This window comes from Canis lupus, chromosome 11 (genome assembly GCF_011100685.1).
Source record: "Canis lupus familiaris isolate Mischka breed German Shepherd chromosome 11, alternate assembly UU_Cfam_GSD_1.0, whole genome shotgun sequence".
Lineage (NCBI taxonomy): Eukaryota > Metazoa > Chordata > Mammalia > Carnivora > Canidae > Canis > Canis lupus.
This window is the reverse complement of record NC_049232.1, coordinates 13,220,274-13,508,631: the sequence shown is the minus strand read 5'-3', so window position 1 is coordinate 13,508,631 and position 288,358 is coordinate 13,220,274. Positions and strand designations below refer to the sequence as shown.

Here is a 288,358-nt window from a genome sequence, read left to right as displayed (position 1 = left end):
GGTTTAAAGGAGTGATGGTATCTAGGCTGAGAAAGAGAGGAGAGAGAATGAAATCATAAAGGGTGTCCAAACTCAGAGACTAGGAGAAGGTCAGGTTTTGATAGAGCTAGATAGAAGCTGAGAACAAACTTACTGGACAATTACAAAGAGATTTCCACTTAGCTCTGTTCATTCTATGTATCGGAGTTGTCTAACTCTCCTTTGGTATTATTTCCTCACTTTACAATAGCAAAGCTGAGAAGTGTATTTTGCAGTGATAAGAATGAACAAGGGGAAGAAGGAATAAGAATGAGTTAGAGCTAATGCTTCTAAGACAGAGGAGTTTCTGGAGAGTCCTAGTTACTCAGTCCTGACAAAAACCGCCTGGAGGATGAAGTAAGATTTAAACTTGAAAGATAAAATACAGGATGCCCACATAAATGTGAATTTCAAATTTAAAAATAAGTCACTTTTTAGAACAAGTTAGTGCCATGACATAGTTAATATTTAACTGTATTAAGTCATTTCTTGTCTAGGTTAAGTTCACATTTAATTGGACATCCCATATTTTATTAGCTAAATCTGGAACCTGAGTAAGATAAATCCTGAATTTGCCAACTAGCATAAACCATTAATTGATATTTCTTTTGTAATCACTAGAAATCTCAGTGGGAAGCTATTTTACTGAGTCATTTACATCCTGCTAGGTGATCAGTCAAGTCTATGAGTGACTCATCAAACTCCTCTTTCTTAAACAAAACCCAAATGTTAAGAGTCATTTCCACTATGAGCTAGGTTGGACTGTACCCTTAATCAAAAGCTCCTTTCAATTTAACTAACAGGATGACAGCCAACAAGGCGTTAACATGATCTGTGACTCTTTGGCAGTCAACATGCTGCCAGCAAGTTTCTGAAAACTTCCATCATTTCTGTCATGTTGCTGGATCATGCTGTCTGGTTTTCTCATTGCCATGACTTGTAATTTTAAAAATTTGTTCCTAATCTGCATATATAATGAAGCTCATTAGAAAGATAAATATGATTTCTGTACTAACTGGCAATAAATGGAGCACAGCATCATTTCAAAGTGATGTTTACCAAAGTTGTGGAATTTGGGTTCATTGAGACATATGTAAAATGTAAAGCCCTCATTCAGACATTAGTTGATGGGGGCTTCATGGCAAAACAATCAGTAATATCTCAACTCATAAAATATAAGTTACACCTGGCTCAATGACTACACCAGTCATTCTCAACCCTTGGTACACTTTAGAATTACCTGGGGAGTTTTAAAAAGAATACCAATGCCTGGACCACAGATGCATTAAATCCCGATTCCCTCAGGTGCTTCTAGAGTTCGGCAAGAGCCGAGAACCACAGCCATATGCATTATATAAGTACATAATTATTTGTTTCGCATGAGCTTGATTTGAGTGTGGTTAATCATCCAAAAACAGCCAGAACTGCCCATAACATGTGTATTTCTTAATTTTTATGTATTAAAAACATACTGATCATAAGAAAAATTAAACCAGAAAATATTGTTTTAAAGTTTTATTTTTTTCTTTACAAAGGAACCTCTATTGTTCTTCACTTTTAAGAAGATTTGAAGATTGAAAGCTTCTGAATTTTGAAGCTTTGTACATATTCCATCAAACAAGCACACTCAAGGCTTTGGGCACCAGGGTGGCTCAGTTTGTTAAGCACCACACTCTTGATTTTGGCTCAGGTCACATAATCAAGCCCCACATCCGGCTCTGCCCTGGGTATGGAGCCTGCTTGAGATTCTTTCGCTCCCTTTCCTTCTGTCCCTCCCCCTTCATCTCTCTCCTTCTCTTAAAAAAAAAATAAGAAAATAAAAGAATACTCAAGGCTTAACATTTTTTAACACCTCACTTTACTAAGTTAAGACATAATGATATCATGTAAATTTTAGGCATTACCAATTATTTCCTATCAGTCTAGAAGAACTATCAGGGGACTGTTACTTTTTAATCCAGTTTCCTCTTTTTATAGATGAGGAAAACTTACTTTGTCTAAGGTGGCAGTTCTTACAGTGTGCTCCCTAAACCAGCAGCAGCAGCATCACCTGGGAACAAGGCGCTGTCAGCCTTGCTCCAGAAGGACCATAATGGAAACTCTGGATATTTGGTTTCATAAGCTGTCCAGGTATTTCTGAAGTTTGGGAATGTATGCTCTTGTGTTTGTACTACCCAATTCTTTCTTTTCCATTGGCAGTTTTTCATTGTGTCATCCGAACTTCTAGAATGCCCAACTCAGTGCAGAGGGCCTTGAGCATGGAAGGAAAGCATCTGCCCCCAAAACTGTATCATCCCTGAGTTGAGCTTCATGGGGAAGCAGCTTCTAGGAGTACGAAGTGAGGTCTGTGCACAGACTCTGTGACCAGATACTGGAAGGAGCAGCTGGAGAGGACAGAGCTTAGTTAGTCCATGGAAGGGGACCTGAGCCCCATCTATATGAAACAAGTACAAGCCAGGTGCAGGGAACCCTGAAGAATCCCTTGAGACCCTTAAAATGTCACTTCCTAGGGACACCTGGGTAGCTCAGCGGTTAAAGCGTCTGCCTTCGGTTTAGGACGTGATCCCGGAGTCCCAGGATCGAGTCCCACATCAGGCTACCTTCATGGAGCTTGCTTCTCCCTCTGCCTATGTCTCTACCTCTCTCTGTGTGTGTGTGACTATCATAAATAAATTTTTTTAAAAAATTAAAAAAAATAAAAAATAAAAAAATAAAATCTTTTAAAAAAATAAAGACTAAAACAAAACCACCACTACTCTGTTCTTTGCACATGTTCTTTTCTCTTTTCTTTGGGGGGACTCCCATTAGACTCCTTCAACTATTCCTCCATTGTTAAGACTTCTCTGATGACTCACTCCTTCCCCTCATCCACACTCAACCTCAGTACGATGAGGCATTCCTGCTCATACTCCCCTAACATCTCTGTCATCCTTTTTAAAGGTAAAAATTTCTACCTCTACACCGCTAGATTTCCAATTTCTCAAAAGCAAGGATAGTTTCATAATCTGACACTCAGGAAATGTTGGCTTAATAAATTACAAATCAGTAGTTAAGAAACTTTTGGGTGATGACTATAGATATCGACATTATCAATAGTCAGATGCTCCAGTGTTATCGCCTACAGTTTTCTTTTCCTTTGCAAAGAATATATCAGACACCAAAAAGAACTATGTATATTTATAATTCCCAATTCTTTGCAATTTTCCTGAGTGTGGTACTATGTCACCTTAGTAATTTTTATATTCAAAATTAGGGTTTTAAGAAATAAAATACATAATTGTTCAAATGAAAGATGTCCTTTTTTTTAGAGAAGCAGTTTTCCAAATGTTAGTGTTTACTGCAAGAATGTTAAACTTGATTTTTAAAGAAAGTGTCTCTCAACCATATGTTCAATCACATCATGCAAAATTTTTAATTTTCTTCCATAACAGAATGAACTTTCACCAATCTAATATGCTTGGTACTCAACTGTGCCAATCTTGAAATATATCGTGGAATAGTTACATTCTTTACCATAGAGAAGGGTAGGAATGACCACTTTGAAAAAAGAAAAATAGATTAAAAAGGAATAAAGGGGATTTCGACTAAAGATGAGAAGATTGATTCAGATCTCAAAATCTGAGATTATAGATTGTCCTTTGAGACATTTTTAGTTTAGATTTTTCCATTTGATCTTTTTAAATACATTCCTCTCTATTTTTTTTTAAATTTTTATTTATTTATGATAGTCACACAGAGAGAGAGAGAGAGGCAGAGACATAGGCCGAGGGAGAAGCAGGCTCCATGCACCGGGAGCCTGATGTGGGATTCGATCCCGGGTCTCCAGGATCGCGCCCTGGGCCAAAGGCAGGCGCCAAACCGCTGCGCCACCCAGGGATCCCTACATTCCTCTCTAGTAAAATTCTCCATATTGTCATATTTTTCTGATTAATCACAATTATGATAATGTCTGTGCTTAAGAATTCCATTACTAGGGATATCTATGAATTTACTTTTATAATTTATTTTCTGGGTTTTTGGTACACGTGGCAATCTTTTATTAACAGATTAACATTATATATGAAAGACACATGAAATACAAATGAAAAACAATACCTCTAGAAAATATCTTGCTCCCAGCTGAGCTCACCCTAACCTCTCCTGAGCAGGTGAAAAGTGGCCTTTTATTTTAATATAACCAGGAAGTAGGCTAACCTAAGCTGCATCACATCTTCTGACCTCTGGCTTGCTTTCATTTCCAGCATTTGGCTCTTCAGGGATCTCAACAATGATTTGGAGTGTTTATTATGGTTCCTCCTCCTTGTCAGGTCTTGATCTCCAGTTTGTTTGTTTATTTTTTTTCCCTTGGCACAGTCGGAATGCCAAAAATTTAATTCATCTTAGCCTCCCACTTCCTGTACCTTAAGAACTTAGCAAATGCCTCAACAAGAAAATTATTGAATGTAGGTCTTCCTTTTCTGCACCTCATTCTCTCTAGGCTTTTGGCCCTGCATGTCTTGGCTGCCTGGGAGCTCTCTGATGCTTTCAACTGGATTTGCTGTATCCATTCATCCAAGAGATAAATCAAAACAAAGAAATTGGACATCATAAAAGGACTGATAATGGCACCGACATAACATTTTATATAGGTGAGCATCAATATAGATTCCAATGAGCATTCAACAATAAACTAAGACTTAGCAATTGCAACAATTGTAATTATAAAAGGGTGACCTTGGCAGTATAATTATAAAGCAAAAGTTAGAAGTAGAGAAAGAGAAGGTACAAGAAAATAGAAAATGTTTCCTAATGGAATGTTCCAATTTTTGTAATAAAAAAAATGAACTCCTACTAAATTTGAAACATACAAAGGGTGAAAAAAATGACTTGAATTTCAGAACTTACATAGTCTTGCATCTTATCCTTTGTGAGATCTTTCGGAATGCTACAATTATTTGCAATGGAAAAAAGAATTCTTCAAGTTTCATTAATTCCTTTGATGTTATTTTAGTGTGACATTTTTCATTCATACTCAACCAGGTTCAGTAAATTTTTTAACATTTAAAGGATACCATCTTCACAGTAGTTGGGCTTATTTATCTTTCTGCCTGTATCTACCTATCCTACTTTCTATTTTGTGTATTCACAGATTTATGGAGTGATGATTACTTCATCGTAAAAACAGTTATTTCAGAGTAGTAAAGTTTTAGAATTTTTTCCTTTTTTTCTTTATACTTTTCTGTACTTCCCTATCTTCTTAAGAACATGTATTATTTCAATATTTGATGAAATGGAATACTGTCTTTTCCTGCCCTCAAGTATTAGTAAATTATGAACCATAAGCTCCCCCAATGGACTCTTGTTTCCCCTTAAGCCCAGGGATTTTTGTCTCATTTATTATTCTTGCATCAACTGCTAGTACAGGTGTAGCCCGAACATAGAAGGTACTCAATAAATAGTTGCAGCATATAAATTTAGTTCATACTATTTTAATCTAAGTTAAAGTTTAAATCTGAAAACAAAGGACAGAGTATCATCAGTTACTGAAGAAGAATCAGGTCTCAAAGGAACCAAGAGACTGTAAAAGATCACTCAGCTAGTTCATATCTGAATAAAAATGCCAACCCATTTTCCACCACTGAAGCTCTCTCTACTCCAAAGCCTCTGCCACATCCATTTCAGTACAGTTCACCCTCTACTTATTTCTCCTCATTCACATACTCTGAAAAACATCTCTCCCAATCCTTTTTCTTTCTAGCTTTGGTTTGTACAGAAGTACAGTACTACTGAGGATCGTGCAGTTGCTTCTCCCTCTGCAGTATACATCATCTCACTGATTTTCAGTATATTAAAGAAAATGTATCAAACTCAAGTAGAAATCCAGCTCAAGTCATTAAAACAACAAATGGTAGTATGTGAAGGCACTTGACCCTGTATGTGGAGATATAAAGACACTTTAAATCAAAGAGCTAAAAATAGGCAAGTGACTCAAAATCCCTAATCTGGCTTAATCTCCCAGATCACTTAAACATATTTCCTTGGAAAACTTGAACAAAAGCAACTCTCTGTCACTGCTTGCAAGAGCATCTACATGTACAAAACCCAAAACACACTATGATAAAGCCAAAGACGCTGACTTTTCCATCTGAATCAACTCCCAACATGAATTAAGTCTTTCTCCATCAGAATTTATACACCATTCAACAATGCCTCCCCTCTTTGTAATACAGTAGTAGTTCTACCCTTTGAATTCATTTGCCTTGTATTTTCTATCCTGTACAAAAGAGCCTTTTTTCTGAGTAAGATCTTATCTCTAAGCTCACTCCCTATGTATAAAACTCTCCACTGTCCATCTACTTCTGTCCATGTGAATTGTTTTCAGTTTTCCTGGGCCCCTACTGCTGGGTGCTACCTCTGCACTCTGCCACACACATCTCCAGCTCTCAGAACATCAGAACAAAGCAAACTGATGATCTCTGTTCAACTCATCACCGCTTTCCTAGAAGCGGCACAAAAACACAGGTAAATAGTACAGATTTTAAAAAATAAAACCTGGAAGGAAATATTCCTACAATATCAACAGAAGTCATTTCTGGGTCATGAAATTAAGAATTAGTATCCATATGATTCTGTATACTCTGTATCTCCCCATTCTTTACCTACAATAAAGGCCATTTACTTCTTTCTTTTTTAAAAAAAAATAAACATAGCACCATAAAGTATTATATTGCATAAGCATTGGCTAACGTATTCAAATCCTGGGTGAAATGTAACATTTTTAGGAAACTATGAATTTTAAAACTTAATAATGTTTATAAAGCTGAAACAATAAACAAGGGAAAAATCTCCAGTTATCAGTCATCTTCTCCATTTCCTACCACCATCAACAACAACAAACAGACTCAATGATCAATAAGTTGATTTCTGTCAATATACCAGAAGAAGAAAAACTGCCCATGTCATTTTAACTATTTCAGAAAAATCAGTCTAACACTAATCTAAAATCTGAAAAAGTTATATTCTTATTGGCTAACAAATTAAACTTACTTGTGTATTAGTGACCAAAAATTTACTTAGGAATAAATAATTAGCAAATAAAGCAAGAAAAAAAAAATTTTTTAAGCCAGCATCATCTAATGAGTTTTACTAAAAATGCAAGAGACATGAAATATTAGAAAGTCTAATTATATTCATCACCAAACTAATAATTCAATGAAGAAAAACTCGAGGACAGTATTTATGGAGATCAATATAACATTTGTCAAAATTCAACTTAAAATATTAGTAGAAAGGGTATATATAACATTTTTTAAGGTATCATGATACTTATTTTTGACATACCATTAAATTTAGTGACAGTAAGAATGCTTTTAGATAACAATATTCTGGAAGTACTATCCACTATAATTTGACAATATAAATAGAAAAGAAGTATAAACATAACAGAAAGGTGGAGTTAGAAATATTATTTATACCTAGATGGTTAAGGGAGAAAACCCAAGATGATCGACTAGAAAACTAGAAAAAATAAGAAATCAAAATATTCCTTAGAGTTAAAATATACAATCTACTTATTTCATACAGACAATAGAGATTTACAAAGCAGAAAAATGTTTAACCACAGTACCAACAAAAACAATACATTTTATAATGATTTTACAGGTATAGAACCTATATTTACATAATTATTAAAAGTAATTGACAGGCATAAAGGAAACCTTATTTAATAAACTTTATTTATATATATTTTTAAAAAGAGTTTATATTGGAAAAAATGTGAGTAATCCCCAAATTAAGCAAAAATGTAATGCTTTTCCAAACAAATCCCAATAGAATGTGTCCTAACTTGGCCAGGTTACCCAGAGTAATACATGTAAAGGAATACCTACCCAAAAAAAAAAAAAAAAAGTGATGATAATGTTTGGGAGAAGACATAAAAGTGTCTTTATAACAGATACTAAAACATGTAAAGGGGATCCCTGGGTGGCTCAGCAGTTTGGCACCTGCCTTTGGCCTGGGCACAATCCTGGTGTCCCAGGATCGAGTCTCACATTGGGCTCTCTGCATGAAGCCTGCTTTTCCCTCTGTCTCTCTGTCTCTCTGTCTCTGTGTGTGTGTGTCTCTCATGAATAAATAAATAAAATCTGTAAAAATGATAATAATAAAACATGGCAAAGTTAATAGATAAGTCTTCTGCCTCCTCCTAAGACAGAATAGAAAGTATCAACCATGCTCTCCCACTGAATAAGCCTAAAACTAGGCAAGGTCTATGAGGTCACTGCTCTTAAGTATCCAGCAACAGGTAGCATGAAATTGTGATCTCTGACTGAAGAAAAGTACATGAGGTGGACCTATTGTTACTGCTTTGGATCCTTTTTGAACAATGGAACAAGAAGTATAGCCCAAGCAAAGCAGTCTGAGATTCTGAAATGCTAGAATATTCTCAAGTTCTGGCCATACCAGAATAGAAAGACCTCCCTGACCCCATTACATACTCATTTGAGACCACAAGAGGTCATATGTGAGTAATGACCACAGTCTACAGTAGCACCATGACTTAAGATTAAGAGCAAAACCAAAAAGGATACACACAAACATATCACCAAACAAAGCCTAAAAAGATCAACAAAACCTAGGAATTTGATTGCCTACATGAATAAAACTCAATCTCTCTCCCTTAAATGTAGGATTCTAATTTCCAGCATATAATAAAAAAACATTAGACATGAAGAGAAAATGAAAGAAGACCAAAAATTAAGAAATAAAGTAGCTCATAGAGGACTTTCTGTTTTCAGTCTAGCATGTAGAGAATTTAGAAGTCTTTACACCATCCTAAAAAGTAAAAAGCTGTTGAACAAACTGAAAAATCAACAACTCTTCTCAGATCCATCATACAAGTGAGGTCATAGGACAAAATGCCATCTGTCCTCAGTACTGGACATAGAAACATGGATACACAGAATCACAACTTACTATACCAGAAACCCACAAGCAGAAATCTCCATGGAAACCAGTGCTGAAATAGAAAAAAATGAACTATAATTGGTCAGTCTCCAGAGGCTCAGTGTTGACGAGCCTGAGGAATTTTTAAAACTCTAGGGGGAGTTCCCATGATGAGTTTTATGTCCTGGAACCCTACCTGGTTTTCACAGTAGGTACTGAAGAAAAATCGGGTTGTACTTCTGGCAGGACGGGGCGAAGCGGGGGGGGGGGGGTGGTAGCCATTTTGAAATAGGCCAGAGCTTTCTAAAACTCTTAACAAAATCTTCCCTTAAGATAAACTATCTTACCAGAGTAGAGCCTGCTGGGGTTTTGTCAGAGGCTAACTAACCTGAGAGAAATAAACACTCAACTCTAGCTAGCTCTACCCTTCTAAGACACAACTGAAATCCCTCTAACCTACCACATGGAGGAAGGGAATCACCAAATTCCAGCAGCACCTAGTCATTTGGTTCCATTTTAGATTGGAAAAAAAAAAAACAAAAACAAAAACTGAAAGTTACATGAGGAGTCCACAGCCCAGAGCCACTGCTTCACTAAAAACCCTAGACAATGTCATAGGACAAGAGAATTATGAAAACCTATTTACAAATGGTCTTATAGTCAGCACATTATGCAATAATATCCATAATCACTTCAAATGTCAATGGTATAAACATACCAATTAAGAGGAGACAGATTATCAGGTGGATCAAATAATAAGACCTAACTTCACGCTATCACAAGAAAGCCATTTTAAATATAAAGATACATATACATGAGAAGTAGAGATGGAACAAAACATACTATGCTAACAATAATTAGAAGAAAGCAGGAGTAAGCTACATTAATTTCAGGCAGATTTCAAAGTAAGGCAAGTTATCTGGAATAAAGTTGGAATTACATAGTGATAAAGGGCTCAATTCTCCAAGAGGACCTATCAATCCTTAATGTGTATGTACCTAACAATAGAGTGTCAAAATACATGAGGCAAAAACTGATAGAACTACAAGGAAAAATAAATGAGTTCACTACAATAGTTGGAGACTTCAATACCACTCTATCAGAAATGGACAGATCCAGTGGGCAGAAAATCAGTAAGGACATACTTGAACTTAACAGCATGATCAATCAACTGGATGTAGCTGCCATCTATATACTATTCCACCCAAAAAGCAGTAGAATATGCCTTCTCAAGCTCAGATGGAACATTCACCACGATAAACCACATTGTGAGCCTTATAGCTCACTTGAACAACTTTAAAATAATAGAAACTGGGATGCCCGGGTGGCTCAGTGGTTGAGCATCTGCCTTTGGCTCAGGTCATGATACTGGGGTCCTAGGATCAAGTTCCACATCAGGCTCCTTGCAGTGAGGAGGAGGAGCAGTGAGGGTGCTTCTCCCTGTGCCTTTGTCTCTGCCTCTCTCTCTCTCTGTGTCTCTCATGAATAAATAAAATCTTAAATCTTAAAGAATAGAAACTATATGATGCTTGCTTTCAGAGCACAATAGAATTAAGCTAGAAATTACTAACACAAAGATAGCTGAAAAAAACCCAAATGCTTGGAAACTAAACAATACCCTTCTAAATGAAACATGGGTCAAAGAAGAAATTTCAAGAGAAAATTTGAAACCTAAAATATGGTGATAATAATACAACTTATCAAAATTTGTGGAATTCAGTGAAACCAATGCATAGTGGGAAAGCTATGTCATTGAATATATATATTAGGAAAGAAGAAAGATCTAAAATCAATCCTCTCAGCTTCAATCTTAGGAAATTATCAAAAGAAAAACAAAGTAAATCCAAAGTAAAAGACTAATGAAAATTAGAGAAGTATAGGACTTTGAAAACAAACAAAAAAAATCAATAAGGGGGGGGAATGAAACCTAAAACTAGTTCTTTGCAAAATAAGTAAAATTGAAAACCCTACAGCCAGGTTAAGTAAGAAAAAAAGAGAGGACATCTATTACTAATATCAAAAATCAAAGAGGGGACAACACCACAGATCCCACTGACATGAAAAAGATAGTGAAAGAATACTATGAGCAACTCTATATCCACAAATTTGGTAACCTAGATAAAATGGATTTTTTGAAAGCTAGAATCTGTCAAACTGACACAAGAAGAAACAGACAACATAAAAAGGCCTATATCTATTAATGAAATTGAATCAATAATAGCCTTCCAAAAGAGAAAGCACTGGGCTCAGATGGGTTCACTGGTGAAATCCACAAAATATTTAAGAAATTTTACCAATTCTCTACAATCTGTTTTAGAAACTAAAGCAGAGAGAATACTTCCTAAGTCATTCTGTAAGCCTAGCATTATCCTAATACCAAACCAGACAAAGAAACTAAAAGAAAATTACAGACCAAAACACCTAAGGAACATAAACATAAAAGTCCTTAAAAATTATTAGCAAATCAAATCCAACAATGTATTTAAAAATTTTACACCTTAACCAAGTGAGAATTTTCCCATGTATGCAAGCCTGGCTCAAAATGAAAAAAATCAATTAATATAATTCTTCACATCAACAGGCTAAAGAATAAAACATGTATGATATGATCAGTAGATGCAGAAATAGCATTTGAATAAATTTAATACCCATTATAAAAATGCTCATCAAATAAGTATAAAAGAGAACTTCCTCAACTTTATCAAGAACATTTATAAAAACCTAAAGCTAAGATCATACTTCATGGAAAGAAAAATAGATTTTTTTTCCTACTCAAATGAGGACCAAGGCAAGAATATACCTCTCATTCCTCCATTTCAACATTGGACTTCAAACTTAGATGATGTAATCAGACAAGAACAGGAAATAAAAGGCATACAAATAAGGAAGGAAGAAATACATCTGTCTTTATTTGCAGACAACAATGATTATACATGTAGAAAGTACCAAAGAATTGAGGGGAGGGTGGGGATCTGTGGGAATTAAGTAATTACAGCAAGATTTCAGGATAAAAAAAAAAATCATATGCAAATGTCATTCACTTTCCTATATACTAACAATGTAGAAGTGGAATTTAAAATAAAAAACTAATACTCCCAAAAAATGACAGACTAAAGTATAAATCTAACAAAATACATACAAGTTCTATATAAGGAAAACTTCAAAACTGATGAGAAATATCAAGTAAGAACTAAATAAATGGAGACATATTCTATTTTGTGGAATATCATAGATTTTATAGATAGGAAGACTCAAAATTGTCAAGTTATCTGTTCTTCCCAAATTGATCTATAGTTTCAATGCTATATAAATCAAAATTCCATCAAGTCATTTTATGGGTATCAACACATCATTTTTGAAGTTTACACAGAAGGACAAAATATCAACAACATCCAACATTTACTATAAAGTTACAGTAATTAATGCAATGTGGCTCTAGTGAAAGAATCGACAAATAGATCAATGGAGCAGAGTAAAAAGCCCAGAAACAGACCCATGTAATTACAGTCAACTGTTCTCTGTCAAAAGAGCAAAGACAGGGGATCCCTGGGTGGCTCAGTGGTTTAGCACCTGCCTTTGGCCCAGGGCATGGTCCTGGAGTCCCAGGATTGAGTCCCACATCTGGCTCCCTGCATGGAGCCTGCTTCTTCCACTGCCTGTGTCTCTGCCTCTCTCTCTCTCTGTGTCTCTCATGAATAAATAAATAAAATTTTTTAAAAAGGAGCAAAGACAAAATCTTCAACATATAATGCTTAACCAACTGGAGATCCACATGCAAAAAATTTTTTTAATTATTAATGTAGACAAACACCTTAGACATCTTGGAAAAATGAGCTCAAAATGGATGATAGACCTCAATTTAAATGCAAAACTATATAACCTCTAGAAGAGAACATAGAAGAAAATCTAGATAACTCTGAGTTTAGCAATGTCTTTTTATATGTAACACCAAAAGCATGCTCCTTCAAAAAATTATTAAGCTTGATTTCATTAAAATTTAACCTTCTTTTCAAAAGACAATCTTGGGAGAATGAGAAGTCATATACTAGAGAAAAATATTTGTAAAGAAACCATCTGATAAAGGTTAATATAAACCATAATATACCAAGAATTTTTTAAATAATAAGAAAATAACTATAATTTAAAAATCAACCAAAACCTTAATAGATAATCCATCAAAGAAGATATACAGATAGTAAATAAGCATAGGGAAATAAGTTCCACACTCCTTAGAATGATAAGTGATAAGGAAAATGGACATTAAAGTGGGATACTGCTACACATGTATCAGAATGGCCAAAATCCACATCTCTGACACCACCAAATGCTAGCAAGGATGTAGAGAAATGCATACTCTCATTTATTGCTGGTAAAATTACAAAATGGCACAAATACTTTGGAATACATTTTGATGGGTTACTTACAAAACTAAATGTACTCATATCATATGATCTAGTAATTGGGCTCCTTGGTATTCCAATCAAATAAGATGAAAACTTATGTCCACATGAAAACCTTCCCATAAATGTTTATATCGGTTACATGTATAATTCTCAAAACTTGGACACAACCAAAATGCTCTTCAGTAGGTGATTGGTTAAACTATGGTTCCTCAAGACAATAGACTATTCATCTCTAAAAAGAAATGAATTATCATGCCATGAAAACACATGAAGAAAACTTAAATATATATTCCTAAGTGAAAGATGCCAGTCCTCAAAGGTTATATAGGATCTAATTGCAACTATGTGACATTCTATAAATACATACATACATACATACATACCAGGCTATGGAGATAGTAAAAATGTTTAGTGATTCCTAGGAGCTGGGGGTTGGGGAAGGGATGAATAGATGAAACATAGAGGATTTTTAGGGCAGTGCAACTATCCCGTATAACACCACAATAATGGATACATGTCACTATATGTTTGTTTAAACACCAAAAATCTAGAATACCAGAAATGAAGCCTAATGAACTTTAGGTGAAAAGTGACCAGTCAAGTCGGTGCATCAACTGAAACAAATGCTATTCTTTGATGCAAAATATTCATAATGCATATTCTTTGATGCAAAATATTCATACTGGGACACAGACCTATGGAAACCCCTATACTTTCCTCTCCATTTTCTGTAATCTTAAAACAGCTCTAAAAAATAGAGTTTACATTAGGGGGGGTAGGAGGAGTCTATAGAAACAGACTTCAAGATGACAGTCATCTCGAGAGGACTTCATCTTAAGAAAGATTTCTTAGTAGAAAGGGTTTTAATAGCTTTTCTTGTCCAAGAGTTAAAGACAGAATGATCTAATAGATGGAAACTATCAATAGAGAAATGGAAACAACAAACAATTAAATGGATGTAAAAATTAACTAGGGTATTACATGATAAAAGACTATACATTAAAGAATCAATTAATTTCAAGACCTATTATTGAAAATAATGCAATATGAAGAACAGAGGCCAAAGGATTGAAGACCATAAACAAAGACTCTGTGGCCTGTGGGACAATAATAAGTATTCTGGCATATGTTTGAGTCCCAGAAAGACAAAAGTGAAATAGAAAAGATCTTGTGAGAAAATTATAACTGAAACTATACCAAGTTCAATAAAAAACAAACCTTCGTATTGAAAATACTCATCAACCCTCCAATAATAAAAGCAAAAAAAACCTAAGATAAAAGGTACATATTTTAAGATAAAATATCAAAATCTGAGAAGATAAACAACACTACTTGGAATAAAATAAGTACACAAATGAATTCTATTCATCATCAAAATGATAATGATGGGGAAAAATAGTGTAATAATAACTTTGAAATGCTAGGGAAAAAATGTGAACTCAGAAATGTGTATGTGGCAAAAAATAACCTTCAAAAATAAAGGTAAAACAAAACCATTTTAAAACAAAAACAGAAAATTTGTTATCAGTAGACCTAAGCATCAAGAAAAGCAAAGAAAAAAAAGGAAAAAAAAAGAAAAGCAAAGAAACCTCTTCAGGCTGAAGGGAAATGATACCAGGCTGAAATTCAGATCCACAATAGGTAAACAAGAGCACTGGAAATCTAGTAATACAGAAATATGAAAGATTGTCTCTTTTTTTATTTTTTATTGGATTAAAGGCCAAAGTTTGAAAAAAATTACATTGTATTGTGAGAGATCATTATAGATATAGAATTAAAATAAATGTCATTAACTTCACAGTGGATAGATGTAAACACAATTATAGTATTGTATGGTTCTCATTTTCTTAAGTAAAATAGTATAATATTAATTCTAAACAAACCATAATAATTATACATATGTTAATCCTGAAAGCAAGCAATAGAAAATTACAAAGAAGTATACCTAAAAAGTTAGAGGAAATAAAATGTAGTCCATTAACCAATGTGGAATAAAAAATAACAAAACACAGATGAAACAAGAATCAAACAGATTTAAAATCATTCAAATCAATGATTGCCTTAAATGTAACTAGACTAGATGTTCCAATTACAGGCAGAAAATGTCAAAGTGAATAAAAAGCAAACATGACCCAGCTATTATCCTTTCTGTGGTAGACATTTGTTAAAGATACAGAGAATTGTTAAATAAAATAGTGGAAAATATATTCTATGTAAATAATGAGAACAAAACTCGTGTGACTATATTAATATTGATAAAGTAGACATAAGACAAAGACTATTACTAAAGATAAAGAGATGTGCAATAGTGGTAATATTTCACTGACATAGAATCATCAACGTATCCAGAAAACATAATAGATCTAAATGCATATGCACCTACCAAAGGACAATCCAACTACACGAAGCAAATAATGGCACAACTATAAAGAGACATAGAAAAAGCCATGATTATAGCTGGAGATTTAAAACCACCCTATTAAGAAATTGTTGAGGAAAAAAACTCAGAAAAGATCCACAAGATATAAAATATTTAAACTATCAACCGGCACACCTTACTTGACATTTATGTCACACTACATACAACATTCTTCTCTAGCACGCATGGTATACTCATTAAGTTCAGCTATGAACTGGGCCTAGAAAGTCCAATCATCATCACTGAAATCTGGCAGAAAATGATATCCAACAACAATGAAAGTAAATTAGAAAATAGTAGCCATGGGATTCTAGAATAGTCCCAAGTATGTGGAAATTATTTCTAAATAACCCACGGGTCAATGAAGAAGTCACAAGGGAAATTAGAATATATTTTAAAATGAGTAATAATGAAAACATTATGTAGCCATTTATGGGATGCAACTCCAACAGTACTTTGAGTGAAACTTACAGTTTTAAAAACAAGAATTTTAAGTCATAACCCACCCAGAGAAGACAGAAAAAAAGAGCAAATTAAATCTAATGTGAGTGGAAGAGCAAAACTAAAGAGCAGAAATCGATGAAAAACAACAGCCAGTTAAAAAAATGAAAGTCAAGTTTGGTTCCTTGAAATGAATAATAAAATTATAGGCCTCTAGAAAGAATGATGAAGGAAAAAAAAGTGAAAAAAATCAAAATAATATGAAAGAGACATATACTACAGATCCAGTATATATTAAAAGAAATTAAGTTAATGCTTATTTATGATTTAGACTAATTCCTTTGAAAAACACCTTATTGAAACTGACACAGAAGAAATTGAAAATGAGTGCCTCTTTATTAAACGAAAACCTTCCCACAAAGAAAACTAAGATGGTTTCATTTGTGATTCCTACCAAATATTTGGGAGTTAATGCCAATCTTATAGTCTTTCAGAAAATAAAGCCAAGAATATGTTTACCAATATTTATAATGCCAGCATTAGCTAGATACCAAAATCAGACACATTTCTTAGAGGCAACTACAAACCACCTCATAACCAAATATGCAAAAATTCTTAATATGAGCAAATATGCCTCAAAAACAAAAATAAAAAAATCTCAAAACAACCTAATCTTACACCTAAAGGAGCTAAAAAAAGGAACAGCAAAGGGACACTTGGGCGGCTCAGTGGTTGAGCGCCTACCTTTGGCTCAGGTCGTGATCCCATGGTCCTAGGATCAAGTCCTGGGAAGAGCTCCTCCCTCTGTCTATGTCTCTGCCTCTCTCTCTGTATCTCTCATGAACAAAAATCTTAAAAAAAAAAAAAAAAGGAACAGCAAATAAAGCCTAAAGCCAGCATAAGAAGGGAAATAATAAAGATTAGAGCACAAATAAATGATATACAAACAGAACAGAACAGAACTATGAGCTGGATCTTACAAAGAATAAAAGAGACAAATCCTGAGGCAGACGTACCAAAAAGGAAAGACAAAGGACCCAAATAAATAAAACCACGACTGCAAGGAAAGAAACACAACCAACACTACAGAATTACAAATATTCATAAGAGAATGTTATGAAAAATTATATGGCAACAAACTGGGCAATCTGGAAGACATGAACAAATTCCTAGAAACAAACAACCAAAATTAAAACAGGAAAAAGTAGAAAATTTGAACAGACCCATAACCAGCAAAGAAATTGATCAATAACAAAAAAATCTCCCAACAAACAAGAGTCTAGGGCCAGATGGTTTCCCAGGGTAATTCTACCAGACATTTAAAGAAAACTTAATACCTATTCTTCACAAGTTATTCCAAAAATGAAAAAAGAGAAATGCAAGGAAAACTTCCAAACTCCTTCTATGAGACCAGCATTACCATGGTCCCAAAACCATACAGAGACCCCACTACAAAAGGAGAATTATAGGCCAATACACCTGATGAACATCAATGCAGAAATTCTCAACAAGATACTAGCTAATGGAATCTAAGAGTACATTAAAAGAATTAATCACCACAATCAGGTAGGATGTATTCCTGGGCTGCAGGGATAGCTCAATATTTGCAAATCAATCAATGTGATATACCACATTAATTTTTTTAAAAAGGACAAGAACTATATGATCCTCTCAATAGGTGCAGAAAAAGCATTTAAAAAAGTACAGCATCCATTCTTGAAAGCAAATCCCCTCAATAAAGTAGAGAAAGATGAAACATACCTCAACATCATGAACACCATATACAAATGACACACAGATAATATCATCCTCAATGGGGAAAAACTGAGAGCATTTCCTCTATGGTCAGTAAAAAGACAGAGATAAGCACTTTCACCATTACTATTTAATCTAGTACTGAAAGTTTTGGCTGTAGCAATCAAACAACAAAAAGAAATAAAAGGCATCCAAATCAACTAGGAAGAGGTCAAAGTTTCACTATTTACAGGAGACATGATACTCTATTTAGAAAACCTGCAAGATTCCACAAAAAAAAATTGCTAGAACTGATGTAAGAATTAAACAAAGTCATAGGATACAAAAATCAACGTGCAAAAATCTGTTGCATTTCTATATACTAATAATGAAGCAACACACACACAAAATCAAAGAATAGATCCCATTTATAATTGCACCAAAAACTAAGATCTAGGAATAAACGTAACCAAAGAGGTAAAAGATCTGTACTCTGAAAACTATAGAACTTTTATGAAAGACACTGAAGAGGACACAAAGAAATGGAAAAACATTCCTGGGTTGGAAAAACACCACTGTTAAAATGTCTATCCTCCCCAAGGAAATCCATACATTTAATGCAATCTTTATCAAAATACCAACAGCATCTTTCACAGAACTAAAACAATCTCAAAATTTGTGTGGAACCACAAAAGACCCCAAATAGCCAAAGCAATCTTTAAAAAGAAGAACAAAATGGGCAGCCCCAGTGGCTTAGTGGTTTAGCACCACCTTCAGCCCAGGGCCTGATCCTGGAGACCTGGAATCAAGTCCCACGTCAGGCTCCCTGCATGGAGGCTGCTTCTCCCTCTGCCTGTGTCTCTGCCTCTCTCTCCTTCTGTGTCTCTCATGAATAAATAAATAAATAATCTTTAAAAAAAAAAAAGGATACATCATAATTCTGGATTTCAATTTATAGTACAAAGCTGTAGTCTTCAAGACAATAGGTACTGTTGCCAAAACAGAACAATGGAAAAGAATAGAAAACCCAGAAATGGGCCTATATGCTCAACTTATCTTTGACAAAGAAGTAAAGAATATCCAATGGAAAAGACAGTCTCTTCAACAAATGCTATTTAAAAAACATGCAGAAGAATGAAACTGGACCACCTTCTTACACCACACACAAAAATAAATCCAAAATGGATGAAAGATATAAATTTGAGACAGGAAACCATCAAAATTCTCAAAGAGAACCTAGACAGCAACTTCTTTGACCTCGTTCATAGCAACTTCTTACTGGACACATTGCCAGAGTCACGAGAAACCAAAGCAAAAATGAACTACTGGGACTTCATCAAGATAAAAAGCTTCTGCATAACAAAGGAAATAATCAACAAAACTAAAAGGCAGCCTAAGGAATGGGAGAACATATGTGCAAAGGACTTACCTGATAAAGGGTTAGCATCCAAATCCATAAAGAACTTATCAAACTCAGTACCCAAAAGCCAAATACTCCAGTTAAGAAATGGGCAGAAGACATGAATAGATACTTTTCCAAAGAAGACATCCAGATGGCTAACAGACAAATGAAAAGATGTTCAGCATCACTCATCATGAAGGAAAAACAAATCAAAACCACAATGAGCTACCACCTCACACAGGTCAGAGTGGTTAAAATTAACAACACAAGAAACAACAGGTGTTGGCAAGGATGAAGAAAAATGGGAACGCTCTAGCACTGTTGGTGGGAATGCAAACTGGTGCAGCCACTCAGAAGACAGGATGAAGATTCTTAAAAAGCTTAAAAAAAAAAAAAAAAAAGAACTACCCTACAACCCAGCAATCACACCATGAGGCATTTACCCAAGGAATACAAAAATACGGATTCATAGCAGTACATGCATCCCAGTGTTTATCGCAGCATTATCAACAATAGCCAGACTATGGAAAGAGCCCCAATGTCCATCAACTGATGAATGGATAAGAAGAGGTGGTGTATGTAAATACAATGGACTAATAACTCAGCCATCAAACGAGAATGAAATCTTGCCATTTGCAGTGACGTAGATGGAATTAGAGTGTACTACGCTAAGGGAAGTCAGTTAGTCAAAGACAAATACAAAAGATTTCACTCGTATGTGGAATTTAAGAGACAAAACTGATGAACATAGGTGAAGGGAAGGAAAAATAAAGTAGGATTAAAAAAGGGAGACAAACCATTAGAGACTCCTAAAGAGGTAGAGAACAAACAGAGTTGCTGGAGGGAGGTAGGGGGATGAGCTAGCTGGGTGGTGGAGGTTAAGGAGAACACTTGTTATGTTGAGCACCAGGTGTTGTGTGAAGTGATGAACCACTGAATTCTACTCCTTCAGTCAACAGGAACTGAAGGGAGATTCCTCAACCCAGAAAAGTGCATCTGCCAGAAACCTACACTAAAACCACATTTCTAGGCTCATTACTGAAGGCTTTCCTCCATAATGCATCCATGAAGAAACGAAATGTTACTCAACTATTTTTTAAACTTCAAGGATCTTCATTATAACAATTACAGGTTTCGTATTCTCTTAAAAGTAAAACCACTGAAAAGACTAAAATAAAGTGTAGGTGAATAAATTAGGTGGAAAAAAAGCCCTTATGAAGTGTTAAATTGAAAGCAGAAACTCCACAAGCTAATCCATTCAAATTACATAAAAAGGTCAAAGTCTTGAATGGCATGAAAAGACACACAGACACACACGTGCAGATAAAAGTATGGCTGGGAAAAGCTAAAGGACACATGAAAATGAGAAAAATATTTATGCACTGCTTACTTCTGTAAATCCATAAGGAACTCTCTAAACAAAACCAGGAACAAAATATTGTATCTCATAAAATCACCAAGAATATGTTTTTTAAATGACCAACCAAGGGGCACCTGGGTGGCACAATGGCTGACCTTCTGCCTTTGGCTTAGGTTGTAATCCTGAATCCCGCATCGGGCTCCCCGCAGGGATCCTGCTTCTCCTTCTGCCTATGTCTCTGCCTCTCTGAATCTCTCGTAAATCAACCAATCAATCAATCTTTTAAAAAAAACACAAAAACATTCCTTCTTATAAAAACAAGTTACTAAGCAAATTTCTCATGATCTTATTAATATGAAATTCCAGACCTATAGTGTCAATGTGTATATACATATATGTAGATATGGTGAGATGTTTGAAAACATATCCACCAAAATTTTATTAACGTGAATGTAGATGATTAACTTTGCTTGAAATTCTTGATTTGAAAACTTTTACAACATACTTTTAATCAAAGCTTGTCACAGCATGGATTCTGGAATAAGATTTCAATCATATCACAGCCTGTATGGCAAGTTTTAAATCTCTCATCTTCAGATTCCTTATAAAATAGAGACAGTAACACCTAACACCAAGACCTGTTGAGAAAAAAAAATTAAATACTATTTACAAAATGCTAAGACAGCTCAATAAATGGCAAATCCATTTGACTGGAAAAGCTTTTCACACATCCTTGTCAGGCTTCCAAATCAAACGTGAACAGCTAACTCTGTAAAATCTCCCAACATCATAGACTCTGCACACAAAGGTCAAACAGAGGAGACACTGCCCCAGCTATTTCTTCCTCCATGGGTTTAAGATCTCCACCTGAGACTCAAGCTACACAAAAATAGGCACAGCACTCCTGCCCCAATAGCACTCCCTGTGGGGGGAGCCAGGGAGGAGCCCTCTCCCACAACTGCTTGGCTCCCGTTTCCATATGTTGTCTACGACAACCAAGCAATCTGTGTTCCTCTATGCTGTAAGTCATCCAACATACCCACATCACAAGTGTGCCAAATAACGAAATTTCCAGGGTATGCAAATTTGGCAGTTTTAACAAGCACTGGCAGATCCGATTCCTTAGTAACCCAGTGCAGCGTTAGAAGACAACATCACCATCAAAGAAAAATTCAGACAGTGCCTAAATGGATTAGGGGCAGTTGCAGAGCTACCCTGGTCTCTCTCCTTAGTCAAAAACGCTCATTAAAATAAATGAGCCTCCTCATTTAAGGAGAATTAAAAAAAAAATAAAAAATAAAAAAGGTTTGGGGCATCGAGTTGGAAGAGCGGTTCATTTCCGCTCATCAAAAGGAGCAGAAATCTTTATCCTCTAACACCCACAGCTGCACATCATACTCAGCCCATCTCGCCTTATTAATGTTCTTATTAAATGTATTCTGTCCATCTGTGTTCAGGCTCATCTTTTTTTTTTTTTTTTTCCATCCTGCAACGCCATTTCACTTTTCATGTAGGAAATAATTAAATTTGTTTATCTCTGGCTAATGCCAAGTTGAGTTCAAAGCAGAGGATCAGGATTGGGGGTTGCTGCTTTGCAGTCAACTAGCAAGTTTCAAAGTCTAGCCGAGCCCGGAGCACGGCGGCCTCTGCTCCTTACAATTCCACGACTCCCCGCACCACTCGCATTACTTGGTGCGCTGCCGAGGCCACGTAAGATCTGCCTGCAATGTAGGAACATGTGGAGAAATTATGTGTTTTTGTCACACCCTATTAAACGGTATTCAAAACACAATGCCCCAGAAACTAAATTGATTGTAGGTTTTATAACCCTTTTCAGGGTAATGGAAACAATTCAGGACCATGAAAGAAAGCATAGCTAGTGCAGCTGTGGGAATCTTAGACGGCTCAGCCCAGCAGCCGTGGCCTGGCTTTGGCGGTTACAGTTCAGCTGGATTCCATTCTTCTAGATCTTTGACAAATCATTCCAGATTAATGGCCACAGAGTTTTCCACATTTCGTGCGAGGGAGGTGTTCCTCCTGACTGATTCTGAATTGTGCTGGAGGCTGGGAAGTGCCAACAGGTACGAAGGCGTTTCAAGCCGCTAGGATATGATCGCGTGTATTTTTGTTGTTCTTTTTACATCTCCAGCCAGGGATTTATCCCGGCTCAAAACCCCAGGAAGCACAGAGTGAAGGGACCACTGCTTTCACAGCACCCGAGCTGTCATGCCCGTGTGACTCCCCTAGGGTGGGAAGAAGGAACGGCGTAGGCTGCAAGCCCCTGACTCCCTCGCACTTTGGAGTCACCAGGCTGTTTTCATGCTTTAAAAAGAAAAAGGAACATGTCCCTCTCTTGGGCTGACCAGTAACCCCCAACTGCGGAGCCGCCTGGGCAGGCAATGCCTTGATCCTGTCACCCACCATAAGCGATCACTCACTCAGTCATTACCTGCACTGCACACTGCTCCATCAGAAAAACATCTGTGAACATTATTTGACAAATTGATCGCTAAATGAGCCATTAGCCGAAGGGGCTTTCACATGGCCTCTAGGAAGCCAGAGTGGCCTGCAGAAGAAAAATGCTTACAGATGCAAAGCAGTGATTAGAAAGGGAGAAAGAACTCTTGGATCAGCCAGCTCACGGGAGGGCGAGGGGGGCCCCCCCGGGGTGGGAAAGGGGGTGGAGAGGTGGCAATAAACCACATCCTGAAAAAAAAAAAAAAAGCCACATTCTCTAAAGGAAACTGTTTATTAGAAGCAGTAGTAAAACTGCTTAATTCCCTAGCCCCTAGCACCTCAAGGAAGGAACTGAAGCCTTTGTGAACTAAAAGAGAGAGAGAGAGAAGCATAGCCCCGTGGTGTGCCCGTCAAGAAGGGCGAGCTAGGCAAACGACGTTAGGCATGGGGCATCCCGGCTTGCCAAGAGCCGACAGGTGTGCCGTTTACTATTGTTCTGACAGCCAGCCAGATACCGCCGTTTGGAATTGATCTTCTCCTCCAGCGTGTGGGAGCAAACAGCTGTCTCCCTGGCTTAGGATACAAGGGGAGAAGCAAGAGAGGGGGGCACCGAGGGAGCCCGGGACACAGATCCTGCTGCATTAGCATCCGATGCAAGCCTTTGTTTGATTCACTGACTGAAAACACATGGTCTTCCTGAGACATGCATTACATGTGAGTAGGTTCCTCACAGGGACTCCAGAAATAGCCCACAAACAATATATGGCAACTTCAAGGTAAATAAATGCGGGGAGATGTAGAGGCCCAATTGTGCCAGATGAATACGGAGGAGTCGTGCACAACAGTCCTTAAGGAAAGGCCTTCTTTGAATCCTGCAGGTTTCATACTGCTGACAGATGTTTGTGATTTAAAAAAAAAAAAAATCTTGAATGGAGAAAGATTATTCTGATCCAAAATGATGTGTTTTCCTGTCTTGCTTAGCATGGAAACTATGTGCGTGCCCAATTCCCTGGAGACAAGAAGGAAAAGCCCACAGGACAGCAAGAGCGCCAGATGCAGTAGCTGTTAGACTTTGAGACTAGAGTAACCACGATGCCTTCTGGGCTGAGGTATTAAAGGCTCATCCAGTGTCACAAGGTATCTCCCCTAACAAAGGACGAGAACCAGACATCTGTGCTCAATCTATGGCTCTCTCGCCCGAAAACTTGGTGAATACCAATAAAATCTACGCTGCTTCTATTTACAAGGGAGCAAATGTATCCCTTCCCACCATACGTGGAATTTGAGAAGCGCTGGCTTTCTCCCAAAAGCCCAGGTATTTTTCTAATAAAATAAGCAGTCAACTTCAAACAACTCTAAACTCATGACATAACGGTACAATCACACCCAGAACCCCTTCGGCTCACACTGGAACACACTAACCCAATCCTATAATGATAACATAAGCTACAGGAATCAAATTACCCACCAAAACAAGCCAATTTCCAGTTAAGAACAGCCTCTTTGCAAGGGCAACAAAGTTTAATCCCCTTACTTCCTTTACCAAACCGAAACATTCCAATTCACACGCCAGATAAATACATTCTTAAGATTTCACATGCTTTCCCTCCAGGTTCTGTGACAGATGGAGGATCCTTCACCCAGAGCTCCACTGGCTCTTTATAATCTTGCTTTCCTTGACATTAAGCACCAAGGAAGAGGAGAAAAAGGAGACATCACGAAGAATGAGGAACGGCAATGAGCATATCCTTTCTATGTTGTTGAAATAACTTTCTAGTTCCAAGACACACAGAGCCACTCCTGAGTGGGATGCCATGCTGGTGAACCAAAACAGACTTTCCAGTTCCTGTAAATGCTCTGCTTGACCAGAAACACATCATGTAGTCAGCCCATCTCCAAACATCAAGCCAGTCAGGGTCTCATCACCAAAGCAAGGCTTACTACTGGCTCCAGCCAATCAGGTATTTTCTATTTATCTCTTCCTTGTTTCTCATTCTTTATCCTCTAAGAGCTTCCTGACTTCCACTGCATTTTGTGGTCCTCCCAAGGAGGCTGTCCAGTTCATAAAATGTTACATGAAGTTTGCATGTATCATCTAAACTGTCATTGCTAGTCATTTTTTTTTTCCACACTGTGAAATGTTCCCTTATTTTATGTCTCCCTCGAATCCCTTATTTTATAACTCCCTTGAATCCTGGAGTCTTTGGAAAATCTTTCCATACAATGTCTTCGCAGATGGAACTATGAGGAGGTTGGTAAAGAGAGGGTAAATTATGAAAAAGAATATATTACAATAAATGGTAAATAAGTCATTGAACTGTATGTAATAACCTTTCAAATGGAAGTATTTACATGCTTTAAAATATTGTCAGGCACTCCTGGTTTTGGCCACGGTACGGTAACAGGGAGCAGATTTACCTTCTGTTAAAATTAAATACAAAATGGAGACCAGACTTGGTCTAAAAACCATTTTAGCCAGAAAAAAACCATTTGAGCCAAGTAAGCAAAACTAAATCCATCTTATTTCATGAGCATAAGCAAAACTTAAGTTATTTTTTGTAAATGCCTCTGACAGTCGTAAAAGAAACTTAAATCAACCTCCAAAAAATGGTATGAATTAATCCCTTTTCACCAATCCCCTGCCATCTAGAAACACCCACTGTAATGACCAAGTGTTGTAAAGGGTAAACAGCTTCTTCATTTTCACTTTATAGGCCAACACCTGACTTCAGGCCACTGAGCTTTATATCATTCTTTGAATTTGAAGGCTCCCAGTTTGCAAGCTGTTCTTATATGCACAACGAACCCTTCCAAGTACTATTTATTGATTTGGGGGGTTAATTTTGCTATTTCTGGCAGAAATGGCTAATTTTTAGCAGTTTCTTGCATCAAAAGTAGGACCTAAAGAAGATGCCTTAACAGTTCTGAGGCCAATGAGCAAGCAGGTGCTGGTTCAGAGCCCATTGAGTTCACTGCTTTCTGAGCCACGCTAGGGTTTGAGGATTACTTTTGGATCTGACCTCAGCTTCCTTTGTTTTAAATTCTCCACTTTTATTGTGCATTCTTGTACTTTGGGCTTTTCTGGGAAGTCACCCTATTTTGTTCGGAAGAGGGGAAAACACATGAATCCCTTGATCTGTAATAGCTATTAAGCACAGGGCCCCTCCTAGTTAAGATGTATTAGGGAATGTAAAAGCAAAGATGGGTTCCTCTGGTCTACAATTCTTTCTCCATTTTCCTCAAAAACTGCTTCCTATATGTGTGTCCACAGTGGACCAGAATGTTCTGCCTTTGTGGAAAATGGGTGAACTTTTGGGTAATTTAAAATTGCAGTGGCCACCTTGGGAGACCTTAAACTTTAGGCAATATAATCCACTTTCCGGGGAGTCCTTGAAAAGAGAGAGCCTCCAATCTCCATGAGATGATGGAATACATACTCTGATTGGGTTGCAGAAGCTTTCCTAAAAGAATCCTTAAGCAATGAAAGTGACCTTAACTTAGTCCATCTGCCAGAAACAAAATTTGGATCCAGCTATTCTTTTGAGATTTTTATTATTGTACCTGAAACATGGCTAATTTTTTTCACTGAAAGATCTGTTTTGTGTCTGTGTGCTTATGTATATCTATGTATGTAAATATATTTATGTATATGTGGTATTTTTTTAAAGAGTTCTATTGTTGTAAAGAAAACTAAGTGCTTATATCAGTGGAGTATTCCGAAAGCTCTCAGAAATATGAAAGGTAACCCAAGTGCTTTTGCAAGTTCACATGGCCTGAGATAATTTTTGATAAATAAAAGCTACTTTAAGTTGGTTAATTCCAGAAAAGCAGGTGAGTTTTCAGACTTGTCAACACTAAGTGTAATGCAAACACACAACTCTTTCTACCTGGATTTATTAGTCAAAAAAGCTTATGCCATCTCTTTGTTATAAAATTGGTCAACAAGAAAAATAATTTTATGGTTAGCTGCTTGATGTCTAATCCAAGTATAATTTTTTAAAAAGTAATTCAAATATATGTAAGTAAGATAAGCTTATGCCAAGTTAAATAATGGATATTCACTGAATATCTAGATCATTTCCAGAAAGACAATATACAGAGATGATTGCTAAACATAGGTTTATTTGCTTTTGACTTTTTAATTTTTTTATAGAGAGACAAAAGATATTTGGTCTATCAATAAATGTGTGTTTTGTCAAATCTAAAAAACTGTACTATGAAAAACATATCTCTAAGAATTATACATTTTATAATTATATATTTATAAATTTGTTAACCTACTACAGGATGGAAATACATAATAGTTCACAATTGCCTGCCCCTGGTTTTCACTGTAAATGTTATTAGCAGTTAAAATTAATAATCAAAATGTAAAACTACTAGAACCTGCTCTTATTAGAGCAAAAGGAAACCACTGTGTATACAAACTATGGGAAGAAAATCGGATGTGTTTTTATATGAAAAGTATGCAAGGAGAAAGATGTGTTTTTGTAAAGGAAAAAGAGAATAATATTCTCTAAAATAAAATCTCTAGTTCCAGATTAAAATAGGAAAAGAAGACAAGATCTAAATGGATATAAAAATTTGCAGAAAGTGTGTAGAAATTTTGTGTTATGAGGTCAAAGCTGGTTAAATTTGATTTATTTAAAAGGTTGGGTTTTTTTTAATGAGGCCAGTAATGTGCCAATAAAAGCTATAGTGTCATTTTTTTCTGTTAAAGCCACAAAATTTCTTAGATTATTGGTCTACTCTTAATAAAAGATGATAAAAGGTTTTTCTTTATATTTAATGTAATCTACCTAGGAAACAAAGATTCTTTGTCTTATGGAAATATTTCCTGTGCTCCACATTGCCTTTATCAGGTCTTAGATTTCTTAGAAAAACTGAGCCTTTTCTACTTTAAAAGAGCTAAGGTTTTTTACAACTATGTAACTTTCTATATTTGCCTGTGAAATTGTTTAATTGCCACTTTGGTTGAGTGGATAACCAAATATTGTTTCACAATGACCTGTGATCGTATTTGGTCCAGTATTTTAAATCTCTTGACATTTTTAACAAACTTTCACAAATCAAACTCTTGAACTAACTAGTATTTTCCAGACGGTTCCTGGAAGATCTCAAAAAAATTGTTCTTTCACTTTATAAAAGAGAAATGTTAATTGATTTAGGCTTATTTGATATGTTAAATTGCATGAGAAACAATGAAAAGTGTTTCATTTGACATTGTTAATGTTTAACCTTCTTAAATTATACTTACCTGGGTGTATATTGTTAATGTAAATATTCCAAAAATTATATGAATAATCCAGTATGTCTTAATATAATGTTAACAATCATAATGACAGTTATTATTTTACAATATTATATATCACAAAAATATTATTTGCTTCTCAATTTTATCATTTTCTTGGTGAACCCTCACTACCTCTTAAACCCAGACACTGATTAAGACTTTTTTTGTCACTCAGTTACTGGCTTACTCTTGATTTTTGCCTAAAAGCATTTGTAATCAAGTACAGACATGCTTCATCTTCAAAGAGATTCATGGAAAAGACCCTGAAAAGAACTCTAGAATGTAGGGTTCTGATACTCTTAAGATAGTAACACTGTACTGGGTGAGAATTTCTAAAACTCTGATAGCCAACTGGTTTGGTTCATAAGACCACTCAGCCATGATCAAACAAAACAAAAATTAATCACATGACATTGAGTAAACTGATGAAGATTATTATAATTGTTGTGATTTCATTTAAATCACTGCTGGTTCTTTAATGTTTTGTTTTCCAGATTGAATGGATGCCCTTTTCTCCTCTCTTTTAACCTATCTGTAACATAAGACAATTTGATAAAGTATGCTTTTGTAAACAAAAGTTGAAAGATTTACTTTTTTCAAACTGAATCTCTCCTGAATTCAGACACTCTTAACAAATATTCTTATTTTTCATGACAATATATGTATTTACATAAGTTCAGTAAGAATCTGTTCTGGTAGCTGAACAAAATTAGACAAGTATTTGGATGGCTTCACAGCCTGAAGAGACTTTAAAGGTTTAACTTGAGATTTCTTATTACCACACAATTTTTAAAAACTCGGATTGACTTTATGGAGCCAATAAAGCCCCTTGGTTATTACCACAGCTTTGCCTGAAATGTCATACTTGAAGATATGCATAGAATCATGATTCTTACTATATTTATATAAATAATCAGGCCAAGTTTAATCAAACCTAGATTTCTTTTACAAATTAGTTTCATTATAAATTATTAAGAATGGGATGACTGAAAACAAAATTGTGTATCAATGGAAAATTATGATATATCCATTATCAAATTTTAGCTTTGTTAAGTATCTTTTAAAGTTTTGTTATCTTCTTAAAACCTTTGGAGAAATCACCACAACAGCTTATATATGGACAAGCTTTATGCCTACTGCTGGATGGGCTGATCAAAAAAGTTCAGCAGAGCACCAGATGACCTCATCAAAGACAAACTACAAACCAGGAAAATCCCAACACATGAAAACTGCCATCCTTCTTTCCATCATTTAATGATGCTTTGAACTCAAATTTAGAAATTTTCTCAACTGGCTGCTCTCTGAACTGAAACGCTGAGGTTAGAATTTACTCCAACCATTAACTTTTGCTTTTATTTCATTTTTATAAATTTCTCATTAAATTATCTGATTGTTCACATCATACAGTGGTGGTATTTAGGGGAAAGCTTACCTGCAACACTGTTTCATCAAATAAAGCATCCTCATGTTCATCCTGTCCTAAGTAATCATGAAGATAAGTGAATGCTAATACATCATGTTGTCCCTATATAAATTGAAAAACAAAACAAAAATAAAAACAACAAACCAGATTAACTTAAAGGGGCAAAAGCTCATTTTGATTCTTTTATTGTATTTATTTATTTGAGAAAGAGAGAGGGACAGAGACAGACATAGCATGAGCAGTGGGAAGAAGACAGAGGGAAAGGGAGAGGCAAACACCCCGCTGAGCAGGGAACCCAACTGGGGCTCAATCCCAGGGTCCTGAGATCATGACCTGAGTCAAATAATCAACTGAAGCACCCAGATGCCCCCTAATTTTTATTTTAACCCATTTGAGTTATTTAGATGGTCAAATCTTAGCTCCTAGAAATCTCTATTCTGAAGAATTTTTTTCAATCTTAACCATTATTCTCCTTATAATCATCATATTAACCTCCCTAGTGTGTTGTATCCTTTTAAGGATTTTAAATGCCTTTTGGCAGCCATTCACACATCAAATGGTACCCATCAGGATTAGACAACCTGGAAAAACTCAGTGTTCTGACCACCCATGTCCATGATGGTGGTACGTCTGTTGGTAACAGCAACAATATCAGGACTCAACTAGAAGAAACAAGGAACATGAGACTCTTTAGCATCAACAGTGGAAACAGAAAGTAACACTGTACTAATAGGTCATACTCTTCACCAATTGAGAGAATGACCCAAAGGGAAGAGATATTAAAATTAAATACAAAATGGAGGCTAGGCTTAAGAATTCCCTGAGCAGAAAAAATATCATGTAAGCCACATAAACAAAACTAAGTCTGTCTTACTTTGTGAACATAAAACTTCACTTAGGTTATTTATTGTAAATGTCTCTGACAATCATAAAAAAAAAAAAACCCTGTCATCATAAAAATGGTATGAGATGATCACTTTTATCTAATTCTCTGTTATCTGGAAACCCCCATCGTAATAAATAATCATTGTAAAGAGTAAACAACTTCCTCTTTTGTACTTTTAAGCTATCCTGTAAGTTCATGAATCGGAGCTTCCTATCTATCAGTCTGAATCTGAAGGTTCCCATTGTGAGAACTATTCTTATATGCTTAATAAACTCCTACTAAATACTACTTATTGGCTTATTTATTTATTAAACACTATTAAACTATTTACCTATTCAACATTATTGCTTGAATGTTACTATTTCTAGATTTTTGATACCACCTACCTGCAATAAGTAAAACACTAAACAAAATATGAAACATTAGACTCTCATAGTCAAATAATAAGTTCCAAAAGTGTCACGGAGAGCAAGTAAAGATGAAAATAATTATGTTAAAAGTAACTCAAGACTCACCGTTAGGAGAGAAATAACTGATCCATTGCCTGACACAGTGTCCAGCACATAGAGCTTAACAAGCAGGTGTCATTGAATCAATTAAATTTGAAAGTTAACAAAAAATGATGAAATTAAGCTTTCATAGTAACCATCTAAGTAGTGCAATTAGATATAGATTAGAGTCATCATGATACTGAAAAAAATGATGGTGTTAATCACAAGATAAACAGGTGGTTCAAAGGTGAGAGCCTACGTGAGTAATTTCCAGAGAAGTGGAAGGAAAGTCCTGGGTGATAATGCTGACCATAAAGGTCATAAAGAAGGCAGTGAGAGATCTGGAGAATACATGAGTCAAAGTTTTAAAGCCAACGGATTAAAATCAGCCAAGAAAGACTGGGCAAGCATAGCTTTGAGTACTTAAGTAGAATTTCCTTTTAAGAAAAGAGGGGGTAAATGGCAGGAATGAGTTTAAATATGTCAGAAATTAAAATAATGAATTAACAATTCCTTTGAAAAGCTAATAAGTCTCAGATGAGGTTAAAAAACAAAGGAATCTGAGGAATGGAAAATGATACTCCTCCCTGCACACCCTCCGCCTCAAGAAGGAAAGTTCCAACACCAAGAAACATGCTCACATCCATGGAGATGAACAATGTTTTGTTTTTCATTTGTCAGGCAATTGTTTTAAAGTATTGACACTATCAAGCACTGGTGAGAAAGTGGAGAGGAGAGCCCTTTCATGTATTGCTGGGGGGTGGGGTATAACTAGCATAGAAACACTAGAGAGCCATGGGAAGAATCCAGTGAGAAGGCAAATATCCATATTCCACAATTCAGGGATTCCATTTATTAATACACCCAAGAGAAACTCTTCCATATGTTCCCAAGAATATGGGGGAAAAAAAGAATATGGAATGATGCAGTCTGGAGACACCTAGCAAAACATAATCATATACGTGGCTTGTAGAAAGATGTACTTTGTGGTGTAGTTTGTAACAGCAGAAAATAGGAAACTACATAAACACCCATCAATAACTAAATATAAAAATAAGATGTGGTATATAAGGGCCCTTAGATGGCTCAGGCAGTTGGGCATCTGACTCTTGATTTTGGCTGAAGTCATGGTCTCAGGGTCCTGGATCAAGCCCTGTGTTGGTCTCTGCACTCAGCAAGAGTCTGCTTAAGGATTCTCCCTATCCCTCTTACTCTCTCTCTTTCTCTCTCCCTCTCTCTCAAATAAATAATTTTTTAAAATGTTGTGTTAATTATATGATAGAATTCAGTATAGCAGTTAAAAGAAAATGAGATCTACATGCACAAAAATATTGGAGCTTTTAAAAACACAGCATGATTTTAAAATGTGTTGAATGCTACATAAAGTATGACATCATTATATAAATTTAAAATCACAAAAATCCTACTTTTTATAGTTTAAGAATGATAGGCATGTATGTAAAAGCATAAGCAAGAGATGAGAAAAGCACCAAACTCATGACAGTGGGTGCCTTAGGAAAGTCTGGGAAAGACAATGAGTGTTGGTTAGCTCTATCTGTGATATTTCATTTCTTTAAAGGAGAGAGAGAGAACAAAAATGTCAACAGTTACTAATTCTTGGTTATATGAATATGTGTTTATTAGATCTGTGTTCCCCTCAATTTAAAAAAATTTTCAAAAGTGAAAGCCATATAAGGCAAATCATAATGAAAAGAAAAAGAAAAAAAAAAACAGAATCGTTTTGGGATAAGAATTAATGAAGCTGTTCAATTGGTTTTGAGAACAGTTTAGATCTAGAGCCAGAGTATAATCCTAACCTCGACAGAAACTATGGAATTTTTTATAAGTATGAATAAGCCAGAAAAAAAAGTACACAATATCTGGCTTAAACGAGGTATATTCAGAAGCATATACCTATATTTCCTATGAATACAGAGGAAAACATAAATCCCAGTTTGCCCCCTGGTGCTCAGGGTTCCCTCCCCTTTCATGTTCTCAGGGTTGTTTCTCCTTCTCCTCTTCCCCACCCCTCCAGAGTTAATCTCTCTCACCCTACATGGGATCATATCTGTCAACCCACAAACATGCCCTTGTGTGTCCTCCTTTCATAAAATCTTCCCTTGACTCCAACTGGCCCTCTGGCAACTGCTCCCATTTCTCTCTTTCCTCTCATAGCTGTTGCAAGCTTCTCTGAGCTTGTAGTCTCTACCTCCTCACCTCCTTCCTATTAATTCATCCACGATTCCAATGACTCATCCCTAACCTGGCACTAGAATGCTCTCCCTGGTAACCTCAATGCATACCTCCATATCTCCATCATACCCAACCTTCCCTAGCTCCATTCTCCCTGAAAAGGTCTCATTTAGTCTGGTATCTTTTTTTTTTTTTTTTTTTTTTTAGATTTTATTTATTTATTTGACACAGAAAGAGAGAGAAAGGGAGAGAGAGAGAGAGCATGAGCAGGGGGGGAGATATGGAGAGAAGCAGGCTCCCCACTGAGTAGAGACCCCCATGTGGGGCTTGATCCCAGGACCCTGAGATCATGATCTGAGCTGAAGGCAGATGCTTGACCTACTGAGCCACCCAGATGCCCCTCAGTCTAGTATCTTAAAACCCTCCTCAATATGCTAATAATGCCCAAAGTTTCTTTTCAGTCCAAGCTTTTCTCCTCCATATTTGTTTCTGTGGAACTGCAAACTTTACATGTCTACTTGATATCTAGAAGATGTCTTAATTTTAACACATCAAGGAAAGAAATTCTTGATTCTCTGGCCCCAAATTCTATTCACCGCCCCCCATCATTTTCTCCATTTTCTCAATCCCCAAAGTCCTTAAGCATGTTTGATCCCTCCCTTTTGATACACCCCATGCTTATCACCTCTGTAACTTCAGTCCTATGTTTCCAGAATCTATCTAGAGCCCCTTCGCTTCTTTCCATGCTCTACCCCCATTGTGGTCCAAGCCACCCTTATTCCTGCTCAGACCACTACAAAGACTCTGTGACTTGTGTTCTGACTTTGACTCTTATCCCCTACAATCTATCTACTATCCATATCACAGACAGAAAGATCTTTTCAAAATACAAATCATGTTACTCCAAACCCTAAATCTTTCAATGCTTCCCATTAACCTTAGAATAAATTCTGAAATCCTTAAAATGACCTACAGGACCCTGCATGATCTCATGACTAATTTGCTTCCCAACTTGAGTGTGTACCACCTCTTAACCTCACTTGCCGTGCTTGAACCACAATGTCTTTCTTATTCATTGATGGCAACAATCTCTCTCACCTCCTTTGCATCAGCCATGGGTTCTGCATGGTTGGCCCTCTCATAGGTCTTCCCATAGCTGGTTTCACTTTCTCTTTCCTATCTTAGATCAGATATCACCAACATGGAGACCATGTGTACCTAATGTGCGCACTATTCATTCACTAAGATTTCTAAAAGTTGTGACTTGTTTTTTGCAACTAAACCAGATGGTACTGCATTCGAGTGAACAGGATAAAGAGAGAGCAGATCACAAATTGTTGAGAGCAGTAGTTCTCAACCCTGACTGCACATTGTATGCAAGATTCACCCAGACCAACTGAACAAGGATCTCTGAGAGAAGAGCAAGGGAATCGGTCTTTTTATGACCCGTTCCCCTTCCTTAGGCAAGTTAAACATATAATCAGGGCTGAGGGTTCCTGGCTTGTGAAGATCACTAGTTCCCTAATTCTCTCCCCTTTGATCAACTCTATGGTCTTCAGCCTCTGCATATTCAGAGTCACCTCAGAAACAATTTTAAATACCAGTTCCCAAGTCATAGCCTAAACAGGTGAGCCAGAAGCCCTGAAGATGCTTCCCAGGCATTGGTATTTCAAACCCATACCCAGGTGATTCTAACAGTCAGTCATGGTTGAGAACCACAGGCCTAAAAGGTACCATCATTAGTGAAAATACCTTTTGTTTAGTGGTTGCTTGGAGATGTTCCATCATAAGTCTATCCTCTTTGAGCTTGTGGAACGCAGAGGTGAGACTTACTCCACTCAACATCTGTGCTCATCCTGTAATGGATTCCTTTCTCTCCCCCAACATCCAAATTTAACATCAGAGACCTTTCATTATTGGCTTTGGAAAAAAACAGAACTATAATCCTACTGATACCCTCTCATACTATCTCCATCTGAAAGTTTCGGCCAAAGTTTCCTTGTACATATACGGTTGCTTTGGCTGCCTCGGCTAAATTGTATATCAAAGGAGACTGTGCAGTAAATGGTTAGGTCCGCAGGCCCACAAAGCTGAACCCCTGAACATACCAGAGAGAAGCCTGTCCTCATGATTGGCCTTTGACTGGCTCCTGGGAGATGACTTCTAAGCCTTGGAATATCCTGCTTGATGAGAGTATTTGTATGTCTGAGGCCTTGGGCACTATATCAGTTTGGCCAGATATTTCTTGCTAAAATGTGACTTATGGCAAATGCTTGTTTTTGTGTCTGAGACTCCCAGCCATACTAGATCAGTTTGGCCTGTAGGGGGCACGAGATAAACTAAGTGGCTGAGATCACACAGGTGCCATTGCTATATGACTGACCCCTAATAAAACATGTGGACACCAAGGCTCGGATAGGTTGCTTACATGGTAACACTTGACACATGATGTCACACATCATTGGTGGGAGAGGTAAGCTGCTCCCTGTACCACTAAGTGGGGAGAGTACCCCTGGAAACTAGTGCCTGGTTCTCCTGAACTTTGCCCATGTGCTTTTTTTCCTTTGCTGATTTTGAGCTGCATCCTTTCCCTGTAATAAATGTGAGTACAAGAGCCTTTCTGAATTTTCTGAGTCCTTCTATTGAATCATGAAGCCTGAGATTGGTCCTGAAACCTCTGACAGAGGGACATAAAGATACCCCCTCCTCTCAATCAGGCAGCCCTCTGCAAGTTTGTTCTTTAATTGGTTATTCATTACTTAAAAATAGGGATTCCTGGGTGGCTCAGTGATTGAGCATCTGCCTTTGGTCCAGGTCGTGACCCCGGGATCCTGGGATTGAGTCCCACATCAGGCTCCCCAGGGGGAGTCAGCTTCTCCATCTGCCTGCGTCTCTGCCTCTGTGTGTGTGTGTGTGTGTGTCTCATGAATAAATAAATAAAATCCCTAAAAATATATCAATGAGCAAGAAACAGAACTGCTTTGCCACATCTTTCTTCTTCAAGCCTCCAAAACATACTCCTTTCTCCCCAGTTCTGGCTGGGATTAGAAGAGTTATTTTTATAGGCAGTGAGATTATGTGCAGGTTAGATATGTGAAACTCACATTTCTTTTGAACTGCATCCAAACTCAATTTCAAAATAGTTAATTCATACAAATGCCATCTGAGGGCTTTTCTTGCAATTAATTCACAGTACTAAAGAAAACTGAAGTTCAAGTCCAGCTCCTGAGGCATATATGAAGCTCTTGAAGACCATCAAATACCAACTCTTCAAGTTCCCCTTTCATTCCCCTTGAGCACACAGGACTCCTACAAGTTCATAGACTAGCCAAAGATATTTCTCCCACTCATGACTCCAATGGAAGCAGAGAATGGAGTGATGCGCTTCGAAGATGGAGGTGGGGACCTTTAAGCCAAGGAAAACAGGCAGCCCCTGGAAGCTGAAAAAGACAGGGAGACCTAATATCAGAAGGAACCAGCCTTGCTGACACCTTTAACGTCAGCCAGTGAGACTGACTTCAGACTTCCGACTTGCACAACCTCATGAAAATAAAATTATGGTGCTGTAAGTCACTAAGTTCATAGTAACATGACAGCAACAACAGAAAACTAATATGCCATATTTCTGGATCCAAAGCTTCTTCTTTATGGAAAGAAACATTAAATTTCGTTCACTTTGGGGTTGGGGGCAGTTCTGCAAAGACATAGATTCAGTTCATTCAAAATTTCTTTTACACATAGCCTGGCTTTCAGAGGGCTCCTCTTAACTTAGAGGTAAAATATCATAGGAAAGAAAAAAAAAGCATTTTGTAAATTTTTAAAATGATAACTTAGCCTAATGATATTTGCTATGGCTAGAGACAGTCTTTGTGGGGCAATTGGCCTTTCAATAGGGAAAATAATGATCCAAGTTTCAAGTTCCTGCATTAGAGTTTATTACATGTAATGTCTGGGTTATATTAAACTCCTGGAAATCAGGGTTTATAATGGAATGGCTGACAGATCCTTAACTTTAATAGCCGTTCCAAGTACTGCAATAGTGAGCATTACTTTTTAATGTCATAAAATGATGGTTAAAACACTACAGAATTTTCTCAAGACAGATAAGCAGGTGTTCAAGAGAGCAGAACTATTTAAACTTCACTGATTTATGATCTATCTTATATTGAAGGCCAAAAGTTTTATTGAATTCCCACAATAGATACCATGAACTTAATTTTCCAAAACAGTAGGACTATTTCAGCGTTCCCCATATGTATTAATTTCTTCATCTGAACGCTCTTACTTCTGTGTTTTTAAAGTCACTAGGCAGAATGAAACAGAAGCCACAGCCAAAAGTCGAGTTATTCTACGCTTTCTTTTTATTGGTTGTCTTTTCCAAGTACATAGTGTATAATAAAACCCAATGCATAGCTACTAAATCATATCATCTAGGAACACAAGCCCCCAACCTATCATTTAATCTGCTGAGTTTTTATGTCACTCTTTCAAATTGTGAATATGACCTAGCTTCTTATTTAGCATGAACAAGTGTCAAGGCATTTGTCACCACCCCTTCCCTCTCCAGCTGCCCCTTCCACCCATCCCTGATCCAATATCTCCAATCTTTATGCTGCCTGACGGAAAGTAAAGTGGCTATCAGAAAAACCCCCATAAACTATCAAACATTTTATATGATGTGTTAGCATTTTCTGCTGGTTTACATACAAATCAATACTCTTATAACTGTAGGACCCAACCCTAGTGATTTAGTGAAAGTGATATTTACTGTGGAATAAAACAGAAATACCATTAGCTCTCAAAACCAAATTACATTAGAGAAAGCTGGAAGCAAAATAATTACTATTATTTAGACACGCGGATACCAAAGCATCCGATATCCCAACTAATCTTTAGTACTGACTGTAATAGCAATAAATTCCTTTTCTGGAAAAATGGTTGGAAGGCGAGGCAGGCAGGGTTTGAAGAAGTACACAGGCTCACAGTGTCTTCCCTCGTCTGCTTTCCTCTTACATTTCCAGGCTCAGATAACAATGTGAGTAAAACCGAGAAAATAAAGGTGTTAGAACCATACCAAAAATAAAGTGGCAACACAGTCAATGGTATTGTAATCATGTAATCATATTGTAATCATGATACCGTAATCAGATGGCAGCTACACTTGACCATAGCATAATGTAGAAACCTGTCAAATCATTAAGTTGTACACTTGAAACCAATGTAACATTGTGTGTTAACTCTATTAAAAAAAAAACTCAAAAAACAAATGAACAACAACAACAACAAAAATGAATAAAATGGCAATATGTGATCAAAAAATTGAAAACTTAGCCAGGAGCAGTTCAGGAAACCTTAGAACACCCTTAGTTTAATCGACATAATGTATGTAACACCTACCCGTGTGAACAGATTTGTAACAATTTTTAAAAATTACCAAATATGTGTCCCTTTAAAAGTAAGTATCAATATAAAGTTGCTTGAAAATGATGCACTCAATGTCAGAGTGTACTTTGATACTCTTTTGACAAAATCATTTATAATATTTACTCAAAATCAATCTGTTTATTGAAGTTTCTCATAGTTCATTCAATTCCAAGTACCACGCAGCTGGATTGAAAGGGGAGTCTCAATTTTTTAATAAATAGGAATAATTACACAAACTGTATAAGTTTCTTCTTGGTCAGATCATAAAACATAAAGATGGTTAATTCATACACAGTGTTATTTATTATTATTTATAAGATTCTGTTTCTGATTTGTCTAAAAATATCTTTAACCAGAAGCAAGATCTAACTGAACTGTCCTTGGGGTACCTGGGTGGCTCAGTGGTTGAGCATCTGCCTTTGGCTCAGGTTCTGATCCCGGGGTCCTGGGATCAAGTCCCACATCGGGCTCCCCTCAGGGAGCCTGCTTCTCCCTCTGCCTGGGTCTCTGTTTGCCTCTCTCATGAATAAATAAAATATTTTTTTTAAAATCTTGAAAAAAAACTGAACTGCTGTCCCATAGAGATAGCCAGTTGTTTGACCAAATTCACCTAAGCTTATTTTCTCCACTGCCTTGTCCAGTGAAAGATATGTTTCCACCACAGTGAAAAGACCTCAGGCACCTGGAGCTAGAATTCTACCCCTCGGCTTCCTCATCTTCTGTTATCAGAATACTCTGCAAGAGGCCAATATTATTTTGCCACATAACAATATTCACTGTGACCCAGATTTTCCACTGTAACACCCCTCTCTTCTGCAGGCAATTTCTATAGTCAACTGTCCTGAAATAATCACACACTTTCAACATTGTGCTTGGATACTTACCAACAATAGTTTTCCAACTTAGTAACCCTTCAGTATGCTTTTACCTCTGAAGTGAAATTTCAAACTTTGACCATCTAAGTCGCATTCTTTTAACTTCCATGTGGAATTACTAGGGCTGGGCAAAGGGGTAGTTTGCCTTCACACTTTGAAAATACATAGGAGAAAATAGTGACTAACCATATTTGCAATTTATCTCATTAAAAGAGGTCAGGTAATTATGTAATAATTCTAAAATCAAATGCTGACTCTATATGCATATGCTTTTGAAGTTTATAAGTATAATGTTGTCCCAGATAATCACATTAATAAAAGTAAATTTTAATAACAAGTATGCAACAGGGAAGACTTTCTTCTTTGGTATCCTTATCTAGTATTTCTTTTTTTTTTTTAAGATTTTATTTATTTATTCATGAGAGACCCATAGAGAGAGGCAGAGACATAGGCAGAGGGAGAAGCAGGCTCCACACAAGAAGCCCGATGTGGGACTTGATCCCTGGACCTCAGGATCACGACCTGAGCCAAAGGCAGACACTCAACCACTAAGCTACCCAGGGGGCCTCTAGTGTTTTCAAGGTAAATTGGAAGGAAGGAAGAAAAGAAAGGAAGGAGAGAAGGAAGAGGAAGGAGGGAAGAAGGGAAGGAAGGAAGGAAGGAAGGAAGGAAGGAAGGAAGGAAGGAAGGAAGGAAGGAAGGAAGGAGAAGGAGGGAAGAAAAGAAGGAAGAAAAGAAGGGAGGGAGGAAGGAAGAAAGAAAGGAAGGAAAGAAGGAAGCAAGGAGGGAAGGAAGAGGAAGAAGGGAAGAAAAGAGGGAAGGAAAGAAGGAAGAAAGGAAGGAGGGAAGGAAGGAAAGAAGGAAGGAAGGAAGAAGAAGGAAGAAGGGAGGAAGATATAGATATATAATTGTTATTATAAACTGTGTCTGTCATTTCACCCACTTAGCTGAGGATGTCTATAGTACCCTTCTAAGAAAAACTGTTGTTTTCTTCAGCAACTGCCTTAACAACTTAGTAACACCTGAAGTATGCGCCCACTATATACGGACAAAGTTTAGGGGAAAAAGAACTTAAATTACTCTGTGTAATGAAGTAAGAGGGAATGTGGAGTTATCCACCCATGCATTGAGAAAGAAGCTGCTAACCTGAGAAAGGAAACTGGAAGTGTCAAGAAGGAACCCTGCAAAATGGCAGTGAGCTTGGGTATCCAGAGGGATATCACTGTGCAAGAATTATATGTAAATTTCAAGAATAATATTACAACTGAGAAACATTTTCTATGTGATATGGTTTCTTTACTATCCTCTAAGCCTTTAGCAAAAGCCCATTCTAAGCAGAGACACTTGCAAAAGAGCTGAGCCCCAGGGAGGAGCTTTCAGGGATAGATCTAGGAGAGAGCGGTGAAGACAAGGAGTACAGTGAGCACAATGACTGAAGAAGAGTTGGGAGACAAGCCCAGACCTCCCACATGGACAACAGGAAATTGCTTCCTGCAGGGAGCACCAGGAGGGGAGAGAGAGGCTGCATCCTGCCATCCAGAGCTATGGTCTGTTTAGTCAGCAAAGAACTTATGTGTGGGCAGAAGAGGATCCCAACAAGAACCTAAATTGTATCTTCCCCTGCAGTTGAGAAGTGCCTGGGAGTGTCAGGAAAACCGGAAATGTGGGCAGGAGAGAAACCCATCTTTTTGAGGAACAAGTTGCCTTTGACTTCTTGTCAGCATATAAACATGCTCACATCTCCACCACCTTTTTTTAAAAAAGATTTGTTTGTTTGTTTATTTATTTATTTATTTATTTATTTATTTATTTATTTATTTATGAGACAGTGAGCGAGACAGAGAGCATGAGCAGGTTGAGGAGCAGAGGAGGAAGCAGGGAGCACAATGCAGGGCTCAATCCCAGGACCTTGAGATTATGACCTGAGCCAAAGGCAGAAGCTTAACAGACTGAGCCACCCAGGCACCCCCAGAGTCCTATATTTTAGAAGAATTGTCCACAAAAACTATCTCTGCTTCCCCACCTCGCATCCTCTCTTTAATCCATAGCGACCAGTTTCCATTATCCTTGCTTCCCTAAAACTAATTTCAGTAAGTTCACAAAATGACCACCTTTGAAATTCCATACATTAAGTACCATTTAGTCATCATCTGTTTTCACATAAAGACAGAGACTCAATTAATTTTAGAAATAAAAAAGTTACTGATCAGTGGTTTCAATTTAACAAGGAAAGACCATTTCTTATTTACACAGTGGGTTTCTTTTTGACAAAACTTACAGGCAGTTTCTCATTCTTCTCTCCTTTTTCCTCTCTGCTGCAGTCAACACACAGGATCCTCCATCCTATTTTGAAACTCTCTCTTCAACTTGCTCTATTCATCACGGCTTCATCTTTTCAACTCTATGAACTTTTCCTGCTCAGTGCGTGGATGCTATAGTAGTGGAGGCAGGGCTTCATGAAAGACCAGCTGGATGGGTTAGCAGAGGTCAGCCCCTGAAGGCTGTTATAAACCAGACTGAGACACTCAGGCTTTACCTTCAGATTGGCGGGCAGCCATTGCAATAGGCGATGGTAAGTATGCAGTACTTATAAAATTTATAAAATAAGGAATAAGATTTCTTATTTTTGAAGGTCACTCTAGAGAAAGTACTGAGTGTATGAAGATCAGAGTAGGAAGGCCAGGGAAAGAAATGTTGCCATAATGCAACAATGGTCAGGATGCACATATATCCTAGGAGAAATGAAGATTAAAAAGTGGACAGATTCAAGAGATATTCTGGAAGCAGAATTTACAGAACTGGGTGGCTGACTGAATAAGGAGAAAAGCGTAGACAACACACTCATGATTCGGTCTCTAGCTGAGGGTAGCCAAGTGAATGTTCAGGTCACCCACTGAGATAACACATACAGGAAGAAGAGGGGTAGGCTTATGATTAATTAAGTCTGGGCTTTAAGGTTCCTTCACCTAAGTGGAAATGTCTGATAGGCAATGGGATATATGCCTATCAGGAGAGACATTTGGACCAAAATATAATTTTGGAAATCATGAGAACATAGAAAATAAGTGGAGAAATGAATGTGATGATTGAGTCTCTCGTCTCCTGTATTTACCTACTTCATGTGAAACTGTAAGAATATAACCGTGGTTGAGGAGGACTCAAGACTCTCTAAGTCTTGATGAGGATGAATAAAAGGGACTCAACTGGAGCTTCAGAAGCCAAATCTAGGCTACATCATCTACATGCACTTATAAATGTTAAGAGAGAGGGGCCAGAATGAACCAACAGAACAAGTGACCTCAGAAGAGCCAAAGGTAATTCATAGTGCAAAAAAGAAATGTTTTAAAAATTCTCATTGATAACATCAGGTCTTTGAGAGTATATTATATCCCTTACAAACAAAATAAATTAAAAGCAGAAGCTGCTATGACAGGAACGATCAGAGAACAAGAAAACATTACTCAACATGAAAAGTATTAGTATCAAAATTAAAAATTCAATAGAAATTATTGAAGAAAAACTTCAGTAAATTTCCCAGCATGTAGAATAAAAAGAAGAAATGGGATATCCAAGAAAAAGCAGTTAGGAGACATACGTGATCAATTAAAGGTCCAACATCCAGTTAATTCATCAAAATGCTTTCAGATGCTCAAATTGGCTTTTTTAGTTCTTTAGAGATAAATGATATGACCATCCTCATACATCCCCACCTAATCAGTTACAAAAAGCTTTGTTTTAGTCCAAATCGGTAAATTCAATCCAATGCAGTAATTTTAAAGTTCCTTGGGTAAAATTCCATCCTTTTCATTTCCTCTTCCTGCCTCTGCTCCCACAGGATGGCAGCTGGAGAATGAAAAGTGTGACACACCTGTGGCTTCAGGGCAGCGTGAGACAGGACAAGATAGAGTCCTTATATCCATGAGCGTCCCTTAGACTCTTGTTCATCTCTACTGCAAAGTAACAGGATTGGGGGATCCTGTGACTGCTCGTTGTAATAGTTGACCTTATTATGTCTCTGGGTATTGTGGAATCTACTGTCATCCATTCCTGGTCTCTTTTGGCTAAGTGAGGGCCAGGCCTGCTGAGGCTCTCTGGCTGGTGTGTGACCTCACTCCAGTTCTCAAAGGCACATGGAACTCCCTTAGTCTCATCTTTGAGCCCCACTTGGATCATGGTCCTCATAGATTCTTGCCCCCATGCCTTCTGCTGCCAGGGCTCCTCACTGCTTGCCACAACATGCCAGACCTGCAACTCAACCAGCCTCCATATATCCTGTGGGAACTCAGGATTTCTCAGAAAATAAACCCTGGCTATTTCCTCCCAACCATGTTGGGCCACTGAGCTTACATTCTAGTTTTGTGAGCCCCTACATGGGCTGTGAAGTTTGTGGAACACCTTGTTCCACTGCCCCAATCAAGGAACAAGCATGCACCTCAACTATGTAACATGCTCTTCCTCAGTGACATGAATTGCCCAGAGAGGACAGATCAAGTCAGTTCTCCTACTGCCTCCTACAGGAACAAGAGGAACAGGTTTGGGGCCTTCCCTCTTTTTGGTTGGGCCCTTCTTTGCCCTGTTTTAGGCATAGAACTCTCTCCATGGTCTTATCCACCAAGCCTGCCTTTTGATGTATAAGAGAAAAAAAAAAAAGGAATTTAGAACGTTTTTATGTCTCTCAGAAATCTGTAGATTTCAAGCCTGTCACTTTGCTTTGACTTCAAGTATCCCTTGTTAAATTTTAGAAGCTGAATATAGATTCATTTTTGTCTCTTTACATTTCTACTGTAAAGATTCTAATCCTACTCCCCTAGGTAAGTTGATGCCTCAAGGTAACCAGAGAAAGGGCCATATACACAGAATACTAATATATTTCAAAATATAAACCTCTTTCATATTCATATACTGTCTTGAGAGCCTAAAATATTTTCTTAAGCCTAAGGCTACCTCTGGAAGTATGGCTGGGGGAGAAGGAAAGAATAGGGGAATATGCAGTTGGAATTTTTCTTGTGCTTTGTCATATGCATTACTTTAATACATTATTTTTTTAAGATTTATTTATTTATTTTATACAAAGAGAGAGTGATAGCACATGCACATGAGTGGGGAAAGGGGCAAAAGGAGAGGGAGAGAGAGAATCTCAAGCAGACTCCCCACTGAGCACAGAGCTTAACTCAGGACTCAGTCTCACAACTCTGAGAATCATGACCTGAGCCAAATCAAGAGTCAGACACTTAACCAAGGGAGCCACCCAGGAACCTCTTTTAATACTTTAATTAAGACTTTTGTACCATGGAGAATTGAGAAAATACATGTGCCTATACTTTGAGCAGGGAAGATCTCTTCCATACCAGAAAAATGGTGGTGGTGATGGACACTGGCAAACAAACCAGTGCTCATTTGGAATAGTGATTTCTCAAAGGATACCAATCACAGGGGAGGTCATGTGAGTATGACAAATAACCCCAAGTAAAGACCCAAGATGCCTCTTCTTGAGCACATACAGCATTATATGCTGGCCTTGTAAATAGCTAGGGGACAAGTCTCAGGTAAGTGTTCCTGACATTTGGACTGGTGAGGGCTAGTGCTGCTGTGGTTTGAGTTACATTCCTTCTAGATCGATCTCAAAGTCTTCTGCTTAATATCCCGTCTACATTTATTATCATTCAAGCCTTTATCATTTCTCACCTTAATCAATGGGCTGTTTGCCATTTCATACCTTGTCTGCAGCTCTGTATCTACCACCGTCCAAAGGTACTGAATGAAGAAATGAACGAATGGCTACTGACTTTCATTCACTAAAATCTATTTGGGATTCTCCTGCCTCGTGATCCTCCTAGTTATCAATCAAGAAAAAAATTTTTCATTATAAAGCATTCCTTGGAGGATACCTGGGTGGCTCTGCGGTTTAGTGCCACCCTCGACCCAGGGTGTGATCCTGGAGTCCCGGGATCGAGTCACACGTTGGGCTCCCTGCATGGAGCCTGCTGCTCCCTCTGCCTGTGTCTCTGCCTCTCTCTCTGTGTGTGTGTCTCTCTTTCTCTGTGTGTGTGTGTGTCCCTAATGAATAAATAAAATCTTTTAAAAAAATAAAAATAAAGCATTTCTTCAGTACTTGAGACGTTTTTCTATTATAAAGGGAAATTTCTACTTATTGGTTAATATACATATTTTAAATGATGTTAGCATATTTTCAAGCCTTACATATGCCATTAAATTATTTACTTAAGTACATAGATATTACTGTACTCTTTCCTTGATCACTAACTCCCCCAAATAATTCATCTGACCAATTAATATATAATTTGAGTAAAGGGAAAAAATATATCCAACAAATTTTTTAAGTGTTCAGATAAATCAAACAGCAGCTCCTAAAGATTTATAGTATACTCCCTCACAGGCTGTTATCTAGTTTTGAAATAAAATGATTTCTAAATCTTGGCTAAATAGTAATGTTTCCTAGCAAAAGAATGGAATTACTTTATGAGAAAAATAGAAATAGCAGACTTCTGAATAAAAATAGACTTAGAACGTGGCTTAGAAATTATTATTCCACTTAATTCTGCCCATGCCTGCAAACACACATCACATGAACAATCTCTCTCTCCTTCTCTCTCTCCCTCTCTCACTCACTCTTCCTCCCTCTCTTTTTCCCTCTCTCTATCTCTTTCTCTCTCTTTCTCTAACTTTTTAAGGTTCATAATTTGACATTTGGAATTCTCCTGTGACCTTAAGAAAGAATTCTCCAAAAGACTGGATTTGAGGAATTGAGATTATCAGTATTACTCATGGAATGAAACACATAGAGGTGCTTTCACAGCTTCATCGCACTACAAAATTAGTCACTAGACTTGCTGGCAAACTCTCAAATTACAAGTCCTGATTCCAGGATGGAAATATAACCTTAGTGAATCATCATTCATAGGAAAAGGAGTCAAAGGCTTTAAACTTTCCATCCTCTATTTAGTTTTGAAACAATACTTGGCCAGGTGATTTTTTTTTATGTTAGTATAATATTTCTTATTTTTACAGGCCACTCCAACCATCTTTTTTGCCAGCAAGGGGATTAACAATTGCATGTGATATGTAATAGCTATCCCCAAAAATCAGCATAGCTGGCAATGACTCGAGAGTAATTTAGATGCCTTCAAATCTCTGACATACAAAGCCATTAGTTCAGCCAATTCTGACATCATTAAGTTACACTATTCTTTTGACCGGTGAAATCTCTTGGTTCCTTCCAACCCCTGCCCTCCCACATTTGCCATAAAGTATTCTTCAAAACGCGTTGAGATTTTATGAAAGATAATTCTAAGAGTAACAAGCAATCTCTCATGTTCTGTCCATTATTGGATTCAGTATGGTGGTCTTTACACCTTCCCTGAATGGTCTATATGAGGCTGCGTCTCCTCCAAGAGGAAAATCCAGTTCAGAACAATGACTTTTACTGATCAGTATGTAGGTTAAAAACAAAAACCAAAACCCTGAGCTTTAAAATATAAGAACTAAATAACCTGCATCCTAAAATGGAATCATCTAAATGTAGAAATGGGAATTCTTGTTAAAACCTACTCGTTTTGAAATTTGAGCTGAATCAGGTACATAGCTGTAACTTCCTGAGCATTTGTCTTGAAAACTAATTAGAAAATCTGGAGATAGTACTTGGTATTCCTAACATGTCCCGGAAGCCTTTGTGTTAGTTCTTTCGATTCCAACCTCCCGTTTGGAAGCTATCCAGAATCTAACAATCAGACGAGCTTGACTCACCAAGATTCACTTTCTCAATGTATATCACTCAGTGAGGACATGAGAACAATAACTTGGTGAATGGCGCGAGAGACAGAAAGTAAGAAAAGGTATTCTATTATAATGACTATAGAACAGTTCCCCATCAAGAGTACATTCGGCTCTTTATAAAACAAATGTGTTGTTTCTTTGCTCTTATACACAGATATGTCTTTAAACATGCAAGGGAAACCACATGGAGTAACTGGAAATTAATCATGTCAACATTATGCTCTGCTTATTTCTAAACCACAGGCTGGAATTCAGCTAACCTAAACTTGATGGAATGTTCATGTAACAGCTGGCAACATGAATTAAAAAAAAAAGAAAAAAAGGACTCTGAGAGTAATGAAAACAAAAAATACAGCCCGTAACACTGATCTAAGTTTTGACAGACGTTTTTGGTCAGCATAACATATGAGCTCAGAAATGAATTTCTAGCCATGTACCTTTCAGAAAAAGACTCCCTGTATAAATAAAGTTGTTATAGAAAATGACTAGAAGCATCATACCCTAAGCATCTTGGCCAATAAGAAATTGAACATTAATGGAAACTGACTATTCCTTACATGTCCCCATGAGCTAATAGACGAAACATCCAAGGCATCTGGAATTACTTGTTCTGCTATGGGCTGTCATACAGTTTATCATCCCAGGACCAATTTGACGTGGCTAGCACTCTTAAAAGCCCCAGTAACTATGCAGCTAAGCAAAAATTCCATTTGGAGCAACAGCAGCATTTGTCCACCATCGGAACAGGTGGAAAGAGAAGGAGTCTGAACACAACTACTTATCACACAACACTAATATACATAAAAGAGAAGAACAGGCCTGGCACCTGATTCTTAAATTGTCTCTGGCCAGCACGTCAGTATTGATTGAAGAATCCAGCAGCAGAGAAAAGCATCACGTCTACATTCAGAGATGAAGGGGTGGTTATCCACTCTATTTCTTGTCACCTGGCTGGATCAGTCTCTCATTTTTAGGACAAATGATAATAAAAATCATGAGCATTGTATGGTACCTCTAAAGAAAATATCTCTTCCACTCCCCCAACAAACGGTAAAAAACAAAAAACAAAAAAAAAAAAAAACAAAAAAAAAAAAAAACAACAACAGCAACCTAATAGTCTCCCTTCCCTTCATAGATAAAGGCAATCTGATGTGAAAATTGTGAAAATGTTTTCTCCTAAGTGATGGAATGTGCGGTCATGCACCAGCAACCTGGTGCTGAATATCAACTTGCCTGTTCTGGAAGAAACCGCTCTGGGGTTGGACAGGGCGCACGGTTAGAAAGAGAGGCCCTTCAGTACTTGAGGGGAGGCTGTGCACTCTATTTCAGAAGATGGAGGTTTATCTTCCAGCGTAGGGCTTTGATGTTATTCATATGCTAACAATATCAGCATTTCCTCACAGCACTCAATACACAGAGAATAAAAGACATCATTTGCTGACATGGGTCTCAACACTTTCCGTCCAGCATACTGATCAACAATCTGCATTCAGCTTCCACAGCTAAGCCACCACATAACCTTTAAATTGTTCTTTTAGCACTTTCAAATTCCGGTCAAAATAATTTACCATTTTATAGAATAAAATGATGAAACAAAGAATTCTAACTGTGTTTTTCTCTTCAGTCCTAAAATGTGGCTTCAGGGCCCCGAGGGCTCCTTTCATCTCGTCTGAGTGCTGGCATATGATGTGATTGTTAACATAGCTGGCCACCAGATGAAGTGAATTATCTAAACTGCCAAAGTTCCCACTTTCTTTCCAATTTAAACATCAATTTAACACAGAAACTGAAGGGTATTATGAAAGCTTTAATATGAACCATTTCAGACATGAGAAAAAAATACTGGAAGGGTTTTGCAAGCAGCCAAACAAATACGGAATTTTTTTTAAACATAAAGATGAGTCAGGGAAATGAATGGAGCAGCAGAGTATACACGGTACATGCTCTACCCAGCAGTGATGGAGAAGGACCTCTTTGTCTTAAATAAACATGCTTTTCAGAACAGGGGAGGATTTCACCAAAGGAAATAATCTAGGTGAATTGTTAGGTCATTAACTAAATACAGCAGTCAACAGTAAAGTGAAGACTTCTGATTTAAGACATTTCAAAATGCATATTATCCACATGGACAATCTGGAATGTTTTTTAATAGTCTCCTCTGGATTATTGGAATCCTTTTCAAGAGATGACTCACTTTTCTCACGGAAATGGTTTTCTCCATTTGGATCACTAGCTGTTAACAGAATGTGCAAGCATATGTCCTGCATATCTCTTTGGAAATGAAACCACTTCATAGTTAATTCATAACAATAGACATTGATGCTTTCTCACACGAAATAAAGTACTTCCTATATTCCCCATAAATTAAAGCAAATTTAAACCAAAAGGATATGAATTATCAATTTTTAAGCCTTCACAATATAAATGCCATTAACATGCAAAATGCCTGAAGAGATATATTCACAACTATACAAATTTGCCCTTATCAAAATATGACATTGGAAGACTTGAAATAAGATCTGAAAAGTCATAATTAACTAAGATTTGATAATGAGCTAGTTGAATACATATGATTTTGCTAGCCAAAAACATTCCTGAGAGTTAACGTTATTATAGATTTTCCTCTAGAAAATAATATTCCTTAGAATCAATTTGTTATTTAAATAGGTAGATGATAGATAGATAGATAGATAGATAGATAGATAGATAGATAGATAGATGATGGATAGATAGGTAAGTTAGCCCTTTTACTATACAGAACTGCTCTAATCACTATTTCCATCTTAAAAGTATAATTTGGGAAAGTGTAAGACTATTAAAAATACGTGCAGTGACTGTGGGAAACATTAATTACACTCTAGATGAAAGCAAACAGGATATCACCATATAAGGATTGCATGGCTGTTCCCATATGGATTACACAGGGAATATTATTGACAAATTCAGAACAACCATATGCAATGCTCAATGGCACTTCCAAATATAAAACACGAATACAGTATTTAATACATTTACAGCATGTTGCATACCAAATGATCAAGCAATTTACTGAAGATTAGCATTTAAGAAACAAATAACACTACAAATACCATATGTACCTGTTAATGATTTATTGTTTACGTTGGTGATATTCATGAGATTGATCTTGTGTTAAAAACAAGTTTTCAGAGAATTTTCTGGCTCGGCACACTTCGTGGTAAATTAAAGAAAAATTATAGAACCATCTTGCCAAAGGGGACCTTTGAGATCATGTGGTCTTATTTTAAAATGGAAAAATTAAAGCCCTGAAATGTCAAGCTGCTCGCCCAAGATTGCAATGTCCAGGAATGGCGGAATCCCTGGTTTCTGGGCCAGCCCCCAAATAAAAGCTACCCTAATTTGCTCATATTTACTCAAAACACACATATATTTTTAAGTCTTCATAGGCTTATCTGTTGTCCAGCACATCACCTGCAGAAACACCCAGCTCTGGGTCTGACAGTGTAACAGCACCGCTCCTTTCCCAGGGTGATTTCACTGACAATGACTCACACTTCCCTTGGATTCACTGGGGAACAGAAGGAGAGGGTGACCTCAATAGAAAAACAGACGTGGCTCCATAAAAGTCATAACAGAGCCGAAAAGTGTTTAATCCTGAAATGGGCTCCGTTGGAAAATGTCTTTAAAATGATGTTTTGTTCTTCCCATAGAGCACTTTGAGAAACATAACCACACATATGCCAACCCTGCCCCCAACATACCAGCCATGACTAGAAGGCGAAGAGAAAAAGCCTGAAAATTAAGGCAGAATGTATGACTCTCAGGTGCACAGTTTAGCATTATATAACTCTCCATCCTTCCTCCCTTATGGCCCCTCTGCCCCCAGCATAAACAAGAAAAGCTTCCCTCTGGACTCACCACCCCTGAAAAGTGTTAAACCAAATCACTCAAGTGAAATTCCAGACATATACCCAGATATAAAACAACAACTTTAAGGAAACCTGGCCAGTCACTCAAAATGTACTTTTTCCCCCCAACAGAACCTTAGGAACTTTCTTAACACTGAAATGTCAGATCTCCAGACAGATTCTTAGTAAATTATATCAGGACAATAACTGTTTCCTCTTGAACATCATTTTCATTTCAAGGCAAATACAGCTCCAGCCTAGAACATTCCCTCAAAACCAGGATTATAATAGGAATTCAGCACGTTCAAACTGAACACACTAGAATAATTATGCCAGAAAGCCTTCAATTTGGGATTTGGGGAAGGGAGAAAGTTAATCTTTAAAATATTATTACCAAAACAGACCATTTTTATGTTTATTACAGAAGTACTGGGTCTTCCATGGATTATGGAAATTGGGGATCCCTTATGAGGCTTATGAGGACTTGTTATTAAGTTATAAAATCATTTCCCAACCACCTAATAATTCATATCCAATACTGTTCATAAGGTTCTGAGAGTTGTCATTAGCCCAATATATAAAAGGACACTGCTCCCAGATTAATCACTCTAATTCCTTCTCTGCCTCAGTAAACCCCACTCTTCCATCAAGCCAATTATACTGGAAATTATCCTGTTATTTTAACTTTCAATGAGACATTTGTAATAGGTTAAATGTAGTACATAGAAACATCTATAGGAACCAAGCTACATACTATCCATGTTGTTACACATTGTCACTTTTCAAAAAAAAAAAAAATCAATAAGCCTGAGAGTGTAGCAATTATATGACCAAAGTGTCTGACCTTATCCGCTAACACAGTGCAACAGTTGCATAAACTAAATTTAATATTAATCATCAGTAATGGGACACTGACCAACTTATACAATAATGGCACTGCCATCCAGCCCTTGAGATTTCCCTGATCAGTGATAGTTGTTCTATCCCTTTTTGACATGGTATACAGTTACTACACTCTGGATCCCTTAAAGTCAAAGTCCACAGGGCGACAGTGAGGTCATAGATGTGAATTTAGCTATTCGAAGACAATAGGTCAAGTAGGGATAGATGACCCTGTCAGAGTTACTATGTTTATTCAGATATCTGGGAATGGAAAGTAACCATGCTCTTACAGATATGGTCTCAGTGCATTCTCCAGATCAGTTTTGATACACCTTCGGGTTAATTATACTGAAGATTTCCTCAAAGAAATATTGAACAGTAAGCATTGCCTAGGCAAGGACAATGGTGATCTAGAAGACTTCTCTGACATAGGGTCCAGGAAGAGAGCTATTATAGATAAACAGTGATTACCACCACCATCTTGTCTCTCTTATATCTGTCCTTGGGTTTGACAGATATAACATTGCATCAAGATGATTTGTTCTGAATATTGTAATATTTTGCTATCATGGGATACAGAGGAGACTTTTTAAAATTCACCAAATTTCTTAGCAAAAGAGAAATAAACTAGTTAACCTGAGCAGTCTGAATATACTCATCTACCTCCTTGCTACTTGAAGTGGGTGTCCAGGGATCAGCTCTATGGCCATCACCTGAGTACATGTTAGAAATGCAGAATCTGAGATACCACTAGACCTCTTAAAATAGAATCCATTTTTTAACAAGATCTCTAGGTGATTTATGTGGACATTGAATTGTGAAAAGCACTGATATGTTGTGCTTATGATGTGTTTATGATGTTAGAACCAAAGAGAAGAATTGAACCCAAAGTATTATCCTTATTTCTTTCTTGTAGCTCATGGAAGATGTCAACTTGCATTTGGTATATATTGTATAAAGTCCCAGAGCTTAGCAAGTAAAAGCCAAAGGATCTCCCTGACACCACTTGAGAAACCTGTTTCCTCAAATAATCAATTATTTTGAAACAGAAAATGTAAGGCTGAGAATCAACAGTTCCAAACATTAGGCCTCTCTTGCCAGTATTTGTGTGTCTTTGGGTAAATCAGTTTCCTTTTCTGTGTTCAGTCTGTGCTTGATACCATGCAGAGTTCTTGGGATTCAACACTGGACAAGACAGACATGGTCTCTTTGCTTCAGTTTTTCATGCATAAGCGTAAGAAGATTTGAGGCAAAAATGAGCACAGACATAAAATTTTGTGGTAAGTTCAAAGAACAGTAAGCAATTGTTTAGCGTGGTACAGGATATATGGTAGATAGTCTGGGGAATAACCTGGAAGAAGAAGAGTTGTGTGACTTGTTCTGAAGTTTGGTCTCAGGCAAAAGGGGAGCCATCGCTAGAGTGGGATGGGAATGACATGAGAACAACCTGAATTTTAGAGCTATTTCTCTGCACTGACTAGAAGGATCCATTTAAAAGAGAAGAGGCTGAACACAAGATATGCACTTAGGAGGATACAGAAGAAAACCAGTAAAGAAAAGACAAGAACCTTGGCGGGGGGGGGGGGGGGGGGGGGGCAGCCTGGGTGGCTCAGCGGTTTACCGCCGCCTTCAGCCCAGGGTGTGATCCTGGAGACCCGGGATTGAGTTCCACATTGGGCTCCATGTGTGGAGCCTGCTTCTCCCTCTGCCTGTCTCTCTGTCTCTCTCTGTGTCTCTCATGAATAAATAAATAAATAATCTTAAAAAAAAAAAAAAAAGAACCTGAAGGGGGAGAATTGGCCCATATAGAACTATATGGTATACCGAAGTTTCCAGGAGAAATTTCTAGCAGCAATTGAAAAGAATGATGAGGTTGTTAACCAGGAGAGAGACCACAGTAGGAGGAGTGGGTTCTGGAGCAAGAAAGCAAAGGAGAGCAACCATCAATCATTGAGTCTGCAGGCTTGGAGAGGCCTGAGGAGGTTTCAGGGGTGACATCAATAGACAGGACAGAATGAGGATTTGCTCCTCAGACAAAATGACAGATGAAGGGCAAACTATAAACCAAACCCCCAGAATCAAAGTGGAACAAAGATATCAAAGGAAAGACGTCTGATGATAGTGTGTGTGTATGGACATTTTAAGAAAAACAGCAAGAAGTGCAAATAGCATGAATTCTTTTAACTCTAAGGAAATTACACACCTGGAAGACAAGAATGGGAGGAAACAACATCAGAGTGACACAGTGACAGAGTAGCAGCAGCAAGTAAACACTCCACCAGCTGCAACAGGACAAAATGTGTTCTACAGATAGGAAGAGGGATTGATAGAAAGCTTTTCTTCTACCTATATTCTGTTTGATAATGACTTGTGTTTTTGTAATTTCCAGACTTGAGAGTTAATCATCGCAGTGTGGCTCACTTTGACATCTGTGTGGGGTCACAGAGTCTTAGATGTTTTCCTCTCTCTACAAATGATCACACACTCAGAATGCCCCAAAACCCCATTTCCCAATAAGGGGCCCTGTCCATTAGCTCTCACTATATTGATGGATATGGGTCCCCATGAATACTAAGTGCACACAGCCTCACTGACTACCAATGAGTAAAGGAAGCAAGAACTGCAAAGGGTTATAATCTGTTCCAACCCCCAGCCCAGAAATGGATTTCTATAGCTAGACTAGGGAGGACATTATTAGAATCCTTGCCTGGTTGGTGTGGAGATTCAAAGGTAAACCCCCTTTGGTTAACCTGATGTTCTTTCTAGCTGCAATCTGCTCCTTGATTCAAAATCGTAGGGTGAACAATTAAAGAATGGCAGAAAATCAGACCTGATGGAGCACTGAATGCAGAATTTTACTTAAAATTAGCATTATAGTCAGGAACTGAGTGTGTCTTCCTGTGTAAATCAACTCCATAAATACACTCGCCTCTGGTTGAAGCAGCACCAAACCCTCTGTCCTCAGAGAGAGTTTCAGGCACTCTCCCTGGGACACCAAATGCTGATTCAGAGACATGGGGTGGCAATAAATGACTCAAGTGGACTTAGAGAAATATGCCATGGTTTTACCTCCTGCTTATCAGCTTTAGGAGCCTGCTTGGACTCCTAGGTAAGAAATGGCTATTTTGTCAGCCACCAAAAAAACCATCACAAGTACTGTGTATATTTCTGGTGTGTGATACAAAGAAAGGACAGTGCAGGGGCAACTGGGTGGCTCAGTTGGTTAAGCATCTGCCTTCCACTCTGGTCATGATCCTGGGGACCTGGGATTGAGCCCCAAGTCAGGCTCCTTGCTCAACGAGGAGTCTGCTTCTCCCTCTCCCTCTTCCCTCTGTGCTCTCTCTCTCTCTCTCAAATAAATAAATAAAATCAAGAAAGAAAGAAAGAAAGAAAGAAAGAAAGAAAGAAAGAAAGAAAGAAAGAAAGAAAGAAAGAAAGATAGATCAAGCAAGTGGGGCCCCTGGGTGCCTCAGGGTTTGAGCATCTGCCTTCAGCTCAGGTCATGATCTCGGAGTCCTGAGATCTAGTTCTACATCAGGCTCCCACGAGGAACCTGCTTCTCCCTCTGACTGTGTCTCTGTCTCTCTCTCTCTGTGTCTCTCATGAATAAATAAAATCTTAAAAAAACAAAAAAACAAAAAAGAACGGACAGTACAGTATCTCTCTCCTCTCCCACCCTCTTACCATCTCTCTCTCTCTCTCTCTCACACACACACACACGTGCGCACACACGAGTAAAGAGGAAGGGCAACCATGAAAAATTCTAATGGTGCAATGTGAGCCAGAGTTACTTGCTTTTTGCCCTTTATTCATGGGAAGGAACAGACAAGGAGGAGGAAGGAGCAAAGAAGAAAAGCAGGTGGAAAAGGTGACAGGCCCATGAAGGCCAGTAGGAGACAAAGAAGCAGGACGCAGCAACAGCATCACACAAACTCATCATTAGTTCAGAAGCAAGCGGTCATTGTGGATTAGTGTGGAAAAAGCAAGTGGTTTGAACTTGAGATCAACACGGACTCAATACAAAACAAAGTGCCAAAGGCAGCAACAAAACTGGTGAAAATCAACTCTATAGAGACTGTTTTTCAGGCTGACATTAAGCAAAGCAGAGGCAGCCAAGGGGCCTTCCTCCTTACCCCTTTGTCTTGTAGCCATCGTGGCCAGCCGGAAAGAGAGGATAGGGTGGAAATCCAGGTGGGAAGTACAGTTTGCATGAAGAGCTAGATCAGGAGTCTTGCCTAATTGTGGGACCTTGGGTAGCTCGCTTTGCCCCCAGCCTCATCTTTCTCATTTCATGGATGAGAACTCTGAAGCACAGAGAGTTTAAGTAAGAGTTCCAAGAATTTGCACCTCCAACAATTTAGCACTAGAGTGCATGCTCTAAAAAATATGCCATATTATCATAACAGTCCTTGGAGCAAATCTGGTCAATTTTTTGCATTTTGCAGGAGAGGAAACTGAGGCTTTCATTGGTGATGTAATTTATTTTCTATCACACGGACAGTCAGGACCATCAGCCCATTGCAGGAACAGAAGATCCCGTTTCAATTGGAAACACTCCCTAGCTCCAAATGAATAATCCAGGGCCCGCCCTGAAGGGTGACATGTTTGTCACATTTTATTCAATCACTTTCCTCTGCAGATAATGGAATGAGTCATGTTATTTATTCCTATCAGATTCTAGTGGGGAAGGCATCTTAGTAACAAAACATGATGAATGTGCAACTAGTGATATTTTTTTCATGCTTAATGTAAAAGAACAAGAGGAGAGGAAGGGAACCAACTTTTAGTAAATCATCACTGAGCTCGGCATTCTGTGCTCTGATCCTCACAGATATGGAAAGACCCTGTGGCCAGAAGGGTCTAGGAAGAGTTAATAACAAAAAGATTCTTACCTGAGAGGCTATAAATAAAGCGTGAGCAATTGTATTGTTTAGTTATATTTAATTGGCTGGGGGAGCTAAGACAAACATTTCTACTGAAGCAGAAATCTGGTTATCACAGCCTTCAGAATTCACTCAAAATTTGTTGCTTGCTATTCGCTGATTTGGTAGGTGATGGATGACAGCAAGCTTTCTGGGTACAAGGGCAAGTTTCCTCAGACTGAACACGGTGATTCAAGCTACAGGAGCTTCACCTCAAACTGGCACCCACCACCACCACACCAAAGGTTCTCACCTTCCGGAGGAGAATTTACCTCAGGTCATAATGTAGGCAAAAAAGACAAACCGAGGAAACAGTTCCATCTAAAGAGCTGTCTTTCCTAAAACTCCCTTGAGATAAATGACTCCAAATAAAGAATTATATTCTGTTGCAAACCTTTCCTTTCTCTGTCTCCATATAAATCAGGTCCGAAACAGTAGCATTGAATTTTCTAGGCTAAGAATAGGGATTCTCTAAGACATAGACACCAAAATTCAGCTTCAGAACCTCACGTGATACTTCCTAAAATGAAGACTCCAGGCTTTCTGCACAAACCTCATGCCGTGGCACCTTCACTCACTACCCCAACCACCCAGTTGACCCCGGCCTGAAACAAGTTAGGACTATGCATGTAGTCTGTTTCCTGCTGTTGCTCTGTCCTGTCCACTCACCTCAAGTGGGCTTCCCCTCCCCTGAGCCATCTCCCTAAAGCTTCTGGATTGCAGCTCATGAGTAAGAAAGAGTAGGGGTAAAGCAAGATAGAGGAATATGATCCACAAGAGCCCTATGTCTCCACCAGTCCAGGAGCAACTGGGAGGGGCCTCAGCAGGGACACCCTGCCTCATGGTGCCCCTTCTTCTACACCCCTGCACCCTGTGTCTTCCACCAAGACTGTAGTGTTTCCAAGTGCTGACTCTGCTGAAGCTGAAGACCTCACCGGGACGAGTGTTATGGAGAGTGATTGATTGAAATTCAGAGCACTTTGCAGAATGATTTGTTTGACATTCCCAGTAGGAAACTCTTGTTTGTTGAACTTATTATTCATTCATGTATTCATGAAAAAAATACAATAAATGCATAATCTCCGCATAGTGCCTCAATGATCACATTGAAATGAACCCGGAGCTTTGCAGGGCTAAGCAAGGTCTTTAGTTTGCAACAGAACGGTTTTACATCGCAATATCATTAACTGTGTCTAGAGTTTACATTATGCTTATAAATCAGCAAGGGAAATTTAACCTGCATTGTAATTTAAGGTTATACAGAGAATCAGACATTAAAAATGCATATGCATAATAATAACTCCTTGTGTGACTTTTTTTTTTTTTTTTTTTTTTTTTGGTTTTCCTCTTACTGAGTGATTTAACAATTACCTTGTTGAGATGTAACTGAGTCTGTTCAGCTAGTGTTTGTGTTTTGACTTTTTGACAACCAGAATACAAGCCAGGGGAAATGCAGAAATTATTTCCAACATCCATGGGTAGCTTGGGAAAATGACTCTTTAAATAAGTTATTAGAGGAGGGGAAAACATGCAACGGTATTGAAGAAACACGGGCTGTCAACCGCTGCGTTTTAAAACAACAGCCATTACTAGGGCCTAAAGCAGGAAGGTCAAAGTGTTATGGTGGCACATTCTTGGGCTGGCCCTTAATGTTTGCATTTGCAGCTGCTACAGTGACAGTCGCTGGTCCTCCTAGGGAGAGCGAGTGCAGGGAATAAAAGGAAGGACCATCACAGCATGGTGACCTCCTTTCAAAAGCAAATGTTCCTGTTGGTCATCAGAAGACAAAAAAAAAAAAAAAAAAAAAAAGAACTGAAGAGCTACTTCATGCATGCTCTTGCCTCTGAGCTTTCTTTCATATAGATTGCCTTTTTTTTTTTTAGATTGCCTTTATTCTCAAATACCCCCAGTGAAAGCTGCTAGAGAGTGTATTCTTTTATAAAATTTAATTTACCTGACCTTTCTCCTGTTCACATGGTAAGAGTCACCCACAAACGTCATAGCTTGCTCTCATTTCATGGGAGAAAGAGCCAAGAGGAGAAAACCATGACCCGAAAGTGCTTTCTGAGGCCTGAGTAGCCAGACCCTTAGGTCACTGGTGACCATGACCATGGTCAAGCATGTGATTCATGTCACAGGAATATCTGTAGACTTTGTGCAATTATTGAATATCTCACATCAACTATGTCTCTGGAGCTGATCCCAGCTAGTCCTGCATAGGTTCCATCAGGAGCCTCTACCCAAATTCTTCATCCACATACATGAAGCCACTTCGCACTCCTCAAACTCTTGCCACTTTGCAGTGTGCTCCTTTTAAAAAATTCCCTTTTGCCCACCCCTACCACACATACAACTGAGAGGCAGTACATACTACATACCCCTCACTAAGATATTTTGGGTCTATCTCTCCATTTTCCAAATGACTCATGGAAACCAGCCTGTGTTCTCCCCTGACCTTCTGCAACAACACTCCAAGAAGACATCTCCACCCTCAAAAGCTGCACATGTTGATATATCCAAAGTCTGTAGACAAATTCAAAGTCTTGTTCCACTATATACCTCTGAAGCTTATAAGCATTGCATTGTTTCTCATTCTCTGTTTCTTTTTTTTTTTAAGATTTTATTTATTTATTCATGACAGACAGAGAGAGAGAGAGAGAGGCAGAGACACAGGCAGAGGGAGAAGCAGGCTCCATGCAGGGAGCCCGACGCAGTACTCGATCCAGGGTCTCCAGCCAGGATCAGGCCCTGGGCTAAAGGCAGCGCCAAACCCCCGAGCCACCTGGGCTGCCCTCATTCTCTGTTTCCATTCAGAAATTCCTTCCCTAACTTTTTTAAAGATTTATTTATTTATTTGAGAGAGAGAGAGAGAATAAGTGGGAGGAGGAGGAGAGGGAGAGAGAATCCTCAAGCAGACTCCTTGCTGAGTGCAGACCCTAATATGGAGCTCAATCTCATGACCCTGAGATCATGACCTGAGCTGAAATCAAGAGTCAGTCTCTTAACCAACTGAGCCACCCAGGTGCCCCTCTTCACTGATTTTTAAGACACTTCTCAGGATTCTTCACCATCCCCCTCTTTTACATCATTAGTCACTCCAGCTCTCTTCCCTCTCCCACGTGCCTGTGTGGTTGTTGACGCTCTTGATATAATGTAGTCTTCTCTCCTAAGCCCTGCCATTTTCCTGAACTTTACTAAAAACACTCACCCACTTTGAAAATATCAAAATGTAGGACTTGAGAAGACAAATGCAATAGACAAAACTGTGGCAAAGGCAGAGAAGACAAAAAGTTAAACAGATTTTAAAATGCTGGAAATGAGAAAGGATTCTATGTAAGAAGTAGTGAATTTTTTCTAAATAATAATGGAATTGCAGATTTAAATACACAGGAATAAATTTTAAAACATAGATGCAATGCAAAAGAAATTAGCAATAAAGGTCAAAAGAAGGGATGGAAATTCCAAATATATTAGTGATAATAGAAGATATTTCAAAGGCAGGTGAAAACATCCAACCCCTCCACCTCCTAAAACAACTAATGTAGATATTTTCATGGGAAACCTGATACACAATATATAAATTCTATGTTTTTAAAACTATTCCAGAGCATGTTAAAAACTTTTAAATGTTTTAAACAAATTTACAAATTCCCAGAAGTGATACTAAAGTCAAAGAAAAATAGGATTTAAAAACACTATAACTCAATCTCATTTATGAATGCAAACACAAAAAATCCTAATTAAAGTACTAGGACAAATATCCCAAAAAATGTATTAAATGAGTAATATATTATAAAAAGTAGGATTTCAAATATCAATGTAATTATTAGCAATAGAATTCAGTACATTAATAAAATTAAAAACCAGGAAATAAATTTGACTTCGGGCAATGAAGGAATACTTGGTAATAGACCTGCTCTCTCACAATAAATAGAAAACTGGAAAAATTCAAGAAGCAACTGTTTTCAGACATTGGGTAACAGGTAGCATGTGAACATGATCCCTGAGTAGAGGGAAAAATTGAGGTCAGTCTGTCTTTCTGCCTGCAGGCACTTTTTGGAGCATAGAACATAGAGTCAGAATCTAAGCAAATCACACTTAATGAGTAAGGTAAACCTCCACCAAGCCAGGCAGCAAAGAAATGTAAGGAAACTCAAACCTAAACAATCTCTAAGCCCATGCAGAGTTCTGATAAGTCATAGTGAAGAGACCTCACTGAGAATCTCCCAATATATTGAGGAAAGATCCCCAAAGGGTTATGGCTGAATAGCAGGACTGAACTAGCTAAGTAAAGGCTACTGTAGGTCACTGTGACAGAGCTTAAAATAAATCTGGAAAAGATCAAGGTGAAAGCAAAATTCCATACTTCTAAAAGGGAAACAAGAAAACCAACATCTTCAACAAAATGTTTAACATCTAATAAAAAATTATGATATGGGTGAAAAAGCCGAAAAACCATCCATTTGAAAAACTTGCTTCTATCTCACATCATTCATTAAAATAAATTCCATAACTATGATAAATATATACATATGAAGATAATATAATGAATTCATATATCTAAGAGGGAATATATTGAATTACATATTATATCAACATATAATATTCATAAAATACTGATATTATAAGAAGTTATAGGGAATATATTACATATTTTTTATATTATATATTTTAAATAATACAATGAATTCATATAAAATGACACATATAACATATATAATGACATGAATATACATATGAAAATATAAAATGTTTTTAATTGTCTTGTGGTAGAAAAAGTTTTTTTAAGCAAGACATAAAATCTAGAAATGTAAAGGAAAGATGAACAGGTTTGAGTACTTATTTAAAAAAAACAAGCTTATATTAAGAAAGATAGATAAGTGAATTTAAAAGACAAAAAAGACATTGAGAAAAATGTTTATAACATATGTAACAGGCAAAGGTCTTCTGTAAACCATTGAGAAATAAGATAAACCAATAAAAGTGTACAACAGTATAAACAGGCAATTGACAGGAAATTTAAAAAACTCAAATGGCCATAAACATGAGAAAAGCTTAAGTGAATTGCTTATTAAGGGAAGTGAAATTAAAATAAGTTATGTTTTATTTTCACCCATTCGTTTTGACAGCAATTGAAAGAATTACTAATATCCACAGCTGACAAGACTGAGCAAATGGGCAATCCCATAGAACCTGAGTGAGTATATAAATTGCTTGAAGATCAATTTGGTAATTTCTATCCACATTGAGAAATGCATATGCACTTTGACCCAACAATTGTGCTTCTAAGAATCTATAATACAGAAATGCTCTAACCTGCACACAATGATAAGACAATATTAATTTGAGGAATCTATAGTATGAAATTTTATATTCAAAGCCTATTTCCAGCTCTAGTCAGCTGTGGGACCCTGGAAAAGATAACAATATCTCTGAACCTCACTTTTCTTATCTGTAAAAGGGGAATAGTAATAGGACCTAGTTTACAAGTTCAGTGCAAAGAAAGAATCAAATGATTTATGTGAAGGGCTTAACATAGAGCATGGCACATCATAAGCTTTCAATAAAAAATTTTTTCTTCATTCTCTGCTATATTTCCTATAACTTAGAACAGTGCCCATCATATAGCAGGAGCTTCATAAATATTTGTTGTGTGAATTTCATATTATTTTTTCTCCTGCAGGCCTCATTTCCTGTGGGAAATCATCTCTTTGGTGTATGCTGTCATCTCTGCGATGTATCACTCAGCACCACCACCCCCCAACTTCAAGAATGAAAGACTTATTACCCCAGCTGTTGGAGTGCAACCAGAAGCCTGCACCTCACTATAGATTTGTCCTAGCTGGAACTGCCTTAACTGAAGAAAGCCACCTGGCTCAAAGGCACCTCCCCACCCCAGGGCAATCCACATCAAGTGAGTATTGACAGGAGGACTTAAAAGCCTAGACCTCCCATCCTAATTCAGTAAAGCTGTCATCCCATCTTCGAAACTCCCCAGAGGGTCACCTGAGGTTTCCAGTGAGACAATATTGCAGCTCAATCTCTCACTCTACCAAATCCTGCTTCCCAGGTGTTGCCCCCACCCATGTGCTCTAATAAATCCTCAAAATGCTCATCTTAGATCACGCTTCTCCAACTGACCCAACCTGTGATACTGACATCTAAATCTAAATTACCAAAAGATATATATATATATATTTTAAGATTTTATTTATTCATGAGAGACAAAGAGAGAAAGGCAGAGACATAGGCAGAGGGAGAAGCAGGCTCCCCACAGGGAGCCCGAGGCAGGACTCAATCCCTGCACCAGGGGATCACGACTTGAGCCAAAGGCAGACGCTCAACCACTGAGCCACCCAGGTGCTCCAAAAGATCCTCTTGTAATACCCTATTTTTCCCTTCATAATTTGTAGATAATAGTAATAATAAGGATGTGATAATTTAATATCTCCTTGACTAGACTCTAAGCTAAGTAGAGATTCTGCTTTTGTTTAAAATGTTCATATTTTATGAACATTACCTCGCTTCATCTCATCCTGGTCCCGATTCTGACAGGAACCATATATTTTTATTATTCTTTATTTTTTTGTGTGTGTTTTGTGTTCATTTTTACTACACCCAAGGCCATGTCTGACATATAGTAATCACTCAATAAAATAACAAGTGAATAACTGAATAAACTGACTGTGAGGGTTGTCATTGCAATGCTGTTTGTGACAGAAAAAAAATCAATTAAGAAATTAAAGTTTCAATGATGAATAGACCTCTGCTATGTAAATTGTTCTTAGAAAACTGACAAGAGGGCAGCCCTGGTGGCTCAACAGTTTAGCACCTGCCTTCAGCCAAGGGTGTGATCCTGGAGACCCCGGATCGAATCCCACGTCAGGCTCCCTGCATGGAGCCTGCTTCTCCCTCTGCCTCTCTCTCTCTCTGTGTCTCTCATGAATAAATAAATAAAATTAAAAAAAAAAAAAAGAAAACTGACAAGATTTGCCCACACTCAGATATGCCAACATGAAAAGAGGTCTGATACATACTGACAAGTGAAAAAGCCAATTGCAGAGTAATACATAGTCTGCCATAATAGGTAGACACATACATACATAGAAATACAGACAGATATCTAAATGGATATATGGTGTGCTATACTATAAATGCTAACAGAAGTTACCTTTAGTTGGGTGGAATTGTGTCTGAAGAAGGATGTGAATGGAAAATGATACCTAATAGTATATGACATAATTCTGAATTGTATAAACTTTCAAAGAGCACATACGGCAATTTTTAAAGCCTTAAAAAAATTTTTTTCAGAAAAACTTATCACCTTCAGGGAGTCTTCCTTAATGGAAGATTACTGAATATCACCGTGGGTCTCCTAACATGGGGTAAGAGGCCTCTGTTTGTTTCCACGATGCGTTGTAAGGCTCAAGTGATTCACATTTCTGTATGCTCTGTCTCGGCCATCAGACTGAAAATTTTACTGAGTCTGAGGCTGACCATTCTTTTCAATAATGCCTTTCCAATAATCCAGGTCAATACTATTCTACTCAGCATTGTACTGACTACCTGATAAATGCAAGGCCTTGTGGGCCTTACCTGTTGTATTTGTATATGGCATACTAATGCATTACCATGGGATTGCTCTTTCTGTACACACAAGAAATTACAGGGAGTACTTAGCTGGGCCAAAGTTATAAAAAATAAAAGCCATACTTAGATATTCTGCAGGTTACCTTCCCACCGAAGTTCCTATGCACCAGTACCACTTATGCTAAAATTGATACAATATCATAGGATACCCAACTTAGTGCCACGCTTTAAGAGATGTGCCAATGACACAGCATTCAATCAAATATGGCATCAAATAATCTCTTTTATCTGTAAAATTTTCCAAAAACTATTGAGTTGGATTAAAGTGGCATCGATAACCAATGACAGATTTTTAGTTAGCTATCTTGACCTCTCGTCTTCTAATTTTTGACTCTTGAGGTAGTTCGACATGTTTCTTGAGATCCTGGAACTCCCAGGGGGTGTGAATGGATTGATGCCCATAGGCAGGTCTGTGAATTTTTCAAGAAGGGACAATTACCACCTGGCCTCCAAAGAACCAAGGCCATGGAGTTTTACTTTTATGTTTCTCTTTGTAAATTTCCCCCAGCTTTTACCTATATTGAATTACATTGTGACTTATTTCTTCCAAGTTGACATATGTATACAGCCTGAAGTGAAGGGAGCAGGTCCTGACATGAGTTTAAATTTCTAAATGCACAGAGATTGAAGGTAAGTCAGTCTTACTATAACATTACCTGTTGACACTGCAATACATTTGGAGATCAATTTACCTTTAAAATGTCACTGTTCCTATGCTTGCATTCAGACTTAAATAATCTTCTCATCTACAGATTGATTACAAAACTATTTGGATTCTAAAATTTGTATTGGAGGATCAGGAGGAGGAAGAGTATATTAGAAAAAGGAAGTGGGGGTGGATTTTAAAAATCTGGCTTCTGAAAATTATAAATCTTAAAAGCTCATTTTAAATTCCAGCTGAAATGAATCATCTTTAGTTAATGCTCCTATTAAAAATGAATGTGATATAACTGCAAACATGTTAGGGTTAACAGATACTTAGGAGGGCAAAAAACAGTCACAATTTTCTGGTGTACAATGAAATAAAGACGCTTCAAAAAAAATTTTAAGGAAAAAGTGTCACTTGGCACCAACCATTTATTCAATATCCATCTGTCATCACTGTACTTACTATTTTTCAAGTAACCAAAATTCCTTTGTACATTTTGTATTTCTCTTCCTAAAGGTCATTGACAATGTAGATGATAAGTCAATACAATCATAAAAGCATAAAGAGAACAAATAGCATCTAACGTGCCATTTACCAGCCAAGGCCCAACGCTGTTTGGAACCCCTTATATCTAATGTTGCTCAGAGAAACTCTGGTTCATTTGTATAAGATTCAGTGCATAATGAGGCTGGAAAGACAGGAATTAGACAAAAAAAAAAAAGTGCCAGATTAGTTCACAAAAGGGGGAGACCCATACTCATGTCAAACAAAGGCTGAAAGGCCAAATTTGGATAAATTGTGTTTTAAAGGAGAATATTCAAATAAAGCTAGGGTTCTACTTTAAGCCTAAGGGTTGTTTCAAGGGTCTCTTTCCCTAGAAGATTCAAAATAACAATTGAGGTACTGAAACTCTCCATCCACCAATAAGCCAATAAACTCAATAAATGGGTTTATAAATGATATAGCCCAGAGAACATTTCAAAAACCTTCTTCCCTCCCTCCCTACAAAACCCTTAATTTAAATCCTGAGGAGTAAGGAGCAGCATTTATCATGTCGCCAGAAACAAATTCTAGATGTAAAATAATATGCTTGTTGAACAGCAATTCTATGTCTCCATATATGGAATTGTTCTGGAAACATGGTGTAGCAAAGAACAAGTAAGGACTTTGGCAATGAGAAAAATACCGGGTTTTTTGCTTTTCATCTTCTATTCTTCAACCAATTGTTTACTTTCATGAAGACTCAGTTTCATCATCCGGAAAATGGAATAAAAATATCTCCCTTACAACATTTGAGGTTCAAATGAGATGTCCACACAGTAAAGCACATTGACACCACATGAGGTAGCTGAGCAGGGCTACTCCTTCCTATTGTTTTCCTTTTCTGTGATTCTGTCTTTCCACGACATGGTGTATTTCTTCTTACAAAGGCACCAGCAGTATGCGCCAAGCTGGGAGAGTTTCACAAATACTAGGCAGCACCTCAGAGTACTAAATTGTTGAACAATGAATTACCAAAGAGACGAACAAAATAATCCGCTTAATGAAGACTCAAGTCTTTGAGAACAAATGTTCTAAATAGGTAACTACATGAAAAAATTGTTGGGGGGTGTTGAAAAAAAAGACATTGCTCTTAAATATGTTTTTGATCAAATGAGCTAAGCTTCTGTGATTTCTGCTTTATGATTTATGCAAAAATATACATGTAAGTGAATGAGTGCTAGGCCTCTTAATGTTCCATTTAGGGAATTCTTTTTCAAATGGCCCTTCTTTAAAAAATCCCAACTTTAGCTTGCTGCTTACAGCAAAATATCAAAATGACAGTTAAAATATTGGAACTCTCCATATATTAGGAAGATAACAAATACCACCAATAAATTCATAAATAATACAAACCAGAAAACATTTCTGTAAATCTCTTCCTCTCCCTGTTCCCACTGAACCATCACTGCCTTCCCTGAGGCATTTGAAAGAGTGACCAGGTATTAAAAATAAAAGTGTGGCAAGGTAAGCAAAAAAGAGACAGCTGATTGCCCTGAAAAGAATAGGTGTCAGCACTGAATCAAAATATGTATCCCAATGAGCATACACAAAAGGAAACTTTTGCAAGGTTCTTGGCTTTATAAATACTGAAAGAAAGGAGAGAGGGCTTGCATTTACCAATCACATCCCCTCGTTAAAAGCTGTTTGACGCAGGAAAGATGAGTCACTGCCAAAATAGCAAATAAGATCTTTTCAGGCCCCGCACCCAAAGTCTAATTGACAAGGGGCCACAGCATGTCACTTGAAATGATGTGCTTCCTGCCTAGGAAATGATATGGATGGCCATACCCGACTGAGTGTAACAGTGGTATAATGGCAGGCTCTGAAGGCTGCTTTATTTGGTAATTGTTTGGGAATAGGTCTCTATACTAGCTACATAATTTCTCACAGGGATGCTATATCATCTGAGGGCTTCAAGTTCTATTCACCTGGAAAATGTAATCTACAATGAGGAGGAAAAAACTGTACAACAGCATGACCATGATGTCTCTACAAGGCGAAAATGCCGGCAGTAAAGAACCACACACTGATTTAAGCGCTCCTGTCAACATTTGCTTCCTGGGGGCCCTGAGGACCAATACACTCTTGCAGGGAAGCAAATTTGGGTCTTATAGACAGACAAAGCTCCTAGAACTGATTATTCAGTCAAGTCCCCAGGAACTCTTAACACATTTCATATTTTTCAATTTGAAAGAATGGTACTACTTATCTAGAAACCTCCTTTCTCCCAGAAATATAATCCATCAACAAAAATATCACATCAGCAAAAAAGAAAAAAAAAGGAGAATTAAATGTCTGCCTATTTACTGTTTTCTTTTCAGTGTCCTACAATTGATATATGACTAATATCCAGCCGTCCATCTAAAACAAAGTCATTACTTGGTGAGACCATTCTTGCCAGTTGTAGTGAATGACTCAGTAAAATGTTGGTGAATTGGGATCTTAGGTTTTACCAATTCTGATAACCAGTTTCACAACAGAGTTCATCTCTGGACAGTTTGTATTTAGAAAATGGATCCAAGACAAATGCACTAAAAGAGCTGGATATAAAAATTCAAGCTGTTCAGATGGCCTTTAGCTATAGTATATAAGTTCTGACATATTGGTTAACTTAAAATATTTACCATATCTTTTGATATTATCACCTGCAGTTTAACAGTTGTTTTAATGTTATAAATTGTCCTGATACTCTTAGCCAATGACTCAGGCCATGATGCAAGAAGGAGGAGACTTAAATACACTGTCACTCTTTAAATCTGACATATATGCCTACTCTACCAATTTCTATAAACATTTAAAAATTGGAAGCAGATTTAAAAAATCAAAAACCACACATATAAATTGAAGTGAAAGGAAGCTGATTAATCATAGAACACTGGTCTGGGTCACCAGAAAGTTGGTAAAGCCCAAATGAAAGTTTCAGTAGACCAAAACAAATTTCTACTTCATTTCACTTCACATATTCTCTGTCCTAACCCTGTGGATACATATTTGAATAACTCTTTACTCTCAAAGACTTCTCAATTTACTAAAAAAGGACATAAAACACAAACCTTTGCAAAACTCATAATAAAAGCATTAAGAGAGGACCATCTGAGTAGTCAAGGATGGAGACAGGAGAGAAAACTGACTCTTATTCCAGAGGATACTGAAAGGGTATGAAGATTAAATCAAGGTTCAAGCACAGAGGAACTCACACTTCTTGTGTTATAAGGTAACTGAATATTCTGCCTCAGCATAGTGATAAGGGGGTTAAATGATTCATTTGCAGCAATGAATGAACTAATATCTCATTGATGACTTAAAACCTGTGACCACTGGGGCAGCCTGGGTGGCTCAGCGGCTTAGTGCCCCCTTCAGCCTAGGGCCTAATCCTGTAGTCCTGGGATGGAGTCCCATGTCAGGCTCCCATGCAGGGAGCTTCTTCCTCTGCCTGTGTCTCTGTCTCTGTCTCTCTCTCTCTCTCTGTCTCTCATGAATAAATAAATAAAATATTTAAAAAAAAACTGTGACCACAAGTAACATGACCAGATTGCCTAGGAAGAGGATAGGAACTCGGGGCTCTGCACCCCCAATCCACCCTTTCCTACCAGGCCCCTTGAAACCAGTACATCATCAGGTTTGGCCAAAGCACAGTGAGGTGTCTTCTTTTATGGGACAACGTATATGAAAGGATGTTCATCTATGAGCGCCCAGGGGAATCAGAGACGCCATTGGCCAACCCAAGATGTCATTTAGACTATGATGCTACAGAGATCAGACTCTAGCTCCTTGTGGTGCTAATTTCTCGGACATCATGGAAGTGATCCCACTGGGTAGAAATGTTTGATTAAAGCAACTTTTTCCAACTGAAGTCTTCTTTTAAGTTACTAATGACGAAACTTACTGATTTTCCTCAATGAACTGCATTGTATGAATCCATCACTGTTTTTTTGTTCTCCCTACAACTTTGTACCAACCAAGGAAGGCTTCATCAAGTCATGAACAATACAGTATAAATTCAAAAAACACCCTCAATTTTAGATCTGAATGAAGTCCTGAAGGAAAATATCTATGGCAATTTCCTTTAAGATTATGATCATTGTCTTGGAGCTCACTCATCACCCTGTACTTCCCTCCCTGTCTGCAAATCATCCCCTTTCAGGACAACCAGTATAATAATATACTCAATTATGGTCACTAGAAAAAAAAAAAAAACAGGAGGTGGGGTTAAAAGTCCTTGACATAACCAACCAATCATTTACCCTCTCTCATTCAGATCTGAGTATTATTATTAAGATCTATTTGTAAAGGCCTATGGTTATGGGACCTGTGACATCCATTACTGAAGTGAAACAACTTTTCCCTTTCATAAGAAAAGATGGGGTCGATGTGGTTTTTGTTCTCCTATGAAGTGTAAGGCATCTGTGAACTTTCAGAGACATGAGCTGCCTTTTAGAAAGAAAAGAACAAAAGAAAGAAAAAGAAAGAAAGAAAGAAAGAAAGAAAGAAAGAAAGAAAGAAAGAAAGAAAGAAAGAAGAAAGAAAAGAGCAATAAACACCCTTAAGCCCCCTAATTAAAAGTCCTCTTACTTAGAAATCATGCTTACTCATGTTCTATACCAGAAACACCACTCATACTTTGATTCGTTCATTAACAAAATTAAATAGCTATGTACCAGGCACTGTCCCAGATGCTCAGGATAGACTAGTGAACAAAACAGATCAAGATCTCTGCCAATGAAGATCTCACATTCTAGTAAAATAACTCTGGGTTTAGGACAGAAGTGGCATTGTGGAAAAAAAGAAATCATAGGGGCACCTGGCTCAGTGGTTGAGTGTCTGTCTGCCTTTGTCTCAGATTGTGATCCCAGAGTCCTGGGATGGAGTCCCATATCAGGCTCCCCACAGGAAGCCTGCCTCTCCCTCTGCCTGTGTCTTTGCCTCTTTCTGTGTCTCTCATGAATAAATAAATAAAATCTAAAAAAAAAAATCGTAAGTCCATCAATAAATAGTGTTGGGACCATTGTTCATCCATTTGAAACAAAATAAAAATAAAATTAGATCCCTACCTCATACTGGACATAAAAATAATAATAAATTTTCAGACTAAAATATAAAATATACTCTTTGTAGTAACTTAAAGTAGGAAAAAATTTCTTAAACAGGAAACAAAGCAAAATCCACATCGTTCTATTTGATTATATAGTAATTCAAAACTTCTGCAAAAAAACAGCAACAGAAAACAAGCCACAGATTGAAAGAATGCACATACATAATCAGGAAAGAATTTGTATACAGAATGTATAGAACATTCCTACACATCAATGGGAAATAAAGATTAAAAGCCTAATTTTTAAAATGGGGGAAAAAACATGTGCAGTATATTCATAAAAGAGAAAATCTTAGGAGCCAATAAACTTATAAAATATAAAAGTGATGCGGCGCCTGGGTGGCTCAGCAGTTGAGCGTATGCCTTTGGTTCAGGATGTGATCCTAGTCCAGGGATTGAGTCCTCCGTCAGGCTCCCCATAAGGAGCCTGATTCTCCCTCTGCCTATGTCTCTGCCTCTCTCTCTGTGTCTCTCATGTATAAATAAATAAAATTTTTTTTAAGTGATAGGCCCTAAGGTTACAGGGAAAATGCAAATTTGGCAGCAAGGAGATGTAATTTTACACCCATTAAGTTGGCAAACATTTTAAAGTCAGAGGATACCAAGTATGGATGAAGATGGGGAGCAAGAAGACTTCTCAGTCACTGATAAGGAGAGATTGGTACAGATACATTGTAGAGCAATTTGGTAACATCTAGGAAACAGCTTGCTCGGATGCTCAAAGATACCTGCTTGAATATGTTCTTCTATTCGCACCACTGTGTTCTGAGCAAAAGTTGGGAAAGAAATTAAATGCCCCATGAGCAGAAAACCACAGAGATTATACCATATTCAGCAATGCAACCCTGCAGCTGTTAAAATGAATAAACTAGGGCCACATTTAATTAACACAGAGAGTCCTCAGAAACACAAGAGTCAAAGAAAATTGTTTGCAGGAAACACAGAGTATGATAACAAATCTTTTCAAAATCTATTTTAAAAAAGACCTAAATATTTATAGAGATTTAGATTTGTATAAAAGTATTTCTAAAGGGGGTGCCTGGGTGGCTCAGTTGGTTAAGACTCTTACTCCTGATTTCGAGGCTCAGGTCACGATTTCAGGGTCATGAGATCAAGCCTTCTTGTGTGGGTTCCATGTTGGGCATGGAGTCTGCATGGGATATTCTCTCTCCCTCTCTCTGCCTGCCCTTACCCCACCCCCCAAAAGAAGTATTTCTGAAAACCATTAACACGAAAGACATTAAATTCACAGTGGTGGTTACTTCCAGAATGGAGGCTGGGGAATAAAGTTAGGGAGCAGCATACTGTGATCCTCAACTCTAACTGTAGTGTTCTGTTTCTTTAAAAATATCTCAAGTGGGGATCACAAAAATCTTAAGATTTAATAAATCTGATTGGTAGATATATACATGCTCCCAAAGGTAGCCTGTATTTGTCTATACTTGTCTATAAATGTAAAATATTTCCTAATAACATTACTGGTTTTTAAAGAAGAGGGAGCATAAAATAAAATTAGATGAAATTTGTTCCTTTTGTACCTGAAATAGGCAAAACAAATTTGAGACCATAGGCTCACACTGTCCATTCAGAAATAAAACAAATTAAAAGAATTGTGTGTCTGCTTCCCCCTGCCCTCCCTCTCAAAGTATCACATTCACCTGGCTGTCCCTGCAGTGATTAGCTGCTGGCTGCCAAGTGCACACAAAGTGCTTTTGCTAGTGACCTGTCAGCCCAACCTACAAAGAAGCCTACCTTCAGGAAGAGCCTAGAAGAAGACAGGAAATCATCTTCTAATACTCAACCTTGCAAATAACACGGAATACAAATTTCATTAAGGATCTGTCTTTCAGTATCTTTTTAATTCCTACCTTGTTGCAATTAGAAAAGAAAAAAAAGATGGGTGCCTGGGTGGCATCTGACTTTGGCTCAGGTCATAATCTCAAGGTCTTAGGATCAAGCCCCACTTCAGATGCCCACTCCTCAGAGAGCCAGCTTCTCCTTCCTCATGCCCACCCATGTTCTGTCTCTCAAATAAATAAATAAAATCTTTTTTAAAAAGAATCATAGCATGATCTTGGCTTGAGAAAATAAACATGGTGATCATTTTTGGCAGGCCATGGAATAGAAACAAATAGGATTGAATCATTGCTTCCCCATCTTCTTCCTTCCAGACATGTTTTCACTCCTACCTTCAAGTATTTTTTTTTCTACAATGGTTTTATCTATTCACTTTAATCCCTATAGCTAATAAGTTCATGTGTCATCTTAAGCACTTCACATTGCTTCCTTCGAAAATGATCCCACTCTTACAAAGTTGAGGAATTTAGCACAATCTTATTTTCTACATTATGCTGATCTGGGCCAAAATAACTTAGGAGTTTAAACACAAATTAGTGTTTTATTACATTTTATGTTATATATGGTATCTTTCTAGAATAATTTTTAATGCTCAAGAATTATCTAGACAGTTCCATAGGTTTAACTTGTATCAATGAATAATATAGTCTTTTTTTACCCAGACTTCTGCAATTTTTACTTCTTATTTTTGACTTTTAATCATTAGGAGCTGTGCTTTCCAAACTTTAATGTACGTATGAATCACCTAGGGATCTTGTTAAAATGCAGATTCTAATTTTGGTAGGTCTTGGGAGGGGCGTGATATTCTGCATTACTAACAAGCTCCCAGGTGATGCTGATGCATCACTTTTGATGAAGGAGCTCAAGTAAATTTTTCAACAATACATAAGTAGTGTGTTTTCTGCATCTTTGCATATTTGAAAATGTCTTTCTATTGTTTATACATGTGAATAACATACTCAGTAACAACAGTATACTTGAAACACAAATTTTTCTCACACATCTCTTTGGTAGATGCTCTATTATCTTTCAGTGTTATTATGCATTGCAGGGAAGGAATATTGAGGCTCACTTTACCTGAGTCCTTTGAAATAACAGCACTTTTTCCTATGTGGAAGCTTGCAAGAGGTTTTCTTATATTACAAGAATTCAAAATTCTGCATAATAAATCTAAATGTATTTCTACTTTCATTTCATTTGGTGGAGACAACCGTGAGCATTTTTAATCTGAAATTTTTTCAAGCTTATGAAAAAAATTTTCCTCATCCCTGATTAAGACATGAGCCCAAAATGTTTTTAATTTATCAATTTATCAATTCTTACTTTCCTTAAACTGGATCACCTCCTTTATTCCCCATTTCATCAATTATAGTTGGAGATTTTAATACCTAACCTTCAATAACTGATAGAACTAGACAGAAAGAAAGACATTAAGGATACAATAACTTGAACAGTATCAACCAGTTTGATCTAACTGAATTTAATATAATGCAACTCTATACCTTCTTACAATAAAATATGTTACAACGTTGAAAATGAAAGATGTGTGGATATACTTGCCAACACCAACGAATCTTAGAAACAAGGTTGAGGAGAGGGAAGGCATTTCATAAAAAAAGGAGCTTCACTGCAAAACTATTTTCATAAAAATAAGCAAAACTATTTACTAAATATAACTACTATTTACTCTAGTAAATAGTAAGAAAAACAAACAAAAAAGGAATACAACACAATTCACTATACTATCTACTTCTGAGAGAAATGAATACACAGTATATTTAAAGTTTTTTTTTCAGGTTTTTTTTTTACTTTTTTTTAATTCAATTTGCCAACATATAACACCAGTGCTCATCCCATCAAGTTATTTAAAATTCTTAAATGTTTTACCTCTTAAAATAGATAACAGATTTTTTATTTTTATTTCATTGTTATAGTAATCACATTCAAATGTTAAAAATTCCAATCACAGAATCAGCTTCTACTAAGATAAGTGAAAGTAAAACTCAGAAAAGAGTGGAGGGAATGATAGCATGAGAACCTCTATAAATCTGCTTCAGGGGATCCCTGGGTGGCTCAGCAGTTTGGCTCCTGCCTTCAGTCCAGGGCGTGATCCTGGAGTCTGGGATCGAGTCCCACATCAGGCTCCCTGCATGGAACCTGCTTCTCCCTCTGCCTGTGTCTCTGCCTCTCTCTTCTCTCCCTCTCTCTCTCTCTCTCTCAGTCTCTCATGAATGAGTAAAATCTTAAAATAAAAAGAATCTGCTTCAGCATAAAAGCAGTGAAAACTCTAGCAAATGTTGCAAAATTAAATTTTCAGAACACTAAGATTTAATTAAAGTCTTGCAACAATCTCAGGAATGCTCAAGAAATATTGCAAAATTGCAGTAAGAATTTCAGGAATTTTGACTTACTCTCATCCTCTTACCCTACACAAAGAAACAGAGAAGTATGGACAATATACATAGAAAATAATAGTTATCAGAAACTGACCTGAAGGGACCCTAAAATTAGACTTACTCAATAAAACGTTTCAATTAGCTAATATAAATATATTCAAGGAAATTAAGGAAACCATACATAAAGAATTAAGGGACCAAGAGAATGAGAAGACAAATCATATTCCAGGAGAAAATGTTTGCAAAAAACAAAACTGATAAAAGACTGTTATCCAAAAAAGACTGTTATCCAAAATATATACAAGGAATATTTAAAACTCAACAATAAGAAAAGGGACAACCCAACTGAAAAATTAGCAAAAGATCTAAATAGCTATCTTAGCAAAAAAAAAAAAAAAAAAAAAAAAGATATACAGATGGCAAATAAACAAATGAAAAAATACTCAACATCATATGTCATTAGGGAATTGCAAATCAAAACAACAGTGTGATACCACTAACACACTTAATAGTATGCTTGAAATCCAAAATGCTAATAACACCAAACACTGGCAAGAATGTGGAGCAACAGGAACTCTTAGTCATCAAGAGTCAAATTAGTCCCACTAAGAGTCAAATCTTAGTGGGAAAGTGAAATGGTACAACCACTCTGGAAAAAACCTTGGGAGTTTTTTACAGAATTAAGCATATTCTGAAAATATCCCACAGTCACACTCCTTGTTTTAACCCAAATGATTTGAAAACTTAGGCCCATACAAAAACTTGCTTTTTTAAAATACATGTTTATAGCAATCTTAGTCAAAATTCCTAAAACTTGGGAGCAACTAAGATGACCTTCAGTAGGTGAATGAATGAATAAACTGTGGTATGTCCAGAAAATGGAGTATTATTCAGCACTAAAAAGAAATGAGCTTCCAAGTCACCAAAAAACATGGATGAACCATAAATGCAATTTACTAAGTGAAAGAAGACAATCTGAGAAGACTGTATATTCTGTGATTCTAACAACATGACATTCTGGAAAAGGTGGAACTGTGGAAGTAATAAAATGATCACTGGTTGCCAGCGGTATGGAGGGGAGAGGAAAAAGAGGTGGGACACAGGGGATTTATTTGCAGGACAGGGAAACTATGTATGATCCCACCATGGTGGACACATGTTAAAATATAAATTTGTCAAAACCATTACAAAATACAATGCCAAGAGTGAAACCTAATGTAAAGTATGGCTTTTAGGTGATAATAATGTGTCAATGTTGGTTCATCAAGTCTATACTCTTGTGTAGGATGTTAATGGTGGAGAAGGTTGTTTATTGGGAGAGGGAGAAAATGTATGTATGACTCTGTACTTTCTCCTCAACTTTGCTGTGAAATGAAAACTGTTCCAAAAATTAAGTCCACGTATAACACAAACAAAAAAGAACTAAAGGAAAGAATGACAACAATGTCTCATACAGAAAAGCAAATAACAATAAAGAATTAGGCATTACAAAAAAAGAATCAAATAGAAATTCTGCAGTTGAAAAGTATGATAATCAAAATGAAAATTCACTAGGGGGGGTGAAGAACAGATTTTAGGAGTCAGAAGACAGAATCAGCAAACTTTATTCAGTCTGAAACACAGGAAATAAAAAGAATAAAGAAAAATGAATGGAGCCGTAAAGAAAGGAAGTCTTCAAGTATACCAATGTATGCCTAATGGGAGTCTCAGATGGAGAAGAAAGAGGCAGAAAGAATATATGAAGAAACAATGGTTGAAACATCTCAAATTTAATTTCAAAGATTCATCTACAACTCAAGAAGCTCAATGAATTCCAAGAAGAAAAAAATTCAAGGATATCCAGACATATCATAATTAAATTGTTGAAAAGCAAAAACAAGGAGAAAATCTTGAAAGCAACAAAAGATATACAAGGGATCTTCAATAATATTAACAGCAAGTTTCTCATCAAAAACCACAGAGGTTTCAAAACAGTTCACTGACATAATCAGCCTGCTGAAAGAAACAGATGGTCTACCAAGAATTCTATCTCCAGAAACACAACCCTCAAGAAGTGAAGGAGAAATTAAGACATTCGCAAACAAATAAAAACTGAAAGAGTTCAAGAACCTGTAGGTCAGGTTCTTGTAGGACCTGACCTACAAGAAACACTGAAGGGATTCCTTCAAGTTGAAGGAAGGAACACAGGAGAGTAACTTGAATCCACTTGAAGAAATAAAGAGCACTGGTGAAGATAATTACATCGGTGAACATAAGAAGTATAAATATAACATAAATGAAACATCTTTCCTCTATTTGATTTATAATACAACTTCATAAAAGACAACTTATAAGACAACTATATGCCCAACTTATAAGACAACTTATAAAAATGGTGACTGGCTTAGAATTTGTGAAAGTGTAATTTGCTCGGCAAGAATGGTGCAAAGGAGTGGGGCCAGAATGAAATTGTGTGAAAGTAACGTTTTGTGTTCTACTGCAGTTAAACTGGTACTCATGCAAACTAAATTGTTTTTAGTTAGGATGTTAATTTTAATTCCAGGGCAATCACTAAGAAAATAGTGTGTGTGTATATATATATATAAAATAACATATATATTACATATATTATACATATATATATTATATATATACATATATATTAAAAGAAATAACAAGGACAGAGATTGGTAGGATATATTTTTTAAAAATACGGCCAAGCATATAAACTCAGAGACATTAAGGAAGTCACGTGATGTGATAAGCACTGAGTATTACACACAAATGATAAATCACTGAATGCTACATCTGAAACTTTATGTTAGCTAACTGAATTTAAATTAAAAAAATAAAAAAATAAACTCAGAGACAAAAAAGTTGAAAGTAAAAGAGTAGAAAACAATGCCATGGAAGCAGGAATCAAAAGAGAATGAAAATGGCTATAACAACATTACATGCAGTATACCTTAAGACAAAACCGTTCATAAATTATCTTCATTTCACCAGTAAGGGAATCAAAGCATAGAGAAGTTAACTGTTTGGTCCAAGATCACAGAACACACAACTGAGAGATAGGAAATGAGATTTAGGAAGTCTAGCATCCAGAGACAGGATGGACATTGAGGAAAAGCTGCAATTCTTGAATCTCAAAATGAATGTTTAAAATTAATATTGTATTTCAGGGTTTGGCAAATCTTGGTCCCTGGCCTGTTTTTGTAAGACCCATGAGCTAAGAATAGTTCTTAAATTTTTAAACAGTGAAAAAAATATGAAGAACATTTCACGACATATGAACATCATATTAAACTATTGTCATTCTTGTGCATTTTGTCAGAATCAAAGCTGAATATTCTCATGTGTCATACCATAAAGCAGTTCCATGGTTTAGTAGAGATGAAGTTTCATTTCCAATATTTTTGTTTTATTTAAATTCAAGTTAGTTAACATATAGCATATTATTAATTTGGGGATAGACTTTAGTGTTTCATCAGTGCATACAGCATCCAGTGTTCATTCCATCAAGTGCCCTCCTTAATGCCCATCACCCAGTTAACCCATCCCCCCCCCAGCAACCCTCAGTTTGTTTCCTATAGTTAAGATTCTCTTTTGGTTTGACTCTGTCTGTTTTTATCCTATTTTATTTTTCCTTCTCTTCCCCTATGTTCATCTGTTTTGTTTCTTATATTACATGTATGAGTGAAACCATATGGTATTTGTCTTCCTCTGATTGACTGGTTTCACTCAGCATAATACCCTCTAGTCCCATCCACATTATTGCTAATGGCAAGATTTCATTCTTTTGGATGGCTGAGTAGTATTCCACTGTGTATATATACTGCACTTTCTTTACCCATTCATCTATCAATAGACATCTGGGCCCTTTTCATAGTTTGGCTATTGTGGACATCGCTGCTATAAACATTGGGGTGCATGTGCCCCTTCAGATAGCTGTTTGTATCATTTGGATAAATACCTAGTACTGCAATTGCTGGGTCATAGGGTACTTTCCATTTTTAACCTTTTGAGGAACCTCCCTACTGTCTTTCAGAGTGGCTGCACCAGTTTTCATTACCATCAACAGTACAAGAGGGTTCCCCTTCCTCCACATCCTCACCAGCATCTGTTGTTTCCTGAGTTATTAATTTTAGCCATTCTGGCCCCTGTGAGGTGGTATCTCATTGTGATTTTGATTTGTATTTCTCTAATGATGAGTAATGTTGAGCATTTTGTCATGTGTCTGTTAGCCATTTGCATGTCTTTGGAGAAATCTCATTTCTATCTTTTGAGCTCAAGGCCAAGACTGAAATTTTTCTGAACATCAAGAACTACCTTCAACCATGATTATCCAACACTGAATGCCTTTTGGAATCAGTTTTGCTGAAGACTATAATATTTTTAGATGTAAAAGCTTTCCCTCAGATGTTTAGTTCTGGCTGTGACAACATAGATGGTACTGGACTAACTATGAAATGTAGTTGTGGAAGCAGGACAACATAATTTAAATTTGTTTAAAGGCATTATCGACAGTCAATGAAGGCTCTATTTAAGGAGCTTTGCTTTCCTTGAGAAAAGGAAAAATATGAAATGAACTTTCTGCTCACTTTGGCTTTTCTTTCCCTAGAGCCATTCAGTGGAGGAAGGAATGATGTTCAGGCAGAAATAGTGGTCTTGCTGGGCTGACCACTGCCCCAAGTCAAGGCAGGCACAGGAGCTATAATATTAGTGCAAAGACTCAGGCAGCCCAGGTGGCTCAGCTGTTTAGGTCGCCTTCAACCCAGGGCCTGATCCTGGAGACCTGGGATTGAGTCCCACGTCAGGTTCCCTGCATGGAGCCTGTTTCTCCCTCTGCCTGTGTCTCTGCCTGTGTGTGTGTGTGTGTGTGTGTGTGTGTGTGTGTGTGTGTCATGAATAAATAAATAAAATCTTTAAAAAAAATAAAATATTAGGACAAAGACTCACATATCAGGGGACTTTAGAGAAGAGAACCTCAAAATTTGCCAACCAATTCCCCTTTCACCGTGTTTATAGAATTATAGCACACACACACACACATGTGCACACACAGAAAAAAAAAAAAACAGCGGCTGCAAATCTAAAAAGTTAAGCACAGACGTGAGCACCCTCCTGGTGCTGGGAGACGGGTGTTAGAGTTCAAGGTCCAAGCCAAATGAGAAGGGCTAGAATTTCTGCACAATTAGAGAACTGCATCCAAGGTCTAAGGACAACACCCTAGAAGTAAGGGGGGAAAACCTGAGCCCCAACAAACAGCCATTTATAGGAATAAAATGATTTGCTGTACTCATCCCCCTGTCAAAAAATTTAAGCCACTCTGATTCACTTTTTAGCCCATGGTCTATTTTGGTTTGGTCTATTTTCAGTCATGTGCAGGTAAAAGTTTCACAACCAGCTTTCCAAGGGCAAAAAATCCAGTTTTGTAGCATTTGTCCATTTCCATTGTGCACATATTCCCACCAGGGCCAATTTCAAGTTACCAGTATGACATCACTGAACACAGATTTGGGGAGAGATGTGCACAAGTGACTCTCACCAGCTGATATGAGAGGGCCCCAGCACACTCCTGAAACCATGCCTCCTAAACCCTAGAGTTCACATCTTCAAACTCGATTTTAAAAAGGAAGATTTCATAAACCTGAATATATCTTATAATTCAGTGTTTGTTTTAATATTTATAAATGTTGAATTAATGTGACTATCTCATTTCACAGATTTTCTTTTCTGTAAGGTAAGACAATGTAACATCATTCTTGAACACAATCTCTTCTTTGGCCTTCAGGATGAGTCTCTTTTATTCAAAGATAAACAAAAGAAGTATGCTGTACACCACTGAAAACTTTTTTCCATGGATTTACCTTAAACTCATGTTGATGAAACATAGTTGGATTCAACAAATACCATGGAGTATATACTCTATTTAAGGCACTGTGCAATGCAATGAAGGGTTTCATGTCTTTAATTGTTTTTATCAAAACAAAAATTCAACAGTCTAAAAGAAAACTTTTAGGAAAACTATAAGGAAATTTATATTTTTCGCGATTGCAGGAAAGTGGGAGTTGGGAATTGTGGCAGGGGGTGGGGGGGACCCAAAGCAAAGAGCAGGGATATAACAGGGTACATAAGGTTGAAAGATTAGAAAATGAAAATACTGGGTTCCAAGGCTCCATCTCTTGTCCTTTTAGTAGCATGTGAACTCAGTTTGAAGCCACCCCCACAATGACCCATGACCAACAGGGGACATATTTCCCTTCTGGCTTCATGAATTTGGTATTGTATTACCTTATTTGTGGCTCTCCTCCTCTGTCAGGGAAGAGTCAGCCAAGTTCTTCTGGGCTATTCACATATGTCTAAATCACCCATTTTCTAGCACTTGAGAAAAGTATTCTTTTTCCTTCTAAAACCCTGGCTTATAATGAATTTACTCCATAACACAGTGTTTCTGTGAGGAGGAAAAAATCTTATTTGATTCTCTAGAGATGATGGCTTCACTTCCCTTTGTGTCTTGATGTATAAAAACATATATTCTAATATTACATTTTTATCCTGCTGAAATGCAGCATTATGTTTGCCTTGGCTTACATGATTCCACTTGGACTAATGTCTGTTTAGCTTTGTTAGACTAAGTCTATCAGATGTATTAATATGGGAGAGTGTACTAAGTTTCCACTGCAGCTGTAACAAATTACCATAAATTTAGTAGCTTAAAACAACACAAATTTTTTATTTCACAGTTCTGGATATCAGAAGTCTGATTTGGTCTCATTGGGCTAAGACTGTGGTGTCAGCATGGCTGAATTCCTTCTGGAGGCTCTACGGGAGAATCATTCTTTACCTTTTTCAGCTTCTACAGACTGCCTGTCTTATTCAGCTCTTCTGTCTTCAAGGCCATCAATGACCACCAAGTCTCTCACACCTCATACCACTCTGATAGTGACTCTCCTGCCTCCCTCTTTCACTTGTAAGGACTTTGTAATTACACTGGGTCAATCAGGATAAACCAGAGTAATCTCCCCATCTTAAATTCAGCTGGATAGAACCTTAATCCCCCTTTGCCAACTAACATAACACTTTCATAAATTCCAGATGAGGATATGGACACTATAGTAATGCCATTATTCTGCCTACTACAGAATGGGAGGGAATAACAGCTAGAGAAAGACCAAGAAGATGTAGAACATTTTTGCAACTCTATCCGTTCTCAAAAAAGTCATGACATGCTGTCATTACAAAACTAAAATACATAATTTATAATGATCAGTCCCTCTCTCTTATGTTTGTGTGGCCAACGCCCGCTCTCTTTGCAAATGGAATATCCTTAGGAGTGATTGCATTTCTACAATAGGGAGATACTTTGTATATTGACTAGACTTCTAATGTTGCTCCGGATGACTCCAAAGCTAAAAGATAAAAGCCACTCATTTCACAGATAAAGAAAGAGAGGTCCAAAGAGGTAAGAGAATTCACCCACCTTTTCACATGAAGCAAGCCAAAGACAAGACTTAGAAACCAGGTCTCCTGATTCTCCATTCAGGGCTCTTTTCCAATCCAAGGCCACAGCCAGTGACTGAGGGTCTTTAGTAACTTTCCTACTGTCAGCATTAGGGAGGAGTGTAGAACCCATCACTCTTGAAAATGAAAACGATGTCATTCCCTCCAGTGTGATAAAAAGTCATCCCACTCTCATCTCAACGCTAGTGTAAGTGCTGGGACAAATTATGGGTGCAAGAAGATTGAGTCGATCATAAATTCATTCCCAACATTCCTCTGGAAAACAATGTTGATTAGCTGACACCAGAGTTTTTACAAATCCTCCCACCAAAAGGGGTTAGGAAATACAAATGCTTTTTTTTTTTTTTTAAAACACCATTCAGTGAGAAATAAGAATTCTGCCAAAGGGGTCAATGGTGCTCTAGGAAAGCTTCTGCCTTCATGATAAATGGACAGTAAGATCTAGGTTGTGTCTTTCTTTGTATTCCTACTTGGAGGACAAGAGCTTTTTTGTTTGTTTGCTGCTCTTTTATAAGCATTAGAAAGTACCAAAAATATACATAGATATTTTTCTGAATAAATAAATATTGTTGAACCAGGCCAGCAGTTACACCAGCTATTTGAAATACAGAGAAGAATATCAGGTGAATCCCAAGAATATTTTCCTTGACATCATTGTGCCACTGAATTCATATCAACAGCCACCTCCCTCCCCGTTGTTATGCGACAAAATTTAATTTCACTTGATATCTACCATATGTCCAATTCTCTGTTACTTGCAGCCAAAAGTACTACTCACCTATAGAGTCACTTTACACACCACAAGTCTACAAATCAGATAAATGAAAACAGCTGCCTCTAGCATAGGGAAAATTTATAAGATCACAATAATGTTCAATATCTTGACGGGGTGATAATGTTCAATATCTTGATAGAGGTTCAAGTATGCAATTTCCAAAACACAGTATATATACATTTAGGATTCTTGCATAATTATATGTAATTTTAACTAGTTACATATTAATTACAGAATAAGAGCTGTAAATAAATGTTGTACTCTGGTTTATGATATGCACACTGAAGTTTTACACAACAGGCAATATATGGATATCTGCAATTTACCTTGCAGTGCATCAAATGATAAAATACAGAGCAAGAGAAGTATTGATATATGGTAAAGCAAGTGCAATAGAATGTTAGAGACAAGGAGTGCCCATATGGGAGTTCACCCTCAAATTTTTTCAACTTTTCTGTAAATTTGAAAATGTTTGTAATAGCCCTATCTTATTAATATATATGTGCCAGACCCAGAGGGAATGATGGTTTTGAAATTTCTGTTTATATGAGACAGAGTAGCTCTCTGATTTAGGATAGGAGGAAATAGCTGGAGGACATCTCCTCCTAGTGTGTTACAATCATAGTATTAATCCTCACAGTAATAAAACTCTTGGTGGCAATTTCTTTTTGAACTTGACAAAATCAATACTAAATTTTCCTGAAAAAATAAACAGATAATAATAGTTGGTAATTTAGAATAAAATAAAGGAATAAGGAGGAACTTATTCACTTGCATATTAAAACAAATTAGAAATCTAGTAAGGAAGCATTTACCCTGATTGAAATTTAATATACTCAATTTCTAGAAGTATGGTATATATGCTGTATTTTTTAAAAGCACCTGGAAATACTGGATTAAATATAGCTAACATCATCTTAGAGGCATAACTGAGATATGAAAAAGTAAGAGCAGTCTCCAGGAGTCAAACCACCAGAGCCCAACTAAGAACTACCTGCAGAGCCCTCACCATCTGACAGAGTAGAATACATTTGAACAATGATCAAGTGTAAGAAAAGAGACACCAAAAGGAGTAACCATAAAGACAAATGATTTCATTAAGTAGGTATTATAACAAATATTTGAGGGAGAGAGGCAAGAGGGTAGAAGAGCAAGGGTCTTCAATTCATCTGGTCCCACAAACTTACCTAGATAACTTTCAAAACATCCTGGACACCTATGAATTCAATCTGAGATGTAAAGAGAGGACAGCTGAAATGCTACAGAGAGAAAAGTTTTCCTAACAAAGTAGGAAGGTGGAAAGAGGAAGGAAGGAAGGAAGGAAGGAAGGAAGGAAGGAAGGAAGGAAGGAGGAAAGTAAGGAGAAGAAAGAATGACCAAACGCCACAGAAGACAGAAAGAAAGAAGAAGAAATACATAAATCCCATTCCTCCTTCATTCATTGGAGGATTCTTCCTTCCTTCCGTACCTCCCTCCCCCTCCCTTCCCCCTACACCCCCGCCCTCCCTCCCTCCCTCCCCCACATCCCCTCACCCCCTCCTCCCTCCCCTCCCTCCCCCCTCCCTCTCCCTCTCCCTCCTCCCCCCCCCTCCCCTCACCCCCCCCCCTCCCCCCTCCCTCTCCACTCCCCCCTCAAAGCCCTTGGGGGAGGGGAACCATGACAAGTCAGGCAAAAGCAGAGCTGCAAAAGCCACTGAGGCACCAAAGCCCAGCTCTGGACAAGCAGGTACTTTAAAAATCCGCACCTGAGTTTTCTCTGACTGAAATGTGCTTAGCAGAGAAACAACACAGTATCACAGGAGTGGCAGTGAAGCCTCAAGATTGCTGGACACACTACACGAGGAGGGGCGCCTGGGAGAAAGCTCACAATCTTGGTAAAGGGCTGGAGCACCAAAACCCTCCAGGGCATTTGGGAGAAGCCAGCCGATTAGGTGAGCCAGCTCGGAGCTCAGCATGAACGAGGCTGCTGTCCTCCATGCCCATCGGGAGAGGCGGCCCCTGGGAGCGCAGGTCCAGCCAGTACAGGGCCCTCGATCCCAGGGTGGGTGCTAAAGTAGACAAACCCGACTCTCCTCTGTTCCCCATGGGACACGTGGAAGAGGGGTGGCGCACAGGAGAGCGAGAACTCTTCTGCTGCTGGGCACCCTGCAAGCTGTGAGAATCAGTTGTACCTGTACCTGTCCCCAGAAGCATTAAGGCCAGTGTGGACTAGGAGACTGCAGTTCCGTACTCGCAGGGAACTCTTGGCTTCCGAGCTGGAGATCTGGCTGCCACCATTTTTAATTTTTTTCTCTTCTTTTCACCTTTCAACTGAGAGAGGTGGGGCCTCTAGGGAACAAAGGCCTCACAGAATAAGCAGCTCATTTTGAGCCCGGGACCCGGTACACGGTGGACATCTCCATCCAGGCACAGACACCTGAGAATCAGCGCAACAGACCCCTCCCCGATAAGAACTACTGGAAGAACAAGCTTAATGAACAAGCAGCTCCAGAAAACTTCAGGACTGAGGGAAAATAGTATATAGAACTAGAGGGTTGGATTTTTTGAGGGTTTTGTTTTGTTTTGTTTTGTTTTGTTTTGTTTTGTTTCACTACAAATCATTTTTATATCTGGTTAAAATTTTCCAGTATTTTTTTTTCTCTTTTCCTACCTTAACTACAATATTTTACCATATTTTACCAACCCTTTGTTTTTAAGCTTCTTCCCTTTTGACTTCCATATTTCTATAATTACATATCTTAGATATATTTTTCACTTTTAGATTTCCTTCAATGTATTCAATTGAATTTTGGTAGATAAATGAGATATGGGGGTTTGGTTTTTTTTTTTGGTTTTTGTTTTTTTAAGTCTCATTTTGTTGTACAATGGTGGAAGTTAGTACTATCTAACACACAGACCAAAATACACCCAAAACCAAGTGGAATACCATATTGGTTCATTCTGTGAGACTATTATCTCTTCCTTCCCATTCTTCCCCTCTTTTATCTTGTTTATGTTTTTGTGGTTGGTGTTGGGTTTTGATATAAGTTTTACTGGTTCATACAAGTTTGAAATTGATCATCTTCTAATATACATTAAAAACACACTCAGAACCAAGAGGATCACCCTTTAGGTTCCCCTCGGGGGAACTATATTCTCTCTCCACCACCACTGCCTCACCACCACCACCACCACCTCTTTTTTTCTTCTTCTTCTTCTTTTTTTTTTTTTTTGTTTTGTTTTTAGTTTTTTATTTTTACTGTTTTTTTTTTAAATTTTTCACTTTAGCAATCCTTTTCTTTTATTTTGATCTGTTCTTCTTTTTCTTTTATTTCCTGGTCTCTGACCTCTTTGGAATTGTCTAGGGTGTGTTTTACTTAGGTCGTGGTTGATATTTTTGACTCAGCTCACTCATACAGCCACTCTGCACTTGACAAAATGATTAGAAGGAAGAATTAACCACAAATGAAAGAACCAGAAGCAATACTCTCTGCCAAAGAGCTTAAATATGAGGTCAGAAATTCAATTCAGAAGTACCATTAAAAAGGTACCAGTGACTCTGGAGAAAAGCATAAAGGATCCTAGGGACTCTGTTAATGCAGAATTGAGATCTAATCAGGCCAAAATTAAAAATACTTTAACTGTGATGCAGTCCAAACTGGATGCTCTAAGGCTAGGGTTAATCAGATGGATGAGAGAGTGAGTGACATAGAAGACCAGTTGATGAAAAAAAAAAAAAAGAAGAAGACCAGTTGATGGAAAGGAAGGAGCTAAGGAAAAAAGAGAAAACAATTAAGAACCCATGAATAAAGGTTTGGAAAATAAATGCAAGCTAGAAAAAGAAGAATATATGTCTAGTTGGAATTCCAGAAGAGACTGAGAGACAGAGAGGACCACAAAGTATATTTGAACAAATCATAGGTGAGAACTTCCCTAATCTGGGGAAGAAAACAGGCATTCAGATCCAAGAGATAGAGAGGTCCCCCCCAAAATCAATAAAACCATTCAACATTTAATAGTGAAACTTGCAAATTTCAAAAATAAAGAGAAAATTCTAACAGCAGCTCAACACAAGAGATTCTTAACTTATATGGGGAGAAATATCAGATTAACAGCTGACCTCTCCACAGAGACCTGGCAGGACAGAAAGGACTGGCATGATATATTCAGGGTACTAAATGAGAAAAACATGCAGCCAAGAATATTTCATCCAGCAAGGCTCTCATTCAAAATAGAAGGAGAGATAAAGAGCTTCCAGGATAGGCAGAAACTGAAAGATTATGTGACTACCAGACCAGCTCTGCAAGAAATATGAAGGGGACCCTGTAAAAGAAAGAGGGAGCCCAAAGAAACAATCCACAAAAACAGGGGCTGAATAGGTAATATGATGACACTAAATTCGTATCTTTTAATAGTTACTCTGAATGTGAATGGGCTAAATGATCCCATCAAAGGACGCAGGGTATTGGACTGGATTAAAAAGCAAGACCCATCTATATGCTGTCTATGAGAGACTCATTTAGACCTAAGAATACCTCCAGCCTGAAAATGAAGGGGTGGAGAACCATTTACCATTCAAATGGTCCCCAAAAGAAAGCTGGGGTAGCAATCTTCATATCAGATAAATTAGAGTCTATACCAAAGGCCATTATAAGAGATGAAGACGGATACTATATCATACTTAAAGGGTCTTCCCACAAGAAAACCTGACAATAATGAATATTTTTGCCCCTAATGTCAGAGCCTCCAAGTATATCAATCAATTAATAACCTAAGTAAAGAGATACTTAGATAACAATACACAAATAGTAGGAGACTTCAACACGGCACTCAACAAAAGACGTATCTTCTAAATAAAACATCAACAAAGAAACAAAGGCCTTGAATGAAACACTGGATCAGATGGACTTCACAGATATATACCAAACATTACATCCTAATGTAACTGAATGCACATTCTTGTCAAGTGCACATGGAGCTTTCTCCAGAATAGACCACATACTGGGTCACAAATCAGGTCTCAATCAATACCAAAAAATTGGGATTGTCCCCCTGCATATTTCCAGACCACAATGCTTTGAAACTAGAATTCAATCACAAGAAGGAACTTGGAAGAAACTCAAACACATGGAGGTTAAAGAGCATCCTGCTAAAAGATGAATGGGTCAACCAGAAAATTAGAGAAGAATTAAAAAGATTTGTGGAAACTAATGAAAATGAAAACACAACCGTTCAAAATCTTTGGGCTACAGCAAAAGCAGTCCTAAGAGGGAAATACATCATAACACAAGCCTCCCTCAAAAAACTGGAAAAAAACTCAAATACACAAGCTAAAATTACACCCAAAGGAATTGAAGAACAGCAAATAAAGCCTAAACAAGTAGAAGAAGAGAGATAATAAAGATTTGAGCAGAACTCAATGAAATAGGGACCAGATGAACTATAGAACAGATAAACAAAATCAGGAGCTGATTCTTTGAAAGAATTAATAAGATAAATAAATCCCTAGCCAGCCTTATAAAAAGAAAAAAAAAACTCGAAGTAATAAAATCACAAATGAAAGAGGAGAGATCACAACCAATACCGAGGAAATACTAACAATTTTTAAAAACATATCATGAGCAACTATATGCCGACAGATTAGGCAATCTAGAAGAAATGGATGCATTTCTGGAAACCTGCAAATTACCAAAACGGGAACAGGAAGAAATAGAAGACCTAAACAGGCCAATAGCCAGGGAGGAAATTGAAGCAGTCATCAAAAACCTCCCAAGACACAAAAGTCCAGGGCCAGGTGGCTTCCCAGGGGAATTCTATCAAACGTTTAAAGAAGAAATCATACCTATTCTACTAAAGCTGTTCCAAAAGATAGAAAGGAATGTTTCTGAACTCATTTTATGAGGCCAGCATTACCTTGATCTCAAAATGAGACAAAGACCCCACCAAAAAGGAGAATTATAGACCAACATCCCTGATGAATATGGATGTAAAAATTTTCACCAAGTTACTAGCCAATAGGATCCAACAGTACATTAAGATTATTCACCATGACCAAGTGGGATTTATCCCCAGGATGAAAGGCTGGTTCAACACTGGTAAAACAATCAATGTGATAGATCACATCAAAAGGAAAAAAAACAAGAACCATATAATCCTCTCAAATGATGCAGAGAAAGCATTTGACAAACTACAGCATCCATTCTTGATCAAAACTCTTCAGTGTGTAGGGATAGAGGGAACATGCCTCAATATCATAAAAGCCATTTATGAAAAACCCACAGCAAATATCATTCTCAATGGGGGAAAACTGAGAGCCTTTCCCCTAAGATCAGGAACATGACAAGGATGTTCACTCTCACCACTGTTATTCAACATTAGTACTAGAAGTCCTAGCCTCAGCAGTCAGACACCAACAGCAACACAAAAAAGGCATTCAAGCTGGCAAAGAAGAAACCAAATTCTCCCTCTTTACAAATGACATGATACTGTGTATAGAAAACCCAAAAGACTCTACCCCCAAGATAGCTAGAACTTATACAGCAATTCGGCAATGTGGCAGGATACAAAATCAATGCATGGAAATCAGTGGCATTTCTGTACACTAACCATGAGACTGAAGAAAGGGAAATTAACGAATCAATCTCATTTTCAATTGCACCCGAAACCATAAGATACCTAGGAATAAACCTAACCAAAGAGGTAAAGGATCTATACTCCAAAAATTACAGAACACTTATGAAAGAAATTGAGGAAGACATAAAGAGATGGAAAAACATTCCATGCTCATGGATTAGAAGAATTAATATTGTGAAAATGTCTATGCTACCCAGGGCAATTTGCACGTTCAATGCAATCCCTATCAAAATACCATGGACTTTCTTCACAGAGTTGGAAGAAACAGTCTTAAGATCTGTATGGAATCAGGAAAGACCCTAAATAGCCAGAGGAATATTGAAAAGAAAACCAAAGTTGGGGAGCATCACAATGCCAGATTTCAAGCTGTATTACAAAGCTATGATCAAGATAGTGTGGTACTGGCACAAAAACAGACATATAGATCAATGGAACAGAATAGAGAATCCAGAAATGTGCCCTCAACTCTATGGTCAACTAAAATTTGACAAAGCAGAAAAACTATCCACTGGAAAAAGGACAGTCTCTTCAATAGATGGTGCTGGGAAAATTGGACAGCCATGTGCAGAAGAATGAAACTAGACCATTCTCTTACACCAGACACAAAGATAAACTCAAAATGGTTGAAAGATCTAAATGTGAGATAAGAATCCATCAAAAGCCTGTAGGATAACACAGGCAACAACCTTTTTAACTTGGCCACAAGTGCAAGACACATCTATGAAGGCAAGGGAAACAAAAACAGAATGAACTATTGGGACCTAATCAGGATAAACAGCTTCTGCACAGCAAAAGAAACAGTCAACAAAACTAAAAGACAACCTACAGAATGGGAGAAGATATTTGCAAATGACATATTAGATAAAGGGCTAGCATCCAAGATCTATAAAGAACTTATCAAACTTAACACCCAAGAAACAAACAGTTCAGTCATGAAATAGGCAGAAGACATAAACGGAAATTTCTCCAGAGAAGACATACACATGGCCAACAAGCACATGAGAAAATGCTCCGCATCACTTGCTATCAGGGAAATACAAATCAAAACCACCATGAGATACCACCTCACACCAGTGAGAATGGGGAAAATTAACAAGACAGGAAACAACAAATGTTGGAGAGGATGTGGAGGAAGGAGAACCCTCTTCCATTGTTGGTGGGAATGTGAACTGGTACAGCCACTCTGGAAAACTGTGTGGAGATTCCTCAAAGAGTTAAGAATAGGGCTACCCTACCAGCCAGCAACTGCACTACTGGGGATTTATCCCAAAGATACAGATGTGGTGAAACGACAGGACACTTGCACCCCAATGTTCAGAGCAGCAATATTCACAGTAGCCAAACTATGGAAGGAGCCATGATGTCCTTCAACAGATAAGTGGATAAAGAAGATGTGGTCTATGTATACAATGGAATATTACTCAGCCATCAAAAAGATGCATACCCACCATTTGCTTCGACATGGATGAAACTGGAGGGTATTATGCTGAGTGAAATAAGTCAATTGGAGAAAATCAATCATCATATAGTTTCACTCAACCATGGAATATAAGAAATAGTGAAAGAGATTATAAGGGAAAAGAGGGGAAATGGGTGAGGAAAATTAGAGAGGGAGACAAACAATGAGAGACTCCTAACTCTGGGAAACACACAAAGGATTGCAGAAAGGGAGGAAGATGGGGGGATGGGGTTACTGGGTGACAGACAATAAGGAGGCCACTTGATGGGATGAGCACTGGGTGTTGTACTATATGCTGGCAAATTAAATTTAAAAACCCCAAGACTTGAGAACCAAGTCTTGTGGGGAGGCCACAGTTTAAGTCCCTGTCTATGTCAGAAGGACCAACAACCATAAGTGCAGAGAGAAACTGGATGTGCCCATTCAAGCATAGAGTCAATTCACCCTTCCTTCACCACTTTATTATACTAAGGCTCCAGAGTATTGATGCTGCCCACCCATTTTAGGGAAAGCTATCTTCTTGACTCATTCTACCAATTCAAATGTTATCTCTTCTGGAAACACGTTCACAGACACACCCAAAAGTAATATTTTATCAGTTATGTCGGAATCCTACAGCCTAGTCAAGCTGACAAATACAAGTAACTATAACAACTCCTAAATCTTTTTTTATATATTATATACATGTACTAAGGGCTAACAAAATATCTATATTATAAAATGATACCCAGAAACATAAAATTAAAATATGAGTTTGGATGTATGTCTACACATGAATGTGTACATATTCTTTTTTTAAAAAAATACTTTATTTGGGGCACCTGGGTGCCTGGGAGCCTGCAGCTCCCCCTGCTTGTGCTCTCCCTCTCTCTCTGTCAAATAAATAAAATATTTTTAAAAAATATTTATTTGAGAGAGCGTGAGCAGAGGGGAGGAGCAGAGGGAGAGGGAGAAGAAGCAGACTCCCTGATGAGCAGGGAGCCCAATGTGGGGCTCAATCCCAGGTCCCTGGGATCATGACACAAGCCAGAAGCCACAAGCTTAACCATCTGAGCCACCCAGGTGTCCCATGTGTATGTGTTCTAACATGGATTATCTTGAGCACCTTCTGGGATAGTCATGCTCCCCTCCCTCACTTTGAAAACAATTGGTCTATATGAGTCTATTTCATATAAAGTAAGGATGAGGCAGTAAGAAAGCCCCATATCCTTCCTTCATTTTCTAGGTGATGCCCAAATTTCTGTTCATTTCTTCAGTTTTAACTCTTAGCATAAATGGCTTCCAGTTACCTTTCAGGGAACATTTTTAATTACAGAAAGGGGAGAGAGCACATGAGGACAGCAGCTAATTCAGTGGGGAGCAGATCAATATGAAACGCAAAGGGGAGGGCTAGAAGTCACAGAGCTTCAGAGAGTAAATATCCCTCTCTTAGAGACATGAAGCCATTTACTCAGAAAGAATTTATAGCACACACTTAATAAAACTGGAATATTCTTCAGTTCTTACAAATTTTGTTTTTAAATAAAATGTTTAACAATCTGCCACTTTCTTATTTCAAAGAGAAAAAGAATAGGCCCGAATGTCTTCCACTGCAATGACCTTCAAGATGAGTTCTGTGAGGCTGGCTGGACCAGCTCCCTCTCCCCTATTTGCCATGAGCATTCTCCCTACACTGCTCACCTGGTCAAAGATATACTTAGTCGCAGGCAAAGAATGAAGTTTTTTGGTCAAGAACTTCTAAGTATCATGTTTCTTTCACATCAGCAAAATAGAGGACACGGATTGTTTTTTTGTTTTTTTTTTTTAATTCTAGAATTTTCCATGCTTCAAATCCTCTATAATCATAAAAAGCAATCTTTGGTTATTTCAAATCTACATGCTTTCAGTCCTTTTTTGCTTTTTTTCCACCCATTTTATACTTTAGAAGATGTAGCTATTTTAGTTTTGAATAAAACCAAAAGTAAAAGCTAATAATTTCTGTTAGCTTTTACAGAAAATGAAGTCACGGTAATCAAATGAGAAGAAGAAAAGGGCACAGGGGGCAAAATTTGATTTTCTTTTAGTAGTAGCAGTAGTAGTAGTAGTAGTAAATATATAGAAATCAGTTCTTATTTTCAAGTGTGATCCTAAAGCAACTGACACAAGTCTGGGCTGGAGCTGGGTTGAGTGACATATTCAAAGCTTCCATTCCCCTGAATCCACACATCTGTAGATCAAATATAGCCAGTTTAAGCTTATTTCCAGTCTCCTCCTTTAGCTGCTCAGGAAGTCAAGTTTTATAGATAATGGAGAGTATAACGCTTTGTGTATCAAACGTTTTAATTTTAATTTATTTAAGTTATTGGTTTGGCAAACTTCCCAAAATGGATTTCATCTTCTTAAACAATATCAAATGTAATTGGACATTTTCTTGATACATTTTTTTTCTGTATCTTTTTTTAAATTTTTTATTGGTGTTCAATTTACCAACATATAGCATAACACCCAGTGCTCATCCCATCAAGTGCCCCCCTAGTGCCCGTCACCCAGTCACCACCACCCCCCACCCACCTCCCTTTCTACCACCCGTTGTTCATTTCCCAGAGTTAGGAGTCTCTTATGTTCTGTCTCCCTTTCTGATATTTCCCACTCATTTTTTCTCCTTCCCCCTTTATTCCCTTTCACTAATTTTTATATTCCCCAAATGAATGAGAAATTCAACACAGTCATGATGACTATCAATTTCCATATTCAAAAAAAATTCCATATTCACCCATATATCTGTGAGTTCACATTTACCTTCTATGTGTTCTTGTCCCTTGTCTCCCCAGAACTCCAACACTGTAGGCTCCTCTTGTTGTGAAAGTCCTTGTGGACAATGTTTCTGATTGGAGGAGTTCTTCTACCAGCCAGAAATCTGCACCTCCCTGAGTGACCATAGCTTAGAAAACAGAAGCCATCTTACTATAAATTATAGTATATTGGCTTCCCAGGAGAAGGTGAAAGATGATCCTATATGAAAAGTGCAAGGGGCTCTTACTTAATTTGGTTATTTATCAAATTTTTGGTTCTCTCTGGTTTTCAAGGAAAATGCCAATATGTGAATGCTTGGTAAATAAACTATCATTTAAGGACTAGTCCTCAGAATATTCATAGAGTATATCAAAATTTGAGTGGAAAAATCTGAGTAATAGCACAGAGTATACCAGTATTTGAGTGGAAAAATCAAGGCTCCAAGCAAAATATTCCTTATCCAGGTGACATTAAGTCCATTAAGATACTGAAAACTGAACTCATGCATATGCTCAGTGAATCTGTTTCTACTTGGAGATTAATAGACACTCTAGATTCTGATTACAAATTACTCAGTCTGTAATTCTGACCCACAATCTTTAACACCTCATTTCACTCTGTGCCTTGGAATTTCATTAAGAGTTCTTAGACATGACTGTAATGCCAGAAAGCCAGAATGAGTAGAGGTCAACCCCTACAATGGAGTTGAAGCAAAAGAAACAAAAAGCAGTGCACACAACTAGCCAGAAATAATCACGTAGCCCTGAAACCAGCTCTTTATTTTAAAAGATTAAAGCAATCTTTTTCTGTTGACTAAATTACCAAGATCATAATCCAACTCTTTACTTATTTTTACTTTGCCAGTCTGGCTTCAAATCTGCTATGGTATTGATAAAAACATATTAAAGGGATGTAACTTGAAATTCAAGCACTGGGAAAGCATCATAAGTAACAAACAAAAGGGAGGGGGGAAAAGTCCCTCCCAAAAAAATAACAAAAAAAACCTTCGCTATCCATTTCCCAAATTTCCAGAACACATAATCGGTTAGCAATGATAAAGCCCGAGAATCCTCTCTATATTGCAAAATTTTGTCCTCCAGGGAATTTCCACACACCAAAATAATCCACCTGACAAATTAAAAAGATAGGACTGGGTTGCAAAATTCTGTAATGAGCAAGAAATCACCAGGTGTCATCTGTGTCATGAAGATGTAGATTCTCAGGATCAATAAATTGGAACTTTAACAGATGTATTTTGTTATTTTCCTCTCTCTAGTAGAGTTCTGTTCTCACAATAAAATGCCAAATATGATTTATATTGATCAATTTTAGAACTTTTGTAATATACAAAGCACCTCTCTGTTGTGGGAAAGCAGACTCTCTGAAGGGTGTCCATTTACAGAGTGGGCTTCAGCCATGACATGTAAAGATTGCCCACCGAAAAATAGGCATCATATCTGTAAAACGCTATGCTTATAATTTTTAAGAACAAATGGACTTAAGAATTGTTCTGCATCATCTTCAGTTCTTCTATCCCTAAATAGCATTGTTAACCAGGATCCCCTTCCCACACTGTAATGGCAAATAAACTAAGTGTAACACAACCACACAAGAGCTGATACAAGTGGGATCAAGTTAGGTCCAAGGAAGCACAATGCTACATTTCAGGAGGCAGGATAATTCAACACCAGAAAATGGGCCTCTGCATTCCAAGATGCAAAGGGCAGCCAAGCCATTTTGTTCCGTGAAATAGGGTCTCTCCTCAAAGGGAGACTACACTGTGGGGCAAATGCATTACAGGATCAGAGTTTCAAGGAAAAAGAAGGATGCTTTTCCTAAGTGCTGGAAAACAAGGTGATTTAGATATATGTGAAAAGCTCGAAAGAAGCTGGCTGACTCTTTCCTGACAGAGGAGAGCCACAAATAAAGTAATAAAATTCCAATTTCATGAAGTTAGTGCTAGAGAATGGAGCAATTTCCTGTTTTCACTGTAGGTCACTGGATGGAGGGGTAGGGGTGGGGGTTCAAGAGCCATCACCATGGAGTTCACACAACATGAAAAGAACAATGAACACTTGGGATGGCAGTATTGTAAATCCTTCATGGTAGCTCTTTATGTGTGGTATTTGCTTAGGGGATCCTTTTTCCTCTTCCAGGCAATTCTGATAAATAAATAGTCCCTTTCTCTTAAGTTTCTTATATGGCAACCAAACCTAACACCTTGATGAAAATAAATAAATAAATGTAAATCTTCTTAGTAACTGAAGTGCCTCATATATAGTACATGTTCCATAAATACGCATGGAATAGAGCTTTACTTAATCAACATCTGTTTGAGGCAAATAAATGCAAAAGTTGCTCATCAGGATCCAGGCCATATCCACTGTTTGGCTTTGAGGGAGATTTTCTCCTGCTATAGTCCAGAGAAAGTTGTACTCATGAATATTTATAGAAGTACCACTGATTAGTGGGGTGGGGGAAGTCTGCAAGGAGAACAGATGGCAGGTGCTCTCAAAAACCTTACCCTTCCCTCCACTCACAATCTCAAACAAAGATTCTATCTCACAGTTCTAACCTGCTGACCTTTTAACTTCCCTCCCTGTGGCACTGAATGTGGATTCTTTCCAACTCAGGTGTTTTGACGTGTACTGTACTGTCCACTAGAGAAGAGAGACTTAAGGACACCCCAGGTCCTGTGCAGCTTGGGTTCCATCCCCTGACAATCTCTACCAAGTAGATGCATTGCTTGTGATGTGGAAGGAAGATGAGAGGCAGAGTCTGAGCTGGTGCTGCTTCTTTATGTGGACATGCACAGCCATGGAAGGTTTTGATTTTTCCACAGCAAGAGCAATAAAGAACCCAATGTCTGCTCCTTAGCACTGTGAATGTGAAGAAGTAGGACCAGAGCATCCATTTTCATGGTTTGGATCATGTCTGAGATGGTACAGTCCAGAAACCAACATCTGTGTGACAGACTCCCCATACTGGTGCAGATGAGCTACAAAAATGGGCAGTTCCTGGTACTTCTCTGATTTATTCCTGGAAGCTCAGCCCAGAGTTTGTTCCTGGTCCTCTGACTCTTTTGTAAGCACCTAATTAAGCATTTTCTGCCTAACTAGCTATTAGAACACTTCTCTTCATAGTTTTTTCCTTCTACTTTTTCTTTGATTTGCAACAGTCAGGTAAGCTAAGAGGGGAAAAAAGATTTTTCTAAGAAATTTTAAGCATTATATATTATATAATATATATATAATTATATATATTATAATTATATATAATTATATATTATAATATATAGTATAATTATATTATATATTGAGATCTGTAGCACAGAGATTTTATAATGACCATATAATAGGCAAGATAGGGATAAGAAGTAAAGAAATTCCTGCTCCACAGGACCCAATAAGACTCTCCAGGGACAATGAGGGGAGCAGAGAGCAGAGGGCAAGAGAGAGTATCCAGATTCAAGGTTCCTCACTCACAATTCAGAAGGGAAAATCACAACAACAAAAAATCTATGTAAAGAAGAGCTACCCAGATAGTCCAGGCCTGAACTGATAAATATGAGGGCTGATGCCTGTCCTCTCTTAAAATAGGAAGACAGGGAACCCTGGGTGGCGCAGCGGTTTAGCGCCTGCCTTTGGCCCAGGGCGTGATCCTGGAGACCCGGGATCGAGTCCCACGTCAGGCTCCCGGTGCATGGAGCCTGCTTCTCCCTCTGCCTATGTCTCTGCCTCTCTCTCTCTCTCTCTCTCTGTGTGACTATCATAAATAAATAAAAATTAAAAAAAAAATAGGAAGACAGCTTCTTAGAAAAGTCCCACATTCAACATGAAAGAATTAGAGCAGCAAGAGCTGGGAACAGGTGGGCATAAGGACAACTATGTCGATTCTATTCTAGGATGATGCAGAAAAGATAATCAAGAGTTCTTGATCCTTCCCTCCACCCCCACCCGGAGGGAAAAAGAGTAATATGGGGGTTGGGAGATGGCAGGTAAGCAAGAAGATGTCTGAGGTCAAGAGAGGGATAGCTGCCAACATGAGAGCTTTTGCAGTTGGAGACAAAGGCAATTACCATCATGTCACCCCAAGACCAGCTGGGCCAACCACACCTCAGTGGATGCCAAGGCAGGAAGTTTGGGGAACAGGCTCACTAAGGAACATCACTGCAGGTTCCACATTGGCAGAAACTGATGTCCCAAGTTCAAGTGGGACAAAAAAACTGAAGCAGAGGTCAAGAAGACCATATATTGCTTTCCTGATGCCAGAATAATACATTTCTTTTGTGAAAAGAGATGACCTGTGAGGGGTAAATAAGGACAAAAAGGGGGCATAAAGACAACATAGCAGTCTGAGAATATATATAAGGTTAGGTAAAATAAATCCTGGACACTGATCATGATAACATTTAAATTTAGCTTAGAAGTCAAAGGTTAGACTGAAAATACCCAAATAGGAAAGAAGAAGTTATCATGTCAAGGCAGACTGGGAGACTCAAGGACAAAGTGAGCTTGATTACAGAAAATAGACTTTTTTGTGGAAAAACACAGCGTCATTATGTGTAAATTTTGATACCATTCTAAAAGCTATAATTCATTTATTGAGTGGTTGCCATGTGTCAGTCACTGCCCTAATAAAATGCAATAAACATTATTTCACTTAATCTTGGTGTGGCCAAATTACCCTCCCTGTACAGGTAAGGGAACTGAATCTCACAAATGTTTAATAGCTTATCCAAGGATGAATAAAATTATATACATGACAAAGATGTGATAAAGCCAAATCTACAGCCAATTCTACAGCCCAATCTACAATATTTCACAAATTACCCCAACAAGCAGTCAGTTACTTCAAATGTTTCCTTCCTTCCTCTTCCATCTTAGCTGTTGGACACAACAGAGACAGATCATAAGGATTTCTCCGTGCATCATGGTTTGGAAAGAAAGAAGAAAACTCATCTCACCACAGCTATTTTCTTCCCATAATTGGAGTTTGCTTTCCTGGCCCTTTTCTTAACCATATTCCCAACTTAGTAGATCTACAGGCACTAAATAGAAAAAGAAGACCAAGAATGCAGGTATTTGGATCTAGACAGATGGCAGGTGCTATTAGACATTTCTCATGCCTCCTTTCTAGACTAATTCACTATGTGGCTAATTCACATAAAACGAAATGGCTATCAGATATTCTTCAACCCTTAGTTCTAAAGCAAGAATTATGAAATCAATGTACAAATTATTTTTAAAATTCTAAAGTAACATTATTTTGGATGCCATAAAACAATATAAAAGAACTTGCTGGTGGCATTTCCTTTCCCTGCCACCCCTTGGAACGAGGCTCGATTGCAATGTTTTCCGATGTTCTTCATTGGAACCCACTCAATCACTCCTACTCCTTCACAATTTTGACTATCATTGCTCACAGAACCTGAATCAGACCATAAAGGCTTACAGAAGATACACCATGCTGGACACCAGATTCCATTCTTTCATTCTTTGCCCATCAAACCATCCCTGAAGCTCAGGAGGCAGGCCTGGGTGCCAGCTGCCAGCTCTGAGTTGGAGAGCTGGAGCTGGCTCAGGCCCGACTGGGGGCCCAGATACCAAGCTTCCCCAGCCAAGCAGAGCCTGATTTCGGCTTGACTGCTTCGCTGAGAGCTTCCATGGCATCAGCCAATGCCACTGAACAGGTCCTGGATGGTTGTCTCCATAACTTCTGTTGCTACTGTCAGACTGTTGAGCCAGGAATCTTTCCCAGAGGACCAAAAGCATATTTTACCTCGGCTTCTGTGCTTTTATCTGCATTTATTTTAGCATTCAAAGAACCAGGAATTCCTAAGCATGTCTTGTTTGCTTTTGTATGTCCCTAATATATAAGCACTCACACAATGCTTATTTGAACAAACGAATGACTTAATAAAATAATGAATGAGTGATAGAATTAATCAGAAAAGCAAGCATAACCATGTAAAAATATATTTAATTTAAAAATAGCTCTTATTCAATCAACCTGATATCGCTGTCCAGATGCCAAGGAATAATGCCCAGTGCTTCTCAAACTTGAATCTACTGAAGAATCACCTAGAGATCTTAGTATATAATGCAACTTTTGATTGACTAGATCTGGGATTGTGCCTGAGTTTCTGCATGTCTGAAAATTTCTCAGGTGATTCTATTGGCTCAGATCACATTTGGAGTGGCAATATCCTAATAAGCACCAACTAATGGGTCTTAACATCATTAAAATCTTATTGAACTTCTTAGACAAGGCAAACTTACCTATGATTAATAAAATAACGTATGTGCATTGGCACACAGTAAGCAATTGATAAAAAAAAGTTAAATCAGAGTTTCAACAGGAAGTCAGTAAATTTGGCTTATAGAAGCAACAAGGAAATGGACCCAGGAATTCAAGAAGAGAGTTTATGTGAAAAATCTTCTCGCTCCTATCTGTCAGAATGAATTTCAGAACTTTGTATCAAGTGAACACAGTGTGGTCAGCTTTGAGCCAGGTTAAATCTGCCAGTCAAACCTTCAGTTTTAAAATACCTTTAGACCAAGGTATAATTCTTTCAAACTTCTTTGTGAACTTCATTTTCAAGAAAATGGGAAAATAGTTCAAACATGATCATTATCCCAAAAGAGTTTTTAAAAATTGGGACACCTGGGTGGCTCAATGGTTAGGCATCTGCCTTTGGCTCAGGGCATGATCCCAGAGATCCAGAATTGAATACTATGTTGGGCTCCCTGCATGGAGCCTGCTTCTCCCTTTTCCTATGTCTCTGCCTCCCTCTCTCTCTCTCTCTCTCTCTCTCTCTCTCTCTCTCTCTCTGTCTCTCATAAATACATAAAATGTTTTTTAAAAAGAGTTTTAAAAAATTGCCCTCTGTCATTGATAAGTAATAAGAAAGTAGCGAGCAAAATGGAACTTCTATGAGTAAAATTACACATGAAGTTGATCGTGGTTCTCCAGAAACCAACACCTATGAGAAAGAATGTAAAAGACAATATATTCCCATTGATAATTTAAAAAATATGATTTTGAGGGTGCCTGGATGGCTCAGCCCATTGAGCATCCGACTTGGTTTCAGCTCAGGTCTCAGGATGTCATGGGTCCTGATATTGAGTCCCAAGTGGGGCTTAGCATTCACTGGGTGTCTGCTTGAAAATTCTCTCCCTCTGACCCTCCCTCCCCCTCTCTCAAATAAATAAATAAATCTTTTAAAGAAAGAGCATGATTTTGGAAGAAGATACCCATTTGTTTAATAATGATGTTAGGATTCTGGTACATAGTGGCTTCTAAAAATTAAATAATTACAGAATAATCTCTATTTCCTGGCAACAATATGTAAAATCATGCCTATGTACCTAATTTGGAGCTAGCGTGCAAGTGAAAATCATAATAGAACTTAGCTAATAAACATAAAACCTGATGCAGAGAACTGAGTTAGTGGTATTCCCAAGTTCCTGACAGAACCATCATCAATTGGCCATACGAGGCCTTCATCTTGTTTCACTTTCTTCTTCTGCTTTAACTTCAATCTCCACTCCTAATCCACTCCTCCATTGGTAGGAAATCACTCAAATGTGTTTAATGTATTCCTGGACCACTTACATATATTTGAAACATGGTACTGTTTTGTGGTGTGTTTGTTTTAAATTTGCCTAAGTATAGGGAAGTTATAGGTTCTGTTACCTCACTTTTTCCTTTCAACACCATGTGTAAAAGATTTCTTTCTCTAGAAAGATTTCCTAATGCTTTTTCTCATTCATTACCTCTGTAAGTATCCACAATATCTAATCTATTTCCCTAGAGATAGAGACCTAGGTTATCAACCACACTCTGCCCTACAAATAATGCTTAATCGAACATTCTTATACATGCCTCCTCAGGGACCAGAACACAAGTTCCAGAGGAGTGGAATGAATGTGTCATGAGACCCTATGCATACTAAATTAAACTCAGTTTCTCCAGATCGTTCTCCCGGTTAGCTTTTTGAGTATATAGTCTCTGCGTGATCCATGGTTCTGGATTTTTCTTTCTTGTAACATTTTTAAAAATATTGTTGACAGTATTCCTTGTCAGTGTTTGACTTCTCAGATCATGTTTCCTAGCCAATTCCCTATCAATTGACTTTAATGATGGTGCCATTCATTAAATAGAATTTATAATTTTTATGTAGTCAAATTTATCATTATTTAAATCTTATGCCTTGTACTTTTAGGGTCTTATTTAATAATTCTTCCACAACTCAGAATTACAGAGATATTTTCTGATGTACTTTTTATTCGGTTTATAGTTTTATACTTCATTCTTAAGCCTGGAATTAATCTAAACTGTATTTTTAAGAACTAATTTTGTCTTTCTCTAATAGTGGCCTGTTTTCTCACTTTTGGCTAATAAATAAATCATCTCCTTCCAGTAGGTCCACTCCTATACATATCAAATGTCCATGCAAACCTGGACTTGTTTTTGAGCACTTAATTCTACTCCACAGATCTATCAATATGTCTCTGCACCATACTGTCTCACTCCTACAGCCTTGTAGTAATCCTCCCCTTCACGACTTACTTACATTTTTCTGAAATAAACTCAACTACATCTTGACTTTTTTTAGTTGCTAGATTCAATTTACTAACATTTGAGTAAGAATTTTTGCATCTATATTCATATGTGAGAGCCACACAAAATTACTTTTTCTTGAGCTATTTGTAGCAGACATGATTCCCCTACTTATTCCTAACAGAACATAGACTGTCACAGAGATAGATGCCTTGATTTCAAGGGATAATAAGTCTCTCTGACCCTAAAATATGAATTATGATTGATTTAACTCAATCAAAGGAATTCCATTCTCCTCCATCAGTGATTTCTCTGGGTATCAGTGTATGATCCATTTCTGGCCAAGAGACATAACAGGACAGGTGCTTGGGACCTTCCTTTCTTCCTGTATAAATAGCCTCACTTAGAGAAAGCCTTACCCTACTTCTTTTTTTCCTTGCAAAGTGTAAGACTGTGAGGCTCTAAGTTCCAGTCTGAGGTAACAACCATGAGGATAAAAAGCCAGTAATAAAGTTAGTAAAGAAGATGAGAAAGGAACTAGGTTCCTGATGGAATTAGTAGGTAAGTGAATCAATTCTATCAAGCACGATCATTTTTATTATGTGAGAAAAATAAATCACTATTTGTTTAAAGATGGCTAGGTTTTTTGTGACTTGAACCTGAACCCTAAATTATACACCTAGTTTTATTGTAGGTTTTCCTAGAAGCAGACCCTAAGGTAAGGATTTGAGATGTAAAAATCCTATATAAAATCTTAACAAAGTACAAAAGTATATTAAAAGGGCAATATATCAAGATGAAATCTGGTTTATTCTAGTATACGGGCTGTTGATTGAACATTTGAAAATCAGTGTAATTCACTACATCAAAAGATTAAATTATAAAAATCACAAGATCATCTCAGTAGATGCAGGAAAATGATTTTATTAAATTAAACATCTATTTGTGATTTTTAAAAATGCTACTATACTAGAAATAGAAGGGATGAGCTTATTGCATAAAAAGCTATCTGTGAATTCTACTGCAAAAATTATACTGAATGATATAATACTGAAAGCTTTACCTCAGAGAATGAAGACAAGATATGGATGTCTGCTGTCACCACTTGTAATTCCCACTATCCTAGCTACTGCAATAAGGTAAGGCAAGAAAAACATAAGAAAAATACTGGAAGATAAAAACTAAAAGTTTTTTTTTTCTACATGACATAATAAGTATATTCAAAAATCCAAAAGACTCTATAAACTATTAGAATTAATACTAGGATTCAGAGCAATCACAATATTCAAAATCTGTTTTATGTCTAAATACTAGTAACAAGCAAACAGAAGTAAAATTCTTAAAATTCAAAGAGCATTTGTAATAAGATGTGAAAAATACCTAATAGCTTGGAGTAAATCCAACAATAACTATGTGAAAATGCTGTAAAATACTACTTACAGAAATTAAAGGAGACCTAAGAAAACAGTGAGATGTAGTATGTTCATGTATTCTAAGTTAATGCTGTAAAGATATCCATTTTCGTGCCTAATTGATTCAATGAAATTCCAAACAAAATCCCAGCAGGTATGTATGTGTGCATGTGGAAACTGGCTAGCTTAGATGTTATATAGATCAATAATGGCCAAAACTTCTTGAAAAAAGAAACAAACTGGAAAACTTCTACTGCTAGATATAAAGCTACTTTAATTAAGACAGTGATATATTGGTGCAAAATTTTTTTTTTAAAAAGCCAGTGTACGAATAGAATTCAGAGCAAGTTGGCAGACTATGAAGCCCCAGACCCTCTTTTCCTCTCAATAACAATATGTGGACCAATTCTCATTTGTGGGAAACCTAGAAGCCAATTAAGAAACTCCTATACCCCAGAAGAGCACAAAAACAGCCACAGTGAAGACAATAGGAAAATTCATGGCACTCACTTACCTTAATTCTTCCCTCTTGTTGATGTGGCATGATTGGAAGAAAGCCCTCAGCTCCCAGCTTCTTCCTGAGGAGGAAAAGATTGAAGCATATGTCTAACAGTCAGACTTTTGAGAGGCTTCCTGAGGGACCTGTATCTGTCTCCTGTGTCAGAGCACTGATAGGACATAACTTATGTACTCTAGATGCCTGGGTGACACTGAATGATGAAAGAGAGCAGGCCAGCTTGACTATGCTCCTGGTACAGCAGACAGGATGATACAGCTCCATGACCTCTCCCTTGAGAAAAAAGAAGAGCAGAAAATGTCCCCAAAATTCTGACTCGATGGGGCACCTGGGTGGCTCAGTGGTTAAGTGTCTGCCTTTGCCTTTGGCTCAGGTCATGCAGTGTCCTGGGATCAAGTCCCACAGCAGGCTCCCCATAGGAAGCCTGCTTCTCCCTCTGCCTATGTCTCTGCCTCTGTGTGTCTCTCATGAATTAATAAAAAAAAATTCTGACTCAATGCTGGATGAAAAAACCCACCAATCAAAAATACTATACCCAGCAAAACTGTACTTCAAAAAATGAAGGAAAAATAAAGCTGAGGGAATTCATCATCACTAAACTTGCCTCTTAAGAAATATAATTTCTTCTCCATTTATTCACCCAAGGAAAATTGGTACTTATGTGTGCCAAAAGTCATAGAAAAAAAGAATCATGTTGCTTTTTACAAAAACATGATTAATGATGGTTAAGAGTTGGGGACAAAAATCAAATGACTATAAAGAGTGGAATGAATGAATGACAGTTTATATAACAGGATAACATACAGCAATAAAAATGAACAAATTATTGCAACACACAGCATCACAGATGAACCTCATAAATGTAACACTAAGTTACAATAGCCAGATGCAAAAGAATAATTTCTGTATGATTCAATTTTTATAAAATTTGAAAACAGTCAAAACTAATCTATGGGCCTTAACCTCAGTGGTTACATTTGTAAGGGTGACAGGAAGAAATTATAAGCACAAAGGGAATTTCTAAAATTGGGTCATATCCTAGTTCTTAATCTGAGTGGTTGTTACATGGGTGGGTCCATTTTGTGATAAGTCATCAAGATATAATCTTATGATTTGTTCATTTTCCTATGTGTATGGTAAGAAAAAGGTATATACTAAAAAAATGTCTCTATTACTACTGACTCCAATCCACATAATGGTCATATCCACCATCTGACCCAGGGTAATCATTTTTTCTATTTATTTGCCTCTGTTTTGTTGTTGTTCCTATTTCTTAATTAAGCTTTTTATTTTGTTATACAGTTGCCACTTTCACAACATGGGATTTAGGGGTGCTGGTCCAGCACACAGTCAAAAATCCATGTAAAACTTTTGGGGCACCTGGGTGGATCAGTCAGTTAAGCATCCAACTCTTGATCTCAGCTCAGATCTTCATCTCAAGATGGTGACTTCAAGACCCACAGTGGGCTCCACACTAGGCATGGAGCCTACTTTAAAAAAAAATTCCATGTATAACTTTTGACTCCTCCAAACCTTAACTATTAATAGCCTACTGGAGGTAGAAGAATTACCAATAAATAGTTTATTAACATGTATTTTGAATTTTTTAAGTATTATATACTGTATTTTTACAGTAAAGTAAGCTAGAGAAAATAAAATGTTATTTAGAAAAATCACAAGAGAGGGGCATCTGGGTGGCTCAGTCAGTTAAGCATCTGCCTTCAGCTCAGGTCATGATCCTAGGGTCCTGGGATTGAGACCCACATTGGGCTCCCTGCTGAGCAGGGAGCCTACTTCTCCCTCTGCCACTCCCCCTAGTTGTGCTCGCTAGTGCTCTCTCATGCTCTCTCTCAAATAAATAAAATCCTTTTTTTAAAAAAAAGAAAAGAAAATCATAGAAGAAAATATATTTATATTAGTGCATTTATCACACACACACACACACACAATCCATGTGTAAGTAGACCAATGCAATTGAAACCCATGCTGTTCAAGAGTCAACTCTAATTTTGGATTAGCATGCAGTTATAAGAAATAACGTAGCAGAATCTCATGAATCCTTTATCCAGTTTCCTCTGATGGTAATATTTTGTAAAACCATAGTACAGCATACAACCAGGATACTGATGGAGATACAATCAAGATAAAGAACATTTCCATCATCCCAAGGATCTCTCACATTGACTTTTATAAATACATCTACTTCCCTCCAGTAGCACCAATACTGTTCTTCATTTCTATAGTTTTGTCATTTCTATTATTTTATATAAATGGAATCATACATTGTGCAACCTATTGGGATTAGCTTTTTTTTTCACTCACCATAATTCTCTGGAGATTCATCCAGGTCATTGTATATCGATAGTTCTTTCCACTTTACTGTAGAGTAGTATTCCACAGTATGGATATTCCACAGTTTGCTGGCCATTCACCTGTTACTTACAGTTTGGGGTTGTTATGAATAAAGCTGCCATGCATATTTGTGTACAAACGAACATAAGTCTTCATTTACATGGTTTGGTTTACACAGACATGGGTGCAATTACTGTGCCAGGCCATCGTTGTGTGTTTGCTTTTTAAAGAAATTGCCAAACTATTTTCCAGAGTACCATGTTACAGTCCCATAAGCGATATACAAGTGACCCAGTTTCTCCACTGCCTCACCAGGCTGTGATGTTGCCACTAGTTTTTATTTGAGCCATTCTGATAGGTACATAGTGATATTATCATAGTGGTTTTCATTTGAATTCCCCTGTTGTCTGCTGATGTTGAGTCTCTTTTCATGTGTTTAATCTGCCATCTGTGTATCTTCAGGGAAATGTGTAGGCCTTTTGCCCATGTGATAATTGGACTGTTTGCTTTTTTTACTGTTGAGTTTTGAGAGCCCTTTCTATACCCTAGGTACTCGTCTTTTGTCTGATGTGTGATTTGCTAATCCTTTGTCACATACGTTGGTTTTCTCCCATTCTGTACCTTGTCTTTTCATCTTTCTAACAGAGTGTTTCCCAGAGCACATTGTTAAATTTTCATAAAGATCAATTTATCAATTTTTCCTTTTATAGGTTGTGTTTTCGTGTCAAATCTAAAACCATTTGCCTGGTTCTAGATCCCAAAATCTCTGTCTTGTATTTTCTTTCTAAAACACTAAATGTGTTTTAGTTTCATGTTTTACATGTAAGCCTGTGATTCATTCTAACTTTTTATAATGTGTGAGCCTTAGGTTCAAGGTTTTTTTTTAACCTACAGATGTCCAATTGTTCCAGTACTATTTATTGAAAATTCTATTTTAAGTTCATAAATTACTCTGGCATGTTTGTAAAAACTTAATCAGGCATGTCTGTGTGTTCCTGTTTGTGTGTATGTCTGGGTTCTCTATTCTGTTCCCATGATCTACCTATCTATCCCACCACTAACAGCACATAATAATGATTACTGTAGCTACACAATAATTCTTGAGATTGGGTAAACGGATTTCTGCCACTCTATTCTTTTTCAAAATGATTATAGCTACAGCAGTTTCTTTTTCTTTCCATATAAGCTTTATATAATCTTGTCCAGATCAACAACAAAAAAACAAATATATATATATATACACACATATATATATCACTGGTATTTAGATAGGATTTGTATTAATGCTGTTTATCAACTTGGGAAGAATTGACATCATTATTTTGTTGACTCTTTCAGTACAGGAACACAGATTTTTCTCCATATATCTTTAATTTCTTTCACCAGTATTGTGTGAAAGAATACAAGTCAGCTTACAAGTACTGTACATGTTTTGTTAGATCACCACTGAAGAATTTGATTTTTTTGAGCGAGTATAAACAGTATTTGAATTTCAGTGTCCATGTGTTCATTGCTAGTATATAAACATGTAATTTTATATGTTTATCTTGTGTCCTGCAACCTTGCTGAACTTAGTTTTTAGGACTTCTATTTTACTTATTTATTCTCATTGTTTTTTACATTTTTTGAACATTGAAGTCCTCAAAAATGAAAAATATGCTACTTCTATAATATAAATATCATTAAAAATATATCTGAACTTCTTAAAGGTTTAATTCCACTGGCTACTGATTTTTATGCATGGTCGATTATTTCCATGTATGTTTTATATTTCAGAGGCTATGCTCTCCACTTTAGTGACACGTTACTAGCAGGAACGCAATAGAACCTAATTTATGTTGTTTGTGTAATTTTACATTTTCTCCTAAAGCATTCCAGGGGTAGTATTGTCTCAGATCTGATTTTTATAACTAAAAATGTACACATGCATTATAATACTCATAATTAAAAATTGAGAATTTTTTCTTCTATGAAAAAAAGGTTTTCCTTTTATGCTGGTGAGTTAACAAAATATTAGAAAAATACCAGAATTATCTAGTCCATTTTGCACTCAGGGTCTGGTACTTTGAGGGTTTAAGCTTTATGCATCTCCAAATTTAAATTTCCTACATCATTTGGCATGTTTGGTTTGACCATTAAGACCAAGTCCTTTGGTTAATGATACTAGTCCCATCTCTAAGGCAATTGCAACATCAACTCATATTTTTTTTCCCTCTGGTTTTAGCACCCCCACCCACCTCCATTTTGGGTTTCTAATGATTTCCTTTACTTTCTTAGAGCTCAGTTACACATTTAGGGTGATTTGTTATACTCTACCCAATGTTTCCGGGTTTTTTGTAATATGAACACTTTAATTCTATTAAGACAGATGTAATGTCAGCTATTACTGTTTTGATTACACTATTAAATTCTCTTAATTAATATTTTACTTAGAATTTATCATCCAGGCTCATAAGTGAAATAGGCCTATAATTTTATTTGGCTTTATAACCAAGATTGTAGTAGCTTTTAAATGAGTTGGGTGGCTTTAATATTTTTCTATTTTTGGAACAATCTGTATAATATACACATTCTATTACTCAATTTCTTGGTAAAATTCTCTTACTAAGTATTCTGGGTATGAGTCTATAATGGTAGGAAGTCTTTGATCTACACTGCCAGGGTTGGGTTGTTCTTGTTTTTGTTTTTGTTTTTGTTTTTGTTTTTGTTTTTTAATGATTATTGGCCTATTTATATGCTCCTTCCTCATATCAATTTTGGCATTTACAGAAATCACTCTTTGCCCCTTTTCAGACTGTACGCATATGTTCCTTCATAATATTTTTATTATTTTAAATCTGTGCTGTGATTATTAGAAAGCTTTTTCTGTATTGTGTCTTCTCTCTTATCTAGTTTAGGTCACTCTTGATGGAGGTTTGTCTCTTATAAATCTTTTCCAACAAGCTCTTGATTTTTGTTCTGTACTAAGGAACTTTAGACACAGTAATAAAGTTAATGTCTTCCAGACATTTTTGTTATAATCATGTTTTGTACAACTATAAATTCAAAATATAATAAAGCAAATCAAGAACTTATTTAAATCTAGACAGTGCTTGAGATCAATAGGGTCTCTTGGGTATTAAGGCCAGTATTTTTACTAGTCTAGCCCTCTCACACCCTCTAATCACCACAATCATGCCTTATGTATTACCCATTGTTATGATAAAGAAACCACTAGAACACTAAAAGCATCTGAGTTGTTCATGCAACAGCTTTATTCTGGCAGTTACCACATCATGATGAATACCATTTTCCATAATATAAATCATGTTCCCTCAGAAAACAAAAAATGTCATTTCTATTTCCATTGATGAAAATGCAGCCTGGGAGGGACCTCCCTGTACATACTTTCTTAAAAAAAGAGAGAGAAAGCACAGTGAGTTCTTTAAAATGTCATCAGGGAATGAAACTAAGAACTATAGGATTTTTAAAATTAAAACTGACTAAAGATGTCAAATAGTTCATCACCTTCATTTTGTAGCTTAAGAAGTGTTAGCCTGAAAAGCTAACATGTACTAGATGACCCCTGAGAACCAGAACATACTAGATCACTGATTTAAGACTGATAAGGAACTGAGCTGTTTTGTTTTGTTTTTTCCTTACCGAAACATGTTAGAAAAAGGACAAAATTCTGAAGCAGCTGGGTGGTTCCATCCGTTAGGCAACTGACTCTTGATTTTGGCTCAGGTCATGATCTCAGGGTCATGAGCTCAAGCCAGCTCTGCACTCAGCAGGGAGTCTGAGATTCTCTTTCTCCCTCTCCCTTTGTCCCTCCTTCTGTACACACATGCTCTCTCTCAAATAAATAAATCTTAAAAAATAAAAGAAGAAGAAAAAAACAGAATTCCTAGACACTAAGAACTTGGTAGTGACCAAGGGAAGATGGAGAATGGGGGTGTGAGAGGAGAAACAGAACGTAGGGAAGAATCCTACAAAGCATTTAATGAGGACACATGAATTTGAGAATACCACTCAAATTACCATATGGTAGTAAATGAGAACCAACCTCTTTCTTCATGTCACTTTTATAAATCAAAGCCAAAGGTCCCATTTATATTTTATTACTCAAGTTGACATTATCATTCTCGTTGTTCAAACAGTGATATCTTTACCTGCAAAGTTATCTCTGCAATTATGGAGGGTGGGATGCCAGAAAGAAGGCAAACAGAAAATAGGCACCACATTTCTTTTATTAGAAAATGCTAATGATTGCCAGTATTTCCTGTCTGTCACATTTGCAATCTAGGAGGAAAAGGAAAATATGTAATGCAATTTAATTTAAACTCAGAGCCTAATCATCAATGACCTTTAAACTCTGAAACTAGCACTACTGCCCACATGGTAAATGCAATTATGAGATTTGATTTCCTATATGTTATAGGCACTGAAACTGTTTTAATTGACACTGATATATATTTGTAATAACTTCTGTATAAATTAAAAATCAATGCCAATTTCAACTCTCTGGGTAATTTTTTTACTGAACACACAAAAATTTCACAGGTGCTGCACATTTGCAAATGGCAAAACAACAAATAAAACAAAACAGAGATCTGATACAGAACTCAACTGTTTTAAACCCAGAAATGAGCTTCTGGCTACAGGATTTACCAAACCCACTGAGCAATGGTGCCAGATCGAAATTTGCTTCAGCCTTTAGGGAGCTTTCCCAAATGTTATGACAGGTGAGGGCCTCAATCACTCTGCTGGCTAGACTCCTACCCTTGGACTAAACCAACAGCATGGTCTCTGCTTCATTTTTGTTTGTGAGACGCTACTGTTGTTTTAGCTGAGGCCCAGCTGAGCACAATGGAGCAGTCCTCAGGATAGTTTGATTGGGTACCTGTATTCTAGAGGTGGCACGCTCGTTGAGGTGGTTACCCCCTCCCCCCCAAACACGGACTCAGATTCCAGCAGCCAGGCTTTGACCGAACCATGCCTAGTGGAAAACTCAGCATGCATGGAATATGTGTATGAACACACATACACATACCCCTACACAATGAGAGAGAAGGTTGTTGTGGTGGTGGTTCTGACTTCCAGTTGGTATTTATGGGCAGGTGGCTTATAACACCCTTCACCACCAGGATGGGAGACAGCACTGTGCAGGGGCCATGTAGGGTTTCAGAGCACAGACAAATTGAAACTCAGACTCTTCTGGAAAAGCTACCACCCCCTCTTGAGTGCATCCACTTAAGCTCTTCCTTCCTATCTAAACTGCTGGCTAGAATTTACAGCACTTTTCATACAGCAAATGCTGAGGATCGGGAAAGCTGTCAGGGCTCTTATTTCCTTTTTCTTTTCCACATTGATTTCATCTGAGACTGAACATATCAGCAATTATGCCTGTCAAATCCAGACTTAAACTTCCTATACAATTTTGAGAGTATCCCCTGTTGACATCAGGCCATCTGGAGTTGGGTCTTCCTTATGAATCCCCATATGTACACAATCAGACCATACAGTTGACTATACAGTGCTATCATTTCAGGCTTCCTCCTCCAAAGGCGCAAGCCAGGGAGCATTTCTCATAATGATAAATAAGAAAAATGAGAATTACATGCTTACATTAGGAAAAAAAGGAGTATCAGTAAACCGTGTGGCAATAAAAATTGTATTCAGCTGGATTGGGAGCATTTGTACAAAACGAATGCGTGATCCAACTTTAACAATATTTTTATATTTATTATATATATGTAACTAGAGGTCTATGAACCTCAAACAAAAACATGGCAAGAGGTATGTTTTCAGGGGCTCCTGGGTGGCTCAGTAGGTTAAGCATCAGACTCCTGATTTTGGCTCACATCTTGATCTCAGTGTCCAGGAGTGGGCTCAGCGGGGAGTCTATTTGAAGATTCTCTCTCTCCCTCCCCCTCGGCCCCTCCTCCTACTCTCTCCCTCTCTTCCTAAAATAAATAAATAAATCGTAAAAGAGAGAGATGTTTTTATGTGCTCTTCACCTGCTTGTGTTTTCTAAGGTTTCTGTAATAGTTTTGCATTGCTTTTGTTATAAAGTAACAGAAAAGTTTTAAACTAGCATGAGATGACCTACTGCAAGAGAGTGTAAAGAATGGAAGTCTCCTTATAGCCCCAGAATAGCCAAGTGTATATAAACAGAAGGAAATGTACAATTGTATGTAAATAAACATACACAGAGCTCAGGAAAATAGAGCTGAGCTTGGGAAAATACAGAGCTGGAATCACCTCCGCAGAATATTTTTATATACACCCACAATGATATTTATATAAACTCACCATCTGAGACTTCTCATGTTACTGTCTTGCCATTTATGCAGCCCTGACGCTCCAGCAGAGCCTCCTTTACAACCCCATTTTGAGCACCTTAACCTCACTCTGGCATACAAATTCAAATGGCAGTAAATTATAATATGGGGAGTCTTCTCTGGTAATAGCTCAGAAAATAAAAACTAACCAAACTTTTCCAAATGCCTTTTTTTTTTCCAGAGAAATAAGGGATCATGGGAAAAGAAGAGGTGGTTTAAAACAAAAACAAACAAAAATACTATTCCTTTCTCTCAAGCCAATAGCACTAAATCCTAAATGCCTTGTAAATCTCCACCAATTTGGGCTCCATGTAAATCTCAAACAGGAGTTCTCTCACTGAACCCTCCCCTAGAAAGTGCCTGGCAGGATGTTTATAGAATCATTACTGGTACATTTTTCTCTGCAAGAAAAAAAAAAGTGATGGCTGTGGTTTCATTCTTTAGGGGGTACAAAAATGTATTTCAGGAAGCAGTAAGCCTTTTCATTTAAAAAAAAAAAAGACTCTAGTTCCAACCATAATTATATTCTCACAAAGAAATTGAGAAATGGGATTTTCTCTTTTTTTTGGTAGATCAATGGCTTTATCCAAGCAACAGCTCATGAATAAATCTCTTTTTAAAGATCTAAAATGTGACACAAGCTCATTATTAGAAAATATTCAAATAACTATATAGCTTTAAGGGGGGAAATTGTAGTACAGTGTTCTGAACAGGAGCTGCATTCTCAATGATCTATCTTTTTTTTTAATTATTGGGAAAGTACATTTTGGGTTAGATTAAAGCATATCTTCTCTGAGATCACTTTTCCTACATATTTCAACTGTAACAAAATAATGCAACACTAATCTCTAAGACTTTTTTCAGTAATAGATGTTTTTCCTCAGTAAATCAATGCAAAGGCTAATCGGGGTGGAAGGTGACTATCTCTTGTGGTTATAAATACATTTGCATTGCTATCAATCTTTTCCACTACCAATGTTAAACGAGGCTGAACAACCTAGGGGAAAAAAATAAAATGACGTTCAACGTTAGCACGTAGTAAATGCTGCCATCAAGTGGCCAAATAGAGAGTTGCCCTAACAAAAAATAAAGACCCTAAATTGCTAACACAAGGTTTCAAATCTGGAATCAATCTTACTTGATTTGACGAGCATTTTTATCATAAATAGGGGCCTTAAAACTAAGACCACTGGGTAAAAGAGGTCCCATGGTCTGTTTTTGAACAGCCCACAGGCTAAAAATGTGGTCCACACACTCAAAAACAGAAACCAAGAAACTCTACAATAATACTCTACAAGTGAATATTCTTTAGGGTATTAACATTAGTAGCTTATTACTAAATTATAAGCCCCCATCCCAAAACCAGTCTAAGGCAATGTTATATGTTGGTGGCATTGAACGTGAACTATAAAATGTTGAAAAGCATTGAACTCTATCTTCTGACGTTAATAAAGAAATTGTTTTAATAATCTTAGAACCTAATATGGACAAATTGTCTTAAGAACTTCCATTGTTCATTGACTATAATTAAGTTTGAAGTAGGTAGAATGTCTGAGTAATGAGAAATGGCTTCCCTGGAACTCAGCCTGATATATTTCTCCATAGTAGGTGGTGGGAGCTATAGGTTATTAACGTATTAAAAGATGGACTCCTGTATCTCTGATTAATTGTTTGTTAACTTATTTTCATTTTGCATGGTGGGGGAAAAAAGTACAATACAGAGGTGAGAATTACAAAAACGTGCAATTTTTTTAAATCAACAGATTTTAACAATGTTCACGAGAAAAATTTTTTCTTTCATTTACATAATGGTATATGTGAAGCCCAAGTGGGGATGTTTATTCTCAAAGACCTTCTAAGTGATGCAGGCAATTAGATAGTTCATCACTGCTCAATGAACAAACACTATTTTTTTACAAACACATTTTAAATATACATTTCATAATTAATAGAATTTTGGAAGTAAGAGCTGGTTCAAAGTTCTGTAAAACCCAAAGTGTAAAGTATTTCTCAAATTGTGGTCAAGAAACCACCTGCAAAAGAATCACAGAAAATGCTTATCAAAAAATGAGATGGGCACCTGGGTGGCTCAGTCAGTTAAGCATCTGACTTCGGCTCAGGTCATAATCCCGAGATCCTAGGATGGAGCCCCACATGGGGCTGCTGAGCAGGGAGACTGCTTCTCCCTTTGCCCCTCCCTTTGTTCATGTTCTCTCTGTCGCTCTCACTCTTTCAAATAAATAAGTAAAATCATTTTTAACAAATGGAATTCTTAGACCTTATCTTGGACCTATTGAGTCAGAATTCCAAGGGAGAAAGAGATGGAATTTGAATTTTTAACAAATCCCTTAGGTTGCTTTTATGACCTTAAAATTTAAGAACCTTCTCATTTTAGTATATGAGAGACCAAAATGAACTGATTTTCTTAAGATCACAAAGTTTGGAGCCAGAAACAGAAACCAGTCTTCCTGTCCTACAGTCCAAAATTCATTATCCCATACTATGTAAACTGAGAAATATTTTCCCATATCCAGTCTCAAAATCTTTGCACTATGAGGGGTAGCCACTGACTACATACAGAAGAGACACTTTGTAAGTATGTCTTATGGTCTTTAATCAGCTAAAAATAAAAGAAGCTACATTAACAAGAAAGTATCCATCACCATTAAAACTAATAATAGCTGACTTTTCTGGGAAGACAACAGTGTAAAGTGGTCTCTGCTCCTTCATTTACTATGAAACCAAACAAAAACAAGACCAAGTAATATAAATCAAAAGATGAACCTCCACGTGTTGGACTGTTCACTCAAAGAGAAAAAAAAAATTCCTACTTGAACTGAAGGCCAGTTACAATGTGACTTTGCCAGCCATTGAAACTGGACTGGTCTTCTGACTTGCTTTGACCAGAAGAACACAGCACAAATACTGCTTTGAGACTTCTACAGCTCAGCCATAAGAGGTCTTGAATCTCCTTACCTTCTCAGAACATGAAGGCACCATGCTATGAAGACAGCAAGGATGATAACCATGCAGAGAGGACCAGACATGCCCAGCTCCCTCAGCCATCACAACTGAGTCTCTACCATAGCCACATAAATGAACCAGAGTGAGACCAGCAGAACTGCCCAGACAACCAACAGAACTGGGAGATGTAATAATTGTGGTTAATTTCAGTCACTAAGTTTTGGGGTGGTTATTATGTAACAACAGGTAATTAATACACTAAGAAACAACCATAACCCTAAACCACAACACAGAGAAAAAGTGTATGAAGAAACGATCACAATGTTAAACCACAAGAGCTGCCAAGTACAGTGAAAGTCCTGTGAAAACAGGAGAGGGCTCTATGAGAGAGTCACTACAAGCCCTGAGCAGAGGGAGGCATTTGTCACGCTAAGTGGGTGGAGAATACCAAGACAAAAAGAATCACTCTTCACCTGAAGGGCCAACTGGATCTATGAAGAAGCTACAGGACCATCAGTAAAACTTACTTCATATGACAGGGTAGTAGATATTACCCAGCTGAATAAGAAAGCATACAGACATGTCATTTTTTCAAAAGCTACTGCAAGTGAAACAGGGTGACAAGAAACTATCAGTGGCAAGGAGTCCTGCAAAGAAGCAGGGAAAATCATTATGAAAAAAAGAAAAGAAAGAAAAAAAAATCAGTATGTGCAGAGAGACTTCTGGCTAACTCAGAGAGTTGATTTAAATACTGAGGGTAGGGCAATAGTGAGAATGTGCTCAAAAACCATGGTCTATATAAAATTCAAACATCTTACTGCACTCTACTTAAGCCTCCTCTATGCTATCCATCATCAAATAGCTGATTCAGGAGTGCGTTACAGATGAATAGTAGAAAAAAATCAGCTGGCGTTTATACAAAAGGAATACCAAAAGCCTGAGAAAAAGAATATGGCAAGCAGAAGGCAGATCAAAATTCACAAGGCTATAACATACATCAGGCCAAAAATGAAAAACACAGTACTCTTTAAATAAGTTATTTTTAAAGTTACAGCCCTTCTAAAACAAGAATTCAGATAAGACATAGTAGAACTCAAGGAAAAAAGACCACAGAATAAATGTAATGAAAAGTGATGCATCAGAGTAAAAAAAAAAGAGGAGAAAAATGAAACTATTACATAAATGAAGGTCACAATAAAGGCATTAAAGGGGGAAAAAAGCCATCTCTAAAAGCACAGAAATATAGAAAAGCACAGATTTTTTTTAAAGTATTTGAAAAAAATTTACTATTCTAGAGCCAAAGGAAATCCAACATATATATAATTGACATTCCTCAATAAGAAACATAACAATAAATATTCAAAGATAAATAAAAGAAAAATTCCTGAAATAAAGGAAGAATCAAATGTGTAGACAGAATGAGGACACTGCATACCAGAAAAACAGTTGCTAAAGAATGATCAACACATAGCCTGAGAAACTTACTAGAATTTAATGTTACAGGATTCTTTAGGGGACAAGAAAGAATCAATTTATCCTATATGAAAAATTAAAATTTGGCTGACCTCTGACTTTAAAAAAAGGTCACTGTAGAAGGCAATAGGGTGTACCTACCAAGTCCTCAGGGAAGGAAAATAGAAACCAAGAATGTTCAATCTAAACAAGTTATCATTTCAAGTATAAAGTCATTGACAGCTAATAAGAAACATACAAGAAATCAAGTACACATGTCCTTTGAGCTCTCCTTTAAAACAGTGCCTACAATCTGATATCTCATAAATTTAGAGATGAATGGAGAATTGTGAAAGACTGTGAGAATTATAAGTAGAACAGAATATAAATGTAATAGATCATAACAATTTAGAAATAATATTACAATCTAAGGTGGTATAAGAAAAGGAGAAGTAGGAAGGGAAGTTGGAATAAAAAGAAAACATACACATCTCCATAACTCTTAGGAGTCAAATAGGTATTGAATCTTGAAATGACAGCTCATTAAATCATGATTTAAAAATATAAAGACTGAAAAAAAATATGAACACTTCAGACCATGAGACAAATAAAAATGGTTATAAACTAAGAACAGATCAGGGTACCTCTCTAAGTCAGTTGAGCATCAGACTTTTGATTTCAGTTTGGGGTCTTGATCTCAAAGTCATGAATTTGAGTTCTGCCTTGGGCATGCCCAGCATGGAACCCACTTTAAAAAAAAAAAAAAAAAAAAAAAAACCTAACTAAAACTTGGTCATAAAAAAATGATAGGTTCAAAATTTTAAAAATTATTGTCAAGACACTAAATGTGAAAAAGCAAAAAATATCCTCTATATTTCTATATCTAATTTCCTCACATTAGAACCAGAAGAAAAAATAATCTGCTATGGAACACAGTGATTCCAGAAAGACTGAAGAAAAAGAAAAGACAAAGAAAGAACATAAGCGGAGAGACCTGAAAGTGCTGGTCAAGGAGGAGCCAGAAATTCATCAAATTTCCCTGTAGAGATGGGAGACTTTCCTCTTCCCTCCTCCATGGTAAGAGCAATGAAGCCCATTTCTTCCTGCAGGAGGTATATCATTCAGACTAGTAAACCAAAATTAAACAAACAATTATAATAAATCACAGCCCAGTTTCTCCTCATTGCCTCATTTGACATTTATTCAACAGAATTAACAGTGTAAAACAAAACAAAAAACACTTTTCACTATAACTGTATTTGTAAGTCACTTTAAACTGAGAGTTTAAATGCGTCTATTCTGAATTTTTTAAATTATTTCTTTTAATAGTTGCATTTCAGGATTGCTTTTACAAAAAAAATACTATCCTTTTTCATGTAATTGTGTATTTTTTTAACTATCTTTCATTTAGCTGGCACAAGGGTCAAGAGAGAGGAAAGGAGAAAGGAGTTCATTTGAGAGATGATGGTACCTGGTTGAGTTTGACATCCTTCCTCTCATCTTTGCATGATTTTCACAACTCATTTCAATGATTCTTCATGGAGTTGGAGTGGTTGGACAGCCCCTGAAAAGCTGTGGTATAGACCTCTAGGAGAGGATGTCCTGATGTTATTCCAAACAGCCTTGAAGAACTGGAAGACTCATGGAAGCTGTTAGGTGTTCCTGACACCAGGAGAACCACAGGACTCTCAGCCACAGTTACCTCATTCTTCACTAACCTAGGAGTGACGGGTCTTCCTAAGGAGGAAGTGATGGCTACAAGTGACAATCTAGCTCACAACTTGGAGCTGGAATAGGAAGCCACAAGGATATGAATGAGAGAAGTTTTCCCAGGGAGGTGGCAAGTTCTAAAGAGACCGTGAACATCACAAAGCAGGGCATACTAGTGAATCAAGCAAATCTTGTCAGAAAATTCCAATACATACTGTACACACTGAAAGAGAGGAATAAATGGAGTAATTGGTTTAAGTAAAGAAGTAAATGAGTATTATGGTTATGTGTGCCTAACCATAAGCTCTTAAAATTCCTTTTAGTTAAGCTTTGAGAGTGGATTCACTTCAACCTTTCTTCTAAAATGGATCCAGCAGGTTTTAAGTGACTGCTGGAGCCCATAAAACAGAGATGAATCACCAGGAAAACTGATCTCTTATGTTCCTCTAGTAAAATCATTACACAATATTCACACTACGTTCAGTAGCTGATGGATCATATCTAAATGAACTTTGAAAATGCATCACTTGGGTGTCATCCTGTGTGAGATGGACTGAGAACATTACACCTCTTGCTGTCTCTAGCACAAATGACCCAAGAGGTATACTTAAGGGGGAAGTGACCACAGAAAGAGTAAGGACAGAGACATCAAAGAATGACAAGCTCAACAATGAACACTTAACCTTTCCTTACCATCTAGATGTACATGGAACCAACAATTCACTTTTAAGTCATTAACACTTTTATCAGAATCACCTGTTTGAGAAATTACCTATGCCTTAATTTCATGCAGCTTGTCACACACAAAAAGAGAAAGCTAGCTAGATTTCATATTCTCAAGTATTAGGATGTCATTTTTCTCAGAGGAAAGTTAAGGAGCTTTTATTTGTAAATATTAAGGAAAGCGGCAAACGATGATCCATAAGTAAAACATGGAGTATATCCACATGGCAGGCCTCCTCTCACATGCTACCAGATGTAATCCACAATGAGCAAGTTCAAGGGCTTGAAGAGGAAATGGGATTTTGTTCCAAGGAGTGAGGTTGGGGATGAGCTAGAGAATGATTGGAAATCTCTAAGTTAGGGGGGATGGTCTTCTTGAATAGAAGAGGCCAGAATCTTCCTCCAACAGAGCACTCTGGTAGAACGAGTGTGTAACAATGAACTCTAGGAGCTATGGCCTTAGGAGACCACAGAAAAAAATTTACTGGCTTCGTTGTTCATAGGGGAAATGGCTGTTCTGAATAGCACACTGACTCACTTTTAAATGTTCCAACTAGATTGAAACCATGAGCAGTGTCTGATCAACCATGCTTCACAGAAAACTAGAGTCCTTACCTCAGATTCCTGCCCTAATTAAACTCCCAAGCCTTTGTTCAACCCTAGATTTGGGAAGGGCCTTCCCCTCATGACTAATAGTGGACATTTTGCCAACTTTTGTAAGCAGGGGTTCAGATTTAATTTGATTCAGGAAAATAAAGCAATATGACATTTTATTATCTTCTACTTAATATAATTTTAATAAAACAATATATTTTAATATCTTATACTTGAGTATTATAGAGCAAATACATTTCTGTCTCATTTGGCTTTCTCAGTCATAGAATCAACCCAACATTTCCTTCAGCAAAAAATGTGTTATGCCCAAATAATATCACTGCATTTAATTTAACTGTTACTCAATGGTTTTAGTGTACCATTATTCTATTCAGACACTGCCCACAACATGGCTACTAAAGAAATGTAAATGTTAGGAAATACTGCAGTCTAAAAGCAGTGAGATGAAATCTCATAGCAGTGAGAGTGGGACAGAATTCTAAATTCAAGGGGCATCACTATGACTGCTATGGACTTGCTGAAATTGACTATCAGTATGGGGGATGTCAAGAGTTCAATGGCTCTGGTAGGCACCTTCCTTTACAAGCTAGCCCTATCTATTTACAATGGCTCACACACATATTGAGAACAGTTAAATCTGTCAGGGACAAAACATGGTAGCATTGCAAGCAAGGACAGTGTCTTCCGATCTTTTTATCTTGTGGCAGGCCCAAGATATTCCACCCCGATCCCCAGAATCTGTAAATGTTACCTTATATGACAAAAGGGACTTTGTGGATAATCTGGTGAGGATTGGGAGATAGGATTAACATGGGTTACCCAGGTAGGCCCTAGGTAATTATAAGTGTCCTCAAGAAAGAGAGTTATGAAATCAGAAGGAGGAGAAGTGAATGTGACTATGGAAACAAAGAGTGGAGAGATGCAGGCACCAGCCAAGGGATAAGGGGCAGATTCTGGAAGCCAGAAAAAGTAAGGAATGGATTCCTTCTAGACCTTCCAGAAGAAACCAGCCCTGCCAACAACTTGATTATACCAAGTAAAACTGAGTTCAGAATTCTGTCCTCTGGTGCCATTTTCAGCCAGAAGTTTGTCATAATTTGTTACAATTGCAGTAAGAAACTAATACATATCTCCTTTCCATATTCATTCAGAGTAATAAATCATGAGTTTATGGTACCTAATAATTTACATTGTGCTTCTACATGGCTGACCTAAGAATTAAAATGCTCTAATACTGAGATTAAATTATCCTTTGGGATTCAAGCATTTCATGCCTGAAGAGAGAGCACAGAAATCCATCCACAATGATCATAACTCCTACATGCACCAGGCTTTCTTGCACATAATCTTAGGTAATCCTCACCAGACCCCTGAAAGGTGCTAGTTTCTCATTATTTTACAGAAGAGTAAATAGGCCAAAGATTAAGTAACATCCACATTCCCCTCAAACCGCACCCCTGCCAAGAAGCTTTTCCTCAATGCCTCTTCTCCCTCTGAGGATTGGGCAGCACCAGCTAGGCTCCCCTGAACCCCTACTTCAGCATTTTCTGAGCACTCTGAATTACCATGAGTGTACCTGCTCATTCACCATGCCCACCTCTCTACACAGCCTTGAAGACAAGTAACTATGCCTCATTTATCTCTATATCTCTAGAAGAGTGGCTGGTATTTGGTTGGAGCTTAATAAATGTGTGACAAATGTAAGGATTAAATAAGTAAATACAAAAAATAATAATAAATAAATAAATAAATAAATAAATAAATAAGTAAATAAATACATACATACATACATACATACATACATACAGAATTCCCCCAAAGGATGAGAACTACCTTTGATGGCTCATCTACCTTTCTACATATGATATTAATGATCTTCTGCTTCTCCTACAAGTACTTAGGGCTCCAGCTGGTCTTCCCACTCAGGAACAAGTCCAGACAATGTACTTCAAACTCAATTAGAAAGGAGATAAAAAAAAAAAGAAGAAGAAAGAAGAAAGAAGAAAAGAAAGAAAGAAGAAAGAAGAAAAGAAAGAAAGAAAGAAAGAAAGAAAGAAAGAAAGAAAGAAAGAAAGAAAGAAAGAAAGAAAGAAAGAAAGAAAGAAAGAAAGGAGGGAGGGAAGTAAATAAATAGGGGCACCTGGGTGGCTCAGTCGGTTAAGTGTGTGACTCTTAATTTCAGCTCAGGTCTTGATCTCAGGAATGTTGGCCCTTCATTGGGCTCTGTGCTCAGTGGGGAATCTGCTTAAGATTCTCTCTTTTATTCTCCCTCTGCCCCTCTCCCCCTGCTGTCTCCCTCTCTAAAACAAATAAATAAATTCTTTTTTTTTAATGAATAAATAAAATAATTACCTCTGATTCTTATCTCCAGTTGTTTTTAGCTAATAACTATGGATAACTTCAACATTACACAAATTGGTCCTCCTAACTGATCCTTATAAAACCCCAGCATTTATCTAAGGAAAAATATACCATCTCTAGATAAAGTGCTTACACTATTTTTTTGACAACCTACCTGGTTGATAATATTTCTAGTCATTAATTTCAGATTCAGGAAGAGGGAATTCAGCCATTTTTCATAGCCCTGCAGAAGTCATGTACATTTCTGCTGAATCAAGCACAAGATAATGCTACAAGATCCACTCAACTGAAACACATCACCTCAGCCACCATACGCTGCTAACTATTAAAACAAAATGGGAATCGGTTTTTCAACCAATAGTTTACCTAAAAGTCTCTCTTAGGCAGGTTTGACCTTTACATTATGAATTTCATTTTGCTGTAAGCTCTTACATTTATATTACTGCTTAACATGCACTCTTCATAGAAACCTGCCCTAACAATTCCTAACTGTATTTATTCATGCTGAGCATCCTGCTTAACCACTCGCCTAAAATGCAGTACAGCTACCAGAAAAATAATATTTCCTGTTATTTCAGAACTGTGAAGGTCAGACCAGCTTCATGCAAAGGGAAATGAAATGTTTTGTGTCTTTAGGCTGTGCAGTATAATTTTAATGCTTTTCTTGCTGTTGATGGGAGCACCTTCACCTGGTCTTCATTTTACTGTTAGCTGTTGTTCTCCTCTGCCTTCTCCCCCATGCCTTTTTAACTAAACAAGGTTACTCCTAATGCCCACCATCTATAGAAGTTAAGGAACATGCACAGCATTGAAAATTTAAGTTAAAAACAGCTTTTGTTACCAGAAAGCAAGAATTGCATTCATGAAATAGTTCTGCAAAGTTCCCTAATCAAGGAATTAATTCCTTGAATAAAATAAGTTATTTCATCCTCTATACTATTTTGAGGAGTCAGATGATTTCACAGATTGCCTCCTGTTGGTTTCCAATTAAACTTGCACATGACGGTGATGAAAGTGCATCCCTACTCTAAGTGGCTGCTTTCCAATGGAGTCTTACAGCAGTGTGGCTCAATGCTCAGGCTCAGAAAGACCTGGGTTTGAAATTTCATTCTAGTCAGTTATTTGCTGTTTGAACACATGCAGGCTGCCTAACCTTGGTGCTGCATTCAACAAAATGAATGTCCATTGTTTTATTATTATTGCCCCCTTGCTTATGGAATTGTGACAAAATAAACCTCAGGACAACTGCAGAATTTGCAAATATTTCTTGCATTGAAAATGTACTTTGCATGGAAATCAGGCCAGGACCTTAGAGATATGAAAAGAGAAGTTCTATAGGACCAGGCAGTGTGTCAAAGTGTGTGCCCACACACAGGGTCGGCAACATAAAATACAAAGAGAACATTGTAAGCTTAGATGGGTTTGGGAGAAGGATCAATGTCAGGGGGGCTCCAAGTTAGCATGGGAGGCACAACAACAAGTAAGATCCTAGTGATCTTCAAAGACAAGCATTTAAAAGGCCTTACGTCACCTATTGGCTTCCAGTCACCACTGGAAAATTCCTTGTTATGTTAGAGATCAGAGGGCAAGAACCAACTCCTTGAGAATTTCCCATACATCCAGCTTATAACTCTCCTATTATCATCATATTACATATGGACATGAGAATGTTCTCCAATATGTGTTTTCCGCAGTAGGTTGAATTGTGGCTCCCAAAATACACATCTGCCCAAAACCTGTGGATGTGACCTTATTTGAAAAAAAAAAAGAGAGAGTTTTTGTAGTTGTAGTTGAAGATCTCAAGATGAGATCATACTGATTGAATAGGTGGGCCCTAAATCCAACGACAATGTCATTGTCACAGACAAAAAAGATGCAGACATGGTGTAGAAGGCCATGTGACAAGAGGCACAGTTACAGAGTCCCAGGTTTGAAACCTGACTCTAGTCCTAGAAGGGAATCAAACTCTTCTTTAATTCAGCAGTTCTCTTATGGAGGGCCGCATTTGATGGGTATGCATTTAATATAAGTTGGGAAGTAGGAAGCTATATCTGTGATTTATCTACCACTTGGACAGTACTCCTAACTCCAGGTCTTACCAACCATTAGATCTGGGGCTGTTTACCTCTCACCTTGCTCAGGATCATGTCAGGAACCACAGAAGTACAGAGCTGTTAGGAGAACACCCTGGTCTTTCACTGGTAGAGTCCATGCCTGGAGCAACAAGGCAGTACTACATCTACCTGCAGCTTCTTCCCCTGCAGGCAGTTGCCTCTCATGCTTCTCTGGCATTTTTTCCATAGCCTACAAAATGTGACAAAAATAAATTCAGACTTCAATGTTTCTGACTTAGAGTGTCATCATGTCATTAACTCAGTACCTCCCTTCTAGAAGGAGACAAGGGCAGTGAGTGTCAGACCTCAGTGAGAGAGAAAGCTGACAGCAACCAAAGGATTCTGTAAATCTCCAGTATTACAGAGAGGTCATCAGATGAGGAGTGAAATCAACAACTCCTTCCTTGCAAAGGCGAGATCTAGGGGCATGACAGAGCACTTAAGAGTCCCTACAGCCATCTGACGACCAACTGTGGCCAGGTAGATGGGAGCTAAGGAAGGAAAAAATGAAATACTGAAAGAAAAATCTGGGGTGAGAAAAGACAAGAGAGATGGAGGACAGTAACCAGTTCTTGGTGAGATGAAACATACACAGGAAATGAGTACACAAGAAACTCTGTGGCACAGGAATTTTCAGTATGACCCATAAAGAAGTCCTGCTAGATAATGGCAGAACCCAGGAGGGGAGTTGGTCTTTCATCTGTGAAGCCCACAGAGACCATTAATTAATCCAGCTCACTCTTGCAGCCCTTGCACTATACTTTATCTTCAAAGCAATAGATGGCCTGCCAAAAAAATGGAATTCCAAGCCTATTCTATTCATCACAGACTGTATGTTCATGCTGTCTACTCTATTCTTTGCAGCACCTAATGTTGTCTTGATTTCTAGTAGGGTTTTATTTTTCTCTCTATTTCTTTTTGAGCTCTATCAGTTCACTATCCATCTTTTTCTGCTATCTTACCATTTTGTCTTCGTGCTTTTTGACCTCCTCCAGTACTCCTGTTTAAAAGGGCCATATTGGGCACCTGGGTGGCTCAGTGATTGAGCATCTGCCTTCGGCTCGGGTCATGATCCTGGGGTCCTGGGATCGAGTCCCACATCGGGCTCCCCACAAGGAGTCTGCTTCTGCCTCTGCCTATGTCTCGGCGTCTCTCTGTGTTTCTCTCATGAATTAATAAATAAAATATTTTTTTAAATAAAAATAATAAAAGGGCCATATCTTCTTTATTTTGCAAATGACTCAGTGTTCCTCCACCTGTTTTTCAAGAGCCTTAATTCTAAGATAATTACTAGAAACAAGCCAATATGAAATACGTAAAGAGATATTCCAAGAAAAAATGCTGAAATATATTTTAAAACACTACAAAAGAAAATTTAAAAGACAATCAAATACTACACCAGAAACACCATATCACAAAGTACATATATGCCATGGCACTATATTTATATGTATCAGAAAACAAACAAACAAATTAAGAAAAAATAAGCAGAGGAAGATGATAGGGAGGCTTTTATATATTTATATAAAAATAAGGAAATGAATAAGGAAATGAAATAAACAGAAAAAATAAAATTGTGACTTAAATGTATGAAACACGAGAAGCAATAAAAAAAGAGCCCTAACACTACTGAACACAAAGTCATGAGCAGGGAGAACCACACTGATAACATTAAGCAAAATAAAATGAAAAAGAGAAAACAATGCACAAACAGGAGACAGGAGATGAGAGAATATGACAAACACACAAAAGAATTCCAAGTCAGGATAAATTGATGTTGCTGAAAAAGGAAACAAAACAAGGAAGACAGAAGTTTGCTAAAAGATAAAAAAAGAAAAAATTCTCCTGAGATAAAGGCTTGAAGGGCCCCTGGGTGGCTCAGCAGTTGAGCATCTGCCTTTGGCTCCGGGAGTGATCCCCGAGTCCCTGGATCAAGTCCCACATGGGGCTCCCTGCAGGGAGCCTGCTTCTCCGTCTGCCTGGGTCTCTGCCTCTCTGTGTGTCTCTCATGAATAAATAAATAAAATCTTAAAAAAAAAGGAGACTTTCCTTTCCTTGTACAAACATCTCTACTATTTGGATGTCTATCACTGGCATATATTGCTATTTGAATTAATAAAAGGATACTTGGAAGCTCCAAGTGGCACAGGTAGCCAGACAGGCTGAGTGCTGAGCTGCACTTCTTAGGATCCCACAAACCACAGTAACAATGGACTTGTTAACGTAAGTCTTTAAATACTTGGTTAATTATAAAAGACGCATGGAGTCAGAGTAATATTATATTGCTCTAATATATCATTTTCCAAAGAGTTAATTTTAGAGCCAATGGCCACATCTTAATACCAGTTTATGAAAATAGAAGGATTATCTTCATTATATACAGTCTAAAAAACAAAATATGGTTTAGGAAACTACGCAATCATAGAATTCACTTCAGTATCAAATCTGATCTCCTTTCCTCAAAGACTCTTTTACATGAGGTAGATGCTTTGATCTCAAGACACAATTAGAATAAACTGGGGAAAATATTTGGTCTGAGGGCCCCAAATATAAGAATCACAGCCAAAATAACTCTTGTGTGACCCAATTTAACATAAATACTTAATTTTCTTAATCAGTTTACAGATGCTTAATGAAAGCAGAACCCAGTCACAAGGCAGAGCCCTGTCATATCCTTGGTGATAACTCTTTAGGTATCAGGACTCCAAAAGGAAACTTGAAGGCATCATTTCACATGAACTTAATTTGAGCCAGAAAGAAATTAAGGCCTGTAGTATAGTTTACATGAAAATGACATAAGCATTCATGCATGTCTTTTTGTCCTGAAAACCTTTTGCAGACAAAGGCTACATTTTTAAGGCACGTAATGACGGTACATTCAACTCAGTGAAAAGTGAATAAAGAAGAGTTCAGGATATCATTGCCATTTGAGTGTAGAAATCCAAGACAAAGACTCTTGGAACTTCCTACGAGTTAACAACCTGTCATCTCCTAAGTGGACTACCTTTACAGAGAGATGAGGCACTAGCCTGAGAAACACATGTAGGGTTGGAATTCCAGGAGTGAGACATGATAAAATCAACAGAAATGATCACACAATGAAATATTACTAGGCATAGACTAGGAATGAAGTACTGGTACGTGCTACCACACAGATAGGCCTTGAAACTGTGAGGCTGAGGGAAAGAACCATTTTCAAAAGGTTGTGGGACTTCACTTAGATGAAATGTCTGGAGTAGGTAAGTCGACAGAGACCACAAGTAGTCTCTGGTATGAGGGGACATGGAAAGTGACTATTTAGTAGGTATGGGGTTTCTCTTTAGGGTGATGAAAATGTTCTGGAGTTAAGTAGTGATGTCAGTTGCACAACACTGTGAATATACTTACTGTCACAAGATTATACAATTTAAAATATTTAAAATGATGAATTTTTGCAATGTGAATTTGCTCTCAATGATAGATGATAGATAGATAGATAGAATTATACATCTGTGTTGCACATAGAAGAAACCTGCAAGAGTCTGCCTAGTTTCAGGATTTTTTTACAATCAGAGAATAATATTGTTCCAATGACAAAATGTCTAGTAAGAAGAACACATTTAGCATTTGAGAGCACTACTGATCTGCACTCATATTCCTTTTTTACCCCTAAATGCATGATCTTCATTGAGCATCACATAGTCACTGATGGAATAGAGGTAAGTAAAATCTAATTTTTCTCCAAGAGGAGGAAATTTCTTATGTGAATTGGCATATAAACAAAATTTATTTTTCTATGTCTAAACCAACAAACACACTAAAACATAACATTTTTTTCTGAGATAAAATGAAATTTTGAAACTTATTTTTTAATCAATAGTAAGTATAACAGAGTAACCAAATTAATTTCCTGACCTACTTAATTATTTTTCATTATTTTCTTCCATCAGCAAAATCAGAAGCAGTAGAATTTTGTACATTTCCCATGTTTTCATTTTGGTTAACATCAGGTTTAGGAAAACTTTATCCTTCACATATAATACTCACAGTGTAAATATATAAAGACCACAATTTATGGTCTACATATACTTGAAAGCAAAATGTTACACTGCATTGGCATGGAAGTTTTAAAACTCAAGCTAAGGGACGCCTGGGTGGCTCAGTGGTTGAACACCTGCCCCTGGTTCAGTGTGTCTCGGGATCGAGTCCCACATCAGGCTCCTTGCTTGGAGCCTCCTTCTCCCTCTGCCTATGTCTCTGCCTTTCTCTCTCTCTGTCTTTCGTGAATAAATAAATAAAATCTTTATTTAAAAAACAAACAAATAAATAAATAAATCTCAAGCTAACTAGATTTCTATATCCATGCCAAAAACAATGTAAGATGATTAATATGAAACATAAAATGTCAGCAAGATACATAATACAATTTATATTACCAAGGACTCTAAAAAAAAGAACAACTTGCTTGCAAAACACTTCTTATATAAAAAGCTTTTTTCAAAAGTGGATTGTAACCATAACAGCATGGGATTTCTTTCATTTCAACTACAATTTTGTAATTGAATAATGTTTGTCAGTAACTTTATACATTATAGAAAGGAAAACTAATGGTCGGGATAGCAAATATTGTAAAAAAAAAAAAAAAAAAAAAAAAAAAAAAGGAAGAAGAAGTTTGAAATGAATCCGTTTGGTCTTTGACTTTTTTTGAGAACCAGCCCCCAGTCTCCTGATGGCTCCATTTTCTCCCACAGGCAGCCTCCTCTCTGGCTCACTTATGTCTCAATCCAAAAAGAGCCATTGCTTTGAAAAACTTTCTCACTTCCCTCAGGCAAGTTATCTCTACAAAGTCTAAACCAGATCAGCCTCTTCTTCACTTCCTTCTTTCTCTGGAGATGGAGCTCATCGACCCAGGGATTTCTTTTTCTCCACCAGTAGCTTCGACCTCATCCCCACAGATAGATAGATGATAGATTCTTCCTCAGTGAACAAACACATTCAAGCTCCTCCAAACCTAAAGCCACAAGCAAAACACTCTCCTCCCTTGATCCTGCTCCTCCATCCAGTTTTTCATCTTTCCTCTTAGCCAAGCCTCCTGAAAGATGTCTGTGCCCAAAGTCTGCTTCCTTGTCTCTTCACTCCCTTCAATGGTTTTAATCTTTCATTTGTAAAATACTTTTTAAAAAATCTAAAACACAAAATTCATTCATGATCTCACTTTTGAAGGAAAGCTATTTAAGTTAATAAACAAAATTTCTCCTTCTTCATCCATGCCTATCTTTGTCAGGGGGCTCTTAGAAAATACTGCCAAGGCTTCTTGACCTCTGGCCAAATGGCCATCCTTTCCTCCTCTGGGATAAAGATGAGCCATCTCCTGAATGGAACTGCAACACACAGGGTGCTCTTGTGTTCCCCAGGGATAATTTATATAGCTTACAGCCAGGGGAGGCAATGAAAGCATGCACAAAATCCATTTCCATCATTTCAGCTTTCTCTGTGGCATGAGAACTTACACAGGCTTTGCATGCTTTGTACATTTCCATTAGAGAATACAGGAAACCTACTTCTCAGTGTCCTAAATGGGAAAGGGAAAGTTGGACATGCACATCATCATTGCTGAGGATCTCTGGTATGTAAAAAGGATAGCAGGGAGCATATTGTACCCAGAAGCTTTATCAGTAACAAACATCTTGCTCCACATCTTCATTCTAAAGGTTTTCAACTTAATTCAAGGAAAAAGTCATACCAGTAGAGAACTGAGAAACTAGTGACGGTACTATCTAATAATCACTTTATATTGTTGTGAGTAGAAAATCCAAGGGTCTCTGTTGAAGAGCCTCCCTGACAGAACCTGTCCCTTGGTGTTCCGAAACTGGGATTCACCATCTTGTAAAAAGAACCTGTGAACTTTGGGCCTGGTCAAGAGGAGACTTTTAGGCAACAGTCTCACTAAATATCACACTATCTGACTTCTGACAATTGTTCATATTTTCTGGCATCTATGCATACAACTTCACTAGTCCAACAGCCTTCTTTCATTTCATTCTGTCTCTGTCCCCTGCAGTTCCACTGGGGAAGCTGATGCAGTCCGTGGTTCACACTCAGATGAGTCTCATTAGTTGTGTGCTCACATCCTTCGTGTTCTCTTCAGAACAAGCTTTTAAATGTTTTTGCCATGTGGATAGGCTTAGAATTTTCCAAATATTTGGACTCTGGTTCCCTTTTGCTTTAACTATTCCTTTCTCAACCCATCTCTCCCTACACATGTTTTACTATAATCTATCAGGAGGAGCCAAGATGCTTCCTTCAACACTTCACTTAGAGAGATTCTTAGCTAAATATCCAATTTCATGATGTGCCTGGATGGTGCAGTCAGTTGAGTGATGGACTCTTGGTTTCAGACTCTTGGTTTCAGCTCAGGTCGTGATATCAGGGTCATGAGATCAAGCCTCGAGTAGGGCTCTGCACTCATCATGGAGTCTGATTGAGATTCTCTCCCTCTCCCTTTGCCTCTCCCCCCTCTCTCAAATAAATAAAGCTTTAAAAATTAAATAATAAATATCCAATGTCATCCCTTGTAGGCTCTATGTCCCACAAACACTAGAAGAACACTGTTCAGCCATGTTCTTTGCTACCCTAGGACATGATCCTTTTCTTCATTGTCCAACAGTACGGTCCTCATTTCAATCACACATTACCAGAATGGCCTTACCATCCATGTTTTTTCCAACATTTTGTTCCTGGTTATTTATGTATTCTCTAAGAAGATGGAAGCTTTCTCCACAGCTCTTCTCTTCTTTCTGAGGTCTCCCTAGAGGGACCCTTCACAATTCTTTCATGGCCATCTCAGCTTCTTCTAGCACACCCCTCAAAATTCCTCTAACCTCTACCTACTGTCGAGTTCTAAAGCGATTTTTAGATACTTATTACAGCAGCATTCCATTTTGGGTACCAAATTCTGAATCAGTCTGCTCAAGCTGACAAAAAAAAAAAAAAATACATAGCACTGACTGGTGACTTGAACAACAGTTCTGGGGGCTGGGAAGTCCAGGGTCAAGGCACAGGTAGATTCGACTCCCGGTGAGGTTCCTCTTCTTGGCTTGTAGACAGCTGCCTTCTTTCTGTGCCCTCATGTGGCAGAGAGAGAGAGCTCTGGTCTTTAACTCCTCATAAGCTCTAATCCCAACATGGGGACCCAGTCCTCATGAACTCACCTAAACCTAATTACATCCCAAAAGACCCACCTCTATATACCACTGCATTGGGCATTTGGGCTTTAGGAATGAACTTGAAGGTGAGAAGTGAGGGGCACAAATATTCAGTCCAGACTAGTTCCCTTATTGAGATGAAATACAAGTACAGAAAGATTAAATGCTGAAGCTGGGTCATAGGTGAACCCTGAATAGAATATCCAATTTCCTAATCCAGTTCTTCTCTGAGGCCATGAGGTGGAAAAGAAGAACAGAGAGAAAGAGAGGAACATCTGACACCCATTTAGTGAAATCAGTACCTTATCTCTCAGCAGTATTTTGGGTTTTTTCCTGTTTTCTCCAAAATAACTGCAATTTCCCATTGATTTGATGCTTGCCAAAAACACCTTACTTGCAGAAATCTGAATTCCTACAAATGTATGCCTCCGATGAGACTAGGCATGCAGTTGGGGCTTCCACCGCATTATTTCTTCCCCTGGAAGCTGTCTTCTCCTGTACTGCTTAAAATAATAGCCAATAATAGCTCCCATTCATTGAATCCCTACCATGAGCTAAACTGTGCAACAATGAACTTATCACCTCTTCTTCACCAAAATGCCATTAATATGTTTATTTCTTTCTTGAAACAAGGAAAATGAGACTTTAGAGAGGTGAACGACCTGGCCAAAGTCATAGAGCCAGCAAGTGTTAAGAGCCACGGTGCAGGTTCATCCAACTGCCAAGAACAAAACCTCACCCATAGGCTCCTCTGCCCTGGTGGCCAGCGCCCTCTCTAACTTCCTTTTGCGAAGTCCTCACTGCCACACTCCCTCAGTTCCCTATTTTCCCCCAGTAGCTGAGACTGGTTACCCAACACCACTGATGACAGTTCACCCTCCTGTGAGAAACCTAAAACCCAGAACTGTTTCTCTTTTAAGATATAGATGCAGGAAGCTTTGTCTGCTAGGCTAGATGGATTCTCCTAAGGAATAAGGACTCAGAACAATCATGTAGGCTGGACCATAAGAGCTTTGTCAGTACAGGTGTCAGCATATATTTAATACCTTCAGATAGAAATCTTTCCATGTACTATTTACCATGTAGAATATAAGAGTTTTCCATGTCCTTAAGCACCATATAAGGAATAAATATATTTCACAATTCTTTAGGGAAGCACTTTGCAAGCACTTTTTTTTAAGTAGACCCATTATTCAAACAAAATTATTCCCAAAACCCTAGTGTGTCAGCATCACAGAAGGAAGGAGATGGCACCAATAGGGTGGTAGAGATGTGTAACAAGTGGACTATTTATAGGGATGCAGCAAGAGTGAGGGGGATCAGAAAAAGCTAAAAACAAAACCTGGGGCATGGTCCCTGCAGGAAGGTGAAGGGTGGTCAGTTGTCTATGGAAGCATGGCCATGGGACTGTGGCACTATCTGACCAGCTGTCATCTACAAGCATGGGGCTGTCACTGATTTGCCCGCCTCCAGAGCACTGGAATGAGGCTGCCATCCACTAGCTCATTTTCAAAACACAGCCACTGGGGGGATGTCATGGATTCAGCAAAGCCTGTAAATTAATCTGAAGGTATTTTGAATTAACTGTGGTTACTTGTTCACAACTTGGAACTTTGGCTAAAGAAGACTCTTTTCCTTTCTGGAATATGAAAAACAGGAACTTTCCATTCTTAGTGCCCACTTCTGGTCTTCTCTCAGCCAAACCTGTAGGAGAGACCCTAAGGGATCATTCAGACACTTATTTGTGGAGGGATAATTTTTGGTTGGTGAGGTCATTGAAGTGATTTGAGCACCAATAATTCTGGAGGAAGAAAAAGTTCCAATTACCAAACTTGTATAATTCATTATACATATGTTGACATGTTATATAAATTTATAATTTATCATTTTTATTACTTGAAAATAAAGCCACATATAGAATATTGAGGGCATCCCGATAAAGTCAATATGGGACACAGGACAAAACTACAAAGTACAAGAGAGAAGTGGTTTTCCCACTCATACGATATTTTAAAATGAGATCTTAATTTCCAAGGCACAACTTAAGATGGCTTAGAGCTTTACCTCATGAGTTCCAGGGAAGAGCATATTCGACTTGTTAAAGAAATTTTTAAACCGAACAAGGATGAAGGTAGAAAGAGGAGCTTAATAAAAGCCACTGAAGTGGCTGTTGTCTATGTCGCTGGGTTAGAGATGGCTGAGTAAATCACTCAAGCAGAGAACTTAGCAATAATCCTGAAAATAGCATGCAACAATCCTCACACTAATGCACAGACAGCAACAGGAAGACTGGGGTAAAAACAGAACACAATAAATGTGACCTAGGAGCCACTGCCACTGGGTATGAGATTTCTGACTAGAACACTCACACGAGAAGAGTTACAGGGGAGTGTACAGGCATGATATGCACCCACAGTGAAGTTAAGGACACCCATGATAAAATGCATTGTGGAAATATCTGGGCAAGAAGAGAGGAAAAACTGGGATACGATTATGAAAATATATTATTACAGAATGCCAGGACAGAGAAAGAAAATCAGATTGGGAACTAAGTGGGGGAAAAAAAAGTTAGGATACATCAACTTTAATTAAAAGAACACTAAATAGGGAAACATAAAAATTAGTAGTAATAGAGAACTTCAAATGTCCAAAGAGTATCTTTTTTTTCCCTAAAGCAGAGCATCTGACAATATTTTATATGCCAAAAAGCTAATCTCCTGGGAAGTAGAGATAGCAAAAATCTACTCTAGACCGCAAAAATGACCAGCAAGAAGGAATTGAATGATAAAGTGGAAGTGTCAAGCATCTGGAGAGAATGTGAGCATCTCATGTTAAGATCTGTGATACCTCGTGAAGGGAGCTCAAGACTGTGATTCCAGCTCTGGTACTAAAAATAATCCTGATAAAGAAAAAAGGAATAAGCTTGCCCAAAAAAGAAAAAACTCTTCTGACAAGCTCTGCTTTTGAAAGAATACATACAAGAGCTGAAATAGTGCACATAGCAAATGAATATGAGAAAGGTAAAAATCTCAGTGGAGGTTTTTGGGATTAGTTGAGGATTTCTTTAAAAAAAAATACTACGTCCAACGAAAAAGGGTTTTATAAACTGTATGCCAAGCTGGATGAAGAGAAAGGGCTGCACGGTGATGACAAAGACAATAGATGGCATAACTTTGGATTACATTTTTTGCTGGTATCTTTTATTAAAAATCAAGAATAACATTCAGCCAGGAAAGTTAAGAAGGAAGATATGGCAAGAAGAAAATGAAACCCATCATAGGTACATATACTGAAAAAGGAAAATTAGAGTCAATGAAAGATGGTGGAAGAGTAGGGGTCCTCAACTCATCTGGCCCCACAAACTTACCTAGATAACTTTCAAAACATCCTGAGCACCTATGAATTCAACCTGAGATGTAAAGAGAGAACAGCTGGAAAGCTACAAAGTTTTCACTTCTAACAAGGTAGGAAGGCAGAAAGAACCAACAGGAGAGGGGAGGGGAGGGGAGGGGAAAAGGGAAGGGAGGAGAGGGGAGGGGAGAGAAAAAAAAGAAAGAGAAAGGAAGAAGAGGGGAACCATGACAAGCCGAGGAAAGCAGAGCTGCAAAAACCTCCCCAACACCAACCCCGACCCTGGACAAGTGGGAACTTAAAAAATCCGTGCCTGAGGTTTCCATGACAGAAAAGTACTTAGCAGGGAAAGAAAGCAGAATTGCAGGAGGGGCAGTGAAGCCTCAAGATTCCCGGAGACACTGTTCGAGGAGGGGCGCCTGGGAGAAGGCTCACCGAAAACCGCCATCCAATCTTGGTAAAGGGCTAGAGCACCACAACCCTCTGTAAAGGTACTAATAAAGATATTAGTGGCTCTAGAAAAAAGCATAAAGGACTCTAGAGACTCTGTTAATGTAGAATTGAGATCTAATCAGGCCAAAATTAAAAATACTTTAACTGAGATGGAGTCCAAACTGCATGTCTTAATGACCAGGGTTAATGAGGTGGAAGAGAGAGTGAGTGACACAGAAGACCAGTTAATGTAAAGGAAGGAAGCTGAGGAAAAAAGAGAGAAACAATTAAGAACCCATGAAGAAAGGTTTGGAAAATAAATGCAAGCTTGAAAAGGAAAAATATATGTCTAATTGGGATTCCAGAAGAGACTGAGAGGACCACAAAGTATATCTGAATAAATCATAGGTGAGAACTTCCCTAATCTGGGAAGGAAACAGGCATTCAAATCCAAGAGATAGAGAGGTCCCCCCCAAAATAAATAAATACCATTCAACACCTCGATATTTAATAGTGAAACTTGCAAATTTCAAAGATAAAGAGAAAATTCTAAAAGCAGCTCAAGACAAGATTTATCTTTTAAGATTTTGTTTATTTATTCATGAGAGACACACAGAGAGAGGCAGAGGCAGAGGGAGAAGCAGGCTCCACACAGGGAGCCCGACATCGGACTTGATCCCGGGTCCCCAGGATCAGGCCCTGGGTCAAAGGCGGCACTAAACTGCTAAGCCACCCGGGCTGTCCAAGACAAGAGATTCTTAACTTATATGGGGAGAAATATCATATTAACAGCAGACCTCTCCACAGAGAGCTGGCAGGACAGAAAGGGCTGGGATGATATATTCAGGGTACTAAATGAGAAAAACATGCAGCCAAGAATATTTCATCCAGCAAGGCTCTCATTCTGAATAGAAGGAGAGATAAAGAGCTTCCAGATAGGCAGAAACTGAAAGATTATGTGACCACCAGACCAGCTCTGCAAGAAATATGAAGGGGACCCTATAAAAGAAAGAGGGAGCCCAAAGAAGCAATCCACAAAAACAGAGGCTGAATAGGTAATATGATGACACTAAATTCATATCTTTTAATAGTTACTCTGAATGTGAATGGGCTAAATGATCCCATCAAAGGACACAGGGTATTAGACTGGATAAAAAAAGCAAGACCCATCTACATGCTGTCTACGAGAGACTCACTTAGACCTAAGAATACCTCCAGCCTGAAAATGAAGGGGTGGAGAACCATTTACCATTCAAATGGTCCTCAAAAGAAAGCTGGGGTAGCAATCCTCATATCAGATAAATTAGAGTCTATACCAAAGGCCATTATAAGAGATGAAGACGGATACTATATCATACTTAAAGGGTCTTCCCACAAGAAAACCTGACAATCATGAATATTTATGTCCCTAATGTCAGAGCCTCCAAGTATATCAATCAATTAATAACCTAAGTAAAGAGATACTTAGATAACAATACACAAATAGTAGGAGACTTCAACACGGCACTCTCAGCAAAAGACAGATCTTCTAAACAAAGTATCAACAAAGAAACAAGGGTCTTGAATAAAACACTGGACCAGATGGACTTCACAGATATATACCAAACATTACATCCTAATGCAACTGAATACACATTCTTCTCAAGTGCACATGGAACTTTCTCCAAAATAGACCACATACTGGGTCACAAATCAGGTCTCGATCGATAACAAAAGACTGAGATTGTCCACTGCATATTTTCAGACCATAATGCTTTGAAACTTGAACTCAATCACAAGAAGAAATTTGGAAGAAACTCAAACACGTGGATGTTAAAGAGCATCCTGCTAAAAGATGAAAGGCTCAACTAGGAAATTAGAGAAGAATTAAAAAGATTTATGGAAACTAATGAAAATGAAGACACAACCATTCAAAATATTTGGGATACAGCAAAAGCAGTCCTAAGAGGGAAATACATTGCAATACAAGCATCCCTCAAAAAATTAGAAAACACTCAAATACACAAGCTAACCTCACACCCAAAGGAACTGGAGAAAGAACAGCAAATAAAACCTACACCAAGTAGAAGAAGAGATAATAAAGATTTGAGCAGAACTCAATGAAATAGGGACCAGATGAACTATAGAACAGATCAACAAAATCAGGAGCTGGTTCTTTGAAAGAATTAATAAGATAAATAAACCCTTAGCCAGCCTTATTACAAAGAAAAAAGACTCAAAGTAATAAAATCACAAATGAAAGAGGAGAGATCACAACCAATACCAAGGAAATACTAACAATTTTTAAAAACATACCATGAGCAACTATATGCTGACAGATTAGGCAATCTAGAAGAAATGGATGCATTTCTGGAAACCTGAAAATTACCAAAACGGGAACAGGAAGAAATAGAAAACCTAAACAGGCCAATAGCCAGGGAGAAAATTGAAGCAGTCATCAAAAACCTCCCAAGACACAAAAGTCCAGGGCCAGATGGCTTCCCAGGGGAATTCTATCAAACATTTAAAGAAATCATACCTATTCTACTAAAGCTGTTCCAAAAGAAAGAAAGGAATACTTCTGAACTCATTTTATGAGGCCAGCATTACCTTGATCCCAAAATGAGACAAAGACCCCACCAAAAAGGAGAATTATAGACCAACATCCCTGATGAATATGGATGTAAAAATTTTCACCAAGTTACTAGCCAACAGGCAGGATCCAACAGTACATTAAGATTATTCACCATGACCAAGTGGGATTTATCCCCAAGATGCATGGGTGGTTCAACACTTGTAAAACAATCAACGTGATAGATCACATCAACAAGAGAAAAAACAAGAACATATGATCCTCTCAAATGATGCAGAGAAAGCATTTGACAAACTACAGCATCCATTCCTGATTAAAACTCTTCAGAGTGTAGGGATAGAAGGAACAGGCCTCAATATCATAAAAGCCATTTATAAAAAGCCCACAGCAAATATCATTCTCAATGGGGAAAAACTGAGACCCTTTCCCCTAAGATCAGGAACACGACAGGGATGTCCACTCTCACCACTTATTCAACATAGTACTAGAAGTCCTAGCCTCAAAAGACATGAACAAAAATCTCACAGAGGAAGACATACACATGGCCAACAAGCGCATGAGAAAATGCTCCGCATCACTGGCCATCAGGGAAATACAAATCAAAACCACAATGAGATACCACCTCACAATGGTGAGAATGGGGAAAATTAACAAGGCAGGAAACAACAAATGTTGGAGAGGATGCACTGTTGGTGGGAATGTGAACTGGTGCAGCCACTCTGGAAAACTGTGTGGAGGTTCCTCAAAGAGTTAAAAATAGATCTGCCCTATGACCCAGCAATTGCACTGTTGGGGATTTACCCCAAAGATACAGATGCAGTGAAACGCCGGGACACCTGCACCCCGATGTTTCTAGCAGCAATGGCCACAAGAGCCAAACTGTGGAAGGAGCCTCGGTGTCCATCCAAAGATGAATGGATAAAGAAGATGTGGTCTATGTATACAATGGAATATTCCTCAGCCATTAGAAACGACAAATACCCACCATTTTCTTCAACATGGATGGAACTGGAGGGTATTATGCTGAGTGAAGTAAGTCAATCGGAGAAGGACAAACATTATATAGTCTCATTCATTTGGGGAATATAAAAAAATAGTGAAAGAGAATAAAGGGGAAAGGAGAAAAAATGAGTGGGAAATATCAGAAAGGGGGACAGAACATGAGAGACTCCTAACTCTGGGAAATGAACAAGGGGTGGTGGAAAGAGAGGTGGATGGGTGTGGGGGTGACTGGCACTGAAGGGGGCACTTGATGGGATAGGCACTGGGTGTTATGCTATACGTTAGCAAATTGAACTCCAATAAAAAAATAAATAAAATTAAAAAATAATATTTTAATAATAATAATAATAATAAAAGAAGTCCTAGCCTCAGCAGACAACAAAAAGAAATAAAAGACATTCAAATTGGCAAAGAAGTCAAACTCCCCCTCTTTGCAGATGACATGATACTGTGTATAGAAAACCCAAAAGACCACCCCAAGACAGCTAGAACTCATACAGCAATTCAGCAATGTGGCAGGATACAAAATCAATGCATGGAAATCAGTGGCATTTCTGTACGTTAACCATGAGACTGAAGAAAGGGAAATTAAGGAATCTATCCCATTTACAATTGCACCCGAAACCATAAGATACCTAGGAATAAACCTAACCAAAGAGGTAAAGGATCTATACTCCAAAAGTTACAGAACACTTATGAAAGAAATTAAGGAAGACATAAAGAGATGGAAAAATATTCCATGCTCATGGATTAGAAGAATTAATATTGTGAAAATGTCAATGCTACCCATGGCAATTTGCATTTTTTTTAAGATTTTACTTATTTTATTCTCGAGAGACACAGAGAGAGAGAGAGAGGCAGAGACATGGGCAGAGGGAGAAGCAAGCTCCACGCAGGGAGCCTGACACGGGACTTGATCCCAGGTCTCCAGGAGCACGCCCTGGGCTGAAGGTGGCGCTAAACCACTGAGCCACGGGGACTGCCCCAATTTGCATGTTCAATGCAATCCCTACCAAATACCATGGACTTTCTTCACAGGGTTGAAACAGATAATCTTAAGATTTGTATGGAATCAGAAAAGACCCCAAATAACCAGAGGAATATTGAAAAGAATCCAATGCTGGGAGCATCACAATGCTGGATTCAAGCTGTACTACAAAGCTGTGATCATCAACACACTGTGGTACTGGCACAAAACAGACACATAGATCAATGGAACAGAATTGAGAACCCAGAAATGGGCCCTCAACTCTGTGGTCAACTAAAATTTGACAAAGCAGGAAAGACTATCCACTGGAAAAAGGACACTCTCTTCAATAGATGGTGCTGGGAAAACTGGACAGCCATGTGCAGAAGTATGAAACTAGACCCTTCTCTTACACCATACACAAAGATAAACTCCAAATGGATGAAAGATCTAAATGTGAGACAAGAATCCATCTAAATCCTAGAGGAGAACACAGGCAACACCCTTTTTGAACTTGGCCACAGCAACTTCTTGCAAGACACATCTATGAAGGTAAAGGAAACAAAAGCAAAAATGAACTACTGGGATTTCATCAAGATAAAAGGCTTCTGCACAGCGAAAGAAACCGTCAACAAAACTAAAAGACAACCTACAGAATGGGAGAAGATATTTGCAAATGACATATCAGATGAAGGGCTAGTATCCAAGATCTATAAAGAACTTATTAAACTCAACACCCAAGAAACAAACAATCCAGTCATGAAATGACAGAAGGCATGAATAGAAATTTCTCCAAAGAAGACCCAGACATGGCCAACAAGCACATGAGAAAATGCTCCGCATCACCTGCCATCAGGGAAATACAAATCAAAACCACAATGAGACACCACCTCACACCAGTGAGAATGGGGAAGATTAACAAGACAGGAAACAAATGTTGGAGAGGATGTGGAGAAAGGGGAACCCTCTTGCACCGTTGGTGGGAATGTGAACTGGTACAGCCACTCTGGAAAACTGCGTGGAGGTTCCTCAGAGTTTAAATAGAGCTACCCTATGACCCAGCAATTGCACTACTGGGTATTTATGCCAAAGATACTGATGTAGTGAAACGCTGGGACACCTGCACCCCAATGTTCAGAGCAGCAATGTTCACAGTAGCCAAACTGTGGAAGGAGCCACGATGTCTATTGACAGATGAATGGATAAAGAAGATGTGGTCTATATATACAATGGAATATTACTCAGCCATCAGAAGATGAATAACCCCCATCTGCTTTGACATGGATGGAACTGGAGAGTATTATGCTGAGTGAAACAAGTCAACTGGAGAAGGACGATCATCATATGGTTTCACTCAACCATGGAATATAAGAAATAGTGAAAGGGATTATAAGGGAAAGGAGGGGAACTGAGTGGGGAATATTAGAAGGGTGACAAAATATGAGAAACTCCTAACTCTGGGAAACAAAGATTGCAGAAGGGGAGGTGGGTGGGGAGATGGGTTAGCTAGGTGATGGTCACTGAGGAGGGCACTTAATGGGATGAGCACTGGGTGTTCTCCTAGATGGTAGCAAATCGAATTTAAATACAATATCTTTTTTAAAGCAGCTAATGGTAGTTATGCGGTGCAGGATTATCATACATTTAGAACACTTAGAGATTGTGTTATTGGTTCAATGAATTGATAGTGACCTTAGACTAGGATTACAATGATTTGACCTAGAGTCTGGCCCTGGCTATCTGCAGTTTGACATTTTTATCAATAAAGGTATAGAATTGATGGCTCTGAATTTATCAATGCCATTAAGTGAGGCAAGATAGCTAAATGTGCAATGTGACAGGATTAGCATACAAATATTTCTAAACAGATAGGAATGATGGCTTCCATCCAAGAAAAAGTTCAATAAATACTAGGCCTTACTCTTGTCTCAAAGAGCAGAAGCTGACTCTCTGCATGAGAAGCCAAGGTGTGCTCATTTTTAAACTCTAATGTATTATAAGTTAACGGTAAAAGGTACCTTGAATTAAGAGCCATATAAGTATTTTCACTAATCCTCAGAGCCATGCTGCAAATAAAGAATTATCTGCAATGTGAGGGGAGGACACTGATGCTAAGAAGTCAAATACTTGCCACTGTTCTTACAAGTGAATAAGTGAAAATCAAATCAAATTTGTCTGATCTCAAAATAAATGTTCTTTTCAGATTCAACATCTAACTTCATATGGGAGCCAGATATCTCATTGACCTTATTTCCAATTTCCACACACACTGTGCTGTATTTTCTTTACCATTATCATAGTTCTTGATGCTATTTCAAAAAGGCCCTTTCTTTTATAAAGGTAGGATAGGTTATCTTTTGGTAGGTAGTGGCATTCAATCAGGCACCAAAATAATGTACGTCAAATATCGAAATCTGTCCAATGTAGACTAGAAACTGAGGTGGGCCAACTATGGTCTGCAAATCAAACCCAGCCCACCTCCTGCTTTTATTTGATCCAAGAGCTAATGATGGTATTTACCTTAATAAACGGCTGAAAAATGTCAAAAGAGTATTTCATGACACGTAAGAATTATATGAAATTCATATTCAGTGTCCATCAATAAAGTTTTATTGTAACACAGCCACGCTCATTCATTTACACAGTGTCTATTGGCTGCTCCCATGCTACAAAGGCAGAGGTGAATAATTGTGACAGAGACCATCTGTGGCATTCTCATTGCTACGCACTGCCATTCAACACACTCCAAATCTCAATGATGCACTTATAAGTCAACAGCATTTCAAGTGCCACACATTCTGTCACACAGACATTTTACTATTTTATTACTAATGCATATCAATTATGTAAAATAATAGTGAACTTTAAGTGTAGCACTTTTAAGGCACAGTGGAGTGGAATGTGGATTATTTGTTATACAATTATATGGCAAAGCATGTGTTTGTTATGCAATGACACTGTAGCTGTGTGGAAAGAATACAATTTATTAAGACATTACCAGACTGAGCTCTCATCCAATATCCCCAGCTCACAGGAAAGCAACAGTCAGAACAGTTAGAAAACTTACAACAGAGTATCTCATCACAGTAGAATTCTTTCACACACACACAAAATGAGAACAAGGGGCAACCAATCAGTTACTTCCCAAGGGTCTCACTGTTAGCCAAGCAGAGCTATTTACTGACGGTGAGTTAAGGTTAATTGTATTTGATCGCAGCAGCCAGAAATTATGTCTAGAGGAAACAAATTTGTTGAAGACTAACTTTTTAGCAAGGACAGGTGCTTGAAGACTCAAGGACACCAACAGTCAACTAAAAAGCAAGGCAAATGATTTCAAGGAACTCTCCTTAGCTTTTGATGAGCAAATAGACATTAGCAATACTGCCTAGTTTTTTGTTTACTAGAGAAGTCAATGCAGAGCTTGAAGTGACTCAGGAATTAACCTTCAGGAAAAGCATCTGTAGAGCAACTATATTAAAGTATATTTTTAAGGAACGTGAGAAAACACCAATTCAGTGCGAAATGAAGTGGAATCTGCTGTGTTAGAATAGATGGTGGTAAGAATGTGTGGAGCAGAAAAAGCTACACTGGACAAATTTACAAAGCTTGTCAAAATGTAGTATGTCTAAAGTCAATGTTTATACTTTATGTGACTCCTCAGCAGGTATTTTTTGGAATATACTGAATCGGTCAGGTTATTGAGTAGTCAATGGTGCATTCCATTCACCTTGTGGTCTTAGCCATCATCACTTCCATATCAGAAATAGAAAATGAGGATCCTGGCTTGCCCAACCATACAAGTCTGATGGCAGTGGTAAAGTTTGACTGCAATTTTTTCAGCTCAGGACTGAGGCTGCAAATTTGCTGAATGAGAACCACCTCTGCCTATTATAGATGAACACTGAATTTTGCTTGTGCTGCAGATTTGATCGTGTTTCTTAATAAGTTCAACTTAAAATTATAAGCCAGAACAGCACTTATATGTGAAACTTACGCTGCTGCAAAGTCAATATGGTAACAACTAATATTTAAATACAAGTAATGTCAAGCTGCTTTATACAACTTCTGACACAGTCAAGTTCAAATGGAACAAGAGTTCCACTCCCATACAAATTTGCAGTGGATCTGTTTTCCAGAGTCAACTGCACTTCCAGCTGGACTTTTGGCTCAATGCAAGTTCAAAGGATATTTCCATATTCAAAATCCATTTAACTGTACAAGTGAGGAGCATTTAATTAGTCTTCAATTGGAAGTGATTATACCTGCAAAGGAATGATATACCAAAAGGCAAATATCAAGAGTGAATCCAATAGAATTCTTTAAGTACCTTCCAAATGATAAATATGTTCAATTAAAATTATGCAAGTTGAGGACTGATAACAGTATTCGGTAATACCTATCTGCGGGAGGGCATTTCCGCAGATGAAATATGTAGAGTCACATTACAAATCAGTATAATAGATGAACACTTGCCATTATTTCAAACCCTGATTAAGTGAAATATTATCCCCTCAAAATAATTCATTTCTTATCATTAGTAGACTTGTATCTCAAAAAAAAATTGTACTAAGTGTTAATGTATATTTTGGATTTCATTAATAAAAAATTAGTGATTTGTTTTCTTTCTAGTTACCCAAGTATTTTAGAGCCTCAATTTTGTCTCTTGGCCCACAAAGTTTGCCAACCCTCAGGCTAGACTAGCGCAGGAGTGTCTTTACATTTAAATACAATTCCAATACTGTGAACATTCCTGTGAACAAATGCTCTTTCTAGCGAACGCATTTTTATATCCCAGCAATACTACCTGGTAATACATAGTCCTTTCCTTGGTTATGATCCCTGTATTCTTTTTAGGTAAATATCCTAAGAAAATAACATGTGGGTCTCTATAAGACTTAAGCAGAGAGGAAACTAGTCATCCTGAATGTCAGCAAAACTTTGTAATTCCACTTACTTGTACTCTTGCAGAAAAATCAGCTTTTTGCTCTACTGATCCAGCTCTATCACAAACACTTTAAATGCTAGACAAAAACAAAAGCACACCAAATAAGGTATTTAGGACTTCCATTTTTACCTGAGTCAAATGTACTCACACTTACTATATAGGATTTCTAGTAACATATTCAGATTTATAAAAGTCCAATAATAATATTTTTGAACTTAAAATAATTAGGTTTGCCTTTTGGCTCTTTTGTTTTTCTCATCAAGATGGTGGCTGCTTATGGATTTTGCCTCTGCAGGATCCGTTCACTCTGTTTTCTGATAATAAAGCCTGTACTTCCTCTTGGTTAATGCCCTTTGTACCTCCTTTCTCAGTCCAATGTGTCCTCTGAAGGTGGGAAAAGAGCATTTCCTTGGCCACAGTAATCGGCTCAGGGATGGGCTTGTGAACCCATGAAGCAATAAATGTCAATCTTAGGATTTTGTTAAGATTGCTGAGAGAAATTGCTCTTTGTTTCGGCTGAGATTATGAAGATGGTAGAAGTCTGAAGCTCCTGGGTGGCCACTTCACTATCACACAGGAGGTGTCCCTGGCAATGAAAACAGCACTGTAGAAAGCAAAACAGACATACAAAGAGAGACAGTGTAGAGTCATCTACACTAGGGTCAACTACATCTGAAGCCAGTCCTACCACTGGACTTTCCAGTTAGATGCGATAACGTGCACCCCTGTTTAAGCCACTTGCAATTCAGAGGGTGCTGGCTGATGCAGCTATGTTGTCATTTGGGCTGAATCTCCATGTTAAATCAGACTTTTCTAGATAGGGCCTTTGGACCATGATGTTTCATCTCCAGATCTTTCTACTGACTGACTGCTGGTGCTCAGTGTGTGCTGCTTTGCCTCATCTTACCTGGAGTTATCTTTCAGTAGCACAGCACCATTAATACCATTTTGGAAAACTCCTTTGAAAGCACCTAGCACAAAGATAAGTTGTGAGATACAGTCACAGATATATGCCCTCCATCTGCAATAATAAAGTCATTCACTTAAAATTGGATTAATAACATTTCATTTCTGTGAACACCCCAGCATGACTTCATTTTTTAAAAGGAATAAAATGATTCTGTTTCTTTTCCTTGCTTTAACAGTGGCATGAGTTTTAATTAATTGCTCTATTAAATGCTTCAGGGAAGTGTAAAAGGCTTTTTCTTGAACTTGGATTAAAGAAAGCTCAGATACTTCCTGGTGTGTACTCCTTACCATGGGGCTCCAACAAAGCAAAATCCAAACAGAAACACAAAACATAAAAGCATACTCCTTGGTCTCTGATTCTCACATAAACAAACCTAAGTGAACCAGATTTTTAAAATTCCTGCCTTACATTATTACATTCCTGCCTTACATTATTACAAGTAGCATCACTTTACCCATGATTAGAGGAAGGGGGGAAAGCAAGTTTAAAAAAACTACCTTTATTTTTTATTTCTTTTTCAGTTACATACTTTTAAACAGGGATGTGTTTCATTATTCAGACATTCAGGCAATGTTGACTTCATTAGTGTTGACAGAAAAGAAGCATAAAAATGCAAAACATTGTTGACTTAACCTGAACATACCTGCATTACCTATTATTGACCAGTTTGTGTTGCCAAAAGACTTATTCCTTGGCATTAAAATGGAGCACTTAAAAATATTGCTAAAAAGCAAATGTCTACACACTGGTCTTTGCAGCAAATAAGGGTATTTATACTTTTAAAATATTTTAAGTCCATAATTGGATTAATATACACACCTTCTTATGTATAAGGAGTTCAGATCATATAAACACTGTACAGTCCAAAAACCCTACTGAGAATAAAACTAAATAGGCTTATGATAAGAAATACAGATATCGCATGTATTTACAAATATCATAGACACACAAATTTGGTCAAATACTGTAAAGAAAGAAGTGGTTTCACATTATAATGGCCAAAACATCCATCTACCTTGCTCAAGGCAAACAAAAATAAAAACTCAGTATGTAACTCCTGTCGTTTAAGATCATGACAGTATACAAACAGAATGGGAAACTGTTGACCAAATTATACAACAAATGTCTTCTAGGCTGAGTGTGGGCCTTTAAAATCTAGAACTTGAAAAGATCATTCAGACGATTCAGAGCGACAATGATAAACAATGTCCTGATCTGCAGTATTCATATGGGCGCCTAATTTATCAAAAACAACACACTGAACTTTTGGCTAATAAGAAAAATAAATTACAAAGTACAATTAAATCCCTGTAAATGCAAAAATGAAGTCAAAAATGTAATTTATTTACTTTAAGTACACATTTTAAATGTTACCTTGAGACAATAAAAATAAATAAGCATGCCTGAAGGCATGTACTGAAAGACAAAGAAAGGGCTGTGTGGAAAGAGTAAGTAACCTTATAAATGAAAGGTGAATATGAGATTTGAAAAACATCATTCTCTTCCTAGCCAGTCTTTTTGTTGTAACTCCTCTTGAAAATTCTGACTAGTAGTAGAATGTGACCAAAGTACACCTGTGTCTTTATGGCTTAAAACAAAGCATACTGAAAAAATGGAATGGGTTTCCTTTTTTACAGAACTGTTACTTTGTTCATATGCAGGCACTTCAAAAGACTATGGAGGCAAAGCACCTGACCCATCCTTTCCAAAATAGTTTTCGATCATCAAAATTATACTAAAAAGTAGGAAATTCCAGAGAACCATCAAAGTTGAATACAAGAGACTAATGTGCACGGGGGCAGGGGGGTGGAGGGGGTGGGAAGTGGGCATTACAGTAACCCAGTTTTTATTACTGGGGGGTGGGGGTGGGGGTCCTTTATTTTATCAAAAAGCAAATAATTAATAAACAGACACCACTGCATGGCACATCCAAAATTTTCCGCTTAAGGGAGAATGTAATCATTCAGCAGTAGGTTTCAGTGGGATCTCCTCAGACTTCAACCTTATACATTGCAATGAGATTCACATTTATTTCTTCTCCTTAGTGTATTAAAAAAAAAAAAAAACTCCAACATATTTTATTTCTCAAAGTATTCATTTCTTGCTGTCTAACATACATTATTATCTGGAAGCATAAAGTTACATTATACAAATATTTTGTGGGTATTTTTTTGTTTTTTTGTTTTTTTTTTTTTTAAAAGCGCTTTTGCCACTTCAGCAACACTGTACTTCACGTGGTGGTGCAACAAAAGCAGAGCTCCTATTTACCACACTAACTTGTGATTCATTTTACCACCGCCATCTGCCAAACCCATAGAGCTTTTTCCTCAGTACCTCTGGGCAGTGACTGTACCACGATTTCACAGAGAGAATGTTAATATGACTCATGAATAGCAGTACCATCAGTAATGCTGAAGTCAATGCAGATGTCACACAAAAAATCAACTTCTCATAAAATAACTTCTTTTACATGTTTGGGCAACTGCGTCTTCTCTGTTGCATTATCCACTGGGGAGAAAAATCCTGCTTGATTCTGCTCTTATAGAGTTATAAAAAAAAAAAAAACAGATTAGGCATATCTAACTGTTTGACACTGAAGATACTGTACTGCTTTCTACAACAGGAGGAGAGCTTCTGAAAAATGTCCTTAGGACTGCATCCATCAGTACCACCTCCTTGGTCCATTCCATTCATTGATGGGCAAAGCACTCATGTTTTGACAAAACTTTAAAGCTTCCATAAAAGTTAAATTAGAAAAAAATATGAATGTAAGACAACCACAAAATGAAGTATGAAAGTATGACATTTTGTTTCTAAGAGTGAGTCCTTGAAAATATATGTGGTCACTACAGAGATGATTTTAATCACAAGACAGCAGATGAACACGTAAGTAACTCCCCATGATCTGTCTGTGTCCAGAGTCATTTGTGACGCTGTATGGTTTTCCTTTTCCTTCGTTTGAAAAAACAGCAGCACCTGCAGATGGAGGGAAACACTTCTTGTATTATAAAGGTACTAAAGGGTCACAAAGTAAAGGCTGAGTTTAGCATATTAATGTAAATGGTCATAAAAAGCAATAAGCTAATGCAAGATACACAGTGAACATGCCCATGAAGCATATATATTAGTGAACCTATGGCAGAGTTATTACTGTTTCATCAACGTGCCTTTTAGGAATAGAGCCAGACTATGCAATGTTACAAGGAGCCACTAAATTGAAAAGGCTTTGCACCAAGACCGAGAAGCTATGGAATTCTGAATGCTCACTGACCCTCCATATTTTATTTTGAATACTCATTAACCTCTGGCAATGAGTGGCATGCTTTTATAAAAGTCATCTTATGCATTCTCTCCCTTTATTCCTCATATCTGTATATGATTGTGAAAGCCACTGTTAGAAAAGTAATAATGATCCTAATACTCAGGATTTTATTTTCACCAAGAATCAGATTCCAAAAATCTCTTTTTAGAAAAAGCCCAGATATACTCTTCAACAAACATTTTCTGCCACATTTACAAACTGGAAGAGAGAAAATACATTAACCAGCATAGTACTCTTTAATTCTCTAAGGGTTAACATGTCAAACTTACCCTAAGTTAATTAAGTAAAAACCATGCTTAACATTTAAAATAGCATAATCAAGGTGATTCAGTTTTGTAGTCTATGAGGGAAGAGCATATTAGGTTTCATTTCCAAGTAAAAAAAATCTAGAGATGATCCCTCAGAGACCTGGTTTTTTCCATAGTAAGTTTTCCTAGTCATGAGGAGACGTAGCACAGGTAACACGTAAAAAGCAATGCTAAGGCTGATACAAACTCATAGTTAGAAGAGAATCATTGAGTAAAAACTAACAAAGAAATACACGCATGCACATAAATATTCTAAAAGTCTGACATTCCCTCAAATAAAGATCTGGCTCTTATCCCCTTCCACACTTAAAGGAAAATCCATCTATTAGAATATCAAGAACACAGGTGACACACAGAGGTTCTCCCCCCCACCCCACTGAAGTCTAGGGTGTGTGCATATGTAAATATGTAAATCCTGTTTTGTAATTAAATTTAAATTGAGTCACGCAGTGGTTCAATCAACAAAATACTGCCAATTCAAAGCTCATATAGAATGAGACCTTATAAAGATGTTCCTCTAATTCTTACCAGCCCACCTGCATAAAAGGATAGTAAATGAATAAATTTCAAGCTAAGCAAAATGAAGACCACCTAGCTTGAAGCGTGCTATCCAGCAAAAGATTGTGGAAGATGAAGTAATTGCTAGATATCTTGTATATCTTTCTGTGAAAGAAATGTAAACAGAAACCCATACTGTTCAGCTAAATTATACAATCTCTCCACCCACATTATTGTTAGTCAAAAATAATTTCAGACCATTTACTGTGATTTATGCCCTATGAAATCACTATGGGGCATTTGGCATAAAACCAAAATACATGATTGGATTTTTTTTAACTTCATTCAAATAGCACATGATTAGACCATGGAGTATGAATAATTTAAACCTGTATATGTTAGCTGGTACAGACTCAACTGGAAATAATGTGCAGTTATGAATCTTTATGAATTTTACTCTTACTGAGGTGACCACCAGAGAAACCAGAAAGAAATTACCCAATCAAAGGCCTCGAAAAGAGCTACCTCTGTAAAAGAAGACTCTAGGTACAAGAGATTTTTCCTGGATTTATAAGATAAGTGAACTTTATTTGTAACTGTCAGCTACCTAAATACTTTCTCAACTCTGTTATATAAATTTTCTAAGATAACACAATGAAACAAGATTATTTAACTCAGATTCTAAGAGATGATAACCATTATTTAAAAAAACTTTCAGTAAAAGACTTAGAAAAGTCATAAAATGTTCATATTGTAAAAAAAAATTTTAATTGGTATTTAGAAGAAACAGATAAAATATTTAGAATATTAAAGAATATGATCACACAAATACATTTCAATGGAAATGTATTATTCAATAGCATTCTATTAATAATGTTCACTGTTCCCAAATACTGTCATTTATTTGTCTTTTCAAACTACAAGTTTTAAAAATTGTTCTGATGAAAAGTATTTTAGTGTTTATTAAAAAAGATTTCCATAAAAGCGTTTTGGAACAGAGAATTTCATGTAATTCATGTTTTTGATCAACAAGTTCCAGATTTTCCACACTTGTATTAGCAATTCACCTTGTCTGACTCATTTTTCTAGTACCATCAATTTGCCTTCCAACTTAAGACAGCCAAGTCCTTCCTATTTCTAAGGTTCTCTTCCCTTTAATTATGTATTATTTAACACAGAAAACCAGCCCAAGCATTTACTTGAGACTAAATAAAATTTTCAAATAAATCATAACCATACAGACCTTTTAAACTGAAACTCAATCTAAAAAAAGATCTATTTGTTAGAAATAAATTCCTCCAAATAGAGTAAGTACATACACCCTTGAAACGGATTTGCCATGGAAGACAACATGCTATTAAACTGACTACCACCAGGGGGCAGCATTACTTTATTCACTAGGAATGTATCTAAATAAAGAGGAGATGCTCTCAAAATAGAAGATAGTTATAAAAGAAGAGAATGATCTTTAACTTGTGGCTAGTTTCTTAAAACATACCAAAACAAATGATTTACAGTCTTTGTGATTAAGAAATTAGGTCTCATATCAGTTGCCTTCTATCTAAAACTGTTGCTCCCACACGGCCACTCTGACATGGCCATTTTACTCCTCTCCGTCCTCAGCACTAATCTGAATTTATGTTATTTACTTACTGATTATCTGCCTCCACATAGAATGCACGCCCACAGATACATCCCACAATTGGTACTCATGTAATATGTACTGAATAAGTGAATGACTTGCCCTATAAATGCCAGTCACGGACTAAGAACCTAGTGAAAATTCTATGGCATGTTCTAAAACTAGAGTCCTTACCCCTGGCCCACAAGCCCTAGTGAAATCTCACAAACTGCAGATTTTAGCGCCTGTGGAAGCTTTCCTGGAGAAAAGTTGTTTGCACCGGATTCTTAGGAGTCTAAACCCAAGAAGCACTGCTCTGCCTACACGCCTAGCCAGGCCTCCCCTCCGGCTGTTCCATTTCCAAGGGGTCCTCATCCCAGAAGCTATGAGGTGAGCACTGGAGATACTGAGCGTCCACTGTGCCATCAACTTACATGAATGCAGATAAATGTGTAAAAAGAAACAATGCAATTTTAACACTAAGGGCAAGTCAAAGGGGAAAAAAGTTATTCGTAACAGGAATTGCAAATGATAGCCAATAGTGCAGAAATTAGCACTGCCGAAGTTCCCGCAGGTGAGGTGAGCAAGTTACTTTGATCACTACATTTCACTAACTGGTCTTAGAAAATTATCCACATCTTTAAAATGTTTAAGCACATTTTTCTCCATGCTGCTCAGTGGCAACATTTTCTCCTACATTAGTCCTCACCTCATTTGAAGCCTCTTCAGATCTAGACTACTGACAGCCCTGGGGAAACAGATTAAGCTTACAGGACATTTAAATCATGTTCTTGTCAATGCTCCTCCTCCTCTTGGCTCTTTTGTGATTATGCCTCCATGGCTCCAGTACGCCGATATGCTCTCACAAGGCAGATGCACACTCCTGACGTAATTCCGCAGCTAGCCTAAAAGCCCTGGAGCCACAGCTCTATTCTTATTTAAATTCTTTGGAAATAAATGCTAAATCATGTTTCTGATGAACTTGAGGAGTGGCACCATAAATACTGTTTAGGCAGTCAACAGGAAATCATAATGGATCAAAGTCCTCAACTACATAGAAAACATACAGGAGAATGGATGAGGCTTTGCTGGTGATACTGCACCATTTCTCCTTCATTTGTCACCTTTTCCTGCCTTGAGGATCGGACTGTCTTCCTGGATGCATGGCACAGACTTCCTTCTCACACAGCTACCTGAAACTGCCACATGAATCTCTTCTGCATCTGAAGCTCCTGTCTATCCTTTCTGCAATGACTCACTGGCTCCACCATCAGGTGACAGACTGTTGGGTACCTGCCTGGCCCTATGTAGGACCCCAGAGCCTGGCCTCTCCTTATCTGCAGAGTATACAGAAAACAGCTTTTTAGATATCTGTATTTAATTATCTAACAAAGGATTTTGCATCCTTCAAATCTATACAAGAAATGTAACTTAAGATGTCTGAATCCCTTGGTGTAAAACATGAAGAGCTGATCAGGTAAGCAAAAAAAGTTTAGATAGAAGCCCAAGGCCATCGACATAACTAACTACTCTAACTGGGAACCTGCAGATCCATCCTTATCTTTAATTTCTTCCTCTCCATCCACATGCAATTAGTCTCTCAAGTCCAAATGACTTTCAAAGTTGTCCCATCCTCTCATGCTGGCTTACTTCCGAACTTCTTGTCTCTGCCACTGCTAAGAGCCTCTTAACAGACGTCCAGGCTAAGTGTCCTCCTTCCTCTCTGCAATGTGCCATCCAAACCGGCCCTCACCCAGAGATGGCCTTGCCTTCTGCCTTTTACATTTCACCAATGGTTCTCCTTGGTCTAAGGCATTAGGTCCACACAGTTCTTACAGTTTGGTTCCAATCTATTTCCACTCTTCCCTTAGTCTCATCTTACATCAAGCTGCCTCTCGAGGGAGAGGGAAAAGGATGGATTGATTTAATGTAATCTAAGGAACCCCAGGAATCGACATAAGCCTCAAAAGTGCTGCCAAACTAATTTTTGTAAGGCTCAATCTGATTATACCATTTCTTGGCTTAAAATCCACAGCATGCTTTCTGTGTTGAGAACGGATCATGCGCCCCCCACCCCCCTCCCAACCTGGCTAGTAAGGCGCTTTGAGATTAGCCACTCAGATAATCTCAGCTCCTGCTGGGATGCATTTGTGCTTACTATACATGAATGGGTTACTCCTCCGACTTGCCCCATTCTTTCCTTGCTCCACATGCTGCTCAGCCACTTCTCTCTGACTCCTGCACTCAACCCTTTGCCAAACCTACTCATCTTCCAGAAAAAAAGCAAATGGGCCCTTACCCGTGAAGATGCCTCTGGTCTTCCAGCTGGAAGAGCACATGCCAGTCTCTTAAATCTGGTAACACTGTATCCTAGAAGCTAATCCTGTAATACCTAGTATTAGACCAGTAATTCTCAGTCATGGTTGCTCCTTAGAATCAGCTTACAAGCTTTTTAAAAATACTGTCAACCAGGGGCATCTGGGTGACTCACTCAGTTAAGCATCTGCCTTCAGCTCAGGTCATGATCCCAGGGCCTGGGATCGAGTCCCACATTAGGCTCCCTGCTCAGCTGGGAGTCTGCTTCTTCTCTCCCTCTGCCCTTACTCCACACTTGTGCTCTGTCTCTCTAATAAATAAAGTCTTTACAAAAAAATACTGTCAACCAGATCCTCATCACAGAAGAATTAATTCAAAAACTCTGACAGTGTAACCTAAGCGTTCACATTGTTCTGAAACTCCCCAGATGTTTGTGATTCGAAGTAAGGACTGAGGACAACTAGGTGAAAATTACTGGTGTATTTCCTACCTTTTCTAAGGGAACATAAGGGCCTTGACTTATCTTTGTAATCACCATGTTAGCAAACACACAGTAAATGTTGGAAAAGGGATAGAAATAATAAGAGAAATAATGGTGAAAAAAGATAATTACATACTCCTTAAAAACTCAGTAACTAAACCAAAGGAAGCTTTGGTTTTCCAAAATTCCTGGAAGGAATGATGAGGGTGCTATCACTTTATCACCTGTCTTGAAAAAAAAATTCTCAGCCACAGTGAAGAAGGCAACATCTCATTACTAATAATAAGCCATTATATGCAGGGCAACAGAATATTTTCCATCATCACTTGGAAATCATATATGGAACCCTATAATGTACTGTTCTAGGAACCCTGAGCCTCTAAAATGCCCAACTTACATTATAATTAATGGGGTGGGGTGAAAGGGGCCTCCGCCAATCACAGTTAAGAAGAGAGGGAGGTGGAAATTTGAAAAGGAATTCTCGGCAGGTTCCTACCAACCTATAAAATGGTGGGAAAACAGAAGCATAAGATGCAATTTAGGAAAAAAACACATTCACAGTCCCTCACCACAGACTAAGAAGGTATGAGGAATGCAAAAACAAACTCACAAGAATGTGAGAGTCACTTGATTAAAGAGAAATCAAATATGACAGGTTACAAGTTTTTAACCAGTGAGGAGGCAGGGAAGTTCGGAGGATTTCTGTAATCCATCTGGACTCAAGCTTTATTGAAATTATGAGTTGCTCTCCATTTTTAAAAAAATAACAGCTCTATTAAAATATAATTCCAATTATTATCAAATTAACACTTTTAAAGTATACAATTCAGGAGTTTTTAATATATTCAAAGAGTTCTGCATCTATCACCACTATCAAACTTGAAACCATTTCCATTGCCTCCAAAAGAAATGACATAATCTAACCTACTAGCAACCCCTCCCACCCTCCCTTCCCTGCCCTAGGCAATCACTGCATTTTTCTTTCTATATTGGCCTATTCTGGACATTGCACATAATCAAAATCATAGAACATGTGGCCTTTTGTGCCTGGCTTCCTTCACTTAGCATCATCATATTTTCTATTTCATTATTTTACACTGTCAACTAATACTCCACTGTACAGATACACCACATTATTTAGTCCTAATTATTTAGAAATAATTCACTGAGGCATAGTGCTTTGGGCACTGTGGATCTGAAGATAAGAGAGGCCTGGCTTTCAAGAAATTCAAGAAGTTTCACAAGAGAGAGCTAACAAGAACAACATACCAGCAGCAGACATAAGGAACCCAGGGAATACAGTGTTCAGAAGGGAAAACGAAGCAGGGCAAGATGGGCAGGAGTCAAACTATGAGAGGTATAAAGGGCCTTGGGCCCTGCCAAGGAACGTGGACTCAAGGCTACAGGCCATGGACAAACCTTTCCTTTGAGGCCTTTCCCACCACACTTGCTTTTTTCTCATCTTCCAACACGTACGGATAGAAACCCAAACCCACAACATATATACACCCACACTCATCCCAACTAAAAAAATGACTACACCATTCTATGAAGCTACCTCCACAAGGCATTTCCTGACCACCCTGTCCGTAAGTAACCTTGTTCCCATAAGCTCTCATAGGTTATTGTATACCTTTTCACGGTAGTTATCAGATACAAATTATTAATGTGTGCTAAAACACCACAATCTGCCTTGCTAGGGTGTCATCTACTTAAGGGCAAGGACAGGTTCAGATTATTTGTAAGATCCAAATGTACAACTGATGACTGAATAAATGGGAAAAGGGAATCCATCTGGCTAAAAAGCAGGTGTCTCAGATAAGTGGAGAGTGAACAGCCAGTCTCAGTGAAGAGTGTGGGCATACAAGTAAAAACAGGAGACATGGCTGAGGAGAACAACAATGGGAGAGGTCACTGGCAGCTGGAAGCGGAAATATAAAGAGGGTAGGGATAGCCACTGAATACTGCCATGGGCAAGACAAAAAAGCAGTGCATTATCACAGTTAATATCCTCAACAATCTATGAAGCAGATAATATGTGCCTCATTTTATAGAGAAAGAAACAAGCATGAGATGAGCAGGTAATTCTAAGTGGCAGGAGCAGGATTCTACGACCCATGTTCAACTGTACAGGATATGCGTCTTCCAATCTGCCACACCACTTCTGTAACTCCACTTGGGAGTATATCAGCAAACATCAACTGCTGTTTTCGTTCTTGATGTAAAAATGCACAAGTACGTAGCTGATTAATTATATCTTCGAATCCACTAAGTCACACTGGCAATAAATTCCATAGTCAAAAGTGATAAAAATAGAAACTTGATTACTGATCTTTAAAAAGAAATATCCACAACTAAAATCTCCTTATCTTGCAACCAGAAAATAAGAATTATTTGGGAATTTATGTAAAGTTCCTTTTGGATAGGGGTAGAATGTTCCAAAATTTATTAATCTAAGCAACTTTCTTTATTCACTCCCAGGCTCATTCAAGATTTGTCCTGAAACTGAGAGGAACATATTAAATGTGGCATTAAAGTACAGGCAAATATAGGAGAAGAGTTTAAATTCAACATAACTTGACTTAATAGGAATTTTTTTTTCATAATATCTGCAATTAGCAAGAACTATTTAGATGAGGACTTCCATAACACTGTCTGTCTCGCTATAGTTAATCATAAATTTATTAGTGTATCCCATGTGTATTCAATGGCAATACAATTAGTAAATGAAACACTCTTAGTGATACTATTGGGGTGGAAGTGAAGGATATGCTATGTGTACTTAATAATTACCAACAGGAAAAAAGAGAACTTGAAACTCAAAATCTTCCCTTTCCATTTAAAATAGCAAATAAAGCCTCTGTGTTACAAAACAAATGCACAAGCACAAGCAGAGTGGATGTTATTGACTACTCAATTAAAAGTGCCCCCAAATCGATGTCACTTGAAGCAAAAAAAAAAAAAAAAAAAAAAAAAAGTTGCAGCAGGCAAAAGAGCTCCTCAAACAATTATTTCTTGCTTTTTAGACCTAATGTAAATGACACCAAATATTTTTGAACAACTTTGACCAATTGTAATTTCTATGTTAAAAGATATGTTTTTTTTTAAAATGCGAAATGATGCTAATCTTTGAAATTACAGTCCAGGGAGCTATTTCTGCCTGCCTACACTTGAAAACTCACCACATGTTCAACACTTTCTGGCAGCTATACACACACACACACAAAAAAAAAAAAAAAAAAACAAAAACAAGGAAAAAGAGAGAGAGGGAGAAAGGTCATCAGAAATAGCCCACATTGAAATTTTCACATTGTTTTTCATGCTTAATTTTTTTCCAAGCAGCATTATTATTTACATTCACAGGAAAACTACTTTAAAACTAATATGAACACATGCAGCATACTATAAAATTAGTATTTATTCTTATGCTTACAGCATAAGAGCATCTACCCTATAAAAATAATTTCCATGCATCAATACTCCTAAAAATAAAAAGCCAAAAATATGCTATTAATTCTAAGTAAGAAATTGACCATAGTTTTTAAATATTTTATAAAATATTTACTGGAATAGCATTATTTTAAACTCAGTGATTAAAATAAATAAAAATATCACTTGTTTTGCATGCACCTATTCCCTGAAAAAAATTTCCTGGAAAAATTGTACTGACTATAAATTTCTAACATGCACAGTTGAAGCACAGAAAAGTACTAAAAGAAGTAAAGCAAATACATACTTGGTTTCATCCATCACTTCTACTTCCGTAGGGGCTGTAATGGGTGCATTGGAACGTCCTGCAGTGGGGTCATCTGTGTTTAACTCTCCATTTGTAGAGCTTACAACCTGTCGAAAAGAAGAAGGAAAAAAATATATATATATATGTATACACATACACACAAACACACACAGTAACAAGTTATATGATAATAAAAACTAAGGCTAAGGTATTTCAATTAGAAAGTTAATATGAAGAACATAAAACAATTAGTATGCAGTTGAGCTGTTCATAACTGAATATAGTAATAAGTCTAATATTTTATTAAAATTCAAGGCCATCCAATATTTGCTTTTTGACATACTTCCTTTCCATCTTGAAATTTGTCTTGTCTCTTTCCCTCTGAGTTGTAAGACTAACTCCTACCCTTGGGTCTGAATCAGCAACCCCAGATGTGCCCATGTCCACTGGCATCTTGCTAATCACAAATTATTTCCTTCGTAAACTTCAGTATTGCTCCTTCTAATAGATCTTTCATTTCAGTGTGTAACGACACTTGGGTGTCTCTTGCATACTGCCAATTCATCTACCCAGGTGTTCACCCCCCCAGATCCAGGAGTCACTGAGAGTCCTCTCTTTTGACTGAAATCTCGCATCAGGGAGGCCTGTTAAATTCTCCCCCAAAACACATCCCCAATCTAATTAGTTCTCCCCACCTCTATTACTATCAGGACTTTAGTTCAAGCCACCATGATCTCTTGTGTGAAGAAGAGCAACAAGCTATTAACTGGTCTCCTGCTTTTACCTACCCCCACCCTCCATTAATGTACTGTCTATACAACAATCAGAGTGCTCATTTGAAGACAGAAATTAGATCATGTACAATTAACCTGCTTAAATCTCTTCAAGTACCAACTTCCTATTTCACTTAAAATAAAGATTCGTATTCTTTACCTTAATTAACAAAGCCCCACAACATCTGAATCCTGCCTACCTCTCTGATCTCATACTACTTTCCCCCTTATTCACTAGCCTCCATCCAGTATGTCAAACTTATTCCCACCTTAAGGCTTTGGCATTATCTATTTTTGATGCCTTCCTGCTTATTGGTCATATTCTCATCTTTCAGATTCTTAGAGAACATCCCTAAAGCAGCCCTTTTCTATCATACAATCTAAGACTTCCATACAGACACACTATCTCATGTTATACTCTACTATTAACTCTGTATAGCGTTTATCCAGATAGATATTTTTCGGATTATGTTTCTTAACACCCATTCCCACTGCCTCCTGCTCCATGACAGCAAAAACTTTGTCCCGTTGCTTACTATATCTCCCCACTACACCTAGCACAGAACAATCAATAAATATTTGTTGAAATAAATAAATGCATGCATGAATGAAATCCTAAAACAAAATAAAAATCATAGCAAAATTCCCACATTCTCCCAAATCCTCTTGGTCCTATAGTCACCTTTATAGGACCTATTTCTTGCTTTCCCCTCAACTTCTTCAAAACAATAGTCTTAACTTACCACTTCCATTTTTATAAAATTTTCCACTCATTTATTCCTTAACTCCTTGCAATCTATACTCTACAGCTACATCAGATTTCTAGTAAAAGCACTCTCACAGGTTACCAATGACTCCTAGAAAAATATATTGGTGGCCTTTGTTCAGTCCTCATTTTCCTATACATTTCTGTATCACTTAGCACTAGCTGATACTCTGGAGTAGATGGGTCCAGAAACAAAGCCTGGCTTTAACATTCACCCACTATGTGACCTGGGAAAGATAGCTCATCATGCTAAACCACAGATATGAAATGGGAAACAACAGTATCCACTTAACAAAATTGATAGGAAGAAATGGAATCAATGCGTAAAGGGCAGTGACAGGCATATTTTAAGAGCTCCATGAATGGTGGCCCTTGTTCCTCAGCCAGTTTGCCGGCATTCGTGGCTTCAGCCACAACCACAAAGTAAAGGACTCACTGAGCGCAACTGCTTGCCCACATGTTCACTTACACCACATGTGGTACCTCAAATTCAGTACTTCCAAAATGAAATTCCTCATACTCCTCTTAAATGTGTCACTCCTCCTATCCAGGGTTCCAATTTTTAGTAAACCCTACCTTCTTCTCAGACCTCCAGGCTCAAAATACCAATCACTTCTGCTGCTTCCCCTATTAGAGCTTGTTATAAGGGGTAAAACATGCTAATATAGCAAAGGCCTGGACAGCAGACTGACATCTGACTACCAGATTTAATTAACAGGGTCCATTTACAGAGGCCCATTTTACTGAAACTTAACTAATTCTCGGGTTTTTACCGAGACCACAATGTGCCAGGCACTCTTCCAGGAACTTGGAAAACACAAGAAAAACAACCTTGCCCTCCTCAACCTGATAGTCCAGGGCATAGCAACAGGACTCTCGCCCTCACAACTCCCAGAGAAGTCACTAGAAGTCAACCAACAAACCTAGATGAATAGAGGATTATGGAGGCTGAGTTTCCTGTATGGTAATATAGACCAAGTACTTAGAAACGAACACTGCATTTGTGCCCAGAGCTGAAAACACACAAAATGCCTTGATCATTGTTAGTGACAACCAACTGAAGGAAAGGAACACCCCTGTGCCTCAGTCTGCCACTCTGCTCTGGGGCACCCACTTCTTTCTGGCATTCTATTGAGCTCCATGTCAATTTTTTCTCTTTATTTCTCCCTCTTTCTGAAAACATTCAACAATCATTATTTGTTCTAATTATCAAACATAATTTGGTTCTTTATTCTTAATTTTTAAGATGTCAGAGCTCCTAGGCTGAACTGGAAAAGAAAGCAGGATTCTTATCTTATACTTTTGTATTCGCCACTATCTGTAATTAGCAGAATGCCTTGCATGAAGAAGATAAACAGTTTACTCAACAATTTCCATTGCTCTTCCCTCAACATCATATTCACAGGTTTCTTTTCCTCCTTTGTGTTCACTGGCCTAAGACAGCTGGAGGGCATGCATCTCAAACTACAGGCAGCTCCTCGAATGTGTCCTCCCTTCCTTTAAACAGTATCATTGAAAACTGATAACTCAGGTAGTCTAAATTTCCAGCAAGAGCAACAGTATGAACATGGTAATTATATAATATGACTTACTTCAGTTCACACAAAGTCATGCCTGACTTTAAAAAGCTTTTAGAGAAATGTTTCAAATCTCATTCCACCTGGTTGACCACAACCAGACAAGAAGGAAATAACATTGTCATTTATATATTTTTTTAATGTAATGTTTTTTTCCTTTCCCCGATTCCTTAACTCTTTGAGTTAAGGCTAATATCCAGGCTAAGAATAGAATCAATGTGGTAATAGAGTTCTCCTATAAAAGCAGCCTACTTAACACTGGTGACATGAGAGTATATCAGGGCATTAAATTTGTTTTCATTTAAGGAAATTAGTGTCTTTTTGTAAAGGCATTTTACAAAGAAAAAAACAAAGACATAATATTATAAACAGCCTTTATATCCCTATAAACCTAAATCATCCAATATGCACAAATTATTTTTATAAACCAAATTCTGAAGGATTCCATTTAGGTAACATTTCTAGAATTATAACTTGAAGTAGAACATGGGAGTCTCTGCGCTATTAGTGTTCATCAGCCGATTTTTGTAATGAAAGTATATCTAAAAGTGACAGCTGCTTTTAGGTTTGATACTTAAAAAAATAAGTCAGTTGTTTTTAGGGTTTTTTCTTCTTGTTGTTCTTAAAGAAGTTTTCTGTGATATTCCTGCTTTAATAAGAAACCTAGTACAGTTCTTATTTTAAGTGGTTACAAAAAAATAAAACAAAAAAACATCCAGATGTGGCGTTACTGCTAGAGTATCCAACTTTAAGAGAAGAGGGTGTGGAAATAGCCTGCAGGTAAGAATAGGAGACAAATGATGGTTCACTTGATGGCTGCCTGGCCATATCTAATTCCAAAAGAAGTCATTCTCATAGACTTTTGAGTACAAGGATAATACACAGTATCTTTGTAGTCAATGATTTTATAAGGCAAATTAATTTACTCTCCAAATACAAGGAATTCATATAAATCAGTTATATTACCACCTTCCTAATTTCTACTGAGTTATTGTAAGGATAATACCACGTGTGCAGTAGAGGTTCACCATCTTCATTAACCAGATCTTCTTCTAACCAATAAATATATTAGACATATCAAAATGTTATATACCTTACTGATGCCCTAAGTTTTCTCCAACAGCCATCTATAAGAAAGCACACTAATAAATGAAATATTGTTAAGAGTAATTTCCCAAGAGTTTTCTGGAACTATATGCTAAGGTTCACACATACTACATGAAACCAACTTTCTTATATATTCTAAAACCTAGAGCTAGAGTTTTAACTTAATATTCCAACAGATAACTCAAAACCACATTGACATTCTCACTGATTTTCAGCAAAGATAAGCTAAAATGGATTTTCAATTTAATGTTCACATATAGAAGTACCAAGCTGAGCACTATGAGTATTCCAGTTTTTCAAGATGTTACTGTAAAAGAATAAGAAAATAAACCAGTAATGCTCATTTAGCCAAATGAACACCCAGATGAGGCGTTTCTTAAGCTAACCTGACAGAGCTGAGCTGGAAATTATTTACCTGCTAATGGCACACAAACACTCCTTGCACAAACTATCTTGTACATATTACAGCACCCTGGAAACAGGAGGGAAAGACACAACTGTACTCATCACTGAATTCTCCTACTGGTTAGTACCTGTGTATTTTCAAAGATGTGAGAGAGAAAAGTGAAGGCAGTGCCTGGCAGTGTTTTAGAAAAGAGGAGTGCTAACGACAAGCACAACGGAGGACTGGGTGAGGTGTGGCACCTACTACTCCTCTGACTTCTAACCAGGCGTGTTTCCTTACCATTTTGAAATACATCTGTCTCATTCTGTTCTGCTATCCTCACCTGTATTTGTATGTCTCAAGTTACAGGGACTCAAACAGCAGAGGGTCCAGCACAAGAATTAATGTTAGTTCTTCATTCCCATGCACAGCACCCAGCTGCACAAAACAGTGGCAACATTTGTGGGTCTGCCCTTTCCCCCCAGATGCTCAGACTCAAGTGTTCCTTTAACTGCAACCAGAGGCTGGACAACTAGAGAAGATGTCCAAACGATCAGGACCCACACCACCTCACGGGAAGCAGTCTTCCAGAAGTGCCTTTAACATCTATCTTCCTCCCTCTGCTAAAAAACTGCCTCTCCGCGTCCCGGGGCAGGGCTTCTGGGTGGCCAAGAACGCAAGGGAACTGTGCTCCAGCGAAAGGCACAGTCCCCCATGGGATTCGAGATGAGCACTACCAGTTGTCAGCTATGCATTTAAAACCTCATTTTGGAGATCCTGGCTTGCCAGGTAGAGACACATCATAGAAGGATAAGTGACATTAACCTTCCCCTTGGTCCTGACACCAAACTAAATTCTTCCTTCTAATTATCAGGCAAATCCTCCCATTTCTCTTCATCTTGGCTACCCATCACTTTCCCTCAGCTAGACTTCTGAGAGCTGTGTTCCTGCCTCAGACTCGTTCTCCCTTCAGTCTGGTCTCCAGCAAAAGTCATCCTTAGGAAAAACACTAACAGAGTTACCTCACTTGTCTAATTCTCTTTACGGCTACCCAATATCCTCAAATCAAGTCCAAATTTAATAACGAGACCTGTTAAGTCCTTCACAATTTGCCTGCTGCCTACCTCTCAGTCTCATTTCTACATACATACACACACACACACACACACACACACACACACACACACACCAGCTTGGCTGGACTGGAGTCCATTGCTCAGGAGGTCTCTCTCTCTCTCCTCTGCCACCTTATGGGTGCTGTCTTCTTGCCTGGGATAGTCCTCTCTAGACCCCTTTCGCCTACTAACTTCTACTGATTCTTCACTTTAAAAACAGGTAAAAAAACAGAATACAAAAAAAGACACCACTATTTCCAGGAAATCTTAACCCACTAAATCCCGGTTAGGTGCTTCTCTACACATTCTCATAGCATGCTATATTTTCTCCACTGACCACACTGACTGTTTAATTAACCTTCCCCACCAGCTAAAAGTTCCTTGGGGACAGACACCCTATCCTTGTTATTCTTCTTTTATTCAAAGACACCACTACAGTGCCTAGCACTTCCTAGTAGACATGTATATAAATTTGCTGAATAATGACTGGCCAAGAAACTGAAAGTGCTAGGTCTAAGTTTCTCAGCCATATTTATTACCAAGGATTCTAAAGGCAGCAGAGAAGAACACACCTGGATGCCTTGGGAGCTTTTCCAAAATACATACAAGCTATGAACAAATTCAAAATTAGGTCTTCATATATCTGAATATAATTTTCAATCTCTTGAGTGGAAAAAGTTTATCAAGCATGTAGCAAGATCCTTCCCATCAGTGAATTAACATAATTACACTAAAGATATAGCATAAAATTAGATAAATTCCAATTTGACAATGCTTTCTTTGGGTAGTACCACTAGACTTCACTTCCCAGAGACTAATCAAGTTTCTTAATCTGAAAAAGAATCAATTATTCTAGCATTCAGTACTTCATAAGTCCTACCTTCTATGCTCAATACTTTTAAAATTAAGTTCTCATGACAAAACCATGAGGTAGAGGTATTATCAATATTTCCATTCTACTGATGAATAATCAATCTAAGGCATAGAATCTAAACTCAATTCAACTCTAGGGTTTGTGCTCTTAAACACAAGGGAATCAACTTGGCAACCTATGTGTCCGATATGTAATACATATAGTAATTCTAAGGGGGAAAAAAGGAGTTCAAATTTAGACTCTACCAATCAGTTCCTATTAAAAGCACATCTGAAATAATGAATATTTAAGGATCCTTCTGTAAGTCAAAACAACAGGAGATTTCATCTTGCACGTCAACTGGAAGCAGACTGGAATGGCTTTGTGGTGCCACAGTGAGAGCAATTCTGAGTTCCAGGAACACAGGGCAGTGACGGATGAGGGACGAATGCCACAGACCTCAAATGGCTCATTTGAGGTAACTCCTGATTCTGCTCCCAAATACCCTAAATCTGCACCATATCTATTTATCATCAGACAGCTATCAAGTTACTATGGTAATGTCTTTCATGAGAAACTATTCGATAACAGGACCTTAGTATTTGCTGAAAGCAAGTTTTTAAATTGCCAAATACAGTCTTTGTACCTCCTGCAAAGTCAACACTAGAAACTGTAGCATAACAATCATCACAAAGAATCTCAAGACAAACTATTCTTACACTTTTGTATTCATAAAAAGGTTTTCTCTTTATCTCTTCCCTTTATCAGACGAGAACAACTGAATACAGTTTCCCTTCCTTTGTTCAGAATCAAATGGAGGATTCATTTATTAGAATAATCACATTAGCTTAGATTTTAGTAACTTTTTTTTTTTTTTAAGATTTTATTTATTTATTCATGAGAGACACAGAGAGAGGCAGAGACATAGGCAGAGGGAGAAGCAGGCTCCATGCAAGGAGTCTAATGTAGGACTTGATCCTGGGACTCCAGGATCACACCCTGGGTCAAAGGCAGACGCTCAATCACTGAGCCACCCAGGCATCCCTAGTAACTTTTCTCTCCTCTTCTTATTACTAGTTTTAAACAACAATTTTATTAGTCCAATTATTCAAGTGCCATACTGTAACTTTTCGAACTTTTTAAGTGGGTAGGCTATAAAGCATAAATGAAGTCAATATTTTAGGACAGAACAAGATTGAGGCATGAGCCTACTTACATTGCCAGTCAATTTTTCACAGAGGTCAAACTTGCTTAATGTCCATCATGTCAGGTTAGTTGATGGTGTAAAATATATTCAGGAAGTCAATGAAAATAATGTAAATTTTTTTTTGCTTGTGTATTACTAGAATTCTACTACGTAAAACTGATCGTGTATTGAATATTAGAATGAAGCCAGATGTAGTCTCCGTAGGCAGAGCAGTGTTAAAGGGATGGTGAGAAAGGAAGTAAGTGGAAACATCTCTTTGGGGACATACAAAAAAAGAGAACATACAATACTACAGTGATGAGCCAAATCATCAAACTCATTCACCCTGTGATGGTCTGGAGATCCCATGAGCCACCTTTGGGAATCCCACAGGGTAAGAGGAAGCTAAGAAAATGCACATTTGTGGTATGACACAGAAGGGGCCAGAAAGCTTTTAATAGTATTGTAACTGCTGCAGATATCAGTGACCACTGAGCAAAACACCTGCTATCATAACATATGACACTTAGAAACGTGTAAACGTATACAGACAAACATACCATCCAGTTTGTGTTATGAAACTAAATATAACTTGTTCCATTAGCTATTCCAAGGGTATGAATTGGGGTCATAAAAATTTTTTTAAATCTTAAAATTCAGGCACCCTTGCTTCTGAGTCCTCTTCAAATACTTGCATTACACAGGACTGAAAGGTCCACAGACGACAAAGTTCTATAAAAATATTTGGTTACATAATTTAAATTACCTCTAAAGTTTAAAGGATGAGAAAAACATGAGCACCCATAAGATTTAATCAAGAACTGATTTTTAGAATTCAAATGAAGAAAGAAGAAAATCTATGGGCAGATATCCAATAGACTAAATACATATACACATTCACTAAGAAAAATGCAAACTTAGTAAAACATAATGGAAAATTATTCAAATGGAATTATGTAGAGGAAAAAAATCAAAACTTTTAAAGAAAGTTCTAAATTAAAATGGATGCAGACAATATTTATTATCTCAATTACTTTAAACTGGCATTTAAATTACCTGAAGTGAGCATTTTAAAAGAAGTAAGAGACTTAGTAACCTTCCCCTTTCTATAATTCACATAAAAGATGAAATCAGGGGGCATGTGAGGGCAAGATAAGTTATTTCTAAGGGTACAGAAAAGGGGAGGGAGGAACACACTTCAAAAAAAAGGACTGCTTTAAATTTTTAGAAATATCCAGGAAATTGAGGAGAGTAACAAATCCTCATTCTTGAAATTATTTTCTCCACCTGATATTTTCTAGAAACAAAATATACCATTGTAACAATAAGGGTCATGTTTATTGGATCAATTAATCTGAAAGTATATTCTGTGTACAAAGGATAAAAAATTTCCTATCTATTTTCAAGCTTAAAGAAGGCAAAAATCAATGAAAGGGAAAAGATATAAAAGTGTTCCATTACAGCATTAAAGAAGACTGAACTTATTATTGGAAAATCAAGCTTAACACATATTTCAATTAATACAGTTTGTTTTTCTAACCTGTTTTGAGTATGAGTTACTTAAATATTTTTGCATATACTTGCAAAAATGAACAAAGACAAAATCGTAGTATCCCTGGTGGTCTTTCTAGACCATGTTAATTTTGCTTTTTGGTTAAATACAAAGGTAGAGAATTATGGAGAGTTCAGTAACAAGTTTTTCATTAGGATATGAAGTCATGCCATGAGTTCCAAAAAAGGGTTAGTTGTATAAATTTGGGAAATAATCACTCATGCAAAAATCAGAAAATACCTGTACCGAGCCACCATGTCTGTCTGCTGCAAGGTGAGCTCTCAAATGGTGGGGATTTGCCTGCTGGGAGTCCCAAGCTGCCCTGTGGTCTGCCGACTGCCATTTATTTAATGCATGTGGCATGCATGGAAGAAGAAAAACCCAATATGTTAAACATCTCATCCTTATAATATAGAAAACAAACGTATAAAAGGAAATTTAAAATACCCTTGCTACTCTGAATCACAGATGCAGTTATCTTTGCATACTGGATGTGGAGAAGTTTTTATTACATGGCTACCATTAGGTAATGATCAACCATAAAAGTAAAACAGAATCATAGAGTTTAGAAGTATAAGGGCTTTAGATATCCTATTCCACCCTCCAATTTTATAAATGAAGTGAACAAAAAACCAGGGAGGTAAAAATCATGTGTCCAAGAAAGCATTCCAAATAAATCACAGAAGTACTAAAATTCTATCCACTATATTTTCTTACAGTAGAGGTCCCCCTTGGTTTTCTAATGAGGACTTACTTCTAGCACTGTTAAAAAGATAGTCTTTATAAATAGCTGTATGTAGATCCTAGAAAACTTTTTTCTCTTGCTTAGTACTGTGTTTCTGATTGTGAGGTTAATATGAAAAAAACAGAAAAGTTCTTTGAAAAGTGACAAGTGTTATACAGAAGAACACTATGAGGATATGATAGGCAATTTTTTTTTTTTATTCAGTGACAGTCCTACTTTATATGAATCCCTTTGTTTCCCTGACCTCTTTTTATCTAGTTCAAATTAAGGAACCCATTCCCATGATAGACTGATATCTAGATGCTTTTACATGACTTGGCAACACTGCATGGCAATAACCACAAACTAATAATAATATACTAACAGAATTAGAAGTAGCTGCTTAAGAGGGGTCAATATGTATGTTTCAGGAAAATGTGGTCAGCGCTAATAAAAAGATGGGAAAGGAATACAATAGTTAACATTGTTTTATAATTACATGTTTGGTTCTCCATCAGCTGCTTTCCATGTGTTACCTCATTTTGAGATAGATAGTATCATTCTCATTTCAATGACGAAGAGACTGAGACTTTAAATACTTGCCTAAGGTCAAAGAAATTGCAAGAAATACAGGAGGGATTGAAACTCAAGAGCCTACTACTCGGCCAGTAGTACTACCTAGCTCCTTAATATAATGATATATGTTTAAAGTCTTCAGTGCTCTTTTCTTTATTTCTTTTTCAAACTAAGAAAAACTTGCCATAAAAAAAAAAAAAAAAAAACCTTGTCACAAAGTGCCAAGTATATTGAGCCCTTGGGAGCCTGAACCTATCAGTGGCCAGAGCAAGCCTAGGAGAGAAGAGATGTTAGGTCCAAGTAGGCACAATGAATAAATGTTATGGCACTAAGCTTCCCTAATTAAACTGTACAATGCAAACTTACGTAAGAAGTATGAAGGGACATGAAGTCTACCATCAAAACAATTACCACAGTTCTAGGTTTTTTCATTAAACCTTCTGTGTTCATGACCAGAATTTAGCAGGTATATACCTTAAACTAAGATAAATTAGATGAGATTAAATCTAAAAAAGACAAAAGAATGAAAATGATGCTAAAATGGAGACAAATACCTAAATACTACCTAGAACAAGAGGTAACATTTAAGGGTCATGGACCTCGTAAAGAAGATAGGAACAGTTCTCCAGCCTCTCCTCAGAATCAATAGTTACATGTACACCTAACACCTTCTCTGAAATGTCAGGAGATCCCGACTTCAACCATCAACTCTAAATTACAAATTGTTTCTCTGGGGACATTACATTTCAGTCATTTAACTACATGTTCTTTTACGACTATCAACTTCGAGTATCTCATACAACTGAAACGTTTACTGTTTCACAGATGTTTAGGGAAAGTTTCGAGATATATAACTTGTTTATTATAATAACAGCCTGCATACCCAAGTTTCAAGTTTAATACATAAGCTACCCTAAAGGGTTTCCTGGGGAAAGAAACACACACACAAAAGAAAATAAAAATCGACTCCCTGCATCTACTGCAACAAGGACAACACAAATAAAATATGATTCTCGCCCTCAGTGAGCTCACAATCTAGCTAGGAAGACAAGTCTGAAACAGGTAGAAAGTTCAACCTGAAGAGATTTGAATTATAATAGAATTCAACATTAAAAGAAGAGTTTCACTTATTATAATACCTAACAGCTACAGAGAACATGAATTATTGATCTTCATCCAATTGAGAAATTATTCTGACTTATAAAACACAAACTCCAAGTCTTGCCTTGGAGCCATTTCTTTCTATATGCAGAAAGAGTATTATCAGAGTATTTAAACTGTCAAGGAGTAATAATTTATATTTGAAGAAATTTATGTATAAGATCCTTTATTGTCCCAATTTTTCTAAGGCAAAATTCTAAAACTATTCTGTTTTAAATGGCTGTACTTTAAAGCACAATATTGTTAAATATCCCCCAAACGGAGTATTTTATTTTGCTATGATTTTTTAGTGTGTTGTGTTCTTTCCTTTGATTTTCATCTCATTTAACTCATTTGAACTCTGGTGGGATAAATTATACAAGAGTAAAAAAGGACAGCACATTATATATCCCCAGAAAGGGTTGTAAGTGAAAATTTTAAAGACCCTATTTAACTCCCAATCAGCAAAACATTTTATGTCAAAGATACATTAAATCAAGCTTATTACAAAACAGAAAAAAGTGAGAACATCACTCAAAAATTTCAACAGCTTTCAATTACCCTACCCGACTCTACTGTCAATTTAGCTGCTATGCTTTGCCTCAAACCTACTCTGCTCAAAGCAAACTGAAATGCTCACTATTCCTCAAACTCTACATTTTTAAACTTCTTCATACTGTTCTCTCTCCCCAAAATGCCCTTATTCTTTCATCTGCCTTTAAAAATTTCAATTCATCAGGCTCATTTCAAAAGCCACCTTCTCCATAAACTCTTTGTAGATCCCCCGTATTTCAATGATCTTCCGTGGCACTTTATTAATATGTTTCATGTGAGAGAGCTTACACTGTTCAGTGATGTACTTGTGAGTTTATCATAATGATCACAGTAACAGTAACACGAGCCATGAGACCTGAGATTTAGTGCATACTTATAGGAATTAACAAGGGATATTTCTGTTTCACAGATGAGAGAACTTAGGTTTTGAAAGATAAAGTGTTTTGTCCAGGATCGAGTCATATCCAGGTATGTCTGATTTCAGAGACTGAGTGAGCTCATAGCCACTCATTACAAAATAATTTCTTACAGGTGTTTTCCTTATTTGTTGCATTTCTGCGACCTGTAGAATAGTAGCTTTCAAAAAGCGGAAACTCAGCAAAAAATGTATTGAGCTAAATTAAACTACAGTTAGAAAGATCAACTCCTATTATAATTTATTCCAATAGGATATCCAATTACTTCCATTCTAAGAGAATATCAAATGTTGCTCAAAGTTTATGCTAATTTATACCACTAATGAGAAATTTATTAAACATGTTCTTGTGATTTTTAAACTTCGTAAAGAATGAAAATTAGGGGGAAATGGTTTATTTGTTGCAAATCTATGCATTTTCAATCCTTAATATGCATGTGCATATAATCTGTTTTATGTATTAAAAAATGTATTTTGATCCTTCAATATCTATCTACATGTGTATGTATGTGATCACATAACACACGGGCGCACATGTACACACACCTGTAAAGCTATCATCTGGGCATGGTAAAATACCGGATTTACTTTTAAACTGTCAGAAGGTAATACAGAAGCAAATAAGACATTTCACATCTGAAAGGGCAGCAAACCTGGTTTTTGGATTGTTGCATCTTATCTCTGTGTTGATGTGCTTCTCTGTTTGATGACAGAGCAGGATCTTGCTGAACTGCACCCACTGGAGTAGGCTACAATACAATAATTAGCATCAATACATTCTATTTTAGAAGTCTTATTTAAAATAATTTAGCTGCTTCCTGGAATCAAGGAAATAATAAAGGACACTTAAAGTGAAGCCTACAAAAAGATATCAACTCAAAGTATATCATTAAAAATAACAAGTTAAAACAAAAGAATGTAGCTACTTTTTATACTGTTTTCAAAATATTTAAATATTTTATTAAGTATTCACTTTTACATCAATAAAATACTTTCTAATGCTATCTTTACTTTCAGGTTGCTTTCTCATATGAAAGTGTATTTATTTATGTCTCATTTTTAAAGCTAATGTATAAACAGAATAAGTAATTTCAAACAGATAAGGAAATGATTTTTTAAATAAGCTAATAAAATGGCCTACTGGCCATATTTTGATTCAGGAGAGACTTCTAAAAATTTTTACTTTTCAAATATGTTTCAAACTCAATATAAATACTTTAAGCACAGTTTATTCAGATATGCATCATAGATACCATATATAGTAAATCACTTTGGATTCAAGAAAAATATAGATCAAACACTTTAATAAGTGAATTGTTCAAAAATACCTGAATCTGAGAGTTTGGCAGCTCCAAATATGGATAAAAATTCACTAACAGTGAGCCACAATTAAAGAAATCTTGTAAGACATTCTTATTTAAAAAACTAGTGAGAAGAAATATTTTAAAGTTGTCTCTTCAAAGAAGAATTTCATGATGTGTCCCTTTAAGTGATGAGCCCCAATCCTATAGTTATATTCGAGACAATTTCTAAAAATTTTATAAAATTTAAGTTTTATAAAAAATACAGTTTTAGAAACCCAAAACATGCTCCAATTTTTATGTATCAGTCTATTTAAGACAAAACTTAAAACTATTAGTCTAATTAAAACTTACAGCTTTACATTACTAATGTTTTGAGAAATGGCTAAAATAAAACTAAATGATCTTTTTTTTCCTAAGATTTTATTTATTTATTCATGAGAGAGACAGAGAGAGAGAGAGAGGCAGAGACATAGAGGGAGAAGCAGGCCCCTAGCAGGGAGCCCGATGTGGGACTTGATCCCGGGACTCCAGGATCATGCCCTGGGCTGAAGGTGGCGCCAAACCACTGGGACAACGAAGCTGCCCACTAAATGATCTTTTAGAGTAACAGGATAGGGACGCCTGTGTGGCTCAGCGGTTTAGCGCCCACCTTTGGCCCAGGGCGTGATCCTGGAGTCCCGGGATGGAGTCCCACATCGGGCTCCCTACAAGGAGCCTGCTTCCCCACTCTGACTGTGTCTCTGCTTCTGCCTCTCTCTCTGTTTCTCATGAATAAATAAATAAAATATTTTTTAAAAAATAAAGTAAGAGGATATTATATAAAAAAATTTATATTTGACATTAAGGACTAAATCAGGAATGAAAAGTTCAAAATAACTCATTATTTTAAAAGCAGGAGGTCCAAAAATGGGATTTTTATAAAATTCAAAGAATAATTTTAGTACTGTGCTACCTAAAATGCCCATGAAAATGAAATAAAATGAATCCTTTTAAAAAAATTATTTGTACTCACTCTTTTCACTGAAGAAGCTGTACTGCAGGGAAAAGAAAAGACTACAAATTATCTTTCATTATATAGCAAGTACTCACCAACTGTTTACCAATCCAGTCATATTCATAATCAAATAAATATCCTTTTCGATCAAACAAGTCAGTAAAAAGCTTTCTTAGGTAGTCATAGTCTGGTTTTTCAAAAAAATCTAGCCTTCTTACATAACGAAGATATGTTGCCATTTCTTCTAGAAAGGAATAAAAATTATTCTGATTATACTTTTCTATCTACTCATTACTAATAAAATTATTTAAAGATCTAAAAATACAATGTTATAAAAACATGAAAAAGTAACAAAATCCTGCTGCAATTTAAAATTTTAGGAATTTAGGGGCACCTGGGTGGCTCAGTCAGTTAAGCATCTGCCTTTGGCTCAGGTCATGATCTCAGGGTCCTGGGATGGAGACCCGTGTCAGGCTCCCTGATCAATGGGGAGTCTGCTTCTCCCATTCCCTGGGCTGCTCTCTCATGCTCTTTCTCAAATAAATAAATAAAATCTTAAAATTTTTTAAATTTTAGGAATTTAATCTCAATGAAATTCTAAAGAAGAGAAGGGAAGAAAAAAATAGGGTCAAAAGAGAAATGAGAGGTTTTATTAAATAAATACGTTTATTTCATTTCACTAGGAAAGGCTCAAATTTTTATTTTACATTGTTGCTTTGAATAGAAACCTTGGATAGTACTAAATATTGAATTAGCAACTTAATAATACATAATTACTTAAACACAAGCATCATACTTAGCTCATCAACTTAAAATTTATTCAAAATACTAGTGTGAATTGATTTATATATTAAATTATATATTAAAGCATCTGCACTCACTTGATGGATGTCTTTTATCAGGTACATTCACTAACTGACCTACAGAAGATTCAAATTTCTAACTTGGGCTATGAACATAATTCTAACCAAGCAAAATAAAGCTAAGAGATCTCAGAAATAAAACAGCAGCAGAATTTAATTCTTTTAATTTCTGGTCATATAAAATTATCTGGTAATATACAAATTTCTCTGTGCCACTGTAATTCTCAAAGTATAAGAGATATGCATTTTTCTTACAGGTCCTACTTTCCTAAAGGAAAAGAAAGAAAAAGTCATAAAAGTCAACAAGTAAAATGGTGAGCAATTAGTAAAACAGGGTTTCACCATCAGGGCATAGAAAATCACTATACTAAGAGATGGAAGGTTACTCTCAGGTATTTTTCTGATTCAATTCATTTACAGTGGCCAGTGAAAACAGGATCCTGCACAGTCCAACAGGCAATAAGAATGGTACCCAGTGACCTTCCTCATAGAGTGACTCTCACTATTCCACGTACTAGCTAGCTACCTGGTTAATTTACTTTGACATCCCCATTTTATCCTGCAGAAATTTGTATAGGCTTCATAATAACACATAGCCAGTCTACCTACACCTACACTAGTAGTGTCAACCAGTATTTTTTTTAATCTTCCACTTTTAGATATTAGAGCAAAGAAGAAAATTATGTAATTAGAGTTTGCTGTCAAAGAATAATATAAGCAAATCTGAGGAAGAGCTACCTGAGATCACGCTGCTCGCTGATACTACAGCAATGATGCCAGCATTCTCCAGGAGGACATACGAATACTGAAGTGAGGTATGAATTTAATCTTGGACCTTCAGGTTTGGTTCATGTTTTACTTAATACATTAGGAACAAATTAATATCATCCCTTAATTGATTTAGGAATCTTAAGTAAATTTTTGTTGCCGAAACTCTACATGGAAGTAAAACTATTTTCATAAAGCTCCCCAATGTAACATTCACCTAAAAGTAGTAAGGTTTGTAGATCTTAATGTACTTTGAAAACTAAATCATACAACTTTGAAAACTAAATCATACAACACACACCTCCTTTGAGCTTGACAATGAAACTCAAACGACTAACACTATGCACCAAAACTTTATAGTTGGCATTTCTCAGCAAATCTTTTAATTTATTAAAAGTATGTCACTGATACTTTAGCTGATACTGGTCAACACTATTAAAAGATGGGATTTGCATCTATTAATACCATCTTAACAAAGAAAATACACAAACTGCCCCCATGGCTTATGCATGAAATGCTGACATCTTTTAAATCATACTTTGAACTCATTTTTTTAAGCATAAAAAAAGGAATTATAAACTTGAGCAATAGAAATTAACAGCTCTGGTTTCCTGTGTAAGCACATGTACCAGTGTGGTATTATTCATTACCTGGAAAATTTTCACATAACACTTCTATTGGTGTGGCTCGTTTTGTATCTCCAATTTTCTGATACCTCTCCTTTAATGTGTCAGCCTAAAACAGAAAGGAAAAAATCTTGAGAAGGTGGTAAATTTAAAATTAACTACTTGGAAGACAGAAACTTAACATATTAACAATTTATAACTTTCAAAGGAAACATAAAAACCATTACCTTTAAACCTTGCCAAGGAAGACTGCCCCTCAGAAAATACATGAACATATGACCTAAAGCTTCTAAGTCATCTCTTCTACTTTGTTCTGAAATATAAGAGAAACATCAATTTCACTTTCCTAGTTAAGGATACAAGAATGGAGAATTAACTCTTTGGTTACATATAAATTAATCCCCAAAGTTTAGTATATAAATGTAAAGTATCTAGCACTTACAAGCAACAAATCATCTCCAGTTAAACAATGTTATTAACATTAAAATTATGGTGCATCTTTGGGGATCCCTGGGTGGCTCAGCGGTTTGGCGCCTGCCTTTGGCCCAGGGTGAGATCCTGGAGTCCCGGGATCGAGTCCCACATCGGGCTCCCGGCATGGAGCCTGCTTCTCCCTCCTCCTGTGTCTCTGCCTCTCTCTCTCTCTCTCTCTCTCTCTCTCTGTCTATCATAAATAAATAAATCTTTTTTAAAATAAATAAAATAAATAAAATAAAATAAAATAAAATAAAATAAAATAAAATTATGGTGCATCTTTAATATATGCCACTATGGTTTTTCTGGTTTGTTTTTTTTGTGTGTGTGTGTGGTTTTTTTTTTTAAAAGATTCTATTGGGTGTTCATTTCTCTCCTTAGATATCTATCCATAGAAGTATACAGCAAGGCAGAAAGGGTTCCATAGTCAAATACAAAGTCAATGTGTTACTATAGCTCCATCTTAAACACCCAGGATATAACATATTTAATATGGTTCGGAAAAACCTCAGAGATAAAAATGTTTAACTTCACTTAGCTTTGCATTTCCTGAACTTATATGAACACAAAATGTCCATTCTATATACTCTCCAATAATGATAAATACATTTAGGATTTTGTGTAATATATTCTTAAAAACACTTGTGTTTGACACATCCCAACATTAATAACCCCCCTGCAACCAACCAAAAATATGCTGCTAGAACAAACTGCCATTTTCAAATTGCTGCTGTTGTTTTAGTAACAAAATGTTATATAGCACGTAACTAAGTGACAATTACAGATGAAGGCTTGGAAAGATACTCACATCTGCTGAGTTTTTCAATGTTTTTGTCACTGAAGTTAAATGCCTAAGATTTATTACTATTTTAAAATAATACAAAAACTTCGGGGTTTCGTACATAGCAGAGCAGCTCCTTCGCTGCGATCTATTAAAAGTCAGCCCTTGACACAGGGTTTGTAAAAAATAAAATAAAATAAAGTAAAATAATATAAAAACTCTAACAATAAGAGGAAGAAACAGTACTTTAATTATAAAAAGATGTTCATGTGTAAGACATTTTATCCAAATGAGTAATCATCATACTACCTAAGCAGTACAGAAAGTTTTTGAAAAAGCAAACTTTTCAAAGCATGGCTCTGCACTAGCGCAAACGGGACAGAAAACCTTTTAATTTCTACTATGTAATCTCACTCTACAATTGCTTTCTGTACCACTAGCTACAGTTTGCATATATGTTGTGATATTATCTAGTCAATATCTATCCTCCAACCAGAGAGCAGATTATAGGACAGCAGATGTCTCTTGGCTCATTTTCCTCAGGACTGAGTATAATGGCTGCATAGGGCAGGCACTCAACATGTACTAAATATAAAAATGTGCATTTGAAAATATATAATACTAGATATGTGTCCCTTTCCTAGAAGCAAACGAAGATATTCAGAAGAAAACATATCAAATTGTTAGTAATTAGGATTATGAGATTAGAGGATTAAACAAGACATTCCACCTTCTTATTTCATATACTCAAACTGCAGTATAATGCAAATTTTTCCCTTTTGCTTGTATTTTCTATTACAACAATGTAAGCATATGCTATTAGAAACAGAAAACTTTCAAAATAAGTAAAATAGACTTAAAGTCTTTTTAGAGCCATTAATAAAAGTGGGGATGTGAATAACATGAAAAAAATGAGTAATATATTTTATATATACAATTTCACTTTATTAGATCCCAGGAACCTAAAGAATGGAGTTATGCAAAGAAAAAAAAATTATTTCTGAAGTCCCACTGAGAATCACAATCATCCCTAAAACTTTTTCTTTTCAAAAGATTTTATTTACTTATTCATGAGAGACACAGAGAGAGAGGCAGAGACACAGGCAGACTCAATCCCAGGACTCCGAGATCACGCCCGGAGCGGACGGCAGATGGCTCAACCACTGAGCCACCCAAGCGTCCTACCTCTAAAACTTTTAAAAGCCTCAAATGAGCAGATCTAATGCTGGAGACTGATTCCTTGTATATGTATGACATGCGCTAGAAGAACGTGCATTTTTTAAAACTTAGCAGATGATTCTGAAATACAGCCAGATTTGATAAGCACTAAAAAAAGAAACTATTTTTACTGAAGTATACTTTACACATAATAAAATACACGCATTATAAGGGTAGAGTTTGAAAAACTTTAACAAGGTCATCAAAGCATCACCACAATAAACAAGTATTTCCAACACTCCAAAAAGTTACCTAATGCCCATTGCCTGTTTTTTTCCCCTCCCCTGGCCTCGAAATATCCACTTACCTGCTTTCTGTCAGGCTACACTAAATTTGATTTTTTTTTTAATAGAGTTTCACATGAAAAACATCATATGCTATGGACACTTGGGTCCAAATTCTTTCACTCAACATAATGTCTTTATGTTTGTCCATGCGTTGGTAGTTCATTACTTTTTATTGCTGAGTAGTATACCACAATATATTTATATGTTCAACAGTTGATGGACCATGAGTAACTTCCAGTTTGGGGCTACTGTGAATAAAGCCTTTATGAACATCCTAATACAAATCTTTGTGTGAACATATGTTTCCATTTCTCTTGTGTAAATATTTAGGAGGATTACTGCTTCATATGGAAAGTGTAGACTTTACTTTTTAAGATACTTCTATACTGTATTCCAAAGAAATTGTGCCATTTTATATTTCCACCAACAAAGTACAAGAATTCCAGTTGCTGTAGTGCCCATCCTACATTTAGTTAGCATAGTCACTCTTTTATATTTTAGCCATGCTAATGGCTGTGAGGTGTTAGCTCACTGTGATTTAATTTGAATTTCACCAGTGACTAATATTTTTTGAGCAGTTTCAGTGTTACTGCTTATTCATACATCTTTTTTGTGAAGTGTCTATTTAAATATTTTACTCATTTTTTTAAATTGTACTATTTGTCTTGTTATAAAGTTGTAAGAGTTGTTTGTGTATTCCAGGTACAAGTAGTTGTCAGATATAAGTTTTGCAAGTACATTCTCCCACATTGTAGTTTGCTTTGTTTTCTTAACAGTATATTTCAAAGAACAGAATTTCACATTTTGATGAAGCACAACATATATAAGGTTTTTGTTGTTGTTTGCTTATGCTTTTTTATGTCCTATCTGAAAATCGCTGGTAAGTCTAATGTTAGAAAGATTTTCTATTTTTTCTTCAAGAAATTCTACAGTTTGGGTTCTTAAACTTAAATCTAGGATTCTTTGCATCTGGGTAGGGGTCCATTTCAGGACTCTGTATTGTGACTCATTTATCTATGTCTAGGCCAACATCACCACATAGAAGAAGAAGGGAAAAAAATAATGATAAATGAGGAAACCAATGATGACAAAAAAAGACAATTTTAAAAAACCACAAAATCAAAAGCTGGCTACATGAAAAATTCAATAAAATTAATGCTCTCACTAGGCTAAAAGAATGAAAATACAAATTACTAGCATCAGGAGCAACAAAGGGGCACCAGGAGAGATCCTACATACATAAAAAGAATGGTAAAAAAGAGTGGTAAAAGAATATTATGAACTTATGCCAGTAAATTCAACAACTCAGATGAAATGGACAAATGCCTTGAAAGCTACAAGTTACAAAGATAATGTGAATAGTTCTATAATAAATAAAGAGATTTAATTTATAATTTAAAAACTTCCCAAAATATAAGTGAAGGTGAGAGAGCATCACTAGTAAATTCTATTAAACAGTTAAGGAATAATACTAGCTCTAAACAAACTCTTTCAGGAAGCAGAGAAGGGAATCTTTCCCAACTCTTTTCATTAACGATATTACCAGTAAAAGACATTAAAAGCAAAGGAAAATACAGGAAATGTCCCTCATCAACACAGTCACAAAATCCTTCAAAAGCTAATACACCATGACTAAGTAGAGTTCATCCTATGAATTTAAGATTGGTTTAACTTTCAAAAACCAATGTAATTGATCATATTAATAAAAGATATAAATCATATGATTACCTAAAAAGATACAGAAAAAGCACTTAATAAAACATAACGCGCATTTACAATAAAAAAATACTCATTAAACAAGGAATAGACAAAAAACTTCATTCTGACAAAAGACTTCTATGAAAAGCCTGTAACTAATATAATTCTTACATGGGAAAGGCACCCCTACAATCAGGAACAAAACAAGGATGTTCACTCTCACATTATCTACTCAGTGTCGTAATGGAAACTCTTGTTTCTACAAAAAAAAAAAAAAAAAAAAAAAAATTTAAAGGTATTCAGATTGGAAATGAGTAAGCGAAACTAGTTTTCTCTGCAGACTATATGACTATATGTGAAAAATCCTAAGTAATCTACAAAAAAGCTCTGAGAACTAGTATATGAGTCTTTAGCAAGGTTACAGGATACAAGGTCAACTTATAAAAATCAACTGTGGGCAGCCCGGGGTGGCTCAGCGGTTTAGCGCCGCCTTCAGCCAGGTCATGACCCTGGAGACCAGGGATCAAGTCCAACATCGGGCTCCCTGCGAGGAGCCTGCTTTTCCCTGCCTGTGTCTCGGCCTCTCTTTCTCTGTCTCTAATGAATAAATAAATAAAATCTTTTAAAAAAATAAAAATCAACTGTACTTTTTTGAAAGCAATCAACAACTGGAAAAACAAATTTAAAAGGCAATACCATTTTCAGCAGCATCAAAAAGTTAAGAAATATTGTAGAGATAAATTTCAAGGACTGAACAATACATAAATACTGACCCCTCCAAGTAGCACTGTTAAAGAGTAGAACACAATATAAAAGTCAATTTTCCTCTAAATTCTATCCAAGGTGTGGGATTCAGTTACTACAGTATCCACAAGCCATGATCATGAGTGATCTTGCCTATATGGTTGTCTCAGAGAACAGTATTAGTCTCAAAACCTCCACAGTATTTTAAGGTTCAAGCCATAAATACAAGCTAGTAAAATAAACCACTTCTGAAACTCAGTCTGAAATGTTCCTTACCCTCATAATTCTTTTCTTTGTGTTTTTTCATCAACTGACAAATCTGGAAGTAAATTTCATCATGTAGTGAGTAATAGAAGTCATGGGGAAGGCTTTATCTTTGAAACACAGTAATAACTAAAGAATACCTCCTCAGGTCTTTAACAGTTCTGTTTCATGGCGGGGGGGGGGGGGGGGGGGGGGGGGGGGGGGGGGGGGACGACTCCCAAAGGCAATCTGGTCCTTATTAAACCCTGTTCACATTTTTTTAAAGCTCTTAACTACAAAGGCCTGTTTGAAAATGGATGCTTCCCTCAAAGCCAAGAATCCTTATTATAAGGACCCTTAGCATGAGCAACTAGGAAGAAAGCGATGATTTACTTTACAATAGGTATCATTAACGAGTCTTTTAAATAGGTTTTCCATTAAGTTTAAAAGTTATGTAAAGAGTCAATTAAACTTTGCTTTTTAAGGATATATGTATCACATAAAATACATATAACCAACACATATTAAGAGCCTAGTATGGGTCAGTGTGTCATTTTGATGATCTTTTAAAATTCTAGCTATATTCAAAGCAACAACTAATCCCAAATAAGAAAACAAAAGCTCAGAAAGGTTAAGAGACTAGCCCAAAACTATGCACCTGAAAGAGAAAGGCAGAATTCTAAACCACATATCCACACTTTTTTCATGTCAGAAAGCAAAAGCAAAACAGAAACCATCAATTATTCAAATGTTTATTGTACACCCTCTGCAATACTTTTCTACTTAAAAGTTCTACTCCTTACCTCAACATTATTTTCCTCTTTATAAACTGATTTTATTCCTCGTATGCCTAGAACTGTTTTCTATTTTGATTGAATTTCAATTTTCAGCAACAGAAAAATACTCCCTTTTTCATTAGCTCAAATTTACTCTTGTCAAAAAAAATATATACAAACACTTAGCAGAAAACTTTGTAATATGGGATCCCTGGGTGGCGCAGCGGTTTGGCGCCTGCCTTTGGCCCAGGGCGCGATCCTGGAGACCCGGGATCGAATCCCACGTCGAGCTCCCGGTGCATGGAGCCTGCTTCTCCCTCTGCCTGTGTCTCTGCCTCTCTCTCTCTCTCTGTGACTATCATAAAATAAATAAATTTAAAAAAAAAAAAAAAAAAACTTTGTAATATACACATATATGTGGGCAAAAAAATAAGCTAGCTCATTACTGCATTTTCCTGCAAAAATGAAAAATGAGATCAAGACCTGTTAGTTAAAACTAAATACAGGCAAGACAAGGGAGCTCAAAAGAAAACAATGAAGAAAACCTCTCCCTGAAGAAAATGTAAATCATTCTTTATATATAAATAAAAAACTGGGGATCCCTGGGTGGCCCAGAAGTTTAGCACCTGCCTTCAGCCCATGGTATGATCCTAGAGTCCCAGGATCAAGTGCCATATTGGGCTCCCTGTAAGGAACCTGCTTCTCCCTCTGCCTGTGTCTCTGCCTCTCTGTGTGTCTCTTATGAATAAATAAATAAAATATTTTTTAAAATAAACACAAATTTTAAAGCAAAAATTACAAGTAAATATTTCACTTTTTTCTTCCTAAAAATGTTAAAAAAAAAAAACACTCTCTTTCTCAAGATTTACTGAGCTCATTAACATCTTTCAAAATTATATAATTAAGATGGTTTTTGTTAAATGAAAACACAAACCTATTTAGGAAAAGAAAAGACACAATTATGCAAGACAATTTGCTGCAACAACTCACCAATCCAGATACCCAGTCTAGCAATAACAAGAATGCATAAAGAGAAAAAACTTTTCTGAGCAATGGAACTCAGCACATGCATTCATCTGATTCCTAAAGAAGTCCTCTTGAAATCCAGTTCTCTTAATTTAGATAAGACCCAATGAATTTGGCTATCAAGAAAAGCAAATCAAAAGAACAGCGTACTGCCAGCAACAGTACTACACAAGATAAATAGTATGCTACAAGACATTTAATATTAAAAAACCCTATTAAAAAATACACTACCCAAAATAACTATAAATCTTCAGTAATCAATACACAGTAGTTTGTGAAAGAACAAAAAGATAATTGAATAGAATATAGAGAGCCAAAAATAGACCAACATAACAAATATAATCATCTTTGACAAACAAGCACAAGCAATACAATGCGGCAAAGTTTTTTCAACCAATGGTACTCAAACAACTGGATATCATCCATATGTAAAAAAAAATTAATCTAGACATAGATTTTACACTCTTTACAAAAATTAACCAAAATGGGTCAAAAGACCTGTCAATTGCAAAACTATAGAATTCCTGGAGTTTAACATGGAGAAAATCTAGATGACCATGGGTTTGGAGATGACTTTTTAGATATAACACCAAAGGTGTGACCATTGAAAGAAATAGTTGATGAGCTAGACTTCGTTAAAATTAAAACTTCAGTTTTCTGCTAAAGACACTGTCAAGAGAATAAAGATAAGCCACAGACTAGGAGAAAATATTTGCAAAAGATACAACTCATAAAGAGCTATTATCCAAAATATACAAAGAACTCTTAAAATCAACAGTAATAAAACAAATAACCTGATTAAAAATGGGCCAAAGAGGGGCACCTGGGTGGCTCAGTGGTTGAGCATCTGCCTTTGGCTTAGGCTGTGATCCCAGAGTACTGGGATCAAGATCCGCATCAGGTTCCCTCTCCCTCTCCCTCTGCCTATGTCTCTGCCTCCCTCTGTGTGTCTCTCATGAATAAATAAAATCCTTTAAAAAGTTTGAAAAAAAATTAAAGTAAAAATGCACAAGACCTTAAAAGACACCTCACCAAAAAGATACACAGATGACAAGTAAGCATATGAAAAAATGCTACACATCCTGTGTCATCAGGAAACACAAATTAAAATGAGATAACACTACTGTAACACAGTGATTTATAGGAAATATAATCATCATTCAGATGACATTCACCAGATATATATTTCTTAAGATATATTCAGTCTTTAGCCACAGTTCTTTTTTTTTTTTTAAAAGATTTTATGTATTTATTCATGAGAGACAGAGAAAGAGAGGCAGAGACACAGGCAGAAGGAGAAGCAGGCTCCATGCAGAGAGCCCAACGTTAAGACTTGATCCTGGATCTCCAGGATCACACCCTGGGCCAAAGGCAGCACTAAACCGCTGAGCCACCCAGGCTGTACTAGCCACAGTTCTGGAAAACACTTCCGGACCATAAAGGTGAAATGGGTATCCTGTTATTAATGAAGGTGAATTCTGAACCCTCTCAAGGTCAGGGGCTGGTTGCCAGGAAGACCAACCATATGATTAGAGGGTTGGAAATTTCAGTCCCACCCCCACAACCTTTGGCAGGGAAGAGAGGCTGAAGGTTGAATTAGCCAATGGCCAAGGCATTAGTCAATCATGACTATGTAATGAACCCCCCATAAAAACCTAAGAGGTTTTTACCCTTTACAACTCTTTTACCCTTTTAGGAGACTTTACACACTTGGGGAACCAGAACGCTTGCATGTGTCACCAAGCCAGGTCCCACAAGCTTCACTAGGACAGAAGTGCCTTTGAGATCTCATCCTACATTCTTATCCTTTATCATGTCCTATAATAAACTGGTAAACCTAAGTAAGTTCTTTCCTGAAGTCTATGAAACCACTCTAGCAAATAAATTGAACTTAAGGAAGGCGGTACTGGAGCCTCTTATCTGCAGATAATCAGTCAGAAGCACAGGTAACAGCCTAGAGCTTCAAAGTGGTATCTGAAGTAGGATGTGGAGAGCAATCCTGTAGGAAGGAATTCTTAACACCTTGGGATCAGATGCTATCTCCAGGTAGACAATGTCAGAATTTAAGCTGAATTCTACTACAAGTGTCTGAGAATTGCTTGGTGTTGTGGAGGGAAAAAGCTCTTTTCCACACAGGAGTTTGTCCCAGGAACCCTAGAAGAACTACATAGCCATTAATAAAGGTGGAAATCTAAAACACTAACAATACCAAGGGCTGGCAAGAATGTGGAGCAACAGGAGCTCTCATTTCTTGGCGGTGGGAATGCAAAATGTGCAGCCACTCTGGAAGATAGTTTAGGGGCTTCTTACAACATACTTCTAACATATGATCCAGCATTGTCCTTGGTATTTACCCAAAGGAGTTGAAAACGTAGGTCCCATAAAAACCTGTACATAGGGGGATCCCTGGGTGGCTCAGCGGTTTGAAGCCTGCCTTCGTTTGGCCCAGGGCGTGATCCTGGAGTCCTGGGATCAAGTCCCACATCAGGCACCCTGCATGGAACCTGCTTCTCCCTATCCTGCCTATCTCTGCCTCTGTGTGTGTGTGTGTGTGTGTGTGTGTGTGTCTCATGAATAAATAAATAAAATCTTAAAAAAAACTGTACATGGATGTTTATAGCAGCTTTATTCATAATTGCCAAAATTTGGAGGCAATCAAGATGCCCTTCAGTAGAAGAATGAGTAAAAAAACTATGGTACCTCCAGACAATGCAATATTATTCAGCACTAAAAAGAAATGAGCTATCAAGAAACCTTGGAAAACCTTGGAAACCTATGGAAAACATGGAGAAATCTTAAATGCATATTACCAAGTAAAAGAAGCCAGTTTGAAAAGGCTACATACTGTTTATTTCAAACTACATGGTATTTGGAAAAGGCAAAACTATGGAGACAATAAAAAGACCAGTGGTTGCCAGGGGTTTGGAGAGAGGGAGGTGAGGGAGAAGGGATGATTAGGTGGAGCATAGAGGATGCCTAGGGAAGTAAAACTCTCCTGTATGATACTATAATGGTGGATACATGTAATTATAAATGTATCCAAAACCCACAGAATGTGCAATACCAAGAGTAAACTATGGACTCTAGATGGATAATGATGTGTCAGTGTAGGTTCATCAAATGTACCAGTCTGGTGGGGAATGTGGATATTGGGGTGGTGCTGCAGGGAGTATAAGGGAAATCTCTGTACCTTCTGCCTAACTTTCTGTAAATCAAAAACTTCTTTAAAAAAACTGTTCTAAAAAATAACATCTATTAAAAAAAAGCACTGGTATTTAAATGCATTTTCTCTAAACTTAGATAACCTTCTCCAACTAAACTTGATTACTATATAATAGTAATCATACAAAACTTACAAAGCTGAATCATCCAGAAAATGTAAATCATGCTCATCATATTTTGTCTAAGAAAATGAGGAATTGTCCAATTCATTTTTAAACTGTTAAAATGTAATTATAAAATGTAAATACATGTTTTTAAACTGCTAAAAAGCTGTTTGGGAGCCTCAGAGCTGTCCTCAGGAATTTGGGCAATTAACTGAGAAATTATATGAATCACATCATCAGATGACAGCACAGAAAGAAGGCATTTTTGTAAAACCATTCTGTGATCCCTTTGCTCCTATACAGAAAGCTTACCACTTAGAGGCTTGAAATGTTATTCTTCTAAGCAACACAGATTTTTATTAACACAAAGCAAATGGCAGTTTATTCCTCAAATCCTAGTCCCTTTCTTTATGAATACTCAATAATAATTTTTTTAAAAATTAGACAATTCTAATGTTACTTACTAGAGAGAAATGCATAGTATTTATGCTATCTCAAATGACTTAAACAAGAGTTTTTTCATGAAAGGAAAAAGTGATCCAAAAGGAAGATTATGAGGTTCAAAGCAGTTGACAAAACAAAACAAAACAAAACAAAACTCTTTAAAAAGATTAAAAATAAGACACTCAAGCAGACACAATTTAAAAAAACAATTCAACATGATAACAGTAAAGAAGGCTTCCACTAAGGCAGACTACAGAAATCCACATGTCACACAAAGCTTTAGTAAGATTTAATCTTGGACAGTGACTTAAGAAGGTTTTAGAAGGTACATAAGTGAAGCACGACATCTGCATTTTGAACATTAATCATCCAGTGAAGATCAACAGATACGTAACACAGGAATAAAGAGGCTAAAATCCACAATGTGATTTTACACTATTCTTCCATCTTTTTCCTTTTCAAATCTGATACAATGCAGTGATCTTCACAAAGAAAAATAAATCTGCACAAATGTCTATATGGTCAAATTCTCTTTTGAAGTATGTATGTACAAAGTTCTTGAATGCACAAGAATAAATAAATGAATAAGAAGGCTTTAATTCCTCTTAAAAAGGTAATCACCAAAGCCCAGGCAAAGCAGGAAAGAAATCATAGAAAAGAAATAATATATACACAAATTAAAATCACCACTAAAAGATCATATTTTCACTACTTTTTCTTTTTTATTTGCTCCTGACTCCTCACAAAGCCAAGTGCTCTAGAAACTCAAAACATCACTAATAAGCCCACGTTCGCAGCCATCTCACTTAAAAATGCTTTAACTCTTCAGCACTTAAACTCACATGACTTTAGCTTACTCTTAACTTCTTAAAAAACAGGAAATCATGTAATCTGGGAAACAAATTTTCTGTCTGTTAATATTGCCCACTACTTCCCAAGTACTATGTCAAAACTGAGAAGCAGGGTTTTGATAAATAGGAGAAAGTAAGGATTAAAGCTTTAGTTCTTTGTAATACTGGCCAAAGAAATATTTTATTTGTTTTCTTTCTGAAAAAGGAGTAAAAAGAGACTATTCTAATAGTTAAATGCCATTTCCCAAGCTCTGAAGGCTTTTCCTAACAAGGACAAACATATCAGATTCGCTTTGCCATTTCTACAAATAGAATGCTGTTAAATTTACCATTGTTCAGATAAAAAAAAACACTGGGCCATAAGGAAGTTGTGACTTCATGTCTCACAATAAAATGGTGGTGAACCTTTGTTAGTTGTTATGAAATAGTCTGTTAACAACTACCATGACATGAAAATCTCTCACAGACACTGTTCATATAAGTACAGGTGTGTCTGATTTTAATAGAAGACACAATTCCGAAAGTTGTGTATCTACTCAACCTTATTTTAAATCTATCACAAAAGTGTGCTATTGAAAGGCACTCCTCCCGCAAACACTACCTGAAGGCAACTAATTTTAGATATTTGAAACTTTTCTTAAAGTAAGGCAAATTTGCATTTTTCAGGCATTTCAGACAGCTGAAAAGAAAAAAAATACCATGGCTCTACTATCAGGAGGCTGTCAGGGAAAATCCTATTAGCAAGTGCTATTAGTTCTGATCGAGAGAAGAAACAGGGACATGGCATATATAGCAGGTAAGTCTGGAAAGAAGCCTGGGTCAGATGACTGCTAAGGTCTTTAACAAGTGACTATATACTGTAAGGTACACTTGAGCAGTGATGATGGGTAAGTACTGACTGGTTTACATTTCTGTCTATTCTTCCTTTTGAGTGAGATGTCAGGGATGAAATCTAAAAGCAGAAAATTAAGTTTGACTTTCTCTGATATGAAAACTTATCATGGTTTAAAACTTAAAAATAAACTACTATAAATATAACCTAGAACTGATTTTTTTTAGAAAGGCAAAGAAGTAACTCCATGGGAAAGAATATGGCATCATAAAAAGAACCTGAAAGTATAATAATTCACACCACATAAAAATTAATTCTAGATGGTAAAAGAAAACATAGAATGTCTTCATCTAATGGGGACAAAGACTTCTTAGGATTCAAATAGTAATAATCATAAAACAAAAAATTAATAATTGATTTCACAAATATTTACAACTTCTGCACATCCACTGGCACCATTAAGATAATGAGTAGATAAGCCACAGACTAGGAGAATCTACTCACAGTACATATATATATTTGGGAAAGAATTCATATACAGGACATATAAAGAATTCCTACAAATCAATAATCAAATGACACACATGTCACAAAAGAATATATACAAATGGTCAATAAGCACAGGAAACTGCTCAGAATCATGAGTTATGGAGAAACAAAATATTATTACATACCCACTACAACAGCTAAAATGAAAAAGAATGACAACTCCAACTGTTGTCAAGACTGTGAAACAAACATAACTCTCATTCACTGCTGGTGGAAACAAAATGGTGTGAATACTTTGGGGTACTGATGGGCAGATTCCTATAAAGTTAAACAATACCTACTATATGACCCAACAATAATTCTAATCTTAGATATTTACCCAAAAGAACTGAAAACATATGCCCACTAAAAGGTTTAAAAATCTCTATTAGTAAAAACCTTTTAATAATCAAAATGTTCATCAACATTAAAATATAAAATCTGTGTAGGATATTTGTGCAATGGAATACTGGTTAGCCTTAAAAAGAAACAAATTATCAGGGTGCCTCCATGGCTCAGTCTGTTGAGTGCCCAATTCTTGATCTTGGCCCACATCATAATCTCACAGTCAAGAGATCAAGCCCCGAGTCCGGCTCAGTGCTGGGTGTGGAGCCTGCTTAAGAATCTCTTTCCCTCCCTCTTCTCTAAAAAAAAAAAGAAATGCCCCTCCCTCTTCTCTAAAAAAAAAAAGAAAAGAAAAGAATACTGAAAAATAAACATTAGCCTCATACTAAGCAAAAGAAGCCAGATGATTCCATTTATACGAAGTAACAGAATTAGCAAAACTAATCTATGGTAAAAGAAATCCTATCAATGGTCACTTTTGGACAAAGTATGGAGAGAACAAGAATAAAGTCTAGAGGATGATGATAATGTAAATTTTGACAGGGCTGTGGACTATCCATACTCAAATGCTGTAAATTTTACTCAATGTAAATTTTATTTCAATTTAAAAATGAACTTTTCAATAAAACAAGAATTATAAATACTGTCAATTCTAGTAAGCTTGCTTTACATACTGCTATTAGCCATCAATTCTGAAACGATATTCTGAGGATCTTAGCCTTCTAACAATGAGTAAACAGAGTAGTGGTAGCCAGATTTCTCACTGTCCACAAAGAAAGACATATACAGAGGAAAGAGAAGGGAATTACACACATGGAAAACAAGGATGCTACTTTGTGGTATTAGACTAAAATTAAATGTATCAGCATCAACTCGTGATTCTTAATAGATAAGCATTAACACATGTGTAGGCATATTTGCATATGTATATATGTGTGGACATGTGATTCACATATACATATGCATTTCTAAGTTCTGCTACAGAAAGAGTCTAGAAATAATAACATACCAATAGCAATGAATATATCCAGTGCCCAAATCTTGCTATCATTATCCAATAAAAGGGAGAAACTACAAGAAAAATCTAGAACAATTTGTAGCTCCAGAAAGTAAAGGTCTCAATCATGAGAACAAAAGGATAGACCAGCCAGCTTGATGGAGCAACCAATGACCAAATCTGGGACAATGTGAGTAGTATCAAAAGAAAGAATGACAGTAATAAACTATACTGCTTTCAATAAAATTCAAATTCATGAGTCCATACTGACAAAAGTCCTTAAATGGGAAAGGAAGAAAAACCTTTGCTTACATTAGATCAATAAATACACAAAGAATAATCAATTAGGAAATCATCACTGGATGCTAAATCTAGTAAGTAAAATTTGAGGAGGAACAACATATTTGTATTTACATAAACTCAAAAATCTACTTACAAAATACTTTTGAATTGCAAAGAGAAAACTTATAGATGGAGGATCTTAGAAGACACTACACTAAAGCAATGGGCCAAAACTTGAAACCAAATGCCATCATATGCCTCCTGACTTGATGCACTGACAACATGTCACTTGTGATTTTGTGCTACAAATGCATACTCAAATAGAATCATGAAGAAATTATGAGACAGACTCAAATTGAAGACATTCCACAAAATAGCCAAAGGTACTTCACAAAAATATCCAGGTCATGAACCATAAAGAAAGGTAAAGGAGTGTTCCAAATAAAAAGAGACTAAAGAGATGTGACAAACAAATTACATGTTCCTGGACAGGGAAAAAAAAAAAAAAAAAACTGTAAGAAACTCTGTAAGGTTGATATTATCGTATAAGGAACCCTCTTTAAAAAGTTACATAATTTGCCCCAAGTCATATAGTTACTACCTAGTAAACAAAACCACTAAGGTAGGGCAGCCCGGGTGACCCAGCGGTTTAGCGCCGCCTTCAGCCCAAGACTGATCCTGGATTGGGTCCCGCGTCGGGCTCCCTGCATGGAGCCTGCTTCTCCCTCTGCCTGTGTCTCCGCCTCTCTCTCTCTCTGTATCCCTCGTGAATAAATAAATAAAATCTTTAAAAAAAAAAAAAAACACTAAGATATATACTCTTAGCATTAAATGTATTGGGTAGGATGCCCTCTCCATGGCTTGCTGTATCAAAGAGCCAGTCTCAATCAAAAATCTTCACACACTAAATGCAGCTAAAATTAAGTATTTGCTCATATTCTTTAATATAAGAATAATCATATGCATCAGCCTCACTGTGTATCAAAGCTGAACATTTCAAGTTGTCACATAAAAAAAAGACATGGTGAATGATATGCCATTCATTTACCCTAAAACAACTTAAAGAGTTGTAATAAATATAAATTAAAGTTAACTCTAGCTAGCTGTGATAAATATTACAACAGAAGCAACTGTAATCCCCCCAAAACTGAACCATAATAACAAAAACTTGCACTGTTAGCATAGTTACTAAATTCAAATTTCTGTACTTATGAAAGGTATACATACCTTTTCCTAAATGTGTGTTTATGCTCATATATCTAGCTGTTCCTGTAAGGCTCTTGTGTTCTCTGTATGGTATGTGTTTCTTCGTCTCTGGATCAATATATTCCTTTGCCAAACCAAAATCTATAATATGAATAACTTGCTGGGTTTTGTTTCCTGGACGTCCTATTAAGAAGTTCTCAGGCTTTACATCTCTGTATATCAAGTTCTTTGAGTGGACATATTCCATGCGAGAGATCTTGATTCACCAAAAAAAAAAAAAAAAAAAAAAAAAGGAAAGAAAGAAAAAAGAAAGTTTTATTTTAGGCTATGACTAGCATAAAAAAAGCATGATAGAGACGAGAAAATTCTCACAATGAAAACAACATAAAGAAGAAAAAAGAAACTGTTTCAACCCTTTAAAAGTAATATAATATCAGTCTATAGTTTCTCAAAAATATATTCAATTATGACTAGAAGTCTTTGGTTTCACTATTACAGTCACTTATAAATGAAAGTATTTGAACTTCATAAATTGCTTTCATGCTGGTAAGCCAGATCTGTCAGCACTTATAGATGAAGCCACCTCAGACAACCAAACAAGTCTACTAATACAAAGTCTTGAACTGAGACATACAGAGACATCTTCATAAAGCTGGAATCTGTTCTTCCTTATCAATTCAATCATGGAGTAACTGTTATATTAAAGAAACTTAGAGTCTAAATTGTTAAATAAAAACAACACAGTATCCTTCAGGAGACCTCTTTTTTCTTTTTATAACTTACTTATGTCTTTCTTTAGGTATTAAACATTTTAAAAGATCTTGAAACCAGAAAATTCTGGAAGACCACTCTAATGATAATATGATAATTCCACTAATTCTTTTACACATTCTCAAACAATGTTCATTGTATAAACTGTCACAGTGTAGGACATGACAAACAAGAAAACAAAATTGCTTCATTTAGTGATAATAATAGTTGACAACACAATATAAACACACAGCCACTTAGGTAGGACATTTTAGTTTGTTAACAAATTCTGGATCATAATATACAATATTCTATGACCAACACTCTTCATTAATGATATATTTTGAGCATTTTCCAGGTTACAGGACATTTTTTAATACACAGTTTTTAAAGGCTACATATTATTTTATGGCTATTAATAATTTATTCAACTAATCCTATTATCTCTACATTTGGGTTTTTTCTCACTTTATGATAAACATCCTTGCACAATATGCTTTTAAGTATATGTGAACATAGGCTGGATATATTTGTAGAGGCAAAATTAATGAGTCAATGGAGAAAAACAATTTTAAGATTTTGCAACAGTCTACTGGCAGTGATTTCAAAACTGCCTTAAATCATTCTCTAAGTTGTTTCCTCATAGGTTCCTTGAAAATTTAAATATTTTATAAGACTCTCCCATTGTTTCTTCTTTTTCTAGGCCATTAGAATTTATCCCTAACATTATAAATCCACATTTCTCTTTTCTAAGCATTCCTCTTCTAATATGAAAACAAGGCCAGACACAATTCTCAAGCTGAGCATTCTGATCTTAAGGCACTAAGGTATTAATTCTTTTACCCAAATAAAATGTACTTGGCTGGGTTATTTTGAGTTCTACACATCCTAAAAAGACGAAATGAAAAAAAAAAAAAAAAAAAAAAAAGACGAAATGCAGAAACGTCATTAGGTCAAATGTTCTGTGAAGATAACAACACAGACCTTGAAATTTTCTATCTAAATGTGTGACAGGAAAGGAACCATACAACCACTGAAATGGCTTCAGAACCTCCTGCTTGACTTACCAGCTGGATAGCGATCATGAGAACTGTCTTAAGAGAAAACGTCCTGTCACATAAATCAAACAAATCTTCCAAACTAGGTCCCAGAAGTTCGAGCACCATGGCATTGTATTTACCACAAGGGCCAAAATAGTAAACTTGAGGTATACCATCTGGGGGAAAAGAAAAAGGATTTTAATCATTTCCTTATCTTAAATATCGTATTTTTCTTCCTTAGAAAATCAATAGGTGGCATTAATCTTTTTTTTTTCCAAGAACTGCAGCAGTATCTGCACTTTTTCCAAACATACAATGAATTTTTCCAGAATCAATCTCCTCCCTGTACCTTTTCCTTCATGTTCACAGGGCAGCCTGGTTCCATCTCTCCTGCAGCTGCATTACTGAACTACATCATAAACAGTGCTTCAGTGTTGGTCTCCAACACCTTACCAGAGAGAGGAAGTGAGAGAACATGTTTCCTTGCCACACAGGAAAGATACGATTTTTTTTTGTTGTTTTAAACAAACAAGTCACTGTTCTCTTTAGTAAGTCTGAAGTAGGCATAATGCTAGGATCACCCTCCAAGATTTCCATTCTCTGCACACACATCATACAATTCTCTTCCCACGAGTGCAGGTAAGACCCCAGATTTCATTCTTGTGATTAGGTTATGCTATGTAACAAGGTGATGTACTTAAGGCCTCATCAGTGGGCCTGAAGAAGTCAGGTAAGCCCTTTAAAAAGGAGGGTCCAAAAGTCAAAGATATTCAAAGCAGCAGAGAAACTCTCTTGTTGATTTTTAAAAAGCAAACTGTCATGTTGTAGAAGAGGCCATGTGCCCCGGAATGTTGGGCAGGCTCTAGCAACTGAGGGCCTCATTCCTATAGCCATGAGGTGTTGAACTCTGAAAATAATCAGTGAGCTTGGAAAAAGACTCTGAGCCTCAGGTCAGACTCTAGTCCAGGCTTACACCTAGATTTCAGCCTGGCAATACTCTCCACAGAGGACCCAGTTAAGCCATGCCTGGAGTCCTGGCCCACAGAAACTGAGAGATAAAGAAGTTTCTTCCACTATGCTACTAAATACTACGTAAGTTATTATATAATACAAAATAATACAAACCCCAAATATGAAGCCTAAATGCACATAAATCATTTATTTTTTAGAACTAAGAGATTTGCAATAAACATATCATCAGTGATCAATTTATCTTAACAATGCATTTATTTGTGTAAAGTAAACTCCTTCCATCTTCAACGTCTCACTTTTACTTTCAAGTGATTTTTTTTTTTTTTTGCTTGTTAGTTTGTTTTTAGTAATTTTAGAAGGGAAAAGAGTCTCTAGATAAAACTTTCCTATTCTTTTTTAAACTTTCCTATTCTTTTTTTAAACTGTCCCATTCTTTTTCAAATTCATTGTAGTTGCTTATCTGTAACATTAGCAATTTGAATAAGACCAGTTTTTCTCAAATGTGAATAGTGAGGCAGCAGAACATCTGGGGAAAAGAAGGCAAGACAGGTAATAAATTGGTGAGGGGAGTGGACACATTCAAACTGCATACATGACCCACCCCCAAAACAGATTCATATACACCCTCTCCATATGTGTATGTCAGCACACCCTGCCACACACGCACACACACAAACACTTCCCTTCACCATGGGGTATCACTGTTTTAGCATAAGCCACTCTTACCATAGCCAGTCTTGCAAGCATGCGTCAGATCTACCCCTCATATGTGTAAAAACAGGGGAAAAGTTCAGAAATAGTGAAATGAAAGCTCACTAAAGTTTATTCCAACTCTGAAATACTACTTTTATTGTGCTATACACTTGCTTTTATTATGCTATTAAGAGCCTGGAGCTGCAATTAAGACATTAATACTTCTGAGCTACTGAGTTTTTAAAATTATTTCCACAAGGCCATTTTTTTCCCCTCTCTGCCACTGGAAGTTAATTTTCATGCTCTTTATTTAGCAATCTCTAATAACTCACTTCTACTCTAGTTTGTTGCTTCTGATCTGTAAGATGCAAGCAAAGCAGATCATCAAGTTTGTTAGAACGATATATGGAATGGAAAACTAAACAGGTTCTGAGGTTCTTCCATGAAAGGACTGTCAAAGAGCTTTTCAACTTCTTTCAGAGGCACTATCTGTATTCTTAATATTCATTTAAATTGTTGTGAGATGACCTCTCAATAAGGTAGCAATATATCTTTGTTTATTAAATGACTGATTTATTCAAATGTTTTCAAAGCTTTCCAGAAACAGAAAATCATTTAAGTAATCTCAGGGTCTTAATTCAATCAATGCTTACAGAACAGGCACTACATCTTTATGCATAGGGTGAGACATGATGGGTTAAAAGGGTGGACAAGACACCTTGATCAAAAATAATTTAACCAGGGAATGCAAATTTAGGTTAACATTCAAATATCCACCAATGCAGCTCACCAGAGTAACAGAATAAATATGAAAAAACATGACATCATCTTAAGAGATACTGAAAAAGCATGTGACATCAACTCTCAGCAAATCTGGGAAAGAGGGTAACTTCCTCAGTCTGGTAAAGGGCCTCTATGAGAAACTCACAACTAACATCATACTTAATGGTAAAAGAATTAATGCTTTCCACTTATGACTGGAAACAAGACAAGGATGTCCACTTTCACCTCTTCTATTCAACAGTATAGAATTCTACATTGTTGAATTCTATTCAACAATGTAGAAAAAAAAAGCCATTTTCAAAAATGAACAGAGTCCGTTACTTTAAGAAAAAGTGAAATAATTTACTTGTTCCTATTTGTTACCAATAATAAAATTCAAGCTTTCACATAAAAATTAGATTTTTGCCAGGATGACTTTTGAAAGCTTCCCAATACTAAAGACAGAAAAACACAATACCTTTTCCGATAAAACTGTGGTAACATTTACTACAACTTAATTTTAGGTAATAAATATGGCGATAATTGAAAATCTCATTCAGTAAATCAGTTTTTTCCAAGTGACCAATGCATGTTTTTATAAAACCATGAACAGGTAAATGATCTAAAATATAATGGATTTTAATGTAAGAGAGACTAGGAAAACGTTTTTCCATGTGGCTTCTAGCTCTACACTACAACTTTAAGAAACTACCACTGGTCAAGTTTTAGTGTAGTACCAAAAAGATATTTATAATCTAAAAGCTACTTAATTAGCCCAGACTAACAAAGCTGTGAGTTAAAATCTTGTTGGTGAAATACGAATTGGAACATTTTTAGAAGAAAACTGTCCTAACCTTTTCAAAAAAACCAAAAACATGCATAAGACCATACTGAAGTTGTGGTGCTGGTAACAGTTAAAAAAAGGAAGGAAGGAAGGAAGGAAGGAAGGAAGGAAGGAAGGAAGGAAGGAAGGAAGGAAGGGAGGGAGGGAGGGAGGGAGGGAGGGAGGGAGGGAGGGAGGGAGGGAGGGAGGGAGAGAAAAAGAAACTAAATGGGAACTACCTAAACATCCATCAACTACAGACTAATTTAACAAATTATGTTCATCAATTATGTCATACCCATATTGTAGAACACAATACAGCCTTTAACTACCTGTGGGGATACACTGTGAAGGACAACTTCTGTTATTTACTTCCTATAATTCTGAAGTGATCAATTAATTATGTTGTTTACAACAATCATACATTACTTTTAAAATAAAATGTTTTAAATGAGTTCTTACACATACGAGAAGACACTAGAAGGAAAAAACAGAAAGCTAACAACAGAGATTAGTGGAAGCACAAGTGACTTCCACTTCCATTTTTATACTTTTTAAACTTTCCCAAATTGTTATGAAAAAATGCTATTTTTACAATCAGGAATAAAATGTCTTTGTGTGTCTCTCATGAATAAATAAAAAATCTTTTTAAAAAAGGAATAAAATGCTCATCTTTTATATTCTTCTGGAACCACAAAGAAAATCTTGATTGGAAAATGATTTAGACTACATTATTTAACCCATGTATTAACTTACTGAGCAAGTGTTTCTTAAACATCCTCCCAAATGTTGAAAATTATACAGGTGTACTTCTACTCATATTAACTATCAGCTTCATTCTGGAGCTCCTAGAAACAAAGCAAAGTATACCTTTCGGACTCTGTCACCTTATAATGTGTGTAGCCTCCCTTGCCTTCCCACCACACCTCACTAACACAAGGAACAGACCTATTCGAAGGCTCAGATTTATTTACTCTGTCTCATTTGAGCTCTTCTAAAGCTGCATTCCAGAAATTTCTACTCAAGCTCCGCCGTCCAAGCAGCCAACTTCTCATTTTACTCAACCTTCAAATCTCTTATCAAACTATCTCTATTAAACGTGACACAAAACTATAATTATTCACACACAATTTCTCACAGATGAGGAAAAGCATACATAAGGAAATCTGCTCTGCTCTACTTCATATAAGCCAACTTGTTGCTAGAGGAAAATTACTGCATCTCTAACATGTACATTCAATCAAGCTATTTACATAACATACCTTTGAGTTCTAAGTTTCTCAAAAACTTCCTTTTTTTAATGGTTTCAAAGTATCTCAAAATTACATATCTCTACCTTATTCATGATGGCTAAATTTCATAAAAAGCATTACATTTCATCGGGTAAATTTAACAGACACTTAGTCTAGGATTTGAATGAGAATACTTCAGTTTCATTATGCAATATAATTTTACCTTAATATATGACTCAGCATTAAATCTTTGGGGAATGAAAAAGGATAAGCAATTCTAAATGACTATGAATCATTGTGTTTACAAACTTCTTAGGTAAGTATTAATAATGTATTTCAACACCAATTTCTTTTTTTTTTTTTAAGATTTTATTTATTTATTTGAGAGAGCCAGAGGGGGAGAGAGGGAGAGAGAGAGGGAGAGAGAGAGGGGGAGAGAGAGAGAGGGAGAGGGAGAGGGAGAGGGACTATGCACATCAGCAGTGAGGAGGGGCAAAGGGACAGGGAGAAGCAGACTCCCCACTGAGCAGGGATTTGATCCCAAGACTCTGAGATCATGACCTCAGCCAAAGGCAGCCGCCCAACCAATTGAGCCACCCAGGTGCCCTCAACACCAATTTCATCTCACTGATGTACAAAATCAAGAATTACAATTTTTCTTTAAAACCCTAGGATGTAAAGCAAACTCTGCAAAGGTCAAACTAGAATTTCATTTCCCAGGACAAGTCTGGACAGTTTTCTAACACTGAGCAAATTAAATTGTTAGGAGTTAGGAAACATTGCAAGTAACAAAGGAGTGCTGGGGAGTACCCCAAGCAAAAACAAAATAAAACCACAGCTAATATGAACAGGGGAGGCAAAACCACCAGGAAGAGGATTTATGGAAGGAGGAGAGATGAAGGAAAAGAGGGTGAGAGAGAAGAGGAAGGCAGAAAGAAGCCTTAAAAAGAAGAGTAATGAGGTGTTAAATTACTACCCATACCTCTTGACCAAAGTACTTGGCTACTGAATTGTATGAATGCAATAACTCAGAGGCTGGATCAAGCTTTATGTTTGGTCTTATATCTAGTGAATTTTCAACTATAAACTTATACTACACCCAATTCCAATTGTTCTAAAAATCTTTGTAAGACTACTATAAAGAGCCATCCATTGTGAATTTATGAAAATTAGTTCTGATAATTTCCAGTATCCCTAACTTTCAAGGCAAGTATATTTTTTCTCCCAAGAATGGGCAAAAATACAAAATTCATATATTATTTGAAAATACAATCTCACCCTTTGTCTCCTAAAATTAATTTTATCAAACGCTTCTTCTTATATTTCAGCATTCCATTTAAGTGACAAAACATTAATTAATTAAAGTCACAGAACAACATTAGGAGGTGTAACAAATACTCTTAAGACTGCTTACTATATTTTGTGCCAGGTATTGAAGTACTTCAGCTCCTTATAGTTGGGCAATAGTTAAATGCATCATTAAAAGAAATAATACCATGACGTTTCTTTTCATTTTCATAACTGGTAGTATTCATATGGGAAGGATTAGAACAAAAGCCTTAAAATTCTGACTAGGAAATTTGAAATCTACAGATGTGCTTAAGAAATCCTAAAATCTGATTAGAAATACTATACAGAATTATCACATATGCTATAGTCTTTTTCAAGGAAGTTTCACTTTGAGGTGTTCTTAACCTTTAACATAAAAGCTTATACTCTTAACTCAGCAGTTCTCCACATGTGGTCTGGAGACACATCAAGGGAAGGGAATGGGTGGTCCATGAGACCCTTTCAGGAGGTCAATGACATCAAAATTGTTTTTACAACAACACTAAGATGTCATTTACCCTTTCCACTCTCCTTCTCTCACAAGCGAACGGTCATATTTTCCAGGGGCTACGTAACATGTGATATGTCAGTGGACTGAAAGAAGATGATAAGGAAAATCTAGCTGTTTTCTGGTAAGCCAGACATTAAAGAAATGTGCAAATTCGTAAAATAAAAGCACTCTTTTCAGATTTTTTTGATTTGGAAAATGTGGTTAGTTGTGATTTTAAAATGTTAGTGTTAATTCAAAATGAATTAATGTAGGAACAGTTTTATATTTGTTTTAATTTCTCATATGGTAAATATATATAACTCACAACAACAAAAGTTCTCTGGGATCTTCAAAAAGTTTGAAGGGTAAAAAAAGATCTTGAGACCCAGAAGTATGAAAATTGCTGACCTAGCTGAACAGCAAGCTCTGATGTGAACAAGCAGATGCAATGGGTTCCAGACGTGGCCAACAGTGGTTCCATTAAATATCATAACACCCACATTTAGAAATAAAATTCTACCAATGAACCCCAAATGAAATAAGGTCACCCCACGGTAAAAAGAAAATAAAAGTCCTTTCTGTGATAATACTCTTTACACATTTTGAGATCATTCTAAATTTCAAAGAACGTTAAAAAGAATAACACCTACAAACAAGTATTGTCCATTATATTGAATATTACATGAATAAAGAATATTGCATGAATATTGAATAAAATTATATTCATTATATTATGCTACATTATTCATTATTCAGTTATTATTCTCTGGGCCTAATTAATGAAGGAAAAAATAAATTCTCTGTATCATTTTACCCAAGCTTCTAGTTTACATATCTTTCTCTCACAATGTTACTTAATATTTAAATCAAAAATAAAAATGAAATATGAAACCATCAACAGTATTTAATGGTTTTATACTTTCAATCTTTTTAATATTACATAGAGAAATTTAAAAATTATGCTGCATTTTAGAAAATTAAATCCGTCACCATTTAGTCCTACCCTATTCAAAGGTATGTTTTTTTTTAATTTAAGATTCTTATGTGATTAATTTCTCACTAAAAATACTATAATTACCACACCACATAGAACTACTCTATACCTGCACCATATAAACCAAACTAAAAGCACTATTAGTTAACCTTTCCTTATTATGTTGATAATGCATAGCTTTCTTTAAGTGTATACATTCTCCATCAACTATGACTAACACAAAACCTTTGAACTGCTTCTATCAAAAGTAGCAACATACACAGGTAGTCACATATAAATTACTAAAAGTTCAGCAATGCATAACTGAAAGAAATTCCCATAAAGAGAGGTCTCTGTAAGGAATGAGAAATATTACGTATATTTACAATGTCTTCTCAAAGCAATTAAGCTATGACAGAAAAGGGAACTCTCAGAAGCTGCTACATCAACTGCTCTTGATCTGAGCTTACATTAAGTCTACACTAGTCACTGGCTCACTCATTACAGGATCCTTTATTATGTTTGTTAATACCAAACTGCAATGGGAGATATCCTAATTAGTTTATTCACTTCACTTCCATGGTTTTTACAGCATTTTCTTTCAGTTCTCTCAGACATTTATACACAGAAAGAACAGAATTTCTCATTTCTCAATATAGGAAACTTTTAATCAGGCTTCTCAATTAAAGGAACTTTAGATATTAATAAATGTAGATATCCAGCTTTAAAAGTTTTGTATTATTACAACCTTTCTTAAAAGTAAATGGTATGATCAGATTTCCATACATTATGGAATCACCAACACACATTTAACTAGCAAACAGCCCTAAATTGTCTTGAAAAGGAAGTGAAAATGGAGGTGTCTGTAAACCAGAGCAAAACACAGAGGAAATACCTAAATCGTGACTTTTTAACAAGGCACAAGCCAAGAAGGCAGAGAGGTCAGTACAAGGCAGGAAGAAGAGCTCTTTTAACAATTCTCAGAAGGCGGGATCCCTGGGTGGCGCAGCGGTTTAGCGCCTGCCTTTGGCCCAGGGCGCGATCCTGGAGACCCGGGATCGAATCCCACGTCGGGCTCCCTGCATGGAGCCTGCTTCTCCCTCTGCCTGTGTCTCTGCCTCTCTCTCTCTGTGTGTGTGACTATCATAAATAAATAAAAATTTAAAAAAAAAAAAAAAAAAAAACAATTCTCAGAAGGCAATACTATGGAGAAGTATAATTTTAGAAAGAGCCACTGCTGCTATTATCAAATTATTGTTTAGAACTACATAGTTCAAGGCACATCAAAAAGCCAAGGCACTCACTTAGAAACAATGATTTACATATGCGTGGTCTCAAACAGTGTGTTTAATACTACTTCTATAGTTACAGATCGCTGACAACAGTAATTTATAACAGAAAAAGATTATTCTACTTCCTCTCGTAAGTAATAATTTATGACAAAGAAAAGTTATTTTGCTTTCTGTCAGAAAGATTATCAGCTAATAAAGAAATTCTGGGGCAGCCCCAGTGGCTGCCCAATGGTTTAGCACCACGCCTTCAGCCCGGGATGTGATCCTAGAGACCCAGGATGGAGTCCCACATTGGGCTCCCTACGTGGAGCCGGCTTGTCCCTCTGCCTATGTCTCTGCCTCTCTCTCTTTCTGTCTCTCTCTCTCTCTGCCTCTCATGAATAAATAAATAAAATCTAAAAAAAATAAATATATATTTCAGGAGAGAAACAAAACAATGTCAGGAAATGTACTGCAAAAGAGGTGACATTTAGCTAGGGCCCAAAGAAAGAAGGAATTCATTGAGAAAGAAGGACATTTCACATAGGAGAATACAGAGGAAAATAATATGATCTATTCAAGGAAAAGTAAATTGAGTGTTACCAAAAAGTGGATTAGTAGAAAGAGAAAGAAATTTGGATTTTATGCTAAATGATATGACAGAACTTTGTGATCATCCCAATTGGCCGAAATCCGAGGCAATTACCCTTTTCATCTTGAATGGGTGTGCCACTAATAGCACAAGATAATCCAGAAGAGCAAACAGGTCTTTGGGAAGAGAGCAAAATCACTGGAAAAGTAAAGAGAAAAGAAGAGAGGGAGTGCAATTCTAGGTACACAGAATTTCTGATCCCACTAAGATCATACATGTATAACTAGATTTTAAGAATGGAGGCAAGGGAAAGAGAACTGGAAGTATTTGGACAGCAATTTCATCTGTTTTCTTCCTTCCGTTTCAAGAAATTCAGGACCATATGATGAAAGCCACATACTAAAAACAGGAGCACAATTCCTTACTTGTGAGCAGCTATATCAACCCTACAATTGTCTACCTGAGAACTGCTTGTTCATTTTTTCTCACAAAACATCCCTTCCCTTGTGTAAACTACTGCTATTGTGATTTTTATGACTGAAAAAGTCTTTTGTGCCCAGTGCAGTGGTCAGTGTGGTTTTGTCTCTGTTCCTCTTCTTACGTCATGCTCTATACTCTCCCCCTGTGGGATCTCAGTCATTCCCTTAGTTTTAGAAACCACCTATATGCTGATGATTCCCAAATCTAGATCTTCGTTTGACTCAATAAATGCTGACTGTATGTGACAAAACAAGACTATTCAATACATTACATTTTTTGCAATCTATTACAGAAAGCAGTAATGGTATGAAACAATACTCTAATCCTGGGGAAAGCTAAGTAGTGAGAGAGAGGCAGCCCCTCATGTACACACTGCAGTAATGTTATATAGGATAGTTTCAGTGTCTGTATAGAATGGATTCAGGAAACAAATACAAAAGAAAACAGAGATATTCTCAGGAAATATTCTATTTCAGAGAAACAGAGACATACGGACTTAGAGGAGGTTAAAAATACAGAAATTATATTTTTTTTTCACAGATAGCCCAATAAATAATCCTAAATAAATCCATCTTTTAATTTTTGCTTTGACTGTGGTCAGGCACACATGACATAAAATCTGTTATTTTAGCCATTTGTAAGTGTTTAGCTCAGTGGCATGAGGGAAATACTCACACCGTTGTATAACCATCACCACTATCCATGTCCAGAACTCTTCCTTCCATCACTTCATACTGAAACTCCATACCTATGAAATAATATTTTCCTATTTCCCTATCCCCTTACAGCCCCCTGGCAACCACCATTCTGCTGTCTCTATGAATCTGACTACTCTAGGGGCCTCAAATAAGAGATCACAGAGTATTTGTCTTTCTGTGACAGGCTTATTTTAGTTAGCATAATGTCCTCAAGGCTCATCTATATTGTAGCATATGTCCAAATTTCCCTTCTTTTTAAAGACTGAATAACATTTCATCGTATGTATAGATCACACTTTGTTTATCCATTCATCTGTTGATGGACACTTAGGTTGTTTCCATCTTTTGGCTACTGCAAATCATGCTGCTATGAACGCAGGGGTATGATATCCATTAGCGTGCAATCTTTTGTACAGATAAATAAGAAGTAGAATTGCTGGATCAAATGGTAATTCTATGTTTAATTTTCTTTGAGGAACAGTCATACTGTTTTCCATAACATCTGCAGCTGTACCATTTTACATTCCCACCAGCAATGCACGAAGACTTTGATTTTTCCACATTCATACTAACATTTGTTTACTGGTTATTGGTTTGATAACAGCCATTCTATGGATATGAAGTGGTATATCTTTACAGTTTTCATTTATATTTCTCTAATGATTGCTGATATTGAGCACTTTTTCAGGTGCTTATTGGCCATCTCTACATAGTTGGAGAAATGTCTTTTGAAACACCCTGTCTGTATTCTTGGGGTCAAGTTTTAGGAGATCACTGAGTCTCAGTATTAATTAATTATACTTATTCTTAAAGAGAATACTAACAATCAAACTGCTACTTAAATAAAACTTAAAATATTTTAAGAGAGTTATAAGTAAAATTACCTTGGATGACTCATTTATGATTAAGACCAGTCTGAAAATATAACCCCTTCAAGTATCAATTCCAAAATCAAACTTTTTGTTTATTAGGCTCCATGCCCACTGTGGGGTTTGAAGTCAGGACTGTGAGATCAAGAGTCACATCCTCTACTGAGACAGCCAGCACCCCCCAAATCCAACTATTTTAAAAAATCATCATTCCTTCCCCAACAACTAAACTCTTGTTTTTTCTACAAAGCTCACATGGGCATTCAAAAATGTTTTTAAAATTCATGATTGATATAAAAATTCTGTTGTAACCTAAATTCACGATTCACATAAAATACTCAAAAATATTCACACTTTCATCAGCTTCATGCAATACCATTCATATTTCAATCTATGTAAATGCTATGCCATGGAGCACAGGGAAGCGTCCAAATATATAGTGATTGTCCTCTATATGGTGGACCCTGTCACTGTGGAACACTGTAGCCCTATGGCATTCAAGTGGTCAAGCGTAGGCCTCATTTTTACTACCCTGACATAATTTTTAAAGTTAAAGAAGGCAAAGATATAATAATAAAAGTGTACATTTGGTACTCAATTCAATGACTCCCTAAACTCTAAATTGACCTATTCTTTCTTCTCTAATTAAAGTGTTCAATCGTATTTTTCCAAATGATAGCCTTACTGTATAAGTAATGATCGATCTGCTGTCTTTATTTCCCCAGCATCCAATCTTCCTCTGATTAACACCTCAGTTTCCCAATAGGCAACCATGTAGCCCCATTCTTAGTCCCAGAGTCATCAGTAGCTCCTGAGATGAGCAAAAGATCTAAACCTGGGCAATGAAATTCAGCAATTAAAACAAGGAAAGGCATGAGATCCAAAGTAAGACAGTAAGATTCGGTCCTAGAACTTTCGCTAGAATTTTTAGGGAAAAAAATGACATGGTAATTGCTAAGCTAGGCTACTGGTAACCACCTCCGCCATCTCATAAAAAGAGCCAACCAGAAAATGAAAGTTACATACATACACAAAGACAGAGCACAGAAACAAATTCAAGAATGTTCCTGATGGCAGTATTTGAAGTCCTGGATACAATAATGTCTTAATAATAGGTCCTTTCCCTGAATTTCCAGTAGATGAGCCAATAAACTCTTTTTTTTTTTTTTTTTTCACTTAGCTTCTTAGGGCTATCACTTGCTAGTACTAACTAATATGTATGGTTTCATACATAATTAGTTTTATCCCCCTATCCCTTAAATCTCAGTTGTCAATGATAATTTTGATAACTCCTAGAGGGCTGTTATCAGACTTAAAAATGCATTATGAGAAGACTTCAGTGATAAAAATATTAATACAAAATGTCAACTTATTGTCCCTATAGTGACTACTCATTTGGAAAGTATGCTGTTAGAAAAAAAAAAAAGAATGGAAAAAAAAAAAGAAAGAAAAGAATGTGCAAAATTAATAACGTATTAAGAAGTGCTCAGCTCTATCAACTAGAATAAAAACATGTGCTTACAAAAAGACACAAGAAAATAAATCCACTTTATTAAATCCGGGGAAACAAAATATCCCTACCTGATAAGGAACTACACATACAGAGCCATTACAGTCAGAACAGAAGTGAACAGAAAACGTACAGCTGTGAGAGGCATTTACATAAAGGCAACGCAACATACTATAGGAAATCTTATTAGCTTTTTTCCAATGGCAAAAAATATCCCTGCTCATTAATTTTAGAGTTCATATAAAAATACACCTGTACTAAAAAAAAAAAAAAATCACCTTTATTAACTTCATACAGACAATGTAATTACTGCATACTTGTGGCTAAAACAGCAATTTATTTTGTCACAGATCTGGAAGCCAGAAACCTGGAATCATTCTCATTAGGTTGAATCAAGGTATTGGTAGGAGCATGTTCTATCTGGAGATTCTAAGGGAGAATCCTGAAAGCCTCTTCCAGGTTCCTGTGACTGCCGGCATTCACTGTTATGGCTATATAAGCAATCTGCATTTTAAAACCACTTTGCCTTCTCCTTGGTGTATATAAAATATCTGTCTTTCTTTTACAAGGACATCTGTGACTGTATTGAGGTGCTATCCAATAATTCAGAATAATCTACCCATCACAAAATCCTTAATTTCATCATTCCTGCAAAGGTAAATTTACAAGTTCCAAGGATTATGATATGGGTATCTTTTATGGGCCACTTTTCAGCCTACCACTGTCCTAAGTCATTTCAGTAACTATAATATCACCAAAAAGGCTAAGACTTTAGAAGTCATATGCATCTTGTATTTTCAAGTTAAATTTTTTTCACAATGTTCCCTATTCATATTAGCACCAACCAAGTAAGCTCCAAAAAAAGTCATAATTAAAACAAAAAGAGAACATTAAGACTCTAGTAAGGAAATGTCTTGTAAGCATAGCCTTAAAGAAGTGATTCATTTTAACCAAATTTAAAATACTATTCTTTTAAACCGAAGAGTTATTATAACAATTTGTTACAAATTTAAAAATTAATACAAGACTTTACCTCCAGATCCTAACTGCTTGTAGAATCTGTATTCCAAATGTAGCTGTGGTGCTCTGGATTTCATGGGCTCCTAATTAAAAAAATAAACAAAAATAACAAAAAATATTTAAATTATTAAAACATCACTAAGCCCCAATTCCAAATGTTCTAAATCTTAATGTCAACTCTTATATAATTTAATATTCTACTAGGCATCTTTCTCTAAGGTTTCTCTTTCTCTAAGGTTGTCAGATCCACATAAAAATCAACTTTACAAAAAAAAAAAAAATCAACTTTACATTCAGTTAAAATCAATTGATGCCATAAATGTACATAAGGTTAAGTGGCTATTAGATGAAGCAGTAAAGAAATCTATATGTCTGACTTTTTGACCCTGAAGAAAATTATACTCTGAACATTCATGGCTAGGGAAATGATAGCCCTTACTCTTTCTCCTCTTTCCAAGAATTCATCTCTGAACTGTGTATTTCTCATGTAAAGGTTCTAGATTAAAAGAAGGCATAGACAAGTGAGAAAGAACAAAGATGAAAGTATGAAAATTTTGACAGGAGCAACAAGAGATTTTTTAATTTAACTAGGGTATAGCTTACAATAAAACACACAGTTTGTAAGCATTAGGTCCATGAGTTTAGTTAACTACATATATTCCCACAACCACCACCTCAAAAAACCTTTAGAACATTTCCATCATCCTTCCCTCAGAAGCAGTCTGAGGGAAGCTCAAAGCTATCACCTTTGGATGAGTTTCATCTGTTGTTGGATTTCATATAACTGACATTATACAGCATGTTTTATATGTGTGTGTGTCTAGCTTTTTTTCATTCAACATGTTTGTGAGATTTATACACTCAGAGAAACAACATAAAAGCAAGACTCTAGATAGAAGAAATAAATAATAAATGTGTGAAAATATCTGCAGAAAACAGGAAACTATATCATAAAGTAACAGGAAATCTGTACAAGATCCAGTAGGAAAGTAAAACAAAATAACAATATTTAAACAAAACCAACAGAACTTCAAAAAATTTTCTATGACTTCAATAACTGAATTTGCAAACTCAGTCTGCCAGCAAAGTAACACAATAGAAGAAAGACTTTGGAAGATACATGGGAAAATGTCTACAGAACTAGAAAATGTACAATGCCTCTACAGAAATTATATGGAATGCATTATGAAGAAAGAAAAACAGAAAATACAGGGGAAAAAATGAGAGACCTAGACAACACAAGGAGAAAGTCTAACAGACATTTCATAAGAGTCTCAGGAGGACAACAGGGAGAGAAGTGACCAAGAGCAACAAGTGAAGAAGTACCTCCTATGAATCTTCAAGAACTGATGAAAGACAGCAAACCACAAACTCAGGAGGAATACAGATCCCAAACAAAAAGAACTAAAAACAAATCTATGGCCAAGGCATATCCTAATGAAAACTATAACCCATGAAAAAGACTTCAGAAAAAGAATGTGTAAAATCCCAGGGGAACAATTATAGTCATAAGTATTATTTTAAGAGAAAACAATGAGCTCAGCTCTTGAGAGGCAGGAGAGTAAAACAGTTAAAAGCACAGACACTAAAACTACACTGTTGTGAGTTTGAATCCTAAATCCATTACATACTAGCTGAGTGGCTTTGGCAAATTACTTAACTTTTTTGTACTTCTCAGTGTCTTCCTTCTATTAGAGGGATAACACTTTATCCTTCTCATTATACCTATATGCATATGATTATTTTATTTGATACATATATACATTTATACGACTTAAAACAGTTCCTTCCACATAGTGAGTGGCTATAATATCTATAAATTCTTCACTTAACTATACAGAAGTACATAACCATAAAATGTAATGAAAGATGCCCCTTATACAATCACCAGTGAAATTAAATACATAACTTATTCACTCACTAAAACTCCCAGATAAAAACAGAAACTCAGATCTAATTTAGGTCAGTTCAGCTTGATTCCAGTACTTTACTAGCAATAAAATTTTATTACACCACCATATAACAAAAGTCTAACAGGCTGACATTTTCATTATTCATGAACACCAGGTTATTAGATAAGTGCAAACAACAACATATGAGAGTACAAGCTAAGGTCAGATTAACAAATTACCCAGAAACAAACTATCAATCTGAACTAGGATAAGATTAAATAAATGTGAAACTCTTTCTAAGAGAGAGCAGAATGGAAAGTAGTCACTGAAATATGCTCTCTGAACACAACTGTTATCAAAATGCCCCTACTTGTACCAAAATACAGAAATCAGATGGCACTGAAGGTAGAGAGACATATAGCATTTTCAACTGATAACTTTTAAGGCAGGTTCTGAACAAAATTATGTTATGCATTAAAAATATATACAAACAAGAAAATATATAAGGAAATTTTATTATTTATTTATAAATTTTATATACATAAATATTTAATAAACTACCAAAATATGCTCCAATAGTTTATATGAAATGTCTTCTATCTCACCAATATAGTTCTGGATGAATTCAAGGCAAAGGTGATTCTATAAACTTCAAAATACCAGACATAGATCAAAAGAAATTGCCATTTCCACAAAAAAAAAACAAAAAAAAAAAAAAAAAAACCCTATTATTTATGTAGTGTTGATCACTGTGCCTTATAAAAAAGGGGCAAATCAGAGCAGAGGGAGACTGTCCAAAAAAAAGGAAAAAATAACTAAGGGGATAGTGACATGGCACAAAGATAAACTAAAAAGAGTTGTAAGTACATGTGTATATATATAAGACTAAATGATGGGATGCCTGGGTGGCTCAGCAGTTTAGCACCTGCCTTTGGCCCAACGCATGATCCTGGAGTCCTGGGATCGAGTCCCACATCAGGTTCCCTGCATGGAGCCTGCTTGTCCCTCTGCCTGTGTCTCTGCCTCTCTCTCTCTCTCTGTGTCTCTCATGAATAAATAAAATCTTTAAAAACAAAAAGACTAAAATGATGACATACTAAATGTTTACTAAGGCATCAGTGGTGCCAAGAGGGTAAATAAGTCCCAAATCTGAGAATAAAAAGATCTAAGGGTCACCAAATTAATTCCTGGAACACACAAGGACAGGTGAGCCTAAAGCAGTGGCTCCTGCTTTGAAACAGTGGTTGATAGGTCTTAGCATATCAGTTCAACAACATTCACAAGCTTCTGTGAGTAGAGCTGCTCACTATAGGCTGCTGTGGCAGTACACAGAATTACGGGTGTTGCCACATTCCTGTCCTTGTGTGCCACTCCCACTCCCAACATCACACAATGTCTAGATCCTAGACTGCTGCCCTTGAACATGGAAAAAGGAAGAATTCCAAAGAAGTGAAAGTCAGCAATGCCCTTTCAAACACTGTCCAATGCCTACATCCTGGGCCTCCCTATTGTGATTCATACAAAGCAACCCTTGTTCTGATTTCATGCTCAGAAGGGAACCTTGTCATTTTAACTAGCTTTCTATGCAGATCAGCCTATAGAGACCAAACGTGTCTATACTGATTTGGGCATTCTGAGCATGTCATAGTAAAATACCTCATTTTAAATTAGAAAGTTAACTCTTCTAAATATTTATATCTCTGATAGCTTGACTGATTGTATGAACTGAATGATTACTGTAAATCCACCTTTAATTGTCAGGGTCAATCTTAAGAGATGACCTACTAGATTTCCTATCCTAAAGCTAAAGAGCAAATCTTAAAACTAAAGTGAACTCATCTAGATAAAAGCCAGCCCCAAACTACATGTCAGTCAGCCAGTTTCTTCTGGTGGAGTCACAACCCTCTTGGGCATCTTTACTTCTCAGTGAAAGAAATAGCATTTGTTACAGTGAAGCTTGGTCTACAATCACAAAGACACTTCAAATTAAGTAGTACAGTTTTCTATCTCATCCCAAAAGTTTTTCTATTTCTCTCCACTGCCTCTTATTTTAATAGTCTCTCCTTATATATTAATGTCACATTACCCGAATAACAGTGGTTATTTTGGCAGAAGCAAGATTGACAATGGCTAGCAGACTGGAAAAACCAAACCATGATTAACCTCAGGGAAACCTGGCTGGCAAACCAGAGAGAAAAGTTGTGCCTGAAGTAAGTTCAGTCTTATAAAAATTCCCAGATCCCAATTCCTCCAGATAAGAGCTGCCTTACAGATGTCAGAGTTGGCACATTTAGGACTACAGAAAGGTCCCATGGGAGTTTGCTTTCCCCGTTATCCTCCACTCACATCAATAATTTCTGAATCTCTGAAGGTCAAACCATATAAAAAAAAAATATCAATAGAAGCAGAGATTTTTTGGAAGCTACCTGGAAATGTATTTTCAAAGAATGCAATCCTGAAGACTAAGGACATTTATGTCCAAATGCTTGAATCATTAAGCTAACCATCAAAGACAAAACAGGAAATCAATTAAGGAAAAATAAGAAACACGAACTTACCAGTTTAATTGCCACATATTCATTTGTATATAAATTTTTCCCTTGAAAAAGAAAGAAAATATGTCAGTCTACCAAGAATTAATTTTTAAAGATGTATTATGTAAAACGCTACGCTGGTTGAAAAAAAGAGCACAAAATACATTTAAATAAAGCAAAAGGGGGGGCACCTGGGAGGCTCAGTCCATTAGGGGTCATCCACTCTTGAGGGTCATGTAATCTAGCCCTGCCTCGGGCTCCTCTCTCAGCAAGCAGTGTCCTTGAGATTCTCCCTGGCCTTTACCCTCTGCCCACCTTCCCACGCATGTGCTCGTGCTTTCTCGCTCTGTCTCAAATAAACAAATCTTTAAATAAAGCAAAATTGTTTGCTTCCAACTACGCAGCAAAAACTTCAATGACAAAGAAATCTCAAATCTTCAACTCAATGACGTATTTAGCATTTCACCTGGATTCAAAGTAGAAAATAATACTAATAAATATGTTAGCCCACTTACAAAAATGGAAAGATTCTTACTTTGCTGGAATATTGCACACAATACACAAAGTAAAACTACAGTCAAACACCGATTAAGATAAATTTCAAAACCAGAACTCCTACATTAAAAACCAGAATACAATGTGAAAATAAAAAACAAAAAAAAGTGAAAATAAAAAAATTAAAAATGTGAAAATTAAAAAACTGGAATACAAATTATTTTCCCAATCACCACCTAATTTTAAATTCTTCATTATTATGGGATGTATTCTCATTTGAGCTCATATGTAATCTAATAAGTAGATTGAACACATAGAAAATATCTGGACTATATTAAAAATGAAATAAACTAAGAAACATATTATTCTATAACTGGCTCTAACTAGAGGGGGAAAATGGTTATTAGCCACTTACCTTATAACCAAATTAAATTATGAATATTTTTAAATGTAGATATAAACCATAAAACAAGAAAAAATATCACCCAATTTATAGACTCCTTTCTGAGCATTTAAAACCAGTGGAAAGGGACACCTGCGTGGCTCAGCGGTTGAGCATCTGCTTTTGGCTCAGGGCATGATCCCAGGTCTGGGGATCAAGTCCCACATCGGGCTCCCTATGAGGAACCTGCTTTTCCCTCTATGTCTCTGCCTCTCTGTGTGTGTGTCTCTCATGAATAAATAAATAAAATCTTAAAAAAAAAAAAGGTGGAAAAAGATTTTACATAGAGTAGACAGCACAAAATGTGTTAAACCTCTGTATGCTGAAAAAGTTTACCATATACAAAGAACAGGTGAATAACAAATCAAAATAAAGATTTAACAGCTTTACTATGTAAAGAAGTCAAATGAACTACAGTAATCTTCAGCATTGAAAACTGAAAATAACGTAGAAAAATCCAAAGGGGCAGCATCAGTATCCCAAATTACACAGTACAGAAAATTTTGGAATAAGTGTATGAAGACAATTTGATATATAAATTAATGTATTTCTTCACAAGTACAGTAAAAAGAATAAAAAATAGAATGTGATTTCTGAATTTCCAGCATTTTTTCAATAAGCATGTATAATTTTTATGAGAAAAACAGAAAAATGATAGCATATTTTTTAAATTGTGATAGTAACTGGCCCCACTCACATCGGCTGAACACAGAATAGGCAATCATCTACTTTCACACATGTAATTTTCTACCATATACCCCTAACTTCCTTTTCTAAAGCAGCTAAAGGAATGGCAGTAAACCTTTTAAGCAAAATTTCAGTCTCACATATGCACACAGTATTTGTTCATACAGATACTGTAATACTCTTCTGAATTTTGTCCTTATTTTATAAAAATGAATAGGAAAAAAACAAGCATTCATACTAATGCTAAATAGCATAGGGCTCATTACCCATGATATGAGCACAGGGATGGAAATCAATAGCAGTGCCCAATATTTCTTATTGTGAAGAAATACATTAATTTATATATCATGAACATTAATCATGAACATTAAGCTATATTCAGGTACTCACTGATCCCATAAATATGTAAAAAGAAAAAATCATACCAGGAAACATACCATATTCTTAGTCAATTAGTTCAACATTTAGATGTGCCTTCATGTATACTTTCGAGAATACATTATATATGAAATTGTAGGCTTCCTCGAGCAGGCACAGAGTGAATCATTTAACGATACAGTGAGGAACTTCATCTTGAGGAACTAGTATCTCACAAAGGAATAATTCTGTTTTGAGTTCAAAGACGGAATTTTTATTTCCTCAGGATGCCTGGGTGGCTCAGTGGTTGAGCATCTGCCTTCGGCTCAGGGCATGATCCTGGAGTCCTGTGATCGAGTCCCACATCAGGCTCCCAGCATGGAGCCTGCTTCTACCCTCTGCCTGTGTCTCTGCCTCTCTCTCTCTCTCTCTCTCTCTCTCTCTGTGTCTCTCATGAATAAATAAGTAAAATCTTTCAAAAAAAAAAAAAGACTTTGTATTTCCTCAAGACATTATTACCCTTTCACAACTACTATGCATATGATGTTTAGTCACAGGTATCCAAGGAAAAATATCCACAGGACAAGAGATGAAGTTAAATATAGAGTCCACAGAACCAAAATATACCAAATTCTTCTATAAGTACTATTTTTACTGGCATTTATAGGATTAAATGTCTACTTTTAGGTCAGAGCAGAAAGCACTAAATCCTTAAAGCACCCTCTTTTTTTTGAACATTAAATATTTTGCTGAACTCAGGATTATATTTTTAAACATGAACAATGATGAAACAATATTACCAACGCATTTACGTCACCTAACATACCTAACACACTTGGCTTTTAATCAAAGTTTGTTTTATGTATGAACAAACAATGTGTAAAGCATGTCTTTGTGTGTATAATGTGAATGAGAAGGAGGGAGTGTATGTGTAAAGTGAATCCAGTTATGACAAGGCTCCAAGTAGAATGGTTCCAGTTAACTGACGTTTTAATCCAATTTCAAAGGATATTTCTGGTAGAGCTTTGTGCTACACTGAACTTGAAAAGATGGTGTTACCAATTTGGGGAATTGGGGTGGTAATTATTATAGAAAACTATGTTCTACAGAAACTATATATGTGTTTACAGCAGGAACTACTATTTACCCACCAATAACCAAGCCCTCCATTCTATAATAATAGAAGGACTCAGTATTAAAATGGCTGTCCAACTACAGACTACATTTCCAGCCTCTCTTTCAGCTTGGTGTGGCCATGTGATTAAGTTCCAGGTAGGAGTGGACATAAGGTTTGCCACTCCTCACTTCCAAAATGAATGTGTGCTGTCCTGGCCCTTTTTCTTCCTGCTAGCTGGCTGGCTAGCTAGGAGATAACAGCCAGACCAGCAGTCACCTTACACACAAAGACTGAGGATGCAGAGGTACCTCGACAGCCCTGAGTATGCCCCCTCTGGTTTGTATTATGTGGGAAAAAAAAAAAAAACACAAAAATTATTTTGCTTAATACCACCATATTCTAGGATCTCCTTTTTAGAATATCACAATCTGTTCCTTATTATTACATTTTTCAGTTAAGTTCCATAACATGCTTCAGTTAGTAGCAGTAGAAAATCAATAAGCATAAAAATGATGAATGCACTCAAATCTGTATATTTGATATATATCATAAGGCCTGCAGAATTTTCAATCAAACAATTCTTAAATAAAACCAATCAAACAAGGATTATGAACTACATAGAAGAAACAAAAATATGAGCAGATACTGAAATTCCTGTGGTATCCTTAATTATATCAAAAGTTACAATAACTTTTTTCAGGTACAGTGTCTCATAAAGCTATATATAACACCCTTGTTTTTTTGTTGTTGTTGTTGTTGTTGTTTTATTTATGATAGTCATACAGAGAGAGAGAGAGAGGCAGAGACACAGGCAGAGGGAGAAGCAGGCTCCATGCACCGAGAGCCCGACGTAGGATTCGATCCCGGGTCTCCAGGATCGGGCCCTGGGCCAAAGGCAGGCGCCAAACCGCTCCGCCACCCAGGGATCCCAACACCCTTGTTTTATGTTCTTTTAAGAGAGAGTCACTCAGGTGTAGCCCCAAGAGGGGACACAGAAGAAGCTCAGGAAAACAAAGTTTATTATGCTCACAGGTCCTAGACAAGGGAGTCACAGGAGAAGTATCATGTTTGGTTCAAGTGGTGGGAGACAGAAACAAAGGAAAGGGAGCTTAGGCCAACCTTTATTGGCATTTCTACAGAAAGCCAAGGCAAGGCAGGACAAACAGTTCAGGATTAACTAGTTGGATTAATTCTCATGGCAAATAATTCCAGGGTCTTTGGACTATATGGTCTCTCTTGTCTTGTACCTACCCATGGGATGATTAACAAAGAAGATTGTCTCTTAGAATACACAGGCCAGACAGAGGAGATAAGGCTCTGGACTGGATACTCTGCAGATCAAAGGCATGCTCCCAACTGAGTCCTTTGCTATGTCTAAGATTAGCTAGCCCCAGCAGGAACAGTCTCTCCCCAGTCAGAAAGATTTTTTTTAAGATGTCAAAACAGGGATCCCTGGGTGGCGCAGCGGTTTGGCGCCTGCCTTTGGCCCAGGGCACGATCCTGGAGACCCGGGATCGAATCCCACGTCGGGCTCCCGGTGCATGGAGCCTGCTTCTCCCTCTGCCTGTGTCTCTGCCTCTCTCTCTCTCTCTCTCTCTCTGTGACTATCATAAAAAAAAATAAAATCTTTAAAAAAAAAAAAAAGATGTCAAAACATAATAGAAGAAAAATAAAAAATATATATATAATAAAACACTATATTTTAGCTAGCTATGTTCTCATTCAGTACCTATTAATATTTCTAGGAGTTTAGGCTAACTGTCTAAGCTAGAAAGAGATCTACAAATATGAAGAAGGCAAGCCTCACCACCAATACGTATAAAGATAAAATAAAACCGAAAATACATTAAATTGATCATTTTATAATAAAAAACAAGTAAAAATTTACTATCAATTATTTAAATGTATTTTAGATTATTTACAATGTTTATCTATTTTCTTTTACTCTCAAGGCAATTGGACAGTTTTATGTCCAAAATTCTTTTTTCTTAATAATTACCTGTAAGAGCAATTTCAACAATGCATAATACTGTCTCCTCCTGGGGCATTTGAAAATTGCAGGGAAAAGAATTTGGGGCTGTATGCAGAGGTATAACTTTCATTTAGTGCCCAAGAAGACAGAAGTTCTAAACATGAAGTATTTGGAACAGTCCTCTACAAAAAAAAAAAAAAAAACTGTCCAGCTCAAAATGCCAATAGCATCTTTGTTGAAAGTTACTTACCTGTAACATGTATAGCTTGTATTTTTTCTCACCTAATACTAATCACAAAAATTTTAGGGCCAGAAATCAAATATTCAAGAGGAGTAAAATGTTTTAAAGCAAGCACTTTTAGAATCCAAACCAGCTTTTAACATTAGCATGTTTATCCAGGTACATAAAGAATGATGCTCTGAACAACTTTTTTATATAGAGAAATTATCTGGGGCCTTTAAAAAAGGAGTAAAATGCTACTTTCTTTAGTATCCTATCAATAAAAAGGAATAAAATGATTAAATTATCTATATAAGTATAGATGTTATTATATTATATAAAACACAAATACACAGAGTATAGATCATACATTTAAATAAATATATACAAGTATATAATAACCATAGATGGATTAGATACAGATACACAACCAGGTAGATGACAGATGGATGGATGGATGGATGGACAGATGGGCTAATAAAATCATCTTGTTCCTATTACTGATTATTCACAGACTGGAAAAGAAAGGGACATTTTACTGCTTTTTCACTATATATAGCATATACAGTTTGAGTATATGGTACGCATAGTTTCTCATATTGCCCCAGTAAAACGGTCAGCTAGATTTGTTTTGTGTGTATACACACACACACAGTGAGACATACATACACACACATAAGTGTGTGTGTAAATATATATGCATGTACTTATTTTGAAATAAATTATATGAAACTTTTAAATAAAATTGGCCAATGTACTGTATAGCACTGTAGTCATATCCACAAAGATAGGAAGAATACAAATACATATATATGAAATGTTATATACTTGTGAGTTCACTTACATATATAAATTTAAATAAATATACATACAACATGCCATTGTTTTCATTCTAAAATACAACAAATATCTTGATACCATCTTTTAAGGGAGGAGAACAATCATTGTCTTCCTAAAACATGGAGGTATAGTGCCGGTCCTTTTACATTATCATCTAAATTTCATCTTCACAGTAAACTAGGAAGCAGAAATAATTCCATTTTAAAGTTGAGGAATGTGAGGCCTCAAGTGGTTACATGACTTATATTTTCCATAATAGCAGGGACAAATTTTATATTTTTCCAGTATTACCAGTGCCTAATCAAGCCTCCCACATGGCAGATATGCAATGCATTTTGACTGGATGGTTGAAGTGTGCTCAGAGTTATACAAGTAAATAATCTTGTTTTTTCTAATTCCTATATCTGAAACAGTTTAAGAATTTCAAAATATTTAACTCAATATCCTTCAGAAAATAAACTATAAAATATTCACCCTTTCAAATATGTGAGTCCCTACTGAAATGCAAGAGTTGCTGGAAACATCAATCATAGCTCTTTACAAAGTATGTCATTGCCTTTTATTGGCTTGCTTCATGCAAAGATTTAGTGCACATTAACAAAACAAATAGTATTAAAATGAAGGATTAACTACAAATTAGAGTGCTTTACAAGATGAAAAGAAGTAATTGAGTAGATAAACATACAAATGGATTTTTCCTACTAAATAGTAGTAGTGGGATTGTATCTAAGGAAAATTGTAAAGCTAGTTTTTCCTTTTTAGTTCACAAGTTTCCATTCTTGGTAGTCCATTGACCAGTCCTCAAGGAACCTCAGTACTGATGCTCATATAACCATGCTGTCCTCTTCTTATCTCTTCACTCAAGAAAGCCACATCTGTACAGTACTAACATTAGCTAAAAGTCTAGATGCTAGAGGCTACTCTCAGAGTCTTGTCATTAAACTGCTGTGTGACATCTGGCAGGTAACTGTCCCTCACTGAGGTTCAATTGCCTTAAATGTAGAGTTAGGCTTAATTGGATCAATTTACCAAAACTGCCTGATTTAAAACAAACTGAATCAGTTTGTTTTAGGACACTAAAACACTTTGTGTCCTTTCTTAAGAATATAGATTTCTTGGGGCACCTGAAAGCTCAGTGAATTAAGTATCCAATTCTGATTTCAGCTTAGGTCATGATTTCATGATCATGTGACAGAAACCTGCCTAGGGCTCCATGCTGGACATGGAGCCTGCTTAAGATTCTCTCTCACGCTCTCTCCCCCTCTGCCCCTACCCTCCACCCCTACTACCTGCTCTCTAAAAAAAGAAACAAAACAAAAAATAATAATATATATCAGCCCCACCCCAAATGTACTTGGGGGGGGGGGATGATGGTATTATAATGTAAATTTCACTGATTTTTTTTTTTTTTTTTTTTTTTTGTATTGAGAAAAAAACGGGGAGGGGCAGTTGGAAAGGGAGAGGGAATCTTAAGCAGAGCACTGAGTTCAATGCCGGGGCTCAATCTCACAACCCTGAGATCAGGACCTGAATAGAAACCAAGAGTTGGATGCTTAACTGACTGCACCATCCAGGTGCCCCAATTCTTCTGATTTTTATGCAGTTTCAGTATATTACCTTGACTTTAAGCCATACATACCCTCCTAAAGTGATCAGTTACTACATGTTTTCAAATCGGAAAAAAGTAGCATAAATATCATTCTTAAATAGCACCCTGAAAATGGCTCCTTAAAGGTGCTTTTTTTTCAGCTTTTTAGAGACTTTTTATTTTACTTTCTTTTTCCTCATATTACATATGGGTGATCTCAAGTAAACAGACATTCATATACTAGGGAACTCCTTACAAATGAAAATACAAATACGAAAGAAAGTTCCAACATTTATATTCTTTAAAATTACCACAATTAAATAACTAAGCAATAACAATATCATTTTCATTAGAAAGTACTTTCAGTTTAAAAAAAAATGCTTCCAACATAATGGAATAAACAAAATAGTCTTACCTAATCGTAATTCTCCAAAATTGCCACATCCAATTTTTTTTCCAACTCTAAAGTTAGGTCCAACCATTAAAACTCCAGAGGATGAAGATCCAGTTCCTCGAGTGTTATGTCCCGACCGACCACTAGGTCGTGCCATTCTATCATCTGATTTGTCCTTGTCTTTCTTTTTATTATCCATATCAAGTTTGCGGTACTCCACTTTGAATTCTTTAATCAAGACAAGCACAATGAAATAGGGTATTGTGAGAATAGGTACATCACTATGTTAACTGTACCAGGTGGGTAATTGTTAACATTCAAATTGCAGTAGGTAGTCAGTTAACTGGTGCCTGTTCATCCCATTCGTAAAATTTTTCTTAGTTGTCTTTTCAGCAAAACATGTCTTCGAAGTTCTCTTTTCAATGATGTAAGCTGATATTGATAGAGAGCTAAAACATTAAGAAAAAAAAAATAGTCAATTTAAAGAATTAAAAAACAGTTTTGGGAAATTAATAACATAAATGCAAGCAATGAATTACTGCTATTTGTTAATTCCCACTGAAATCAAACCACAGTAGACTTAAGCTAACCATTACTCTCTTTCCTATACTTTAATACCAAAGAGATCACAAAAACAAAGTAAATTTATTAAAAATTAAAAATATAATAGAAATGTACTATTTTATAAGCCAAAATACATTCACTAACCCAGACCTTACAATTTAAAATCATTTCAGTTTACCAGTAAGTCAATATATGATTTTTCACTTAAAAGCAGAAAAGAGAATACATTTTGCAAATTAATAAAATGTTTGAATAAAAATGTCTTCCACATGTCTACACACACATACATACAAATTTTCAAAGTCTTTTCAAATATACATTCTCATTTGAACTTCATTCATTCAAATATTTATTGCCAAATAATTCAAACATTATTATTTTTAACTATAGATGGGAATGGACTTCAGAAGTGGTAATACAAAGAACTTTCTTGTCACCCAACATGGGAAACAGTTAATTCTTATATAACTTTGAACTTAGACCTTAAAAAAATAAAATAAAAATAAAAATAACTTCACAAGATTAAGAAATAATGGTAGGCATCAACCTAATAAGGTGGAGAAGGCTGGTTTTCAAATTTTCTAATATATACATGAAAACACTAAAGCTCAAAAAAAGGCTTCTGGAGGAGTCTTCCCCAGTCATGTTCTCTTAGGAATTTCACCCAACTCATATACCTCAATTCTGCAAGCTTAAGCAATCCTCCTACTTTTGTTTGAACAATTTGAATGGATTCCTATTCTTTGCAATTAAAGCAGTGACTTCAAAACATAATCACTAGTAAGGAAACCAGGATCAGTTTCAAGGACTTCTTTTCCTATTTCTGAAACTGATTATATAATACAATCATAACAAGGGTTGAAAGAAATAGTATTTTCTGATTAATTTCCAGCAATCCCCCAAATAGGCAATTAGTTCTAACACCCAATGTGTTCACAAGGTTTCTTATTATATCTGCCATATTCATATTTTGCAGATAAAACTGTAAGTCTCTGTTTGGTATTTGTAAAACTGAATGAGTTCTACATATACTGTTTATTCTGTTTCCAAATATAATACAGTAACTGATAGTAAACTTCCCATCCTGCTATAAGTAACTGTAAAAATGGATAAAGCTTATAAAGCATCTGTTTTCAGGTATTGAATAACAGGCACTGCAGTCTGTGATCTTTGAGAAAAAGCAAACACAAAAGGAAATCCCACCTTTACCCAAGCTCAAGGGAGTGATAATTTTCTGACTATAGTACAGGAGGTGAAAAAAAAGGTAGTACACAGTGATCACAGATCAGTCACTATTGAAACAAGTGAAATTTCAGGATGTGGTACACAAGGTGAAGCAGTGGGTCAGTGCTGGGGGTAGGTGGTGGTAGGCAGAAAGCTAGACTACATGCATGGGTGGCAATATTCTGAAATATCTAGTAGACAATGGCTACTATGGGGTTAAATGAATAATAAACATTACAAACACTTCACAGTGCTGGGAGAGGTTTAAGTTCATATGTAGTCGTGGTGGAGGAACCTCATTAATATCCCAGGAATTCAGCTGAGACATCACAAAGACCAGGTCAAAAGAGTAAGGACCATAATCTAGTGTAAAGACTACCCTACACTGGCTCAACTAAAGCCTAAAACCAAGCTTAGATAGGATTAAGAATATCATCAATTAAATTAACCCCATTCCACAACAAAACTCAACATACTTAAAAAGACAAAAGACCCAAACACTTAACAATGTTGAATTTATAATGTCTAGCATACAATTAAAAATTATCAGACATACAAAATAAGCAGAAATGTGACCCACAGCCAAGAAACCAAGCTGTCAAAGGAAACAGACTCCAAGAAAGAAACAGGACTTTAAAACTACTAAATACCTGTTAAAAATCTATTAAAATGAAAAAATAGAACAGGGCAGAAAAAATTTTTTGAATAAATAATGGTTCAAACTATCCCAAAGTCAGTGGAAAATATTAACCTACAAATTGAGGAAATGTTAAATTAAAAAAAAAAAAAAAGAGTACTGGAAATTAGAGATGTACTCTAGGAATATTAATTTCCTTAAAAGATAAATTACTGTTTAAAGCACAAATAAGGGGATCCCTGGTGGCTTAGTGGTTTAACGCCTGCCTTCAGCCCAGGGTGTGATCCTGGAGTCCCGGGATCTAGTCCCACATCGGGTCCCTGCATGGAGCCTGCTTCTCCCTCTACCTGTGTCTCTGCCTGTGTCTCTGCCTCTCTCTCTCTGTCTCTTTGTCTCTCTCTCTCATGGATAAATAAATAAAATCTTAAAAAAAAAATTAAAGCACAAATAATTGTTTAGTGTCATTTATAATTAAAATGGAAGTAAAATATGACAACACAAATGGGGGTTAGTATATGGAATTACAGTATTTTAAGATTGTTGTATTTGTGAGCAATGATGTGATTCAATATGAAATGACCAATAACAAGCAAAGAATATATAGATTAACACTTAAGCCAAATACAAAAAAATTAACTGCAATAGGAATAACTAAACAGTGAAGACAAAATATAAAAATAATAAACATTTGATTAGAACAAGAGAGAAAGAAGACATGAGACAAAAAAACAAACAAACAAACAAACAGAGCAAGACACTATACTCCAAAATACATACAGGACTTTGAAAATGGACCATAATCTCAAAAGGGAAAAACTGTCAGACTATATTAAAAAGCAACATCCAGCATTATTAATCTGTAAAAAACTATTTCAAATACAAAGACACAAAGATACTAAAAGACACAAAGATGTACTATGCAAACTGATGTGTAAGAAAGCGTGAGAAGCTATAATACTATCATACAAAGTAAACAGCAAAACAAAAGAAAGCTCCAAAGATATAGAGGTCCATTTCATAATGCCAGAAATATCAATTAAGCTGAAAGATATAAAAATCATAAATATGAACAAGCAAAATAAGAAACTGAAAAAAAAAATTAACAAAACTAAAACTAAGAAAACCAAAGAGAAAAAAAAAGACCATCAAAGTTGAAAATGTTAACAATCAGTTGAGCAATCAACTCTGGATTTTGGCTCAGGTCATGATCTCAAGGACATGAAAACAAGACCCACAACTGCAGGCTCCACACACAGCAGGAAGTCTGCTTGAGATTCTCTCACTCTCTCTCTTTTCTTTTGCTCCTCCCCAACTTACATACATACTCTCTCTAAAATAAATAAATAGGGAAGCCTGGGTGGCTCAGTGGTTGAGCGTCTGCCTTCAGCTCAGGGCATGATCTGGTCTGAAGATTGAATCCGGCATTGGGTTCCCTGTGAAAAGCCTGCTTTTCCCTCTGTCTATATTCTCTGCCTCTCTCCGTGTCTCCATGAATAAAAAAAATAAAATATAAAATAATTCTTTAAGAAAATTAAAAAGGAGGCAAAAATAACAGGATGTATATTGATGCAGTAGATCTAAATCAACTACTCTGCACCTAACTGACATTTATAAAATACAACATACAAATACAATTATATAGAATAGTAATATTTCCTTTAAATGTTCACCAAGAAAGATCATCATATGCTGTATCATTATTTAAGTCTTATATAACTGAGATTTACAGAGCACATTATCTGATCACAAGCAAATTAATAAAGGTTCAAAAACCATATGATATCCAGAAAATCCCCAAACATCTGAAAATTAAATAAACTTTTAAATAATTCATGAGTTGAAAATAAATCACATGAGAAATTGGGAAATAACTAACAATATAATAATGAAACATTAAATTTGTAAGCTGATTCTAGGTCAACACTTAGAACAAAATCAGTTTTAAATGTCTAGATTAGAAAACGTTTTAAGGCAATAACCTAGGTTTTCTTCTTAAAAAGCTAGAAAAGAACGAATTAGACATAACTTGAAGAAGTACTTTAATAGAGCTATTGTTAATATCCCATGGACTTATATGAAAATATAGTCTTAAGGGGGATTCCTGGGTGGCTCAGCGGTTTAGCACCTGCCTCCGGCCTAGGGCGTGATCCTGGAGTCCCGGGATCGAGTCCCACATCGGGCTCCCTGCATGGAGCCTGCTTCTCCCTCTGCCTGTGTCTCTTGCCTTTCTCTCCCTCTCTGTGTCTCTCATGAATGAATAAATAAAATCTTTAAAAATATATATATAGTCTTAATGAGTGAAAACAGGAGTTCTCAGCAGATAAATGCCAAAATATCATTTTAAAAAATGAAAACTCTAGAATAAAAAGACTCATATCTGAAATGAAAAGCTTCACTAGATACACTTAAAAACAGACTAAATAAAGCAGAATACAGTGTCAATGAACCTGAAAGGAGATCCAAAGAAATTATCCCGGAAGCAAAATCAATGAAGTAGAAAATTTACAATAAAGAAAGAAAATAAAGCCAAAATATTCATTCTCTGAAAGTGGTCAATAGAACAGACAACTCCTAGCAAAAATGACCAAAAATAAAAGAAAAATATGCAAAGAGATAATAACAATATTGAAAGGGACATCACTGAAGATCTTACAAATTTTAAAAAGATTGAGGACAATTATGAGTAACTTTATGCCAATAATTTGTGAACCCAGATGAAATGGACAAATTTCTTGGGGCACCTGGGTGGCTTGTCAGTTAAGCAACCAACTCTTGATTTCAGTTCAGGTCATGATCTTGGGGTCATGAGATCCAGTCCCCCCACTGGGTTCCACACTCAGCATGGAGTCTGCTTGTCCTTCTACCTCCCCCCACAACTTATGTTCTCTTTCTAAAATAATTAATTAAATCTGTTGGTTTTTTAATGGACAAATTTCTTGAAAAATCCAACATAGGGTTATAAAATGAAACAGAAAATAGCAATTTAAAAAAATCTCTCAGATACTTGTGTGAAAGAAGTCAAAGTACATATTACATGGTTCTAGTTTCATGAAGTTCTACAATCAGAAAAAACAAGCTGTGGCGATAGAAATCACATCAGCGTTACCTAAGGTGTTGGGAAATTTGAGTGAAAAGTAGCATGAGGAAACTTTATAGGGGGAAGGAAATATTCTACATCTTAACCAGGAAACGATTACACAGATGCATAAATTTGTCCAAACTCATAAAATAATACTTAAAACCTATGCATTGTATTGAACACCACGGACACTTCAAAATGGGACTTTTAGAAATAACCCACATCCAAAAAAATTAATGTCCTATCTGAAAGACCATGTTTTTTTTTTCCCTCCTGTAACATTATCATAAAAGTCACCTGAAAAATGCTACTTTTCTTCAAGTTAATGAGTATATCAGTACTTTACTTTAGAAGCTTTCTTTAAAGGGTCTTTCCATATTTCGATTACTTCTATTCTGGAAGTAACTTTCCTTGTGCAATTTTTCATGTTACTTTCAATATGTAGATTTTTCTTCATATTCAATGAAATGCCCAAAACACATTCTACACGTAATAAGAAATCAAATAATAAAGCAGAAACGCCCCCTTGGGATACCCACACCCCCTTCCTCCATCCCATCTGCCCATGCAGAGGTAATAACCATTACTTTCAGTTTGGTGTGTATGCTCTAGACCTTTTTTGTAATGTACGCACATACTTATACACAGCAATATTTATAGGTTTGCTTGCTTGCTTTACAGAAGTCCTGATAAAGCCTCTGAAAAACCAACAGCATCTCCCAAAAAAAACACCTTTTGAAAGCGTTTCATAAAGGACTTCTGCCCGTTCATCTTCATACCCCTCTACCCAATGTGAACTGTAAAGGAGCAAGGGCTAGCATAAGGAAAGGGGGGAGCAAAAGTATGAGACAACACCAAATCCCTTTCCGAAAGTTCCAGAGGCAAGAGCCCAGCCTGAAAGTGGGAGGTAGGGAGACAGTGGTTAAAAGAAGCAATGAATTAGCTTAAAACTGAACCTCAAAACAGGAATAGATATTTTTAACACGTGAAAATAAGTCCATTACTAAAAGTGAACTTATCCTAATCAATATGTGACAAGAAATCAATGGAAACTAAGATATCACCTACGAGTGGGCAAGGGAGAATAATCAAAGTAGATATCTGATAATATTGGTTAATGAGAAATGAAGCTGTTTCCTGTTAAACTCTATCCAGTTCACCACATTCAAGAAACTCTTCATAAACGTGTAATAATAGATTTTTTAGTCCTTAAAGGATTTTTACAAACTAGATTTTTAATTAAAATATTTTATTAAGAATGGATAATAATGCAAATACTATCTAACAGTATTAAAATCAACTACAAGTTTGGCTATTAGCTATAGCCATAAATTCCAGTGTATAAGCTAAATCCAGCCTGTGGCTTATTTTGTACACTGCGAACTGAAAATGGTCTTTACATTTTTTAATGGATAGGGAAAAAAATTGAAAGAATAGTAACATTTTATGAAACATGAAGATTACATCAAATTTTATTCTCAATAAACAAATTTATATTTAGGAATGAATCCATGTTATAATTCATTTACATGTTTTATGGCTGCTTCATGCTTCATAAATTGAGTAGTTGTGAGCCCCTATGTGGCATGCTTGTCATTTCCCACTACTGCATAGCACACCACAAATTGCTATGACTGTCCTGCTTTTAAATCACAGTGGAGTATGGACTACATATTTCAAATCAGATGGTAAAGCACTGGTGTTCATTATAACAATATATTAAGAATGCAATATACCTAGACGTGTTCAAGGTGTCAGCTAGGCTGCATTCTCATATGGAGGCTTAAGTAGGAAAGAATTCTCTTGCAGGTCCTTTCAGATTATGGGCAGAATTCACATTTTTCAATATAAAGAGCCACTGCTTTTATATGTCTCTGGGAAAGAGTAGACCCTCAGGTCCTACCCGGTGCCTGTACTTCCTAGAAGCTGTCTACATATTGCCATGTGGGCTAATCCCACATAGCCAATTACTTCCTTCAGTCCCCAAAAAGAATCTCTAACTCTAATTTTCAAACAATGAGTTTTATACAAGGTAATATAACTTTCTCCAATACCTAAGTTCCTATCTTTGTACCCTGCTGCAATACAACAGTTCTCCCAGGTCTTGGGATCCTCATTATCTGCTTCCAGACCGCTCTGATGCTACCTGTCTATGAAGAATTAGAAAAAAGAAGTCTTTGAACATCAACTAATAGTGAAGACGTGGGCAAGGCTTTCTCTATCTGTGCTTCTTTTGATATTTATAAAATAAGATCAGACTACATTCCTAAGGATACTCTTACATTATCCACAGTATTAAAACCGCCTGTCGAATCTGATGACAACGACTCTTATTACATATAATTTTGTGACCTCTGAAACTAGTACACTGCTGAACATGTAGGTAGTCTGATTAAATGAGTTCTTTCCATCTCTAAACATTTCCAGGTTTTAGTTGTATGCTTCTGACTTATCACAAGATGTCCTAAACATCAGGCTCTTCATTCCCCTGAATACCTCGGTGAGCATCATTCATATATGCCAACCACGGTGCTACCAGTGCACCCAAGAATTTCCCGGATGACAAGGCATTCCCTTGCCTGAATTACTCTGTTAACACTGTCTGCATTTCTGCTTTCTGTAGTGATTCATCCTAGCACCAAAGAAATATCAGGTCTGAAACTGAAGATATTCTTTCAAATATACTTAACAGCAATATATCCTGAGTCACAAATACAAATGCCCAAACAAGTAAGGCAGGTAACATTCATGAGTAAATTAAGCAGAGAAGACAAGACTGGGGACTACAGCAAACTGAAAAGCAAATACTTGATTTAAAAGGGGCAGCTATTACTTAGCTGTAAACAATATCATAGCCATTCAGGAATCTACACATGCAAAATTCTCAAGAAAATCCAGAAGCCTGTATTTCTTTTTTTTTTTTTTTAAGATTTTATTTATTTATTCATGATAAACATAGAGAGAGAGAGAGGCAGAGAAACAGGCAGAGGGAGAAGCAGGCTCCATGCAGGGAGCCCGATGGGACTCGACCCTGGGTCTCTAGGATCAGGACCTGGGCTGAAGGTGGGATGCTAAACCGCTGAGCCACCAGGGCTGCCCGAAGCCTGTATTTCTATGTGAAATTTCTATAATTGCTATTTGCTGAGCACTTTAGATTCTCAAAACCATATGGTACTATTAGAACGAATTCCTATTTTTTACCAACAAGGAAACTAAAATTGAAAGAAATTACACTGCATGACCAGTATTATGAAGTTAGGAAGTGGTACACTGAGAATATGATTAACGAAAAATAGAATTCCTCAGTTCATATTCTTACCCACTTTATCTCCCACTGTTGTTCCTGCTAACTGTCTAACCTCTCAAAATACAGACTATCCTTTCTAGCTACATCTGCAGGCTGGGACTGCTCCCTTTGGCCAGCCAATATTCTCAATATGTATAACATCTCAATGTTGTCAGACCCTAATCTGAACCAATCTGGGGTAAGGGCGGAACCCACCATTCAACAAGCTCCATTCATGTACATAGGGCTCCAAGACATTTATGAACAAAAAGACCGATCACCCTCCCCCTCCCCCTCTCCCCTCCACACACACACTGAACAAAAGAAACAAATCATTATCCTACAAAATTGCAGAGTGCTATCTTACTATGATACATATACCTTTCTATTGCAATATTTTATTTTTTAAGAGTTAATCATTGTAACAATGTATATCCATATCAATAAAAAACACTTGGAGACGTGAAATAGTCATAAACTTTTGGAAACTGGGAAGAAAAGCACATACTGACACATGAAACCATGAAGGAAGCAAAGTCCCAAACTAAGTGTCAGAAAAAACAACAGGTAAATCAGGAACCAGTCTGCTACACAGAAGTTCGCCAAGACTTCCTAAAGGAAGCTAGGCGAAAGAGTAAAGCAAGAATGAAAAACAGAAGGAAGACAGGCAAATTACAAGAATGAGAAAACTGTTACTATTATTTCCCGTGTAAAGGAACAAAACAAAACAAAAACAAATCTCTAAGGAAACCAAAGGAGGTTCCAAAGGAGAACATAAGGGAGGGAAAATTATATTCTGGCATCACAAAATAAAAACTATCCCCATTTGGCATTCTGAAGAATTATTTGCCCAAAGACTGGTTCCCTGAGTTGGCACTCTAATGTGGAATCTAATAAGTCAATAAGCACCATCATGTATACGTGATTCCAAGAGACTGATGACAATCCAGAATCACTAGATTTGTGAAGAAAGCTAATTATACAAAAGAAAACTACAAACAAAAAAGCAAAGAAAAAACATCAAAAAACTAAATCACTCACACAAGAGAAAAACAACAAAAAATAAAAACAATTAGATCCTCAGAGGATTTTGAGAAAAACAGTAACATAGAGAAAGATAAAATAATGCTACATTAAATGGTCTTTTAAACAAAGACCAAGGATGGAAATCATCTGAAAATGTAAAACAAAAATAAGAAAATATAGGAAAAGAGAATGAAGCAATCCAACACCTCCAATTTCCAAATGATAATTGTAATTAATCCAGAGGACAGGAAAAATTAAGAAAAAAAATCTTTTTTCAAAGAAAACTTTTAGCTACAACAAAAAGGGCCCATAGAATGCTAATCATGAAATATATCCCCTATTTTTTCCACCATTACTTATTTAAAACAACCAAGTATGGAAGCACCCCAAGTGTCTATTGATAGATGAATAAAGAAGATACAATATAAATAAAAATGGAATATTATTCACCCATAAAAAAGAATATAATCTTGCCATTGGCAATAACACAAATGAAGTGAGAAAATATATGGTTAGGCGAAATTAGTCTGAGAAACAGAAATACCACATGATCTCACTCATGTGGCATTAAGAAACAAAACAAACAAATAAAGGAATAAAGGAGAGAGGAGGCAGACAAACCAAGAAACAAGATTCTTAACTACAGAGAACTGATACTTACCTGACAAGAGGTGGTGGGGGGTGGGGGGAAGATGAACGAAATAGATGAAATATGTGATGGGAATGAAAGAATACACTTACCACAAAGAATACTAAGCAAGATATAGAATTGCTGAATCACTATATTGTATACCTGAAACTAATAGGTAACTGTATATAAACTATACTGAAATTAAAATTAAAAAAATGAAAACTTTTAAAAGATAATTAACCCTAGCATACTACTTGGTTCTCTTGTATGTCCTAACAGTGCAAGCATGGATAATTCATTTTCAGCTTTTAGAATCAATCTTACCCAAAAAAATGCAAGATACATGTAATAGAAGAGAATACAAATTTTTCCAACCTTGATACAACTGACAAATGCTCAGCTCTTAAGAGGCAATAGAAGAGGTCAAAGAAACAACAGAAATAAGAATATCTGCACCTTACAAGAATATAGACGAAAGATATAATGTAAAATTGTCTGAAACATAACAGACCTAACAGTGGAATTAAAGTGTCAAAAGAAAGCAAGAGAGGAAATAAACATAAAAACTACTTAACATTTAAAAACAGAAGGGTTACTGGGAAAGTAATGTGTGACTGAAAATTTCATCACTCTTGGAAAATTTTAAGATAATGAATCCACGAAAAAAGACAATTTTACTTCTTCCCTTCCAAGTTAAATATCTTTCATTTATTTTTCTTGTCTGACTGCTATGGCTAGGACTTCCAATACTATGTAGAATACAGGTGGTGAGGCGGGTATTTTTGTCCTGGTTTTCATCTTGGAAAAGCTTTCAGCCTTTCACCATTAAATATGATGTTAGCTGCAGGCTTGTCACACGTGGTCTTTATTAAGTTGAGGTACCATTCTTTCTATACATAATTTCTTAACACTTTTAACATCAACGAAATTTGATTTTTGTCAACAATTTCTTCTGAACCTATTAAGGAGTTCATACTTTCATCTTTTTTTCTGTTACTGTGGTGTATTACACTTATTGATTAGCAAATGTTGAAACATCCTTCCATTCCAGGTTCAAATTCCACTTGATTATGGTGTATGATCCTTTAAATATTCTGGTAAATTTAGTTTCCTACTATTTTGGGAAGGATTTTTGCATTTATACTTATGAGGGATATTGGTATGCAATATTCTTTTCTTGTAGTGCCCTTCTTGCTTTGGCAGCTGGGCAATGTTGGCCTCGAGAAATGACTTTAGGAGTATTACCTCCTCTTCAATTTTTGAAAGAGTTTCAGGAGAACTAGGGTTAATTTTCCTTTATATGTTCAGTAAAATTCACGAACAAAGCCATCTGTTCCTGGTTTTTTGTTTTTGTTGTTGGGAGATTTTTGATCGCTAGTTCAATCTCCTTAGTTAGACGTCTATTCCGATTTTCTCTTTCTTCCTGAGTCTTAGTAGGTTGTTTATTTCTAGGACTTTATTTTTTCAGATAACACAATTTGTTGGCATATAATTACCTACAACAGTGTCTTATGAGTCTTTGTATTTCTGCAGTATCAGTTGAAGTATCTCCTCTTTTATTTCTAATTTTGAGTCTTCTCTTTTTTTCTTAGTCTAGCTAAGCCTTTCATCAATTTTCTCCTGAAAATACAGGTCTTTTTGTGATCTTCTCTGTTATTTTTCTAGCTTCTATTTCACTTCTTTTGGCTCTGATCTCATTATTTCCTTCCTTCAGCTAACTTTAAACTGTTTGTTCTTTTTCTAGTTCTTTTTTCTCCACCTTGAGGTATAAACTTAGGTTCCTTTATTTAAGTTCTTTCTTTATTAACATAGGCACTTATCACAATAAATTTCCCTCTAACAATTGCTTTTGCTGTATCTGGTAAGTTCTGGTATAACGTGTATCTGAAAACTCTACCAAAAACTGTTTGCTATAATGAACACATTTAGTAATGTTACAGGATATAAAATCAACATACAAAAATCTGTTGAAATTCCATACACTAACAACAATGCTCTGACAGAAAAATTATGAAAGCAATTCCTTTTACAGTACGATCAAAAAGAATTAACTATTTAGAAATAAATATAACCAAGGAGGTGCAAAGACCTATACACTGAAAACTGTAAGACAATAATGAAAGATTCTTAAGAGGCAGAAATACATCAAAACGCAGTATATATTCTTTTTTTTTTTAATACTGTATTTATTTATTCACAAGAGACACACAGAGAGAGAGAAGCAGAAACAAAGGCAGAGGGAGAAGCAGGCTCCATGCAGGGAGCCCGACGTGGGACTTGATCCTGGGTCTCCAAGATCACACTGTGGGCCAAAGGCGGTGCTAAATCGCTGAGCCACCCGGGCTGCCCCAGTATATATTCTTCAGTTGGTACAAGTACTATCGTTACAATGATTAAACAACCCAAAGTGATCTACATAGTCATACAATCCTTACCAAAAGTCCAAAGGCTTTCTTCACAGAACAGAAAAAGCAATCCTAAAATTCATAGAGAACCACAAGATTCCAAATACCAAAGCAATCCTGAGGAAGAACAAAAGCAAAGGCATCACACTTCCTGACTTTAATCTGTAGAACACAACTAAAAACAGTATGATATTGGCATTAAAAAAAAAAAAGACACATATACTAATAGAACAGAATAGAGAGACCAGAAATCAATCCACACACATCTGGTCAACCAATCTTTGACAAGGGCACCAAAAACACACAGTGGGGAAAGGTCTCTTCAATAAATGGTGTTGGGAAAACTAGATAGCCACTAGATGCAGAAGAATGAAACTGGACCTCTATTTTACATCATTCACAAAAATTAACTTGTAACAGACCAAACACTTAAATACAATGCCTGAAACCAGAACTCCTTAGAGAAAACAAAAAAAGCTTCTTGACACTGGTCTCGGCACTGATTCTTTTGGATATGATACCAAAAGCAAAGATAACAAAAGGAAAATGAACAGGTATAACTACATTGAACTTAATGTCTTCTGTAGCAAAAAGAAACTACCACTGAAATAAAATGAAAATCTATAGAATGGGAATCTATAGAATGGGATATTTGCAAACCATATGTCTGAAAAGGGGTTAATGTGTAAAGTACATAAGGAACATATACAACTCAATTTTAAATAATGCGATTAAAAAATAGGCAAAGGATCTGATTAGCCATTTTTCCAAAGAAGATATACAAATAGCTAAGAGGTATACTAAAAAAGTGCTCTACATCAGTAGTTATCATGCAAATGCAAATCGAAACTACAATCAGAAAGGATTTTATACCTGTTAGGACTGATGGCTATTATCAAAAAGATAAGAATTAACAAATGTGGCAAGGAGACAAAGAAAAGCAAACCCTGTGCACTGTTAATAAGAATATAAATTAGTACAGTCATTATGGAAAATAGTAGGGAGGTTCTCAAAAGAATCAAAAATAGAACTACCATATGATCCAGTAATCTCACTTCTGGGTATATATCCAAAGGAAACTAAAATAAGGATCTCAGAGAGATTTCTGCACCACCATGTTCACTGAAGCACTATTTCCCAATAGCCAAGTATGGCAACAACCTAAGTGTCTGTCACAGATGAATGCAAAAAGAAAACGGGCTATATTCAAGGGAACATTATTCAGCCATACAAAAGAAAGTTCTCTGACTGGCATACCACAGATGAACTTCCAGGGCATTATACTAAGTGAAATGTACCAGACAGAAAGACAAATGAATATGGGATCACTAATTTGTAGAATCTTAAAAAAAAAAAAAAAAAAAAGTCAAACTCAGAAAAAGGGAGAATAGATGGTGGATGCCAGGGACTACGAGAAAAGGAGAAATACATATCAAAAGGCAAACAATCAGTTACAAGATCAGTAAGTTCTGAAGATCTAATGTACAACAGGGTGATTATATTTTCATAATACTTTATTGCATATTTAAAATTTGCTGGGCATGGTAAACTTTCCTCACTACCCACACACACACAAAAGGTAACTAAGTAATGGATTTCTTAATTAAAAGCATACAGCCTTTAATTTAATAAAAATGTTAATTCTACCATGAATAAATAGGTAGCAGTCATCCTAAAATAACTAAAAACACTGTCAGAACTTGATAAGAGTATCTCAAATTATTGAAAAGGAAAGTAGTATGTGCCTCTACAAATCATAGCTTTTGTTTTGGTTGAGTTTACTTTACTTTGAATAAAACTGGGCCCATTAATACTGGAAATAGTTGTGGAATTCTTTACCTGAAATCCATGGACCTTCTGGGTATTTTCTTAAGACACAAACCACAGCTCTCAGCAGATTCTTAGATTAGAATACTGTTAAAAAGTTAAGAACCACTGAATAGTGTATTATACGCTCCCTAAATCACAGATACATTTGTAACAACCTATCCTAAAAACTAATATATGTACTTTATTTAAAAGCCAACCTTGTTATAGAAAAGTATGTAGGGCAGTTTACTATATACACACACTACAAAACAATTGAGAAAAGTTGCAAGTAAGGAAATCAGGCAAGAAGTTAGGTCATGATAGAAATGTAACTAGGTAATTCTAAATACAAAGTGGATACCATGCAGTGCAGTACTCATACATCACAAATTTGTTTTTCTGATTTCTAATTGTCAAGCAGAAACAGAAATATAAGCAGATGCAAGACTCAGAATGTTCACTAAAGTTACCCAGTTGCTAAAAGCCCACAGATAATCCTCGTATTGCATTATACCCACAGATGAAGTCAATTGTAGTAACAGAAAATTTCCCTTAGAAGTTTTAATTTCAAAAACTACAGGAAGAGAATGGAAAAACACAGCTTGAAAACTTAAAAATGGGGCATCCAGAGGGGGAAAAAAAAAACTACCGAGGAAAGAAAAGTATCATACAAATGTGCCTAGCATACATTTTCTTGTAACACAAATAATGATCTATAAGCCTTAAGGATATTTTAACTTTTATTTAGGGAGATATTACCCTCTTAACTGAAACCTTAAAACGTCTGTAACGAAAAAGAATGGACATGGTTCAGTTGATGTGCATAAAGCTACATGAATGTGCACAAGCAGTAACAACATATTTATTTAAAAATTACGTTGATTCTATCACTCCTCAGCGTATTGACTTAAATACCTATATTTAAAAGACAAAATTTAGTCAAGGAATGTATTTTTATTTATTGTTTCCTAAAAGATTTTATTTTTTTATTCATGAGAGACACAGAGAAAGAGGCAGAGAAACAGGCAGAGGGAAAAAGCAGGCTCCATGCAGGGAGCCCAATGTGGGACTCAATCTCCGGACTCCGGAATCACGCCTTGAGCCAAAGGCTGAGCTCAACCACTGAGCCACCCAAGCATCCCAAAGGGATGTATTTTTCAATTGTCCTCAAGAATTGACTAAAAAAAATACAAATAATCAATTGCTTTGCTTTCATAAACAATTACAATTTTGATGTAGTAACATCCACTAATAAAGATTTCAAGAGAGCTGCTAAATACAGAAAACAGTAGACATAATCTAATTAGATGAACAGAAATGTAGGCCACTGGCATACTTCTAATTTGATGATCACTGAGGAATCTTCAAAACATAAAATATTAAATACCATTCTCTAATCTTCGTGGCCCAACAATTTAATACATTACAGAGCCAACTGACACTCTTTACATGGCAACTACTTAAACCAGAGTAAGTTGCCTGAGAACATATCAGTAATGGTATGTTCTACCTCCTAAAAACCCACCAGAACTAGCTAAAGCTTTCAAATATTAAAGAGTAGTTCTAAATTCTTTTAAATGCTTATTAATACTCCACCTAGCTTCCAAAATGTACGGCAATACATACACAGTTGTTCCATGGATCTGTAATATTAAGTATGAAAATGTCCTGTGGTCATCTTTTCATGTTCAGCATGTTAGTCAACGATTCTTGCAAACACAAAATTAAAGGTAATGGAAATCTTAAAATTGCTTTTCACATGTCCCTTGCCACAGCATGGATTTCTCGTTGCTTTGTAACTTAAATGACAAAAGCCACATTTAGTATATGAAATGACCTATTCAGTGTTTTAAATGCCTTATTCAGTCTCTAAAAATTACATTACAATCCATGACTCCAGGCTTCTCTGAAATTTACATGAGTAAGGATATTTGTGATGTGATGGCTAGCCGGTACATCACATGCTTCTATTAGCTGCAAGTGCTCCAGTTACTGGTTTCTGGCATGAGCTCAACTGTGGTTGTCTAAGAAAAGACTAAACACTTATTTTTAAAAGCTCAACCATTAACTGTAATGTCAAAAATGGAGATTAATTTCTCTAATTACATACTACAGAAACTTCTTCTGTCTCAGAAACATTTAGTAACTGTCCTCAACGACACTTTACATTTTGGAAACCTGACTTCAGTGATGCCCCCTGTATACTGCTCTTCGAGAGCCAGGAAATTCCATCTTTAAAAAATGCCACCACTTCTAGTAGAGCTTATTCTCCAAGGTGCAGGTCATGACCCTAAATTAGTGGGTCATTAAAACAAAGTAAGAGGTCTCCAGAAGCACTTTTTTACATGAAACAGTATTAAACAGAGAAGAAAATGGAGTACACCTATGTCATAAGGAATAGTTTTGTTCAATGCGATTTTGTTTTTATAGGTATCAATGGGTCACAATGGGTCACGATGTAAAATACCTTTTTAGAGGTTGTGATACATACATTTCTATGAGTTATAGTCAAAAAGTATTTCTAAGATTGAAAGATATAATAAATATGTAACAGCACAGGAGTATCAAAACATACTAAATTGGGCAGCCCGGGTGGCTCAGCGGTTTAGCACCATCTTCAACCCAGGGCCTGATCCTGGAGACCCAGGATCAAGTCCCGCATCAGGCTCCCTGCGTGGAGCCTGCTTCTCCCTCCGCCTGTGTCTCTGCCTCTCTCTCTCTCTCTCTCTCTCTCACGAATAAATAAAATCTTAAAAAATAAAATATTTTTAAAACCATACTAAATTATAATCAGTTGCAACTGAGTCCATTTTTAAAGAGAAATTTTATTAAAGTCTACATTTTCTTAACATACATAAATATTACTGAATATCTATCTAGGTAAGTAAATTTTCTAACTATCCAGGTCCATTTTCTAGTAACTAGGATACAACTATATCATAAGGCTTCAAAATATCTTGTGTACCTCCTCTTTTCATTTTCACAGGTGAATGAATTTATACTCTCATTGGTAATACCACTTATCACAGTCTCAAAGATTGGACCAGGAGGGAATGTTTAATTTGAAAATGTTCAGCCCCCTAAACATTTATGACATGCACAGCCGGAAAAATATACATCACCCTTATCTCCTGCCCCTTTGAGCATGATGGGAATGAAACATCAAACAGAGGTCACAGAAAGTTTCTATTAATGAAAAATTCACAGTATCCATCTCTATGACCAGGTCATCTCACTACATAAAACCACCTAGATAGCTGCAAATCCCAATCACAGGAACGGCGTTAAATTTAAGCTCCAAGCTGTCCAGCAAAGTCACGTTCCGTTCTGGAGTACTCACTTGCATTCAACAAATACTTACTGAATATCTGCCCTGAACCAGGCAGAGTCCAAGCGTATGGGGATATAGCAATGAACTTGTCTCAGAACAGGTCTCACCATGCCTTTTCAAGACTGTGGACTTTCTGACTCCCACGACCCTGTAATGTACTTTTTATATTGATTACAAAGGATATCCTTACCTATTTGAGCAAAACTAAAAACACATGGTTCCCAGGAGTTATGTTCTACAAAGTTGCAGCAAACTCTGAAACAGGGAACAATGCACACTGGTGGCTCTTAGAGAAGATAAAGGGTTCAGCTCCTGGAAGCCTCTGGTCACAAAATCGTCATCAAACGATTAATATACAACCTTGTTCACAGATGTTTCTATTTAAAAACGCCCTACTTAATGCGTATTGTTGAGTCATTAACATTGAACTCAGAGCCAAAAGCACTAAAACTCATGCCTGAACTAAGCCCATGTAACACACATTTTCTCAAAAAAGCATATCACATGAGCTTTTTGAGTTAAAGTACCTAGACAGCACTTTGGTACTACATTTGGGTATTAGTACCACTATTTTTTTTTTAAGATTTTATTTATTTATTTGTGAGAGAACACACACAGAGAGAGAGAGAGAGGCAGAGACACAGGCAGAGGGAGAAGCAGGCTCCATGCAGGGAGCATGACGTGTGACTCGATCCCAGGTCTCCAGGATCACGCCCTGGGCCAAAGGCAGCACTAAAACCCATGAGCCACCCGGGCTGCCCAGATCATGTCTTTCTCAAGGAAAGAAGGAAAGAAAAAGGTATGGACAGGCAGGCAATTTATAGATCTAAGAGATATTACAAGTAGAATAATACCTCATGAATCAAAGGTCATTTATACTGTAGTTTCTACTCTACAAAACATAGCTATGAACGGGAAGGAAAAAATGTACTAAGAGGTCCCACTGGGTGACGGGCACTGAGGGGGGCACTTGACGGGATGAGCACTGGGTGTTATGCTATATGTTGGCAAATTGAACTCCAATAAAAAAAAAGTTAAAATCAATAAAAAAAAGTAAATCTCAAATCAAAAAAAAATAAAAAAAATAAAAATTAAAAATAAAAGAGGTCACAAAAGGCATATTCTGCTCATTAAACAAAAAGAGCTCCTAAACTATCTTTTACTTTAATCTCAAATAATTTATTAAGCTTATTATTAGGAAATCAAACACAGAGGGAACAATAGAAGTGACTAGTAAAAATATGACAGAGAACAAAGAAGACAATCTTATACACCTGGATAAATTCAGATAGTCTATGCAGCACAGCACACTTTATAAATGTTGTGCTGAAGGGGAACACTGACTCAGCAAGATCTAAATATGCTTAAAAAATACTGAGAGGAATAAAAAGTAAAACATTTTAAAAAACAGTAAAGTAAGATATTTTAGGATAAATTCAGTCTTCAAATTTATCTAACAGATCATTGACTGATAATGCCAGATAAATGAGAAAGGACTTCAGAAAAGTCAGTAGCTGCTTCATACATAGTGCTCATAATGAACTTCTATTTTTTCTTCCACACTAGAGTGCTAACTTTCTAATTTGTAAAAATATATGCTTACAAATAACCATCTAGTGTAGGCAAAGGTCACATAATTAAAGGTTCGTTCAAGAGTATCACATTTGAGAATTTTATTTAGGAAGCTAATATTGTCAATTTTCATCACAGAAAGAACTTATTAATATTGTAAATGACATAGTCATCAATAACCAAGTTGACATCCATAAAAATCTAGCATGAAAGATGCAACAAGTGATAGTGAAGATTAAACTACCACTTCTCCAGACTAAGGATTTCATCCTGCCCAGATCAAAGAGAATCGTTCTCCAATGTAAGTGCTGTAGCCTGAAGACAAAAAAACAAAATTGAAAGACATTTTACTTCCCAATATAAGCACCAGGGTTAAGGCCTTTCTTTTTTCTTTTTTTTTTTTTTTAAGACTTATTTGAGGAGGGCGCAGAGGGAGAGGGAGAGTCTTAATCAAATTCCAAACTGAGTGCAGAACCCAACTGAGATGGGGCTCGATCTCACAGCACTGTGATCATGACCTGAGCCAAAATCAAGAGTCAGAAGCTTAAGCAACTCAACACCCAACCCAAGGCCTAGTTTTTCCAACAGATCTTACTCATCTGAGCAAGAAAGAGCTCCAAAACATAACAAACACTGCATTCCCTAAAAACTGAGGCTCTCCTGAATCACACTCTATCTGATAGGTGTCTACAACAATGAAAATATCATGTTCAGAATTCATATTACTGTCATGTTATTTTGGTGTGCAACCAAATTGACAAGCTACTTATTAAAAGTAATTCAATATAGCAAATTTAAATATCAGGAATTGCTTTTCTTTCTTTTTTTCTCCAGGAATTGCTTATTAGCAGAACTCTTCTACATTGCTAGTGGGAATGAAAAATGGCATACAGCTGCTTAGGAAAAATTTGCACTTTCTCATAAAATTAAACATTTACCGGGCAGCCCCGGTGGCTCAGTGGTTTAGTGCCGCCTTCAGCCCAGGGTGTGATCCTGGAGACCCAGAATCGAGTCCCACAACGGGCTCCCTGCATGGAGCCTGCTTCTCCCTCTGCCTGCATCTATGACTCTCTCTCTCTGTGTCTCTCTCTCATGAATAAATAAAGAAAATCTTTTTTTAAAAAAAATTACTTAAACATTTACCATATGACCCAACAATTCCAATCCTAGGAACTTATTAGCAAGTGAAATGAAACCTTAAATTCACCAGAAAGAAAAAACAACTGCACACAAACGTTTGGGGTAGCTTTATTCCTGATTGCCAAAAACTGAAAACAAATGCTTCAAGTGGTGAATGGATAAACATGCTGAGGTACATCCAAATAATGGAATACCGCTCAGTATCAAAAACAAACAACCAACACATCCTTCAGCAGGAATGAATCTCAAACACCCAACACAACAGGGAAGAAGCTAGATTCAAAAAGGCTACATACCACGGAGTTCAATCTATATGCTATTCTGAAAAAGGAAAAATTACAGAAACTGAGAACAACAGATCAGGGATTGCTAGGGGCTGGGAGTGGAAGAAGGGGATGAGTACAAAGAGGCAGCAGGAGGGACATTTTTGGAGCTAATGGAATTGTTCCATGCACTGATAGTAAGGGGAACAAATTTTAGCGTGCAAAAATTTAAAAGCAGGAAAAAGAAAAAAATTGTATCTAATACAAAAAAAACTTACAACAAAATCATAATTGAAATGCCAAAAATATTGAATAATTCCTTTAAATTTTCTGGCTAACCCATAAAAGCATTTAATTTCAACTTCAATTTCATTTAAAAAAAGAAAACCTTTCTATAAAGTATCTCTCTACTTTTAATCCTGAGTAACTAAGTCAGATGCTTGTGTTTATGACTTTATTTAAGGTAGGACCAATTGGGGCAGCCCCGGGGGCTCTGCGATTTGGCGCCGCCTACAGCCTGGGGTGTGACCCTGGGAACCCGGGATCCAGTCCCACATCGGGCTCCCTGCATGGAGTCCGCTTCTCCCTCTGCCTGTGTCTCTGCCTCTCTCTCTCTCTGTGTCTATAAATAAATAAATAAAATTTAAAAACTAAATAAATAAAGTAGGACCAATTTATTTGTTTGAGATATCTCATACATACACACTAAATTGGTTTGGAGTGAGCACAGCGCCTCAGGAGGCACTTAATCAAGGTTCTTCCATGTTAATTCTCCCTAATAAAAAAGATGAAATGATTAATCCATTCATCCAACACACAACTAATCAGGAGAGGCCTATCACGTGCCAAACACAGGAAATGAAATGGCACACAAGACAATCACAATCTCTGACATCACACAGCTTAAACAAGAATATAAAATACGATATATACAAGAGAATTACACTTCTTTCAGAGCACACAGCAAGTGCACATACCCTAACTATGTAAGCTCTAAATGTACCATTAGTATCTGCATTGTGAAATGCCTACTATCTTGGTGAATTAAAAAATACACCCAAGGTTGCCTGGTGTCACAATCGGTTAAGCGTCTGCCTTTGGCTCAGGTCATGATCCCAAGGCTCCTGGGATCGAATCTCCCATCGAGCTCCCTGCTCTGCGAGGAGTCTGCTTCTCCCTCTCCCTCTGCCCGCTGCTCCCTTGCTTGTGCTCTTTCTGTCAAATAAATAAGTAAAACCTAAAAACACAACTGAAAAATAAGCACCACAGTGCTTACCACCTCATGACCCCTCAGTGTTTATTAGGGAGGATAAGGAAGCAAAGACCACGTACACAGAACACTACCAAAGAGTACAATCAATAAACACTCCTCTATAGTAAGGCCCTCTTCAGGGAAATAACAGAATATACAGATTAATCTGTCACCTTTTCCACCAGCAGGGCATTTTTTTCTGACTCAGAATACCAAATCATGAACTTCCCTTGTTTAGAAATAGTATTTAAAGGGTTTTGGTTTTTTTTTTTTTTGGGGGGGGGGTGGTAATAAAAGGAGAAAAGAAAAACAACCAGAAAAGATGGGCGGGGAAGGGGGGGGAGTCAGTTAAGTATATAGATATTTTGCAGTGAAGTCTTAAAAACAAATTAAGCAAGTTTAAGGAAACTAAAACAGAGACATACAACCACACCCTTGCTTCTTTCTGTTATGAAAAAGGAAGCCAAGATATGTAAAAAGAGGACTGCCTGCAGGTGCTTTGGGATGAAGTTCCCATGTGCAGAGGTAAAATTATATAACCCAAGGACTAAACAGAGTGTGTGATGAATACTCGGCTACACCAGTTACCCGAAACATTTTCCATCCCAAGCATCCTAATTACACGATGCTCCTGGGACCACACTGGGGCCCACAGGACCAGGGTTAATAATGCCAAAAAAACAGAAAAGCTTTCAACAACTGTTAAACAAACACACATTAAAATAAAGTGCCTCTTGGTATGTATGTATTTACAAGAGAAAACAAGCTCAAGAAATTTACTAGCATCTTACTGAAACTCCATTTCAGAGGCATAAGATGAGAGTAGTTTCTATGAAGACACAAGTAGAAGCAAATCAATGCAGTTCCACAGGCCCTTTTCCAAAGTTCTTGCAGTCAAACATGTTTTGGAATCCTGAACTGTAGAGCATTTTTGACAGGTGATACAGTGTGTATGCAACACATATCGTATGCATAAAAAGGCTGGGATGACACACAGAAGTCTGCAACAGTACATTATAATCAAACATTTACTATTTTCTGCAGTGAAACCTACAAATCCATGAAATACACAACAGTTCAGGACAAGTTTTATGAAAAAACAAAAACAAAAACAATCTGCGCCAAACATACAAGAAAATATTTTTGGTTTTCAGAGCATTCTGGATGTTAGAATTGCTGATAAGGAATTACAGTCCTATAGAATAGTACCTAGTATTCAATGACTGAGTGTGCAAAGTGTTACTGAAAGCCTCATTATCAAATTCTATCTTTTTCCTCCACCTTAAAAAAAAAAAATGATTATCATGTGCTGATTTTCTTGGGGCATTTTCAGTGAACACAAAATAATTCTACAAGTCTTCTCCAAGTTCACATAGAACATATCATCTACATTCTAACCACTCTTAAATTTCTTTACCCCAAATTGTCCTGCCAGGGCAGATTATAAAAGTCTAATCCTTGAAATTTACAGAGGAAGTGTCAAACCCGATTTGGTCACCATGTAAACATTTTTTGAGTGGAATTTAACATACTGAACTCATTCAGTATGTTATAAATATGATAAGTACAATACATTTAAGACTAATAAATTTTTAAATAGCAACAATTCTTGCACTATTACAGTTTATGTAACTTTAAAGATACAACTGTTTTTATCACTTAGGCTTCGTAAGATTTTCAGAGGCATCTGAGATGATGCTTAATTTATTCTTGATAAATGTGCCTTGAACGAATATTCCAAACTTCAAAATTCCTCTCATTTTGGTGCTATCTGTAGCAAAAACTGCTAATAAGCAATGAATATAGTGACATTAACTAAGGATTCTGGGTACAAAACTATAAAGAGAAGTCACTTCATAAACCCGGTCTTCTTGCAAATGTTTCCTGCGCATTTCTTGTCTCACTTTTACACTCCTATCCCAATTAAAAAAGAGAACTTCAAAGTTAAAAGCTAAGAGATGTGTAGAAAGAGAAGAAGCAATCATTTTCAACCCTGCAACACACTGGAATCACCAGTAGAAAACCCTAAAAGATATCAATGCCCCAGCCTCATCCCCAGATTCATGTATCAATTAGCAAGGGGTAGAGTCCCAGTATCCATCATGTTTGTTAAGGTCCCCAGAAAATGTTAATGTGAAGTCAGGGCTAAGAACCACTGGTACCTACTGCCTTCTCCACAAACACTTTTCTCTTATTTTTAGTCAGTGGTAGCACTTCCAGCCCTACAGCAAGTACTGTGAGGATTATCTTTAAAATTATCAATTTCTGTCCTCATTTACTCTACCACAGAAAAAAATTTACTAATTTTGAATTGGAAGATTTTAAACAAGTGCATATAGTAACAAACATTTTGACTTATCTCACATTCTCATTCCCAATTCTCACAATTTTATTTTTCGATCCGTCTTCAAAAACAACTTCATCAGTGGTTGGTAACTAGAATGTGGATAAACAGCAGAACACACAACAAACATATATAATATACACTCAGTTACCAACTTTCTTTTGCTTTTTAAGATTTTATTTTATTTATTCATGAGACACAGAGAGAGAGAGAGGCAGAGGGACAAGCAGGATCCTTGCAGGGAGCCCGACCTGGGACTCGATCCCGGGTCTCGATCCCAGGTCTAGATTCCAGGTCTCCAGGATCACACCCTGGGCTGAAGGTGGCGCTAAACCACTGAGCCACCCGGGCTGCCCTCAGTTACCAACTTTTAACAGATCATCAGAAAGTACTCAAAGGGCCATCCCAGTGGCTCTGCGGTTTAGCACCGCCTTCAGCCCAGGGTGTGATCCTGGAGACCCAGGATCGAGTCCCGCATCTGGCTCCCTGCATGGACCCTCTTCTCCCTCTGCCTGTGTCTCTGCCTCTCTCTCTCTGTGTCTGTCATGAATAAATACATAGAATCTTAAAATGAATAAATTAAATAAATAAATAAATAATTAAATAAATAAATAAATAAAGGAATATGAGCTACAATATGTCTGGACATTCATATGACAGAAAAAAACTCAGTAAAAAATCTACTATATTTTTAAATAAAAATTGACATTCTAAGACCACATCTTTAAGATGTATACTTTTTTTTTGACTCAACTCATCGTTCTGAGATCTCTAGAACAAAACAATATAAGATAACGTCTTATAAAAATATGCATCTACAAATACCAATTTTTTAAATGTCACCAACAACTGACATCTACTAGTTTCACCTCCAAAACAATATTGGGTTATGTCTACAATTCAAATAAGGATTTTATTAAAAAGCCTTGTAGGGCAGCCCAGGTGGCTCAGCAGTTTAGCGCCGCCATTAGCACAGGGCATGATCCTGGAGACCTGGGATCGAGTCCCACATCGGACTCCCCGCATGGAGCCTGCTTCTCCCTCTGTCCCTGTCTCTGCCTCTCTCTCTTTCTGTCTCTCACGAATAAATAAATAAAATCTTAAAAAAAAAAAAAAAAAGCCTTGTACCCATATATTTGCTCATCATAAAACGAGGAATATCAGGAATTTTCTCTCTTCTCTACCTTTGACACTATCTACTATATTTGCCCGCCATTTCAAAGTATTCATTGCTAGAATATAAAATAAGTATTTCACAAAAAAAAGAAAATAAACATGACACAGACTGGCTGTAAGGGAAAAAATTATTTTCGCTTCCTTTTTTACTAAAGGAAACTCTGACGACAACTTTGAGTCTAATACAGCGTCCTCTAATACACGGCCAAGTATACCACCTGAAGGCAAAACCAAACAAGTTTTAAAAACAGGTAACACAATTAGTGACTACAAAACATTCAGAAGTCTACTACTTTTATACAGTACACTTGTATCAAAAGGTATCATATGGGATCCCTGGGTGGCCCAGCGGTTTGGCGCCTGCCTTTGGCCCAGGGCGCGATCCTGGAGACCCGGGATCGAATCCCACGTCAGGCTCCCGGTGCATGGAGCCTGCTTCTCCCTCTGCCTATGTCTCTGCCTCTCTCTCTCTCTCTCACTGTGTGCCTATCATGAATAAATAAAATAAAAAAATAAAAAAAAAAAAAAAGATTGGGACTGAGGTAGTAAAAAAAAAAAAAGTATCATATGGCCAATTTTAATTTAAAATTTCAAGGTAAATAATTTTAATAAGTGCATTCTAAAAGTAAACACAATTACAAAGTAGCACTGCATTCCAGGCATACTTTAAAGGTATGCCTTTAGAAACAAAAGAATTGTATGTTCAAATCGAAATTGGCAGAAAACACCCTCGCCTAGGTTGTTTTTTTCCTCCTGCTTTAAAAAAAAAAAAAAAAAAAAAAAAATTACTATGTTTCCTGACAGTAAAAATAATAGAGAAGCATAAAAAGTGTAAAAACAAAAATCATCCCGAATCTTACCATTTATAAAAAACTATCATTAACAAACCATCCTTGCAGAAGACAGATGGATTTATTCTATATACGTAGAACTACAACAATTACAATTGAAAGAATTAAAACAGCTAAAATCCTGTGTGTATTATACATATATATTGAGATATGTGTGTACACACACACACACACACACACACACATTCCTTACATATAGTACAGGCAGAGAAATCGTTAAGATAACAACTTCCTTGAACTGAAACATACATAAACTGTTCCAAGCACTTATTCTGCTTCGGCATTTTCATTTCAGCAGGCCACGTTTGAGGTTACGTGTGTGTGTGTGTGTGTGTGTGTGTGTGTGTGTTGCTGTGCTTGAGGGAAGATTAAAAAATCTGTCCATTTGTTTGCTTAACTTAAAATAAAACAAAAAACTCTAGCTAAAATTTTCCAGAGCCTGGAAATATATATCTGTACTAATGACAGTTGGCTGACAATTTTATAGAATTAGCCCATGATCCTAAGCAAAACTGCAAAGCAGACCAATCTCTTCATGGCCTCCCACCTCTTTGGGTCAGGAAGAGCATCAGACCAGCAATTAGAAGAGGAGAGTCTACCCAACAGGTGTGTGACATGAGCCTTTCACTCAACCTTCCCATGATTCATTTCACTTCAATTCCAAAATTCTATGATTCTCCCCTGTCCGCCCATTCCTCCACCAATTTTTTTGCTTCTCTTAAAATGAGTAAAAACTCTCCTTTCCTCCTATCTCACTAGGATTCCATGGTTCAAAATAAACTCCCTCTGACCGACAAATTCCCATTTCCTAAACTCACTCACTGTCCTCTAAGAGTAAAGAAGAAAGAAGTCTGATGACAGCCAAGGCGTGGCTAATTTTTGGAAAGGAGGGAGGGCAGCAGCTCAGAAAAAAATTACAGCAAGTTCACAGGTACAAATTTTTAATTTAAAGTTACAATACCTTTATGAGTTTCATGGGAAAAAAGATAGAATCTCACAACTTGGATAACTGATTTTATGACCCAAACTCAGTCAATAGGAAAACTAACAGTGTTTCAGATCCTAAAAGATTCATACCTGAGCGTATTTAAGAGAGAGCAATATAGAGACAGCTTTCTAATCTTTCATCTGCTACGTCTGTACAAACCTTTAAAGTTCAAAGTGCATTTACGTGCATTATTTATGTTCATTCTCAAAACAAGTAGATGTAGTGGTCACTATTGACTGCCTTTCTAATAACATCCATTTCCCCCAAATTCTTCCTTCCCACAATTTTTTAACATATCCTCCCTCCACAATGTGACTCGGGAAAATGTGACTCCATCCCCAACTGCAGGGGACATATCCTGATTAACAGAAATCAACCATGATAACCCTATTCCCCTTGTCATGACTGGTTAGGAAGTACACATGACCTAATTCTGGTCAATAAAACATGAAAGGAAAAGTATGCTGGTAAACTTGTGCAAAACATTTCCTGGCCAATGCATGTCTAGATGTGATCTTGCTACCAGTCTGAGGATGAATCCAACACAAAGAGGAGAGCACAGCCAAAAAAAAAAAAAAAAAGGAAAAAAAAATCACAGAAAGGCAGAGCAAAGCTCTGTAAAACTAGTCCTACATAAATATTTCACTGTTCCATACCAGAAACTACTGCCATTTCAGGCATTAAAATACAGTGACACCAAGATAAATAGTACAACCTACCTAGCTTTCCTTCGCCAACCTGAACCTCCTTTCCTATACCTAAAAGTTCTAAAAGTTTTCCTTTTCGCTCTAGCTGAGCTAGGCAAGACAAGAGGGCAGCTCCTCTAAGCTGTTAGACCAGCATGCCTTGCACCAAGCCCAAATGCTCCTGGTACACATCAAGAGTATGGCATTTCCTCTTCCAAGGGACAATTTCCTCTGCCAATGCACTCCAGCAGCCCCTACTCAGGTTGAGGAGATGCTGGCAGTCTAAGAAGGATCCCCTCTATGTAAAAACTGAAAGGTAAAATACAAAATCATATCAGGGGCCATGCAGGAAAATTTGTGAGAACCAGAGGTTACTCATCTGACAAGACAGTGGAACAATTCACCCTAAGGTAGCAATGAATACAGTCAGGAATACCAGAATTTATTTCCTTTTTTATAAGAAGACACTAGTAAATCAATCTCTAAGACAGAAGATTAAAATAGATGGTATTTTAGAAACAGATACTCTCTTTTAATATATAATTAACCAAGAGTTCCCAAGGCGGTTTAAAAGGGGAATCACTGGGGCACCAGGGTGGCTCAGTCAGGTAGGCCTCTGGCTCTGGGATTCAGCTCAGGTCATGCATGATCTCAGCCTTGTGAGATCCAGCCCCACATCCGGCTCTGCACTCAGCATTGAGTCCACTTGAGATTCTCTATCCCCCTCTCCCTCCACCTCTCCCCCTGCTCCCTCATTCTCCCTCTGTTTCAAATAAATTTTAAAACTCTTAAAAGAAGAAAACTCAGGAAGAGTAAGTAACAAATCTACATATCTTAAACATTTTATTGCAACCTAAACATAAAAAAAGGTACAATCCCAAAACAATCTTTTAATGCAAGACCAAGTCCTTTTATTAACGAATGGGTCTACAGATCACAAATCTGTCCTTGCAAAACCACACCTATCGAACATCGCCTATGACCTTTCATTTCAGTTAAACAGGGAAAGACATCCGTAAAACTGAAAAGCATCTTACTGCAGAATGTTTTTTGGTATTTAGGATTCAATGAGGGTTCCCCTCATTATTTCAAATTATCTCACCCACACTTATTTTAACTATAATTTACTGGATGTACTCACCTGTTTCCAAAAGAGCCTGAGGTTCTTAGACAAATGACTTTTTGCATCCATAGTGCACTGAACGTTTCGTCAAACTGTGTAATTACAACACCAAATACCAACAACTTGTTGGGGGCAAACACAAATAACTTTTGTAAGCATAATATAACAAAAGGGAATAAAAATTCAAACACAAACTAGAGAGCGGTCTACTGCAACTTAATATAGCATGCGCATAAACCAGTAAATGAAGGAAGAGTATCAATCTTTTCAGTGAACAGGTGAGTTAAACAGAATCTCCTAAGGTATTCTGTTCTCAAGAGTCACTCTTTATTCTACCCACCGATCAACCCTCCAACGACTCATAGGTATCCTAGGAAAAGGAGTATCAAAGATTTTACTAAATTGCACTGAAAGCTATAAAATATGTGGATGCAGATCTAGGCATATGCGGATAGAACTCAACTATAGACTTGCGTCAAATTAAATTATAACTCTATGATCTATTATTAGTCCAGAAAACGTCCAAAGGGGCTGTCTTCTCTACCAAATCCATAAACACTTCAAGATCATTAAGAATCCTTTCTCATTACAAAGATGATGGGCAGGGAGCAGCAGGGCAGAGTATAATGTAACCAAGCACCTACGATAGTTTAAGAACAAATCAGTATTCACCTCAATAATAGTAGGAAAACCTACAATTTAGGATACACTTATGATTTCTAAATCCCAGCTTTAAGAAGGCAGCGAGAAAAGAAAAAAGAAAAAAAGTGTCTATTAGCAGCCTCTCATGTGTCTGTAGACCTTATCTGTCTTCCGACCTCTCTCACTTCGTATTTCCTGAGTAATGCAGTACCTCTCCAAAGTCACTTCACATTCATGGATAATACACACTTGATTTCTACACAACGTGAAACCCAAACACGGTTCTGACCTGTTGATCAACACGAAAGGATACGCTGAGGTGTCTTTAGTCACGTAGAACCATACTGTCGTTCCTATGGAATCTCTACAATTAAAGAGCTACAGATATCCACCAAATGGTCATTTCCAAAAAAGGTCCATCTTGAAGAACCAACACCCAAACACATACGAACACTACGAATCAATATCACAAAGTGCCAACCTCGGGAAAACGCGAAAGAGGAAGAGAACGGAAGATCAGGAAAACAAAAAACAAAAACAAAAAACAGATAACTTCAGAGTCTTAAACACTGAAGTCGGGGGCAAAAAAAATAATGATTTAAAAATATACCCCGCTACGGGACGCCTGGGTGGCTCAGTACTTGAATGTCTGCCTTTCCCTCAAGGCCTGATCCCGAGGCCTTGGGATCAAGTCCCGCACTGGGCTCCCCACACAGAGCCAGCTTCTCCTTGTGCCTATGATTCGGCCTCTCTCTCTGTTCTCTCATGAATAAATAAAACCTCTTAAAAAACAACAAGAAAGCAGGCACTTAATAAATTTTAACAGGTATTAGTGCTGTCATTGGAAGGTTCACCATAATACAAAATCTGTTACGGAAATCCTTTTTGAACACCTACAGGGGAATAGTTGGCAAAATCCATCACGCAATCTTCCTTGTAATGTGAGTCCACACGGACATAACCACTGTTACCGTGAGGGCGGTATCTCTCCGAGTACTTCTTTGGTAGCGATAAAGTTTAGGATTAAATGATTTTAGGGTCATTTCACATTTAAGATAACTAAAGACCTTACACATATTATCCAGAACTGTGGAGGTTTCCCATTTTATGATCCCACTGTTATGGTCAATTCTCCCCTCCCTGTAGGTAGATTCCTTACATTTCACTTTATCCGTAGTGAATCTCACATTAATAATAATATAATTATCCAATGACCCGTGTTTTGTTTTGTTTTGTTGTTTAGTATTTCAGCATTCCCTCTGTTTAGTTTGAAGTATCCCTTGCCGGGATCCCTGGGTGGCTCAGAGGCTTAGATCCTGGAGACCAGGGATCCAGTCCCACGTCGGGCTCCCTGTGTGGAGCCTGCTTCTCCATCCGCCTGTGTCTCCGCCTCTCTCTCTCTCTCTCTCTCTGTCGCTCATGAATAAATTTTAAAAATATATCCTTTGGGGAAACCCTCTGACACTTGAACCACCACTTGTTCCCTTCGAAGAAACTCTGAATCAATCAACTACACCAGAAAACTACCCTACTGCCGGGATGGAGGGGATTACAGAGAAATAGAGAGCTTCTCATTTCTTCTGGAGGATCATCTTTACAACCCGGATTCATGTCATATACAACCAATGACCAGATTACCACACACACACCCATATTCAAATTCAAGTACAGAAACAGGACAAAGCCAGGTATGGATTGTTGCTGATTAGGAACTTCTCCACATTCCTGCATTAGCATAAATGCTAACAGGTTGATTTCTCGGTTATACTTTGTTTCCTTGAACCTACTATCCTTACTTGTTGCCTACCTACTTCCTCGAAGCATAACATCTGGACATTTGGAACTTTATGCCTCAAACTGACTCATTTTTAAATACAAGGCATTCTGGACTTCCATGGCCTGATCTCCACCTATTTTCTCAGCTTCCTCTCTCACAAAGACCTCCTTGGCACAGCCTCGTATCCAGCTAACACGCCCCGGTAAGACCCAACCTACATGCCTGTGCTCCAGCTGTTTTCTTTGCCTAGAACACTAACTCCCTACACACGTACATACACACACACACACACACACGCCAAATCCCATTAGGCACACTATAATATTTTAATGCCCAAATGGAGTGTTGCCAACTCCAAAGTAATTCAGAATTCCCCAGTCAAAAAAGATCTGTCTCTCTGTCTCTATCTCTCCCCTCCCCCCCTCTCTCTCACACACACACACACACACGCATACAGACACGCATACATACACACACACCGGGCTTCCATGCACCTGTAATAAATCCCACAGGTGTCTTGTGTTGCAACTATTTCAGTGCATGTCTGCTTCTCCGTTTAAGATGACGGCTGGGTCTGATTCATCTTCATATTTTAACCACTCTTCCGTCCTCACAACAGAGTAAACATCCCTTGCACATGCTAAAGCTACTACACTACACCTAGACTAGAATTCCTGTCTTTTTAGTTGAAGGAATAAATGAATACCGTCGTGGAGATTTTGTTAACAGGCAGTGCTCTGGGAAGTGAACAATGAAAATATCAATAAGGACATAATGTACAGATTCTTGAGCTGATGAGTGGCGGGAGACATCACTGAGCACACTAAAGCAGCACTGAAGAGTATCATTTTCTGAGTCCCGCCCACAAAGTCTCAGACCTATCAACATTAAAATGAACCTTTCTGTCCCCCATCCTAATACGAACTACGAATACCTGATGCATATCCAGAAATGCAAGCTCCCCTGGAAGCCGTGGTGTCTGTACATTCCAGAGCAGCCATGCCAAAGCCACACAGTTTGTCTGATGGCAGGTTTCTTTCAGTGCCTATACAATACAATTTCCACCTGATGGGCAACCAGGAAGGCTAATATAGACAAAACGTACTTTATCTGAGCTCAAAACACAGCTGAAGCAAAGTCTGGAAACAGTCATGAGATGACTGCTACCCAGAACTCTCCGCCCCACCCCCAAGAAAGGTAAGAACAATGTCCCGAACTACATCCGATTTTCGGTGGAAAATGTTCTCCAAAACCGGCCTTACGTCTTTCGAACCCTAACTCATTCTTACAACCTGTGCTTATTTTTCTTCCACTTCTCCCTACAGGGAAAGCATGTATTCCCCAAAACATGGAGGCACGGACTGAAAAACTAAAGACTTCTAATTTTAAAAAGCGTTCCAAGTTCCATGTTCGACGTACTTCAACATCTTTTGCTGTCAGCAAGTGTCCTTTCACTAGGAACTGCTCAAGGAGCAAACATCAACTTCTTTTCTCGACCTCTTCGAAATCCGTAGGTTTTTAATTTTCCAACTCAAGTCGACGTGCAAACAAAAGGTTAAAAGGGGGTCCCTCGCCGGCTGGCCAGCCTCCACGCTCCTTACAACCGGGTCACAACTAACTGGCACGCTGTAGCAGCAGCAGCCATCTCCCACGCCGACTCCCGGTCTCGGTCTGTCTCCCCCATTAACTTTCCCCCTCCCCGGAGGCCTGGAAGGATCCCACTACAGGCCCGACCGCCCACGCCCCGGAGCACACGCACACATCCCCACCACCGCCCCGCGGAAAAGAAAGGTAGGAGCTGAGCTCCAGGAGCGCCGACGCCTCGGCGTGTCACTTCCCCTGCATGTGCCATAAACAACACGCCGGCACCTTCCCAGCAGGCAGCGGAGGCCGCTGACCCCCGATCGCGCCGCGCTCAAGTTGTGCGCTAAGGCCACAGCCCTGCCCCATGGGGAAGCCCCGGCCCCCCGCCCCACACGCCCCAGCGGGAAGCGCGGCCCCCCGGCGCGCCGGCCCCGACCCTCCTCCGCGCCGCCCTCCGGCCCCAACCCCCTCCCTCCCGGGCTAATTGTCTGGACGCGGTCGCGGTCGCGGTCGCGCCCGCCCGCCCGCCCTCCGCACCCCTCCCCGCCGCGGCCGCCGCCTCCCCCGGCTCGCCCGCCGCCCCGCCGCCCCGCAACTTCGGCGCCCGCCCGGCCCGCCGCCCGCGGCCCCCTCCCCGGCCGCCCGGCCCTCCGCGCCCCCGCCCCCCCCCGCGGCCGCTTGCCCCTGCCCCTCCCGCCAAGCCCGGCCCGGCGCTCGCTCGCCCGCCCGCCCCGCCCCTCCCCTCCGCGGCCCCCCCTGCGGCGCCGCCCCCGCCGCCCCCGGCCCGCCCCGGCCCGCGACCCCGGCCCACCAAGCCCCGCCCGGGAGGACCGAGCCGCCGCCGCGCGCCACCGCGGGAGGGGGGCTTTACCTCGGAGGCGCGGCCCGCGAGCTGGGGGTCGGTCCCGGGCGCGGGCGGCGCCCCTGCTCCGTCCGTCAGCGGCGGCGGCGGCGGCACATCCCAGCCGCCGGCGACCGGAGGAGGAAAGCGAGCCACGCAGGGAGGGAGCGGGCGGGCGAGCGAGGCAGGGGGGAAGCAGCGAGCGAGGGAGGGAACGCAGCTCGGCGCCGACGCGCTCCCCGCACGCCTGCCGGGGCCTCCTACCGCCGCCTCTGGCCGGAGAGTCGCCGCCCGGGTCGCTGCTGCCGCCACCGATTGCGGCCGGGAATGAATGCACGGCGGCGCCTCGCTTATCCGGAGGTCAAACATCCTTCTGCCTCGGGCATCCGGATCGGCGCCGGACCCGGAAGTGAACACATGGAAAAAAAATTAGAAAGGAAAGCGTCTCCCGAGCGGCCGCGGCCCCCAGGCTCCCGCAGCAGCGAAAAGAGCCGAGCGGAGCCGAAGATGACAGCGCCCAGCGCGGATTGGCCGGCTCGCCGACCGGAAGGCACGCGGCACGCTCATTGGCTGCCGAGGCCTAGAAGGGCCAGCCACGCCCCCTCCCCGCCTCCGCGCGGGCGCTGCGTGAGGGCGAGCGCGGAGTCGTAGTGGCCGCGGGGATGCTTCTCTGCGCGAGGCCGGGCGGGGCCGGGCCGGGCCGGGCGGGGCCGGGCCGGGCCGGGCCGGGCCGGGCCGGGCCGGGAGAGGGTCGGCCGGGCCTCGGGGGACGACCGGAAGCAAGCGCTCCCGTGCCGAGGGAGGGCGACTGACAACTCCGCGGCGCGGGTGAGCGAAGAGCCCCAGGGCGCCGTCGTGCCAAGTCTGGGTCCGAGGCTTGGCCCGGCACAGCCCTCCAGGTGCAGACTTTTAGGGCCCCGCGGACACACGCTCACACACTCCCTTTTTGGTGTGACCCCAGTGCTACAGCAGGGATGCAGCTGCTTGGAGCCGGGGCTTGTGGCTGCCCTTCGCATCCCATGGATGGTCTACGGAGAACCCCGCTCGTGGGTTCAGCTAATGCCCAGAACCGTATGACCTGATACTTACTGTCTCGGTGTTTCCAGTGAACCTCCTGAAGCTTCCAGAGGCCAAGCATCGCTCAGCTGCTCAAGCTGTAGGACCCGGAGCAGAGCCGGTGCTTTCTAACTCCACCTGCCAGTCCCGTCTGCCCACGCGGCGAAGGCAGGAGAGTCCCCACTCTCTCGGGGCAGTCGCTTCGGCGGGATGAGCACACGTCACCTTGGAAAACCGCTGTGGGAGTCCATCCACCATGAGGGTGTCTGTGGAGCACTCTGCAAATACGGCTTCTTAACTGTTCATTGTTACCCAGTGTTACTTTTGTCTAAAGCTCTTTGAAAAGTCAAACGTGAAGGTGTGCATGAAGAAAAATCACAGCCTGGCCCTGATTAAATATTCATTTATCAAACATCTTTCTGGTATGATACGCTTTACCCAGAAACTTGAGTCTCTCCGTCCGTTTTTTTTTCTCCCACCCTCAGGAACAACGCAAAAGTCTCCAATGAACCAAATGCCCTTGAAAGTAATGGAGGATGTCTCTTTTTCTCCCTCCCTCCCTACTGGACTGATGATAAGGTGGTGTGTAAACCTCAGAGGTGTACTTACATGCAAAGACGCTGGTTTTGTTCCCCTATTACAGTAGGGTTCTTTACTCTTTTTTTTTTTTTTCAACCTCTCTTTTCACACTCTCTCCTGAACTGGAGCTGAAGAAGTGACGGCAGATGATAAGAGTACTGGTGCAGATGGTAAGAGTAGTGTCCCTGTGATTGCCGCACCACCATCATTTCTCAGAGACTCCGAAGCAACGAAGGTTTTGGCGTGCTCAGACGAGAGAATAATTTGCCTAATCAAAGTACATATCCGAAAGTGTCTGATCTCTCGCAGGGTCCGATACCAGACGGGAAACGAAGCTAATCCATCTCCACAAGTGAAAGAAATGTCTGACATACAAGGAGCTCTGAATATTGTCTTCCACAGACAACAAACCATTTTATATTCTCCGCCTCAAAAAACACAGTTTCGATGAAGAACGCCTCCTACCCACCCTTCAAACTTCCCATAGATGTTTAAGAGATATAACATATATACATATGTGATCAAAGCACATGTTTAGATATGAATAGGAATAAGGGTTTACAGTGTTAAACACTTAGGTAAAGACTCCTGTTATTTTTTTTTTTTTAAATTTTATTTATCTATGATAGTCACAGAGAGAGAGAGAGAGAGGCAGAGACACAGGCAGAGGGAGAAGCAGGCTCCATGCACCGGGAGCCCGATGTGGGATTCGATCCTGGGTCTCCAGGATCGCGCCCTAGGCCAAAGGCAGGCGCCAAACCGCTGCGCCACCCAGGGATCCCAAGACTCCTGTTAAAATTAGGCCTAGAGATCGCTATAGACTAAAACGGGCCAGTAACCCAGGTAGGAAGCCAATGAGATTTTCATATCATTCGATTGTAAGAAAAATTTGGCAATATGAAAAAAGATCACACTAATGAAGAAAAAAACCACAGGCGTCTCAACCCAACTCGTCCTTCTGTATCCTAATGTCTCAACATAAGCAGAAAAAATCACCACTTCTTCATCTGCTATGTTATACACCAAGTACATTTAATTTTTAGGTTTCCCATCACTGCCACATTCAGATGTTTATATTTGATTAATATTTTCATGTTTCCAAAGCAGTGTGACATTCCCCGCACCCCCCCCCACCAGAACTTTATTCTGTTCAGTATTTATCTCTGTTGATGCAAGTAAATATTTGTTCCACCATTTAGGCTTGCAGCAACTGTAATGATGCCTTTGAGAAAAAGAATGTATATTTCTATGAAAAAAAAAAGGATCATATATTTCCATTAAAATGACTGAGGGCAAGTTATTTCAAAATGACGGCAGTCTGAGGCTAACGTACATTTATAGAAAAAAAAGAAAAAAATAAAACAGGATTTATCCGGTGGGAGTTTGAGGGCAGAAGAAAAAAAAATAAAATTTCTGGGACCTTTAATTTCATATCTGAGATAGAGTAAATATCCCAGTGTCTCCCTTACATGTGTTAATTCTTCTCTCACTCTGCGTGTCACCTTGCATACCTAGCCCCACTTACACCCATGCGTGTGCATGCAACACACACACACACAAACACACCCCATGGAGAAAGTGTAGAATTGAGGCCTTCTATTAGAGTTTTAAGAAGGAAAAGTATTCCCTTTCCTTCTTTCCCCACCTTGAAATCTTACTGCTTATAAAAATAAAAATACAAAAAAGGAAAAACAGCCAGCTTTTCTCTCCACAAAATACACCTATATTCTCTCAAGCAAAGTACTCGTAAGACATGAAAGAAACCGTTTTGTTGGGGCGCCTGGGTGGCTCAGTCAGTTCAGCATCCGGCTCTGATTTCAGCCCTGCTCAGGACCTCAGTGTCCTTAGATCAAGCCCTGCCTGGGGAGTCTACTTGAGATTCTCTCTCCCACATCTGTGCACTCTTTCTCTCTCACTCTCTCCATCTGAAATTCAAAACAAAACAACACCTTTTTAAAACAAAAAAAAGGAAGCACTTTGTCAAAAGAAATTTGAAAGTTCCAAGTTCCTAGCGTACCCTTAGAGATTATGGGAGCACTATCCCGTAGATTTGTTGCTACACTCATTTACTCCCGACATACATCATTCATACTGTTAAAATAAGCCAATCTTCTTTTGTACAAAGTGATCAAGAAATAATCCCCAAATGCAAACAGGCATGGAAGATGCACCTACGCCTCTACTTTGGTGCCATGTGTCAACTACGTGGCCAATCTGGCTAAGTTAATACAAGCAGGTATTCCCATCTAACAAGATAACAACCAACACTTGTACAAATTCCAGTTTTATTATTCCATCTGAGTCTGACAGTCCTGTGAAGTAATGCAGCAGCTGCTGTTATTTTTTTCCCGCTAGGAATACGGAATGATGGGCTCAAGGAGGTTAATTAACTGGCTCAAGATGATGTGACCATTAATAACCCGTTAGATATAAAATGCAAACTTATGAGATTAAGATGTTTAAAAAGCTTTTCAAAATAGGAACAGGAAACGTGCATTCTCTTCTTCCAAATATTTTATTGAACTGTAACGGTAAACCTAGCTTGGTGATTTACCAATGACAGAGGGTAGAGCCTGAGGCAATGGCACAGCATTTGTTTCTTCTTCCAGGTTATCCTTAAGGTGAACTACCTGGAAGAAAGATTAGAGGGAAGAAAAAGGAAATGCTCCAGGAGAAATAGGAAGGATACAAATGACACACTTAACAGTAGCCAGAGCCTGGGAGCACAGCAAAGTCTTTTTACTCAGATAACCTGAACTTCCCCAGTCAAGCCTGGAGTCAAGGGGAGGGAGAAGAAGGATGCCAGGAGAAAAAGACAACCGCCAGGTACAAGAATCACACAACTTCTCTAAAAGGCGTTGCTGTCTTTTATAACAATAATCTTAAGTAAAGTTTGGGGCGCCTGGGTGGCTCAGGGAGCTAAGCGTCGGCCCTTGGCTCACGTCGTGATCTCAAGGTCCTGGGATCCTACCCCAACCTGGGTTCCCTGCTCAGTGGGGGAGTCGCGTCTGCTTCTCCCTCTGCCCCTGCCCCCGCCCCCTGTTCACGCACACTGTCTCCCTCTCTCCCAACTAAATAAATAAAATCTTTAAAAAAATCTTCAGTGAAGTGTAATAACAATAACATTGTTAGGACTCCCTTGTTTCAGCTCCGGCTGACAAAACGAAATACCATAGACTGGGTGGCTTACCAAACAGAAATGTATTTTCTCATGGTTCTGAAGGCCAGAAGTCTGACAGTAGGGGCTAACATGGTCAGGTTCTGTAGAGAGCTCTCTTCAGAGCTTGCAGATGGCTGGCTGCCTCTCACTGTGTCTTCGTAGGACTTTCCTCAATGCAGGAGATCTCGTTCTCTAGCTCTTCTTAAAAGGGCACTCATCCCATCATAAGGATCCTCCGTCGTGACTTCATCTAAACCTAGATGTTAAAAAAAATTTTTTTAATATATAAAATAAAAAATAAAAACAAAAACAAAAATAAAATAACCTAGATGTTTCCAAAAACCTCTTCTTTCAAATACCATGGTTCTAGGGGTTAGGGTCGTCGACATATGAATTGGGTTGGTGGAAGGGGGCACCACAGTTCAGTCTATACCGCTCCTCAAAGGAATACTTCCTCTGTAGGGATGCCATCTGTCAGTAAAAGAGAAGTTAAAGACACGATATTTCTTATAGTAGACAACTTGTGACAAATTATTTTATTTCTTTAAGATTTTATTTATTTATTCATGAGAGACACAGAGAGGGAGACAGAGAGGGGCAGAGACACAGGAGAGGGAGAAGCAAGCTCCATGCACGGAGCCTGACGTGGGACTCGATCCCAGGACTCGATCCCGGGACTCCAGGATCAGGCCCTGGGCTGAAGGCGGCGCTAAACCGCTGAGCCACCGGGACTGCCCTGGACAAGTAATTTTAAGACTTCGTATGGGAAAAGATTATATTCTCTAAGAGAAAGAACTCCAAAAAAGAAACCTGCCTGTAGAGGCAAGCTGTAAACACCATGGAAAGTGTAAAAGAGTCTTGCCAAACAGAATGGTGAAATCTCTAGCTAGGCAATTTTATTTCTGGTTTTTTTCCATTAGGAAGCCTGAATTTTGGCAGCTTTTAAGGAAATTTGGCTCTATCTGAAGATTGTTTTGTGATAAATGGAAGAGTTAGCTAAAACGGTGATGTTTATTTCTCCCCCCAACCCCCCCTACCAGCAACCCCACCCCGCCCTTTTCTTTTTTGGTGCTGATTTTAAGCACAGCTGAATTCTGGGTATTATGTGAAGCTAAGGTTTAGAGATGCTTGTAATGATTGGCCCCTGCTCCATTTTCCATCCCTTGGTATTCTTTAGCTCCGCAGAGTTATCGTTTCTCCGTAACTACCTCAGGAGCCCATCCCAGTGCATGAGCCAAATCGGACCAAGACTGAGCGTCTGTCTCATCAGCCCTCATCCATGGGAATCATGCAATCCTCTGGCTGAAGATGCAGAGCGCCACTCTGTATAAGAGTGTATAGACTTCCAAGTGTGCCACCTCCCTGTCTTTTGGCCCCCTATAATGTTGTCCCGGTCTGTAGCACCAAACTCCTCCTCGGATGTCCTTTTCTGATTGAAACTATAGGCTTTCCCAGAACCCCATCCAATGTGGAAAATTGTTCTGACTACACCAGTTCTGACTACACCCTAGGTCCCTGGCCCGGGACCTGCTACGATGAATTACCCTCACACTAATGAACTGACTAGGCTTACTGGATAACCGTATCTCTCTTCTGGACAAGACCACATTGGTACCAAAACTTAGTCTAAGTCGTGTCTGACCTTCACATGCCCTTTGCACAGGGAACAGAGGAGTAGCTTGTGGGGGTCAGCATCTGTGTCTAATTATGTTTCTTACACTCTGTCATGTTTGCTCTTAAATTCCTCCCTCTCTTCACCAGGCGAAATTCCTGACACGTCTCCTCCTCCCACCTGTTCCTATTACCCTGTTGCTGTCATCTCCAACCGAACAAGATCCCTGGGTCAACAGAACTCAAAACTCCCGTGGGAGGATACATCACTTAGAGCCTCGCTGCCTGTCCTTCTCATCCTCCTTCTCCTATGAGTAGGATTATATGGTTTTTCTGTTTCCTCCTATCTTCCTGCCATACGCCATCTGAACCATCTAAACCTCAATGGGCTCATCTGTAAAATGAGTCAGTATTTCCTACATCACAGTGGTAGCAGGAAGATTAAAGGCTATGATACATCAGTAATGCACTTAGCACAGTGTCTGGCACAGAGGAAGCAGTAGGTAAATACAAGTGTGTTGTTACCCACCACGTGACCCTGAGAAACCTACATTCTCTAATCCAACGTGAGCGGTAATACACAACAGAAGATGTCAGGTCGCAGGCTGTTCCCTAGCTTTATCATTTCTTAAGATCTTCTTTATTTACTTGAGACGGGGGAGGGGGGAGAGCAGAGGCAGAGAGACAGAGGTAGAGAATCCAAGAAGGCTCCCCTCTCCACCTGCTGAGCAGGGAGCCCGACCTGAGGATTGACCCCGCGACTCTGAGACCATGACCTGAGCTGAAATCAAGAGTCAGAGGGCTTACCTGACTGAGCCACCCAGGTGCCCATGTTCCCTGGCTTTGAAAGTCTAAGGTATATGGAATGAGATTTGTGTCTGGAGGCAATACATGATTTAAATTTGCCTCAGGCCCCCATGTCTCTTGATTCTCCCATGTCTGGTTGGACATGTACGGTAGAGTGGCTGTCCAGCACCTGTTTACCCCCCACAGTTGCTTTTGATGAATTTTCTCCCTCTCCCTGTCGCCCCTGTCCCGGGGCTCTGCCTTGCTGTGAGTTGAGTCTTAGTTGAGAGGGGACTGATGGGGAACACCTCACCTAAATGCTGCCAAATGGATACTCTCTCCCTGGACCGGAATACTCTTGAGCAGAGGGATGCGGAAACTGAAAACATTTGGAATGACATTCCATTCGCAGAGCAGCACCTTAACCACACAGCTCCTGCCCTACGATGGTGGCTGTGACCCCACATCCTAGTCTTTGGGGCTTTCTGGATCCTGCCCTGCCCCCCAGGAATCTCCGGATTCCTGTCACTTCTGCAAAACCTCCCGCCTGCAAATGCCTCTTACCCAACTCTGTTTCGCTTGCATTCTCCACAGCAAATTTCTCTTCTTTGCAATAGAAGAATCTGGATTGCCATGCTTCCATCCCGGCTTTTGGTTCACCTCAGCGCTGTCCCCTGCTTGTATCCTTTCTTGTGTGGCTTGGTTCTGTGCCCACATGGACACTGGAATTCCAAACTCTGGCTCAGTCCTGCTTCGCTTCTTTGGCTCCCCCCTAATTTGGTTCTGCCCGCGTCGGGGACCTGACGTAACTGACAAGAAACTTCCACCAAATGCCACAACTTGCTGCTTTCTAGAACCGCTGCTCTCATTCGAATTAGTGTATGTTTGTCAATTCATATTCATGATCCTAAAAGCCAGTCTCGTCCTGCATCTCATTTCCTTTCCATATATTAGCTGCGTTCCTTGGATCTTGTTGCACATGAGCCCAGACGAATCCGATTGGTCTCTTTGCAATGGAACATGTCCTATATACTGAAGTCCCTATCGCCGTTTCGGTACTTAGTGATGGGGTGGCCCCTCTTTCTGCAAGCTGCCTTACCGACTTAGTTCTGATCTTGGGATATTGAAGAGAATCCACGTGTGCACTGTGTGAGCTACAGTCCTCGGTTTCCTCCTTCACGCCTGTCAACCAGACATTAATATCTTGCGAGCAACCTGTCGGTGGTGTTGCACGAGCTACCTAGTCATGATCAGGGTTGCCGAAAAGAAAGTAGAAGCTGGCTTTAGAACTCCTATCCAGGTAAGGACAACCCACTTGCATGTGATCTAGGAACTGTTCATAATAATGACCGTTGTCAGCAGGAAACTCAATAAACGGAAACGTTGTGCACAGCAACAGAAATCATCATCTGGCACATACGGGAGATGATGAGTGCTCAGCAGAGAGACAGAAGTATGCCTATTCTTTACCTGCGCACGTTCAAGGATATTTTAAAAGACTGTGATTCCAAGTGGCTTTAAAATATGGTGACTTGCCTATATATCCTTCAAGGGATGTATCCTAAGCGCAGAAACTAACCAAAAAAGGGGGGTGGGTTTTTGTTTGTGTGTTTGTTTGTTTGTTTGTATTTCTCAGCAGTCACATTGCAGTGTCGATGTTGTTATTCTGGGAGTGGTATCTATATAAAGTGGCATAGAGCAAACGAGCAATTATGGCATAGTTCAGCCCTGCCATCTCTGATGTTGATATGGGGGTGGGGGACGCCAACTAAACAGCGTGGTGTCCTACATTTGAATTGGAAAATCACATAGACTTGCCCGAGGTCACACCCCAGAAAATCATCATGAACTCCAGGTATTTTCTCTAGATACCTTTTAGCTCGGTGCACTTGAATAGGCTCCAAAACAAGCTCAACTCAGCTGCAAAGAACACGGTGGGCCCCCACACTTTACAAATAGGAGAACCTTAGCAGAAAACGGCACGCTGTTAGTTTCCAAGTGATGCTGTAACGGATTACCCGAAATTTGGAGGCTTGAAACAACACAGATGTTCACGTTACCCGTCTGGAGGTCAGAAGACCGAAATGGTTGTCAACAAGCTAAACCCTCGGTGTTGGCAGGGCTGTGTTCCTTCCGAAAGCTTTCAGGGAGGATTCAGTCTCTTTGTGTCTTCCAGATTCTGGAGGCTTTCCTGCATTCCTGGGTAAGGCCCATGTTCATTTTTAAGGCCAGCACCACATCACTTCGAATTCTGCTTCTCCCCTCACGCTCCTCTGCCTCTCACTCTCCTGTCTTCTTCTTTCACTCATAAGAACTCCCGTGATTGCATTGCGTCCACTGGGGATAATCCAGGATAATCTCCCTGTCTCAAAATTCTTGGCTTAATCTCAATGCAAAGCCCCTTTTGCCATGTGGGATAATATAGTCACAGGTTCTGGGTATTAAGGTATGAACATCTTTGGGGGCCATTATTCTGCCTTCCATAGGGACCAAGTGACACAGACGGGTTTGAGCATCTTCTATATTTTTAATTTGTTTATTTGAGTATAGGCGACACGCAATGTGACGTTAGTTCACCGTGTCGGAGTTCAGCTTCTCCATACGTCATGCTACGTATGCCCATCACAAGTATAGCTACCCTCTGGCACCACTTAGTACTATCACCATATTAGTGACCGTGCTCCCTATGCTGTCTCTTGCATTCCTGTGACTTATTCCTTCCATAACTGGAAGCTCACATACCTCCCGCTCCCTCTCACCCATTTGCTCAACCCTATCTCTACCTTCTTCCCTCTGACAACCATCAGTTTGTTCTCCCTGTATTTCTTAGGCCTGGTTCTGTTTTTTGTTTATTTGTTCCTTTTGTTGAGTTGGAGGGGTTTTCTGTTTTTGTTTTTTCTTAAAGGTAGATCCTAACTAACCCCAGTCCCTGCAGGTAAGAACCCAATACTTAGAAACATCACTCTGTGAATAATTCTGTTACTCTCCCCTGGAAGCCTGATGCAGCCGGGATAGAGTGAAATCAGCCACTCCTGAGTGCGTAAAGAAAGCCACGTACTTGCCAGAAAACACGTCTTTGATTCATCATCGATCGTTTTGTTCTTTTCATAGGTGAGAAAATGGAGACTCGGACAAAGTTTAAGAGAAGTGTTCCGGTCACTCAGCTAGTAAGTGGCAGAGCTGGGATTTGAAGGCAGGTAGGTCTGACTCCAAAGTCCACGTATTTATGCTGCTCTTCCTGATGTAACAGGAGAGGTAAACAAGGAAACCTGGCGCACACTGTCAGACTGAGGAACCACTAGAATGCTACTCCTCCACATCACATCCAAACTGGCAGAGGAATGAAGAGGGAGGGAAGGACATAGACAGGAAGGGAAACGGGGCGGGGTGGGGGGGGAGGTCCTAAATTCGTCATTCATACCTCGCTGCTTTAGAGCAACTATAAGTACCTTGGGGGAGAGGGTGGAGAGGGATGGGCAGAGGGAAAGCTTAGATCTTTCTCTAGGCACAGCTTTGAGAATTGTAGCAGGTAGCCCTCCCAAGAAACGGCACCGGTCCGAGAATTCTTACGGTTTGTAGTCACACTTCTCATTCCACCCTTCTTCCAAATGTCACGTCCCAAAGAATGAGAGGTTCTTTAAACCAAAGGATCAATATTTACTTGTGTACAATAGGCTTCGTGGTATCTATTGCTCTTTTCAGCCACGTATGTACACAATAGCCAATATTGATTAATTTCTGCAAACATCCTCCAACTTTTAACGGCTTGAAGTTCTCTCTATCAGGTACTCCTTTCGACTAGTTTCTCCTCAAAGGCTCAATAGGAAGTTACATAATCTGAAATCAGTGTTGGTGCGAACGTGGCCTGGTTAGACTTGACTCTGATAAGAGGATGTCAGTGTATTAAAGGGTCAAGTAGCGTCAAGTAGCAAGAGAGGTGTTTGTTTGGGAGTTTCCCTTTAAACTGCCTCGTTACATAATACTTAGTGAAAATGAATCTGAAAGATATCTTGCGGGGATTTTCTAAGATATATTCAGTGCCGTTTCTAGAGATACTCTCAAATTTAGCATCGTATGCGGTCAGAGCTATCTGGCCCACGATATCGTGTATCTCCTCCGCTGCCTCCTAAAACATCCCTTCATAGACCAACCCTACCAAACCGTTCCTTTCTGTGAGGGCGTTGCTTACAAATCGAGGGACATTCTAAGGAACAGCCCTATGCAACTCATTGTAGTCAGCACTCTAAGGGTAACTTCAGGGATGACCTTCGCTATAGCGCATCATGTCTTCTGCACGAGGGCCCAAGGAACAAACTTCTCATTTTCGATACCAGGAAGAGCTAAGCTTCTTTTAAACAGCTGGTGGGCTTTCATCTGACAGATGTCATAAATCGCTGACCTCTCCTACTGACTTCCGGTGTTGATTTCTAGGAATCCTAGAAATAGGCTTCGTAGCCTATTTCTGAATGGTCCGCGTGCCTTATGACATGCATGTTGGTCAACCAACTCTGGAAGAATCTTGTTTCATAGACTCTTACCCCGCCTCCCCTTACTTTTATCTTGTTCTACTGTAAGTACTCGTAGAAACTGCCTTGGTCCTTTGGATAATGAAGCAGGGTATCGAATCTATGTGAACTAATTTTCTATTTGTCTCTTTGGCACATCCCAGGGAAATTATTCGTCTTCTCCCTTTCCAGATTTGGAGAGTGTATTTGGGCTACACTGACCAAATATGACACTCCTAAATTTCACACTGGGAGTTCCAGAGAGTACCTCAAGGAGAAATGCATTTGTCATCGGAAGCAGCCAAAACTGAGGTACAGGGAAGCCTGTATGACTGTCACTTACAACAATTGTGCCATTAAGATATTTTTCTAAGATAGAACAGTATTTTCAAATATAGTCCCAAACAAAGAAGCAAGGGCAGGCGATGGTTTGCATAAGAAGGTACTTTTCACATGGGCATTCTTTATGTTATTGCTTCAAAATATTTAATGGCTGGAACTTATTTATTTGGCAGTGGCTAATGATTCTCCCAAGCAACTATCAATTGAACCATCACTAGTGATTGAGAAAACATATAACTAGTGTAACTCATATAACTCTCACCTCGTTACACACTGAATAAATATAATGCCAATACTACTAATAGCAAAGAGAGCACAAACATTTAGTGAGTACCTACCACATACCACGTACTCACTGGTACTTGCTGGTCATGTTGGAGGTGCAGAGATGTGTTGGATTCAGAATATAATGATGTGTGTGTGTGTGTGTGTGTGTGTGTCATGGCACACCATATTTCTCTCTCAAAGCCGATATAGCCTTTCTTTAGGCTAAATAAAGGTTATCTCGTGTCAGATGTTTTGAATTTCAAGGGCCCCTGTCATTCCAAGTCCCTGCAGAGGGTGAAGCCAGGGCCTTCTTTTCCTGATGGTTTGATGCTACCCATGTGGGCTGCCTTCCAACGAAGGGTTGTGATTTGGCTGTGGGGAGAGGAAGGGATAACTAACTGCCTCCTTCCTCCCTCTCTGTCCTTTTGGGGGAGGCCACGTCAGTTGTCTGTTGAACAAACCATTGTAACCACTATGTTGAGGAGCACAGTGTTAGGAAGACCAAAACTCAGAAATAGCTCAAGATCCCAAAACCTCTCAGTTATTTCTTCTCTCTTCCTTTCTCCATGCTTCCCCTGCCCCCACCCCTCAATAGAGTTTTCCTACTTGATGTAAACCACGCAGCAGTGACTCCTACAGCCTGGAAAGCCTGAGGTGAAAAATGTGACCATCAGCTTCCATGTTTGTCACGGCTCAGCTGAAGAACTAGACTCCAATGGATTTGTCATGGGTTACCAAATCTATGCTGCTGAAGAGCAAGACCTGTCTCAAGATGATCTAGCAGGATGCTGTATGTGTTCCAGTTCCACCAAAGTTCTAATTCTTACCCTCTCTTGCTTCAAGCATATTTTCTCCCTTTATGATCTCCCCTTTGCGGTCTCACTAATAGGAGTTTCCCATATTATATGTTTTACAGGTTCTCTAATGTGGCGTTAGACTGCCACCATATCCTGGGCAGGCCCGAACAAGATCCACGATGGGGTGGGCAGTCACAAAGGGTGTCACCCTAAGTCTGTAGCTGTCCATGTTCTATTTGTATGTCTGTGGACTATATACCATATATACATATAATATTTGTTATATAGCATATATAGTGTATAATATATAAATGTGCTTATGTATATAGCATACAATAGAAAAATTGGTAGGTGCTTTGCTGTGGAGTATAGTTGCTTTTATATTACTCTTCAACCACCACCAGCCCAGCGCATATATACTTTGGTGACATTGACTCCATATTGCCTCATGAGAGCAAACAAATTGAACCACGTTGATCTCCAAAAATGTCCTCGATCCGTGCCCTTTTCATAGTAAAGTTTTGTTGATCTCTGGTGAAGTGAATTTTTTACTCTACCTTTAATTCCATCTCTTTTTACCAACCGTAGACTCCAGGGTCACTTTTAAGCGGATCTCAGATTGGATTACGAAGACTGGCTCCTAAATAAAATGACTGGAAGTAAAGAACCAGAACTAAAGGGTACCACTGTCTTTGAAGCCAAGTCAGGTTGAAGTGTTATGAAATGAATTTCACCTTAATCCCATCTCTAGAACTTGAGCTAATCCCAAAATCATTCTTTGTTTCAAATCTTCATCTGGGGCCTCTCTACATAAAGTCCCTACAATCATTTCTCTCCTTTAGTTACCTTTCCTGTTCCCCACACCAACCCGCTTCCATACATACATGAACCACCCCATTAACTAGATTCATGTGGGTTGCTAAAGCAAAATTGTAAAGATCAAATGACAACCCTTGACCAACAGTAGGTGTTTAAATATCTTCAAGGTTAGGAGTAGGAGCAGCTTCCTGCAATTACCAATTTCTAGACATCACCTTCCCTATCTTAACCACCAAATCTGTTGGTACTTTAATTTTTTTTAATGCCTTCAGTGAATCACCTGTGTTTGAAGACAGCTTTGCCTTTGGCACAATTCCTAGCCTTCTTTTGATATAGTTTTTCCTGAGCTATTCACTACTCAATTATCTGGTACTATTTTATTGTTCCCTCGTTGCTTGGGAACACTTTACCCATTACTGGAGTGGCAGTTCATGCTCTACACCCTGCTCCAACCCAGATTTTCCAACCCAATCCAAATTAGCCTGTATGCCCAACTCCGTGCACTTTTACTTCTGGAACATGACATAGTAGACATTTCCTGAAGTTACCAACAGAAGATCTAAGTTTACCCATTCCGTCATTAGTGTATAACCTTGAGCAAGACACTAAATCCATTGGAGCTTCAGTTACCACACCTGTAAAATGAGACTAATGCTAAAACCTGCTTTCCAGGACTGTTGTAAAGATCAAATGACACCAACTATGTTGAGAGCTCTGTAAACTATGCAAGACTATACACACAAGCAATTTACTGTGCTTTTCTTTTTCTTCTTCTTCTTCTTTTTTTTTTTTTTTTTAAGATTTTATCCATTCATTCCTGAGAGACACAAAGAGAGAGAGGCAGAGACAGAGGCAGAGGGAGAAGTAGGCAGGCTCCCTGTTGTGGGATTCAATCCCAGGGATCACACCCTGAGCCAAAGGCAGTCACTCAACCACTGAGTCACCCAGGTTCCCCTTACTGTACTTTTCTAAGTCATAGCTCACTATCAGATAGTCTTTCTGGGTACATTTCTCTACCTAACAATGTGGCCTAGTGATGACTGTAGCAGAGGAGTTAAGAAGTTATTTTAAATGGGGTAGGACCTTCCGCAGTTCGTCCTCTCAAAACCACAAATGTAAGTGACCACTTACTGCACCACTGTGAGTGAAATCCAGTGGTATGGTGGCCAATGTTTAATTACTGGCTCTCTGAGGGGGAGAAGGGAGCTGTCATTTGTAGAATTTGCTGATTTCCATGGTGTAAATATTCCCACCCTGGCCAATTTCAAGCTACCAATGCATTATTAACCGTCTTACAAAATTCCTTGTTATTTAGCAAGTGGTCGTCGAGCACATCACCATTTCACTCTGCCTTATTACCATTCTAAGAATGCCTCTTGGTATCAATATAGGTCCTACAGAAGAATTCTGGATGTTATTGCTCACCAAGAGTAGATTTTTTTCCTTTATTTTTTTTTTTATCATTTAGAAATCACAAAATACTCTTCTCTATAATATATCCTTTTAGATAGGAAAATTCTTTTTTTTAAATCCTCACTTTATTGGAGTTCAATTTGCCAACATATAGCATATCACCCAGTGCTCATCCCATCAGTGTCCCCCTGACTGCCTGTCACCCAGTCACCCCTTCCCCCCGCCCACCTCCCCTTCCACTACCCCTTGTTCCTTTCCCAGAGTTAGGAGTCTCTCATGTCCTGTCATCCTCACTGATATTTCCCACTCATTTTCTCTCCTTTCCCCTTTATTCCCTTTCACTATTTTTTTATATTCTCCAAATGAATGAGACCATGCAACGTTTGTCCTTCTCTCATTGACTGACTTCACTCAGCATGATACCCTCCAGGTCCATCCACGTTGAAGCAAATGGTGGGTATTTGTCGTTTCTAATGGCTGAGTAATATTCCATTGTATACATAGAACACATCTTCTTTATCCATTCTTCTTTCGATAGACACCGAGGCTCCTTCCACAGTTTGGCTATTGTGGACATTTGGTAGCAAAATTCTTGGAAATAAAGACCTCCTTTTATTTTCCTCATTAGCAGAATTGTTCTTTGATGTTTAGAATACTATTTCATTTTAATCTAATTAACTATCAAGGATTTAAAGACCATGGCATACATTTTGAAAGATTAACAGATAATGCAATGACTGTTAAAAGTGGAAATTGTAATCACACTTACCATGCCTATAAAATTCGTACCAACTCCAAAATATCTAATATTAATATGTATTTTAAAAATATCAACAAAGGTTTCTGTATTGTAAATATGGATATTGAAGTATCTCTTTGCATTTGCTTTGTCTTTCACAGGCTGATGGTTCTGTGATGGTTGGTGTTATAACAAGATGATCACCATGGAGAGATTGCATTGGCAACATGCCCACCGCTCCAAATGCACATGCTTCTGAGAACTGATGTGGTTTCCACTGACTCTTGGAGGTGGGAGTGCCAGGGGAATTCTGGCTGACTCAGACCATTTCCAAATTGAAGGGCTTTTAGGCATGTAATTTCTGGTCTGCTTACAGGTTTGAATTAACTTCACTGCATTCTCATACATTAATTTATTATTGTTGTTATTGTTTTGGGATCCTTACTGCTATCTTAGACCTACCCCCTTGATTGGACTTAAACCCTTCAGGAATTTTCTGTAGAGGAGGAATGAACTTTGGGAAGATCAAAACCTCAGAACTAAGTTCAAATGGAAATCATTTTACCACATTTCAGTGAAAACCATTTTTACATACCATGGTTTTTGGCAGACTGTCTGGTATAGGTTTATCTATTTGTGGGTCTGAACCATCCTAGATACTCATCTTATACAGAAAAAAAAAAGAAAATGAGCACAAATTGATATTTTCATCTATTTCCTTTTGGCTCTCTTCCAATCTACACCAAGGGGGATAAGAGAAGATAAGGTATCTTATAAATCATCATACCAAAATTCATGTTTGAAGGTTACTTATAGGAAGACTTTTGAAACTGTGTTGAAGGGAGCATTGGACAGGTGATATTTTATATATCTTGGAATGATTTATATTTTACCTTCCTCACAATGACCTTACTTATTATAAAAAGGATACAGTTGGTGGTGTAGAAAACTTCATATCTCAGTAGATTGTATTACAAATTGGTTCAACAAAAACATGGAAAATAGCTGTAGTATATGGCTAAGATATCCTTATAATTTATGCTTTTATTTAAAATTATATTTTCTTGAGGCACTTGGGTGGCTTAGTTGGTTAAGCATCTGACTCTTGATTGGGCTCAGGTTGTGATCTCAGGGTCCCGGGATTGAGCCCCACTTCAGGCTCCCCGCTCATCTGAGAGTGTCCTTGAGATCCCTCTCCCTCTGCCCCTTCCCCTGCTCATTTGTGCTCTTGCTCTCTCTCTCTCAAATAAATAAATAAATCTTTTAAAAATTATGTTTTCTTGAGAACACAAAAGTTGAGCATAAGGGAAGATTCTTCCTTGTAAATTAAAAATATTTGGAGGAATTTGAATTTATACAGGAATTTTTTTCCCCTCAAAAACACCTAAAAATATTGCCAGTCACTGATATTAGAATGGATACCACCCAGTTTCCAAATACTGTATTCTCCGTCAGAGGCACCAAGGAACATTTTTGAAAGGGCATGAATTCCCCTAAAGCTTAGGTGTAGTAATGAATATCCTAATTACCTAGAAGAAACCCTTATGGAAAAAAAAAATGACCCTTATGGATGTGTCATTTTTTAAAAAAAGATTTTATTAAAAAAAAAAAAAAAAAAGATTTTATTTAGGGATGCCTGGGTGGCTCAGCAGTTTAGCACCTGCCTTTGGTCCAGGATGTGGTCTTGGAGTCCCAGGATCAAGTCCCACATCGGGCTCCCTGCATGGAGCCTGCTTCTTCCTCTGCCTGTGTCTCTGCCTCTCTGTGTGTCTCATAAACAAATAAAATCTTTTAAAAAATAAGCAGGGAAGCATTGTTTCCTCTTCTTATACCTGGAAGATATTGTGTAAAATTGGTATTAATTCATCTTTAACAGAGGTACCCGTACTGCTCACTCCCCACCCAACCTCCCCTTGTTGCCCTGGGTGTTTCTGAATGAAGGAGTTGAGTTTCAGGCCTGTAAGGGACAAAGAGGTCTCCCAGATCGGGCTACTGGGTCTCTTCTGCTAGCTCTGCTTATTTACATCATTATCTCTCTCTGGAAAAGAATGGAAAAGTAGATTCTCAGATCCAGTGAGAAAGACCTCTCTGGTCTCTTACTTCTGGGAATGTTCCCAATTCATTCCCCTTTATGGGTGGTGTCACACTCATTTGGTGTCAAAGAGGGACTCCAGTGTAATCTGGGGGAAGGAGTAAGCCCACTTGAAGGACCTTCAACTGCTAGGTTGAAAGCCAAGAAACTCTGGGCCCCTGTGGCCTTCTGTTGGATAGAAGTACATGCCACACCCTGAAATTATGTTTTTCCTACAGTCTTGGGATCCCAAACCACCTTTTCCTAAACACATCGTTACATTTCTCCTTTAGTTGTCTTTTGTTTGCACCATTTCCAAGGTTTACAGTTATACTGAGCAGGAAGGATCAGGGAAAAAGAGGTCTACACCACCTTGTCTTGTTTGGAAGTGACCTTCACTTTTAATCATAGATGAGCAAGGACTGACTCAGTTCCAAAAGGTCTTGAATTACTTGAATTCTGCATAATCGGACAAGGATTTACTATGAAGATGAAGAAGACGAGGAGACAGAACCATTCATCATTGGAATTGACCTCAAGCTGATACAGCACAAATGAACAAAGAGGAAAACACAAACCAACAACATGAAACAGGGAACAAAGGTCTTTTCTTTGTAATAGCTACTGGCCAGCTTGTCTTTCCTTGGTATTTACCTCTCTGCTTCATGTTTTCAATGTAAAGCAAAGTTGTTTATGTCTGACATTGTGTGATATGGACTGTGAAAATTTTGTGAAAGTTGTAGGGCAGCTGTAATGTTCAATCAAACAGGCAATTCGAAAAGTTTAGCTCAAACTCTTGGGCAAGCACAGAACATTTTATCATCCACCAGCCATAAATTAATAAGATATCAGGATGGTGATTAGCAATGACATGTATTTATTCCTTCTGTTATTATCTTCTTTCTTTTCTTTTTCAAAAATCATTTGTTGAAAACCTATCTTACTTCCTTAAGAAGCATTCATGGATATTATTTCCTACCTAGGAGAGACGCTATTTTAGTTTCACACACTCGTTATTGATTAACTTCTGCTGTGAAAATGAAACCAGATACTATTTATTGAAACTCCTTATTGAAATTTCATTTAAATAGGCCAACATTTGAGCTCCTAAAAAAGAGTCACACATCCTATTGCTCAAGTGGCTTGTCTTGAAATAACAGAGAAAATTATTTTAGGTACAGCTTGTGTTCTCGTGCTTGTTGTTTTTGAAACAAGCCTAACTACCACATTGGTGATGTTTTCTAAATTCTTTGTTGATGCATTCTAACTTTTTTTTTTTTAAAGATCTATTGATTGATTTAAGAAAGAGAGAGAGCCACACTTGTGGGGCAGGGCAAAGGGAGAGAAAGAGAGAATCTCAAGCAGATGCCATACTAAGTGCAGAGCCCGATTCAGGGCTCGATCAAATGACCTTGAGGTCATAACCCAAGATGTAACCAAGAGCCAACCATTTGAGCCACCCACGGGCCCTGCATTCTAACTTACTTTTAAGGATGACCCACTTACTTCAGGGTTGGTGCGCCCATATGCAAAAAAATGACATAGCAGAAGAAAATTACTATGATCAACTTTGCAAAGTTACACTATGCACATAGTTACAATACCCAATTCAGTGTGCTACTACTGTAAGAAGTACTTTAGATAGAATCATTAACAATATGCAAGGTAGTATTTCCCAAACTTCAAGGAACAAATCTAACTCACTACAAAGCCAGCTGACTTTTAAATAATATTTGCTGATAAGTATTACTACTCTTAAGAAAATGCTTATAATAGAAACCGTGTTTGGGCTCTAAAAATAGTATTCTCTCACTCCAAAAACACTAGCAGCAGCAGAGTTTCAACTGGAAATCTTGAAAAGAATGCTTCTGTGTTATGAAATATCTACAGAGTCTTTAGAACTGTGTGAAATTTGCTTAAATAGAACATATTTGAAATTGTGCTGTACTGACTTCAGAATCCTTCTGAATCACAAAAGAGAAGAATGTTTGTATTTTTAAATGATAACCAAGAGAAGCTATAGCAGTTGCAGGAATTTGTGAAGAATTGAAGATCACAGTTAAAACCTGACATTGATTCTATGCTATTTGTAAGTTTCTTTCTTACTTTCTTTTTTTATTTTTAAAATCTTTTATTTTTAAAGATTTTATTTATTCATGAGAGATAGAGAGAGAAAGAGAGAGAGAGGGAGAGGCAAAGACACAGGCAGAGGGAGAAGCAGGCTCCATGCAGGGAGCCCAACATGGGACTCGATCCCAGGACCCCAGGATCACCACCTGAGCTGAAGGCAGATGCTTAACCGCTTAACCACTGAGCCACCCAGGCATCCCTTTCTTCCTTTCTTTTTTAAGATTTATTTATTAGAGAGAGGTGGGGAGAGAGGCAGAGGGAGAGGAAAGGGAAGAGTATCTCAAGCAGGTTTCTCACTTGATCCAGGGCTTGATTTTACCACCCTGAGATCATGACCTGAGCCAAAACCAAGAGTCAGATGCTCAGCTGACTGAGCCATCCAGGCATCTCTATTTGTAAGTTTCTAAAGAAATTATTAGACTGTCTTATTTATTATAGTTAATATATTCAGCTATCAGCATTCTAGTCAATATTTCTATATTCATGAATGAACTTTTTAAATTCTGGGTAACCTAACATCCTATTCCAGATGAAAGAACCTAGTCTCTGTTTGCTTACATTTTTTTTATTGATAGCCAATCACTTAATGAAAGACTAATATATATCAGTTAGTAGTTTCTGAATTCCTGAGAACAGGGATCCAGTTTTATTTATATGCCTAAACCTAAAACTTGGTGCCATGTCTTACATATAATGGCATAATGGGTGTTCATCATATATTTGTTAAATTAATTTTTGTAAAGGAACTACCATTGCTTGAAGTTATATATATATATAGACAGAGAGAGAGAGAGAGAGAGAGAGAGAGTGCATTGTGCCAGGCCATAATCTTCCGAAAACCCACAAGAAATTCATATATTGGTCAGCAATCTTTTGGTGCCAAGTAACAGAACATAAACCAAACCCAGCTTTGGTCACAAAAGGAATTAATCAGGGACACCTGAGTGGCTCAGTGGTTGAGCAGCTACCTTCAGCTCAGGTGGTGATCCCAGGGTCCTGGGATGGAGTCCCACATTGGGCTCCCTGTAGGGATCCTGCTTTTCACTCTGCCTATGTCTCTGCCTCTCTCTCTGTGGCTCTCATGAATAAATAAATAAATAAATCTTTTTTAAAAAACATTAACCTAAAAAAAAAAAAAAAGGAATTAATCAGCTTGTATAACTAAAGAGTCCAGAGGTAGATGAGGTTTCAGGTTTAGTACTCTGGCTAAATTTCTCTATAGTTTTGTCAGCTCTGCCCCCTTTCATGCATCAAATTCAATTGACTTCCTTCTGGTAATATAACGGCTGCAGTCATTCCAAGACTTACATCAACACATGGCACCATATATCAGGATAGAGTGTCTTGTAGAACAAGAGTTTGCCCATATTACAGGAAGCCCTCCCCCCCAATGTCTTTCTATACAGCTTTAACCTAAATTAGATGAAATTATTGGCTTGCACTCATCAAAGTCAACTCTTAGAGTTAGGATTGGGTTTACTCCTTGCCAAAGTTCCACTGGCTGGGAAATATAAGATTTTCCTAAGACAGCAGACAAGAGAACTGAATGTTGGGTAGGTAATCAACATATGTCCACTAGGCATATTGGTAGCTCCAGTAGGTCTTAGAGAATTTAAGTCTTACCTGAGGTGAAGAGTGGTTTAGAATTGGATGCTAATTCTGAAGCTTGTGTTCTTTTTTTTTTTAAGATTGATTGATTGATTGATTGATTAATGATAGACATAGAGAGAGAGAGAGAGAGGCAGAGACACAGGAGGAGGGAGAAGCAGGCTCCATGCCGGGAGCCCAACACAGGACTCGATCCCGGGACTCCAGGAGGATCGTGCCCTGGGCCAAAGGCAGGTGCCAAACCACTGAGCCACCCAGGGATCCCCAGAAGCTTATGTTCTTTTCACTTCAAATTTCATCAAGTGTTTGGAGAAACTACCAGATAGCATGAAATATCATCCTTGCCCTAACTTTGGAAAACTAAAACTAAAATAGTTCCTTTTTTAAAAGATTGATTTATTGGGATTCCTGGGTGACTTAGTGGTTGAGTGTCTGCCTTTGGCTCAGGGTGTGATCCTGGGGCCCAGGGATCAAGTCCTGCATCAGGCTCCCTGCAAAGAGCCTGCTCCTTTCTTTGCCTATGTCTCTGCCTTTCTCTCTGTGTCTCTCATGAATAAATAAAATCTTTAAAAATAAAAATAAGGAGTGATTTATTTATCTGAGAGAAAGAGAGTAGGGGAGGGGAGCTTGACATGGGACTTGATCTTATGACCCTGAGATCATGACCTGAGCCAAATCAAGAGTTAACCATTTGTGCCCCCAAAACTAAAATAGTTCTAAAATCCTAAGAAGAAATATGATTTAAATACAATGTCCTCCCCACTCCATCCCCTAATTCCCCCCATCCTACTTCTACCTTCCCCGATACATCGGAATCTTTCCCGTCTTTCCAATCCTAACCAACTGCTCTTGTACTTTCAGGGCAGTGGTCCATGCTCCAAAATGATCTCCCTCTCTTAATTTTCATTGAACGTCTATGTCTTTAGGCATTAGATGAAACAATGCAACGCTGATTATAATAATGCATTACCACTTCTGGGGATATTTGCAATGACTATCATGATACTTGGTGGACACAATCCCTCACACTCCTTGTTCCTAATAATCTCTCCAGCAACAATCTCAAGGGGAAGGGATGCCAAACAGTAGGGGAGGATTTTGTTGCAGACAAGCCTTCCCAGAATCCCTTCACTTAAACTCTGAAAGTGATTGTTTCCCTCATCTCCATGAATGAGTTTCCTGGCAGGCCAAATTGTCTTTTCCCCAAAAGCATAGACTTTTTCCCAATAATCTTGTCTTCTTCCTAGAGAACTCCCACTAGAGCTTCTTCTTGTCCCACTCCCATACATTTTCGAGCACTTTTGTATGTTTAAAAATTGTTACTTGATTGTTTCGTGTGTGTGTGTAATAGCGGTTTTCTTTTCAGATGGTTCTTTCCTCTACTGCACTTAACTTAATAATAATGATCCTCACTTAAAAAAGACTTCCAGATTCAAATTGCCTTTGAATATGATGTTATCCTCCCCACCCCTCCAAAACAAATAGGTTTCACCTTCTTAAGGCCTTTATTTTTTTTTTTTAATTTTTATTTATTTATGATAGTCACAGAGAGAGAGAGAGAGAGGCAGAGACATAGGCAGAGGGAGAAGCAGGCTCCATGCACCGGCAGCCCGACGTGGGATTCGATCCCGGGTCTCCAGGATCGCGCCCTGGGCCAAAGGCAGGCGCCAAACCGCTGCGCCACCCAGGGAAGCACAACAAGAACTGATCAGAGAAGACTGGCTAAGAGCACAATATGCCGAAAAAGCCTGGAAATTCATCTTTTAAGAATGATACATTTTGGAATTTACCTCTTAAAATGTCATCTAGTTCTCCCATAGTCATGTAAAGCCAACCACAGTTGAATTTTAAATTCAGGAACTGGGAATGGAGTTGATTGGTACAATTTTATTTAGGTCCCAATGGCTTTAGGGGAAAGGGGAAGTTATAGTATCTCAAACCGGCAGTGTGTGTCTGGCCAGATCTAGTCTGGGCTGGTGAGAGCTGGACCAAGAATTCTTGAGGACTCTCTTAAGCAAGCCAGAATTAGACTAAGGGTTTTAGGTTACTGACCCTGGCTTTAAGGCATGTGGGCTGACAAGAAGTCTATGTTTAATTGTTTCACCCTCATAAGCTTTACCAATGTTTTCCCCTGCACTACAATCACAAGCATGTTTGCCTCTTGGCTGCCTGCATAGAGGACATCCCTTCCCGCCCACTACCCACACATAGAAATACTGCTCTTTGAATATTCTGAGCTGTTCAGCCACTGCAGAATCAACCCACACACAGTAACAGTTAAAGTACTTATTATGTCCTCCTTAGAATCTGATCTGTTAAATTCTGCTGTTTTTCCCAATTGAATGCAACATCTTACGTATTTACAGACTTTTGCCTAAGTTGGATTTTAAAAGACCCTTAATGATCTTTGCAAGACAATGTTACAATTGTTAGGATTGTGAGTAATTCTGATTACTAGCAGAATGGGGTTTCTTTTAAGAAAATAGAACAAAACAAGTGGTATTATATAAATCAGGGAATTTCAGATATGGGTGGCAATTCACTTAGACATAGCCATTTAAACTGAAATTAACTAACTTACGAGTGTGGTTCTGGCTGCCAACATTGTAGAGCATTCCCTCCACTCCTAATGTGACAGCACACTGAGGGTGGGGACAGAGGGGTGTAGGTGGCAGCCGCTGGGGAGATGTGGTGTTCCCATTAAGAGCTCTTGCTCACTGTTACTGGCCAAATGAATATAAAGTATTTTGCCTGCCCACTCACGAACAGACAAGGCCAGCCTGAAACAGAGAACCAGAACTAGGTTGTAGTTAATGTTGGAATAACAAGATACAACTTTGGAATACAGGTTTTAAAATTTATACAAAAAGGCAATTTGACACCATTGTTTACTACCATGACTTATGTGTGAGATTGGATTATTGGTTCTTTTTAGCGTCAAAGCAGCAATCCTAGAGCTAGTTGTTTGCACACGTAATGCTTAATTGCTATTTTAAGGTCAAAGTTATGTTAAGAAAGCCTGGGTGGGCTGGATCCTGTCTCTCCATCTTTCATGAAACAAACATTTATTGAGCACCTCCTACGAGTCAGTCACAGTGCTGAATACAGGGAGGTAACAAGATAAGAAAAGCAAGAAAGATCCCTACATTTGAGGAGCTCTGTCTAGCATGAAGGAAGACATTTAAGCAAAGAGGAAATATCTAGCATAATAAATCTTATAATTGAGACGTGTGCTCCAGCAAAGACTGACCCACAACAAAGATGATTTAGTAGACTGGCATGAACACTGGTGTTAAGATGGGAGAGATGTTTAATGGGGATCAGTGTTTAAGTCATCAGGTTAAGGATGGATAATTTCCTGTTATGATACTTTGGGTTCTTTGTGTAACCTTGTACTTTAGGGGTGGGGATAATGAATCCTCAAATAATGTGGCCCTCTGTGTATCCTTCTTTCCCATATCATCACCCCCCACCCCGCCCCCTGCAGTGGTCCCCACTGGGCTCTGCTCTAAGGCTAATTTTGTATTCATTCAAAAAGGATTTAAGGATTTCCAATCCAACTATCAGTGAACATCCTACTTCAGGGCAAAGTAGGCTCAAGCAGTTGGTTATAGCTATGGAAAGCAAGCATAAGAGGAGGGGCAGAGTGCTAAACATTCCCTGAGAGCATTCAGATAAAAGTACATTTCTATCTATGGAGTGCTACTTTGTTGTCCTCTAATTTAAACTTCTGAGGTTTAAGTCAAGGCTCAGAAAGGTGCAGTAAACTAAGATCACACTGGCAATATCAGAGCTGAGGTTCTAACAGTTTCTATGACCTCAAGTGGGATGGGCCCATTCTAACCAGTCAGGTAGAGAGTAACTTTAAGAGAGAATGACATTTTTGTTGATTGTGTCCTTCACCATGCAGAGGCTTTTTATTCTGATGTAGTCACAATGGTTTATTTTTGCTTTTGTTTCCCTTGCCTGGGGAGACATCTAGAAAGAAGATGTTACAGCCAATGTCAAAGTGGTTACTTCCTGTGTCCTTTTCTAGGATTTGTATGGTTTCAGGTCTCACATTTAGGTCTTTCATCCATTTTGAACTTATCTTCGTGTATGGTGTAAGAAAGTAGTCCATTCTCATTCTTTGGCATGTTGCAGTCCAGTTATCCCAACACCATTTGTCGAAGAGATGTTCTTTTTCCTACTGGATATTTTTTCCTGCTTTGATGAATGGACAAAGAAGATGTGATTGTTATGTATGCATCAATGTGATATATATATATATATAATGGAATATTAGCCATAAAACAGAATGATATCCTGCCATTTGCAAGGGCAGGGATGGAGCTACAGAATATTGTGCTAAGCAAAATAAGTCAGTCAAAAGCAAATACCATATGATTTCACTCATATGTGGAACTTAAGGAACAAGCAAATGAGCGAAAGGGAAAAAAAAAAGAGAGAAAAGCAAACCAAGAAAACACTTTTAACTATAGAGAATAAACTGATGATTACCAGAGGGAAGAGGTTGGGGAGAAATAGATGATGGGGATTAAGGAGTACACTTGTGATGAGCCCTGGGTATTGTATGGATTGTGGAATTTCCATATGGTACACCTGAAACTAATATGTCACAGTACGTTAACTAACTGGAATTTAAATAAAAACTGTAAAAAATTAAAATAACATATCATCATCAGGATTTTAAATCTATTCAATATTTACTAAAACAAATTGAAAAGGTAGAATTAAATGGGAATATTAGATGAGCCAGAACTGTATAAGAAGGTGTTTCTGTATTTTAAAAAGAGAGAGAAATTTTGGCAGGCAGCTAGTTGGCATCAGCAGGATCACACCAGGAATATCAAAAGTGTTCTGATGGAAGAAGCACAAGAAGCTCGGTGCTGGAAAATGTAGAAGCAACCAGATAGAGAGCTCCCGGGAGTTTTGTGGTAGAGAACAGGGCATCAGGCACCCATTGGAAGTGAAGGAAAGCCCCAAGCCCAGCAAAAAGCAAATCACAATTTTGGTCCTGCTCAGTTCCAAGAAATAAGGTGAGGTCATAGTCACTAGAACTGGAATCTCAGAGACAAGACTATGGGACCTCAAGAGTAAGGCAGAGCATGTGCTAGAACTAGGCCACAAGGCATAGCCTAACCAAAGTAAGAACTCAATGCACAAGCCTTTCAGAGCTGAACTAGAGTTTTAAAACTCTTTTTGAGGGGTGACTGAATCTATAGTAGAAAGGATGGGGGAGAGTTGAGGACAGCATCAAGAGTATAGGGCTATGAAGGTATGGAGACAATGATATGACAAGTCCTAAAAATGTGAGAGAGAGAAAATTACTGCCCATAGGGGATCTGTTGGTTTTTTCATGCCCTTCTGGTAATAGTTTCCTGTTTTCTTTTGAGACCCTTCCCCATCCCCCATGAATAAAGTCATAGCAGTATGTCTATCAATGGTTTTGCCCACTCTATGTCCAGCTAAGCAAATTGTACTCTTGTACTCTCTCTGTCTCTCTCTCTCTTTGTCTCTCTCTGTCTCTGTCTCTCTCAGGATTTGAATCTCAAAGAAAAGACAGAATGTATGACAAATAATTGATACTGCTTCAGTCCTGAGTCTGGACTTCTGTGGATACCTAGATTACCAACAGTGTTCTGATTCCAGTCCTTATGGAGGTCTGTGTCTCCAGCATTTCCTGGATTTTGGAAATATCTATATCCCTCTAGTGAATTACTTCTCATTTATACTAGCTAAGGTCATTTCGGTTGCCTGCAACCAAGTAGCATAAGTGATTCAGCACTGAAGATGACAGCAAGATTCTGGTTCCTTTCCAAATCAGCTTTCCCAAAGGTAGAGTCCAGATCAATGTTCCCGCTGTTTAAAAGCCCCCCAAATCTACCCTCTATCTGCAGAATGATATTTCTCCAGGAGCCTACCAAGGCCAGCAGATGCTTCCATCTTAACCTCCCCCCTCACCACATTCTGACAGCTGAAGAATACATTCTCCTAAGTCCAAATATGCTTAAGGCTTGACCTAGTTCTCTCTGATTTCTTTAAAATTTAAAACATTTCTAAGTTTATAGGTGTGCCAAATATTTTTTCATGCTCAAAGTTTGAAAGGAACACCAGATCTAAAATAAATGCATTATCATACAATATATTTTTTTATGTTGAAATTGAATGAAAATTATTCTGAACAGGTAAGTATTTTTACCATAAATTAGATCAGGCTACACATGGCCATTTGATTAGAAATGTGGCCAGGAAAATAACACTATTCTTATGAAAAAACTGAAGAGGTAAATAATATTTTTTATGTCCATGATGGAAGATTTTTTTAAAGGCAAACCATTTAAGAATTTACAGACTTGTACAGACATGATAATTTTCTTCCACATCTTTGATTCAATTACCACATTTTCAGAAAGCCATAAGTGGAGAAGATAGAAAGAACAATGAGCCTAAAGTTACAAAAAGGAAACTAAAGTTATTCATAATCATTCTCACTAGCAATCAATATGGTATTGATTTTCTATTCTTGTTACTCTTGCAGTAATGCCCTTGGCTTGAAACTCAACCTAAGCTAGGAAATATAAGCAAATAAAGCAACTCCAACCTAGGGAAATGGAAAGAGAAAACAAGACAGCAAAAGCCTGGATCTACTTCAAAGATGAAAATAACTGTCTGCTGTCAGTTACTTCCGCTTGTCAAAAAATGGTGCCAAGGTGACCCAGGCTAAGACCAGGACCCATGTGGACTTCCATGTGTTACTCTGATCTACAGCTAAAGACTAGTGTCCTAATGGTTACTACACTTTTAGTCCAAAGAGAAGTGATTTAGAGCGCCCAGGTCAGGATGGACTCACATCACCATTCCTACAAAATCCACTGCAAGTTCATGCCCCACTGACCGTGAGTCAATAGCGCTAAGTACAGCAGGAGAAGCAGAATCTCATTCAAATTTAAAAGGAATTGATCAAATTGGGAAAAATTTAAACTATCATGCATTAAAGCACAAACCATTTAAGAAGCCCTGGGGAAATTCATTCCAGAAGTGGAGCACAGTAATTTCTCACAAAATGGAACATGTTGAGGCCTACGTCGAGCAATTCACAGATAAAGATCAAAGCCCACATTTTCAGCTGGGAAAACTGGATTCAAAATAAAGAAACACACTAAATCACAGAATTTTGCTTGGTAAGTGTAAGTTCAGTAGTTTTTGAGCAATTCAATAAATATGACTTCCCAAGGACAAATCTCTGTTTGTTTTCTTGATCTTATAATATTGTTTTTCACCGTTAATCAAATCCAAGAGTATTCGCGCGCGCGCGCACACACACACAGGAAGTCAACCTGGCAGAAGATGAACAGTATCTGCCTCTGGATCGCAAAAGCAGTTGTAAGACATCTGCCTTTAAATACTTCTTTTCTAGGCAGGAAACCAGAAATGTTGGAGAGGATATGGAGAAAAGGGAACCCTCTTGCACTGTTGGTGGGAATGTGAACTGGTGCAGCCACTCTGGAAAACTGTGTGGAGGTTCCTCAAAGAGTTAAAAATAGACCTGCCCTACAACCCAGCAATTGCACTGCTGGGGATTTACCCCAGAGATTCAGATGCAATGAACGCAGGGACACCTGCACCCCGATGTTTCTAGCAGCAGTGGCCACAATAGCCAAACTGTGGAAGGAGCCTCGGTGTCCATCGAAAGACATGGTTTATGTATACAATGGAATATTCCTCAGCCATTAGAAATGACAAATACCCACGATTTGCTTCAATGTGGATGGAACTGGAGGGTATTATGCTGAGTGAAATGAGTCAATCGGGGAAGGACAAACATTATATGTTCTCATTCATTTGGGGAATATAAATAATAGTGAAAGGGAATATAAGGGAAGGGAGAAGAAATGTGTGGGAAATATCAGAAAGGGAGACAGAACATAAAGAACTAGTGGGAAACGAACTAGTGGTGGTGGAAGGGGAGGAGGGCGGGGGATGGGGGTGAATGGGTGACCGGCACTGAGGGGGGCACTTGATGGGATGAGGACTGGGTGTTATTCTGTATGTTGGCAAATTGAACACCAATAAAAAATAAATTTATTATTAAAAAAATAAAAATAAATAAATACTTCTTTTCTTTAGTTTCTTTTGTAAAACATAGTTTCTGGGAAACATTTACTGTGTATCAAGGCTTATATCCAAAAGAGGCCACAATTATTTGACATCAAAGGTACCCAGGTGGGTCATTTAAATAATTGTCAAAGAACTTTTCAAAATAGAAACATGAAAAGATCATTCAATTTTCTGGAGTGCAATATTTGGAACATAAGTTGTGGCTCATTTTCCCAAAGTAAAGTTTCTTGTAACCACATAGGAAATGTATATCTTGCTGCAAATGGTAGAGTCCCATAGTAGGAGAGGCTTGAGATCCAACTTGGCAAGTAAACGGTGTAATCCATGTCAAAAAGGAAAAATCCAACAGTACCACACCCAAACTAAAATCTGCAGGGTCCATATGGGTGGTTCTCTCTATTCCAGCATGCTCACCCTCTTGTCAAACACCTCTTTTCAGAATCTTCCAGACCGTTGACAGTGATTTCCTGAACTACGCCTACACTGACTTCCTTCGGCCAAAGCATGGAATAAGCTGTCAGCTCTTTTCCCTTCAGCCTACCTCTCTTGCATGCACAAAAAACAAAAACAAAAACAAAAACAAAAACAAATCCTAGGCTTTGTAGGCACATGCATTTTAATTAAATTCCAATAACTTTCTCTTTCTAGCATTGAGTGATAGCTAGTTATTCAGATATTTTTCCATGCTGGAGTTATAAATTCATAGAATAATGGAGCTGGAAGTTACTTAATAATTCATCCAATCCAATTCTTCACTTATCATGAGGAAATTCTGTCCTAGAGCCAGAGGATTGGTCATGGTTCCCTTCTCCACCAAAGCATAAAAGTGATTCCTTTTTGCCACATTTGCGATTCCATTGGCATAGTTCTGTATTCTTTTATTGTGCACACTGGAATTACTCTTTTAGTTTAGGTAGGAAAAAAAACATGCTTTAGCTCTAAACTATCCAACTGAGTCTGCAAATTACACAGATAAATATTGCCTTGGCCAAAACATCTACATGACTAAGTACCATACCTTTGTTAATGTAGAAAATAAATTGTTTGTGTAAATTTTTTAAATTAGGCTATGATCCATTAGAACATATGATAGTAATCAGCTGTCAAAAATATAACCAAATGAGAGCTGTTCTGCCATTTTTGTAGATCTGATGTTGGTACCAGATGTCACTGAGCTAGTTAACCCTACATCACATCTTCCAAGTACTTCAGAAATATACCATCTTTCGGAGGTAAACAGTTACTTAATGGGAATCCAAGCAGCCCAACACTCTCTGTTAGGCACCATTTGATACAAATACCCTACCTGATAAGACATTGTTGTAAGATGAGTGAATGTAGGGAAATTTCTAGCAACAGATCCTCATGGGAATGCAGGGAGTCTGGGACTGGTTATCTGGTATGCTTTGCCTTAAAATGATAGTAAGCAAGTATTAAAGCATGCTACTCTGGCAACTTTTTCATTCATATTTAATCAAATTATCATCTGGAATGAAATATCCACTGAAGATAAGACTTTGGGCAACCACATAGCTAATGCCCTAAATCAATATATAGAGCATGAGTTGAAGGATGATATGTCCAAGATCTCCTGGATATTTTATGCCTCTTATCCCAGCATAATTTTTCTTAGCATACCCATTTTATTCACCAAAGTGTCCCATGGTGGACAATGAATCTCAGGCTCAATCTAGGATAAACAGATTGAGGAAGACGGCATGAAATAGTTGCTTCAGTTGGTTTCAAAAAGTTGGAAGTTAGTGAATAATAACAAACTCTTATACTAGTGTTTACAAAAAAAAAAAAAGAAAGAAAGAAAGAAACACAACAAACCTTTTATCTTTTTATGTTGCTGGACTAATACGGCCAAAAATAAAATGCAGAATTTGATCCAGGGGGTTGTTGAGTAATATCAACTGAATCCACAGCTCTTCTCCAACTCCCGTATGAAAATTAGAGCAGTCATTTGAAAACGACTGGGTCTATAAAGATAGGAATGAAGGTATTTGGAAGGCATAGAATGTCTCAAAGGATTGTCTCTTTCCTACTTGAAGAAGTCTGCCATTGCCTTGCTTGCTGTGCCTCGAAGAGCCTTATCCGAAGAAGTTATCAAACAGGGGAAATCTGAGTCCATGTGCCCTACCTCCACCAACCCTTATAATCTCCAGGCCTAGAATTAAAGTCCTGGGAGAAGAGCCTGAGGAGGTCCTATTTGATTTCTATAATAACAGCAATACCCCCTGGGCTTGGAGAGGCCTGCTTTCAGCTCCCACAAACATCACAGCTCTTCACCTCGTTCTCAGATCTGAGTCTGTACACACGCATCTCTAGCACATTGGGATGAGGTGGGATGCATTTAAGAAAGTACTCTATAACATGAAGTGTGTCCTATGATTTTCTTTCCAGCTTTCCACAAGGGAAAGTAGCCATCTACCAGAATGACAGTGCAGTGGAGAAAGTACCAGAATGACAGTGCAGTGGAGCTCAAATACCCAGAGCTCTCAGGGTTTGTTGGGCATTGGCTCTGAGCTAACTCAAATTTCCAGGAATGTGGAGATACTATCAGCGTGGTTCACTGGTTAGAGTGGAGGCTGCAAGAGATCAGGTAATGACTATAGTCATGAACCCAATCTGGCTTATGGAGGCTCAGTGGCTTCCTGATGCTATCTGATGCTGATTTTCCTGGTTCCTGAGTGCATTACCAGTACAGATAACCTCAGCAAATACCAAATCCCCACACTGGATTCCTGACCCCTGAAATACCAGCTTGTATCTGGTTTTCCAGCATAATTATTAGCAGTGCTCCTTTTCACTACTAAAATTGTACTGGTTTTAATGATAAATTATATGGTTCCCCTAGCTATTTGGGTAGGAAGTTATAAGAAAAGTTATAAGTTATAAGAAAAGTTATAAGAAAACTCCTTCTCCCCATCAGAAAGTAACTTGAAAGCCATATCATATCCTCGGGAGTAGGCTGGGAAAGGTGGAATGGAAATACAAAGTTCAATGCTACCTCCCAAGGCTTAGAAGATGCAGAGGCAGCTTGTGTGACCTATGTAGAAATCACCAGACTCTCCAAGATATTTCAGGAACGTCCTCATCCAATTGATCACTTCAACCTCATCTGTTTTTCAAATTCTAGTGGCCAGTTCAGATATAATTTCTTTATTGGAGCAAATACTGGAAGAGTTTTTGGTTTAAATCTGTTGATCTCATGAATGCTATTTTAATAAATAATCTCCAAAGGTTATTGTCACTTGGCAGGAGCACTAGTTTCCTTATCTGGCCTCTTGGACTCTGTGTCACCATTTGGCCATAGGGTGCTTGATAGTCTCATCATTTCATGGGCCATCATGTTAATCTAATATGTTATTGTATTCTCTTAGAAATACCAGTA

The 288,358-nt window shown here is 37.6% G+C and overlaps 1 protein-coding gene and 3 long non-coding RNA genes across 18 annotated transcripts; 3 read left to right on the top strand and 1 right to left on the bottom strand.

Annotated features, from left to right (window-relative positions):
* Window positions 1-147,544: 147,544 nt before the first annotated feature.
* CSNK1G3 (casein kinase 1 gamma 3) lies at window positions 147,545-255,428 on the bottom strand. 14 transcript variants are annotated; one of them, XM_038551981.1, is made up of 15 exons: window positions 253,467-254,454; window positions 250,132-250,235; window positions 220,748-221,175; window positions 212,639-212,679; window positions 208,202-208,271; window positions 194,502-194,650; window positions 192,706-192,940; window positions 176,854-176,939; window positions 176,651-176,735; window positions 174,465-174,613; window positions 172,725-172,820; window positions 168,902-168,997; window positions 159,348-159,454; window positions 158,794-158,817; window positions 147,545-150,041 (listed from the first exon to the last, which is right to left on the bottom strand). In XM_038551981.1, exons 3-15 carry the CDS (start codon window positions 220,923-220,925, stop codon window positions 149,987-149,989), a joined length of 1,371 nt encoding a protein of 456 aa, XP_038407909.1. In that variant the 5' UTR covers window positions 220,926-221,175; window positions 250,132-250,235; window positions 253,467-254,454; the 3' UTR covers window positions 147,545-149,986. The 14 variants fall into 14 exon arrangements, with proteins under 14 accessions (XP_038407909.1, XP_038407920.1, XP_038407907.1 ...); XM_038551992.1 differs by lacking the exons at window positions 250,132-250,235; window positions 253,467-254,454 and adding exons at window positions 198,481-198,572; window positions 217,712-217,866 and having other exon boundaries at window positions 220,748-220,883; XM_038551979.1 differs by lacking the exons at window positions 250,132-250,235; window positions 253,467-254,454 and adding an exon at window positions 255,222-255,427.
* Window positions 253,459-270,506, top strand: LOC119873868. Its single transcript, XR_005366600.1, has 6 exons — window positions 253,459-253,729; window positions 253,858-254,323; window positions 265,261-265,346; window positions 266,847-266,966; window positions 267,859-268,053; window positions 268,649-270,506. It is a non-coding gene; the product is annotated as an uncharacterized LOC119873868 (long non-coding RNA).
* LOC119876797 lies at window positions 255,662-256,425 on the top strand. The gene is made up of 2 exons (XR_005366601.1): window positions 255,662-255,785; window positions 256,064-256,425. It is a non-coding gene; the product is annotated as an uncharacterized LOC119876797 (long non-coding RNA).
* Window positions 270,507-270,684: 178 nt separating the features above from the next.
* Window positions 270,685-284,375, top strand: LOC111098001. 2 transcript variants are annotated; one of them, XR_005366347.1, is made up of 4 exons: window positions 270,685-270,745; window positions 271,193-271,321; window positions 282,382-282,503; window positions 283,382-284,375. It is a non-coding gene; the product is annotated as an uncharacterized LOC111098001 (long non-coding RNA). The 2 variants fall into 2 exon arrangements; XR_005366348.1 differs by lacking the exons at window positions 270,685-270,745; window positions 271,193-271,321 and adding an exon at window positions 281,908-281,987.
* Window positions 284,376-288,358: the final 3,983 nt, after the last annotated feature.

What these genes read in the sequence shown, in the direction of transcription:
- CSNK1G3 (XM_038551979.1), bottom strand. Translation starts at nt 220,925, where the DNA reads ATGGATAATAAAAAGAAAGACAAGGACAAATCAGATGATAGAATGGCA. An exon ending in GACATGGTGGCTCGGTACAG is followed by an intron (nt 159,455 to 168,901) that starts GTATTTTCTGAT and finishes TCTTTTCGACAG; the next exon opens with GTTGTAAGCTCTACAAATGG. An exon ending in CAGAAAGTGTTGAACATGTG is followed by an intron (nt 150,042 to 158,793) that starts GTGAGTTTTCAA and finishes CTCCATCTGCAG; the next exon opens with GTGCTGCTGTTTTTTCAAAC.